This window comes from Aythya fuligula, chromosome 3 (assembly GCF_009819795.1).
Source record: "Aythya fuligula isolate bAytFul2 chromosome 3, bAytFul2.pri, whole genome shotgun sequence".
Classification (NCBI taxonomy): domain Eukaryota; kingdom Metazoa; phylum Chordata; class Aves; order Anseriformes; family Anatidae; genus Aythya; species Aythya fuligula.
This window is the reverse complement of record NC_045561.1, coordinates 20,993,517-21,204,953: the sequence shown is the minus strand read 5'-3', so window position 1 is coordinate 21,204,953 and position 211,437 is coordinate 20,993,517. Positions and strand designations below refer to the sequence as shown.

The window sequence follows — 211,437 nt, the reverse complement described above, 5'->3', positions numbered from 1 at the left end:
AACAATTACATTGACATCACCTTTTAAATATGCTTACTTAATTATTTGCAAAATTAAATATCGTCAAATGTTTCCAAAACTTAGTTATAAGCTTGTGCATAAATCCTGGCAGTGAAAAGCTCTGTTCTTCTATTGCAGCATTAGCATTTAGAGCATTTTAAGAGGTGTGATAGTGCTATGTGTTCAAAACAATTCCATATTCCAATTAAAGGGTAACATCATGTTAAACAGTTACAAAGTTAAAGATCTGCATAATTTATAAGGTGTAGGTATAAATGGTGTCATTCAAATGTCCACACACATGTGAAAATGGTACATAACACTATATATTTACATCTGTATGCATAATAAATGGCACATACATGGATATACTATGTACAGGCTTACAGATAGCTCATACAAAACCCAAAGACATCTTCAATTACTAATGTTTCTGTCAGTGGGAAGGAACGTGATCTTTCATAACAATGAAGTAATTGTTTATTTTTTCATTGCCATTTTGTCGCAGGAATTAGACATTTTGTGTTACTTATTTTATTATCATGAGATAATTCTTCCTGGTGTGCTGAAGGCACAAGCAAAGCAGTGTTTCCTAATTCCCAGAAGGCGTGTGTTATCTCATGGTAACACACATTGCAGCGTGTCATTTCTTCTTGACACAGGTAAACAGCCTATACCATATCCATGATACAGTTTTGTGCTTCCATTAGCACCTCACTTGTATTTCCCCAGTGGCAAAATATTTTATCGAGCTCTAGAGTATAGAGTAAAAAGAAAAAAAATAAAATAAAATATTGTGGAGTGCTTTTACCACTGAGATTTTAATAAAATCCAGAAAATGACTAAACAGAAATATACAACTGCTAAAAAGCTTCAGAGATGACATTTAGGTGAAAGTTGCTGTTTTTATTCTTCTATGCGTGGGAAAGATTATTGATAATTGCATGCGACTGATGAGCAACAGTGTGTGGATAGCTGTCTTAAAGCATATTATGAGTATAAAGGAAACATATTATTGCTAAATATTTTCATGGTACTGCTGTCATGGCCTGACTATAACAAAATCCATCAGCAAATCATATGAACAGCCTTCTGCAAGTACTCTCATCCCAGGCAGCTTTTATTTCTTAATATTCTCAGTCAGGAATGAGTCCAGGATGCACCCCAACTTTCAGCTGGCTCCTTGTACTGTCGCTTTGGCAGTTAGCAGCTTAGAAAGATGGATAAGTCTGTGCTGTGACAAGCCAGTAAATCCATTATTAATTTTTGATTGCAGCATATTTTCCCCAGTTCCCCACAGCAGGGTGTCATTGTGTGTCACTCTGCCCTTCATTTGAGATTAAATTCCACCAAGTTTGATGTACAACGAACATGGACATGAGAAGACTAATGATGGAAAGGAGAGAGGACACTGAAAACAGCCGACTAATTATTGCACCTGGGGACATCCTCCAGAAACTAAGGTCCCTCCATATTCCCTCTAGGAATTCCAGCCACTGGGCACATACTCTTACTGTCAATAATTTATTGCTTACCACCAATGAGGTGATACAGACCTTCCTTTATGTACAACTAGCTATTACACTTGCAAATAAAATCATGCATATATATAAAATATGCACTTTAAAACCCAAGCTCTTCTATGTTACAGAATTATCAACAGAGGAATCTTTTTCTTCTATTAAATGGGGGCTTGGATGTGGGAAGATTCTCCAAGGGAAACTCCCATCTACCATGAAAATATCACGAACCTGGTTGTCTTCTAAATATGGTCATAAATCATCTTGTGTTAGTAAAAATCACTCCTACTGGTCTGGGATACTAACAGGCAGATTTTTGGCAATATTTTGGGGGCTTCAAATGCTTCCCTTCAAGAGAAGGAGGAAAAATTCATTTGGATTGGAGAGAAGCGGAGACAAACGCTCCAGTACAGTTAGCTGCAGTAGCAAGACCAACATGAAAAACAGATTTTTTGATTGTGGTTTTCTTCTTTCCTAAAGCTGTCTCTGGGACTAGCTCCCCTGCGGATGTATTTCTCAAGATGACAGCCTCTGCTTTGCATCTGTTACATATAAAGCTGAACATGGGCTATGAAGTTCAAAACTGGATTTCAAGTCAGTCAAAGTTCAAGGCAGACATGGGATTTGGCTTTGTTTCATAGCTAATTGCATGGGGTAAAATCCTGTCTGTCTTGAAGTCAGTGACACAAATCTCATTGGTTTCAGTGGGGCAAGAGTCTCACCCCTGGCAGTTTAGAGGTCAATTAGTCAATTACAAAAAAAAAAAAAAAAAAAAGATATTGACCATGATGGCATCTTTATTTATGCCCATGTCTGTCATGCTCATAGTATACTGGATCTATCTGTTTCCTATCCTATATATTTATCAAGGTTTCTCTGCCTGTCTCATTCTGGAATTCTTGTAATCTGTTCAAGGCTTCTGATCTTCAAATCTAAGACACGTAACATTCACTAAGAAGTACCTAAGCTTGTGATAAAATAGTGACAGTGTTTAGCACTTAAGTTCCAAATCCCAAAGGAGTCACAAGGCAGATCCCACTTATTTTAATTGTCTCTAGAGAAGTTCTTTTTAACACTTTAGAAGCTCTGGACACCATAAAATGAGATATGCCAAAAGTGTTCATCAGAACACTTGGCAATAATCTACTGTGCAACTCTAATCTTCATTTTTTATCGGCATGTCATTCTCAAATGCTCATGACCATATAAGGCATGAACTTTCTGCTTTTATTCAGGAATTTCCTTTTCAATTTCTCTTTTTCTTAAGGCAGCCTGTGCTGGGCTGACATGAAAAATGTCTGGAGCGTGATCCAGTCCCTCATACTCGCATCCGATAAACAGATGGCTCTGCACGCCTCAGGCAGTGGAGGAATATCACCACATTCAAAGAGCTTTACTGATAACTCAGACGGTTACTCCAAAACATCGTATGTTACACCAATATTTTGCACAAACTGAGTAAAGTGAAATGTCCTGCCAAGCCTCCTCGGTGTGTCGTGGCGCTGTCAGCACTGGGACAACACTTGCAGCAAGGAGCCCGGAGCTCACACAGGCACTCAGCTGTCCTGAGGCTGGATCAAGGCCAAATGGCTTCTGAAACATTTTCCATGAGCTACATCTGAACTTATATCGCCTTCTGCATTCATGCGATTCTTTCTAGTGGAAGGCAGGTTTGTGCGAAGGCTGCTGGAGTGGCTCACAGGAGTCACTCTGGATCCGGGTGAGGGAGAGGCCTCCCCTGTAGAACCAGCACTGCGTTATTTTCTGTGACAAAGACACATTTACACACAGATATTGCGCTGCGTTGTTTTGTTTGCTCAAGCCTCATTAAACTTTGTGGAGTGTAAATATAGCCAAGCCACAATGCTGGCTTATAGTATCCTCCTTGTTGACCACTGTGTTTACGTAGCTATGATCTTGCTTGAATGAACAGCATGGTGTTCTGGGAATACAGCCCCTGCTGTGGTGATATACCACTTTGTCCTGTACCTGGGGATGTCTCTCACAGCACACCATGGGGTGGCCACCACAAAGTGTAGGGGGCTGGGGAAGTGGAAACAAATGGCCCTGCTTCTTCGCTATGCATTGGTCACGATGAAACTGAGCAAGTACTGCAGCAGAGCATTCATCTGCAACAGCTCGGCTCAGGGCAGCACCAGCTTTGGTGTAGAGGTGAGTGGAGTGCGGTGTGGACACCCTCCAAGGGTGACCAACAAGAGCAACTCTTCCCCAGGAGAGCTAAATGCTCCACTCAGGCCTGCATCAGCAACAGGCACAGACACAAAAGCTCCCCACACCTTCCTCTCAGGCAGTTGCAGAGAGCAATAAGGTCTCCCCTGAGCCTGCTCTTCTCCAGACTAAACAACCCCAGTTCCCTCAGCCGCTCCTCACAGGCCTTGTGCTCTAGGCCCTTCACCAGCTTCGTAGCCCTTCTCTGGACACACTCCAGGGCCTCGATGTCTTTCTTGTAGTGAGGGGCCCAAAGCTGAACACAGCACTCGAGGTGCAGCCTCACCAGAGCCGAGTACAGGGGGACGATCACCTCCTTGGTTTCCTTCTTTTAGAGGTTATTTATGCAAACCTAAGCTCTTTTCACACCCTTCATGTAATGGAATCATCAGTGAGAATGGTTATTTCTCAGTGGCTTTTGACATGTCAGTTCAGTGCTCCACACCATTACAAAAAAACAAACAGCTTGTCCTATGCATCTCTGCTTTCTGAAACTTTTTGCCTGTTGGTTGGGCAGGGGAAAACAGTGGTCTAATTCTGAACTATGTATTTGCAGAGTGCTATAAATATGATCTGAAATAGCAGAAATAAGCAGGAAACGCTGAGTAAAAGCTGATGTGTCTTAGATTTATGAGCCTGTGATGCTAGCTGCCTGATGTTTTTTGTACATTTGTGAGTGGAAAAGAAAGATTTTGAAGGATTGTGTGGAACAGTAGGTCAAGAGATCTTCTGGACATATGTAAGCCAAAGAAGGTACATTGGTGAGCTGTATAATGTAGTCAGGGAAACAGGATCCTATGCCTGCTTTTAGAGACCAGAAAATAGTTGGAGGGAAGGAATGTCATGTAACCAAGAATATGTGTTTGCATTTACTCATATTTGGAGTTAACAGCATAGAAGGATATTATACTATTTATAGGTCATATTGCAATGAAATTTTGCAACTGAGTGGCATCAGGATAACCTTATTTAAAGATGAATAATAACAGAATATAAATGTAAAAGTATAAGCAGCCCATTGTGTCTTGAATAATAATTCTCTAGTGAATTCACCTTTTGGTAATTATGTAGGTAGGTAATAAAGCAAGGAGAGGGTTCAAATTAATTTTTTATAAATCAGGACCTCCATTGGAAAAGCGTTAAGAGGTCTGCAAATCAAAAAGGTTAAGAATCAACAATACAGGTAATGCATTTGCTCTCTTCTGTCCTTCATGGGGTGGGACTGCATGTTTCTTGTTGTGGGAGGCCCCTCTGTTTACCCCTGAATGGTGTATTACCTTCTTCAGAGTGCAGCAGTCTGGGGTGCCGTCACAGGCCAAATGCAATAAAATGCTTCAGCTTCCTTATCAACACCCTGTCTTCATTTCACACTCTGGAGTCCAGACGTGGTAGTGAGGTGTAATGCAAATCACTTGTGCTTGTTCTAGGGCTTCGTGTAGCAAAGATGAGATGCCTTGGAACATGGCAGGGCAAGGGGTAATTAGCTGGGGGGGAGGGAGATCATAGTATTTCATGTAAATACAGGACATTGGTCTGCAGATCAGTCATTCCCTTGTGACCCCAGCTTCTTTTTGTATAGGAGGACATTACAGTGAGGGCAAGTCTGAGGAATCATAGTCTTACAAAGGCCTTATGCAAGAGAAAGGACTTTGTCACGGTGGTGGCCTAGTGGCTTCAGTATTCCTCTCTGTGCTGTGCTCTTGTGCAATTTTCAGCCCTGAAGGTTTGTGCAGTGTTGTCTGCTTGTAAGTCTCCTGATTGAATCCCAAAGCATACACAAGATCAAAAGAGCTTTCAGTGGGTTTTACACAGTTTGTTTTGCTGCCTTCAGTGCCTGATCTGCAGTCTTTGGTACTTTATGAATAGATAACCACCACGTAACGTTCAGAGTCACTTCCTGCAATGCTTGGAAAAAGGCGGTCCATCTTGTTGGTGGGTAAGTCACCCGGTGTTCTCTAGCTTTGCCTGGATAGAGCAACCAGTACAGTGTCTTCATTATTCCCTATTTGTCTTGGAAGTGTTCTTTAAAGGCCTCCATATTCTAGTGGTTCTTCTGAGAGAGATGGTGAAGGTCTGGAGGAATGCCAGTGAAACTTAGCTCATAGAAAAGACATGCTAGGGCATAGTTGCTACAATGCTGGTAGTGACACTTCGTTAAAATATCAAAAAGTGGTAACTTTACACATTATATTCTAACCTGGGGACCCCCAAACTATCCCTATATGAAGTCTGACCCCAAGTTCTCTATCTCCTGATCTAAGCCTAGCCTGGGGAACCTGGCAAGTCCCAAACCCACAGCTTGCCAACAGCGACAGTGTGTGGTGGCAGTGTCTGTGGCCCATGTTCGAGCCCACAAGCTGCAGCAGCCAATGTAGGAAACAGATGTAGGGGGGATGTGGTTCTAACTACAGAAATTCTGCTGGCCATTAGGATTTGGTTGCTTTTGGTAACTACTTCCTCACAGTAAATATCTTACAAACCTTGTATGACACATGCTTAATGCTCTGCTACTTTTCATTTTACCTCTGAAAACTGCTTTAAAACTCTAAGACATCAATTCAGATTTGTTCCTTAGCACCACTGCAAGACTGAATATATCCTCTCATATCACAGCCTGCAGTGGTCACTAGCCACACACTGTAACTTCATAGTCAGCACTTCTGTTACCAGAGCAGCTAGTTCTGATTTCTTCAGACTAAATATTTGCATGTTTATAGCAGATTGCTACCTGCCTCTCTGTGAGAAAATACAGGTTCTGTAACCATCCATGCAGCTATTCACATGCTGGGTGTTTTCTGGAGATTTAAAGCTACATGACCAATGCACACATCTCCTGCTCTGATCCAAAAGGTAAAACTTGGCTGCTTTGTTAAAATCATAAATGATCCATCTTCACTAAGCTTTCCCTTAAAATCTCTCAGGCCACTCCACTGCACAAGTTTAAGTAAAATTGTTACAAGTTGGTAATGAGGCTTCTACCACCATGCCAGCTAACCCTGCCTGCAACACCAGTAAAGACAGTGGTGTATTTCACAATCTCAAGCTAAAGTGATAGTGTACCAGTACCTAGTAATACTGAACTTCATTTTAGCATTCTTAAAGGGGACATATTGATCTCCTTATGTTAAAAAAAAAAAAAAAAAAAAAAAAAGAAGAAGAAAAAAAGAAAAAGAACTTTGATTATCGTTTGATGAAGTACTTTGACGAACATACAGAGTTAGGAGAACAAAAATACTGTATCAATTCTCTTTGGCCAAATAACTAATAAAGTGGAAGAAGATTAATTAGGAAGTTGAACAAATCATCACAGCACTATATATTGTAGGAATATCACTGTCAATTGCTGTTGATGTCATCCAACAGCATTGCACAGATAATTTTAACAGAAGAAATGGAGGCAAATACAAGCAGCTACTGCTAAAGATGAGCATGGTGCTGGTCTCTTAAAAATGCCACTGACTGATTTCATATTCCAGAGACTCCACATAGATCATTAGCTGGATTGTGCTATGAATCATTTGCCGATCCCAGCTTTTTGTTGTAACAATTCTACAAGTCATCTGATTTGTCAGACAACTGGATGATGTCAAATTTCTGCTCCATGTCTCACTTTGTGCCCCCTAGGCTGAGAAAAAGGATTAGCTGCACCAGTGAAGAGCGGATAAAATGATGGGCACTGCATGGTACTTTTACCTCAAAAATAGTTATACAGCATTACTTGTGACTAGTTGCCTAGGGAAACTATAAATCCACCAGATTGATTTTAAAATGGAATCTATCATGTGAAATTTCATGAGCAGTTCAAATGAAAGCTCATGCTCTGTCATGACTAATAATGCCTCCTCAGATTCTGAGAACATGTCCATGGCTTGCACATTCTCCTTTTGGTTGAGTAACAAAGAGCCTCCATTCATAGAGAAATCTTTCAAGAAACTTCATATAAATCAATCACTGACAACTGCATATTCAGTCTTCTTCATGTTGTCAGTTTTTAATTAAAAAGTTACAGCAACAAGTGATGACAGACATGAGCAACACAGCCTTCTTTAAAAAGTGCAAATATGTCTGAAGGTGAGAACGCAGGACGAGTCTGTGTGCCGCCCACAGAATATCATCTGAAAGTGACCTGCGGTACAGAATTAAAAAACATTGAAAGAGATATATATTTTTTTAATTCTCTGTGATTATGATTACCTGAAAGGTGCTCTCTAACCTGCCCAAATCCAGGCCCAGATGTAGCTGCAGGTGCTTCTATCTCTTTTTTGATTTTGAATTAACATGTTGGTGGAAGGAAGTCCATGTTATGAAGCTATTCAGCACCAACCATATCTTTCCTTTTGCATCACATCCTCCTGCACATGAGATGTATCGACGCACACCCTTACAAGATGCCAACAGATCTTCATGCAAAACTAGTAAAGACAGCAAATCAACAATGCAAATAGTATGAGGTGAAAGAAAAGCAAGGCAACATGATTTAGAGGTTCAGTTTTCTCAGGCCTGCTTTCAACATCATAAAGAGGGAGAGGAAGGGAGAAAGAGACAGGAAAACACAGCTTAATTTTGTTTTGTTTTGTTTTGTTTTGTTTTCAAGGCAGATAGCCTTAAAAACAGAGAGGAGAAACCTAGTGCTTTGGAACTTGTGAAATCTTCTCCTGTCCCTAGACTTACAACTCATCTAGTTTTCTGCTTGCTCAGGAAGTAGAGATTAAAGAATGTGGACCAGATTCACAAAAGAAGTTGAGGACTTTGGAGATTTTTTATTGAGGAATTTGGGGATAGTTTTTACCTTTGATCCCTGATATGAAAGTTTACATCTATATCATTCCGTTAGGCATTTCAGGATTACATAAGATATAGGGACTTATTGAGGATTTGTAGAAGTCTTTTCAAAGTGCTTTTCTTTCTACACTATCAAGTAGTTTATGCCAGCAATTTCAGGATTCCCTACTGGCTTTGTTTTTGTTTTGCTCATGTCAAGAGGTGCTTCATACAGGTTAATAGGGATGTTACTGTTTTGTTTTCCCATTAATAATTCAATGACTTAAGAAAATGCCAAGATTTAGTCTATTTCATCCCTCCATTCTTTGTAGCAATGTCTGATGATAAAATAACTGGAAGAGAATGGGAAAAAATAAAAATATGTTTTTTCTCAGCTTTAATATATACCAGCACATTGCATAGCTTTTGCTTTCTCACATTTCATGCTATTTCACCTGCACTGTCAGTTCTACACAGGGATCCAGAAGTGCTGACTGCTGCAGTTACATGGTATTTTATTCTGAATTCCATTCTCCTTGCATTCTGAGGACACAAGGCAGATCACCACCTTAAAATTTAGCTTCCTGCCTATTCTTTCATCACAAGAAAATCCTTTTAGACTATGCATGTTTCCAGCAGTGACTGATGCTTGGTGCACCAAAGATATGCAGCAAATACGTGTGAGCTACATTACTTGCATGGCCCAGCACATGTTATAGCTTATGGTATCTGAGAAATATGTTTCACTGTAGGCAGTGAAATATAAAGCAGAGCACAATATTAAGCAGACAGGCAGAATTTCTGGGAAAGAGAAAGAAAATCTGAAACAGAGGAGAGAAAAGGTAATAGACAAAATCAATGATAGAGACCTTACCGAGTAGTTAACAACTCCATAATGATCAATATTACCCTGCACTTCTCAGAGGCAGTGCAACCACAAGATCGTTTACAGAAAAAAATCAATAATTGCAGATCAAGAAGCTAACATGCTTATTCATATTTTTGTCACTATGAACAAGTGGTTTATTTGTAGGAAGATGCCAAATATATTCCACTCCCAATAAATTATTTTGCCCCTCTTTACATGGACAGTAACTTCCCAGACGGAAGTACTTGACCATACCTGCCATACACTGTTTTTCAGAGGTTTGCATTATGGGTTAAAAAAAATATGAAATACTTTGGCTTGACCTGCCATGCTTTCAGACTTTTCTGCAGCTTCTCTGACGAAGAGCAAAGGACAATATTATGGTGAAGGCATGCCATCTGGCTCAAAATTTAGGGGAGTAATCTCTATTTACCCCAAACCTCCTTCAGTAGAAAGCTTTAGGGCTTGTTTTCAAAAGTGGCTTCTACTTTCATTGTTTTTGTTTGTGTGTGCCCAGTCTGATCTACCTGCGGCTTGGCCTTTAATGCCTCCAACTCCAGCTGAAGTCCATGGGATCTACATTTTTTCCTATGAGCACGTCAAGGTCAAGATGCTTCAAGAGCAGTAAGAAATGGCATTTCCCCATACCAGAAGCCATGCTTGAAAGTCAGGGTTTTAATCTCTTTGCAATAATTAAAAATACCTAATTTAGGTGGCTTGAGACTTAACTGACTCTCTAAGGAGCCTAAGGCTCCTATAGACCAAGTGAGAAGCTTAAAGTTTGGCAGTGTGAATGTGTAACCCCCTGTAAACTGGGATACTATCCCACTGCGCAAGGTTGCTGTGAGGTTGAACCCCTGTATGCTTTTGAAGTGCTCAGACACTGTCAGACTATCAAAGAAAATATGTAGAAAAAGCAGAAAAGGGGTCTGATGGTCCTTCACTCATGCCAGTCACATGCACAGAATGGTATGTGAGCAATCCACCTACATAAAAATTAATTGACTGGCCTCCATTTAACTATATCTAGAAATCACACCAGCATCAATGTCTTTATGGTGGGGATAAGGAGTGGTGGTGGTTACCAAGAAGAAAGTTAATATAAAATTAATATTATGAGCTTGATTTTCATTCTTTTTATATTAGGTCCAACCAAGAGCATCTCCCCTGAAACTGATGGGTTTACCTCTGTGAAATTCCTTCTGTGGAAATAAAAACAGGCTCTCTGTCAAAGAACAGTCTTCTTCCATTTCAGATGCAAGTAGGTAGGCAATAGATATTGAGAACTAGACTGAGCTTAAGCTTGGTTTAATCCTTTTAATGACTTCTTATATGTTATAGTGAGCTTGATATCATTTTGGGATATCAGCCAAGACCAATAATAATTATGATACTATCGCATGAAGATTGTCTTTTACCCTTACTGCAGCCAAATGCAGCAGCAAGGAGGAGAGAGGAGAGGAGAGGAGAGGAGAGGAGAGGAGAGGAGAGGAGAGGAGAGGAGAGGAGAGGAGAGGAGAGGAGAGGAGAGGAGAGGAGAGGAGAGGAGAGGAGAGGAGAGGAGAGGAGAGGAGAGGAGAGGAGAGGAGAGGAGAGGAGAGGAGAGGAGAGGAGAGGAGAGGAGAGGAGAGGAGAGGAGAGGAGAGGAGAGGAGAGGAGAGGAGAGGAGAGGAGAGGAGAGGAGAGGAGAGGAGAGGAGAGGAGAGGAGAGGAGAGGAGAGGAGAGGAGAGGAGAGGAGATCCTTAATGGCTTTCTCCCCACCCACGTGGTACAGAGGCATTCAGCGAGGACTGCAATACAGAGATGCTTTGGATGGGGGTCAAAGAAAGTATAATGGCACCACCAGTGACTGTAACTCTGCCAGATCCCTTCCTGATGTGGGATTCACAAAGGTTATCATGGACTGTGGAGTAATTTCAAAGGACTTCTTTATTGCTATAGCCTGGGGTCAGGAGAATAAACCTTTTTGAGCAGAGGAGGATTCCCTTTACCTTAGGCTATTTATTCTAGCTCTGAACACAGACAAGAATGTAACCTACCCGTCTCTTCCTTACAGAGGACCCAGAAGTCTCTTTTTGTAGCACCTAAAGAAAATCATCTGCTTGCGGAGATGAAAAAATTACCACTAGTAAGACTCAGCTTTCATTTTTTAAAGTGGCTTATATTTCTTAGCAGATGGTCATTACCTTCACTAAGTCAGACATCATCTAAAGCTCTGTTTGGGCAAGGTTTATTGCTTCAGAGTAGGCACAAACGTACTGAGATAGCAAACAGGAAACTCATGGACAAGATGTTCAATGCAGGGATACCACACTTGCCAGCAGCATCTGCTTAAGGGGTCCAACCAGGACAGAGAGTTACCGTTCCTTTTTGTTCCCCTCAGACACTGTTTTCCTTGAATGCTGGAGACTGCTGGATCACCATGGTTGCTAGAACTGAATATATTTGATTCTGCCCTACCTTGTGGTATGGCAGAGGTGCTCAAAGACTGATTTGTGTTTTACTGTGCAATATAGTAAAGCCCCAATTTCTTCTCTTTCCACTCTCTTCTTTCCACGACAATCAGAGCTGCACCATCCCTCTTTGCCTGAATAACAATAACAAAAACAAACAAACAAAAAAACCAGCCAGTCAGGAAACAGTCTGAAATCCTGGGAGTGGCTGTACGTTGCTGTCAGTTTTACTGCCTTTTACATTGGCATTAAAGCCTGAGATGACATGGAGCAGATCATCATGGACTAAGGGCAGGATATGAATGTGCATGTGTGATCACTGGATTTATCCCTCAGTCAGTGGGGATATAAAGCCCATCCCCAGGCTATTATTCACTGGGAGACCTGCCTTTTGATCAGCTAATTAGGATCTGCTTTTGGATGATGCTAAGTAAGTGATAAGATGATAAGAATACCTAAACCCAAGGTAACACGGGAGCTAAAATCAAGCTTTCTAAGTACTGAGCACAGAAGCATTACAAGAACAGTCTGCAGTACAATCCAGCGCAGTGCAGCATGCCCTCTTTTCTGCCCCATCTTTAAAATGATTATCCCTTCACCTACCCCTGACCAGGTCTCACTGCTTGGTTGGTTTCCTGCCCAAAAGTAAGATGTAGTCCTTGTTACACATCCTGATCACCTTCCTGTCTTGAATGGCAAGACTTACAGAGCAGAGGTTTTCTGCTGCTGATTCCAGCCTGAGTAGCTCTTTTTTGGAATCGCTTCTGAAAGTGAATTTACAGCTTCAAGACTACACCTGCACAGGAGATGCCTGTGGCAGTCAGTAGGGAATGTGGCTAATTAAATAGGAACAGATTTTAAAAGATTACTTCATCCAAGAAGCGAAAGCTAATAATTACATGGAACAAGATGATTACCTGGAACAAGATGATAAAACTGCTAATGTTCCTCTTTATAATATGACTGTGAAGCTTCTCTGTTAAAACCGGGCTGCAGTGCATTACAGTTTATTGTCCAATATAATACAAAAAATAATGCTGCCAGTATTCTGTCAGAAACATACTTTTCTTCAAAATAAAATTCCACGTGGAACTGACCCATCCAAATAACTCCCACAGCTTTCTGGAAAATTACCCTCACCTGGGAGGATGGAAAGCTTTACAGGGCAGAACTCTGCTTTTGCCTAATGTGTCAAAAGGACCTGAGAACTCCAGTAGATGTTGAAGGATTGGTCCCTTCTTTACAGGAGGAAAAAAAAAAAATCAAAAACAAGATGGCAAGTAACAGTGAGTGGGGTAGACCTTGTGATTTTAGTTTAAAAAGACAGCTTCGCTGCTGCATGCACACCTTCTAAAACTACCAAAGATCTTTTGTTCCCTGTCAGCCGGGGGTGTGATTGCAGGGTGTGCCTGTTCCATGCACCCAGCCATTACACAAGCAAATACAGCACTTAAAATGTTGATATTTCATCTATCATTGCGGAGTTGACTCCTCTGACCTCCCCGTGGCAGTGTCCCAAACTCTGTGCAAGTTCAGCCCTGCTCTCTGCCCAGACTGCCTTTTTATTTATACACATATTTTCTCTATCTTTCTATATTTCTTTTAAAGAAGCTTGAGTTTCTGGAGAATAAAATAGCAGCTTACAGGAGGTGCCAATATGTCATACCACGAGTATAGCTCAGTGCAAGTGCTGTCTAGACTCAACCACAGTACTCCCTATATTTTACTGATGGCCCTCTGCAGAACATTAAATTACTGGTTGTCTCAAAACCAAGTCTTCTTCCTGCTTTACCGTCTCCCACATCTTCCCAGAAGCCATTTTATAATGATGTCTGAAGGTTTGTTTCGAAAATTTGAGCACTTCTTGCCATCTGATGGACAAAGTGGCCTTGATGCTGTAGCTCCATACGCACCTGAAAATCCTTCTGAAGTGAACCTTGATAGCTGGGTCAGCATCACCAGGGTTGCAATACACCACTTAGGTCTCAGGAAATATTTTAATTCCTTCAATTCCTGTGAGACAGTTCACGTCTTGAGAGCTATGTATGACTTGAAAAGGCTTGTTGAATCAGGACTTAACTTCACCTGAGACGGTATCTCAGGGCTGGAACCTGCATTTCTAAATTGCCTTTAGTGTGCCTGCAGAGAATCCCCTACAGGCAGGGCTCCCGCAGCCTCTGTTTGCTGGGCTGAGTCGTCTACTTCAATGTTAAAACACTGATAAACAGCAGATCCATTTTAATTATCATTTGTTTTTAACCATTTGTGCAACACCTCAAGCCAATTGGCAGGATTAATAGGTTAACAATGCTATATTAATTAATATAATACAATTGCTCTCAAGGAAAGAAGTGCCAATTAACTACAAAGCATTAATACTCTAACCAAGAGAGAACCCAAGGGAAAAAGTCTACAGTATAATTAAAAGAGAAGACATTTTTCTTCATGCCCTACTCTCTCCCCATTGTCACAGTCACTAACGTCTTCTGCTTGGCTTTCTGAAATGTTTTCCAATCTACGTCAATCTATGCCATACATACAAATACCTAGATGTAATTCATACTGTTTTTTTCTTTCTCTGCCTTTTTTTCTGGCAATACCCTTGACGAAAGTGGCAAACTTTCCTCTTCCCTTTGCTGTTGTTGAAATGATGGAGAAGCAGCTTCTTTCTCACATGCTGGTTAAGGCCCAAGCCCAGCGGCCTGCTTCCAGTCATCAGTAACACGGGCACGGCAGGAAAATGGGGCGTGCTGCAGCAACCCCTTCCGTGGTGTACTTTCCCTTCCTACTGTACATCCTACATTTTTCCTCTGAATGCCAGATGACTCACTGATTTATTACAGCTTTTTTTTTTTTTTTTTTTTTTTTTTTTAAATCTAGTTGGCAGTCAGTCTGCTTTGAGCTGCACTGCATTTTACTCGTTTGCCTTTCTCTCATAACAATCCTCAAGAAACTAAAAAACAAAATGACAAATTATAGGCAATTAAGAGGGAAAAAACGTTAACAAATATGTGTTTGCCTCTTTAAAATTCCCGCTGCCTTGAGACCTGGTTTGAAATTAAGTCTTTCTGCTCTGCTTTTCTTACTGGGACCTCAGCATGTTCTGTGCAACAAGCATTTGTGAAGGTGCCCCAGAGTGAGTGTTTGGGGAAGGGCACAGGCAGAAATGTCAAAATAAACATCACATTAAGTGAAAATAGCTACATTCCCACTGTAAAAAATACCTCCGTGCTGGAGCTGGGACTGAGGGAACTGATGGCATCAAGGAAACAAATGTTTATAAATGTCTATGCTGGAATTCAAAAATATGCCAGCTTAATTCAGTGAATAAGCCATCAAAAATTAAAACTTTTTTTTTTTCTTTTTTTTTTTCCAGATGAAAGCACTTTAACTACAGCAGTAAATCTGAAAGAGTAGCACAAACTAATGACAAACAACTGTACTGTAAAGGCATTTCTTCAACACATAGTTTCTTCCCTGGTAAGAAGTATCTTCATGCATCTGCAGCAGTGATTATTTGTTTTAAGAAAAAAAACAACCTTAATAGTCAGTTAAACTTATTCTAAGAAAGCTGGGCACTGCAACCGTCCTTAGAAAGCACTGTGCAGCCTCCAGCTCTGCTTTCTGAGTGAACAGCAGCTGGTAGGAGCCGCACACCTGAGCCAGGAGGTTCAGGCTGAGGCCCAGCACAGCAGACACAGCTGCATGGCATCATCAGGAGAGGCCTGGGTCACTGGGGAGCCTGGCCTTCCGTGGGGAGGTTGAACCCAGCGCCCTAATCTCTGGGTGAATAATCTCATTATTTTCCTGAGAAAACACCTCACCACACTAATGTAGGCCAGTCTTGCCCGGACATGTTTTCTGTAGATGGGAACTGATAACACGTGGATGAGGGTGTGGGCCGGCCCTTCTCAACGTGGTCTCTCCACATTAATCACTACACCTATCATACATGACAAAAAGTGTTGATGGAATAGGTTTAGACAGGCTTTGGGGTTAGAACAAAACTGATGTCATACCAGCTCAACTAGCACTAATATTCCTGTTGGTGGTTGCCTGGTGTGATGCAATGGGAAGCTGCTAAAAGCCTTCTGGTGGCTTGTCTGCTCCTGTGACCTTCACCTGCAGGCAGAAGGGTGGCACTGGGACAGGAGGGGGGGATCGCTGCTGTCAGATGTGGTGTTTCTCACAAAAGGGTTTCTGATGTGGAGAGCTTCGCGCCGTTTTGTTAACACAGGGTTAAATTCCCCTTAGCACCTTCTAAGCCTGTTTAATGCACGTGGGCCAAATTCAGATGTCAGCTTTATAGACATAGGCAATTCACAGGGATCCCCACCACTGCTTCATGAGGTAAAAGATTCCTGATGCCCTTTCTGAGGAATCCCAACACCTTTATTATGTGTCTCATGCTTTGAAATCTGGCAGGAGGAAAACAGTCGGTACAGACAAGTACCTCCTTTTTTTGTTCTGTGACTTTCTCTTCAGGTATCGCCATGGTGTAAATGATTGAATACTTACTATTTCCTCACTCATGGTAGAATTGCTGAAAGTAGAGTATTGGCAGCACATCAAACATGTAGCTGATTACAAATAAGCTAAAGAGAGGGATTCACACACCACTTTCACAGCTGCGAGAGCTGATAAAGCACTTGGAAGCTGCTGGAGCAGATGGAGCAGGTCTGGGACAGACACAGAAGAGTGAGTCCAAGTGTCCCCGGCTGTCACCTCACTTTGTTCCCTGCCTGAAAGATACTCAGGATCCTCCAAGCTATTTGCTCCGTTTCTTCTCCCCACATTATTCCCTTACACGTCCTGAAGGTGACCTGGAATACGGTTCTCCTAGTGTACTGGACAGGCTGAAGTCTCTCCTGTCTCCTACAATGCCCTTAGCCCTGTTTGGAGAATCTTGCTCTTCTGTGGGTCAAGAAACCCCAAACCAGCCCCGTGGTTCTCACCCATTTTCCTCAGGGTTCACTGCTCATTGCCTGAGGACAGAGCACTGCAATCTGGCCTTCAGCCCAACTGGCAGGTCACCTGCAGCAGCCTTAGGAGAGAGCTGGAGGAGGTTTGGGACCAGTGCCAGCCTTCCTCAGCAGGGCCAGGGAGGGAGAAGTAGGCTCGCCTGTAACTGAAGGGGGAGCTGAGGGTGCCCCATGTGGCTGAGTTTGTGCAGGATGAAGAAACAATTCATGGCTCACTGGGATGTTGGCACCTCCCATTTTGAGCTGCCTTGACACAAAGCTCACAAGGTATCGCTCTGCTCTCCGATGGAAGGAAGGTAGCTCTTAGAAAAACCTTTGCAAGGTAAATCGGCAGGGCTGCAGGTTCAAAAAAAAAAAATCTTTTTGTGGTGTTTCCTTATAATGCCATTGTTACCACGCAAGAATGCCATTAAATTAATTTACTGGAGTGCTTAGAAAATGGGTGGAGATCTACTCAAAACAAAGCAGGGGGCTAGCACAGCTCATCTGGTCCTTTGGTGTTGGAAGTGAAACAGAGCATGCACTCAGCCGTGAGCAGTACAAACCCCACTGCTCGCTCTCTTTCTTCACAAGCCACCTCCTGGGCTTCTCCAGCTTGTCAACTCTAGTGCAGTTGCCTACTTAGCAGCTGTGCCTGAAGCATGGTAATTTAAAGACTCAAACTGGAAAATATTTATGTAAAAATTTCTTGCAAGAATCACACAATTCTAGGGGAAAAAATAGCTCTATTTCCTATGGTTATCACAAAAATAAAATAAAATAAAATAAAATAAAATAAAATAAAATAAAATAAAATAAAATAAAATAAAATAAAATAAAATAAAATAAAATAAAATAAAATAAAATAAAATAAAATAAATAAAATTATTAGTAACGAGTTCATACTGCAGGTTTCATTAGAAAAATAGAGCAGATTTACCTGGGGGAAGGAAGACGAGGAAAGAAATAAAAATCAAAGCATCTGGAAATTCACTTTGAGTCCATCTAATAAGACTGACTGCTTTTCTATATTTATTTCAAGAAAAGAGAAACAGGTAGAAACATATGCGATATGAAATGCTTGATAGAGTTTTTAGAATGGGGTTTGAGCATAAGGAAGCAAATGGCATCTGCTTTCTTGCATTTCTGCAGGATCTGCATGATCCACCTTCGGGTGTATGGCCAGAAAATAATTCAGACTTGTGAGCCAAAAGCTAATATCTCTGACTTACTGGCACAAAGCACCTTTTCTCTGCAGATACTCCAGACTGTTTCATCATTTGGCTCTTATTTTTAGCATCTTCCAAAAGTGATAAAATGTACATTGTTACAAACATTTTGGATGTACGTTTTCAAGGCCTTATGACCATGAAGTCATGCTTGTATGTGTCATTCTTTCCATGAGTGATGAGCCTGAGGTGCCGAGTTTATTTCTGAATCCAGATGGGTATTTGGAGCCTGATTTTTCATTTGGGCACATGATCAGAAACATCTCCTGGCTAAACACATATCAGGATCTGTATTTTTGAGTACTCAGGGAAAAAAGTACTCAGCATTATGTTACTACTGAATGAGGCAATCTCTGTTTCTTCCAGTGCAGAGGAAAAAACATAAGGTGCGACTGTAATAAGCAAACATAAAAAGCAGAATCCCCATAGCCTTCTTAAAACTTTAGCCTGTTCCACCTCAGCAAAGATTCAGCACCTTTTCACACTTCCTTATTTTTAACTTCAGAAAGAAAGTGTTGTCTAGACTGCAGCCTTAGAGCCAATTAATTGTTCAGGGGGAAATACGCAGCAGGCAGAAGTACAAAGATTTGGATGGGATCCCTGGTAGGTTTTTGCACACTGTGTCCTGCAGGGTAACTCATTGCTTTGGGCCTGCGCGTAGCACAGACCGCTATCTTGTGCTACAAAGTCATGCCCAAGTTGGTGTTTAGGTTCTGCTGAGGCTGCCCAAGATCTGGAGCAAGAGTGTGCATTTGGGGCTTGCCCTTGAACCATAAGATGCTGTTCCTGAAAAAAAGGAAAAAGAACGCCTGTGGTATTTTCTGTGTATGCTGTATACATGCCAGCTAAGCTCCTTTTGCCAACAGCTCCAGCTGAAGATTTATTATTTGCTGCAGAGTGCTAGTTTCAGCTGCTATTCAGATCAGTCCTATATGTGGTTAAGAGCTAGCTAGTCAGCCTGAACAGGCACAAAGGTTTTAAAAACATTACCAGCAGGCGGCACACTGGCGTTCTGGCAAACATGGCAACGTCCATCTGTAAAATGGGCATAATAATCCTTACTTGTGTAAGAAGCCTTAATTAGAAAATTTATAATTTTTTGATTAATTAGTAAGTAATTCTAATTAATTAATTTAATTAATTTTGATTAATTTTGATTAATTAGAAAAGTTTTGTCTCAAGATCCTCAGAGGGATGGCGCATATGCTAATAGAGGGGGCCACAAGTTGCCACAAACTTGCTATCACACGTAGAACGTTATTACCATGTAGATATGCTATGGCAAACATAACAGCATGTGTCCCAGATTCTCTGGAGGCAAATAGCTCTAGGATGGCCCAAGGGCCTTTAGTAGAAGAGAGAGACACTTTCTGCACCCAGGCTTTATTATAGCCCATCCTGATACATCAACAGCCCACAACTTCTCAGCCCTGTAGACAAAGACATCCACAACCAAAAGCTTTCTGGCAGCACAGAGCTACACCTACAGTCCAAAATACTTCAGGAACCCTTAGGGATGCAGTCACAGCCACAGCTTACTGGCAGTGCTCAAAAGATATGTCTGTAGTGTGCAGACTTTCTGGCAACATGGCTGCATCCCCAGAGTCTGGTTTCCTACAAGCAGTGATATACCAGTCATACCACAACCCTTAAGGCAGAGGGATGACACAGCAACACCTCACATTGCAAAGGCACATGCCTTTAAAAAAGAAAATCATTTTTTTCCCAAAAAAATATATTGCATAACAGGGGCTCTGTTATATATGTGCCTACAGTGTCAAAAGCTATCTATCCATGAAGTGAATGCTCAAGTGTTAATAAAACACATCTAAACTAGGTAGCCTGTGCATTCTGCTGAGCTGTACAAACCACGAGAGCTCTCTGCTCTGGTGGTTTATGCCTCCACCAAGAACCCATAATAATGAAAGCACTGACCTAGCAATTGTAGTTGGGAGTGCAGGCCCTGCAATTGCTCAGCTGGGGGTAGTTTCTTTCTCTAGAAGAGAGCATGTAATGAAATAAATCCAGTGAGTGGTGCACTGCATGTTAGGGGGTGGCCGCTCCTCCATATGAACAACGCATCTGGCATTTGAGTGCACCCCGATGCTGATTACCTGACTGTTGAAGCTCCTGATGTTCTCTGAGACAGAGAAGACAAAAAGTAATGGAAGAGTTACATAATTTTATACAGAGCATCCAGATTTCTTGTTATTTAGGATTATAGCTAGGATGAAATACTATGGGATTTACTTTAATCTCTGCAAGAAGCTAGGTCTGTTTGGAAATGGAAGTGTTTATGCTAGAGCTGATCTACTGGCCATCACTTTGATCTAGATCTTTTCTCACGGTGATTGCTCTCACCATATGCTCAAGAACAGTTCAAAAGGGGGTCCTGATTTCCAGGTGTGCAGCTGGCTGCAGCAGAGCTATGCAGTGGGAGTACAAAGGAGTTTTCTGCTACCTTGTGCCTTCTGCTCTCAGCTGGGAAGGCAAGCAGCTGCCAGATTGCTCTTCGTGGTCTTGCTCAGATGAAAGCAGCCCAGCCACACCGCTCCCCCAGCACTGTGCCCTGCAGGGCCTCCAGCAGCAAACAGGGCAGGACATCTCTGCCACTTTCACATCACCAAATTATCAGAATTCATTACTAATGGCTTGCCAAGTGATACATCCAATTCACTTAAATTTTGTCTATGATACAGCAATAAAAGACGTCCATTAACCTGTGGGATGTTAATGCCCAGGGGCTCCAGATAAATCCAGGTTAGGATTTGGATTTTCTTGCTCGGGCTTGTCTCCAAAAGACATAACTCACCAAGAAAGATTCTGCTTCTCACTAGCTCATTGCTATAGCCCAGTGGTCGATTAGCTGCATTACACATCAGCAAGAAGACACTCCAGCAGTTTGCCTTTGGGTGTGATTGTGTGTAGAAGCATGCACTTACAGTAGATGGAGATTTTTGCAGCTGATTTTTCTGCAGTTGATCACAGAATCACAGAATATTAGGGATTGGAAGGGACCTTGAAAGATCATCTAGTCCAATCCCCCTGCTGGAGCAGGAACACCTAAATCATGTCACACGGGAAAACAATGGTCATTCATCTTCTTCAGTGGAATGAAATGGTGGAGAGAAAGCCCCATCCATATGCACTGGGGAGCCTACAAGGCATAAAGATTGTCCCGCAGAGCCTCCAGCATTGGAGATGGAGAATTGCAAAGACCTGTATGGTTACAAAGAAAGGTCTTGCTTCCCATAAAAGCCTGCATAGACATATGAGGCTGGAACCATAAGCTGAGAATTTATTAGGTGTATGTGACAGGTCTGGAAAATAAGACTCTGCACAGCTGGTTCCAAAAGAGCATTTATGAGAGGTTTACGTGAAGATGAAAATGGAGGTGAATGAAAGGACACTGCTAAATGCATGGATATACTTATATGCTGGCACCTTCTCTTACGTTTTTTTTTTTTTTGTTTTTTTTTTTCCTCCTTGTTTGCTGCATGGTGTTTTTGGGGCAGCACTGACTGCATTCATCCTGCAGCTGGTAAGCTGCACTGTTCTGCTGCATGGTGAAATGCTATTAACAGTTCTTACAAAAAAAAAGAAAATATACCCCATATCTTTAGGAAAAACCTGTAAAGTAAGTTGCCAGCACAGCTTCTACTTAATGGCAGCGAAAAACAAAAGGTATAAGAATAATAATAAAAAAAAAAGTAAGGCTTAAGGCTGGTATCTTGGGCAGGAAATTGAAAATGAAATATTTCCAGTTTGTTGGGTTATGCCTGAGTACAGTATGTCTTGATAGGCTATGTCAGGCTCCCTTCCTACTTCAAAGTTTACTTTGATCTTCCTTTATTTACATTAGCCTTTGCCACAGAATTCGCGAAGACTTTTCAATGACTGCTCCAAGTCATGTATTACTCAGTGCTAAGCCAATTTTAAGTCAGTATTGTGATGGTGCACATTATCTGGAATAATGATAATACCCCCAGCAGTATGAAGTATTACTTTTATTCCTTTAATGCATGTACATCGGAATTTGCGCGCTGTCAAAGGTTGTTGCAAATAATTAGGAATGATTTCTAACCCAAACTCCCCAAAGTTCTATGAAAGTCACTTTATAGACCCAAACCCTGTACTCAGCATACATTTTCCCAGAGTGTGTTCACTCATTATGGTACGTAATGGTACATGATGAGCAAACTCATAGATTGCTTTGCCCAGGAGAGGTACATAAACAATTGCAGTAGGACAAGCAGCCAAGGTAGAATCAAGCAAGGCACCATATTCAATGGCAGAAAGTGACTACATCCTGGCTAGATGTGTCAGGGAAGCAACAAATGTGCAGGGTTTTTACCTGCTTTGGTTAGCTATAAGCAACCTACATGCTTGAGGGCAGCAGAAAACCAATCTCTAAATGTGGAGTCTCTGCGTCTCTTGCTCTCCCTTGCCTGACGCCAGGCAGGCAGCATGGAAATTCCCGTGGAAAACACAAGCCAACACAGCTTCTCAGTATTTCTAAGCGTCCCAAGGATGAAGTAGGAAGTTTCAAAGCGTTAGCTTGTCATTATTTCATTACTTATGGACAGGCCTATTTAGGAAGTATCACCATAATAACGTTGCAAAAAGTGTCATCACAAATTAGGTAGCATTTTGCAATGCAAAACACTAGATCGCAACACCCCCCCTCCTCCCACCCACCTTCTCTTTGGCTATGTAGTTGAAAGGGTGACATAAAGGAGAGACAAGTGAGACGATCAAAGTAGTAGGCCATGAGTTGCATTTTCATTAAGGCCTTCTTACACCTCTGTAGAGCAAGGGAATCCTAAAGCAGGCAGGTATACAGGCAGTGTGAAAGGGCTACGAGTTATTTTGAATGCAGATTTTATTCTGTAATTTACACTTGTAAGAAGGCTACAATAACTATATCACTCATGCAGGGTGTGGAGTACGAATATGCTACCACATGTTCCAGAAACCAGACAGTCACCAGAGAGACTTTATGTAAACACAAAGTTTCTTGTTCCCATTAAGAATCTGTTGCAATCCCAGTGATGTTCCAAATCTGAGTGTGCTTAGGAAAATGCAGAATTCTTTAAATAAAAATTGTAGCTTAACTTATGCAGTAATATACCACACCCCTATGTCTCCATTTTTGTTTAGAATAACAATAGGAGATCAGATACTGCATTCTGCTAGCCACATTGAAGGATAAAGGGAAGAAAGGCAACCTCACACCCTGCAACAAATGCAAAGAAGAGTGTCTGGGAAAACCTGAATTCCATAATGCCATTTCAAGAACAATTGTGTCCATGGAAGTATCTGTTGTTGCAATAAGTCTGACTGCTACTGCATTTACATAATATTTTTTAAACTAAAATGTCACATTTATTACTGCAAAGTGACAAAGTAGTACTAAATTTATAGTCACTGTCCTACAGTGAGAAGCTATGGCAAAATATTTGTTTGGTTATATTTAAAAACAGACCCCGAATTACTACTTTTTGAGCTGCTTATTTTTCAGCTGATTGTGTTGTTAAAATGGCCTGACAAACACCAAGTACTTCTTGTTTCATGTAGTGTGTGCAAATTGCAAAAGGAATGAACAGGCAATTAGAAGTCCAGGAATTTACCTGTGATATTGGACCCAGTTCATTTTTTTCTGTAGTTCTTTTGAGCTTTCTGCATTCTAATTTCTGTGTCTTTCAATCTGAGAAAATAATTAATTCTTACCTGAATAAAAAACTGTGAGGTTGCCATATGCAATTTTATTCATAAAGGCAAGCCATCCAAATTTTTCATACACAAAATACTTCCAAAGTTCTGAATGAATACTGAGAAGTGATTTTTAACCTTTGCTCTTTAACAACATCACTAGCACAAGCCTTGGAGTGATGCTGACTATAAACAAAAATCACACCCCCTCTGCTTTCATCATACGCCTTAGTGGATGGCCTGCAGTTTTGGAAAAGACATTGTTACAGTGAAGACATGTAAAACCAAAGTAGGACAAGAGAAGACTAATGTATTCCAGACCAGGGATAAAACGGGAGCCGGACACGTTGCTCTTGTTGCCACTGAAACCACTCATCTCTATCAGTAAGGAAAATAAACAAATGGAGAAATGCAGCTGATGCTGTATATTAGAATTTATCTGCTGTGTTGTTCTGGGTTGACTGGTTATAAAATCAGAAGAAGCAGCTGGAAAAAGAGTCTGTAGGAGGCGTTGTCTGTGGGAAAAGAGACCACAAATCCTGTGGAGCAGACATACCACAAATTAGAGATAGCAGTGCTCCCTAACTTCAGATGGGAACATAAACACTTCTAGACCTCAGGATATTTAAGTTCCAGATTTGGATGCTTCCCATTACAAAACACTGGCCAGTTATGTCAGGATCAAAACCTGAATTCCATCAGTGTTACAAAAGCATGAATCCGGCCCATTTCCAACTTAAAGTCCTAGTTTGCAGTGGCTACAATCTTTGTAGATCCATTGATCTCACTGAAAATCTGACCTGAAAGTTTTACTGCTCTATTTTTTTTTTCCTAAACATGTACTCAGGAAATGATAACAGCATTACCAGTCATGGACTGAAAATATCAGAAATGGTTCACTTAACCTTGCAATACAGGAAAATTAATTTTAGAGAAACATTAATGGAAAAAAAAAAAAGTAATGATCAGATCGCTGTGTTCAAGAGTGAGTTACAAGGCATAACAGGCACATAATCTCTTCTCTAAGATGTCTTTGTTTCTAGAGTTTTTACTAAATTGAATGAAACTATATAGTTTCTACTTGTAAGAATTTTTCTTATGTTCAAACCCCAAAAGCATCATAATTGCCACAAAGATTGACTTGCTCAGTCACCATCACAGGTGGCTATGAGCAACAGGGGGGTTGATATACAGTATTAATCTGGGGGGCTTTGACATAGAATCATTAGGGTTGGAAAAGACTTCCAAGATTATCTGGTCCAACCATCCCCCTACCACCAATGTCACCCACTAAACCACGTCCCTAAGCACCACATCCAACCATTCCTTGAACACCCCCAGGGACAGTGACTCCACCACCTCCCCGGGCAACCTGTTCCAATGCCTAATCACTCTTTCTGAGAAGAAATGTCTCCAAATTTCCAACCTGAACTCCCCTGCACAACTTGAGGCCATTCCCTCTAGTCCTATCACTAGTTACCTGTGAGAAGAGGCTGACCCCCAGCTCCCCACACCTTCCCCACACCAACTAAAGGCAGTTGTAGAGAGCAATGAGGTCTCCCCTGAGCCTGCTCTTCTCCAGACCAAACAACCCCAGTTCCTTCAGCCGCTCCTCACAGGACTTGTGCTCCAGGCCCCTCACCAGCTTTGCAGCCCTTCTCTGGACACGCTCCACTCCAGGGCCTCGATGTCCTTCTTGTAGTGAGGGGCCCAAAGCTGAACACAGCACTCGAGGTGCGGCCTCACCAGAGCCGAGTACAGGGGGATGATCACCTCCCTGCTCCTGCTGGCTGCACCATTCCTGATACAGGCCAGGATGCCGTTGGCCTTCTGGGCCACCTGGGCACACTGCCAGCTCATGTTCAGGTGAGAATTGACATGGTAGGATCAAAGCTGAGCTAAGCTATCATGACCTCATGTTGGGATGCACAACTCCAAATCAGCACCAATTATATTTTCAGAACAATAAAAACAGAAAACCTCCTATGCCATCTGGGTGCAATGACAGCCAGATTGAAAGCCCCAGTGTAGCGAGCCAGCACAGGCTCAGTATAGACTTCCACTGTTCCTTCAACTGGGAAAAAGTTTAGCCAGAGAAAATACAAAGCTAACACTTTTTAAACAACAAACCAAAAGGTTTTGATGCAACTAAATGTCTGGCACCATCCTATGGTACTATCATTAATACAACCAATCAGTCCTTATCTCACTTTCTACTTTGGTAACTTTTTTGTAAACTCCTATGTTTCTCCCCCCTTAAGAGAGCTGATCAGCAATTTCTCATTGTAAAGCAAGAGCACTGCTTCAAATCTGCTGCCAAAAAGAAAAAGCTTACGACTAGCAATATTATTATATATAGGATGTGCTCCTCAATTTCAACCAGAAACAAACATTTCAACAGTTGCTGTTATAACTTGAAAAGTACTTAAAATATAAAATTAATGTGTGTTTATAAAAACACTATTAGGCAAGAAATAGGTTAGGTGACATTATGTATACTCAAAGCACAGTGGGACAAAAGGCAAGCAAGCCTATACCCGGCATGAAATCATACAGCATCCAGGAGGACGCTAAGCATTCATCACTCCTTTAGAAAAAGGCTGGAGAGCAATTCTTCTTCTGATGGCCTGGCCAACAATTCCTTTTTCAGTCAGACAGGGTCTACTCTGTGCCAGCTATTACTGAAATAGAGCTGCTGCCACATTTGCTTACATAGTTGATGCATTACCAGCATCTAAGTCATTGTTTGCAGAGCGCTATGCAAGATCCTGTATATAAATGTGGATATAAAACCACATCATGCTCTCATCTAAGTTTATAAAATGCTCCCATGCAGCTTCACAGATTCAGCCCAGAGCTGAACTGGGTCAAAGAATGGAAAGAGTCATTTATGGGAAGTTTTCAATATTCTGGACTAATCCTTCTTAGCATTGTTTTTTTTTTTTATTATTATTTTTTGTGTGTGTGTGTGTGTGTGTGTGTGTTTTGTTTGTTTGTTTGTTTTGTTTTTGTTTTTTTCTTCAAAAAACAAAACTACCCAACTGAACTCCCTTGTCTTCTCCACATAAGTGTGTGAACTAAATTCCACTGTGAGGTGCCTGATTCACAGATGTGAGGACTAAAATACATTTTTACTCATACATGTATAAATGATTCAGAGAAAACTCTACAAGCTCACCCCATCTTTGCTTCTCAGGGCTTGAAAATCAAAGCAGTTCTGTCTCTTCTATCCCATTGCTTCCCAGCCTGGACTTTAAAAGCCTACATTTGTGAATAAGATCTTAGTTCACTTGGTCTTTTGCCTCTTCCGAGGCTGATAAAGCATTCCAGCTTTAAACAGAACCTGGCAGGGGTTTTGTTTGTTTATTTTTAATATAATTTATTACAGCAGAAGTTGTATTATCATTACCAGATTCATTTCAGAGGTCATTGAATTCTTTGGCCTCCACCCACAGCTAATGTAAACTGGTATTGCTCCACAGACATAGTATCTCCTGAGGATCTGGCTGCATTTCTCTGCAGTGTTCATAGTGTTGATGCAGATGTTGCTAATATGTAATACACATCTCTTTAGGTACTTGCTCAGTCTTTAAAAGCACTCACCTTAAAATGTGAAGTTCACTCAAATAATTTTTATTATCCTTTAAATGGCAAATAATACTACTAATAATAAAAGTTAGGGAGCCTCTTTATGAACTCATGGTGATTTGCTTGTGTTCCAGCCATGGCACCGGTAGATACTGGACAGATGATGCGCACTGCATCTCTAAAGGCCGGCTGCAGCAGGGCAGGTTCAGCCTACATAGCTCAATATGCTCTTAGCATTTCCAGGGGTGATGCCTCCTAGGCTTAAAACTGGGAGCTGCAAAGACAGCTTTATACCATCCTTTAACCTTGCTCCAGCAAGGCCTGCATTGAATGACCTTTTTAATGTTCATTCTTGGAAGTAAGTGTCTCAATTCTGTACAGTTTGGGCTTGCTACTCACATTTCAACTCTATATTTTTTGACTTATATTACTGAAGGGTGAGGAACATTATTTGAAAATAAATACTTTGGGATAAAAACAAATGCCGAAGAAAGGTAACTAGATCCAAATATGGTCTGGGAAAAAACAACAACAACAACAACAAACTATTGAATCTCAGGTACACCTGATTTTTGGTTTGGATATCAGCTTCCTTGATATTTAAGTAACACAAGTCTGCATCTTGCTGTTAAACTTCAGTATGGAGTTACTGCAACTCTTTCGCTGTGTTTTACAATAAATCAGGAGAGGCAAAGCTCTGAAGTGAGACACATGCAGACACATGATTTGAAGTCAGTAGTCACCACAAGATATTCTAAGCCACAAAGCAAGTAGACTTAACCAGAAACATTTCATTACATATGGGAATATAGTAACCAGATGGGTGCCAGGAACACTTCCTTACGCTTTTATAAAAATTGTTTCACAGATATCTGATCTGTACCAGAATATTACAGATTATGGATTACAAAATATATGGCAGTTTTTTCCTTCTAACTACTGTGAACCAGGGGTAATATGTCCAACCTGATGCACATCAATAAGTTGAGTTAATGTTATATTGTTGGGGGGGTCGCCTTAGTATTTTTTTATTTTATTTTTATTTTATTTTAATTTCAACCTGTCAGAAATAAAGTAACATGAACTACAGCAATGGAGTGCCTTCATGATGCATGAAAATATTCAGAAAACAATGTAAAAGCTATAACCTAATATGTAATAATCATAGATAATCTAATAGAAGAAAAAAAAATACTTATATGTGGCCAAAAATGTTAGAAAAAGATACAATACTTAATAGTCAACTAAAAGAAATGTCTCTGAATGCTTCGAATATTTTTTTTAAAAAGAGACTGTCTCACCAATGCCAGTGTGGAAACAACAAATGAATATTTTGTTAGTCTTCTATGGAGGATTACTGAAACCAAATTTTTTGTATAAACTGTTATTCAGCAGCTATGTTTGCCTTTTAAATTAAGATAAGACACAGCACTGGCTTTGCAAACAGATTTCTGTAATGCAGTTTTGTATCTATGATCTGCCCAAGCCTGCAGTTGTGGAGGGAGGCAGAGGGTGCTTTCCTTCTGAATGAGCAATGCGCTGTCTCTGCTGGGCAGCACTGTCCCTCTGCTGCTCCTGGGAGCAACGCTTGTCCAGAATACTTTGGGACGAAGGAATTACATATAATTTGACAAGGAGAAGTTTGAACCTCAATGTATCCAAGAGAAAGCCTAAATTTTGTAGAAGAAAATCTGTTCTTAAGCTATACCATTTATTAAACAGGCTAGGAATTTCTCCATACACAGAGTAGCCTTGGGTAGCAGTGACACTAACTTTAACTTTATTTCAGGAGAGAATTTCAAAACATAACAAAACTTATTTCACAAGAAGGCATTGTAAATTACCAAACAAGATAATTTCTTATAATGTTATTATAATATAATTGCACAGAGTTCAGAAAGAATCTGGATTTAATTGAAGAAGAGGAAAGGCAACACACCTGTCAGCTTTGTAGTGAAAATGAAATAAACCCTGCCTTTTATGATGTGGGAGAGTATTTTGCTGTAATGTCATGCCTATTAATTTACTTTGTATAACAGAGACTCAAAGTTGAAAAACAATCTTAACCAAAATAATAAGAAATCAAGTAAGGTTGGTGGGTTTTGGAATTAAACCAAAACAACCCTCACCTGGGAGAAAGGTAGGTCTTGAAACTGGGAGTAGGGCAAGGGGAGGGAGGAAAAGGAGCACTAGGGCATCTGTGGGAGTGATCAGGGAGGTGGTTTTGGTAATAAAGGAATAAAACTTGATACTCGCCTCCTGTTTGGGAGAGAAGAGCTGTGCGGTTGTGGAGGGTGAAGAGGAAAGGAGCGCAAGGGGTGTATCCTCTGGGAGACGTAGGCTTTGTGGTTAAGGACAAGCACAGAAAGAGTGAAAAGTAATTTTAGCTGTAGTTTCAAGTCCAAGCAGACCCTGCTGCCCAGGCTCCCTTTACACAACGTCCGGATCTGGAATCAGTTTAGTGTAAAAGTGAGTGTAACTGTGCCTGGGGGGCAGGGGGCTCAAGGTGAGAAATGCAGCTCTGACAAAAAAATAATCATGCATTTGGGGAGCTGGTTAAGCAGGGATTTTCTTCTATATGGCAGAAAGAGAAACAGACCTCCTGAGCTAAGGGGTGTGTGTGATTGTACTCCAGGTTTCTCTGGGGATGGAGTGCCTGTGGGCAACAGGACAGCGGCTAGATTGCACAAAAGGCACTGGGGCTCTAGAAAGCTGGTAGCTTCTCAGTCTTTGCTGAGAGCTGGGATATTGGCTACAAAGGAAATTTAAAGTGTATGGAGAGCATAGAGGATATTAGCACACAATTTAGGACAATAGAGAGCAATTAAACATCATCAGACTGTCGCAGTCAGTTCAAAAGATCGATGATATGCAGAACCCCGAGAAATGGCACTGAGCTAGGTTGTTGAGCTAGAAGCATAGCCCCCTGGTGCTGCTGTGCTTCTCTGCTTAGCCAGGATAGCTCTAGTTTCCCTAAATCCCTTCTTGTTCAGCAGGTGCTATCAGAAGGCACACAGAAAGATCTCCTCTGTAGAAGCTGAGGGGGAAAAAAATGTTGCTGTTCCCTTCCTAGGAAGGGGAGTGGCTGCAGATGTGTGATCTTAGTATGCTTGTCTTGAATCTTGTAATCTTCCCCAAGTGAAAAGAAAAGCCCAGCCTGCCACCTAAAAATTGTCCTTTTTTTTTTTTTTTTTTTTTTTTTTTTTTCTGGGGAATGATGGGTAAAACCTGGAGCAGCCATGTAGAGCACTACCAGCTGCGTTCCTTCTCTAACTCCAGATGAAAAGTGCTCTTCAACCTTTGCTTGCAGAAGTTCAGCCCCTGCTCCCTGGCTTGAAGGAATGTGCTTGATTTACCAGTGGGTGTGCTGTGGGCTTTTATCCTGCCAGTGGTCTGCAAAATGCAGTGTTCCTTATTTCAGCCTGATGTGCTGGCTCAGTGTTCATGTCAGATCCCTCCAGTCTGAGGAGATGCAGCCTCAGAGCAGCCCCGCATCAAAGGCCAGGGCAGAAGCAAAGTGCCAACGGGGTTGTTCTCCTAGCTGCAAAACATGTCCAGCTAGCACAAAGCAGCTAAAGAATGAAACAGTTAATAAAGTTTTAGAGCTCTGTTATAACTGATTATTTCCAGCTACAGCCTGCTTTGATGGTAACATTGGAAGAAGTTAATTAGTGGGTATTTTGGCTGTCTGCTCAAATTATTTTTTTTTCATTCAGGTAGGTTGGAGTATCCAGACAATAATAATACATGTCTGAAAGTACTGGCTTGGCAGAAGAGCAACATGGGAGATTGCTCTTCTAGCCTCGCTGCTTTTTTTTTTTTTTCTCTCCAGAAATGACCTGAGCAAATTCTGTATAGCTGGAGCTATAGCAGGACAGGTGAGAAGTGAGCAGCCCTTCCCTCTGGCTAGGATGCAATCCTGGCCCCAAACCAACACCCTCTACTTCCTCCACAAGCAGTGGGATGCACCAGGTGCTCCCCCTGATGCACAGCCAGGCCAAAAACATCTCAAGGGAAGCATCAATGGGGAAAAATATCCCATCTACACTCACTGCAGTCTCCCAAAGCTTTGCAGAGGTGGGTGTGTGGCATCTGAGACAACGTGCAGATAGCAGTCCACTGGAGAAAGTGCCATGGTCCTTCACCAGGTAGTGGGTACTTCTTTCTTTTTTCCATTGTTTAATGTTTTTGTTTGTTTGTTTGTTTTTCCCAAATCTACCCTGTTCTTTGGGTAAAAAGAAATAATGTACGTTGATGATTTCATTTCTGCTTTCAGCTGAATCAAATTATTCCTGGTACTAACAGCTGTTTGCACACCTACAAATTAACTAATTACTTTAATGTAACTAAGCGCACATCAGAAATACAGGCCAGATGTTGCTGTCACTGACCTTGGTATAACAATACCTGTGCATTAAAAGGAAAAAAAAAAAAAAGTGTTAGAAAATAAGAGGACTCGAAATATATAAGTATGGGGAAAGTGGAATGAGTTCTTAAATTGCCACAGAGAAGATGAAAAAAAAAAGTAAGATGCTTAATGCAGTAATGAATAATTTCTTTAACCAGTTAGAATAAAAGTGGTCACGGAGGCTGCCTCTTGGGGACGTTAGCACATTTAATGATATGATGTCCACACTGTGTCATCTTCATCATTTTTTTCTGAATGGTTATTCACATTCTGGCCAGTGTTTCTACTAGGATTGCTATGCATAATTATGTGTTATGATCATGATTACTCCGTGAGTCCCCAGGAAAAATTCCCCCGAGGACAGTTCTCCTCCCAGATGATGCTCGCCTTTGGCAGCCCCCTCCCGGCCACCCTCCAAGCGCAGCTCAAGGCTGCCTTTCTTTCTCAGCTGGACCCAAACGCTCATGGTGTTCCCAACCCCAAATTAGGCTGAGCCTCTGACAAGCACATTCGTTACAAGAACTTCTGAAAGCCCTTCTCTTTGCAGCCCACAGTTTCCTTCCGTAGCACCATTCCACCTCTAGGCTTTCACTCCACCCGAACCTGAATCCTAACCCTAAAAATAACTGTAATCTGAGGATTATCCTCTGACTGTGCTGGCAGCTGTTGGCTATGATCTTGACTGTGGCATTTCCAGGTATCTGGTGTTTGATTATTTCAAACAGTTACAAGCAAAACTAGACAAATTTTGAGGCCTAGGCAATTTATGGAAAAAAAAAAAAAAAAAAAGAACTTTCACCAATTCTGTGTGTATTGACAACAGCGATGCCTGGACTCATTTATCAGATTTGTTGGATTCAAGTGGTCAGTAAACTAAAATGCTGTTATTTTTTTGTTTGTTTTGCACACCATCTTTAGATGGAGATCATACACCGTTTCGTAAAGAAAGTATTTCAAAGGCTCAGGTCAGAATTTTCCACTGTTTAAACAGAAATTCCAGAGGAGCAAATTAAATGTCCTTTTTAGAGCAGTAATTACAAGTATCAGAGCTAGGCCTACAGACAATTTCCTTTGGAAAGTGCTGTAGTGAAACTGACAAACACTTAAACATACAGTTCCCATTCTGGGGAATTGACTCTGTAGTACTTAACTCACTTGCCCCAGGATGGTCTCCTAGGTCAGGATACATGGGTTTGCTTAGGAGTGGGCACTGCTAAGTAACAGTCATTGAAAGAGGTAAAACTTAAATTAGTGGTTTCCAGAATCCTAGGCTGTTTTTTGTTTTCCCTGACACCACTGATATTCATTCTGGTGAGAGCTGGAGGAAGAGAAAGATGTGCGGGTATCCTGTCAAAGACGCTTCAGTAAAAGCACAGTACTGATGAGATACCTGGAAGTTTAAAAAGCAAATACTAAAAAAGTCAAATGATTGTATCAGGTTTTTGTAATAGAATTTGGTGTGTTAATAGAAATTAAAAAAGCTCTAGACTCCAGCATTATACTTGTACAAATTCCTCTCCCAAGCCTTAGAAAATTTTGAAGACAAATTGAAGAAATGAATAGTAAGAATATTTTTAACATTGACAGAATAATAGGTTCTAAATTAATTTCCAGCCTGCCAAGGGTTGTAAAGTTGCTCAAATTCTCAAGAAATCCCAAGTTACAAAAAAGGTAAAGCATGGAAAATATTAACCTGAGCAATTATAACTTAGAAAATTCATAGCTAACTAATAACAGGGGTCGAAATGAGTGCTATGCAATCTTTCTCTGCTGCTCAAGATTTCCCACTGTGGACGCTACAAAGCCGTGGCAGAAGTAGGTCATACAGTGTCTGGAGACCTTCGTTTTTTAGGATATCTGCTGCCCTCTAACAGCAATACTTAGGAACCACATATTGTTTTTTAACTCGTCAACTGGAAAACACAGGACCTCATCTTACTCTGAGCTACACACCTTCCTGGCTCCCGTTACTCCAGAAATGTGTCCTGCTTCTGTTTCCCTACTGCTTAGGAAGAGAAAAGGCAAGCTGGAACTGCCAAGCAGTGATCACTGCTCCTCTGACTTCACGCAGCCATCAGAAATCTAGAGGGACTGTCAGTATGTGTGGCTTGGAGCCTCCCGTCCAGCACTATCATGCTTTAGAAACAAAGCAGAACAACCCTTCTAGACAAGAAAGTGTCTTTGGGGACTTTTTTTTTTTTTTTTAAATTCTTTCCCTTAGTATCTCTAGACTTCAAGTACACACAGGAGGCAAGTGCTGTGACGTTAATTATAGCCACAGCCGCATTTACAAAAAAAAAAAAAAAAAAAAGGGCAAATAAAACAAAAAAAAACAACCAACCCAAACCCAACACCCTAAATTTCAATGGCATGTTATCTTCAGGATATCTTCTCTCTGAAACCACGTGGATGATTTATAACATGAATTATTGCAACTTCTGAGATGAGATTGTGAATAGGTTTCTGTGCTAGCTACTCAGTTTGTTTCCACTCCATGCAAATGTAGGACTTTTTTGACAGACTCTCAAAAGGATAACATCATAAATAAAAAGTGTAGGAAAGCATATCTTCCTCCTGAAACCCATACAACTAAAATTGGATAAAAAAGGGGGTTAATATTTCTTTATCATTTTAAATCAGTGTAATAGGTAGTTCCAGACTGGATCACCTGTAAATGTTTGTTTTAAATGCCAATTTAGCAAGCTGTTTATGTAACCATTGTAATCTCCCTCTCCCTCTGCACAATAAACACACCCTGTTCTGTGCAGACAGGTTAAAAGTGGGATGAGAAACTCTTTCTCTGGCAACCTCATTTCTGTTGAGAATTTATTTTTCATGCTGTGTAGGTCTTCAGATCTGAAGGAGAGCTCTAGCTCAAATAGCAAAGTGGAGTAAGATTGTTATCCAGTGTTTCAGTTCCCGTTTTAGAAACAAAGCTGCTAATGTTAATTGGATTAGCTGCTAGCCCACTGGCATACTCGGTGCTTGTGGCACAGGCCAATCTAACAAGCCTGTGGCACTATGAAGTTAAAGAAATTACAAAGAGCTTAAAGGCCTGTCTCCCATCTCTGTCTAGAGATGGTTAATTTCTCTCTGGAGGTACAAGACATGCATTTTTCATACCATTCTATCCAAGACCTGGACGTCTAAACATGTAATCCATCTCAGCCATATGCAGCTAGTTGCTTTGTGCATGCAGTACATCATTCCAGGCATTTATGGGTGTTCCTTTTCCTTGTGTCTTCTAACAGGGGTGAGAGATCAACTGATCTGCAAAACCTTGTCTCTTTAGTTACATTTAGGAATCAGAAAATTTACTGAAATCCCATTGAGTGGAACAGATGACAACAGGGCATAAATTCATCATGTCTTAAATGGCAATAAGTTTCCCACATTATATAAACAGCTTGGTTATCTACTGATGCTCTCAATGGGGAATTTTAAAGACAAAATACTATTTTCATTCAAGAAAACACTTTTACAGATGTTTAAATACACCTTAATAAGTGGCATGCTGATTTTGATGTGATTTGTTACCTTGGTTAAGTGGGAAGATGATGAAGAAAGCGCTTCAATAGAAATGTTATGTCTACAGCCGTAATGCAGTTTGCAAGTCCAATCAAACCTACCATACCCATGGTATTTAAAATAATAAGTAATACTGAAAAGAAGTTTGAAGACAGGCTGTAGGTTGAAAATTATCCATCCAAACAATCTTGGAAGTACTCAGTAATTAGGCCAGGTTCACAAAAGTTTGCAGACTGAACAACTCAGTACAAAATTCATAGGACAAGACATTTGCAGTGAGTGTTTGGATACCGTTGCATCCAGTTGGATTGACCACGCAGGCTAAATTTCTCAGCCCTTCAGTCAGACTTATCAGACCTAAATCCCCCAGATGGCAGTCTGAACTCATCCTCAGAGAAGCTAAATTTGTTTTGCTGACGTTCAGGTTTTCTTTCATTAAGGATCATGAAGAGTAGGCTTCCTTTCTTCTGTGTTTATATTTCTGCTGATCCTTTCCCTGATATTTCTCTCAGATCTGTGACATCAAAGTCTCACTGTAATGAATGAAGACGTTGAAAAGATGAACTTCAAACACAGGAAATGAATATTTTTGCTTGTTTGATACCATGTTAGCAAAGTTGTACTGATAACAGCATCTATGGCTATGTCAGCTGCCTTCTTAACAACTCCAAAACTAAAAGAGAGGTCCGCAACTTTTAATCACCACTCCAGAGAGTCCTAATTTATGTACTGAAAAGACAGATATGTAATATTCTGCTCAGATAACCAATTATTTAAAAAATGTACCTCAGAGATATGAATAATGCAATAAATCCCTCTTATTGGACTCCATCTCTGACTAAGCCTATGAGATCACAGAATCACAGAATTGGCTAGGTTGGAAGAGACCTCAAGATCATCGAGTCCAACCTCTGACCTAACACTAGCAAGTCCTCCACTAAACCATATCCCTAAGCTCTACATCTAAACATCTTTTAAAGACCTCCAGGGATGGTGACTCCATCACTTCCCTGAGCAGCCCATTTCAATGCCTCACAACCCTCTCAGTAAAGAAGTTCTTCCTAATATCCAACCTAAAACACCCCTGGTGCAACTTCAGCCCGTTCCCCCTTGTTCTGTCACCAGGCACGTGAGAGAATAGACCAACCCCCACCTCGCTACAGCCTCCTTTAAGGTACTTATAAAGAGCGATAATGTCACTCCTGAGCCTCCTTTTCTCCAGGCTGAACAAGCCCAGCTCCCTCAGCCGCTCCTCGTAGGACTTGTTCTCCAGCTTCGTCGCCCTTCTCTGGACCCGCTCAAGCACCTTGATGTCCTTCTTGTAGCGAGGGGCCCAAAACTGAACATAGTACTCGAGGTGCGGCCTCACCAGAGCCAAGTACAGGGGGCCAATCACTTCCCCAGACCTGCTGGCCACACTGCTTCTTGTACAAGCCAGGATGCCATTGGCCTTCTTGGCCACCTGAGCACACCACTGGCTCATATTCAGCTGACTATCAACCAATACTCCCAGGTCCTTCTCCTCCAGGCAGCTTTCCAACCACTCAGCTCCCAGCCTGTAGCTCTGCTTGGGGTTATTGCGCCCCAGGTGCAGGACCCTGCACTTGGCCTTGTTAAACTTCATGCAGTTGGCCTCAGCCCATCGGTGCAGCCTATCCAGATCCTCCTGCAGAGCCTTCCTACCCTCGAGTAGATCGACACACGCACCTAACTTGGCGTCATCTGCGACCTTACTGAGGGTGCACTCAATCCCCTCATCCAGATCATTGATAAAGATATTAAAGAGGACCGGCCCCACTACCGAGCCCTGGGGAACCAGTGACCGGCCTCCAACTGGATTTGACTCCATTTACCACAACTCTTTAGGCCTGGCTATCCAGCCAGTTTTTAACCCAACAAAGCGTGTGCCAGTCCAAGTCAAGAGCAGCCAGTTTCTTGAGGAGAATGCTGTGGGAGACAGTGTCAAAAGCCTTGCTGAAGTCAAGGTAGACCACATCCACAGCCTTTCCCTCATCCACCCAGCGTATCACTTTGTCATAGAAGGAGATCAGGTTTGTCAAGCAGGACCTGCCTTTCATAAACCCATGCTGACTGGACCTGATCACCTGGTTGCCCTGTAAGTGCCGCGTGATGACTCTCAAGAGGATCTGCTCCATGAGTTTCCCTGGTACTGAGGTCAAACTGACACTCCTATAGTTCCCTGGGTCTGCCCTTTGGCCCTTCTTGTAGATGGGCGTCACGTTTGCTAGTCACCAGTCGACTGGGACCTCCCCCAATAGCCAGGACTGCTGATAAATGATGGTAAGCAGCTTGGCCAGCTCCTCCACCAGTTCTCTCAGTATCCTCAGGTGGATCCCATCTGGCCCCATTGACTTGCATACATCCAAGTGCCGTAGCAGGTCGCCAAACATTTCCTCATGGATAGTGAGGGCCACATCCTGCTCCCCATCCCCTTCCACCAGCTCACGGTACTGGGTATCCAGAGAGCAACTGGTTTTGCCGCTAAAGACTGAGGCAAAGAAGGCATTCAGCACCTCTGCCTTTTCCTCATCTTTTGTAACTAAGTTTCCCCCTGCATCCAGTAAAGGATGGAGATTCTCCTTAGTCCTCCGTTTTGCATTGATGTATTTGTAAAACATTTTTTGTTATCTTTAATGGCAATAGCCAGATTGAGCTCCAGATGAGCTTTGGCCTTTCTAATTTTGTCCCTGCACTGTCTCGCAACATCCTTATAGTCCTCCTGAGTTGCCCAACCTCTTTTCCAAAGATTGTAAACCCTCTTTTTTCTCCTAAGCTCAAGCCACAATTCTCTGTTGAGCCAGGCCGGTCTTCTTCCCCGCCGGCTTGTCTTTGGGCACGTGGGGACAGACTGCTCCCACTGATCCTAACCCATAGGGACTCAACCTTATCATTCCCAGTCTCAAGTTCCATGACATCAAAACTCTCTATATCACAGAGAGCACCACCACAACCCCTTCTGTGCTGCCTGTCCCTTCTGAAGAGCCTATAGCCAGACATTGCAGCACTCCAGTCATGAGAGTGGTCCCACCACATCTCCGTGATGGCAACCAAGTCGCAGCCTGCCTGCTGCACGATGGCTTCCAGCTCCTCCTGTTTGTTACCCATGCTGCGTGCATTGGTGTAGATGCACTTCAGCTGGGCCATTGCCTTCTCTCCCAGCCTTGCCATTGTTCCCCCTGGCACAGCTCCAACAAGCCTTGTTTCAGCCCCATCCCCCATCTTACCTAGTTTAAAGCCCTCTCAATGAGCCCCGCCAGTTCCTGGCCCAGGATCCGTTTTCCCCTTAGAGATAGGGACCCATCTGTGGCCATCAGGCCGGGTGCCGAGTAAAGCATCCCATGGTCAAAAAAAAAAAAATCTGTGTTGGCACCAGCCTCTGAGCCACGTGTTTATCAGGTGGGCTTTCCTGTCCTCTCTGTACCCCTCCCTGCCACCGTAGGGATGGACGAAAACACCACCTGTACTCCCGCTCCATCCACTAACTGTCCCAGCCCCCTAAAGTCCCGTTTGATGGTCTTCAGGCTTCTCTCTTCAATGTCATTACTGCCAGCCTTGACTATTAAAAGAGAATAATAGAGGGGCGAACCAGGTTGGGAAGCTTCCTGGCAACGTCCCTGATCCTGGCCCCAGGGAGGCAGCAGACTTCCCTACGGGTAGGGTCAGGCTGACAAATAGGGCCCTCTGTTCCCCTGAGAAGGGAGTCTCCCACAACAATCACCCTTCTTTCTGTCCTGGTGGAGGCAGTCCTGAGGCATGGAGTCGACTTCCTCACCCTAGGCATCCTCCTGGGTACACTTTCTACCTCTTCCTCAGCTACCAGCCTCTCAATCTCCAGCGCCTCAAACCTGTTGCGTAGGGGCACCTGCGAAGGTGGGGCCGGTGGGGAACGGCATCGCCTGCAAGGTCGAGCAGGGACCTGTCTCCATTCCTCCTCAACTCCTAGGTCCCCTGCCTCTGCCCGACAGCAACGGGGCAGGGGGTCCACCCCCATTTGGGGTGTCTCACCCCGGTACCTCTCGTTGAGGCCCTGCAGGGAGTTACTCCACCAGTCTATCTCCCACTCACACTCCCTGATATCCCTCAACCTCTCCACCTCCTCCTTGAGTGCTGCCATGAGGCGGACCAGGTCATCCACCTGCTCGCACCTCACGCACACAGTCTCTCTGCCCCCCGCAGGTGGTAGCAACAGGCTCAGGCACTCCCTGCACCGGGAGACCTGAACTGCCACAGTTTTGAGCGGGCAGTCGGTCTGGGTGCGTACAGACTTCCTAGAGAGCACTGTGCCTGGTGTACACCATTGCAGCTGAGGTAGCCGCAGACCGCCATTAGAGTTGTTCGTATGGGCAGGGGGGAGCGTTCTGCCCTTCCTGCTCGCCCTGTCTGCTCCCTAGGGGCAGCTTTTGACCGGCCGGGGAGGGGGCGCTGCTGGCTCTGCCTGCGCCTCCTTCTCGCCTCGTTCACCTCCCTCACGAGGGCTGCCGGGTCCTGGTGGCTCCCTCGAGTGGGCTCGATGCTGGAAAAATTAGCCCTGCCTGCCCGATCCCCCGCTCCGCTGCAGAACGCGTCTGCCCCGGAGCCGATCACCTCAGCAAGATGTCACTATCTTATTTTGAAGGGGCTGAGTACGACTCGAAGTAGCATTTGTAAGTTGTGTGAAGATACATTTGTGAGCCAAGAGCTCTTAAAATTTATTGCTGACTTTTAAGAGCAGGAGAGAAAAGGACTAAATGATGGACTATCACAACTATAAGCAAAGCTGCAATGCTGAAAAGCAATGACCTTCCTAACTTCTTTCTGCTTTTGTTTTCAGTCTTCTGAACACCAGAAAACTGTGTTAAGCTGGTTTAGGATCACTCTCAGGTTCATTGTGACAAAGAATCCTTGGCCTGTAAATTTTCCGATTTGAATATTCAGTATTTGAATTCTCATTCACACTGATTTGTCGTGAATGGACCAGAAATTGAGTGGGGTATGCATATGCTCCATAACGGGGGGGGGAAGGGGGGGGGGGGGGTGAAGAGAATTATAAATGGCAGAATCACAGTCATAGCATAGATTTTTTTTTTCTTTTCTGGCAATGTTCTTCAATAGTTGTATACTTTTTTCTTTCTGGGATTGTTCCAGCCCATGAGATTATTTGCTGAAAAATTCATGAACAGTGAGCACAGATAGGAGTAAGTAAGCTTAATGACAGAACATGAATATGCTCAGGAAAAGTTGTATATTTTTGCTTGGCCCTTACATCTCTAGAGGAATTATACAAATATTGAACCTAATAGCTGATGCACTTTTCCGTGGAATGCTATGGTCTGGATTCTGAGGTTGGGGAACTTGGGCAATACGAAAGGATGAAAGTTGGCCATGCTCAGTGAGCACAGAATGCTCCTATTGGAAGAAAAAGTAATGATGGTATATGCATTAATCCAATAATTATATTATTAGGATTAGGAAAAAAAAATATTTAGCAAGTCCCAAGCTATTGAGAAGTCACCCAAGGCATCTGCATGCTTGATGTCATGCAAGCCAGGGTGGCTCAAGGAGGAAATGGAGGTAACAATTTCCCAGGACAGAAAAGTGAGCTATTAAATTGTCTTGCTTTTCTTCCATATTCTTTACCTCCTCTTAGAGGTGTGTGAGAGTCCATATTTAACTGGGACTAGCGTGAGGGTGAGGTGGAAGGTTCTGTGGCATCACTTTTTTTCTCTTTTGCTATGGCAGTAATTTCTATTCTCTAATGCTATGGCAGTATCCTGAAGCCAGCACCCTAGATTTGGAGCTTTGCTGTGCTATGTGATGCACAGATATGGAGACGCTTAATTCTGTATTTACTTCTTCCACTTGTATGTCATTGTATTGTATGCCATTCCTAGTTTCCCTTCAAAACTACCCTTTCTGATTGGCCACCTTTTCTCTAGTGCAAATCATAGCTCTTATTTTTATTTTTTTTTTCTTTTTTTTTTTTTTCTTTTCTTTATTTCTGGTGCTCTCCAGATGTATCTTGTCTTCATCAGAACTAATTTAGTTAATTCTCCATTCTAAAGCTAGCCTGTGGTGGCTGGTGCGCAGTTGCGTAGCAACACCTGCCCTTTGCAGGCACAGATAGCAGGCAGGCAGGGATGCCAGTGTGAGCCTGGCCCAGAAAGGTGAGAAAAAAAGGGGCAAGACAGATTGTCATCCCTCAAGGCTTTGCAGCTGCACACCACATTGCTACAAACTGGCAGATACATCAGTGAGGCAGGGTTTGCTTTCATTTCCAGAACTGGCTTTTGGAACAAAAAATACTGGCTCAGCACAGGTCAGATCCTTTCTGTTTCAGGACTGCCCTTCAAAAATGCAGAGGAAACTGTGGGATGACAACTTTGGGGGGTTTCATCATCTATAGGTATATTTGTGGGGCAATGTACTTTGGCTGTTAAAATGCTGCTTAAACCACGTCTTTAGGCAAAAGTCATGAAATGGAAAGGAAGAGTCTAAGAGGGCAGCACCAATCAAAAGCATTCAATGATGACAAAAGATTCGTGTGATCTTAAAAATCTTGTTATTTCAAAAATAAAAGTCTGGAATATGAATCTAAGATTCAGATTATCTATCATTTTGTGGGGAAGGATTTCATTGTTTTATTTGTTTGTTTAGTGGAAGATTGGGATAGTAAACACATTTCTCTATACCAATTTGTGAATAAAATCTTTAGTGCAGTGAAGAGCATGTTAATCTTCATGACTCCCACACTGCCACAAATTTCAAAGGATGAATTTGTGGCAGGGCATATACAGAATTTTGTTAAGCCTTGTAGGCTCTTGTAGATAAATCTCAACTAGAGCTGCTACGCTTGCGTGCCTAAGTATGCAGAGTGGAAAAAAGATTGTTCACATCCAGACATAACCCAGCGCAGAACAGCCAGAGACGTACTTGTCCAGCCCTCCCTGTCTTCACTCCTCTTTTGCATGTGCTGTGAGTCAGAACATCTGGCCTAGTGACTAAATGGAAGTCATTTCTTTGGTATTTTGTTTTCCTTCCACAAATTGGGGCCTAGAATGCACTTCACTGTATGCAAGAACTTTATAGGAAGAGAGAAATACCAGTGGCATACATAGTCCTCAAAGGCATTTTTCTGTCTTCTGCTCTTCAAATGCAGCATTTACTACATTTCACGATCTGCCTGTAACAGCACTATTTAATCTTCATGCTTCTGGCCCTGCCCCAGTTCTGCCACGTGCCTGCTGGGAGCTCTGAACAAAGAGCTCAGCGCCTTAACCACTGGATAGACAGAGAGGCTTGCATATGGATATCCCAAGACAGGGCTAACTGCGTTACTGGGAAGCCATATATGATATATTTCCGAAGGTAATTGCTTGTATCAAGCTGAGATGACAGTATATGTGAGTCTGCTATAGCTATTAAATAAACGGTTGGTTTCATTTTCTTTTATTATCAAAGACCAAATTCAGGACTCTGCATATTTATTTATGCTAACTAGCATGAATGAACAACAAGTGGAGATCATCACTGAAAAACAGTTTCACTCAGAGTACTTCTTTTTTTTTTTTTTTTTTGTAAAATGCAGTAAGGGCTCCAGATGACAGAACCTACATAAATGCAAAGTATTGTTGTCACTGTAAGTGTATGGTTAATTTTGGGTATTGATTGAGCATTTATCTGAGTGGCTTCCAGAATTTTGATTAGTATTTATGACTATTTTTTCAAAGTTTTTTTTTTTTTTTTTTAATGGATTCACATATAATTATAATGAATATTTTAAAATTAATACGTATTGAAAATGGTACAACAAACACACAAAAGGTAATTCAGTACCCAAAGTGATAACATGGGTTCATCAGAGCTCAATCCTGTCTTAAATATTAATTCATTTGTTGAATTATTTATTGCCTTATTTTATGTATTAATTAGAATCTTGGCAGTTTTGTAACACAACTTCTTTGCATACAGCAAATCAGGCAGGGATATGACAGTGTCTTACACTGTTACTAGTTACTAGTCTCAGAGGAGGATATTTTCATTAGATGATGAAAGTATCCCTAGAGAATGACAAACCATGTTCTTTGTTTAATTTCTTCCATGCTCTTTATTTGTTTACTTGGTGTTACTAGCAACTTTGTATATGTTACACATTTACCCTTATTTTCTTTCCCATAGGCTTTATATGTTTAATTAGTGTTTTTAAAGTCATTAGTCATTCCTCCAAACCTGTTGCTTTCAACGTTTCCCACTGTGACCTTAATTTCCAAGAGCCTCCTTCCTTTGGTACACAACATGCAATTTTATGCCTGTTCAGAAAAACGCAGGATCCATCCATTCTGACCTGAATAGGTGCGGGATTATTCACCTGCTTAAATCCACGTCTAACCCTTGTGTTGCCTGAGGAGCCACAGATTTTAAATGTAAAAATAAATATCCGTGCTGGCGCTGAGGGCAAAACTGTTACTGGGTCCTGATTATTGCAGCAAAATAGAACAGGTGAGAACATTAGAAGCTGTCAGGACAAGTTGAAGACAGGTTATTGGAAAATTTGACGCATATTTTCTAGAGGTTATAGCCTGTGACAGTATACCCAGACTGTGTATATGGTCTGTTCCTTCAGGAAAATCTGAGGTGATTTGGGTTGAAACTTCTATGAATAAAAATATAAGTCAGTGCTCGGTCTTGCATGGTCTTTAACCAGCACCCAAGAAGCCTACCCCCAACCACAAACTACACTGAGTATGCTAAAAATAAGCATAAAATAATAAGAAACCACGGTAAAGTAGGATTTATTTGCAGTAATAAGAAGCCACGGTAAAGTAGGATTTATTTAAAATTGTGAAGGGCTGCTGACAGCACGTTTCCTTTGAGGCTCGGAGAACATCCCCTGGCCTTCTTCTCACACGCTTTTCTTCTCCTTGCCCTGGAGGGGGATTTTTGATGCCGTGTGCTAACTGACGGCGCCCCCAGTAAATCCCACTCATCCCCACCGCTGCTGCCGCTGGCGGGCCGGGGCCCTGAGGCGAGCCGAGCTCCGAATGTCTTCGGGAGGCGGCGGCCCCGCCTTGAGCGGCCACGTCGGCACCCGGCGGAGCAGCAGCAGCAGCAGGAGAAGGATGAGGAGGAGGAGGAGGAGGAGGAGGAGGAGCAGAGGGGCGGAGGGAGCGGTGCGGGCCCCGCGCAGGCGCCCGGCCGGTGCCGTGCGGGAAGGCGGCGCGGAGCGGTTCCGGGTCGGGCGGCGGCGCCATGGCGTGTGCCCTCGTCCCCTTCGGCCGCCTGCGGGACCTGGGCGCGGCGCGGGACTTCCTCTGCCCGCAGCGGCGGCACGGCGGCGCCGCGGGGGGCGGTGAGTGCGGGGCGGGGGCTCGGGGCTGCACAGCGGGGTGGAGGGAGGGAGGGCGGCAGGGGGGCTGCGTGGGGCTGGTGGCTGCGGTGCGGGGCGAGGTGGTGGTGCAAGGGATAGCCGCGGGGCTGGTGCGCGGGGCGCCGAGGGGGAGCAGCAGGCGGCGGAGTTGAAGACGTGCAAGGTTTGGGAGGGGGTGGGAAGGAGGAGGGGTCACACAACAGCTGTTAGAAGGTTTTAAGAAAACAGTGTGCGTCCAGCCAGTTGAATTCACCACCAAAAGTTGTGTACGCGTACCGTAGCCTGTTTTATCCATGGTCTTCTTGTGCTCAGGGTTAGACTTTGTGTACTTTATTGTTCAAGTGCACTTGGCATAGGGTAATTCTCAAGAGTTTTATATAACCACCCCTACTTGTCATACCTTAGATTGTTCAAAACTTCTGGTAGAAGACACTTATGTTCCACTACCTGTGCTTGTTTTGCTGCTGCAATGCTCCAAAAAACATGCCCAGGCTCCGTATGGCTCCTCTTTCGGTGTCATCCCTATCGAAAGGAAGGGTTCTGGTACCTGTAGCATCCTGTCTGTGCCTCTTGGTAGAAACAGAAGGTAGAAGCAACAGATGGCAGCGTGTTTGTGTTTCTAAAAGCGTGTGTTGAATGCCTTTAAAGCGTTTCTCTCTTTTTTGGTAGCGCATGCAAGGCCAATTGGTGTAAAGTAACAACCTGGATACTTTTGGTGGCGTGGATTTGTCAAATGGCCGCTGTGAAGAGAGGAAGCGTTTAGTGTGTTGGAAAACCACAAAACATGGTAGCATCAAGGACAACGTACATCCTAAAATGCACTGTTCATCCATTTTAATGAGTAGATAGTATTCAGGAATATTTATATGTGGTCGTTCAGACATCATGGCAGAGTATCGGAATTTAGAAGTTTTCAAAATTTAGACTTACCTGAGTCTTTCAGATTTGTAGCTTTTTTTTTTTTTTTTTTTTTTAATTTTGCAACCATTTCCTTGGCTCAAGAGCGTGAATGTGAGTAAGAGTTCTCAAAGTGACTTTTACATAGGAATATGGTCTCACCATGTTGAAGCAGAAATTATTAGTGCATTCATCTTTCATACACTGGTACAACTTGCAGAGGTGTCTTAAGTTAGAAACGAGTAAGTTGTATCTGAAGTTAGAAAAAAAAAAAAAAGATCTGTTTGCATGGCATAGGAGATCTTTTTCCCTTTTACACTTGTTTCTTGAAGTCTGCATTGCTGCTGCTCTGCAGCCCAAGGACCTGAATCACTGGAGCTGCGAGGCTTGGGAACTCCTGTTAGGCTGAGATGGTGTATCTGCCACAGTCACTGCTACTGTCAAGGTCTTGTGCTCCGAGTTGCTTCCCTGGCTGGAAATATCTAATTGTTTTTTGATTGTTCCTTTACTGTTTTTCACCTGCATGTTAATCCATTCACTTTTCCATGTAAGCAACTGACTTGTTGCATGGCAGTTCAAAATCACTCTGCTTCCTCTCTGCTGTATGCTTTGGCTGTTACTTGGCTCAGATGGAAGAACTTTTTGCCATGAAGAAACCACAAGTGGAGGGGTTTTATTTTATTTTCAAAGTTAGTCTGCATTTGTATGGAAACTCCTTGACTAGTTTTTAAACTTTATAGCTAAATGAAAAATGCTGACAACCTTAGGGAAAAAAAGTACATACTAAACGTTTTTATTAAACAATAACTTAAAAATATTTTTATTTTATTTTATTTTATTTTTTTGTCCTAACTTGTTAGTTATTTATAGCTGCTGTCAGATTTTGGGTAAAAAAAAATGTTTTTGCAAAGGTGCTTTCAGGACCTTTCAGGTTTTGGATTTTTTGAGAAGCTATCTATCTTTTTTTCTTTCAACAACTAAGAAACAAAAAGAACTTGTCATCTGAAGTTAAGTTTTTCTGCTGTTCTAGCATTGCCCATTTTTTTCATTCTGAGCAAACTGACAAATACTTTTTGTGACTATTTGGTATGCTAAAATCTACAGAGATTAATGTAAAAGTGTTCTCTGTGTTTTTCACAGAACAATGTAAATATGTAACATGCAAATGTAACAATGTAAATATAACACTGTAAAAGTGTTTTTCATTATATAAATATAAATATTTATATTTCTGAAAATGCAAGGGGCTTTTAAAATCAGTATGTGATACTATGACTTTTATTAAAAGCTTGTAGGGTCAGAAGTTAGATACCTTTCCTATGAATAAAACAGCTGTAGCTTAACATAGCATGTTTCATTTAATTACAACATACTAAGCTAATCTACATTTAGGCTTAACTATAAAAGGGTTTTTTAAGTTCTCTGTATATTAAAAATATGGATGTAGGTAACTGACTTAGAATAAAAACGCAGATTTTTTTTTAAGATATTTTTTTCCTTTATGCAGGTAAAATTTAAACACGTTCAGCTGTAGAAAAAGATAATAGAAAGCATCCTATCAACTACACTTAACCTTTTGCAGTAACCCAACAGTTTGTCTAGTTTTTGCAAATTATATACTTGACTGATAAAGTGGAAGAAAAAATAACTATGTCCTCCTCTGAGCTTGATGCAAAGTCAGTTCTGTAAGTGCCAGTGGAGCAGGTCAGGAAGCACTGGAAGGAAGGGTTGACGTGTTTCTCCCCGCTTGCACTATGCAGTCGTACGTTGGAACACCTAATAGTACAATGCTTAAATGTCCATTGCCTGAGATAATGACTGCTCTGCTGTGATTAAAAACATTTAGCTACTTTTTATTGGATGTATTAGAATAAAAGGTGTTAGGGCAGATCTTGCCAGTGTTATGGAGCAAACTGGTTAATGGTGCTTAATAACGAGTTCTCGTCCCTTTATTCTCTAGGAGGGAAAAAAAGAGTTTGAATGCCATTTCACATTTTAATGAAGAATGGGACTCTTAAGCATGATGATGATTCTTGGGAAAAGTTATTGCTGATAATGAAGCATGAATCCTCTGTGGAGCCTTAGCCTAGTGGTATCTAAGTGGCTTTGAAGACTGCTGCCTCCAGTGTGCAAATACTAGGGATAGGAAGTATTTGTATTGCATTTAATTTGACAGCTTGCTGTGGGGAAGATGTTCTTGGATGATGTATTGGCCAGATCAAAGAACAGCTGTGACGGTTAACTCCATTATACAGCTGTCTATAATAAAACATTGCATGTGAATTAAAAAAATCATTAAATCCATGCAATTTGCAAAATATGATCAAACTTCACAGGCATAACAAAACTCTAGTATTAAGAAATTGATGGATGTATAACTGCAAAGAGCAGAAAACCGAGCAATAAGGCATAGCATTTTTTATAATGTTTATAATTTGTTTGAGGAATTCATGTGCAGTTCATTTAAAATGATGCCATGTGCCTGTTCTAATAGACACTGAGCTTGAACTGTGCATTTTAAATCTCTTGATAGACTTGATGACAGCAGTTTAGTGCCATAGCCAGCTAGGACTGGTGCTTTGCTGGAGTTTGGAGGTGTTAATATGAAAGAAAACAAAAACAAAACAAAACAAAAAATCTGGTTTGCAGATATTTATAGTTCCCAAATGTGTTTATTTCCCACTACATCAATGAAATTCATCACAAAACAAAACAAAACACCACTACTCCTTGGGAGTTCCCAAGCAGTGATGCCTATGTGTCTGATAACACGTGTGTCACTTCAGGGCGGCTCACGGCCCAGTGTACAATTCTGAGATGCTGCTGCTTATTTTGGAGTGGGGCTCGGGCTGTTGGAAGTGCGGGGGATGTTTTGACCCTTATGTGGGTTATTTATTGTTCCTCTTTTTACAGTAGGAATGATAGCTGAATGTTGGTAAAAGAGTTCTTCTGCACAATCCAGCAGTGTTAAATTGACAGTGTCCTGAAAAACGCTCTTCTGCTCGGTTCCTCGAAACTTCATCTTCGGAGTTGTGCTTATGCACTTTGCTTTATCAGGATCAGCTAATTTAATTCAGAAATACGGAAAGCCAGGCTTTTTATTTCAGAGTTTGAAACTAGGTTAAAAAGAAAAAAAATGCATTACAAATTAATTTCTAAACTGCTTTTATCAGCAGGGTTCTTAAGTGTTTCTGTGTGCCTCTTATTGAATTTGGTATATTCCTCTTGAAGTGCCTTCTGACAGTCTTTTCTGTACTGCATTTTCAGTCAGATTCTCTCTATCCAGATTTCATCATACACATTTAAGCTTCCTTTCTTTCCATGTCTGTATTCATGTAAAATATCAAAAATATTATTGCTGCATTATGTTTCGTGCATAACCGTTAATATGCTCTGAGGTACTGGAAAGACTAAGTGATGTTCTCAGCACATGACAGAGTGGCATCAGAGTGCTTTGTCCAAACCATCTTCACGTGTGACGGTTTTTTGCAACTTTAACATCTCCTTAGCTGGATATTCTTCCTTCTTTCTTGCAATAACCTGATCTGTGACTTTCATTTGAAAGAAAGATGAAATACCGTGTTTTGGATATCGTGTGTTTAATTTGTATCCTGTGCTGTGTAGTATCATGAGGTTCCTCCCCTTCAATGGTACCTTAGACTTTGGTTTTAGGGTTAAGTTATAACTGTAAAGCATAGAAATTTGCAACATTATTTAAAAAAAGAAAAAGCTGTGTAGTACATGGATTGATTTTTAAACAGTGAAAAAAAAAGTTAAAGCAATTGTGACCATCTAGAGGAGAAATTGTTCCAAATGTTTCTCAATTTCTTTTTCAGATTAGTGAGCTAATTTAGCTTGAATGTCATCTTTTCTTTTTTCACTTGTTAGGGACATTTGAAGTGATAAGAAAGAGTAAACATAATACTGATCTCAGAAAGGGTTTGCTAGTAATGCTGGCAAGGCTGTCTAGTATATCTGACAGTTCCCACTTGAGGGGAACTTTGAGGAAAAATGTCCTCTGATTACTGAATAGCAAGTAGATTTAAAACCATTTCTAAAATTCCTTGGCCCGTACAGAAAAGAAACCGGTATTTCTTCACTTATTATGCAACCTGGTGATATCAGATTAGCTGTAAATATATGTAGAAAAGAATCTGTAACTCTTCACTTAATAATTCTACAAGAAATTGTTACATATTAATTTCATAAGTTCTTAAGGCACAGATGAGAAGGAAACTGAAAGATCATAAACTCATCAAACTGTACACATGAAATTAATGTATGAAATGAATTGGTATGACTTGGTTTTATTTATCATTTTTATATGCAAAAAGATTGTATATGTTAGATTTTTACCTGATGCAGCTTGATACTTTACAGACAACATATACAAACCTATTGAAGACAGATTATCTCGTGTGTGTATTAAATTTTCTCTCGTATTTAAAAAATCTATTAACTTGCTTGTTCTAAAGCCTTCTATTGATGCAGTTAGGGGTAGTATGATGTTGAGCTTTGGGGGTCTGGTTTCCAAGAGGAGCTCTTCAGCTTGGACAAACAGACTGCTCTGGTACCTTCTCTGCACTTCTCTGTACTCGGATACATTCTGCACTTCAGGAAGAAAGTCTTAGACTGAGTAAAAACACTTTACATATTGAATTTGATGTGTTAAATGCTAGGTAAACCTCAGTAGTCTAGATCTCTTGCTAAAGTTTCTTTCCTGTTTTCACGTCTTTTAAACAACATGCTCCTCAGTATAGAAACTATTCTTTTGGGTCTTAAGTTTATGATAAATATGCTTGAAACAAAGTCTCTTATGCTTTAGCATCAATTTTGCAAATGTGCAGCATAGGGAGCACCTTTAAAGTTTCAGATGCACTGATGATAAAGTTTTACTGCTTGAATGCTTCAAATTGAAGAATGAAGTAGTTTTTATAGACCCAGTAGATGAACTTCTGTTTTTGCAGTCTCTGCAATAAAGCAAAATCTGTCATGTTGCTGCTGCTCTTTGTTAACTGCTGCTGCTTTATTAGGGAGAACTATATACCAGACATCTGTTACTGGTCTGAGATAGAGGTAATGGAAATGTAGGCTTGCACAACAGAGCTTGATCTCCCAACAGTGGACTTGAAAAATGAACGTTACAACTCAAGAGTTGTTTAGTGTTGATTATTATTGGTGTCTCATTCTACAGTTGCTTTTTCTGATCTACAATACTACTAAAGGAAATTGTGGGGGAACGATTCAAAATCTTTGTTACAGGCAATTTGGATACCGAGTCATCTCTCGCTTGACCAATGTTATAAAGTGCTGGTGCACAGGACAGTTTTGGCAAGCTGACAGCTTCTGTGGGATGTTGTGTGATTCACTGGCGCCAGTGAACTACACTGTGCTTTGGTGGAGTAAGGTACAGGCGTGTCCCTCAGCTTCTCTGGTCATTGTTTCAGAGTTTAGTTGTCTGTTGCTTAATACCCTGCTTCACTCACTGTTTCAGTGCATAGGTGAAGTGTCTGATATGGCTGCCACATGTTAGATAAGGGCCAATTTCACCTGGCTCCAAAGAGACCCACTGCTGCCCAGGGTCGAGCCAATAAACAGTGTTGGATGATCTCCACGCTGCAGCCCATGGAGGAGCTCCCGGTGGAGCAGGTGGATGTGGCCTGGAGGAGGCTGCGGCCCATGGAGAGCCCCCGCAGGAGCAGGCCCCGGGCCGGAGCTGCAGCCTGTGGAGAGGAGCCCACGCAGGAGCAGGGGTCTGGGGGGAGCTGCCGCCCACCCGTGGGGGACCCGTGCTGGAGCAGTTTGCTCCTGGGGGAGGGATGGACCCCGTGGGATGGAGCCGTGTGGGAGCAGTGCTTGAAGAGCTGCTGCCTGTGGGAAGCCACAGAGGATCAGTTTGGGAAGGACAGCATCCCATGGGAGGGACAGAGAGTGACCAAGAAGGAGCGGCAGAGATGAAGCATCAGGGACTGACCGCAGCTCCCATTGCCCATTCCCCCGTGCTGCTTGGTGGGAGGAGGTAGAAGATGGGGGGAAGGTGTTTTTAGTTTTGTTGTTGTTTCTCACTTCTCTAGCTTGTTAGTAATAGGTAATAGATTTCATTAATCTCCCTACACTGAGTGTGTTTTGCCTGTGACGCTAATTGTTGAGTGATCTCCCTGTCCTTATCTCAGCCCTTGAGCCTTTTGCATCATATTTTCTCCCCCTTTCCCTTTGAGGATGGTAAGAGAGCAGTTGTGGTGGAGCTCAGCAGCCCAGATGAATAAAACCACGGCACTACCTTAACCTAAATACTGAAGTTGGTTACTGCTTTCTTCTTGCAGTTTATATTCAACAGTATTTGCTGTAATTGTCCTTTATATTTTGTAGACTGGAAAATTCTCAAGCTGAAGCACAAGATGAGGCTTTGACCCTTGGAAGCTTTTATAGTTAGGCCTGAGATAGCGGTGCCGTCAGCTTTGTATTGACAATGATGTGGTAAAACTGGCTGACTCACCCCTTCTGTAGATGGTGCAGATGTTTCAATTTTAACAAAGATTATTCACACAGTCATTTTGTCATCCAGCCTTGTGAAACACCTTCTTAACAGCACTGCTGGAAAGCTTAAGAAATAAGCTAAAATATTGTTTAAAGAAGTCTTTTGTTTTCATTAGCCATACAAAAGCTTTAAAAACCTTTGTAAACAGAGTACAGATTTCTATTTTATTGTACTGGATTCTTATTTTTATTTATTTACTTATTTTTCTTCTAAAGAAATCAGAGTTTTTAGAGGAATTAAAATTGGAGCGTTCTAGATGCAAACCTTCTTATCCATACTGCTTGGCCATCCAAAATGGGAAAGTTTGGCTTGCTTAAAACTAAATCTGAGCAAATTTGAGACGTGATGCGTAAACTACTTCTTAAGGTCAATGTAGCCATGACAAGTTAATGAAGAACTTGAGTGAAATCCTCAGGCAAGTCTTGATGTCTTATGAAATCTGAAGCAGTAACATCAGCTGTAACATCAGCAGTAACATTCAGTACTTGGCGCTTTAAGCTGCTGCAGCGATGCCTATCTACTTGTGGGTGCCAGTGATGGCTGAGAACTGTGCTGAACTCACCGACTGTAGGAAGTCTCCACTTTTTTAATCCTTACTGCCTGTGCAGTAATTAATGCTTTTTAATTCTCATTAAGTTATGTGTTTTTAGATGAAAGAATTTCAAACGTTTTTTACATATGACTTATGTTAACCCTTATAAGGCAACTGAGAAGTAGGCCTGTCTCTACAAACTGCAGTTTTCTCAGGTATTTATTTTGTAAGCTTGCGGATTCCCTGAGGTTTCTGAATGACATAATTGAAACTGATTGGTGTCTAGCTGATTTTCTTTCCTCTTGCGGAGAGGTAAATAGCCAATGTCCTTGTGCTCTTTTTGCCTTCAGAGAGCACAGCGTCAGCTTTTGTTGTGGCTGCTTTGGGGTGGTTGTGGAATCTGCATCATCTTGGTCTCTGGTGCTTTGTTTATCATAGGTATATTTCTGTGTGTGCAGTCACTCATTCATAAAAGGAACTTATGTTGCTACTGGCTGATCCTGCAATTGACTAAAAAACCCCACATCATTAAAGAAAGAAAGATACCTTACTCGTGTACAGAAATATTATTTCTCATAAAATTGTGTGCACATGGTTCTTCGGATGTTGCAGGGCTTCTTACGTCAGTTGGTCTGATGCTCACAGACAGGTACATGAAGTCTTGAAGGGTTGGAAAGTGCATACTGTACCCTTATTTTCTCTCTGTGACTAATACATACAAGATAGTACTTTTGCTGTCTTTGGAGTTGTAACAATTAGAAATCAAGCATATCTTAAATTTTACACTAAGGTCTTAGGTCTCCATACCAACTGTATACCAGCTGTAGAAAGTTTTTTTTTTTGTTGTTGTTGTTTTTGTCAAGTGGACACGCAGGGTATTTGTCCTTATCTCCCAACTCTGCATTTCAGTTTGCTGTATATAACTAGAAATTCATCTTGGCTCTCTTGAAATGGCTGTGGAGAAACTGAGAAAAGACCAAATTGCGTGCATTACTGAACAAATTAATCAGAGGCCCTACTGAAGTCTCAGCGATGTGGTGCACCAGGCACTGTAAGCAGTTGTGATCCAGAGTTCTAGATGCAGTCTGTCAGAATTAATTTAACATGGGTGTTGTTATGCCCATTTCCAATTTGTACTTAGATTAGATCATCTAGTTATTACTTTTTCATAGTTTCAAACGTGGAAATAAGAGATCCATTTCTACCACTTAGTGGTGGTTTTTTTTTTTTTTTTCCTGTAGTACTTGTTTAGTATCTGCTATTATTGAAGTTATTATGCATTGACGGGGAAAGGAAAACAACAGTTGGCAGTTCATTTTGACTGTATTTTTGCTTGCCTATGCTGTATTCATGTGACAAATATTTTTTGTCTAAAGCAGGTAAACCAACGAACTGGGAAGATGGTGGCTGGGGAGCCTGGGATGAAGCAGAATTACCAGAACCTGTAAGTTCATATTTATGAGGATTGATTGCTAAAATTATCTTTTCTAAAGGACTATTTTACTTGTTTGCGTTTACTTTTTTTTTCCCCTTGGTAGTTATCAACTTGCTAAAATGGATCTCGAACAGCATTTTAAATGCTTCTGCTCTTGTCCATTGCTCTCGTAATTGTTTCTAAATATAGCTTGAATGGTTTAGTTATTGTGGTAATTACTCATTCTTGTATTCTGTAGGTTTTTTTCTCTCTTTCTGTGATGCTGTTGCCTAGTCTTTGCCTATAGTTATCCAGAGACAGTAAGCCTTGTTTTTGTCTCGCTTGGAGTCCCTTTGGTGGGAACAGTCTTGCAGTCCTTTCTGAGGAAGTAAAAACAACGCATCTTATTAGTATTTAAAATCCACCTCAACTTTGGTGAAACATAGACATTAAGGACTAGGCAACAGAACCAGCTTCAGTTTATATTTATAAATATAAACTACTTCATATATATATATATATATATATATATATAATTTGTTGTTGTTGTTGTTAGTAGGCCTGTCCAATTCTGTCCCATTTTCTCTGCAGCTTCTGAGCAGTAACTGTGGAGTGACAAATTCATCCATCTAGTCTCAGGATCTAGGTTACTCTTAGAAAAATCTTAGTTCACAGTTGCATGTAAAAATACCATGCTGAGAACAAACACTGAACTAAATGTTCTTCTGGGATTTGGAAGAGAGCTTCCTTATAAATGAGTGGGCTGGTACCTGATGCTTATAAAAAGGGAACTGCAACAGCCTCAGGAGTACTGCTTATTTTGAGATAGCAACAAGGTTGGAGTAGGTGATCTTAGAGGTCTTTTCCAACCTAAATGATTCTATGATTCTCAGTACCTTCAACCATAATCAGAACAACATATTACTCTATTTTAGTAGAGAAACGCATCCAGTCCTGAAGTGCATTATCCCGGATCTTAAGTAACTTTGTGAATGCATGGTCTGTAGGTAAGACTATCAGAATTTCATGCTGTAGTGTGAAGTAAACTGTAATGGTGACAAATATTGCCTTGATGTCTACCTCTCAGCAGTGTTGATGCTGCTCAGTTGATGATTTTCTTAAGAGAACTAATATAATCTTTTTTTTAAGATCTAAACTGAACCCCTAAATCCAGAACCACTGACATAAACATCTTTATAATGCTTGTGCAGTGAGTACTCTTATGTTGTGATTAAGTACTCTTATGTTGGGATGTGTGGATGATGTTACAGGAGAGACAAAATTACACATACGGGATGGGTGCAGAACAGTTGCTCTTTAAAGGGAAAGAAATCATCCCTCTGCCCAGCTACTGCTGCTGGGAATAACACAGCTGGTCTCAGATTGCTGGTAAGGCTGAGAGACTTTTAGCTGCCAGCTGACTTGAATACGATGTTTTGTTAGGAAAGCTGTCTGTGCAGAAATCCTCCGCATCTGAATGAATCATCTGAACAACATTGCTTGATTAAGTCCGTGTTAGAGCTAATGAGGTACACTGAGGAATCTGGACCTCACCTTGTTAATAAAACTCTTAACTGTTGTAATTGTCTGAATATGCAGGAGGTACGCCCAAGGAGTGGGACGGCATCTTTTTAGCTATTTACTTGAGCAGGGAAACATACTACAACTGAGGTGAGAAGTTAAAATGAGCATGGTTTCTCCCAGGGATGAATCACTCTCAAGCTGATGTCAAGGAATGAAAGGAGCATAAAAACTCTTGAATAGGATGGGTATTCAAATCCACTATAATTTTGATGAAATTAATGTGTTTCTCAGGCTGCATCTTTATTACATGTGCCATAATGTTCGTAATTGCCTCAATGTTTTCTGCTTACGATGTAAATAGATCAAGCAGGTGTAGCTGAGCTGTAACTGTCATCATTTATGCTCATTTCTTTTTAAAATGGCAAACTTATGCAATGTAGTTCACACCCTTCTTGCTAAAGTCCTGTAAGTGCTTCTGGCCAAGCATGTGAAGCCCTCTCTGCTTATTTGTTTCCATCCGAAATTGCTGGTGGTTCTAGGTTAAACTCTTAAGAAAGAAGGAACTGTCATCCACACAAAGATGATGATTCTATGTAGAAGCATATTTGTGGAAGTAGAGACCACACACCAAAACAGAGTTCATCAGTCTAGAATAGAGTTGAGAACTATTATTGTAATGTTATGTTAACATGTTATGTTATAACATAACAATGTTATGTTGCTAAAGATATATTACAATATTTCTGTTACAATATTGTAACAATAGTTTTAAAAACATTAGAGGTAGCATAAATTGCATCTCTTCTTGGAATTATTCGTCACCTGAACAAGTATCTGTATCATGGAACTTTCACAAAGACAACATGGAACTTTTACAAAGACATTAATTTTTTTTAAAGATTCTTCTGTAAGGTGTCTTTTTATGCAACTGATTTCTTATTTAGTAGGGATGGTGATGCTGAAATCTAATTTTAAGAGCTGATTTTAATAATGCTGTATTTCACTTTTTTAAGTAGGCTTTTTACAAGTTAAGTTAACTTTTAAAGTTAACTTTAGGAAGTTAACAAGTTGACTTTTTAAGTTAACTTAACTTTTCCTGTTTTAACACCTTTGTCAGTAGTGTGTTGGCCATATTTTAAGTCTTTTATGTTTCAAGTTACCTGTTTATGCATACAGATATTTTTGAATTCTGAGGTATTTTAATTCTTTTTAATCTTTAAACAAGTCTTTGATTTTGGTTTCTATTTCCTCAGTTTGAAACACATTACATTAAAAATAACTGCAGGGATTTTCTTTGGTTTCTGGTTATGTGTTTTTGCACTTAATACGTTTACCTTTGTCACAAGGAGTTAAAATCATGAGTGTCCCAGGAAATCATTATCACTATCTCTTTGTAAAGTCTTGAAAAATGCCAGTGTGCTCTGTGTGTTAGAAATACCTGGATAAAAATTGTTAGCAATTGGGACTGCAGTCTTGTAACCTCAGGTATCCCTGCTGAGGTTGCATGACTGTACATTTTCTGTGGAAGGAAAAAGTTTTTTGTGACTTCATGACAGGATTGCCTTTCTTCAAGGAACTTTCTCTTGTTGATATTGCGTAGGCAAGGACTAGGCCATTCATAGTGATGATGGATAGGAGTGGGAAGAAGCCAATCTCTTGTCATGCACAGATCTTTTCCTAGAGCCTTTCATAGAATCATAGAATATTTCAAGCTAGAAGGGACCCATGAGGATCATTTAGTACAACTCCTGGGTCTGCTCGAGATGACCCAAAAACCAGAACCAAACGCTTCTTGAACTCTAGCAGGCTCAGTGCCATGGCCACTGCCCTGGAGAGCCTGTTCCAGTGCCGGACTGCTATCAGTAAAGAACCTTTCTAACACCCAGTCTGAACCTTTCCTGTCCCAGCTCCATGCTGATCCCTCTGGTCCTTTTTGCTGTCACCAGGAATACAGCTGAGAGGGAAATGTAGAATTCACACATAGCAATGAGGTGTAATAAGTGTAATAATGCATAGAGAGTGCAGGGTCAGTGGTCAGTGTGTGAAGTAGCTGTTTTTTTTTAATAGAGGAGTTTCCTGTTACTTCACTTTAGGGAGTTGTAGGTGAAAACAACTAGCTCTTCACTTAATCCTCAGGCGTTTCTTACAAAGTCTGGGTTGAAGCTAGCTTAAACTGAGATTTGTACTTTACTGCTGCGAACCATATAGTTTGCTAATAAATATAGTCTAAAGCTTTTGCTGTGTTTGAACTGTAGAAGGGAAGACCCCAAATAAATATTACTTACAATCTAAACTCCCAATGGGGAGTTTTCTGTTTTCTGATTTGCAAACATGCAGATATAATTTGTGCAAGGTTGCCTTTTAGTGTATCATGGCTTTTTATGCACGTTGGAGGGCCAGCAACTTGAAAGGTGATTGGGCATTCAGCACTGGTATTGACAGCAAGTCAGAGTGTCATGAATCTTAGAGGTGTTTCTGTATGTAAAAATGATTGCATGCATTAACTAAAGCTTTACCTGTAGGAAGAAGAGGAATCTGCTTCCAAGAACCAGAAAAATTACTGGCTTCAAGACTGTGTGTTATCCTTGTCACCAACAAATGACCTGATGGTAATAGCCAATGAGCAGAAAGCAGTTTTCTTAGTGTGTAAGTATACATTCTACTAAGTATATGTGCTAGTACATTTAATAGTAGTGAGATCTGTTTTTTTTTCTCCTGTCTACTTACCCTCCCAAGTCATATTTTGAAGAATTTTGTAATGTTCTGTAGTAGCTGTTGTGCATTTTCTAGGTATTGCTTGCGAAGTTACTTATTTTGTCCTTATTTCTCATCTATAGTGTTATCTGAGAAAAATATTTAATCATTAATAATTAAATCCAAAATATGCTGTATAAATACCCTGTTAATCAGCACTGTTGACATTAATCATGCCCAATAAACAAAACAAAACATTTCTGTTAGTTTTACCCTTACTAAAATATTTTAACTTATTTTTCTTCTCCTTTGAAAAAAATCAACTGAGTCACACTTGAAGGTGAGAAAATTGAGGTGGATTGTCTGATAGAAAATTCTTCTCCATCCTGAAGAATGTGTGGCTTTTTATTCTACTCTAAAGCAGAGTTCTCAAACTGTTTTTAGAGGTACCCTGAATACTATATAAACACTTGATCAGCCATCTTCCATTTGCAAATGTGCTAATGCCTGGGGTATTTCTCTTAACACGTGCAATTGGTGGTATATGTGCTTGATGCTGGGAAACCTAATGCTATGGGGTTATTCTTCCCCATTGCTCTCATGAGATCCCACCTGGAGAACTGCATTCAGCTCTGGAGCCCTCAGCATAAGAAAGACACAGACCTGTTAGAGCTGGTCTGGAGAAGTGCCATGAGGACGATCAGAGGTCTCAAGCACCTCTCCTATGAAGACAGGCTAAGAGAGCTGGGGTTGTTCAGGCTAGAGAAGAGGAGAACTTACAGCAGCCTTCTAGTACTTAAAGGGGGCCTACAAGGAGAGATAGGGAAGGACTTTTGGTCAGGGAGCGTAGTGATAGAACAAGGGGGAATGGCGTTAACTAAAAGAGGGTAGATGTAGATCAGGTATAAGGAAGAAGCTCTTCACTCTGACGGTAGTGAGGCACCAGAACAGGTTGCCCAGAAAAGCTGTGGATGCCCCATCCCTGGAAGTGTTTAAGGCCAGGTTGGATGGGGCTTTGAGCAACCTGATTTTGTGGAAGGTGTCCCTCTCTGCCCATGGCAGGGCAGTTGGAACTAGACGATCTTTAAGGTCCCTTCCAACCCGAACCATTCTGTGATTCTTTAATATCCTTTAAAAACAAAACCACGCACACACACACACACAAAAAATTGTTGAAGCTTGGAGTTGCATGAATAAGCAAATTTGCGTTAATTTGTCATGCTGCAAATGGAGTTACGTGCCATTATATATTCTAAAAAACATGTAGGTTAGTTGCTAATTTTTCACAGAAAATAAAATGACAGTGGTACTCCTCAGAAAGTTCCTAATGGATCAAGAATAAGTAGATACTTTAGCTCACCTGCTAGAGAACTGCTGCGGCTGAACTGCTCTGTAGTAACTGTACCTACCACATGGCAGTGGTAGATTGTCCCTGTGTCTCAAGTTTTAGGCGTCAGACAAATCCCACGCAACGTGAGTTGTACATTTGAAACTGGAAGATGATTCAACAGTAAAATGTCAGTTGCAATTCAACCCTGTCAATAAGAAAGCGTAGCGTTTTCTAACCTTGGTTATGATGCGATCATTAAAAGATGTCAGATTTAGTGTAGGATTCCCATGCCTGTTTTGGGGAGTTAAAGTTTTGCTATCTGTTTGAGCTCAACTTCAGTAATCATTCCAGAAGAAGCTTGCCCTTGCTTAATACTTTTATCCCAAAGATGCCTGTTATATTAATTGAACCTGTTAAAATTTCAGGAAGCGGGTGTTATTGTATGTAGGTTTTCGAACAAAACCAAGTGTTCAGAAGGATTGTAACAGCATAATGTTCTATTTGAGTTTGTAAGAGACAAGATTTCTAAAGAAAAGATAGTAAAAAGTGTTCTATTTACAGTCTTCAAGGTATCTAATTGGTGCTTAAAATAAGTGTGGTAGGATGTGTTATACAGAAGCAAAGATTTAAGAATAGAATTATATCTGTGAGATGCAAGACATTACAGTTCAATAGATGCTATCTGTTTTTAATGGCAGCTAAATGGAAGCACAGTGACCAGGGAAAAGAAGAAATGCAGTATGCTGTTGGCTGGAGTGGCTCTCTGAATGTTGAAGAAGGGTAGGTCTTGAAATGTAGTTGTGATTAAAATGTTTTTGTATTTAATAATTGGTAGCATATAGTTTTTTGGCTTTTATCCAAGCACATTCACGGTTTTATACATTTTAATGTTGAAAACAACACTAGTAAGTTGTGTGACCTTTGTCTGCATAGGTCACTCTTCATGGGCAGTGTGATATCTGAAGACAAGTTCATAAAATTGAGAAATGCTCTCTGCAAATCACTGTATTTCCATATAACTTAGGCATTCTGAACAAATCTGGATTATCAAGCTTTTTACAAGTTCCTGTTACCGGAAGATAGAAGTATATGTATTCTTTTATTATGGATTATTTATTATGGATTAGATGGTATTATGTCAGGGCATGTTGTAACTGGAAATGTATGAAGTTTTAGAAATTCTTCTTCACATTTTCAAAACCTAAAGCAAGTAGAAAGTCAGCTCTTTAATTAGGAAGTCAGTCGTAGTTACAAACAGTGATCAACATTAACATGCTTTTTAATGTATTAATCTTCTTAGAAGCATTGAATTTCATCTATGCTTTGCATCTTTGACCTCCATAGTAAATAGTCTTTTACATGTTTCTGTCATGTTTTGAAATGGTTTTAGGCTCTAAGTCGTTAAGAGGACTTGGAAAATTTGCCTTGGTCATACATGTGGTGTTTATATGAAATTTTTGCTAGATTTCTCTTCAGATAACCAGACTGATGATTTCTGGAATCTCCCATATGGAATAGGATTTGGATTTCCTTATGGAGTTTGCAGTCTTGAGTTGCTGCCTGCCTTTGAACATGACTGTTGGCATCAACCTTCTGTTATTCTGTAGGAGGCACTGACTTAACCAGTCTATCTCCAATCTGTAAAAATAAGCTTGCTGCTGCCATATATTTGAACTGTTTTATGGTGTGTCTGTTTAGGACTTTTCCCTATCTGAAATTACCCTGTCATTTTTTATTGAATACAAAGAAAAAAAAAAGCAAACTCTGGGGTCTTAATATTGTCAGAGCCCCAAGAGATGCTGTCATACTGGAATGGGTAGCTTTGTTTAGATAAACAGTTATATTTGCTGTGGCTTGATTTAAGGGTGTCCTGTAGGTGAGGGTTTTATTTCTGGGTAAGTGTAAATATAACAGATACTGTCAGATTGTCTGAAGACTTGAATTTTTTGCCCAGAGTTGCCTTCACCTGAAAATGCCCTGTGGTGGCTAAGCTTTCCTATTAAAGATGAGATTTCACTGAGCTGCGATTGTGCTGCGATTGTGTTGCAACTCATGTTAAACTTGCATTTAGAAAGCTTCTGTCTGTAATTGTCTAGCCTGGTAATTTAATTGTTCCATGGGGAGTGAAGGCGACCTCAAATGCAAATAATCTACAATACTGCAGGCATTTATGCTTAAAGTGATGTTTGGAATGTCATCTTGAATGTATATGCTTTTTCACAAAACCTCTGTACTGCTTGTGTTTCCCCAGAAAACTTCCTATTGTGGTAACAGTTAAATAACTTTTGATTTGAAATATTGTGGCCTGCCCTTCTGCTTGCCTTTTGCATGCCCTGCCTGCCATACACTGAATGTGCTCAGATTCTTCTGTAGCTGAGAAGACCATGCTCTTGAAATGCTCTCAAATTATAAAGTGGTAAAATGCGGTGGATGTAAAATCTTACTCAATTACATAATGTACTTCTGAAGTACATTTTGATAAGCATGGTTCAATTTTTTTTTTTAAGACTTGGTATATATCAATACAGATCAGAACAAATGTATTTTCCTTTATATATGTGTCGTTTGACTTAAATCTTTACTGAAAAGTATTGTCAGAGTAATCAGTCTGTGAATGATGAAAGAACATTAAAAAGGTGCAGTAAGTACTTATGCAATCTATTTGGGCACTGTTCATGTGAACTTGTAATTTAAAGCATTTTTTAAATGAAAGTGTTTTTTTTTGCCTTTTTTGGTATGAATTTGATAAATTATGTGCTGAGTTAATATTTTTTTTAAATATTAAAAATCCTGATTTGGCAAGATCTGTCATGTAGAGCAAACTTTCACAACTGGAGGATAAAATGCACTTATTTGTTTTATCTTTCTGTTTCTAGTGAATGTGTGAGTAGTGTATTATGTATCCCACTGGCAAGTCAAAAGAGGTAAGAATTGATATTCGTGTGAATATGCATTGTCAGTCTCCTTATATTAATTACGCTTACGTCTGCAGCTTAGAACAGGATTTATTTTTAACTTCTGGTATGTCTTTGTGAAACAGGAGTTCCACAGGTCGTCCTGACTGGACCTGCATTGTGGTTGGCTTCACCTCTGGCTATGTTCGTTTTTATACTGAGGTATGTTTCTCAGCATGGCAGGCCCACAAGGTAATAAACTGTAATAAACATTTCTATAAAATATCTATTTCTGTAGTTACTGATTTTTGCCTTCCCTTAAAAAAAAAAAAAAAAAAAAAAGAAAAAAAAAAAAAAAGGACGATATTGTTCACACTCACTATTCTTTCTCTTTTAGAGTGGAGTACTGCTTCTTGCACAGCTTCTAAATGAAGATCCTGTCCTGCAGCTTAAGTGCAGAACCTATGAAATTCCCAGGCATCCTGGTGTCACAGAACAGGTTTTGTCAGATTATTTCAAAAGCGAAGTGGCAATGTTAAGGGGTATGGAAGGGAGTCTTCTCTGTGAATCCTGTACATCCTTTACCAGTGTTTGATGGGTAGAAAATTCTATGGAACAAGAGACTATGAATTTCTTGTTCTAGAACTATTTTTGCTTGTATAGTTAGAGGATTCAAGTTTTCTTTTACTTTTTGAGTTTGCTCTGTAGATTTGTTTCTGTTTTGTCTGTGACAGTGTTGCAAAGGAAGGATTCATTCATTTCCTGTTTTTTCATTTATGTGCACAAAATATGATAATATATTGATGAAAGGAGAAAACACATCTTGATAGATGCCAAGAGCTACATATACTCATTTGTAAGCACGTGCTTCACAGAGAAGATAGTGGAAATTTAAAAAAAAAAGTGTTTATTGGAGGTGGTGCTAAGAATCTGCATGTAATTTTGAGTATTTCCTGTATAGAGAAGGTTCTTGTAGACCTTAGGCTATTTAGTAGAAAAGTCATCTTTCTTTGCTCTTGGCTGAGTTGACATGCTTTATGCAGAAAACTAATGAAGTTACAAAAACTTCCAAGCTTGCTTTATGCAGATGCTCATGTGATTTTTAGTATGACGTTCAGTTTTGAAATACGGAAAGATTAAGGAATTTGAATCTTCCAATTTATATGACATTTTTGTGCCCAAGGGGTTGGTAATTCAGATACTAATCTCCTTTGATAATTTTGTTTGTAAAACCTTGACAGTTGTATTCTAGATAAACGTGTCTTTCTGTGGCCTTCACAAGCTGCTGTAACTTTTGTTTTCTCTCTAAGACATAAAATATATTAACCAAACATAAGTCACTGAAAGAAGATAAAAAAAAAAATATATAAAATGATGGGCTTTAAATAACTGTTCATATATGGGACAGTGTTAATACTTAATTTTAGTGGTTTTGCTGCCTGGGGCTTGTTAGAAATTAACTCTTTGGTTGTAATGCTTTTTTTTGTGTAGTTAACAGCTTCTTTTCTAGTTTGTACTGTTAGAACAGTAACTGTCTTCTCCCGTTTTCTTTCACAGAATGAAGAACTAAGTATCTTGTATCCAGCAGCAATTGTGACAATTGATGGTTTCAGCCTCTTTCAGTCCCTTCGCGCATGTCGCAATCAGGTAGCAAGAGGTATGTTTAAGAGGAAATACTTATTTCTGAGTCTGTTAATAGAACATTACACTACATGAAATTTACTTAGGTTTGTCAGATATCAAATCATGGTGAAGTTTGTATCTTCCTTGCTTGTCCTTTAATGTGGATGCATCTATTGCATCTTTGCAGATTCCTTCCACAACAGAAAATGTCCTCAGAGTGCAAGTTGCCTGAGTGATATTGACTGTCTTGCACATTCTAAACATAAACTTAAAATCTTCTCATTTTTTTTCCTTCATTATGCTATTGCTTTGTCTTTGACTCAGTAGAGGTTTTTCTGTGTTTTATCAAATTTTGTCAGCTGCAGCATCTGGCAATGAGAACGTTCAGCCGCCACCATTGGCTTATAAGAAGTGGGGTTTGCAGGATGTGGATACAATTGTTGACCATGCTAGTATTGGTAAGCATTTCTGTTTGTTTTCAGATATTTGGCTTGAATGAAATTGAACGGTTTAGTGTTGTTAAGCTTGAGGTGATAGCACTTATAAGTGGTAGTGTTTGGATAAAAATAAATACTGGGAGAAGGCTGGTGTAATGAATGATAAAATTAACCACCATCAGAAGTACATTGTATTTTGTCTACTAGTCTCTTTGACAATCCACTGTCCATTTGAGGGGAGAGAAAGGATATTACAGTGCTATCTGTCTTGTCTTCTAATTTGGCAAGAAACAGACCAGAGAGACTAGATCAGATGCAGTTCTTCCCTTTTCTGCCAGGTTAAAGAACTGTCTGGCAGGCAAGTTCAGCCTGATGGGGGTTTTGCCTGAATCTAGCATATCAAGAAACTAAAATTTGAGATTGTGCCTTTTCAAAAAAGGCAAATGTACTTCTAGACTCCAACTTTTACTTCTTAGGAATTTGCAGAAGCCCAAATTCTTGTCAGACAGGCAGATCAGAGTGACAGTAAACTTCATTTCTCTTCCATCTTTTCACAAAAGCATGTGGGAGGTCAGAAGAGGGCTAAACAAGCAAGTGAAGTGCATTTGGTTAACCATCAATAGATGTGTTTTGCTGCTGAACTCTGCAATACTGATACTGTTCTTCAGGGTGCATCTCTGCTGGTTCTGTAGTTGTTAATGTTCAGCAAATATGTGGGAAGCTTCACTTTTCTTATCATGTAAGATTGTTCCTATTTTTTATCATCACAAGTCAGCTTTTTTTAATGAAAACTTGGACGCTTTGTCTTACTTTTGCTCTTCTAAACAAGCAAACTATGCATTATAATTAACTAAAAGACATTAGGTTATTTCTGCTGTATTCTTTGGAATGTATATGGTTAGAGGTACTCCTTCCCAAATCTTGGCTGGTCAGTCAAGAAAGCAAGGCAGGAATGTATTCAGACTTGCATTGCATGTTTTTGTTCTGAAAGTATAAGACACTCACTTCAATGTTTTTGTTAGGCATCATGACACTATGTCCTTTTGACCAAATGAAGACTGCCTCCAATATAGGTGGATATAATGCAGCTATAAAAAACAGCCCACCTGCTATGTCTCAGTATGTTACTGTTGGATCCAATCCTTTCACTGGTTTCTTTTTTGCCCTGGAGGTATGTACCACAAAGCTGACTTTCTGAAACTGTTTGAATAAGTAATTCTTTTTATTTCTATATATTTCTAAGTTATGCTTACAGACATTGTGTGCTGATGATTCCCCCTCTTCATCAGAAATTGGAATCATTTGGTAATGGTAGTAACGTCTGCCACAGGTTTCTGTCGATTATTTATCCTAAAACAAATTTGATAGAAATTTGTTAATTTATTGCAAATTAGGTAATCTGAGGTTTTATTTATAATTAGGTTGTGGTTGTGTAAACATGTCTCTTAGGGATTTTTGCAGGCTTTTGGGCTTCGGTCATGCATTTGGCCTAAGTATACTGTGGTGACTTCATACAGTGACAATGCTACTTGTAGAAGAGAACTACAGCTTTTGCTTAATGTTGCCTGTAATACGCTTAAACTTCCTTTGTTTCTTGTATTGGAGGAGAAGGTTGGCAATGTAGCTGTGTGTGTCTTGTACATTCAGACCCTACATCTGTGCTGGCCTTATCAGGGTTAAAAATTGACTGAAAATGCCAGAATTGGAATTTTGATTTTGTACTTGCTTTTGCAATATGTTTATGGCAGAACTGTTAGCATTGGTATTTGCAAGGACATCAAAGCCATATACCAGCTAACTCTTCATGATAACTCATACACAGAGTTTATTTAACTTCTGTTGCAGCCGAATTTACTGAGCTACCAGTGACTTGCGGGAGGATTTTGAAATGGTAAAGATGTCAGAATGGCTCTTCCGGGGGGCAATGAATTAAAATTTTGTAGAGTCTTAAAGCTGTGCTTTATAAGCTGAAAGTCCACAGGAGGCCTAAAAAACTACCTAAACTTTTTGTTTCTTCCTTCCAGGGTAGCTCACAGCCTCTGTTGTCTCATGTTGCCTTAGCAGTTGCAAGTAAACTGACTTCAGCATTATTTCATGCTGCTAGGTAATGAAATAAAAAAATAATATTAATTTTTTTTTTAGTAACTACCTAATAGTTTGAGATTTTTTTTTCAGAAACATTAATATAATTCTCCTAATACCATTTTCTATTGCAAGTGGCTGGCTTGGTTGGAAGAGCAAACATGAAGAAGAACCTGCCCAAAAACAGAAACCAAAAGTTGAACCAGCAACCCCATTGGCAGTGAGGCAAGTTTGATAATACTGTCTCAATTGCTTTAAAAATCTTTTCTTAATTATTTGAATTATTTTGAAAAGTGCATAACTGAACCTGTTTGTTTTTCCTGACTTTAAACCGTGATGATAATTTGCTGATCACTTGTTTTAAGCTTTGTTTCATTTCAGTTTTATTCTGTGCAAATTATACATTTCTTCAACTTCTACTGTGTGTTTGTTGTTGCTGTAAAAGAAGTTTGCACAGTTTAATGTTAGTGTAAGTGCATGAACATCCCCTGAAGTTTATCACTGAAGTACTTCAAAGAAGCTGCATAAGTTGCTTGTTGCTTATAACTTAAAGCCTCTCAAAAAAAAAAAAAAAAAAAAGGCATCTCCATTTCCTGTTGTGTGAGGAGAGAGAAAGGGGGGAAAAAAGGTTGTAACTTAATGCTTTCAAGAAGGCTGATAAAGACTAAGAAATTGGGAAGGACAATCAAGATTGAATTTAAAGTATTTTCAAGACTATTTGGCAGTCAGAGAGGGCTTACAAAGTAACACTGCTCTGAGAACCTTGTGTGACAACACATTGCCAAGGCAGCTGCTTATCCTAGTTTCTGAAGTTTGGTTTTCAGTAGGACATCGACAGACCTACAGGATCTCTCAGTAGAGAGCACAAAGAGTTGTCATCATTTGCTCTTCATTTTACCCAAATCTTTATGGTAGGAAAAACAGGAAGAGAAAAATTAGTCTTTATAAGATACTGTTTAGTATTTTTTCAGAAAAATTTGTATCTAGTGTTTTTCTTTGATTTTTAGGTTTGGACTTCCAGATTCCCGTCGCCATGGTGAAAGAATATGTCTTTCTCCATGTAACACATTAGCAGCAGTAACAGATGATTTTGGAAGAGTTATTTTACTGGATGTTACAAGAGGACTTGCAGTTCGCATGTGGAAAGGTATGATAGTACATGTAAATACAGCAAATATCTTTCAAAAATACTGTGGCTTCTTATATTCAGACTTAGAATTCCAAATGTTATTCCATTATTATGAAAGACTTTAGTATGTTGTCTTATTACAAACTGAATATTAAAGATGGATTTGTTGTGAACTCCATACAGGTATTGTACCAATCTCTGTAATACCGAAATAGCATATAGTAACAGTTTGGTTTGTATTGTTTCCCTGCAGTCTGTATCCCAGCAGAACGCTTTTGGCCTATTTTTTTTTTTTAAAGATCTTTAGCTCTATTATCCAAGATTTCTTCGCTTGATAATCTGTAGTATCTTCCTAAATTCTGCTGATAAAGTAAACGATTTTTCAAACTTCTGTTTAGAAGACACACAATTCATTACACTGTCATTTCATCATGGTGACTGCATAGCAAGTGAGTGTTCAGTGTCTTCTGAACTGAGTTTTTTTAAGGAAATGTAGATGTTAAGCTTTCAAATTGTAATCATACCTAATCTTATAACATCTGTTCTCTCTACAGAATTAAAATCTTGCAGTTTTTTGTTTTTTTTTTTTTTTTAATGAGATGAGAGAGATGTTTTATGTATAGGTAGTAAATCTCTCTCTCTCCTGACAGTTCAGATTAGTGGTCATGAATATAGTAGCAACTTCAGGGACGTGCTGGCAGTGTAATAGCTATAGTAATTTTTAAATATTTTTAAATAAAATTTTTAATAAATCTTTTCTTCCTTACTGAGAGCTTCATATAATGTAGGTTGTACTGTCAGAGGCCCAAGTTTTTTTTGGTTATCAGACACATTTGCCAGCCTTTCCCTACAGCAGCTTTGAGTGAGAGTGTTGAGATGTGAGTTTGTTTGTTTATCTTAAGCAAATCTGTCTAATGAATTAAATATTTTGGACCATATCTTTATCATTAATACAGTTGTGAATACTTTGCAGCCTTCTTGGTGTAATATATCTTGTCGTAAGCTTGTTCTATGCATTAACGTTTCACTTGTGGATTGGAGTATTCATTCATGCTTACTATAAAACATTGCATTTAGTGATGTCAGCAGAATATTTCTTCCTCTTTTGTTTATGAAGTTTGTAAGAGTTTGTACTTGCATTACCCAGAGAGAAAGCGAAGATGAGCATTGTTTACTAAGAATTGCATTTTAATCGCAAAAATATATGAACAAAAACTTACATATCCTACTTGACTATGCAAGTTTCCTTCTTCATTAAATCTTCTCTTTAGTTTTGAAATGTAAGAAATTTGGATGCGTCTCTTTTCTCTGAGAAGTTTGTGCATTGATGCAATGTTGAAAGTACAGACCAGGTGAGGTGTTTTTTTTTTTTTTTTTTTTTTTTTTTTTTTTTGTGGCTTCTCCCAGAAGAACTTGTTCCTCGCAAAAGTGTTGCAAGAGGCAGCATTTGGTTTGTCTCTGAGGAGTCTTCTGATGGGCCCTGCTCTGAGTGCAGGGACCAAAGCTTAACAGGAATCGGGCTATTGAAAAGTTTGACAGCTTGCCACTGGTAAGCGGGTGGTAATGTATCCTCATCTTGCATTATTTTCTGTACACTAATGAATTTCTGTCTTCTCTTACAAAGGGTACCGTGATGCAGAAGTTGGTTGGATACAGACTGTAGAGGACCTCCATGAGAGGGAAACTGAGAAGGTGGATTATTCTCCTTTTGGAAATGCACAGTGTCCAAGCAGAGTGGCTCAGTTCCTTGTGATCTATGCTCCAAGAAGAGGAATTTTGGAAGTGTGGAGCACACAGCAAGGGCCTCGTGTTGGGGCCTTCAATGTGGGGAAGCATTGTCGGTAAGAAATGGTTAGGATGTGGGCACACTACGCTGTGTTGGTGCAGTACACCAGTACATGCATATTCCAGTGACAAAAGAGGAGAGCACTGGCAGGCTCTTTCTGCATTCTCTGGAGTGTTTCTAGTGAAAGCAGCAACTTATTTTATAGAATGAGATTCTGTCATGCTTCATCACTCTACAGACATCACTGATAAACACATCTAGCAGTTGTTAAGCTTTAGCTTTATATATAAAAAAAAAGAGTATCATTTTATTCAAGGTACGAAAATTGAAGGTTGCTGATTTCATTCTTTACTGTAAATGCCATGTTTTTTTTCATTGGTTTCAGGTTATTGTATCCTGGTTATAAAATAATGGGTTTAAACAATGTGACCAGTCAGGGATGGCAGCCCCAGACCTACCAGATATGTCTTGTTGATCCAGTTGCTGGAAGTGTAAAAACTGTCCATGTACCTTTTCATTTTGCATTGAGGTAAGGACTTCATGGACTCTATTTAAGCAACTGAATTTCATTATTGTTTTTAGAAACTATTTTATTTATAGAGAGTGATTCTTGTGTTCATTCTCAGGCTGAGTACTACTCTGGTAATATCCTTATTTTTTTTAAGCATTAAGTTTATTTTTATTAATATAACATTACCTTAAAGTATCATAAATGTAAAGTAGAAAACTTCAGTTTTCTTCATACAGTTAAATTATTTCTCTACAGTGACAAAAAAAGTGAGCGAGCAAAGGATATGCATCTAGTGAAGAAGTTAAATGTTTTACTCAAAGCTAAAGCCTCAGATCCAGGTAGGTTCTCTTAACATACAGTTTGAAGAAATTATTTATTAAATGGTTTGTCTATTATTTGTCCTGTAAGTATAGAAACACAGGTATGGTAACAGTGCTTTCTAACAGCTGCATGTGCTATGAATTATGATCTTTAAGTGGCTTGTATTTTTTTGTAAACTACTGGATTAAATTTATCTCATGCAAAGGTCCAGTATAAGTTTTGTCTGGTAGTTAAATCTTTGATTAAAATCTACTTTGAGTGCTTGCTAGAAACATGATCTGTATACAACCTGTTACGCTACGTAATGCTCAGCGTTTGAATCTATATATCCTTCGTCCTTGAAATAATATATAATTCTTACAGAAGATAGATTTGGAGATGCCACTGAGGTGTTATGTTGTTTTGTTTTCACCAAGCCTATTTCGACAAGCTCTCTAATGTTGTCTTCAACTCTATAGCATGAACTGATCATGTACATCTCAGCTGTGGTGCAGGTAGACTTGTTTGTCAGAATCCATTTTGAAAAATATGAATTAATATCATCGTCTTTGTTTGCAGACTCGATTGAAGCTGAAGCGAAGGAATTAATACTTGATATTAAATACCCTGCTACAAAGAAACAGGTGAATATTTAAAGTCAGTATAGTTCAATATTAGAAAAATGTTGTGTTATTAGATTAGAGCTAAATGCTTTTAAAATATTTAAAAATATTTTAATTGTTCCTAGAGTTGAAGCAAATGATTGAGCTATTGTTTTTACTTGTTCCCTCCTCAAGGCATCTTCCATGATAAGAATTGAAATAATAAAAATAGAGCAGACCAGCAGACCTTACTATAGAATCAAAATATGCCACAAGTATATGTGAAGACAAAAAAAAAAAAAAAAAAAAAAAACAACTGAAAATAGTTGTCAAAGTTTTGCTGTTGTTGGCTTACTTTATATGTTTTAACAGTAAAATGAAGTAAATGTTTAATTCTGTTGAATGTCTGCTTGACAGGCTCTGGAAAGTATATTGACAAGTGAACGTGTGCCACTTTCATCTCTCACAAACATCACTCAGACATTAATGGATAATTTAGAAAAACAGGGTAGGTGGATATTTATTTTGCAAATATGGAGAGGCATTTGCACTGTCTGCAGTGCTGTAAGGCAATTGTAGAACTGCTCTGTTCCACAGGGGTATCAGACTTGATCTGCTTAGTTTTGACGCTAGATTTCACAGTATGTTGCTTCTACAGATTTATCTTTTTTTGCATGCAGACAGCAAATAGCTTGCTAACAAATATGCTTTGCTATACTTGCCACGTACGTAACAATTTGTGATTGTACATAAAAAGAAGAATAAATTAACTGGACTGAGCACTTGCATCTAGAAAAAAGCTTCTTTTTGATAAAAGGCTTCACAGACTGGAGATATTTTAGTGCTCTCTCTCTTTCTTAGGAAGACAGTAAAGATATAGTACTTTGGATCTGTAAATCTTAATGTACTGGAGGCACTGAGTATCTGAATTCTGGTCAGATGCCTAGTGTCTTCTTTTGGTAAGCTTCACTGACTTAAATTTCATGTTTCGTCATTATCCATTAATTATCCATTCAAAAAAAAACAGCGTAGTTGCTAAAGTCTGTGAGGTTCTTTCTTTGAAATAATGCACTTGGATCTTTCCAAATCAGGAGAACCTTCTTTGTGTTTGAGGTGACCTCATTTAGGAGATCCAGCTGGATATTGAGGAATAAAGAGGAGAAGCATGTGCCTGCCACTTTGTGTATGTTGCCACTTCTCAGCAGAAGAAATCTGTGCATTTTTTGTTTGTTTGTTTGTTTTCCCTGGATTCATTTCAGCTTGTTAGGAGGTGAAGACTCTTAACAATAAGAGTCAAGAAATCCCTACCACTGTTGTGTCATAGTCCTAAATAAACTGTTTGCCAATTAGAATGGCTGTTTCCCTTGAGACAGCCTCAGTTGAGAATGTGGCAACACATTTTCATATTTTAAAAGCTTTGAGGGGAAATCTTGCTGAGGACATTTTTCGTGGTTTTGACCAGTTTCTTGAAGTGGTGTGTAAAGGAGAGAGGGAGTTTTCACATATGCAGTTCTGTAAGAACTCTCTTTCTTAAGTGTCCTTTTCCACTGAAGAGGAATTGACAGTTGTATACTTAGTGAGGTCTTTGTGTGTATTTTTGTGTATTACTCCCATTAATCCCGTATTGTCATACACAACATTATTTCCTCACAGTCACAATAAAGAACAAACTTTTCTAATGTTCCAGTCTTCTCATTTCACAAGAGTAGTGGCATATCTTCCACTTGTGCTTAGTAGGCAAAAGATAATGTGAAACAGATGCCAGGCTCCATGAATGTTGTGGTTGTGAAGAAGAGGTCAAGTGACTGTGTGTGGCAAACACTGCATTTTTCTGCTTTGTAGGATTTTTTAATAGCAATGGGACAATAGTGTTTAAACTTCATAGGGAGAAGATCATATTTAGAAGCTGTTGTAGATGAAGTTAATGGATTTAGAGATACCTTCCATATAGAAATGTCTTTTTAGAATCTCTGTGAAATGTTTTCTTTTCCAGCACATAAGTTGGAATAAGTTTTTATTCAACATTGCATTGGTGTTAGCTGCATATATTCAGATTGCTTTATTAAAAGTTCAGAAACAATTACATGCATTAGATTTCCAAGACTAAGATTGTAGAAATAAAAATGACAGTGTTGTGCAGAGATGAAACTGAATTCATAGAAATAGATGACAGGCTCTTTTCTGATATAATGGGTATACTATGTTAAAATACTGGCAGAACAAATAAAAGGTTATAGTCTGGTAATTACTTCTTGATAAAAGAATCTGAGACTCAGTGTCTTTTAATTTGGGGCAATTTGTGGTTTGGCCTTAACTCAGGAAAAGACAAATATTTGTTTTGTTCAGTTCCACGTTATCAACCATATTCATTTTTAAAATGAGCCCAATATCTTTCTCTTTAATAAGTCCCATAAAAATAGTTCTTGTTTTATAATGCCAGGAATTAGAAGTAATCTTTGCAAACAGCAGTGCATCAGAAATTAGATTGACATATAGGTCCTCTGGTGTGATTTCCAAAAGGAGAAGTTTAATGTGGCTGCAAAATACGTTCCACTACTTCAGGCTATATATACAAGTTAAAATGCAGGGTCTTTTTCCTCCTCAGAGCTCGAGTGTGTGGATGAAGGACTACTGCAGTTCTGTGCAAACAAGCTAAAGCTGTTACATCTTTATGAACTAGTGAGCAAACTAAATTCCCAAAGCATACAGGAAGACACTAAACCCTCAGAAAATGTGAGTAAATTCAAAATTCAGTTATCTTGTAGAATTGACAATGGTTTAAGTATAAAATGTTTTCAGGGCCTTGGATAAAAATAAGTAGGTAAACTAAATCCATTTTTGTAGGCTAAAACTTTTAATGAAATACTTGTTTTGTAATACCTTCTATTGATCTTTTTTTTTTATCTACCTTATGAATGCATCGTAAATAATATACCTAAAATTATTTGGTAGTCACAGAAAGTCAAGACAGAAGTGAAAATAGAATCAGGATCCCCTGATTTCAGTCCTTTATCCAGAGTAGCATATTAACAACTTAATTTGAGAGAGATTTCCATTTGGCAGTGGAAATCACAAATTCTGATATTTGCACAAACATTAGAAGATGGGCTCTTAAGCAGAATTCTGTGGTCAGCATCGTAATTTGGCTTGCTTTTTAAATAATAGGTGACAAGTGCTTATAAACTAATAGAAGATACACAGAGTGGTATTATCAAGCAAATGCCCATATGGGCAATAGCTACACCATGAGCAAGATCTAAGTGTGGGAAACATGCCTACTGAAGTCCTTAAAAATTAAGTTAAACAAGGTCTCCTTAATCCATTATGATCATAATAGAATTATATACATTATATATTATGAATATTATATGTGATCATGATATATTTTATATATTATATTATTATTATTTATAGTTGTAACTGATTATTGATCATTTTATCCTTTTTAAAAAGATATTTCTAATGCTCAAAATGAAATATTTTGACTCTTCTGACTTCTGTTTAAGTCTTTGCTGTGTTTTTCTCTAAAACAAACAAAAAAAATAATAATTAATACTCTTGGGATATGAGATTTTTGGGGACTTCTGCTTTTAAGGACTTGGCTAAACTGCTTCGGCTAGAAGAAAAAGATTTTCAGAGGCTCCAAACATTGCTCGAGAACTACAAGAAAGAAAACACCCAAACTTCTGTTCAGTTTGCTGATGAGAATGATGATGTATTGTCTGTGAAAATGTTCTTGGAGTATTTAGACTATGAAAAGGATGTGATTAATGTGAAAAATATGGAAGACAGCAAATACGTGGCTTTAGGTAAGAGCTACTGAACTATTTGTCAGGTTACCTTAAAGATTGTTTATATTCTGAGATGTAAACAATAAATATTTTAGTCTGAACTTGGAGTCCTCTAATAAGTTGGTCTACCTCAAAGAAATTTGTGACTGTAATAGTTCTAGACTCTGACCTTTTTAGCCATGGGACAAGTCTTTCTACCTAGGTGGATATTAATACAAGTTAACTACATATGTGGATATGTTTACCCTAAAGCGATGTTATCACTCTTCATTTATTAACACCACTAAGTTGGACAGTGGTAACTAAGTACTTCAAAGAGCAAATGTATTCTCATTTTCTTCATGGTTACAGCACCTTGAGAGTTTAGTTAATGATAGGAGTTACCTCATGTATAGGACCTCAGAGATGAGAGGAGATGACCAGAACCATTACATGAGGGAATAGAGACCTCTAATTTCTGGAGCTGGGGAGGCTTTTGACACTGATACGAAATTTTGATGGTGGGAGAGGCCAGGAACCTTGCTGAGATGTCTGTTGGGGTGTGCGTTAGAGTTGCTGTCTGAACTCAGCTTTTGTTTGCAAATCTGTTCCAAACTGACCTTGAGAGGCTCTTGAGAAGTATCTAGTGGAAGTAAGTTGGGTTAAATCTGTTTCAAAGGCACTGTCTTTCCACATGACTTCTTTTCTGGGGAATTCTTGGTACAGACATGGAATTCTGTACACTGGCATTGTTGTGTGGTGTTTCATTCCTCTTCCAGACAGTGGGAATTTCACCAGGCTGTCACAACTTCTCAAATATGGTTAGTGGCTTAGGAACTACATCCGCCAGTTCCCTCAGGAACTGCTGATGCATCTTATCAGGTTCAGTGGATTAGTTCACCTTTAGGTTCCTTAGCTGGTCTCGAACCTGATCTTCTCCCGCATTGGCAGTTCATTGTTCTTTCAGTTCCTGTCTTTGACTTCTGTGACTTGATCTATGTGACTGGAGCTCTTGCTGGTGAAGACTAAGGCAAAAAATGTCATTTTGTACCTCAGCCTTCATTATATCCCTGGTGACCAGGTCTCCTATTTCCTTCTGGAGAAGGCTCACAGTTACCCTATTCTTCCTTTTATCCCTGATTCATCTATAGAAGCCTTTCTTGTTGTTCTAAATATGAATATTGTGCTGAGGAATTTGGATGGTTTCTTGAAGATGTTTTTCCAATTTTCCCCTGCCTCAAAGGGATGCTCAGAGATTTGTAGCTCTGATAAAGTTTGGATTATGTATTTGGTTTGTTTTGGATTTCTTTTTTAATTGCTTGAAGTACATCTTGTTTGCTATACTAGATACAGTATGATTCCACAGTTACTTAGTGGATAAACTTGTCCAACACATCTAGCTATTCCTTGAATGGAACTAATAACAGTACAATAACTTTTCTGATAAATCTGTTTTCCTCTGCCTCTTGTAATGGTAGAAACACTGATGTCCTTTGTAACGAACCACCTTCTCCACCAAGGGTAAAGTGTCAGAGTATCCTCAACATAAGTTAGTCCTTTTTATTGCACTCAGTAGGACCTGATCAATAGATTTTGTATAAATGTAAGGGAGAGGCTGTGGCATTGGATTTCATTCATCGTGTTCACTAATCTTTTTACTTCAGGCAACTTTTTCTTTTGGAAGTGTTTGTGTGGAGAGAGTTCCGCAGAGGAAATGTGTCATGCATTGGAATCAGCAGGTTTTAGCCCTCAAATATTGTTGGTAAGATATTTAGTAAGGTATTTATTATGTATGTTAAAATGTTCTGGTTTTAGAAACAAAACACTGAAATGAAAAATACGAATGTTGGCCTTTTGATTAATGATGTTCTCAGGCTGTTTTTCATGTTCATATGCCCCCAACATTTGTCTTTTTTTAGTTGCTCATATTTACACTTACCACTGAGATTTCAAAACAATTCCTCAAGTAGAAAATGTGGCCATGCTAGTGGGAACGTCTATAGTATGCACTGAGTAGACTACAAGTGTTGTCATGTAAAGTTTTGCTGAAAATTTATTTTACAAAGAGAAACAAAAATAATGTGAGTAGTTAATTTCAGGTACAGAGACATTTGTTATAATTCCTTGTTGCAGTAAGCAAATAAGTTTTTTTAAAAAAGTCGAAGTAAACTCGTCAGAATCATGAGTAGTGTTGAGACAATCATCTTTCTTTCATCAACTACCTGATGAATGAAATAACTTACTTTTAATTAATAAGTAATTATGTATTACTTAGCTGTGTTAAGATTTTCAACTGTAATATTAACTACTACTATTTTTTACCAAGTTAAGATTGCTAACAAACTTATATGAGCTGTCTGTGCATTCAGAAGAGTATCTTTCAGATATTTTAGAAAACACTGGTTGTATAGTTTCCTTTCAGTCTGTCAGAGTTCCTTATGCAATATATTTTTAACTTTCTATATTAGTATAAGGACTCATTGATATCACAGTTCAGCTCCATGACACGCAGTTTGTTCAAGAAAGTGATTGCATCGGGTATTTAATATCACAGTTTCTTCTGTTGCTTTAATTTTGTATTCTCTTCTTTTCCAGTCACTCCTTCTCAATTTATGGCTTTCCAGGGAAAAAGACATTCTAGAGAAACAAGCCTCTACCAGTTGCCTGTATACTATGCTGTCCCTCCTGAGCAAAATGAAAGGTGAAATGTGCACTTGGAACATTTAAACACAGTGGATGTTAGTTACTAGATTATTTTTTTTTTGCAGATGTTAGTTATTAGAATTTTTTGGTGGTTGTTAATTATTATTATTTTTTTTGTGATGAATTCATGTTATCATTTAGTTCCCTCACTCAAAAAACTGTAACAGGACTAAATATTGCATTTTGATTTATTCTGTAACAAGCAACTAACTTAAAAATGCAGTCAAAATCTGAGGATTGTTGCAATTAAAGGCCTGCTTCATGCCTTGCTTTCTCACTCACCAACAAGTAGACACAACTACTATTCGGCACCAGAAGGTGGCTGTTCATATCGCTTTCCTCTTTTTTTGTTGTTGTTTTTCTGTGTATAGTTCTGACTCTTTTGCTTGCCTGGTGCTCAGAAGTCTTTCGAGTTGCTTTAACTCATGTTGAGACACCAACACCATTATTCTAGAAACATTTGTTTACTATACAACTCCATAATTCGAGGGGTGCTTTATAAAGTCAACTTTACACAAGTTACCCCAGATAATGGAATGAACAAACATGGATTCTTCTACCTCACATAAAACTGCTATAGATATGTCTCTGCCAGGTTCCCTTATATGTAGTTCACTGGAGGACACCATTATCAGCTTGAAACTGGAAGCATGAGTAAGCTGTTGCTGTTGTCTGAACAAATTAATTCTGCTGAACATGAGATACCCTGAAGAGAGCCAGCTAGAGTGGGTGCATTTAATGAGTATAGTGTTTTGAATCACAAAGGAAGCTGGCTGAATTGTGAAGTGTCATTTTTGTTGTATTCCTTAAATCTAGTTAAGTGTTCAGCAGGATTTACTGCCTAGTGGTTTAGATTTGTTGCCTGTTTGTTGCCTATGAGTGAAATTTGGAGAATGAGTAATTCATGTTCTGCTCTTTATTTTACATTTGACATATAATCTAGGAATTGTATGCTACACATCTAGAACAAGATAATGTAGAGTAATTGGAAATCGCTCCTAATACATGCTGCATTAATAAGTGCTGCTTTTAGGGTTGGTTCTAACATCTCATGACCCAAGTTAAGTTTCCTACTGTCTCTGTCTCTGCAGTTGCTATCGATGAGTCCTGGGACACGCAGTCCGTTTCCCCCTGGTGGCAGCAAATGCGAACAGCTTGTATTCAGTCTGAAAATAATGCAGCTGCCTTATTATCTGCTCACGTTGGAAACTCTGTTACTGCACAGATAATTGACAGTGTGACAGAGAAGAAGGTCAGTCACTGTGTACTTCTCATCTCAGTGCTGTTTATTGTGTCAGCTCCATGCAAATTGCTGTCTTTGTAATAGAGTAACATCCTCAACATTCACTTGTTGTTCTGACATGGGCATAAGCATGCTATCCTGCAAGCCTGAAAACTTGTATTCGAATGTGAAGAATATTATGCTGAGGTAAACGAAAGATATGTCAGAATTATTTGCTACACATATTTAAATATCCAGCTATGCTGGATGGGGCTTTGGCCAACCTGATCTAGTGGGTGGCATCCCTGCCCATGGTAGGGGGGTTGGAATTAGATGATCTTTAAGGTCCCTTCCAACCCGAGCCTTTCTATGATGATTGTATGATAAAGCTAAAAATCAGGTCTACAACCTCCTGGAAAAATTCCTGGGGTTCCTATCAGACTACTTGCTGATTAATATGAGAATATCAAAGTAAGGCACAGATAAGGTATCATCCAATTCTTCCAGATGCATGAGGTGTAATAAATATTTTTTTATATGGTAGGAGATTGAAATGTGGGTTGAGTAATCATATGTAAGGAATGAAAAATTGTATTCAAGGACTTAGAATTAAATTTCTTTGGTCAAAAAGTAGGTTAGAATCCCTTCAAACATGAACTTAATAATTATAAGATGGCCTTTCAAGTCCTTTTGTTTCCATATACTTTTTGTTAAGAATCTGTGTGGCTTGAGCACTATGAGCAGTATGGGGTATTAATTTATCTTCCTGTAACAGTTCATATCCGCATCTCAAGCTAAACTGTTTTTAAAATAGAGTCGCTCTTGAGATATAGCTTTCAATTTTAATACTGTGCATTTTTGTAAACAAAACCATGTTACTTTAAGTGAACAGATCTAAAACAGTTTTTATGTTCTGTTAGTTTTCCCAAATAATTGTAGGTTCAGACACGGAATCCTGGGAAGCACTTTCTCTTGATGCCGAATATTGGCAACTTCTGCTGAAACAGTTAGAGGATTGTCTGATACTTCAGACACTACTGCACAGCCAAGTGAGCAAGAGGCCAAAAAAAGTTTCATCTCTACAGACAGAGCCTTTGGGTAGGATTTCTGTAAAGAAATTGCTGGAAGGTGGAAAAGGTACGTTTTTTTCTTGGAAAGATGTTGGTTGTCCTTCTAATAGACTTCTGAGATATCCGTACCTACTTTGTGAAATACACTGCACTGGAAATTGTTCTGCTGGTAGTATTTATTAGTTTAAAAAAACAAAGCAATTGATGTAGAATGCTTTTTCAAAATGGTAAAAGGGTATTACTGAAAGGACTATATTGATTGTAAACCTCTAAGTTGATTACGAATTTTTTGATTGGCAAAACCATCCTAATATAATTAATGGTTAAGTCATCTCTCTTTTCTTGTATTTCAATTCTGAGCTACAAATCTTATGAAATACTTTCTGTGTATCTATCCCAAACTTTTTTAAAATTGTTTTTACCCTCCCAGGAGGTATTGCTGACACCGTAGCAAAGTGGGTTTTTAAGCAAGGCTTCAATCCTCTTGTACTGAATTTGGCACAACACAGAAACAATACAGAGAGTACTGAAGAAGCTGCAGAATTGCATACAAATATCTTTCTTGAGGAACCAGAAGCAGATGAAGGCTTGGAAACAATCCTAGGTAAGAAAATAACATGACTCTTTGAAATCTTAAATGCTTTCAGAGCTGTTTTAGATGCTGCTGTTGTGAATAACAGAAATTATAGTGGGAAGAGGTCTGTCTTGTAACTTTTCTTTTTTTTTTTTTTTTTTTTCCCTAGAGCTGCTGCAACTAGCATATCAGCAGTTTCCATGTAGTCTTGAACTGGATGTACTCCATGCACATTGCTGTTGGGAATATGTAGTGCAGTGGAATAAGGACCCAGAGGTAAAATAATTTCATTTGCAGGTAGTAATGGTTAAGAACAGCTATCTAGTTTCTCAAGTTTTAGTTCATAAAAACTTTCATTAAGAAAGCACTGAGTTTGAAAGTGTACTCATTACACTTTTTCTGTGGTAAGTGTCAAGTACAAATTGAATCGAGTCCTAAGTTGAATGGTACCTCACAGTGACAGGACAGTATACTTCTGAGCTAACAGATTCTCAAAACTGCTTCAAGTAAGCAACGTGAAGTGTTCTGTGTCTGTTTTGTGAGAATTCAAAAGTTTATTAATTCCTACAAAATAGTGATGAACCCTTCCTCTGCTCCATATGTGCTAAAAGAGAATACTCAATTTGTCAGACTAGATCCACTCCATTTAAAGAGAAGTTTCTTGAACATTCTTCTTGGATTTTTTCTTCTTCCTTCTAGCTACTGCTGGGAATTGTCAGGAATTTTGCCTTTTTCTTTTCCTTGTTTTCCATTGCTCTCCTACAGCTTTTCTAATATTAGAAAATGAAGTTCTATGATGAGTTTTTAAGATGATATGAAAACTAATGTCAGTGCTGCTGTGATCTGTGCAGCATAACACCTTGCTACAGAAAAGATTAATTTGAGGTTTTAAACTTACTCCATCATAATGACATGGAGTGAAAAAAATGTATTTTTCTAGCACAAATAGATTCTTGTATTTGAAAAATGGACTGTTAGTCACTGGAGGTATCTTTCAGCAATGAATGTTAGTGGTACATATATTGTAACAAAACCCTGAAAATAGTGAAGAAATCATAATGTGTTTGTGATTGCTGGAACGTACTTTGCCATGTGCATGCATGTTTTTCAGCAGAGAAGACTGCAAGATCAGAATAACTTACAAGTTCTATAAGTCAAACATGAGTAGCTTTAAAATAATCTATTTGGGCCCCTTAAGAAAAAATAGTTTACATTTAAGACAAGTTTTAAATAATGTAGTAACTTGTTCTTTTACTTTTTTTTGTTTTACATAAGGAAGCATGTTTTCTCATTAGGTCTATAGACCATCTTAGATGCATCATTAATGCTCACGTTCAGCATGGTAAGTATGATGCAATCATTAAAAATGACCTCTGCAATTGTAAAGACTATACAGATTAAACGATTTTCTATAGACAAGTGTAAACAGATGTAGTTCATAGTATTAATGGCCTTTTTGTCAGCACCCCTATCACCCCCAGTAAACTTCCTGCTGACATTTTTCTTGCTGAGACTTTAACCGTTTCCATCAGAAATATGGAAATACGTTGATTTGATAAAGCTAACATTCAACTAAAAACTAAAAATTGCTTTGAAACATATTTCCTTATTTTCATTTAAAATAGTGACACATGGTCCTTGCAATCAGAGTTCATACATTTCTTAATACTCTGTTTAAGTGAATGTGATTAGTTCCCTTTTTTAGAGATTATATACACAAATAAGGCGTGTTCTGTGCCTAAAACACTAGTCTTGTACCTCCATGCCTAGTCTCAGTTTCTGCATACCTGCAATGTTTAACCCAGTCTGCATAAATACAACAATTTCAATGAACGATTCATTGCACTTCTGGCTGGATTTGATCTCTGAGATAGTCTCTCCTTGAGGAATGTGAAGTTCAGGTATTAAGCAATGAGGATGACAATTCCTTCTTGTTTCATTCATCATCTTAATTCCTACTATTAAAGGAACTTTGGCCTATGGCTTTTTGCTCCATACTTACATTACCTAAAATCTCTCTTCTAGTCGCAGAGAGTTCACAAGTTTGTGTTTGTTTTAGGTATTGCTCTGATGATGTGGAATACATTCATAGTAAAAAGGCTTTCTTCTGCTACGTATCTAATGGACAAGGTAAAAGCCACACTCTGACTGTAGATTTGAGGCTGAATTCTTAATTTTAACTGAAAGTGAATCTAATATTTTTAAGCTACGGATTTAAACAAAGTGTTTGGAACATCTTTGACTTAAATATCAAAAATCCCATGTTTGATTTATTATGTAAACTAGTTTTGGGAGCTGAGGAAGGAATGCACACTTCAAAGTACTAAATCTGTCATTTGGACTGATCAACTTGTAGCTTTAAGCAGTAGCAGACACTGGCTGATATACTGAGGCTTTATATGCAGCATTAGCTCGTAATTGCTAAATAAAAAAGTGTGAAACAGTTTGAAACTGTTTGTGTGCACATCAAATTTTAGTTCAGAAAATAATAGTGTTCCTCCGTGCCTATTTCCTGGTTAAGTTATTGATGTGAAACTTTCAGGTTTCTACATGCAGCAAGATTTCCAAATGTTGAGTGTCTATGTTTTGGGTGTGTGAGCTTTTATTCTGCAAAATGCAGAGCTTTTTTTGGGTGGTGGTGAGCATTTTTAACTCTTGCTGTAAATCACTTTCTTGTATGTGGCTTGTTTGCTGTTAGTTTTATCAGTCATTTGTCACTGCTAAGCTTCATGCTCATAATATGCAGCAGATTGTTTACTGGAAGACAGTTCTCTTAAGGACTGAAAGGCAGTTTAGGAACTGTCAGTAAATGATAGTTCTATTTAAGTTGTGGAAGGGGAATCTACCTATTGGTTGGCCAGATGTACACCAGCAGCTAAATGATTTTTAGCATAAAAGTCCAGATATAAAAAAGAGAGGTGTTGACAGTAATTTAAAGACAAAACAAAAAGCTAGCCAACCAACCAAACAAACAAAAACAAAACAAACAAACAAAAAAAAAACACAACCAAACAAACCAAAACTGACAATAATTTACTTATCTTTTTTCTCCTCCTTTTCTCCTCTCGTTTTCTGCTTTTGCGTTTTGCTTAGCTGTGTAAGAATTGGAATGTATCGTCTTCCTCATTCCTTTCAACAAAGTTGTGTACAGGTGTAGCAGATATTCCTTCTGCAAAAGCTCTTTTCCAGCATTTATATACATCCATCAAGATTATTTCTGCCTACATTAACATCCACAGGAGAAGAAATAAGGGTTTTTAACTGTTTTTGCACACAATGACTATTACCTCAAACAAGCATCATGCAATAAATACTGCTAGGTTCTATTTATATACATTTGAAAGCTGTGAACTACTCCTCAGGGTTTGTGTTATGTAAGTAAAAGCATGTCTGACCTTTCCCCAACTCGCAGAGAAATAATTTCCAAACAGGTGGTGCTTGATCAGTCCCCAAAAGTTGTCTTCATTTCAGATGTTGAATCAGTGTAGCGGAAGTAGAGTTTAAATGTTCCTGTGATTCAGGACCCTGCTATCTCACTTCAGGTGTTGTTTAGGCTCTGCCACAATATAATGATTATTGCTATTTCTTTCTGCCGTGGAAGAGACCTTTCACTGGTTTATGTGATTCATTGTGTGCAGAATGTGATTCAGTGTGTAGAAATTAGACCCAAGTGACATTGTAATAACTTTCCTAAACAGCAATGACAGAGGTGTCTCTTCTGAAGAATTCATATAGGCAAAGCATGAAAAGTTTAGAGAAGATTCTCATTAAACCTTTTCTATCTCAATGAATATTCTGCAGAATTTGCTCTTCCTTTCCTCTTCCCTTGTTCCCCATTGTTTCTTTATAATATCACAGTGTGTTAGCTCTTTTTACCTCTAGTTCTGTATCACAGAATTCACTGGGAATATTTTAGCTACTTTTTCAATCCAGTGTGTTGCATTTTGTAGCTGTAATGAACTGTTTTATCTTTTTATAGTAGGAAAATGCTAATAACAGATACATTATAATAAAAATAATTTAATTGTGCTAAAATACGTGTATTTTTAAAAACAGGTGGGAAAAGCTCCGAAGGACAGATTATGCAGAAGGGCAAGTAATACTACTTCTGTCTAACTGGAGAAAAAAAAAAAAGGCACACCTTAATTTGAATACTAGCTTGTGATTTGTTTTTGAAACTTTAAGTTTGAAACTTGAGATACAACATGACAAAATACTATTTTTCATGCATAATTATTAGTTAAAACTCTTGGAAGGCAACTGATTTGCTCAGAAAATGGCATGTATTAGGTGTGAGTACGTGAGCTACTCAGTCATCTTTACAAACACAGTATTGCAAATGGCTAAATTGAGATAATTTAATCTTTTCAAGATAATGGAAAGCTTTCTCTTATTCTGCTGTTTCTAAATCTTTGTGCTTAGGTGAATGTTTATTTAGCTTTAAGTATAATAGGCTAATAAACTGAGCTTAGCGTGTTAATGTCAACAACTGTCTTCTCAAACATATAGAACTATTAAAGTCTGTTTCAATTCCATGTGAAACAATTCAAAACCTACTGTTAACAGGATGTAGGCATGGGTGACACAGCAATGACGGCTTTTCTTGGCTGCTGTTCAGATCTTCTGCAAACATTGCTAGAGGTAAGTTTTTGTTTTTAATCTGTGGAAAGTAAGGAACGCGTTAATTTAAATTTAATTTTTAAATAATATGTGTATACTAATCTCTGTATTGTTCAGACAAATGTTGATATTGTTTTCTAGAGAATATAAAATTCTCTTCTTAATTTCATAGCAGAGAACTTGTGATTAAAGCTGTGTTTTTTGCATAGAAGACTAATATAGGTGATATTTTGTGACTGACTACTTATGTATTCCTCCGGTAGGCTGATGTTAGTAGTGACGAAATGCAGGCTCCTGTCCTGGATACTGAAGATGCTTGGATGTCAGTAGAAGGACCAGTATCGATAGTAGAACTAGCGCTTGAACAGAAACGCATTCACTATCCGCTTGTTGAACACCAGTTTGTGTTATGTACAATCCTGTACGCTATTATGAGGTTTTCTCTGAAGAGTGTAAAGCCTCTCTCACTGTTTGATAGCAAGGTACGTCTTCTAAAAGCTGATATGCATACACCTACTTATTACTATCCTTCCTCGTGGTATCTATAACATATGCTAGCTTTCACTTCTTAAACTGGTCATGCATGCTGTTACGACAGACGTTTAGCCCACTGTGCTGTTAATGAAGTTGTTACCAGAATTCAAGATGACATACAAGCTTGGTACTTCTTATGATGAATATAAGGTTTGTAGTGGCCTCAGATGCATGAAAATTAGCTCCTTAACAATTAGTTTGACTGAAAACACTGCATGGTAAAAACACTATGACAGGTTTTTCTAGTTGCTTTGAGAAGAGCCAAATCAGAAAACACAAATACTTCAAAAATGTTATGTTGGTGTTGCTGTTGTATCCACTTTTGCTGATTATTATTGCAGAATTCTGAGCTTGCTGAAGAGAGAATACAGCTTGTCATTTAGATGCATATCAACCACTAAGAAAAAAATGTTCACACACTCAAGGTTCGCATTTCCCTGTGAGCTTCGTGAGAGAACTTCCAACAGATCTTTAGGGAACATTGAGTGATGTCTGAAAAGAAGTACTTAAAAGTTTCAAAAAACTTTTATTACCGTATTTCTGATAACACAAGTCACTGTCTAGACTTGTGTGCTTGTCACTTGCCCCATTCCAGTATCTGTAATCCACTTCTACATAATTTCCTGCATCCCATTGGGTATTTCTCCTGGCTGTTCTTTTAATTTGGAGAATGGCCCCAGTATATAAGAACAACGCTACAAAGATTTTTCTTTCAAAACAGCCATTTTTTTTATTTTCTGACTCCATGTGTCAGTACAGAGCAGGACTGCCAGAGATGTTTGTCATTTAGTGTATCATCACTGGAGGTGGTGGTGGGCTGAAACGAGAGCTACCATATGCCATCATTCAGCGGTTTACCTGAAATTTGATTAATCTGTAGTCAAGGAGACTTTAATTTTAAGTGAAGTCAATTGATAATAACTGAAAAAAAAATTTGTATTAACTAGTTGGTATTTCTTCCTCCATATGCTTAGCATGTTAATCTAGAACAATAAGCTGGGGAATAATAAATATATATCGACTTCATCTCCAGCTGGTAGTGTATCAGATACAAACACCTGCCCACTAAATTATGTAAGCTTGAAAGGAAATCCTTGAATAAGAATTGCATGAGTAAAGGATTGTTTTGTTCTGTAGTTTTAACTTAAAATACTAATTTTCATTCCCAAAGAGAAATGGAAGATGCAGTGCAATTTAAATGTAAAAAAAAAAAAAAAAAAAATTCAGCTTCCTTGTATTGGATCTAAGTGAACTACTTTCCTTTACTTTTATCTGTGACAGTTGTCTTTGGTTCTCAATTTTAGGGCAAGAATGCATTTTTCAAAGACCTTACTTCAATTCAGCTGCTACCTAGTGGGGATATGGATCAAAGTGTGTTATCCATACGGCAACAGGTAGGTATATGTTTTGTACTGAAAGTTGCTAAACTTCTAAAATTTCAAATACTACTGAAGTAATTTTTAACTCTTGCTTTCAAGTTTTTGATCAAAGTTGTGAGTGCAGCGGTTCAAAAACTATGTTCATCACAAAAGACTAAAGAAGTCTCAGAAGATGAATTGTTTCCCTTCGAAAAGGCAAGGAATTGGCCAACTTTGGCTGTGGATCTAGCTCAGTATCTTCAAATCTGTGAGGATGTGGTCAGAAGACATTATGTCTGTGAACTGTATAGTTATGGGATGGATCATCTTGGTGAAGAGGTAATAACACCTTTTTATTAATTTTACATCAATACGGCATTATGTCAGATACTCTGCTAATTACATTTTCACTTACTGTGAAGGGTTAGGCAGGTCTTGCCAGGCTCAAAAAATTGCCAGGCTCAAAAAATCCCCAGACTGAAAAAGTCGAGCCGGAGAAGTACTTTCTCAAGACCAGTAATCTTCCTTACTTTGCCTTCCTCTCAACAGTAATCTGGAAACATGACAGGGAGTTAAACTGTTGGTCTGAACTAGTACAACTCCTTGTATTCAAAATACTGAATTTGATATTTCAGGACTTTGTCCTTCACTTGTAATCTCTGCAACTGACAAAATCTTGAGGTGGAACCTCTGGTGGAAGTCCATCAAGAGTTGATGAGCTATTCTCATGCATGTAATTAATGGAGATTTTTGCACAAATGTGCAAATTCCTAGTATGAGCTCTTAGTAAAAAAGCAAAGTAGATCTGAAACCTTTGCAGATCATACTCATATAGGAATAAGTGGTGAAATTAATGAGAAATTATATATATTTTTTTTCCTTTGGGGATGTTCTACTTCAATTTGACATATGGATTGAAAAATTTGCCTAAGTAGGCATCTTTTCTGTCATCTTCATACAAGACACGTAAAACTGCCTATAAAGAGAATGAGACCAATATATAGTTTAGACAGAAAAAAAAAACACTCATCTGCATTCTCTGATTAGAATTTTAGGAAGTTTACCAGTCCTTGGGCAGAAAATCCATTGCTTTTTTCAGGGGAAAAGCAAACAGAATTAAGAGGAAGCTGCTGAACTGCAAAACAGACCTCCAAATCATGCTAATCACTGTGTAAAGTACAGAGTAACTCTCTGCCTTTGTTCTCTCTTCCACTGCTGAGAAGCTTTTTAATAACATGCTTTCTTTACAGTGACAGGTAACACAAGAAATGGTCTCAAAGCCATTTTTCCTAATGTCCTAAAGACTTCTTTAGATTAACCTTTTCAAGCCTACAGATAGGTGATCTGTGTCGTGCTCAAATAGTATCTAATTCTGTGTATTTCTCTATTTTCAGGCTTTTCTTCAGGTGACTGACAAAGAAGTGCTTGCATCACAGCTGCTCATACTGGCTGGACAGAGACTGGCCTTTTCTCTACTTCACGTACAGTCAAAAGAGAGCGTGGAACTTCTCGCTAGACTTCCTCCAACACTATGTACTTGGCTTAAAGCTATGGTAAGTTAAGCTCGATTTAGGAAAACAGGTTGGCTAACAGAAGGTTCTGTTTATTCAGACACAGATTACATCTGAATTAACCTTTCTTACTAATGGAAACAAGAACTAGTTCTCGTTTTATCTGATGCCAGTTCTGTTCCTTGCATTGTTTTTTCATAACAGAAAAGTCAGCAAATAAGTAATAAAGAAACCCAAAACAAAGTAGCGAAGCATTGTGTGCTAGTTAATTCAGACTTTAAAGCCGATTTCTTTAAGTAAATTTTGGAGAAAGTTTCTCAATTTTAACTCAAGTTCTATTAGCAAAAACAGGGTAGCTCTGGTAATTGGTGGTTCCTCACTCTACTTTGCACTGGTTAAGCCTCACCTCAAGTACTGTGTGCAGGGTTGGGCACCACAATACAAAAAGGACATAAAACTATTAGAGAGTGTCAAAGGAAGGCTACAAAGATGGTAAAGGGTCAGGAGGGGAAGACGTGTGAGGAGCGGCTGAGGTCCCTTGGTTTGTTCAGCCCAGAGCAGAGCAGGCTGAGGGGAGGCCTCATGGTGGCCTGCAGCTCCCTCACGAGGGGAGCAGAGGGGCAGGTGCTGAGCTCTGCTCTCTGTGAAATGTTCAGGTCTGTTTCTTTGGGTGGTTCCAGCCAAAAGTTGTACTCAGTGATCCTTCTGAGTGGGTCCCTCCCATCCGGGGATATTCTATGGTTAGTTTTCAAGAATAAAACCAGCAAAACTCCACTTCTCAGTTGTAATTAATTTGTTTTTGGGAGTGTTCCTTTCTATTGAGTTGTCAGGATGTTAAATAGCCCATGTGAAAACTAGATATTAAAAAGTCAAAATATCTAGTATACCAGACTTTTCAACTTTTTGTGGAAAATTTTTGTGGAAAATGTTTCTGGAGCTTACCTAAATAACTCTAACTTGACTAAATTCTGAGGGGAGAGCATGATGGGGTAGGGAAATAGGAAAATGACTTTTGTAACAACAACAGTTAAACTTCTCTGTTTCTTCCTCCAAAGGACAGGCACTCAGTTCCATAAATGCAGTGAGTCTTGCCGGTTTACACAGCATGACAATACAATTTGAAGACTCACTGGAGAGAACTGAGAGTGTTGGATGTAGAATTGCCCCTGGGACACTGAAATACTTTTTTTTTTCTGAAGTTGTAGTAAAATATGTGCTTGTTTTGAAAAGGCTATTGCCAATCTGTTTTATTGGCAATATTCAGAAGTCAGTGCCTCTGTTTTTCCAAATCATAGGTGTGATGTTTTCCAGATTGCATGAATAAATTTGGTTGAGAATATTGTTCAGCAGTGTGAGGAGCCAGTTAAGAAGGCTCTGAGGAGCAAAATGATCAGTAGCAAAATTCTAGGTCAAAGCATCAGCTTAGTTCTCGGGTAGTAATCTGGTTTATACAAAACCAGCAGGGCATATATGCAGATCATCATCTGTAAAAACACTCTAATGCTGTGTTTTTTTTTTTATATAGGACCCCCAGGAACTTCAAAATGTAGAAGTGCCAATTGCTACAACAGCTAAACTAATTAACAGAGTAATAGAGAACTTACCAGAGAATCATGGGCAGTATAGCCTTGCTTTGAACCTGATAGAGGCTGTAGAAGCAATCTCGTCATGACATTCTTTGTTGGAATGGTTCTACTATATAGTGCTACAATGCATGATTTTACAGAATGAGGCTGAAATTTACAGAAATCAACTTTTGTGTGGCTTTTATTAAACAACAAAAAGAACAATGTTACCCACCCCAGAATTTTGGAAGATAATTTAATAAAATTGGATCGTATTTTAAATTCTGCACTAGTAGAAAGATGTTTAGTTTCTGGTATACTTGTCAGTATCTCAAATGCTTTATTTATTTGACTTGAACGCTTTTTGCTGTAGTCTAAATTGGGTATATTTGACAGCAGTTTTAGTCTATTTACAAAATCACATCTTGTGAAATTCTGTATTTCATGCTAGCAGTAACTGCTACAGTTACTATCTTCCATGTATGATTTATCAAAACAAGCTGCAGAATTAAACCTGAGGAAAAACTTCAGTCTCTTATAATGTAAAGCCAATACTGCTTTTTCAGAAGATAGAATGGGTGTGGGGCTCATTCCTAGTAACTGTGTTGTATGTGACAATAACAACTGCACTAGACATAGAATGAAACGTGCTGGGGCCTTATGCAAAGGAAGAAGATCCCATGTAGTAAGAATCAGCTTGGATGGGAGAACTCACTTCTCCAGACATAGACACATCTTTTAGTCCAGTTTCAGTTTCCCAGCATTGTCTCTAGGTTGTTGGGCTTCAGCTAAAACTGGATTTACAACTCTCTCCTTTATTACTAAGCTCTGCTGAGTCTAAGTAGGTCAAGGAATGTCTTACTGTAAGATTGTTCCCATCTTATCCTTATAGAAGATGTAGTATGCTATAGATCTCTGCACATGTTGACTTGTAGTCAAAAATTGCTTAAATAGTTGACCCAACTTCACTGAAGCTCTACAGTACTGAATACCTTAGCCTTAAAAAAAAAATAAAAACAACCAAACAAAAAAGAAGCAAACCTTATGTATAATACCTACAGGGAACTGCATAGTGAGTATCTTCACTGTTGGAGTGGTATTAAAAATTATCTTGCATCATTTAGTAGTTTATTTTCTACCTAAAGGAAAGCCAGGAAAGATTGGTGTAATAGTGGTGTAAGCTGTTTTTTGTCTTGAAGTCAATTGAAATTACTGTCTCCATCTTGTAACCTGCTCTTGCATTATATGTAAGAACATATTCTGCCTTGTTAGAGACAGAAGTTGGTCTTATCTTTCTGAAGTATGTGCTGCTGTCACCTTAGGGTTAGATTCCCCCTAAAAATGGTTCTATAGGTGGCTTGTTCTATATAGACTTCTGTCTGTTCAGCATCCTGTTTTATCGCTGCACTTTAATGTAGGTGATGAGGCTTCCTGAAGCAATTTGATGCTGAGTGTTATGACACCACACCGGTATGGGAAATGAGTGACTAAAGAATAGTAAGAGTTCCAGTAAGACTAAGGGACTGGTACCAGTCTGCCTTTCAGATTAGTTCAGTCATGAAAGTAAAGTTAAAATGGCTGTAGGGGAAAAATGGAAAAATGCAAGATCGGGCAGCGACTGTACCACCTTTCCTGACAGCACGTCAAACTTCTGCAGAAACAAATATGTGAGTGAATCAGTCATCATGAAACCTGAGGAAAAACAAAAACGTGTCTTAGTTGCATTACATTCCTGTATCCTGGTACAGCTGTGTAAAGGATTTTACTGTAACTGAATTGGTCAGAGCTGACACTCAACACCAATCAAATCTGTAATGTATTGTAAGTAATATTCTGTATATAGTGCTATTTTGTGTCTAATTTGCTGTGGATTTGTGTAAATTGATTAAATAAAATTTGAGGTTTCAGTGTGTTTGTTCCTTCTTTATAGTAGGTAGCGGTTAACACCTTTTCTTCTTGCTAGTTTTCTTCTAAATGAAATGCTTCAGGATGGAGGACTGTTTCTTTGTGGTTCCACAGCATTCCTTGCTGCCAGTATAGAAAGAAACAGTAGGTCTCATGGTGGAGTTTCACTTTCATTTAGGTGAACTTAAAACAATACACATTAGTAAATCAGAACAAGTAAATCAGTTACTTTAAACCATCTTTTTTATTAAGCTGAAAATTGATATACACAATTAGTTATATACACATACGGTTCTGCCCAAAGCACATGATAATTCTGCTCCAGCTGGGGCTTAAGCATAGGGGGTTCTGTAGTCTTCAGTACGCAGACCTTTCAGGTAACCACCGCTTTTATGCACTTCAATACTTATTATGTTGGAGCAGCTCACACAAAGGCATTTCATCCTCATGTGCTTCCTTTTCCAGCAAGGACTTTCAGGCAGCGTGGGCAAGGAGTGCTTGAGGAATCAGAAGTGTACCTCCTGCAGCGAGGGCACTTTGCTTTGGCAGTAGGTAGGGCTATAACTTTATATGAAGATTCTTCACGGATATCACCACCTATAAAAAAAAAAAAAAAAAAAAAAGGATTATTAGTGAGGTAGTGAGGTCATTAAGTGCAGGTGTAGTTAGAGTATTCAGTTCTACACATGAAGTAAACAATCAAATAGGTTGTAGTACAGAAAAGATCCAGATACTGCTTAGCAGAGAGAAGTGTACCTGGAATACTTCTCTTACCTTCCAAATTAATCAGAAAGGTCCCTTTGATAATGTTTGCATCTGTAGGTATTTCTTTCGGTAGCTCACTCAGCAGGGTTGTTTGGGAAGCCATCATTATTTCATTGAGCTGTGAAACACTAGAAGATTCTTCAGCCTGCAATGCCTAGGGAAGAGAGTTAATTTTCAGACTTGCAACCTGTGTTTGCTCCCCAGCATCCTCCTGCTACCAAAGGTTAAAGCAAAAAAAAAAAAAAAAAAAAATTATTATGTAGATGATTGCAAGAATTGCCATAGCCTTGTCGGGAAGAGAACACAAGTTTGTTTACACATCCATGTACATCTGTATAAATAGATGCATATAGAACATTGTCTAAATCCAGCATCAAAATTGAGGTCTGCCACTGCAAGCTCTAAGATGCTCCATTCTTTAAAATAAATGCTAAGAATAACGATGATGGCTCCTCGTCAGCATGGAAGATTTGAACCAACAATCCAATTTACTTGCCCTGGCCAGGAAGCTAACCTCCCCCCCCAACCCTTTACACATGTGAATGGCAGCATTCAAAGTTCCCTGGTCAAACGTGTTCAGGTTACTTTGACCCTCACAACAAGAAAGCAGATTACTTTGGAGGATCACTGCCAGCAGCACTAGAACAGGTATTATTCAAGCAGTATAGCCCAGGGTCAGTGAGGTGTGCAGCACAGTGCAACATAGTCAGTAATAACTAGATGCTGGGGCAGAGCGTGCCCTCAGCAAGTCTGCAGATGATAGAAAGCTCAGAGGAAGTGACACACCAGATGGCTGCCCTAACAGTCAGAAGGAATTCAGCAGAATAGAGAAAGGAGCTAGCAGAAATGTCCCGAAGTTCAGTGATATGAAATGCAACGTGTGGCCCTGGGGAGGAATAACCCGAAGAACCAGCACACAGCAACAGTCAGCTTGGCAGAGAAAGCGTCGCCATAGACAAGCTGACCGTGAGCCAGCAATGTGCTCTTGCAGCACAGATCAACAACAGCCTGTGCTGCCAGAAGGTCAAGGGAAGTGGTCTGAGCCTTCCTCTCTGCTCAGCCCCAGCAAGACATCTGCAGTGCTGGGTCCAATTCTGACCTACCCGGTAAAAGAGAGATGTGACCTGATAGAGTGAGGCCACAAAGATGATGAAGGGACTGGAGGGAGTATCTCTCACGTGAAGAGAGGCTGAGAGAGCTGCAACTCAGCCTATAAGAGATGCCTCAAGGAGATCTTAATGTATATAACTATCTGACAAGAGGGCATAAAGAAGACGTGAGTCTCTGTCTTTGGAAGCATTAAAAACCCAGCTGGACAGGGTCCTTGGACAACCTGCTCTAGCTGACCCTGCTCAAGCGGAGGGGCTGGGTTATACAATCTCCAGCAGTCCCAACCTCAACTATGCTGGGATTCTGCAATTTTTTATGGCGAGTACAAAGGCACAGACTGAAGAAGAATGTTTACAGAAATTAGCTTTTTTTGCACAGACAACTAATTCTAAGTTGCAAATTTACCTCCATTAATTCAAACAGCAATCCCGGCTCAATTACAATGACGACTTCATATTCCAAAGCATTCTTGCCAGGGATGGACCCAAGGAAAGAATCTCTCATTGCACATGCACCTTCTATTGCTTCCTCAATCCCAGGTTTCTTCCACCCTGAGCTTGCTTTAATCCAGCCAGTGCGAAACACACCCTCTGAGTCTTGAGAGCAAAGCAAACAAAGGAATTTTTAATTTAGTGTTTTTCTATTCAAGTGTTTATTAAAAGAATAAAAAAGAATGGCTTATCTCTGTATTTGCATTCTTTTCAACTATGCAGTTAAATAGTACGTTAGAAGAAGTCCTTAGAAACTATACAGGTTTTACCTTTCTTGTAAGGGATGTGTTGGAAAACCTCCTCAGCCAAGTGAGGAAGAATTGGTGCAAAGGATCGAACTACTATGTCTAAAGCCTCCGCTAGTACAGTTTGACACGAGCGACGTTTAGGATCTTTCTCCTCTTCGCAGTAGAGCCTGGAAGACAGAGATGAAAACTGTTAGTATTATAGCTAGTATTATATCTTAGTATTTCCATGTTACTGTTGTTACTGAAGAACCATACTTTAAATGGAATGTAGTACTATGCATCTTGAAAGCGTACAAGTCTGACCTAGCTTGCCTAAGGAAAGCTTTTCCTAATTTCTAATTTCCTAGGCAAGCACAGTGATACAGGTACAACAGCATTTGCATGTGCATCCATATTTTGTCATAGGAAGGGAGACTTTGTACATGGCATGTTAATTTACTTCATTTGTATAGAAAATAATCTTTTCACAGGGAGGCGAGCCTGTAGGTCTGTTAGCCCTCTGTTCTAGTCTATTTATAAAATTTAGTATTAGGGCTTTCCTGCTCCTTTAGGTGCATTCTGGAAATCACAGATCAGTGTAATGCCTGATTAGTATAACCCCCGACCTCCTTGCCCTATGATACAGCCCTTTCAAAACGTACAAAGCTACCATACTAAATCCGTGCTTAAGGTCACATCCTTAGGATTTTTCATTAGTTTTTTAGATCACTAAAAGACATCAACTTGCCTAGATAAATGCAAAAAAAAAAACCTTTCCTGTAAACTCACAAATAACATACATGTATGCATTTCTAGGTAGAAATACTATTTCAAAAATCTATCCTTAAAAGGTAGTTTTGAAAGTGTACAATACTTGATTACCTTTCAAAATGATTCAGTACCCCTAGTGGACAGAATGTAGAAACACAGAGATGACAAAGCTGACAGCTAAACTTTCACCTGTGGATTTTAGTGTACTACAGGACAACACAGAACTATTAAATGTTCCCAAAAGGTCTGGATTCGCTCAACATTTGCCTGAAGTGTTATCACCTCCATCTCAAAATGATTAACTTGGTGTTTTTCCCCCCTTTTCCATGATGGCTTTAAGACAGCAGTAATAAACTTACCTGTCTTTGATTATGCTGAAATAAAAATTAGACAAGTTTCTGGAACAGAATGCTTGCAATAATCGAACAACTTTGCTATAGTCATATTCTTTGTATGCTTCTGTAACCTGGGAGAGGGAGCAGAGAGAGAACAGGGTGTTAATTTTTATCACAAAGCTTACAATGACTATCCCAGATGAAACTTGAACTTGGTGAAGCTGTGATGAGTGAAGGGAAGTCTGGGAGAATTATTTTTTTTAAAAGGTTGTAGGAGGGGAAAAGCATTAATTCAATTAATTCAATTAATTAGTTAGAACAAAGAAAAAAATTCTATTCAAATTTGAGGCAGGGGAACCCCAAAAATTACGTCCATACTTTCCCATTCAGTAGAAGGGTTCCAAGTGACATAAATTATTAAATTCTGGAATACAACAGATAAGTTTTAAAGATTAAGTTCTAAGATTAAGTTTTCGGTTTTGTTTGTTTAGCTCCTAACTATTTCTAAAGATTTCTAATTTGAGGTCTTGGGTGGGGGTACATGCAAAAAACAGGTTGATGTCAAAAACAAGTTGAGAATGTTAAAAACAAAGCCTTCCTCTCAGAAATTGATATGTACTAAAAGAAGTGCACTTTACTTTAAAGAAACCTTAGTGGTCATAATTTGCTTACAGGATGCATACTTTTTACTCATATACTTAAAGCAAGTTCCCTAGAGTCTATACCCAGTCAAAAGCACGGCACATACACGTACTCATCTAAATAAAATTTACCCATACCTTGCTGCCGTAGTCTTGCAATAAATGTAGCATGTATTGATCTACTATGTACATCTCTGAAGGTGGGATGGAATCAGTTTCTGGATTGAAGTCAGCCATATTTCCCAGCATGAAACGTAGTGTATTCCGAAGCTAGGAACAGACAAGACAAACTAAATATTGCTGGTTTGCACTTTAAATGAAACACAAATTGGTAATACCTTATAATGAATTAACTAAATTTGGTTGTTTTTCAAATGGATTGGTTGAATAATTACAAAATACCATGAAGAACATATGCCAAAAGGATGTATGGAAATTGTGAATACTGGATGTTACCTAGGCATGCTGCAAAAAGCACTCTTTTCATTAGCACACTTTACTGTTTGATTCACAGATGTAAAGAGCAGTAGCACCTACTTAAATGAGTTTGGAAAAGTCATTTTTAGTCTAAACACTGTAATCTGTTGCAATGAATTCTACTCATCTGACACCAAATATGAAGAGAACCTGTTCTTAAAATGAAGAAGATTAGCATGTTTGGTTCTTACCTTGTTAATATCATCTCTTGCAGCATTAAGTACCACCGGCCCAATCAGCACCTCGGTAAAAACATTGGATTCTGCTACCCACCAGCGCAGAACATCAGCACCATAGGGGGGATCCTTGGTGTGATCCTAAGCAGAGATAGAAAGGCACACTAGAAAAACTGGTGTGTTTGTGGGAGGGTTATGCAGCATGGCGAACACTGCAATTCCATGTTGCCAGTGCTGTGAATGTTATCTGCAACAGTGCCCAGAAGGCCAATGTATTTGGAGGCCTTCACTCCTCTTTTAGCAAGGTTTCTTGTTAAGCCAGGACAATAGCATGTGCTCACAGCAGTCTGTGTATGAGCAATGTTGGAACTCAGGTAAGTTAAGATAAATTAATCTTATATATTGAATCCTTTGAATACCTGACATTGAAACATCAATGTTTATATCTGAAGATTATATATTTTTCGCTTCATACTGTTTTCAACTCTGGAAATGGCTTCTTTCCTTGAAAGAATAGAAACTATTTGCTGGTTTATTGAATCAGATAAATAAGCCTTTGTGAGGACTGATTCTTTTGTCTAGAGTTTAAAATCTGCTTAGAAGCCTCAGAAGGCGCAACAGCGGGTCTGGGGAAGGAATAAATTCACAGGAATAAATTCCTTGACCCCTGAATGAAATCAAGATCCCTGAATCCATAACCAGCCCAGGCTGAGAGCAGGCAGGCTGCTGGGATGCAGCCCGTTCCGACTGCTGCATTGCTAGGCCCAGCTTGTAAGTGCCAATTGATTTGAAAGCAATGCTTACATTTTTTTAAATCCCACCTCCTCATCATTTCAACAACAAAGTTCTCAAATAAAAAAGGAACTATCTACATCTTCTAAATACTTTCTTTTTCCTTAGCATGGAACAATTTTAAGCACCACAGTTGACATAAAACAACACAAAGTTTTTACTTCAGCCAAACAGAATTGCAATGTAGCCAAAGTCTTCGGAAAAGTTTTCTAGAGTTCTGCTGCAAGACAGCTGTATAAAGAAATACATGCCAGGAGACAGTTGCAAAATCTGGTGGCGAAAAATTCTAACAAGTAATTCTAAGAAACACAAGAGTTTGACTTACTTCACCTCCATTGACTACCACATCGGGGTCAACCACATTGCCAATGGATTTGGACATCTTTTCTCCTTTCTCCCCAAGAGTAAATCCATGAACTACCAGAGTCCTGAAGGAAAAATTTTAGAGAAGAAAAAAAAGTCACCAAAAAATCTATGTTAAGAATACATTTCCAATGAGGATATGTGCAAGTGAAAACACAAGGAAATCTACTTTGGTAAACCTGAGGCTTCATCTGTAGAGTTCAACCAACCAGGAATATACCATCTAAGTAGCACTTATATCTTCCTTTTCCTCATTTCATTTTACCATGTGACCAATACATTTTTAACAGATATCCAGGGCACATGTTTCAGATGTATTAAAAACTAAAGTCTTATTTACTATTTAAGCCGATGCATTTCTAAAAATTGCACAGCCTCCCTGCAAATTGACTCATACTATCCTCCTCTGTGTTTTTGTCTTCAAGGGGACAGGCAGTACGTCGCAGCTATAAGGCATGCAAATGGTAATTCTGAATGCCTTATAGCCTAACATTCATAGGATCACTATGGTTGGAAAAGCCCTCCAAGATCATCTGGTCCAACCATCCCCCTACCACCAGTATCACCCACGAGACTATGTCCCTAAGCGCCAGGTCCAACCTTTGCTTCAAGATGGTGACTCCACCACCTCCCTGGGCAACCCATCCCCGTGCCTGACTGCTCCTTCTGAGCAGAAATGTCTCCTCATTTCCGACCTGAACCTCCCCTGGTGCAACTTGAGGCCATTCCCTCTAGTCCTATCACACCTGCCAATGATCGTAAGTGATTTTCATTCTGTATCTCCCATAATAATCCCTTTGATTATTAAGCGAGAGACAGCTGAAGAACAGACCTGTAAGACCTGTATCTGATAATGTAATAGGATATTACCTGAATGACTAAGAAAACATCTATTAAGACACAATTTTTTAAAACAATAAATCCATTGCAATCTAACCCACAAGAAACTTCATAATGAAAATTAAAAAAAAAACAAAAACACAAGTCAGATACATAGTAATGGTTTGATTTTTTTTCTTTCTGCACTACTGTCTACACTATCACAAGCAAAATATTTAATAAATGAACTAGTGACATGTTTGCAACCCATGCACTTACTTAAATGGTGCTTTTTTCCTTGTTGCCACACTAGTTAATAGCGAGGACTGAAACCAACCTCCCAGCTGGTCTTTTCCTTCAAGGTATGTATCTGCTCTTTGTTCCGTACCTTTAAAAATAGGAGATTTGTGAGAGTGTTTGTTTGTTTCAGATATCATCAGCCTGTAACTCTGAACAATTAAATACCTAACAAATTCTTTGCAAGTGATTACTAAAACTTATTCTGCTCTTTAAATCCAGGAGATTCAAATTAGATTTACTGTTATAAATGGTGTATGGTTACTCCAACATGATACAAGTGATTCATCAGTATTACAAAGTTGGTTAAAATCCAACGCTGGCTGAACTCCAGGATTTAGCAAGTAAGCTTGCTTTCCTGTGAACAAAATATTAAGTTATGAAAGCAGAAGCTATCACACTCAGAATGCTTGACTGAAATTACTTTCAAAATACTCATAATCAAAATGAAGGATCCAAGAAAAGCTCACATACTTCAAAATTAATAAAAAACTATGCTACAGCCTGAAACTTCATCAGTTGGGAGTTACTCGGGATACAAGTCACAGATGTAACATGACTGACTAGCCTGCATTAGGTATATTCAGAGGAGACCAGGAAGTTTTCTCTGCGACCACAGCTCACCTGTGACAGAATTTACATTTCTGGTCACTGGTGTTCCAGGAAGGTTAAAAAATATCGGGAAAGTGTGGAGACATGGGAAACAGAAAGCCTGTTGTGTTGTGTGAGAGGGCAGTCTGGAGGAGCCTGGCTTGTTTAGCTTATCCATGTGAAGGCCAAGTAGAAATATTATTCTCTATAAATGCACACAAAGAGGAATGCTAGAGAAGGACAACTGTAGCTAATGAATACTGTTGGCATCAGAAAAAAAAAAAAAAAAAAAAAGAGCAAGTATTAGCTGCACATTTAAAGCGGAAGAGCAGAACCAGCTTTCCCACAGGGCTGGAAAGAGGGCAGCAAAGCTTTAATGGCTTTGCTGGTGGAATTCAGTCACTGTATGACAGGGTGCAAGATTTGTTGACTCCAGTAGTCCCTCCTAGTCTTAACCAATCTCAGCCAGGTCACCAACAGAGTGAGAACAGAATAATGCAGAGCACAGCAGAACATCCAAGTCACAAAACCCACAAGTGTGCAACATTCTATCAGGAAGAACGCAGGATTCTAAAAGATGTTGGCATAATTTTCCAGATATTCAGATAATTTTTTTTTTTTTTTTTATCTTTTATCAGTTTTTATCTTATAGTTCCTTTTGTCCTCTGCCTAGGACCCCTGAGACAATGCTTCTTTCTGCTGCTGACACACTTGATTTATTTGTTTAACTTAATGGAAGTTTCGATATTTAGATCCATCCTGCAATAAAAGGAAGTTCAACATTACAAAGGTCAAGGCCATGCAGTTACAGCTAGCACAGGAAAAATGTGTGGGTGGATGTAATGGTTTTTAACGCATTTGTTTAGTTCTTCAAGAAAATCTACAAAGAATTTGGGTTTTAAAAGCAGAAGAAGTAGGGATCGGTCTTTGTATTAACAGACTGCAAAATTACCTGTGAGAACAAGATTTTTTTTTTTTTAAAGAATATTTGTGACTATGAAGAACATAATAGTGTAAATTCTGAAACAAAACAGCAGCAACACATTTGTTGTAATCAAAAAGTTGTTGTAAGTAACAAATAGCTAGTTTCCTTCACACTGTTTTTAGCGAAGTGACATTTTCAGAGCAATGACAAGTTAAAACTTACAGAAGAGAAGAATTTAAACAAACAACTGACTACAAACAGCAAATTGTATTGGTCTTTTTTGACAGGAACAAGAATGTCTGGCAAGCTGGCTAATGTAACTTGCACGTTTAATGGGGGCCTGAACATTTGATCTCTGTAAAGCGCAAACATAGGATTTGCATATACAAAGACTGCCTTTCAAGCATACTGGTAGCTCTCCTTTCTCAGTTTTGTTAAAGTTACAATGGTTATATATAAATTATTTAGAGCAGTGCACATTTCTTTCTAAATGGAGGAATATGTTCAACAAGCCAGAGGAGACTTCCGTTGTTTATCTTACATTGAATTGTAGTACATAGGTCATTAAAGAGAATTACAATTTATGATCCTTCTGGTTTGGATTTCAAGATTCTGTATCTTTGATCTTACAGACTTTGACTTTTAGATTAAACGTATTGTATTTTAATGCCAGGAATGAATCAGCTAAGATAAATTCAAGTCTCTCAGTCAGCACAAAAGTTTAAACACATAGATAGGTAAGTTGTAAAATAGTCACATTCATTTGGTTAAATATTAGTCAATAAGATAGGGAAAAAGTTATGCTGAAAACCACCATCACTGCAACTCACAACTAGGGGTAAAAAGCTGCACAACTTTTACTGACAGAAGATTACACACCAATACAGTTCAGTGGGCATTTTTTATATGAAATATCTTGAAAAAGAGTAATCTCAAGTTTGTAATACACTTGGTACTCTGCCCATGAGGAAAATTATAAGATCTGTAAGATAATTTAAAGACAGAATTCTCTGAGAGAGATACTCCAAACACAGCTACTGGAATAAGCACTATCAGAAGGAGAAACAAGCAAATAGTCCCTGAGATCACAGAACAAGGCATTTCAAATTAGTAAATGCTTTAGAACCAAATTTTGCCTTTACCAAACCTTTCTGTATGCAGTGTATTAGCACCAGTAACACTTATCTCACAGCAGCAGTACTGTGAAAAGGAATTTATTCATACACAAAGCATTCACACTACAATTTTAACATTGCATGAAAGTATGTGGAAATGGTTTCTTTCAAACAATATTTGAAGCATGTGTAGCAAAAACAAATGGGAGTAGATCACACAACAATAAACTGTTCAGTGAAAATAGTGCTATGCAAACAGAGCATTAATGAAGAAAAAAGTATCCCCAGAAAACTTTAAGCAGCAGAGATCTTTTCTTAAAGAACTTTACGGTTATGTTCTCAGTGGTGCAAACTGTTTATTACGTAATTTACACACGCTCTAGTTATAGTTGTCCATTTTTAGGCTTGTGACTACAGTAATTAAATCTTTGATCTCAGAGTGCAGGTCACACCTCACTGTCACGGTGCCAGTGCAGAATGGCACAGTAATCTCAACTTGGTCAATTTGTCAGTTAGCTGGAAGTGGAACCTTTGATAACACTAAGCTGAAAAAAGAAAGATAACCTGTAACTTAGTGCAAAAAGAGCAACTCGAGGTCATTTCCATTGGAACTATACACTATCTGTGGAAGGAAATGCAGCATGGCAAGTCTTTGAAATACTACTGTACCCATGCAGCCTATGATTTAGGCCATTGAGGCTGCTGTCACTGAGCAATTCCTTCAATCCATTCAAACGCTTCAGATGGCAGAATCTCTCCTCTTTCTCTTCCTCTCTCCCTTCCCAGCCTGCCCTATTTTTTGAAAGCAATCTGTGCGACCAACAGCTAAAGGGATGAATTTTAAAACCGCTACATCTCATTTCATGAGTGTTTTGCTCAGACAGGTAGTTCAAGTCCTGTGCAAGCTCAGACGCAAATTCCCCAAGTCACGGAGCTGACAGCAAACTACTTGTTCTTGTGAGACTGGAACCGGCAGGAAAATACGTAACATTATTTATTGGTTACTGGCAGAAAAATTGTGGATTTATAATTTTCAATAACTTGAGTTCACTGTACAGCACAACAATTATAAACATTAGTCACAGTTTTAGTCATCTATTATATCTTCAGGCTGTCCTGAAATCAACTCATGTGCTGCAATCCTTTAAAAGAACCACTGCCACGCATGACACTGTCCTCACCAGGCAAGCAGTAACTGCTGTTATAGCTGACCTCTTACTACAAAATTAATAGGTAGCATGCCAGCTCCCAAATGCCAGCGTGCTTTCATGAGTCTAAACCAGATGAAGCTCTTCTTCCTGTTGTGACAATCACTACGGAATTTTGGATTTCTCCATGGATTTCATCCCCCCCCTCCCTCGAGAAGTATTTCAGAAAGGAATCCCACCAGTTAGTCAGTTTGTAAGCCTTGCCAATTTACTTACATCGGAAGAAGTTCTGAAAAAAGTTCTAAAATCTGGAGTATATTGAGAATACAAAACTATTAATTCAACAAATTCTCTTGCAAATTGCATTCTTCATAAAGGTTAAATTAAATCCATCAGTTTATAGAAATCTCTGGCTCTGTACTTCCACTTCTGGCAGTGTCTGGGAGCCTCAACTACACAAAACAAAAGGTAACACAACTTTTTGCAGCATTTCTGCAGATAAAGAGGCTTATGAAATCACACTGCTTGTTAGTCCTTCCCATAGCTTTTGAACCAGCTGGGCTACTCCAGTCATGTCAGACAGCAAAAATAAGAAGCCTCACACGCATCGAGTCCCAACAAGTTTCATGAAAATACATGAGTAGATAGAGAAGAGGCACTTTTAATGGTATTGTGAAGGAAGACATCTGATATTGGGAAAGACATTTATTAGACATTACAGAATCCATATGGGAGCATTATACAAATTAATCAAGGGTCTTGATTCTGCTATTGCTTATTAAAAACACTGTCCTTTCTTTAGACAGGATTAGAGATGCTTTTTGCATCCTGAGGTGTTAAGCCATCAAGGAATGCAAGGATGCAACTGCGTACATAAAATACCACTACTTCCTTACTCCTTTCAAAAACCAAACCAGAAACTTTTTTTTTTTTTTTTTTTTTTTTTTCTTTAAGATCATGAACCTTAATATATGTAAAGGTCTTCCAGAAAATAAATGTTTGCTGATGGTACTGTTGCCTGACCATGTTGCTAAGAAATAAAACCTCTGGTACTAACGTGTTTTATAATTCAACAAGATTGTTATCACACGATTGTGTACTGAGGGTTTAAAGTCCAACAGACTTTATGCATGGGACCAGACTCCTCCTTTAGAAAGGACTCCTGACTTTGGACTATCCTCCAGGCAAACAGTGTGTTTTAGATAGACAGACAGATCGATACATGTTATATAGTATATATTACCTGAGCTGAATACAAAATTTGTACCAATTTTTCTGTAATAACATTTTTCACTTGTAGCAGACCTGCTGAGTAGCAACTACTGGCTGTTGGAACTATACATAAAATACAACAAATAACATATTTTAAGCAACAAGATACTGATTTAGTTACTGAAAGTAATCTGAAATAAAGAAGTACTCTTGTATACCCACACTGTTAAAATGATTAAACCTTCTTAGATTTCGGCTGTTGATCTCAATTTTGTTTTGCTTCAAACAGAATCCTCTAACACAAACTGAAATTTATTACTGAAAAAAATAATTTAAAAGTTACCAACTAGCAGTGAAATACCTTGGCTATTTGTGCCATGAAATTTCAATAGAACAAATATGTTCTCAGGAGGAGATTCGTTGTATGCCACAGTCAGAATAGCATGTTATAAAAATCTCAACTTCAACTATACTGAATATGAGCTTGCCAACATTAAACCATAATCTTTACAAGCAAAAGCAGCTTTACAAGAAATCACAACCAGTTTGTTGCTGGCATAATCTGACTCAGTTTTGCTGATACCAACAGCATCATGTAAAATAATTATATTTTGTTCTCCAAGTATTATAAAAGAAAGATCAACATACTAATACTGTACCTTCCAAAACATGAGCCCAGGAGGTTCCACTATCGAACCAGATGTCCAGGACATCCTGTCCCTTGACATAATCCAAAACATCGTGACCACCACCAGCCTATTGGAAAAACAATTATTAAAAAATGCAAATAGAATACTCCATATCATCAGTGTTTTTCAAAGCTAGAAATAAAATATATTTGGTTTCTGGACCAGTTTTGTACAGGTTCTGCTACCGACATTATGAGAAAAAATAATTCAGATAATTTTTAACAATGATTCACAGATAATTACTGATGGAAAACACAAACGGAGCAAGAAAAAAATACAAAAAAAAGAAAAGAGATGGCAGAGTAACACTGCAGTTTATTAGCTTATGAACAAAAATGTAAAAGCAACAATATAAAGATAGGAATAACTAAATACAAATTCAGATTTATTTTAATTACAAAGGCTCAATATATTTTGCACTCATAATTTAGTTAAGTAGGATGTTATTTTCCTCCTGACCTAAAAGGAGGAGGTTGGAGATCTCAGCCCAGAATTAATGGCTGAAATCTGATTCTTGTCACATTCAGGTATCATTTTCTGAATATTCCTTTCACAGGATACATTCACATAAAGGCAAAAGACTGGAAAGGATCACGAGAATATACAAAGGTTTTATATTACTTCTCATCACTGAACCATCTCTCAAGCACTTTCTGTATTTAAGTAAAAAAAAAAAAAAAATTACCTTTGCTACAGCCTCCTTTGATAATAGTTGTTCAATAGGAAGGGTCCACCATGCATCTGTTCCTTGCTGCTCCACTATTTTGATGACATCTGTGATTGTTTCACTGTTTAGCAGGGAAAAAAAAAAGGGTTTTATGAATTGATGAATTAACCATATCTTTCTACAAGTATTCCAGATCCAAAGCAGTGAGATATACTGAGAAAGAGATTAAGCTATTTAAACCTCTGATTTTTCCAGCTTCTAATCCAGGCAAGTCTCCAGAGACTTTCTGCCTGTATTAGAAAAGATTTCCAACTTTGGTCTTCCAAGACACCAGCTGCAGGGTTATGTAAAAGACTGGACATAGAGAAATCCAGATGCATCTGAACAGCTTTTTCTGCAAATACTCAGTAACTGGGCACTTGGAAAAGATACCAGCAGCTTGAAGACTTCTAAAATTCATTTCACTTGCTATTTCTCAATCTCAGATTTACAGAGAAATAAACAACTATTTTCCAAAAAACACTTGCTCTTTTTGACAGTAGGTTTTTCTCCACTGGATAGAGAGCAAACAAATGGAGAATTAAGAAACATCAGCATTTAAAATAATGTACAGATTTCACATCAGACTTCCATTTGGCTGGATTCTACCTTTTTAATTTTTAATTTTTTATTTTTTAATAAGCAGCAGCATAGGTATATATATAATATTATTCCCAAATGTGGGGAAAACTGCAATTTTTGTATCCAGTAGAGGAAGAATGTAATTAACCATTCAATAGACACTCTGAGGCATATATGAATCCATATGGTACAGCTCCAGTAAGGACAAAGGTTCTGAACCATATACACACTATGGAAAAATTAAAAGAAAAAAAAAAAAAAAAAGCATTTTCTTTCTGCTGTGAACAGATAACACAACCAAAAAGCGAACAGTTCTCTTCACTGCTTATGATACATTTAATCATCCACAGTAGGCAAGGTGATTTTTAGTACTATTTAATGGCAAGTCTGGGCATACATTAAGATAGCTTAACAACAACAACAAAATAAATAAAAAAATAAAAATAAAACACACACCATAAAACACACTTTATCTTGCTGACTCACAGAGCATTTACTGAAGAAGTGATTTTTAGAACTCCTGTTGTACCTAGGGAGTACAGCAGACCATCATGACCTGAAAACATCAAACTAAAACCACTGCATTACCCAAGTCACCAGAGATCTGTTTTTAAATGTTCACTCTTCAAGTTATTCAATTAATTAATTTCTTGAAAAAATATTGCAAACCGGGAATCAGTAAAATAAGGATCTTGTACAATTATCTCGAAACTACAAAAGGCCTACAATCTAACTTCCTTTGGGTCACCACTTGGTTTTCTATTTGTACATCAGCACCATGTTTTTGCTGTACTACAATAAGCTGAGCCGCATCACCACAGCATTTAGTGAACTCTTACACACAGTTTAAACATTAAAACCTATGTTCTCCAAGAAGATGTAAAACTAGTTATTACGTAATAACACCACATGAGACATGACAGTGAGAAGAAAACACAATTTTACTGTTCATTGTGGAGATAAAATGCCTATGTCAGAGCAACAGTTTTGTATTAACCTGTCATAGTCTTTTCAAAGTAAATCCAAGCAGAATGTCCCAGTACACTTTATGGAGAGAAGGCACACTAACCAGTAACACTCTCAAAATGACAGCCAGCTAACATACCAGTGCCATTCTAACCCTTTCAGACTTGAATGGATGCCATTCACTTTCCAGTTCAATGATCGTGGGACACAATTTATGGCTTCGTAATGTATCTGCTAACATTTATCTTGGTAAAACAACATTTAGAGCTCCATTTCTGACTGGTATCTTTTCCTTTCAGAAATATTTGCACAGAGGCCTATTTGCCTATACTTTCAGTTGTGAAGTGTTACTTCTCAAAGATAAATACAAACAACGAATCCAGCCCTAGTAAATTTCTCCAAGGCTAGCCAGTAACTGTCCCTTGCTTTCTTCTGGCTAGATCTCCAAATTCAGAGAGCTCTCAGGAAAAAAATAATAATAAAAAAAACATTATGACAGCAGAAATCAGTTTGTTAGATATTCTGAGCTTTAAGGAATTACAGTCTGAAGCACCACCACTCAGACACACGATCTGATTTTGGGGTGGTCTTGTGTGGAGCCAGGAGTCGGACTTAATGAGCCTCGTGGATTCCTTCTGACTCTGGATATTCTCTAATTCATTTTTCTGACTTGCAACTATTAATTTAACCCAGAATTCCACAGAAGTGGAAACTTTTTAAAACAGAACAGTAATAATAATAATAAAAACAAACAAACAAACAAAAAGGACTGACAAATGTGGGATTCCAAATAGAATAACCCCGAAACCCCCCTTTGGTTCATTCTGGAGAGCAAAAGCCTAGATGTGACAAAGCTGCTCTAAATCTATGTTCAGTCCGGTAGCTCTCTGATTCCTTCAGCTTCAAAGCAAGCAAACTAACTAACAACACAGTCTTAAGGAAGACTGACGGTTATCCATTAGCATGAGAAGATCTGTCATAAAATTCAGTACATTTCTATACAATGCCTGTTCTTCAGAACATATACAGGCTGGTGATTTACATTGGTAGCGTCTGAATAAAAATTTTCTAAGTCTTTTGGAGGGGAACTGTGAAATACACTGTAATGTTTGCTGCTGGCAAGGCTGTTTTGGAGTTGCAATTGCTAGTAGTTCTATTGGCTGAACATTTCACTTTGATCAAGATGAGCTGTATGACAGCATTTGTTAAAAAAATTGTCTCTAATCAAGACTGCTCTTTATTTAAAATAATATATAATATATATAAAATGTATAGGTACAGATACATACATGTACTTTTACTATGCATCAGATCCTTTCAGATCTCATAGGAAATGCTCACTGTCCTGCAGCAATAAGAGGAAAAGATTATATTTAAATTGAGTACTGACTACCTACTTAACTCTTCTAGAGTGAAAAGAAGCATTTTTTCTAATTCCACTCTGCTAGACATCTCTCCTCAGTGGAGAAGATTATGGTCTATCACGCATATTTGAGGAAATTAATTGCAGAACAGAACAGAAATTAATTGCAGGACAGAAGCACTATGGTAGTGCAAACCAAATTGCCCGTAGTAAGCATGCCCTTCTCATCAGAGGCAGGGGGAAGAAAAAGGAGGAAGTAAAACCCTGCTGTCAGCCTCCCTTGGGAAACCATTATAAAAAACTGTCTTCATTTGCTGTAAGTGTAGTAGCCATCTACAACTATCTACCATTGAACATACACCATTTCTACAAAACATAATATGAACTAACCTTTCACCAAGTGTATCATTATGTGATGCAAAAGTTTATAGTATTAATTTATCAAATTTTTTCAGAGACATTTTCATGACACAGATGTGACTAGCAGGTATGATTCTGCTACAGATTAAGGTTCCCAGACAACTAAGAGGTCCAATTTATGTTATGAATCACTTACAAGAAATAAGGAGCCCATGACTGTTAGGTCAACTTATAATTTTGGGAATATTGATCAATAACATCACTTTATCAAATCAAGTAATAAATATTTTGGCAGTGCATTCTTTCCATTATGTTCAGTTTCCCCACAGAATATGAGTAAACATGAACCATCACCCAATCAAACATTTTAAAGAGAAGATAGTTAAAACTTTGAGGAAATAATTTCATGAAACCTTTTCCTACTACATTTTCAAAAATCCAAGACAAACAAATGCCCCACCCTATCCCTCTCATTCTTCCCAGGATCCATACAACTAGCTGTGATCACAAGAGAAAGAAGTAACTATATGTAAGATATCTGTATTGTAAGAGGAAGATTTTTGCAGAGTACTTTTATTCAAGGTGCAAGTGAAAACCACCTTTCTCAAATAACTACTCATCACTTTATAATCTGTGGGCTTCAACGTGAGCATGATAATTCACAGAGTTAGCAATAAACACCATTGTAAAACTTTGCCCTGTATTCATACACCGTATCTAGAAGAACTTGCATTACGTGTCACTCGCTATGTTTTTAACACCGAAACCCCTACGGCAATTCACGCTACCACGACACCAGCCAATCACTCTGAAGTCTGATATTGATTATGCTGAACACTTATTTAATGTGTTAACAGAAATTAGACAGCATTAAGATATAGCCAGGAGGAGAAGAATACAGTTCTTGATGTTCTCTCAACCTCTTTTCCAACGACAGTAAAGAAGACAAGTTACCTTCCTTTTTCATACGAATCTTGATACTTCAGCTGTAAGTATTTATGTTACGGTAAGTTGTTATTGCTTACAGGTGACTGAAATGTTTTAATATTTTAAAAAGCAAATTAGACTGCAGGGTAGACATATATCAAAACCATTTTTTTTCATATATAAAAATTTAAGTTACTTGCTAATCAGAGTCACAGAGAAGGGGACGAGCTCTCAGGCATTTGAATAACCTTTGCAATATTTATTTGCAAAATTGGTATTACTGTTACAAATATCTGAACAGCGAATTTTAAAATAAGTTAATGCATGAAATAAAAATAAAGAATGCATCTCACACTTATTGCCTGGTCTGAGCTACTACTGGAAATATAAATCTCTAGTTTTACTTCTGGATCTCTCTCTCCTTTTTCATGAGTTACACAATTTTCTAGACTCAGAACATTTTTCTCAAGAAAGCGATCAAACAGCGTGTTCATTTGTGCATTTATTCTACTTAAGGTCCTTTTCTCCCCTTGTGCAGAAAAATTGCAGACCTGTGCCTTTATATTTCATAATTTTTACCACAAATTGCAATCATGAAAAAATATTTTCTCTTTTATAGGTTTTTATTATTTTATACTATTTTTTAGTTCCTGATTGCAATGTAATGAGATACACTCTGTATATAATGGATCTAATCTTCAGCAGAAAATTGAATTTATAACTTCAGACAACTGTATCGTACACTCAAATCTCTTTAAGGGCTATATGGGGCCACAGCAGCAAATGGGAAGACTCATATGGAGATCTGGCATCAAACCTGTTGCATATAATCTCATTTGTAATATTACAATCTAGCTCTTACCTTTCACATTAGAAAGAATATTTTTCAGTTACCAAAAATCCTGTCTGTTAGACATCAGCAGTTGCATTTTAAAAGAGAAGTTTCCTGCGGACTTTCTCATACCAAATGAATATGGTCTGACTTACAGAGGGAAATCCAGCAATTTATTTTATGTATTTATTTTTTTAAAGTCTTTTTTTTTTCTTTCTTTTTTTTTTTTTTTACAGGTGATACTTAGACAGCATCACTCAAGACAGACCACTGGTGCTCTCACATGTAACAGCAACTCCATGTGGACTACACTGACTTCCAGTGGAGATGCTGTTACTTTTGATAGCCACTCAAAGACTGCGGAGCAGATGCTACTGGAAATACGTTCATCCAGCACTCTAACAAAACAAGCTTGTGTTTTGAAATGTAAGTTATTTATTGTTGTTCTAATGATATTTCTTTGTACAACCTACAAATGAAACTTCTCAGGTGTTAGAAATATGTCAGCAGCTTATTCTCAAAAATGATAATGCAAATGCAACAAAATATTTAGGCTTATTTATGTATTTTAGTAAGAACTGGTGCCCAGGAAAATGACCTATGAATTGACAGACTGCTTTCAAAATTTGCCTGTCATTTCTGTAGGCCAATATTCTGCGCACTTTTCCTACTCTGGCTGCAGAAGTCTGCTATGGCTAACTTTACATATTTAACAAGTATTCTACGCTTTTTCTTTGAAAATTTCACCTTGGGGCAAAATATTTTAGAAGTACGGAATACTGATTATAAATGAGCATCAGAAACTGTCAGCTGAATGAAATAAATCTAAACTTTTCAAGTATATTGGTTAAGTCTTTCTTTTTCCCCTTGATTAATGCCCGTCAAACATGCCATACCATCCCTCTGTTCAGTCACTAACATGTGTAACCTCTAACCTGGTACCTACACACAGTCTGTCACATCAAAACGCCCTGACAGGCGCATATACAACTCCACTGATACTTATACACAGCTCAAACGCTTACAGAAGACATCTTTTTTTTTTAAAACCACTGGGGGACAGCTCCTCTAACATCTGGTGGAGTTACTGCTTCATGGTGCACTTCATGTTTGACTGAGAACTGCTAGATTGTGTTTCACTATACTCTTAGTTTGTTGCAAAAGCGCATATTTAGCAATTTTAAGCAAGTACAAGGAACGCATCAAGCCTACTCTGCAGACAGACTACAATAATATTCCTCAGAAATTGTAACGTTTGATGTGAACATATACTTTCTTTTAAAATATAGTCACAATTTTTGCAGGTAAAATGATTTTACACCCCACGAGGCCTCCATCCGTTTATTTCCTGATGTGCCTCAGGGTTACTCAAGTACCATAAATGACTACAGTTATTGTAGTCATTTCTCACAGTTATTGCCTGCTGCGAGAGAGGCAAAGTACATATCTGTGCACCTAACACACCCTATCACGCCAGGTGAAGCTTAGGACTAACTGCTTAAAGTCCATTCTCTCCTTCCTACACCCCAAGCCTTACTATCCACTATACTTACATTCTCAATCTATCCTCTGGAAAATAAGTTTGTCTCTTTGCAGTATATTTATTCAACACAGTAGTAATAGAAAGTTCTGGAACACAATTTAAATTGTGTTACTGTACTACCTGTAATGAATTTCCACAAAAAAAATCTGAAGTTAAGACGTATTCAGTGGAGTTACACTAGCATATATTAAGGCAGAAGACTATTATGGAATAAAGCAATGAATGTGGAACTCCACAGTGTTATTAAGAGATCGTTTCATAAGAATGAACATTCACAGTTGGATACTCCTCTGCTCGCCAAAGGGGTACAAAGCAGCACCCTATTACGCCTTCAGAGACAAAAAGGATTGCATTTGGTCAAGGTTTCTTGTTTTCCATAGCTGGATTTTTTCTACATTTCACTACCTGGCATTCCCAAAACACAATGTTTGCAATAACTGGCTACTATTAACTTAACCAGAAGATGGCAGAATAAGGCTAGCATCTGAAGCATTAGACCTACCTACCAACTCATACAGCCAAAGGTCACTCACATTTATTGAGGCTGTCTCTTCCTTTAAAAACACTCTCATTTTACTTTGAAACAAAGTATAGTTATTTATTTTGCAACTGACTTGGTTATTCCTCTTCAGATTTCTCAGTGTCAGTTACTGAGTTTCAGTAATTGACATGCTGAAAAGTTATTTTGACAGAATATCTACGTTATTCAATTCATAGTGCTAAGATTACAGTTATAATCTATAAACCAGCTACAACTTGCATTTTATTCCTTGCTTAAATGTAAAAGCCAGTGACTAATGCCAGGTCACTTAACTTGAAGATGGGAGATGTAAGTGGCAATTGCTATGAAAGGGACTCTTCAGATAACTTCAGTACCTAAGCAATTTGATTCCTATCACTTAAAAAGTCATATTCAGTAATGACTTTTTGATTATTAGGTGTGTGTATAAACAATTGCAAGTAATAACATGTATTTATACCTATATATTTAGAAGTTTCATAATATTTTATAACTGCAGTACCACAGTGCTCTTTCTTTCATTTTTCAGTATTTGAAGTTATATAAATACCTGTTTATCAGGCTTTCTCCCGTGTTCTTCTGATAAAAAACAGGAATTGGAACACCCCAACATCTTTGCCGTGATATACACCAAAATGTCCTTCTATCCAGCATTTCTAGCATTCTGTTCACTGCAGACGTAGGAACAATTTTCACTTTTTTCAGCACTTCCTATAAAGTAAGACAGTGAGTTGTTGAACAAGATTCAGCATTCAGACACACGGTGGTAGTGCTATCAGTAAAGAAAGGTCCATGCCTACAGTCCTACTCCCAGTACTGAGTAGTATGTTCTCAGGCAACTGTCACATTTAATTTACTCCACCACACATTGCTCTTCAGTAATATACTTAGAACACTATGTACATGTTCCCAGAGAGCAACCAATATTTTATTGCCAGCTCTGTTTCACAGACACACTAACGTGAGTTAGAAGTGGCTTCAGTATCTCTATCTGATGCTTAATAGCTCATTGTGTCTTTGAAACTACATCTTGATACTCACACCCAATCACACTGAATAAGTGTCTTTTTTTTTTCTTTCTAGACAATGACAGACATGGAATGAATGACTCATGCCCTAATTAGAATAAAATCACTGTTACCGAAGACAGCCCAATGCGCTGGTCAGAATTTTCTGTGCTGATACACATAATTTCATTTAAAAAAAGAAAGTGCTTTTAAGTAATTTTAAATAAGACCATGGCCAAACGAACAGAGGAGCAAATAAAGACGTATGGCCATGCAAGGTTACTTTAATAACAAAGGTAACTTTACTAGTGACAGAAACACCATGCTTAAAGGTATTAGATAAGAAGAGAGTTTTTTTTTTTTAAACTCTCTTTTGGGGAAAAGAAATTCAGTAGTTCTTTAAGAATCTTATGCATCCCCCATAAATGCTATGAACAAACATCTCAGTCATTTATTTATCCCGAAATGTATCAATACTGACAAAAAATAAAATGACAGCACTAGTCATTTCTACAAATAACTACAGACACTACCTAGTTTACAAGTTGCTAACACTTGAGAACACATTTCAGAGTGACCTACAGCAAGACTTTTCCTGATTTAACAGCAGCTGATGTCATTTGGAATGTCCCACAAAAAAAGTAAAACATACCTGTGCTGCAGCTTTTACACTTGCTGTGTTTACAAACCACTGCTTGCTGGCACGAATAATCATTGGTTTTTTAGTTCTCCAGTCATATGGGTAGCTATGCATGTATTTCTCCTCTTTCAACAAACTCCCAGCTGCTTGAAGCATCTTAATGACTGAGTGAAAAAATGAGGCAAGATACAAATCAGATTTAACCATAGTGGTCCTGTTAACCTTGATTCATTTATTTCCACAACTGACACATAATAAGAAGTGCCTGTGTCTCATCCATATTCAAAACATATGACTGTATGTTCATAGGAACCCTCAAGAACCTGCAGGAATGTAACAGATAATAAAGTAACAAATGGCTGAACATCAAATACTCACCAGCTTCATTTCCTTCTTCGAGTACATTCTTCTTTTGAAGTTCAGGACCTGCAGCTTCAGTAAAATATCCGCTTTCATCCACAAGGCACTCCTAAAAATAAAAATGCTAATTGTATCAATAAAATACTACATGACAATTAATTACTATTTTTGGTATTCAAAAGCGAGTTAAGTGCTATGCTAAGTAGCTACTTTTCTGATGAAAAGCAAACTATGTTTTATTTACATACACTTCAAACTGCAATTTAGTAGTTTACCAGACAGACAAGCGATTTTGACCTACGAGAAGAAACAAGCACCATGAGGTTTACAAAAATTCCACAACTGTTTTCCAGCAAATCCCTGGTTAGTATTTCAATGATTTTTCAAATTAACAGTTAAACAACAAAAACAAAAGCAACCAAAGCAAAACAAGAAATAAGAGAATAAACAGGTTTTAAAACATCTCAAGAGCCAACTCTTCAAAAACCCAAAAGAACATCCCGTATTTTCATTTCCACCAAACACAAACTGATCATGCATAACCAAATAGCATGTATGTTTAAAAACTATTGGCACACAAGGATACTATGTATTAAAAGAAATTTAGTCCCTTAATTGTAATTTTTTTCCTTATTCAAGAATACTCCAAGCTTTACCGAAAAATAATAGTAATTATTAATTCTAGTAATACCTACATAATCAGTTATTTACTAGTCTGCAAGGTACAGCTTGTACTGACAGAATTGTTGTCTATATTATCATTTAAAAAAAAAAAAGATGAAATAAAGCAAAAACACACCCAAAAAACAAACAAACAAACAAAAAAAACACATAGAAACAAAAAAAATCAACTTCTATCACCTTCCTGGAAGCTTTAATTAACAGATGGCTGGAAAACTATCCTTTTATTCTGATACACACTTTAAGCTTAGTCCTGCATTCCTTTAGGCTGTTAGTGATACACTTATCTGAATGCTTTTAAACATTTTCAAGTTTTATACACAAAGTTTGACAATAGCTTTAAGGGCATGTGATCAACAGTTACAGGAAAGCAAGAACAAAAGCTGAAAAAAGTACCGTGGGTAGCTGATGGTGAGAAGCTACACTGTAGTCTTCCATACCATGAGCTGGGGCTGTATGAACTAATCCTGTTCCTTTTGCCATTGTCACATGATTTGCAGGTAGCAGGGGAGATACTCTGCCAGGAATTGTAGGATGAGCACAGGAACCATCTGCCAAATCTGCACCTGGTGTGGAGAAAAAAAATAATAGAAAAAAGGAGAGAATAGAGAAACAATTAATGCATTCAGCTTGTCTCATCAGAGAGCAGAAACTGAACAACTGATCATCAGCATATGCTTGCTGATACTTCCATATTTAATACTATTTTATCTTATTTGTAGGTCCCCATCCAAATGCTTTCAAGTAATCTACATTTTTAATTCTGCAAACCTTTTTTTTTTCTCTCTGAAGTAAAAGCTTTATTGAAGTAAAAGCTTTACTTCTACCTGAGACAATGCTCTCAAAAATAAGACATGGCAAAAGACCAGAATAACATGAAAAGTCATAGAAACCGATTTCTCACCTCCTCTAGGTACACATATTTCCAGCTTTGCATCACAGACATAAGCAAATGAATAAAATTGACAAATGACATATTAAATCCCAACGCAAAACATTGAATCAGAAGTCTGCCTGTTAAGAAATATTACTATGCAGTATGTTAGGATGCAAACTTAATGGCTTTAGTACCTTAGTACAGACAACAGATGCAGTCTTCATAGTTATGAAGAAAGCTTAAGACACCTCTTAACAAGAAGAAACTTAGGAATCCTAAATGACAATGGCTAACAGAACTACAAGTTATGTTGCGCTAGGTGTTTTTTCAATAGTTTCCATAGAATTTAGCTATTATGCAGTCATTAAGCATACTTGTAACTAGCTGCTTATTCTCATGAACAAGGGCTGAAAGACAGACATACTGCAGTCAGTGTAATGAAGATTTTGAGCCTAAACACACTTCCATTCCACGTTTAAATTTTCCAAGTGTAAATCCAGATTTTAAAAAGTACCCTGTATCTGAAATTCTCAATCGTAGATTTCAACACACCAAGACTGAGTCTGACAGACTACTCTTCATATTGTTTCAGGGAGGCATGTTCTCAGAATATCAACAAACATAATAAAACATCAAAATGGAATCAGTTTTCAGTTACCTACACAATTTCTAAGCAACTTAACAATATTAAAACCTACCTTTGCACGTTGAAATAACCTCAAACTGTGTGTCCAAAACAGCAGCTGTAGATTCAACTCTATCTGCAGCTAGAATGAAGTATTCACCAGTAGTTGTACATTTCACAATTGAATATCTACAACGTAAATATATATTTATGATGATACTAAATAATTACAAACACCAGAAAGCTTAAAATTGTTTAAACAATCTCTAAAAAGATGGCATAATGGGTTTTAAGATCTATATATTCAATTTACTCAATGTCAAAACAACTTCAAGATAGAACAACATAAGAAAGAAGAAATTACTAAAAATGAAAGAATAAATTAGTATATTAATAGAGATACAGAACAAAGCTTACAATTGCATCAATTAAAAAGGAAGTAAGATGCATCAAATAAAACTTAATGGTTGTCCAAAATGTTTTAATTTCATTTTACTGTCAAGTATTGCTAAGGAACGACACAGATCAGTGAACTAAGCTAAAGACTTACGCTGAATCTGGCATGTAGCAAACTGCTTGATTCGCTGGCACAGTCCACGGTTGTGTGGTCCAGACCAGCACACTAGCAGGGGACGATCCATCTACAGATGCAAATAAAAAGTGCTTTACTTACAATTATCGTAAAAATAAAAGCACTAAGACTTAGAAAACATCCAAGAATCATACCTATCACAGAGGTCAGCTTAGGCGGTGTCTTCAACAGGGGAAATTTTATATACGCAGAACGACTGACATGCTGCTCATTGTATTCCAGCTCTGCTTCAGCCAAGGCTGTTCTGGGTAGATATCAAACTTACGTTAGCGCACTTGAATGTGAAAAGCTGTCGATATCCTTGTTAAAATTTTAAGACAAAATAGTAAGCTGATTCTTACTTTGCTGAAGGAGACCAAAACACAGGTTTATAGTCCTGATAAATGAAACCCTAAAGGGGGGGAAAAAGAAAGTTAAAAGAATCAAAACTCATAACACAATCAAAAACGTACTTCAGCAGAATTTCAGCATACCTTATCGTACATCTTGTGGAAGACTCTCAGCTGGTTCGCTTCATACTTTGGATCAAATGTACGGTAGCAGTTCTCCCAATCTGCCATTATACCCCAACGAATGAAAGCAGATTTCTGTTTCTCCATTGCTCTTTCTGCAAATTTTCTGGCTGAAAGGAATAGTTCCATTAAGTATACGGTTTCTCTGGTAAGTCTGATAAGGTCAATACAATGTCATTTAAAATACGCTATTGGCATTTTGGAGAAGAGCCTGAGCTGAGCATATTGAAACTATGCACTAATTACAGATATGTATTAAATAATTATTAAGGCTCAAAAAATTATGTATTTCAGAGAATTAGTTATATAAAGTGACCATAAAGGGTAAAAAGGCCTAGAGGACGCATTATTTGACTAATATGAAGATGTACACCACAACGTCTCTAGAAGATAAGCTGCCTTTATAAGGGAGAGGAAAAAAATAAACGTATTTAACCATGAAGACAATTTCTCAAAATGTGCTATGAAATACCAGAAAATAAGAATGAAAATAAACCACCTGATTTTGATGCTGATCTAAACTTTTCAATGCAATATGCACATTAAATTATTAGCTGATTTCGTTGCTGCAATTTCACGCTAAAGTGGTTTCAATTGCTCATTGCAAATAGCTTTGCAGCTGAATGTTGACGTCTTTCAATACATAATGCATTTTTTTTTAGTTTCCATATAATGCAGACCAACTTTCTCTGAAAGGATCACCCATATAGTTTTGCAGAGTTATTGAAAGCAGAGTCAATACATTCTTAGGTATGATATTGAGCCAAACTGTCCTGACAAAACCAGTACTCAGTCTGCTTGGCAAACACATACAGTGATCCTCAAAAATGTCACCAATACCTCACAGAAAAAAGCACACAAAAAAGTATAAAAGCTATATATAAAGAATAAAATTCAAAATATGGTGAGTCGGATGTAGAAATATCTAAGCCAACTTTTTTCCAGTAAGGATATTACAAACAGTAGTTTACCTTTTTGCCTAATTTCCATTGGTGAAAGATTTTCAGCTCCTTTGACTTCTGACAATGCCTTCAACTCAATTGGCAATCCATGACAATCCCATCCTGGAACATAGTGTACTTTATAACCTCTCATCATATAGAAACGATTAGTGATGTCCTTCAAGATCTGAAAAGATAGAAGGGTCAGTTAGCACTTTGGCTCCCCCAAGTGGAAGAGCGACATTATTACTATGCTAGAATTAAATACAAAAGGTAGCATAATTATTTTAGAGTTAACATATTTCTGATTTTTCTCTTACACTTTGGCAGAACCTCAAAGGGCCTCACAGCGAAAGAACTGACATTCAGCATAATTGAAAGATGCAGCTTATAAACTTGCAGGACTTTAAGTGAGCAAATCCTACTGGCCCTCTTTTTTGAGCATTTAGCTAGACTTAGTTTGCTTAGTGTACATTATTTTTTCTTGATATAAATGATCACCTAACAAAACCTGCGGTTTTCAGAAGTCCAGCCTTTTGAACTAGTACCTTAAGAAGCTGTGGGTCACATTTTATTCTTTTCCACTCTGTAGTATATGCAACACTATAATTCTCAAGATCGAACCTAAACATACCCACACTTGTTTAGCAATATTACTTTGAACCTGAAATGCATATTTTACAAGCTGCCTACATTTAATCATTGTGGTTCTACTGAAGATACCCAGATAAAATAAAAGACTAAATGCAGTGTAATGAAATTGCAAACTATCCCCCCAAAAAGAAGAATAAAACATGGGTCAACTATGCATTACAGTAAATATTTACAGGTACATGTATACACTCACCTACACGTGTACGTATGATAAGTTCATTAAACACAAACCATGCGTTTAAAATGGTTTGAGAACAAGTTAAAGGCTACACTTTCTCTAAAAATGCTTACTCATTTACTGAAATATTCAGCACGATAGATGAACGCTTAGCATGTAGGTGCGATATCTGGGCATGCATTCGGTCAGGGTACGGTGCCCATATCAATGTGATACTGTACAGTTTGTGTGTCACCAGGTTACTCTCTTTTATCTGTGGCACGAAAGCTACAAGGCCTGTGTGCCCAAACACGGGGACGGGTGCTTAACACGAGCGGTAAGGGGAGCGCCGGAGGAGGCGGGGGCTGCGCCTTTACTTTATTTAACGCGTGGCCAACGTGGGGGTCTCCGTTGGCGTACGGGGGTCCGTCGTGGAGGCAGAACTCCTGCTTCGCCTTCCGCTGCCTCTGCCACGCGTAGAGCTCCGAGAAGCCGCTTTTCTGCGGAGAGAAGCACACAGCACAGCCGGCGGCCGCTCGCACCCCCCCTGCGCGGCGCCCCGGGGCCGGGGCCGGGCCCCCACGCCGCCCCACCCCACCTGCTGCGTCTCCAGCTCGGTGTCGGGCTGCAGCCGGCCGGGCAGCTGGGCGGCGAAGCGGCTGCGCGGCAGCAGCACGCTGTCCCGGTACCCGCCCTCGGCCAGGGGCTGCCGGCTCCCGGCCTCCGAGGCGGCCCCGGCCCGGCCCCGGGCCCCGGCCCCGGCCCCGGCCCTGGCCCTGGCCGCCAGCGGGGCCCGCCAGGCCCGCAGCATCTCCGCGCTCCGCCGCGCTTCCGCCTGCGCTACGGCGAACGGCCGGCGCCGACGGGCCGCGCCGAGGGACACGCCGCGCCGCAACGCGTTTCCCTGCCGCGCGGCGGGAGGAACGAGGCGGGGTGGGAGAAGGGGGGGGAGGATGCGAGGGGACGGCCCCCTGGCTCGCGCCACCCCGCCGCCAGGTCGCTGTCGTGTGTCGCGACAGGCGGCGGCCCGGCCGGCAAGGGCGTGCTGCGGAGCGGGGCAGGGCCTGCGGTGGGAAGGGGCGGACCCGCGGCCGCTGAGGAGAGGGGAGCGCGGCCGGGAGGCGCCGGGACGGGGCCGCAGCGGGTGAGTGAGGGCTGGGGGGTGAGGGGGGGGCGGGTTGGGTGCTGGATCTGGCCTAATTCACACCAAAAAGTGCCCTCGTGGCGAGGCCTGGCGCGCGGGGAGGTGCAGCCCTACGGAGATGCGAGGCACCTTCTGCGTGTTCTCGCCTCATCGCTTGCTCCCAGCCGGGGAGAGGGGCACACAACTTGCCTTTTCGGTTCCTCCTCAGCAAATCTTGGTTTTCATGGGGATATGTTAAACTTTGCTTAAAGGTTTCGTAGGGTTTCTCCATAGAAAGCTTTGAAAATCCAAGGAAAGTGCATCCAAGGAACACGCTGGGTCAAGCTTCTAGCCCCCAAGGCAGCGTTTCCCTGTTGCTTTCTGAGGCTTCTGCATCTTCATGCACACGTTTGATGTGCTGAGCAGCGAAATACTAAGTTTCAGCCTCACTTTATGAAGCAGAAGTGAATGTGCAATGAAAGGCCACACAAAGGATGGGGAGCTGGGGTTAAAACCTGAATTATCTTCTTCATAACTCAGTTCTTTATCCCAAACTTCCCATCTAATTGTCCTAATTTGTCTGCTCTGAAAAGTGTGCGTGATCCAGATGTTTTCAATATGTAATAAGCGACATTTTATTTTACTTCTTTCTAAGTTATTTCATGTGGGGGTATGTTATAATAGTGTATTTCTTTCTACATTTTATGATGCATACTTGCTCTGCATTTTTTCAGTTGTTTGGGAGCAGCTTTTTGCCACTGATAGCATTTCCAAAATTTCCTCTGTAGCCATTGCTGCCTGTCCAAGATAGGCAGTGTATGCTTTGGGTATGGACCTTGGCTATTCTGTGCATGACTCCAGAGCACTTTGCTCCTATCCATGAGCAGTAAATAACAATAATTAACATTAGCAACTGTACTTTCTGAATATACAAATGGTCTACTCTTTTAGCTTCAGAGATCTTCTGACTTTTAAAGATACCTCTGCAGTGTTTCTAAAATGCTGAAAAGGCCCTTAAACCAGCTGCATTTGGGATTTTGATGCCTCTAACGTTGCCATTTGCCTTTGCTTTAAATAGAGGTGAATTTGGGGTCACATCAACATCATATACAGTAGCTGGACTTATCACCTCATTATATTATACTTAGTAGATATCTCAAGCAAGAAAGGAGCGGTGTTGTATAACGACTTATTGCCACTTAAGCAATACTTACTGAAAGTGCTGCAAATAGTCTGTGGCTGTGAGAGGAGGCTAATACTTATCGTATTCTGTTTGGTGATTAATTGCTTCCTCTGCATTTTTTCTAGCTCTGTGCTCATGTGTTTTCCTTGGAAGTAAATCATGTATGTGAGGTCTTCCAAAAAAAGTTGCAGTCTACACAGGTAGAAAAATTGTAAGGAAATCATAAAAAGCAATTAACTCTGCATTTTAAAGGTTATGGAATGATTGCCAACACTTCTTATTCCTGATAATAATTCCAGGTACCAAAAACCTGAGAGGAAAGGGTGATTACTGGCCTTGAGCTACAGGGATAGTTATTCTTTAATTACAAATTGAAGGCATAGTGAATTGCATTGAAAAGTCACAGCTCACTATTACTACCCACTGTAATTCACTTCCCCCTTCCTACTCAGCTGAAATAACCTGTATCTGTTTGGAATGTTATATAAAATATTTTCCTTCTTGTCATCCCTTATTTTTAAAGAAGTGTGCAAACTTGGTTTTGTTTCTTTTCAGCATTCAGTATGGCGTCTCCAACTCTGCTTATGCGTGTGGTTGCCTCTGCATATTCCGTTGCGGAAAAAGCTGCGACAATTGTTAGAAATGTAATGGCTACAGGAGACCTGGGGATAGTGGAGAAGGTATTTCTTTTACTTTGTTCCAGTTCCACTTCTTTTATCAAGATACAGGTCAAGCTGGTATTTTTGAAGATCAGAACTGGGAAAGGCAATGCAGTTGATTCAAGTTGCTTGACCTCACCTCTTTGATACAAAAACCGTTGTTAAAGGATTAAAAGAGCATTGGAGTAGAAGTATATTTTGATTGGTATTTCTGAAGGATGTTATGATGGTTAAAAGGAACACATTTTTTCCTGACACTTTGCACAAAACACAAGGTTTGGATAGCAAATCCAAATTTCAAATCAGTGTTCATACTAATGCATCTTTCCCATTAATTTCCACATGTGTGTTCTAACATCTGTAATGCAACATATGTTACTGGTCCTTGTGAATTTTGTGTTAGGACAAGCCAATCTCTTTTTCTTAAGAAAAAAAAAAAACACAAAAAACTTAGCATTTATTGTAAATCATGCTTTTCAAAGTTAGTTTGGCACTTCAAAATTAATTGTAAATAGGAAATAGACCTGAAATTACAATAATCTGTGTGAAGTTCTTAATTTGCTGTAAGTTAGTATGCTGCATAAACCAGGATCTGGGTTATGACTACAGTACTGGAAGTGGTGGAATTAATTTTTAAGGTTAATTCTAGCTTTATGGGTAGGTTACAGTGTTGTGGTCTGCATTAAATATTTATTTATTTTATGGAATCATAGAATGGTTTTGGTTGGAAGGGACCTTAAAGATCATCTAGTTCCAACCCCTCTGCCATGGGCAGGGATGCCTGCCAGTAGATCAGGTTGGTTGCCCAAAGCCCCACCCAGCCTGACCTTGAACACTACCAGGGTTCGGGCATTGCTAGCTCCTCTGGGCTATCTGTTCCAGTTCCTCACCACCCTCTGAGTAAAGATTTTCTTCCTTATACCTAGTCTAAACTTACCCTCTTTTAGTATTTAGCTTGTATTTATGCTTGGGGTTGCCCCAGCCCAGATGCAGGACCTTTCACTTGGCCATGTTGAACTTCATGAGGTTCACACAGGTGCGTCTCTTTAGCCTGTCAAGGTCTTTCTGGATGCTTCCCTCAAGCGTGTTGACTGTACCACTCAGCTTGGCGTCATCAGCAAGCTTGCTGAGGGTGCACTCGATCCCGCTGTCCATGTCCTCAACAAAGATGTCCCAGGGTCTTCCTATTTTCCCTTTTTAAGAATGGGGTTGTGTCAGTGGGAACTCCAGCAGACTGCCACGACTACTCAGATGGGATGGACGGTGGCTTAGTAACTACATCCACCAGTTCCCCCAGGACCTGCATCTCATCAGGTCCCAAGGACTTGCGCGCCTTTAGGTGTGTTAGTTGATCTCAAACTCGATCTTCTTCTATACCGGGCAGTTCATCATTCTCCCAGTCCTTACCTTTTAATTCTGTGACTTGGGTGGTGTGGCTTGAGTACTTTCTGTGAAGACTGAGGCAAAAATGTCGTTCAGTACTTCAGCCTTCTTCATATGCTGAGTAACCAGGTCTCCCGTTTCTTTCTGGAGAGGGCACACATTTCCTAGTTTTCCTTTCACCACTGACATTCTTACAGAAGCTCTTCTTGTTACTTTTGATGTCCCTGACCAAATTTAACTCTATCAGTGCTTTAGCTTTCCTAACCTGATTCCTGGTTGCTTGGACAATTTCTCTGTATTTCTCCCAAGCTACCTGTCCTTGCTTCCACCCTCTGTAGGCTTTCTCTTTGTATTTCAGTTTGGCCTGGATCTCCTTGTTCTTCTGTGCAGGTCCCCTGGCATTTTTGCCTGACTTCCTCTTTGTTGGGATGCGTTGCTCCAGAGCTCGAAAGAGGTGATCCTTGAATGTTAACCAGCATTTTTGGTCCCCTCTTCCCTCCAGGGCTTTGTCCTACAGTACTCTACCAAGCAGATCCTTGAAGAGGCCAAGGACTGCTCCTGGAGTCCAGGTTACGAGCTTGCTGTGTGCCCTCCTCACTGCCCTTAAGACCTTGAACTCCACCATTTCATGGTTGCTGCCGACAAGTCTGCCCTTGAGCTTCACATTCCCCACCAGCCCCTCCTTATTAGTGAGAACAAGGTCCAGCATAGCACCTCTCCTTTTTGACTCCACTTGGAGAAGGAAGTTAGCATCAACGCATTCCAGGAACCTGCCCTGGTCTTTACATTGAAGCCGTTGCTGATATTTATGTTTTTCTAGAAGTAAGCACTTTCAGCCAGTTGTACAGAGAAGACCGACCCTTTATGACTTTTATTGTCAGATCAGAGAGTAGATGCAAAAAAGTAAGCTTTCTTTTTACTTCTTCCCATTTGATCAGTTATACTCACTAGTGAGAAAATATTTGCATTTTTTTCCTTTTTTTCCCCATTTTTTTTCTGAGCATTTAAAATCAGGTGTATGGGGAGAGAGGATTTAGAAAACCTGGAAGGTAATGATCTAATTTCAAAAGAACTTAGATGTATAACAGTGTTCTCTGAAACAAATACGGTATGCTTTCTAACATAACCTGCTTTTTTAGGTTCTTGGAAAATCTTGTAGTGCAGTTGCATTAGTAAGCCCTAAAATACTTCTGTTCAGAGATTAAAAGGAACCATTATCTGTAGTTAGATTAACTGGTTAACTTTAAATGCATAAACAGATTTCATTAAGCTTACTTTTTTTTTCTTTCTTTTTTTTATTTGAGAGTCCACATATGTTAAGGTAATTTTACCTAAAAATAATTGTTTGGTTTCATCAGCTTAGTTTTTTGTTGTGTTTTTTTTTTTTTTTTTTAATGCAGGAAGTTTAATATTATTTCCCAGTAAATCAGAGATGCATTGCTTAATCATCATCTAAAACAATAAAACCAACAAACAAGCAATTTTGAACTCTGATCAAGTGAATAATTGTAAGTACAGTGTAACAAAAACTGGCAGAAGTAATAGGTGATATAGCTTCTAAATAAGACCACTGATTGTACCTACCTTATTTTTATGAATACTACAAACACACAAAATCAGGTTGAAAACAGTGACCAACAGGAAAGGTTCCTGTCTTAGGAGCTAGCAATCTCAAAGAATTCCTGCAAGCTTTTTATCAAAGGTGGCTGGGAAAGAAAGAGAGTGTAAGAGAGAACCTGTATGTGCCTATGCCTTATAGTTGGGAGAGAAGAGAGATGCAAGAGAACGTAAAGTTCTCATCATTTATTCACTTTCTGCAGGCAGGAAACCTCGAGACCAATTCCATCTGGCTTTATTGAAAGCTTTAGAAAAGCTAGGAAGACAGTGTTCCACCTTTTCCCTCACAACAGTGACCTCCCATCCATTTATCACAATGAGGAAAAAAAAGGTCCAAGGACAGTTGAATTTTTAGCTAGCTCTTCCACTCCCTCCCCTGATGTTCAGAGTTTTCTTTTTCCCAGTCAACTCAAAAATCTCCATTTTTATTGCTTCTCTTTGTAGCCCTTCTACTTTTTTTTTTTTTTTTTTTTTTTTTTATTAGGAAGACATTTTGTCCTGCTATTCCTTTACTATTGATGACTGTTTTGAAGAACTACAAGTTAGATTAATTGGACCTTTAAATCACCTTTTACTATCATCTCTATCTCGCTTCTCTTTCCGAATTTTCTCTATCTTTCCAGTGTGCCTTAAAATACTTATTTTTACCTGTTAACACCTTAATTTCTGCCTTTGTTCTTCTTATATCTGGGTTTATACTTGTATTAATTTATTCTTTACGTAGTGTAGTATTTGCACAAATACACGTTCAGTATGTTTGCATCCATGAATAAGAATGCAGCATTTACGGCATGTATTGTTCCCATATCATACCAGTGTATCTTAGTTCGGAGGTATACAGGGAAAGAAACTTCTAGTCATTAGCCTGCCTCTCTCAGGACAATAAATATCATTAGGTTAATGATTTGTCAAATTAAAATTCTTTTTCTTTACAAGGTAGATATTCAGGTTGCAATATGAGTCGTTATACTATTTTTGTTTTGAAGCACCTAAGTTTCTATCTGTCCTTTGACAGACTGGAGCCAATGACTTGCAGACCAAAGCTGACCGACTGGTACAAAAGAGCATTTGTGCTTCACTGGCACGGAAGTTTCCCAAGGTGACGATCATAGGAGAAGAAGTAAGTACCTGATTTATTTCTAACTAACAATTTAGGATGTGGTAACTCACGGTGGAATTTACTTCGGCAAGTTTAAGGAAATACCTCTTTGGAAAAAAGACATAGATACCCATCCCATTTTATCTTTCCATTGCATTAGCTTTGTCAAGTAAGTTGCAAGCCAATCCGTAAGGCAAATTGAGGAGAGTCCAGCACCTTTTAAATTAAAATATAGTAATTATTATTTTTATTTTATTATATTTATTATATTAATATTATAATTACTATAATATAATAAAACCTTTTATTAGGAACTACCCCCTGATGAGGTAGATGAGGAATTAATTGAGGATGGACACTGTGAAGAAATACTGAAGAAAACTTGTCCTGCTCAGTACACTGGAATTAAAGAGGAAGAGGTAATGTTATAAGTTGGCTTTCATATTTTACACTATTCTATTTACTGGGTACTGACTTTAAGAATGCATTGAGAAGAAAGATTATTTTAATGTTGCCAATTTTTCTTTTTGGTCTGAAAACTGAAATATAGTCTCGAGAATCACACCTCTGGAGTGGTGGATATCCCATTGTGCAACAAAGGGAAACGGAAATTTGATTCTTACAACTTGTGATTCAAATTTATTTGAACCAGATTGACTTTGGACATGAGAAAGTAATGTCATTTCCATGTTCAATTTAAATATTGATACCTCTGTTAAGATACTTGCTGACAAGTTCCAATCAGTTTTCAAGACCTTTTTTTTTGGTAAAATACTAATAATGTAGGCTTCAGTCCTATATCATAATGCTAAAAATTTGAATGTATTTGTTTGCTGTCTTTTGTAAGGAAATAAAATGCACTGAAGTAAAATACATAGTTCATGTGTTTATTACGTGATTTGTATTAGTTTATGCTGTTCCTAAATTTTTATTTTTTTTAACAGCTTGTAATATGGGTTGATCCTTTGGATGGAACCAAAGAGTACACTGAAGGTTGGTTTCTCAGTTCTGCAGATTCAAAAACTTACAGCAATGCAATAAAGTAGCATGTACGTTTATGATAGAAGCTGCATACAATATTGTTTCATAAAGCTGATTTTGTTTCTGTACTCTGTAAGTACTATGGATTTTTTTAATCATTACATTCAGTTCCAACCAGTATTGAATATTCCTGATGGGCTACCAAGTTCCCACCAGTTTTTATTATTTCAAGGAGCAAAGGGCTGCTTTTAATTGCTAGCAGGTTGTCTTAAAAAATTCTTTAGTTAAATAAGCTTACAATTTCTTACATGCTTTGAACTGGAGGATTAAACCTCCTGTACACACAGGAATATGCTCAATTGCATTTACATCATCCTCTTCAAACTATTCAAATGGCCTGCCTTCCTGCTGCATCTTTTAGTTGGTTAACATAAAATCTTTTAGTGAGATTTTTTTTTCCCCATTTTCAGGGAGAGAGATGTAAAACTGTCATCCAGTTGCTGGTTTTGAAAACCATTAAAGAATTTATACTCACAGTTTTAGAAGAATGTCATCATATTCTTATAGCAAATTTTCAGTACCTAAAGGAGGGACTCTTTGTCAGGGAGTGGAGTGACGAAGACAAAGAAGAATGGCTTTAAACTAAAAGGGGGCAGATTTAGATTAGGTATAAGGACTAAATACTTTTATTCAGAGGGTGGTGAGGCACAGGAAGAGGCTGCCCAGAGAAGCTGTGGATGCCCCATCCCTGGTAGTGTTCAAGGCCAGGCTGAATGGGGCTTTGGGCAACTTGGTCTGGTGAGAGGTGTCCCTGCCCATCCATGGCAGAGGGTTGGAACTGGATGGGCTTTAAGGTCCCTTCCAAACCAGGCCATTCTGTATGCTGCTGTGTAGTTGTACCTTGAAACTTTTCTCATTATGTGTTAATTATAACATAGCTCACACTAGAGAAATTCTTTTTGGAGTGTTTTTTGCAGACCTTGAGGCAAACTGACTAAATCAAACATTTTACACTGGAAAATCCTGATTAGTGTTTGTATTTTTAAGCTACCACTTTGCATATCAATTCATGGTTTACTTTTTTTAATGCTTTCTATTTTTCAGTCATAACTGTATTCATATTATTTCTGTACAGGTCTCCTTGACCATGTAACAGTTCTCATTGGAATTGCTTATGGAGGCAAAGCAATAGCAGGAGTTATTAACCAGCCATATTACAACTATGAGGTATTAAATGCATTGATATATTTGAGAGCATTTGGTGATTTGTAACTGTCGCTTCTATTACATTTCTAGTTAGCACACTTGAAACTAGAATTAAGTAGAGAAATATGCACGTATTAGTTTATCAGTGGAGGGAGGCAGAATATAATGCCTCACCATGATTTCACAGATGAGAAATGGTAAATGAACTTCTGAAGGTTATATGACATCATTGCCATAGAGGGAAAGAGATCTGAGGTGTCCTGATTTTCTGCTCTGGACTCTAGAGTATTTCCTTTTAAGTGCCACCATTTAAATGAATATTCCAGTATTAATATTATATTCCCTAAGATGGAAAGATGTCTCTAGCTACTCTTTTCTATTTGTCCTATAAATACTGACTGTTGTGGTTAACCATCATCTGGACCTGTGTACCTTTTCCATAGGCAGGAGCTAATGCTGCATTGGGCAGGACAATTTGGGGAGTCCTGGGCCTAGGTGCCTTTGGATTTCAGCTCACAGAAGCACCTGCCGGCAAACACATCATTGTTACCACCCGTTCTCACAGCAGTGCCCTGGTAAATGACTGCATCAGTGCTATGAACCCAGACAGCGTCATCAGAGTTGGAGGAGCAGGAAATAAGGTATGAAAACTCCAAATCTTTTGGTTTGATTGGGAGGTGGTACCTTTGGAAGAAGAAGGATAATTATGAAAGAAAACTGTTGTTTACCTGCATGAGTGTACAGGAGTCTTCCTCCTCCTTCCCTGGCATGACTTGTCTTCCTAGCACTCAGTCTGCCATGGGGTAAGGAGTCAAAATTTGGTACAGATACCATTTGTAACAATGGTCATGCTGGACATAGCTGAAGTCTGTCTTTCCCTAGTATTCTGTTACTAGAAGAGAAACTAAAAAGGTAAGAAAAGACCAGGATGACTAATGGGAATGCAGTATAATCATAACTAATCATAACTAGACTTTTCCAGCTGTTCACATTAGATAGTTGGAGAAAAAGCCCTGTAAGAAACACATGTCTAAGGATAAATGTAGGAGCAGTACACAGTAATATGTCCTTTGCAAACCTTCTTTGCAAACGGAATACTCTCCTACCACAGTTTTGAAAGCTTACTTTTGTCATGGCTGTCAAAAAGACCCTTGAATGTCTTTTTTCAAACATGTGCATAGGCCCAAATGTCTCTAAGATAACACAGAGAGAGTTTCCACTTTACTTTTGTAATACTTGCACAAGATAAGGAATCTTGTTTCTGGAACTAAAAGCAGATTTTCACCCTTTAGAATGTTTATCTAACAATCAAAATAGATCCCTTGGGATGGTAATACAGTGTATCTTTCTAAATCTTAATATATATGTATTCTGTAATACATGAAAGGACTGGTACTTATTTTCAATTTACAGAATAAACTGATCTAATCCCAGTTTCCTAGTGTTATTTTTTAACTGTTTCTAAATGCCTAGATTCTTTGCAATGATTACCACTCTGTTTTCATATTAGATCATTCAGCTGATAGAAGGCAAGGCATCTGCTTATGTATATGCCAGTCCTGGATGCAAGAAGTGGGATACATGTGCACCTGAAGCTATTTTACATGCTGTGGGAGGTAAGTTAACAGTATTCAAATTTCTCTCTGAAGTAAGTGAAACTGCATCAGTTTAAAATCATTTATACTTTTCATAGAAAGAAAAGAATTTCAAAACATGCCTTTGGAAAGAAAAAATTACATTATGTATATATGTGTGTGTGGTCATGGTTCACTAGGGGCTGAGCCCTCTGAAATCAACAGTAACTCCAAAGGGGCAGCAAATTATGCTCAGGAAAGCATTATGTTGTCTGTTTTACCCTGCACTAATATAGTCAAATAATGAAAAAAACAAATTCCAGAATTTTGAGTATACTATTTTTTGTATTTTCAAAGCATTTTTTCTATTGGCTACTACTATACAGTAAAATCACATTGTCCTACTAACTAGACACAAGAGTTCATTATTGCTAACATGTTGTTGTGTAACATGTGGATATTGCATTCTTTATAACAGCAAAAATAGGCTAAATCATGCGGTTGTTCCTTGGATATACAAACTCCAAAATTGAGTCATTAATGTAATTCAGTAAAATTAGTGGTCTCCAGCCAACATAAGTCACTTCACCGTTCTAGGGAGGAATGGGAGAGAGAAGTTCTGAAAAGTTTGACTAACAAGAATTTGAATATAATATTTTCCTGTTGTTTGCATTGATAACCAGTATATGCTAATATTGTTTTTTAATCTCCTGAATTCTGTCAAGCAAATATATGGGCTTCATGACAACATGATTTATTCATCTCCTCTGTAGTCTACAGTATAGTGTTGATAACTGGGAAAGCTTTAAACAGGTTAGCTCAGGCACAAAAAAACAAGCAATCTGGGGCGGCACAGTGCTGTATTTAGCCTCCTAGTTATGCAGGTATTGTGTGGTTAAATTAGCTTGCATTAAAATCTGTGTTGCTCTTGCTAAGGGATTTCTCTAAACTCTTTTAAAACCAGCTGGGGTATTTCTATTTTATGCTGTAGTTTGTGTTATAGATACGCCCTGGCTTTTACCTGAACTGAGAATTTTACTGTCCTTCTTGTCAACTGCCAATGTATTAAATACTCAGGAAGCATTTTAATTTATCCATAGGACAGAGCTGTTGTTTTTTGTTTCCTGAAACATGAGGAATTGAAGTATTGCTGAAAGAAAACACAACTGATTAGTTATTTGGTTTCAGTGAATAAAAAACTGTTGTGCTCAAACAGGGCAAAAACATCGTATTTCACATCTAAAGACAGGCATTTGTACCTCAAAGAATGTCTGGCTTTTGTTTTCTTATTGATTTGTTTTTTTAGTTATATCACTATACTAACAAATTAGATTATCCCTCTCCAACTGCTGTTTGCTGGAATGAAATGTTTTTGTTTTGTTTTCAGGCAAGATAACTGATATCCATGGAAACTCATTTCAGTATAACAAGGAAGTGAAACACATGAATTCAGCTGGGGTCCTTGCCACCTTGAGAAATTATGACTATTATGCCAGTCGTATTCCTAGCACCGTTAAACAATCTCTTGTGCCTTAAAGCAGTAAAGCATCTTCACTCAGCCTGGAAAGCCGAGAAAGTAAGCTTGGAGGAAAAGAAAGAAGAAGAAAACTGAGCTTGAAATTGTTTTACAAAATCTGAACCTAATTCTTACATTAAACAGTTCAATAATTTCAAAATTACCTGCAGACCGTCTACATAAAATGTTGGATCAGATTGTTTTGCTGTGTTTAGCAGATAACACAATAATGACATTTCTTCAATAGTTGTTTTCCCTGCTCTTTGGAAGTAGAGTGTTCATTCTTCATGTGATATGACTGTGGTAAACTACTGCTAACTGTAACAGTGCAATCCAAAAATCATCTTCAAATTCAGGGCACAAAATCACGTTAAGTCATTTAACAAATTTCGTTTAATGTTTTTTGTTGTATGTACTCAACAAGAGTTTATTGTGTTAAATGCAAATGGAGTAAGAATTTGTCTGGATGGATTAACTCATTATTATAAAGTTGATTGTTTTGATTCTTAGAAGTGAAATGTGTTCTTTATAGGCAGGGGCATTTGTATTTCAGGATGGAATGAAGCTGTTTTGTTTTTTGTTTGGATTCCCTTAAAAATGTTGACCAGGATCTGTTTTCTATACAGGCAACTCCTGAGGTAATTTATTTCCTGCAGGACTTCTGTCATATATATGTAGCAGTAATTAATGTAATCCTTTACAATGATGCTGTGGTCCTTTCTATCTAGCCAAACTAGGGTATTTTAAGTTAGTTCTAGAGGGGTTCTATATGCTTCATAATTCCAAAACAGTTAAGCTGTTTAAAAGCTATTTTTGCATTCATTGAACTCAACCAGCCAATAGTAACCATTTCATCTGGCTGTTTTATGATCATACATTTTATTTTGCTTACCAAATATTTTAAGATTCTCTTTGGTGTTTAATGCCTGCTCTCACTTTATGAAAGACTGTATCTTTCAGTTCAAGGTATGTACCAACCAAGTTAAAGTTGTGTACAGAATAGACACACGATTACAACTGTGAGGTATTAAATGCACTGATATATTTGAGAGCATTGTGAAATTTGTAACTCACTTCTATGACATTTCTAGTTAGCATGCTTGAAACTAGAAAGTGTGTGCTGGAGGTAATGTTGTGTGGGGAAGGAATTCCCAGCTTCCCTCTGATTCCTCTGGCAGGGTCTATGCCTCCTCAATCCTGGAGAGTTATAAGCATCTTTACTGGGGGTCCTAGGTTACTCTCTCATATGTGTGGACCACAGAAATCTGATTTTTTTTTGTGTCTAAATTGAGAGCAAAAGTTCCAGGTGCCTTTCTAAGAGCAAATGAACTTGACACTACCATGTTCCCCTCTAATGGAGTGCAGGTTAAAAGACAGGAGAGCAGGGGTCAAGACGACCTAAAATGAACTTAAAAACTGAAAGACTGTTTCAGTCAGCCTTCCCCCATAGGTGTGAGGGCTAAAGAAGCAGCATTGAATTGTCCAGCCTACTTGAATGCAGAAGAGAACAGGAAGAAGGAAGTTAGGTATCATCAGCTAAAATTGGCGACCTTAGTTAATACAGATGAAGTCTCTTTAAGAAGAGTGAAGGCTCTGGAGTATCTTGACTCAGTGGGACACTTCTGTTTTCTCCAGATTTTATGATGTAAGCCCTTCACCCTCAAATCAAGGAGTCTTTGGGCCCCCCTTCCCCTAAAAACGCGACACATACTGAGTAGTTGCCAGTTTCAACAGACTATATGCAGTTGTTCTTTTCTGTTTGTTCTCTGTGCACAGAGAAGTGACATCTGCTGAGTTCTCAGGCTTGTGGTGCTAGGGAGGGTGTCTGAATTTGTCTGCTTACTTTCTTAAAGCCTGAATAGCAAAGTTCTTCCAGCATGGTTTGTTTCCTTTAATCTCGCCTGACACTAGCAAAGTAGCTTGCAAGTTGCACTGAACCCCTTCTATGTCCTCCTTGCCCACAGGATTAAGTCCTCTTAATAACCACACTCTGCGTCCACTCAGTCTTTAAGCTATCACAGAACTTAAAGATACAAATGCTCTGTTTTCCATACAAATTTCCATAAAAATTTCCAAATACAGTTTTTGATAGTGTTCATGTTATACAAATTTATTCCTACTGTCATCAAACAACATACTTAAGTCTGACCTTTCTAACTGCAACTAGAGTCCTTGGATTTGATGTTTTCCTCTCATTGGTAGTACCAACATGACTTCAGTGAAGCAACTCCAGGCTTTTCCAGATTGTTCTTAAAGCTAACTGGCTTAAAGCTAGCTGTATTTCCAGCAAGCAGGAATATCTTAACATCAAAAGATATGAACGAGGCAGCTATTGCTGAAGGGTTCCCAGTCTCTCTATGTGCAAACATGGAAAAGGAACAGGGGAAGCTCTTTCCTTTGTGAGGACAGCTTATCCCTATAACATTTACTGATAAATTAGCAAGAATATCACTTACCTCACCCTATCATCATCAGCCAGTCCATAATGCTATCATTACACTGGATTAAAGCTGCATATGGAAGAACAACACATGCTTCTAATCCTTTCATCTAGAGCCTACCTTTCTTCTCCTTCCACAAGTGCACGACTACTAAGAGCGCACAAGACAGATTCAGCCTGCTTTAATTAGAGCCTTCATCATATTTTGGCTTCTCATAACTTGAGTCACTCCATATACTGAATGCGATTGAGGTTTGCTACCTAGTAAGTACAGACTAATTTTCACTCAGTTCTACATAATTCTCTCCAGGATTCCTGGATATGCATGCTTTAGAATTCACATCAAAATTGGCATACGAATTTGCAAAACACTTTAAAATGTAGAATGACTTAAAGCCTGCTTTCGTGTGTCTTTCCTTGAAATAGTCACCAAACTACAAGTACAGAGCTTAGTAATACTCACTTGTGTCTCTATATCTTTATTTTCAACTGACATCTGATGTATGTTTGGAGATTTCCTCTGCATAAGCCCCTTTCTAATTTGTCTGTAACTGATCTCTGCTCATCTGCTGTTGCTTGACTGGAAGGAGAGCGTACACCAGCTCCTATCCAAGATATAAACATAATTCTGCATGGAGCCATTTCCCATGCTTATGGAAACTAAAATGCCTTCTAATGGGGGTAGATACAGAGAAAACGAGATGAAACTACACAGGGACCAGGGGCACCAGCTGGTGTAGCGGGTGCTGTCATGCTCGCTGCCTGCTGCCCAGGACAGCTCTGGCCCACTGATCAAGCATTTCACCATTTCTCTGCGAGCAAATTAGATGCTGGCATATCAGCTATAAAATAGAGCAGGAAAAAAAAGCACCATGACAGTGCATTGTCCTTGCACCAATGTGAACTTGGGGCTGCCCCTGCCAGAAGCTGCGAGAGCGGTGTTTCTGTAACCCATCGCAAGGCCGGTCAGACCCACTGCGGGGTCGGCGTGTTTGTGAGGAAGGGAATGCACAACAGGGCGAGAAAAGAGGCAAACCGGTGCGCTGTGCCTTTGCTGTTTGGGGGTTCAGGTTGGCAATGAGGAGACATTTCTCCTCAGAAAGAGCAGTCAGGCGTTGGGACGGGTTGCCCAGGTGGTTGCCCGGTGGTGGAGTCACTGTCCCTGGGGGTGTTCAAGGAAAGGTTGGACGTGGTGCTTGGGGACATGGTTTAGTGGGTGACACTGGTAGAAAGGGGATGGTTGGACCAGATGATCTCTTCCAACCCTAAGCATCCTGTGAGGACGCCCTCACCCCGCTCCAACCCCCTTCCTGGCCGGCCGCGGCCACCCCCGGGGCAGCCCCCAGGACGTGACGCGAGTCCCCGCCCCGCCGAGCTGGCGCCGCCGCCGCCCCGCCCCGGTGCCGCGCAGGATGGCGGCGCTCAGCCTGACGGTGGCGGCGGGCAGCGCCCCGCTCGGTAAGCGCGGCCGGCACCCCGGGGCCCGGGACCCCCTCGTTCCCCCTCCGTCCCCTTCCTTCCATCCCCCCGGACCCTCCTTGCTCCTTCCCCATCCCCCGGGGGCTCTCGGGACCCCGCTCCCCGCCCGCTCCCGTCCTGCCGCGTGGCCGCCGCCTTGCATCATGCGGCCCTCGGCAGCTCGGCGGCCATCCGGGCGGCTCCAGGGCCGCGGGCAGCCCCCCGGAGGGCCGGGTCGGGGCGGCCTCAGCCCCGCAGCTCCCCGCAGGGCCTGCCTCGGCCCCGCAGCGTGACTCGTGCCAGGCTGCTGCCCCGCTCTGCCCCCGGACCGGGCTCCCGCGGCAGAGCGGCGCTGCAGGTCTCGCCCTCTCCGGTCTGTCCGTCTTTTATTTGCCTTTAAAACCCGAGAGCCGTCTTCGCAGCCTTCCCTGCTGTCGGGAGGATGATGCCTTTCACGCTCGTTCCGTGCCATTTCTCCATCTTGCCGCGTTCAGAGTGCGTTTTCTGCCCGCTCTTCGCCGTAGTTTATCGCTTGCTTCCTTGCTGTTACCCCCGGTGCGTTTCAGGCTGGGGTGCAAGCTGCAAGGTGCAGCCTCGAGGTGTGGCAGCACCGACGCTTTGGGTAAGGTTGCTCCCGGTTCCTGCTTCTACAGGCTCGATAGAGAAGATGTGACACAACACGAGCGATGCTACCATTAATTTAGGGGAATTGTTTTTTGTTTTTTAATGGCCGGTAAGTGTCACTGGAGATCTACTTGTGAAGATTATAGAATTATGTCAGAAATATTGCAATTTCCCGATGAAACGCTGTGGCAAGTGTATGTGTTGGGAGGACGAGCACACTCATCCTACTTGGTGTTACTCGTCATGGCTGTGCGCTGGGAAGAGTGTAGTAGCTATTAGTGTCACTAGTATTAATTACATAGCCGGGCGTGCACAATGCTCGTCGTTTTCAAAGCACTGCCATGCATGTTATTAAAATACCAAACGTGTCTCACAAGCACGTTGCATAAGTGTCGTCATCCTGACTTTCACGAATGGATTACTGTTAACGTAAGCTTAATGCCAGAAGGGTTTGCAGCCGAGGTGAGAGCTAGGGGATTCCTAGCTCCGGAGACTTGTGTTTGGGGTGGTGTATTTATAGCTTGCCACATCAGCTGCCTTGGGTGGTCTGTCTGTTCTCGTCAGGGAAGACGAAGTGCGTGGTGCACTGTGCAGACTGTAACAGGTTAGGTGCCTTTCCAGACCTAGCGCATAGCCCTTTGGCTAGTTTCCTTTAAGTAATACGTGCGTATGGAAAGCTTGCTGTCAGGACGTGCTTCTGAGCAGAGCAAAAGAACACCAGCTCCTCTACTAAGGCTCAGCAGGCTGGGTCTGGACCAGAGCCACTCCAGAAATAAGACAGCCAAGTTATCTCGGTGCTCTGTTTGAGCTATTGTATTGTGCTATAGAACATCAAGATCAGAGCAGGTTTGCATCAAACCACTACTTTGAATATGGACAGAGCTGTCTTCAAGTTGATGATATAGCCTAAAAACGTCAATAATTCTTTTATTTCTAGAGGCCATCCTTTACTGTCACTGATGAACTACTCTGAAAACCCTGTATAAGCTTCCTGTATTTGTCATGAATAGAATTCTATTGGTTTTGGATGGCTAATCATTTCATAAACATTAAATCAGGTTAAAAATAGTCTCATCCATGTTCAGAAAGTACTGGTATATTCGATAATTGATCTCTTTTGATGCATTTGTCAGGGCTGTGGTGGTGTAAGTTTCTGTACTGTTAAAGGAAATTAATTTGATCATGCTCTCTTTGCGTTCTGGAGGACAGGACTCATTTTTACAGTACCCTTAGGAAGCAAAATGTATTGCTGCTGACAATTGCTGAGCTCACTGCAGATTATTGTATGCTGGGCATTATCAATTTGAAGCCGTAGGGATTGCCAAGAATAAGAAGTCTCCTGTGTGTGAGATTGAACACTGATTTTTTTTATTTTTTTTTTTTTCCCCCCTGAGCAATCTTAATTGAAGGAGCCAGTTCTGGTGCTCTGTCCTATTTGATAAGGAATGTTACTGTATCGTTGTTCCTGTGAAATATATTTTTCCTGAAAGAAAGGTGAGCATGTTTTTCTCTTCCTTTTTAAAGGAGCTCTGCTGACGGTGGAACATGTGAAGAATGATATCAAAATTTCAGTGGAAGAAGGCAAAGAAACCATCCTTCGTGTATCTGAGTAAGTGACTTTGCATCTCTCCTTCTGGCTTTGGGTCAGCAGTTTTTAAAATCACGTGGTTTTAAGACTGGTGGTAACCTTTTCAGGTAGGAGAAAGAAAAGAATCGCTTTATTGATGACTGCATTACTGTTTTCTTTTTGTAGCACAGACAAAACATTTACAATATATCCTAAACTTCCTCTTCATGGAAAGAATGTATCTTATTTGCAGACACTTATGTCTCTTTCAGTCATTTATGTAGTACCTATCACTCTGTTGTTTAAATATTTACCTTTTTGATGTACCACCATTTACGAAAAGAAAGGCCATTTTATACTTCAAAAGAGTGGTATAAATGATTCCTTTGACGTGTACATATGTGATAGAATGAATTTTAAAGGTTTATATGACATTGCTTTGGTCTCACTCCTGCACGTAAGCAAATGATGTTATCTCAGAAAAGTGCTAACTAACTGTGCCATGCTATCCATTGTATCCATCTGCATCCTGTTGAAATACTTTTATAATTTTTTGTAGAAATCTATTGTCTGTCCTTTTAAAAGTTATCTGTCATTGCAATAAGTACTTTCAAGTTTGGTATGTGAGGGTGTTTTATATGATCTGTACAGAATTCTGATGCATATCAGAAATGCAGGCTAATTTTGTAAGTTTTGGGAAGCTGCATTGTAATCTTGGACTCTATATCATGTAAGGTGTCTGGATATAACAAGAGGTGTCCCAGTATCCTAAAAACCATTGACATATCCATGAAAATCTCTCATATTTGTAAGTAAGGGACAAATTCTGGCCCACGGACATTAAATTCTTAAAATATAACGATACTGTGATGACTTCAGTATCATTTATTTTAACTGTAGTTTTTGAGTACCTGATTGTTGTTTAGAAGAACAGTTGAAGATAATCTTTTATTCACAGACCTGCTCACAAACTCATGTTTTGTGAGCTGTTCCAGTAGAAGATACTGTTAAAATGTTAGACTTGAGCTCAAATGAGAGTTCTTTCCTTAATGTAATTTCTGTTCTTATACATTGTCTCTTGACCTATCTAGCAATGGTATTGAATTTGCAGTGTTGACAGCTACAGCAATGTGGCGGGGACTTAACTGGTACAGCATTAATAATTTTTAGTGCACGTTATGTGGGTTATAGAAAGTAGTAAGAATATAATGGGATACTTTTCAGTTGCCTGAGTGTTTTTTTCTTGAGTAGTCTTAGATTTTGAATTCAAACTCCTTTCTCAGTTTAGATAATGTGTATATGTATGTATATGTGTGTGTATGTATGAGAAGATATACATATACACAAGATATGCTCATACACATTTCTTTAATACATCAGGGTGATCTTGGAATATTATAAATTTATATAATGAGCTATGAAATAATCTGTTCCTCTATTCTATTAAATAATTTTATACTAATTTGCCTTCCTTCCACTGCCTTGCAAAACCACTCATTTTAGCTCTTATGGAAATGGTCAGAAACGTAAAGCAAAAGAACTCCTTTAGCTCTTTGGTCCCAGGCAAAAAAGGTCTAAATTCACAGTTCCATTGCATGGATTTTTTTGTGCATTAGTATCATCTCATTCCTGGCATTGGATTATGTTTCAGAAGTTATTCCAAACCTCAGAATTGCATTAATTTTTTCTTGCTCGGTTGTACCATCATTTTGAAAAAAATTGATTCTCTATTTAAAGTCAGTTAAAAGTGTATCTGTAACTTCAGAAGCATCAGCTGAATGCATACCTCAACTAATGCTTCTGGTAAATGGATTTCATGGCATCAATTCTGCTGAAGCTATCTTATTTTGGCATGACTTTAAATTCACTTGGGATATTACAGACTTTGATTTTTTTTTTTTTTTTTTGTGGGGGGACCATTAGTTGAAAAGGCTTGACCTGAACAAGACAATATTTTAATTGCTTTTTTTTTGGCCTAGGTAATAATTTAAAGTGCATTTAAAATCTAAATCTCAGCTAACTAGCTGAAATGTGGCTGTCAGCTAGTTGTCTGTAAAGTTTATCACTAATTTGAGGTGCTTAGTAGTATTTTAAAGGTTGTTTTTGAAGCCTGAGTTTCAAAATTTTGTGTGGCAATAGCTGTCAAACAAACCATTCTGCTAAGCATTGATTGCTTTCTGGAGTGTTCTGGTATACCTGCATCTATCAGGTAACAAACTGCAGTCCAGCTTTTCTGTTTTGTGTCATGAGCATGTACATGCTTCAGAGTAATGTTACTATTATGCTGGTATTTCTGACCTCTGCACAGAACCATTCTGTAGTGCATTTTAGAAATTAACTGAAATAATAATTTGGTAAACTATGTGAGTCTGTGGAGGTCAGTATTATCTGGAGAACTGATGGTTGTGGTGCTTATTTCTTCCAAAGCTTTTTCAGTAAATGTTAATAAAAATATTCACTTTTATGTTAGGCTATTTTGAAGCTAGGTTTCTGACAATATGCAGGTTTTAAATGCTATATATAGGATGGAGAAAGGAGATTAAAACACAGGAAGAAGTATGCTCTTCAGAGAGCCATTGGCCTCCAGATCTCTGAAGAATTATCAATAGCAGAATGGGGAAAGCAAGTCTGGGGAACAGAACGGGGAACAGCCAAGTCTGTTCAACAGAGGATGGTCTCTATGTAGTATGAATTGAGCGAAGTAAATGAACAGTTTTATTTTTTTCCCCTCTTCTGACTAGCCCTTAGAACCAGGGTGGAGACTGCTTTATTCCACTGCAGATTCTCTAGGAATCTTCTTCAAAGTCATCCATCATGTCTGAAAAGGAAAGAAAAGAGAATGGAGAAAAGAAAAGAATAAAGTCAATTTAGCTCCTTATATTCTGGAAAATATATAGCTCAAGTTACACATTCTGTCACATGTGAAGAACTTTATTTTCTTCATTTCTCTCTATTTAAACAAAATTGCTTTTTTATTAAGAGATTGTTGTTCCATCTGGTAATGGAAAAGTGAGTATCGATAAGTTCTTCTGCTAGATATTTTTTCTGGTGACTTGGAAATTTCTGTTTCACCCAGAAATTTTGTTGTTCTTTGCCTTACACTTGTTTCAACTATGTGTGTACAGTTGAGATTGGATTTAATATTATACCTTTATTTTGCCTCTTTCTTTTTTTAGAAATGTATCGTTTACTGATGTGAATTCAATAGCTCGTTACCTGGCTAGAGTTGCTAGTTCTGCTGGCCTGTATGGTTCAAACCTTTTGGAACACACTGAGGTGAGAAAGAATCATGCCTTCCCCCATTATTTGATTGTGATCACTCTTCTTTTTTTTTTTTTTTTTTTTTTTAAGGGTCTTGAATCTGTTCTGCATTTTATTATTAGGCTGAGTTTCTAATTATGTGGGATGCTGAAGGTTTTTTTGGGGTTATGTGTTTTTTTTTTTTTTTCTTCAATCTTGCTTCTGCTTAAAAGAGTTATAAACCTGAGCTTTGAAAGGGTTGCCCTTTCCTACCCCTGCAACAGCTACTCTTAACCTGACAATTCACTAACACAGGATACTTGAAGTTTTAAGATGATGTCTGCAGTTTTTTCAGCTCTGTTGCCATTGCTTACTACCATGTAACACCTCTACCATGTTACACTTCAGCGTAACACCAAAGAACACAGTATATGTACATGCTACCTACAGCAGCTACAAATTAGAAAATAATTGTTTAGCGAAGTATGTTATAACTTAAAGTATGTCACCGTGTAAAGTACTTGTGATTTGGTACTAAGTTGGTTTTTGCTGTATATGACAGATAAAATTCTGACCCTGATTTCATTCAGTGCTTGAGATCCAAGTTGGCTCCTTCTGGCTCAGGAATCTTACCACAGTGATGGGATGTTCCCTTATATAAAGTCCTATATTCCATAATGCTTCCCCAGTGGTGCCATGAAGGCACTGAACTTTTTTTCTCTCCCAAAGAGGGACTTCCTGGTCATCCTTCCTTACAGGAATTGTAAAAAGTTGTTATAAATTGTGGATATGGTGTGAAATGAGATGGAATTCTTCCTGACTCTAGCTGAATTTTAAGTTGGTGACTGGAACTAGTAGATGAATTGAAATTTATTTCCTCTGAAACCTGGGGAGGGAACAGAAGGACTTTATTCAACTCTTTTCTACAACCACTTGAAGCTAGTACAAATCGATCTTCATCCTGTATAGCTGGTCTTAAGGGAAGTGTTGTCTTTAGTATATTGCTTGTAAGGCATTAAAAAAGTTATAGTGTGTCTTGTGGCTACTTAAATTTTCTGCCCAAAACCTGTTTTAAAATTAAACCCCACAACCTCTGCAAACACACTTTTAAGATTGGTAATTCTGATAAAATACTTTACACTTCTGCACCTTTAAAATAATGCTGCACTTTGAGAAGTACATCCACAGCTGCATTTGTAGTCAAAATATTTTGGAACATAACTGCAAACAACTGAACTCAATTCTGTAGCAATGTAATTATGTCTGTGCCTGCCACGTAGGCTCAGATATTGGAAAGATTCTTTACACTGTTTATAGAACACTTGAATATGAAACAGGGACAGAGGATTGTAAGAGATGTCTCTTACAGAACTGAAGGATTCAATTTGTGGACGGAGCAATATATCAACCAAGGACCTGATTCTTATTTTTTTTTGAGTTTATGCAGCAAGATGTATTTCCTTTTATAGGGGAAAAAAAAAAAAAAAAAAAAAAAAGACTTTTGTGGGAAAGGTGGAAAGGAAATGAGGTGGGGTAGGTATTTGGTTTCTTCAAGCCTAAAAGGAACTGACACAGAGAAGATAGGGACTGAAGGGGAAATGGCATAATTACCCAGCAGCGATACCGGAATGATCAACTAGTGCACAAATGTGGTCCCTAACAGTTGGAGGATTGCCATTATTGTATACTGTATGTGATAAAATAAATGTTTAAGAACTACTATTTATTTTTCCAATGGGAAAAGTTTCAATTAAGTCAGTATAATTTCAGCAGTTTGAATACATCCTGAAGGAAGAAATTGAATTTAATCATTTAGTACAGCTCTGGGTGAATGTTTCAGTATATTTTATTTCAAATGTTCTTTATGCATCTGCTGGATTTAATGTCCAGTATATGTAAGACTAATATTCCAGTTAATATTTTCTGTTCGGCTATTAAGTGTACATTCAGATTTTTGACAAACTTTTCTCATTCCTTTACTAATTTTTAGTATCTCATAATATGTCCCTTAAAACTAGGTTGACCACTGGCTGGAGTTCAGTGCTACAAAGTTATCTACTGCCAGCCAGTTTCTTTCAGCAGTCCAGGAGCTCAACCACTGTCTATCTCTGAGAACCTACTTGGTTGGAAACTCGCTGAGTCTTGCAGACTTGTGTGTTTGGGCTGTCCTAAAAGGTACTGGTATATGTTCTCATTCTCATTGGTTTCCTGTCATAGTATAGCAGGAGTTCACAAATGTATGTATGTATGTTTGATAGTTAGTTTATTTATTTTGTGGTTGCTATTAGCAACTCTTAGCTTTATGCTAGAGTCTATACTGTCGTGCATACTGCTTTGGTCTACACATCACTAGAGATGGGAATAGTATGGACAAGGAACCCTTGGAAGTTTTTTGAATTTGTATATGTAGAAATTCACGATGTATTTATGAATGGCAATACTATTTTTAGCACAAAAACTTGTTTTGTGTTAACTATAATAATGTCGTTATTACCAGCTGCTTCTATAAGACACTTTTCCATGGGCCAAAATGTTGTGTTGCGTATTTGAATTTTGGACTACGAATTAAAATTGTATACACAGACTTTGCAGTTTTGTTACCTTAGCAGACTGCATTTCTTTGGTGATTAATTTGAGTTACTAAAAGATGTATATGTTACAGTTTGAAAAACTCTTCAGAAGATAAAACAAGCTTTGATGATCTGTCTTTATGGATTTGTTTTTTCATATTCTCTCAGATGTATGCCTAAAACTGATAAGTGCCAGTCCATCATTCAGTATGACAAAATTCCTCTTGAAAGTAAAATGCATGTTCAAGGGTAAAGGGTAGCATAATTCAGTAGTTTTTCAAAGTTATAGCTCTTGAGAGAGAACTGAAATGGATGCATTTCTTTTAGTGAGTCCTTTTAGTGAAGTTGCTCCTTGAATATTAGTGTTGGAATTGAGTCTTCAATAATAAACGGCAGTATTGACACATGCTTCACCCTGCATTTCTGTTTTGAAAATAAAAAGTTACTAATTTTGGAGTGAGTGATACAAAGAGAAGTGCATGCTGTGCAGTCTGCTGCACCTTGTGTTCTGCTGAATCCAAAATGAATGCACTACGTTTTAGGTTTGGAGGGAGTTGGCCTATTTAATATGGTTTAAAATGACTTATGTCCTTGTGGCTAAAAGTCTTTTCAGAAGAAGGAGTAAGTACATTTTAAAAAATCATAATCTTTTACTGGTCTTAAAAACTACTGTTGGTAATCATTCCATTTTGATAATTTAATAGCTTGAAAATTTTGTTTTCTAACAGACAATAACATCTGGCAAGAACAATTACAGAAAAATGAAGCTCCCATCCATGTAAAGCGATGGTACGGCTTTCTTGAGGTACAACAAACTTTTCAGTCTGTAGGAGCCAAGTGGGTTTCCAGTACACCAAAGATCAAAATGGTAAGCTTTACTCAGATCTTCTCAGGACAGTAGCTTTATTTGCATGAATATACTATAAGGAACTTTTTTTTTTTTTAACTTAGAGAATTAAAAGGAATTAGTTACAATGTAAACTATTATTTTGTAAACACATGTTTAAAAACAAACAAACGATTTTGTATTTAGAAGGGCTTGAGTGATGTAGTTCAAAGCTTAAATGGAATAATGTAAAAATGCCACCTCTGAGCCAGCACTGCTCTCTAGCTATATTGTTTCCTTTATCTAACAATGATTTCAAGCATCCTGATAGACCTGCAAAGTCTTTAATTGATAGAACTTGTTAATCAGGTTAAAAACACTGAGATAAACTTAGCTAGCAACTGTTTTCTTCTGTCTAGTAAATTAAACAACTTAGAGGACTCTTCAGTCCTGGATCAAATCTGAAGACAGAGTAACTTGGAACTCCAGAATTAATCTGGTTTTGATGTGCTAAGAGTAATGTGAAAGTTTTGAAGAGATTAATTTGGGGTCCAGTATGACAGTTCTTTGTTGTCTGTTTTGAAAGATGATGTTGGAGCACAGGCACGTATCTGAGGTTTGTTCATCAACTGTGATCTGTAATTATGTTTCCATTATTTTTTAAGGCAACAGAAAAGAAAGCTGATGTTGGGAAGTTTGTTGAACTTCCTGGTGCAGAGATGGGAAAGGTCATCGTAAGGTTTCCTCCTGAAGCAAGCGGGTAAGAGGCATAAATACTCGGAGAAGGGAAAGGTGTATAGGATAGCATCCCTTTAGGAAGCTTTAGACTAAATGTGTAACAGAGGCCTTTGGCCTGGGCATCCAGATTATATGTAGTCCAAGATACAAACAAACCCATGAAGACCAAACAGTGGAGATGTGATGAGCCTCACAGCCAGCCTCTTTGATCTGTTGATCTCATCTATTATATCATCTTAATTGCTGATATCGTTAATGCAGGGGTAGCCAGAAATGACTTAGGAGTATAGTCAGCAGAGATATTATTTACCAAATGTGTCACGTACATAGAACTTTACTCTTATCTATAGATACATAGGAAAGACAATTTAAAAATGCGCAGCCAATTTCATAAACAAAATTTTTGTCAAGCTTTTAATTTTCTGCTTCTTCTAAGAAGTGACTGAGAAGCTGTGAAATTCCTATTACACTTCTTCAGTAAACTGTCTGCTCAGTATCATGTGACTTCTGTGCTTGTGGATCTTACTCTTTTAGTCCAGTATAAACTGTCACTCTATCGTGAGTTATACATGTATATGTGTATAACATAGATGGTTCTCACATTACTTCAGTAGCACTTAATGTTTTAATTCTGGTGTTTTAGTTAAAACTGTTCTTTAGGGGCTTGTATATTTTAAATTTTTGGGAGAGACTTTTTTTATATTTGGTTTAAGTTATCAGTAGCTTACACACAAAAATGGTGGTTTAATTGTATTTTAGAAAATTCCAGTCTTCTGAATGCAATAGGTTCAGATTATCTTGTGGCTACTAAGTATCATCAATAGTCAATTTAAGTTAGTCTGTAAAATTGGAGATAATTCAAGTCCTAATTTTATATTCACGATGACCCTGAAATTTACTGATTTAGATACTTTAAACAGTTAACTAGTAAATTTATGGTAGAAAAAGCATAATCTATTTCCATAAATGTACCGTGTTTTAAAAAATATTCTTTTTTGTTTAACTTATGTATTGCTTTCCATTCATCCTTCTTCCCATACAAAAACAAAAAGTCTAACCAAAATAGTGCTAGTGTGTTTATTTATTTTTCTTTATTTTCAGATATCTGCATATCGGTCATGCCAAAGCTGCCCTGCTAAATCAGCACTACCAAGTTAACTTCAAAGGAAAACTTATTATGAGGTTTGATGACACGAATCCAGAAAAAGAGAAGGAAGACTTTGAAAAGGTATGATAAGAGAACAGGAAAATACATTCACTGTATTAAGCAAATTCAAAGGTAAATGATATACAGATCTGTTGCTGCACATTTTTTTTTTTTGCACTAGATTTTTAGGGCAAAGGTATTACATTTAAGTCTCATGCTTGCAAGAAATTTACATCATCTTTACCTTAAAAACTTTATATTTATTATTATACCTTTTATTGGTAGCTTATTTCTTCCCTTTCTCCAATGTGTATTTTACAGTATGTAGATACGCAACTCCTGTAATACTCGTGTCTTCATTATAAATATCACTTAAAGAAACTACTTCTTACAGATTGAATTTTCATCTCCTTTTCTTGTCCTACCTCTTTCTTGAAGTTATCTGTCTGATCTCATATAATCATAGGCTGTGAATCAGTAAGTGCTTGCCTCTTGGTCCTTTCATACATGTCATATTATTTTTATGCATTAGCATTCTAGCACTATCGAGCATTAAAAGACCTCATCTGGCATGAAGAGGATAGAGGTTTAAGAAAATTAACTTTCTAGAATATTACAGTATACAATTTCACACTTTGCAGGTTATTCTTGAAGATGTTGCTATGCTGCATATCAAACCAGATCAATTTACATATACCTCAGATCACTTTGAAACAATAATGAAATATGCTGAGCAGCTTATTCAAGAAGGGAAGGCATATGTAGATGATACTCCTGCTGAACAAATGAAAGCAGAGCGTGAGCAAAGAACGGAATCTAAGCACAGAAATAACTGTAAGCAGTTTTAAGCTTCCTTTTTGCTTTTGTATCTTTTTAATTTGGCATCAAAACTTGATTTTTATGAAAAGTTGAATGAGTTAACTAATTGCGTAACTGTAAGGTTCTTCTAGAAACCTGGAAATTATAGAAAGGCTTGGGTTGGAAGGGACCTTAAAGATCATCTAGTTCCAACCCTCTGCCATGGGCAGGTATGCCACCTACTAGATCAGGTTGCCCAAGTCCTCATCCAACCTGTTGCGGTGTCTCGCCACTCTCAAAATAAAGGATTTCCTCCTTTTATCCAATCAAAACCTACATTTTTTGTAATTTAAAGCCATTGCCCCTTACTTATCCTGTCAGTATACTTCCTGATAAGGAGTCTCTCCCCATCTTTGTTATAGGCTCCCTTTAATTATTAAAAAAAAAACACTTACAAAGGTCTCCGTTTTCTTCTCTAAGCTAAACAATGCCAGCTCCCTCAGCCTGCCTTCATATGGCTAGTGCTCCAGCCCCCTGATCTTTTTTGTGGCTCTCCTCTGGACCTGCGCTAGCTTGTGCTGGGTGCCCTGGAGCTGAACACAGTACTCCGGGTCAGGTTTCACAAGAGCAGAGTAGAGGTGGAGAATCACCTCCTGCTACCTACTGGTCACACCAATAGGCCGGGATGAAGGTTGTCTTTCTGGGCTGCAAGTGTACATTGCTAACCCACATTGAAATTTTCATCCAACAGTACCCCCAAATGTTTACTGCTATAGGGCTGAAGTAACTATACCTTTAGACAGATGCAGTAAATCTGAGTACGTGTGAATTCATCACCATTCATTACCACTTAAAAAAAAAAAAATTCAAAATGTAAAATGTGTCTAAGGGAGGTGGTAGCTTTGTCTTTTGTTACTGCAGTAATAAAATGTGTTTCTGTATGAACTTCAGAATAACTTAGAAAATAATTTATTGATTTTAGGTGTTAATAAGAATCTACAAATGTGGGAAGAAATGAAAAAGGGAACAGAATATGGACAAACTTGTTGTCTACGAGCAAAAATAGATATGAATAGTAACAATGGATGTATGAGGGATCCAACTCTTTATCGTTGTAAAAACCAACCTCACCCACGTACTGGTAGTACCTACAAGTATGTTCAATTTCTTCTTGTGTGGCATGTAATTTTTACTTTTTTCAGGGTATTTACCATTCCATAGTAAACTTAATAATTGGAATCTGCTAGCATTTTTCGATCAGAATATGTAATGAGTCTCTTGACTTTCTGAAACTTGTTTGTTTGAAAACAGTAGTAGTATAGGATTTTTTTAGTCTTGAATATTAATGCTATGATAATTTAATTTCCTGATGGCTTTCTTTGTTTTAAAAATGTGTTGCTCTGTTTTTTTGTGGGTTATCTATTTTTGTACATGCTCTCCTAAAGAAGATATTATAAAGAATAAAAAAGATTTGTAGAGATATATCTGAAGATATTTAGGATCATATGCTAAATATTTCTAATATCTAAATATAAACGATGCTTATTTTAAACGTTTAAATATGAGGAAAGTGTTTTGTTCTTCTGCCTTGCAAATCGAAGGTCTTTATTTTCAAGGGTTTATCCTACATACGACTTTGCCTGCCCCATTGTTGACTCTATTGAAGGTGTCACACATGCACTTAGAACAACTGAATACCATGACAGAGATGAACAATTCTACTGGATCATCGAGGCACTGGGCATAAGGAAGCCATATATATGGGAGTACAGCAGGCTAAACCTCAACAACACTGTGTTATCCAAGAGAAAGCTTACATGGTTTGTCAATGAAGGGCTCGTGGATGGATGGTATGTTACTCGTTTGTAGTTCAGCTTTGTTGTTGAAGATACTTGTGACTGATGCATGCATGTTTGGGACAGTGCTTAAGTATCAAAGCAGCATGAATAAATATTTAAACAGAATTCGTGAACAGATTGATTACAATGGCTTCTGAATGCACAATGTGACTGTTTACTACGCTACAGTAACTGTGTATATGCATTTTCGTATCCTAAAATAAATATAAGGTAGCTTATTTTGGCGCTGTAGCTCTGGCAACTTACACATTTTCCACACTGAGTCATCAGATACATTCCTGAGCTATGCCAGAAATTTTCCTCCCTTCTGTTCCCTGCTTCTTCCTCTTACATTCTTTTTTGATTGTTAACTGGATTTCTGCAGAAGATAGAGGCTTCTAGGTGGCCTGGTACCTTATGTATTTTCCTAGAAAGGATGAGCAGTGAGTTTATGCTTCTGCAGTTAGGTCAAAGTGTAGAGAGACTCCTCCTTGGTTCTTCCCCACAGTGACCTGGCTGTGGGAACACACAGTAGATGAGAATTTGCACCAGACATTTTCTATGGATAAGAGCTTAGTCTTTTCAGTTAGGTCTTCTCATCTAATTCACACAAGCACAGTGCATTGAAGCTGTGCTTTTCACTTGCAGCAGTATTACTAAAGTTTTTGAATGATCTAACTAATAGGTAGAATTTAACACGTGATACTGATAAAAACTTTTTTTCTGCTAGGGATGACCCAAGATTTCCCACTGTGCGTGGTGTCCTGAGAAGAGGCATGACAGTTGAAGGTCTAAAACAGTTTATTGCTGCTCAGGTGGGTATTTCCTTCTTTTCTGATTATTTGAGTTTCACTTGGTAAGGACAAGTTTTCATGAAGTTTCAGTTAAAATACTTGTGTGACTGTTAGATTTCTTCTGAAGGCTTGCTGCTTTCACGTGTACTGCTTTAAAACATAGGAGCAAGTCCTTGCAAAATGCTGTAGCAGGTTTTGTGTTTAAAAAATTACTTGTTTTGCAAGCTTGAGGTGCCAATCTGAACTGTTTTGATGAATGCAAATAGTAGAGGGTTCTTAGTCTGTAAAGGACTGTGTATTCATGGATGTTTTTTGTTTTCCAGGGCTCCTCTCGATCTGTTGTGAATATGGAGTGGGATAAAATCTGGTCCTTTAACAAAAAGGTATGTGTTTACTTGAATTTGAAACTACTTGTGATATCCTCTGTCTGGAATATGTAGAAAATCTAGCATTCATTGGAGTGCTTATCAACACAAGTAGCAGTTGCAATATGTTGCATCATTTGGCACACTTTCAGGAAAATGGAATGTCCCCCTTGCCTCCCCTTTCTAACCTGAATTAGCACTAATCCTGTCGATTATCCTAAACCAATACTTACTTGCCTTAATTATTAGTATGGGAAAATATAATGATATATGTAAAGCTGATATGAAAACTGCATTTCATTTTTCTGCTTTCAAGCTGCGAGCTATCTGTAAGAAGGTATTACTCAATGCTTTTTACCTTAGCATATAGCTTACAGTGCTGTAAGCATACATAGCATAAGCAATCATTTTTGCAGCTTCATAGCACAGTCACATTTGCGTATATAACAGGAGCTCTACAAACCCACTGAAAATGCATTATTCCTAGCTTTAAAATGCTGCCCGTTTCTGGTTTGGCTTATCCGTAAAAGTAAACATATGTATTGCTCAATTTGATTCATGTTAGCCACTCTTCCTTTCAGTGGCAAAAGTCTAAGATGCTGGGTATACTGCCTGTGTAGATAAAGCCAGCACTGCTGATGTTTCTAACTGAATGTCAAATAAGGAATACTGCATCTTGACATGGTTAGTTGCTTTTTGGCAGCGGATGCTTGGACACTATAATAAGGCGAATTATTAGAATGCTGATTGCATATTTTGTGTGATTGTGGAAACACCTGTTATTTTGCATTGGGATTCCTGCTCGTTTTTGCTTAGGTAGTACCCAGATCTGTTCATTTAAGTAGCTTTTGCTTGTCTGGCATGCGTCTTGTATTCATTCATGTATTTTGCATTTGGTCTTCTATATACACAAAGGTTTATGAATTGGTTCTTTCTGTTGCTGCATACACATGACGAAGAATTGAATTTGAGAGGGAAATCCACGATGGACTGCCAGGGCTCATTTTTCGAATCACCTTTTAAACTGACTTTCTTAGATCTCCAACTCCTTAGACAGCACCACATTTATTAGTCAGTTTCATTCACATCTGTCTGTGCAGATTGCTTTTGTTCGTACTGTGGTTTGCAAGCTATTGTTTGCACACAGGTAGTTATGAGCTCAAAGACTTGATTAGTGTGAGAACTTGATTAGTGTGAGAACTTATTTTACTTGTTAATCAGTACAAAATTTACATTTACAAAATTTTTAATATTTGCAGTCTGAGGCAGGATTGTTGGTTATGAGTAAAATAAAAGAGCCTAGTAAGAACATGGTAAAATTCAGTCGTTTAGTTATGAAAATTACGATATTAAATCACAAAATACATATACTTGGAAATGCATACGAAAGTCCTTTTTAAAAATGTCTCTAACATCTTGGAGTATGGCTTCAGCTTACTTGCTTATATCAAGTAATTAGATGCTAAATATTTTTTCCTACATTTTCTGCATAGTTTTTCACTTGTGCAGGAATAAACTGGTGGGAGGGAAGTCACTATATTAATAAAAGCAGATGTTTTCTTTTGTGTTAGCTTCCAGTTAAACTGGTAGATCTCTTTTTTGGTCCTAGAGAACAATTTCTCTCAGATTACATTTTTAAGTTCCTAGGAAAAGTTAGTCAGACCAGTATTTCAGGTATGAGAAACACCGTGGAAAACTGCTTGGGCCGACTTTGAGAATGGACAATAAAAATATAGGGAGAAGGTTTGGTGGTATCTTTTTCTTGCCAGGCTCAAGTTGTAGAAATCCTGACAAAGCCAATATTATGATGTTGCCTTATTATAGTATCTGATGCTGCTGTATTAAAATTTTACTCTTAATTGGTGCTTCTTCTATAGCTAAGTCTGTCCCTGATTCCTGGAGTACTCACTTGGAAAATTAGTATGGGATCAGGTTTTGTGCTGCTGGACAAAAGAGAAAACTGCACCAAACTGCATTGCTTTAAATTCAGCTACCTAGAAAGAAAGTGGTCCAGATTTAATACCGGTAAAACTATCAAAGTACTTCTTACTATCTTCCTGATGAGGTAACAGCTCATAAATTTGCTTACTTCTGATGGCAGTATCCAGTGCACAGTTTTTACTCAAAGTAAAAACTAAAGAAGGGAAACTCTTTTTATTATCACTGTTCTCTCACTTTTTATCTTTTATAAATTTGGATCAAAGTAACATTAGGGCATACATTAAAAAAATGCAGTAACATAAAGAATACCAATTAATATTCCTTTTTTATTGTTTTATACAACATCTTATTTCTCTATCAATGGCATATATTCATGATCCCCCTCATTTGTTTTCTGTAGGTTATAGACCCAGTAGCTCCTCGGTACACTGCTTTACTGAAAGATGCAGTGGTCCCAGTAAATGTTCCTGAAGCTCAAGAGGAGATGAAAGAAGTGGCTAAACATCCAAAGGTTCTCGCTTTGCTCTTAATATTCTTGTATTGCAGATCAGTAAGGTTGGAAGTACATTGGCTTAGAGCAGTCAGCGAGGAGAGTCCCTCATTTTAACTTATTTGGACCATGGGAGATAAAACCAAGGTGTGCTTTTTTCATAAAATTGTCAGAAAGTCAGCAATTACTGAATGTGTTTGTTCATTTAAGAGAATGATGTAGGAAACTGCAGTGTATATATTTACAAAAGCATATAGATGAAGTCATGACAAAAGGGAGTTTTGAGAAGAGGCGAGATATTACAAACGCGGAGTGAGGCTAAGACCTTTTTTATTATTGTTTAATATAAACTTTGACAGAGAAGTTTAAATATAAAGTTTAATTCAAGCTTTATTGTTACAATACAGTAGGTAATGCTTATCCATGAGTGAAGAATGTGAGATGAGAAGGATGAAGGGGAAGATTTCTTTTAAATACTATGTAAAATTAGACTTAAGTAGAAAAGTGAAATATTAAACTGTTAATCCTACCATTATCTGGATTTTTTGGATGTGGCTTTTAAATTCAGATAGCAAATAGTTATTAGCAAGAGTTCGGTTCTTACTGATTTGAAACTCTTAGTAATCAATTCAGAGTAATATTCCTCAAGAAGGGGCCTCTGTTGCTGGTACAATTTTTTTTCTTTCTGCTACAGTTAGGAAAGATGCTTTACTTTGAGCATGACATCTGAAGTTATGCTTCAGCTTCTCTGAAAGCATCCCTTAGATATCAAACTTAACCAAGAAGCAAGTAAATGTTTTTCAAGTTTTTATCTTTTTTTTTTTTCTTTTTCTTCACTTTGTTGCTCTGAATACATCTGTGGCAATTTCTTTTAATGTAAAGGTCAGCCTCTGGTTTGCCCTTTTCCTTGTGGTGGATTCATGGGGAAACAGGTTTTGAGTAGATACAAGTGATAATTGTGACTCTTAGAGTCAAAAAGAAGTTTGGTAAGATACAAGCCTACATGCTAAAATATTGCTATTAAGAATGATGCCTCCAGTATGTAATGAAATGAGTACTGACCAGAAGAAACAAATTTCAAACTCATGATCAGTTGAACAATTCTGAGCTCCCATCTGTTTGCATTTAAAGAAAAATAAAATTAAATTAAAAACAAACAAACAAAATGCAAAAACAAGATGCTATAAAGCTGAGTATTTTTATTGTTCTAAGCAATACAGTAATATTACTATATTTAAGGATCTATCCAGCTGAGAGAAGATGCATATTTAATTCCATATTATTAGTAAAAAAGTGAAGCTGAGAGTTAAGAAACTTGTTTTGAAGCGAACTTGCATAACAAGATGCAAATCTGTTAAAAGCTAGTTAGTCTTTACATGTAAGATCTTGAAAATGTGTGGACTTGAAGGAAATAGGGCGTGCTGTCAGTTGTGATGGACTTATTGTTGGGGATGTAATTTTTGAATGTGCTGTCAGAGGAACATATACAGTGCTTATGAACTAGAAACTTGAGAGATAGATATAGAGGAATACTGTAACTTTCTGTTACTGTTATTTTAAGTCTTTTATATTCGTCTGTATTCTGTCATAAGGAAAGTAGTGTTTGAGCACTGCATTAAATTTAGCCAGTTTGTGTAATAGCCTCTCTTTTGAAATAATCATCATTTTTCACAGAATGCCGATGTTGGGTTGAAACCTGTGTGGTATGGCTCCAGAGTGCTGATCGAGGGTGCAGATGCAGAGACCCTGACAGAGGGAGAGGTGGTTACATTCATAAATTGGGGCAATATTATCATCACTAAATTAAACAGGTAAAAATACTGGGAGATGAAATTAACTTCTGTTTTTCAACTTTTTGTTGATGTCTGTAGTAAGTATCTTTTAACAGTTTCAGTGGGTGTCCATTTATATAGAGATATCTACTTTGAAATATATCACAAAGCTGGATGTTTGGCATAGAGCATACTTTACTATAGATCAGGTCTGAAATCACCAGTCGGTCCTACTGCATGTCTCCCTTATTCAGTGTTCTGTGTTTGTTGGTGGTGTTCCACTGTGAAACAGCTTTGTCAGACAAAAAACAAACAAACAAAAAACAACAACAACAACAACAAAAACCCTTGGAATTTTAACAATTTTTATTCTGTAGAAATACATGCTTTTACATACTAAAAAATTAAACCGATCAAAATGTAAGTTGTAGAACTTTTGGTGAGGGAAGGAAATCATAATATTTTGGAAATAGTTATGTTGAGGCAGTGGCAGAACGGAGTGAGTTGGTACAGAGAATGTAAAGCAAATACGTAGAGATTTAGAGATTTTTCTCATGTTCCAAAGTGTCTTGTGATATTTAAAAAATCAGAAGTAAAGGGGAACTTCAACAGCAGTGACTATACTTTTCCATTTCCTACACTTCAAAATTGAACTCTGAACAATTTTTTTTCAGTGGATCTGTTGATGTACTCTAGTATCAAATGAGAACAAATCATTTAGGTTTTGCTCTTATCCTTTCTGTTTTCCTGTAGAAATTCAAGTGGAAAAATTCTGTCCATTGATACCAAGTTAAACTTAGAGAATAAGGACTTCAAAAAAACTACTAAGATCACTTGGTTAGCAGACACTCCACGTGCACCGCTCATCCCAACTGTCTGTGTTAATTATGAACATCTAATCACTAAGCCAGTTCTAGGTAAAGATGAGGATTTCAAGCAATATATCAACCAAAATAGCAAGGTAAGATGTTTTTCCCCTTTATATTTTACAAAGCTTTATTTTTTTTTTGCCATTGCTATTTCTTGTTACTGGTTTTTGACAGTTTTTAAAACTTTGACAAACTTAATTTGTCAAACAAGCAAAGGGTGTGTATCTTGTTTGTATGTTTTCCATTCAGCTTCTCATAATAACATTAATTGAAATGTAGTAATATGACTTTAATTGTGATTTTGTATACTCATGCATTACCTGGCTCTTACATGTGGGACCAATAGTTTAATTTTTTTTGGTCATGTTGCATTCTTATAATATGGCATCTTCTTGCGAGTACTTGTTCCGCTGCCTCTGCAATCAACTGACATTTCAACACTTAGAAAAATTAGCACTATCCTTCAACAGCTCTACCATTTTTCTTACTGTTTCTTGTGCCCTGTTAGGTTTGGACTGATTTATTTTAACTCTTACAGCAAGAAGAACTGATGTTAGGCGATCCTTGCCTTAGGGATTTAAAAAAAGGGGACATAATACAACTTCAGAGAAGAGGATTCTTTATTTGTGATCAACCATATGAGCCAGTGAGGTAAGCTACTTAAGAACAGGCCAAGCAGACATCACAGAATTTGCTTTAATTTGCTGTGTTTTAAGATGTTCACACATCATGTCAACAGTAATGTTGCCAATATTTCGCCAATGCTGCAGATATCTTCCTCTTTACCACTTTTCTGTGGGTTATTTTTGTGGACTATCATGTTTTTTGTCTATGTTTCTGTGTCTTCAACTGTCTAAGGCAAGCGTGTGGCACTTTCTGGTGCACCTCAACTAGCTTGGATTTGGTAGAGATCAGGTTTCCTTGTTCTGATTCTAAGAATATAAATTAAGAAACAATGTTACAGATTAAAACAGTCATTTGCCCAATTAGTGTGCACAAATATTCTTTGTAATAGTTCTTTACAGAATTATCAAACATCTAAAATTACACTGCTGTTCAGCATAGCATTATTATATAAAGAGAACTTGCTGTTCGTAACAGGGATCAATACGGATCCCCAGCTACGTAAATTTGAATGGCTACAACTGTATACAAAGGCAAATACGGAGTTGTGAAAGAGAGACTTGAAGAGCAGAACATTTGTTGCAATAAATGTTTTGTGTGTTATCTTGTATTTCTTGTTGTTTTTTATAAATCTTCCTATAGTCCTTACAGCTGTAAAGAAGCCCCATGCATTTTGATTTACATTCCTGATGGACATACTAAGGAAATGCCAACATCTGGGTCAAAAGAGAAGGCCAAGGCTGAAAGTGCGAAGAAAGAGGTAAATTTGTGTTTTTAAAAAGTGCTGTAAAATGTATTACTGTACAAGGTGGTCATGCTGAATATTTGGCTTTTTTTTTTCTTTTTTTAAAGGCTAGTTCAGCAGTAAAAGGAAAGTCTGCTCCACTTGGTGGTGGTACCTCTACTCCAACTTGTACAGCATCTGAAGACCATCTGGTTATTTACAACAGGGTGTCTGCACAGGGTGATGTAGTTCGTGACTTGAAAGCTAAGAAGGCAGCAAAGGAAGATATTGATAAAGCTGTGAAACAGTTGCTGGCCTTGAAAGCAGAATATAAAGAGAAGACAGGCCAGGAGTACAAGCCTGGAAGTCCTCCAATGTCTGTGAATGAACAGTGTGTGTCTTCAAAGCTTCAGACCTCTGGTACCCTGGACAGTAAAGCTCTGTATGATAAAGTAGCAGAGCAAGGAGAAGTTGTCCGAAAACTGAAAGCTGAGAAGGCACCTAAGGTGGCTGATTAAATTATTATTTTGTTTGGGTTTTGGGGGTTTGTGTAGCCCATTGTCCCCTGCCTTTGGAGGTGAATGGGTTGATCACACTGATCATAATTTGCACTGAGCTGTGTTCTATCAAGACTTGTGTTTTCCAATATTAATCTTTTAGCTAGAAATATGACAAAATGCTAGGAATTTGCTTGCATTTTTATGGATATTAACAAACATTTCTTAGTTCTGAAGCATTTATGCCAATGCATGAGTTGATTATCTGAATTTGGTCCTTGGGGTAAAAATGTCCTGCAGTTTTTTTATTTATTAATTTTATTAAATATAGTCAAATTATGTGACTTCATAGGATTGATTTGTTGATATTTAAATATTATTTTAAAAAAGAAAAGTAAAGATCCAAATACAACAGATATCTTCAAGGCATCTTTTTGGCTGGATCTGAGCATAAGAAACATAGCTACTAGTAGCTGTGTTCATTCTTTCTAATGCAAAGCAAAAAAAAGAGAGGAAGTAATATACTTTGTGCCTGGTGGATAAATACTGTTCATAATAGTGTCTTGGTGGCACCATAAAATCTAAATCAATGGGAAGATCTAAACTTTGTTGTTATGATTTTATTCAGGATAGATAAAGAGGTTTCCTTAACTTCAGATACTTTGTTGCATTAGGAGAATAATAGATGAAACAACTACTACATACTTAAGAAAACAGAATAGGTGTACATAATCTGCAGGTCTTTTCATAAAAGCATTTAACGTGTACTTCAGAGTCTCATGTCTCTACATCTTTGTTTCTCCCTCTTTCTACCCTTTTCTTTCTTTCAGGATCAGATAGGTGCTGCCGTGGACGTCCTTTTATCCCTTAAGGCAGAATATAAACAACAGACAGGCCAGGAGTACAAACCTGGAAGCCCACCTGTGGTCTTTGTCCCTGCTCAGTCTTCTCCTGTTTCTACTCTTCCACCCCCATGTCCAGTAGACAGCAGATCTCTGTACAGCAAAGTAGCTGAACAAGGCGAAGTGGTCCGCAAACTTAAATCAGAGAAAGCTTCAAAGGTGTAATAGCAGTGAATACTTCTGAGTGGAACAGTATTTTCAGTTTAGATTAAAACCTAATCACAGGCTTTGTGAAACTTGGGGAACAAAATCTAAGCAAATACTTTAAAATTCCATAAAATGCTTTCGTGAATTCTCTTAAGCTGATATGGTTGACTTCACAAGTTCTGCGGTAGTGCATGGCGAGCCTGAAAAAAAAAAAAAAAACAAAATATTTTTTTGTTTTTGTTTTTTAATGGTACAAGCTAAGTGAAGGAGAATATAGGCCGTAACTTCAGAAAAAGGTCTGTAGGTTGAAGGCTAGAATGGCAATTATGAATCTGGTGGTAATTTGATAGTGTCAAGGGAACCCATTCTTCGTTCAGCATGAGAACTTGCTCCCATTCTCCTGTGCACAGAGCTATGCACTGCTCTAACTGCATGGAACTAAGCTACTTAAATGGGGAGCTTTCTTGGCACTGAAATCAGCCCTCACATATACACTGCCTGTTTAAATCCTACATGACTCAGCTCATAGGTATTCTGGCTAAAAAGTTTTAGTGCAGATCTTGGTAATGACAACTGCTACTAACATGTTACCTCTAGAAGCTGTATTACAACAGCTACCTTAGTGCCCACTCTAGTAAAGGTTATGTTATGTTAGCTATTGTGTTGTATCTATGTTGTTTCTGTCTTTATCTGCAACTGCTTTTTTTCCTTTCTTGCTTCAGGAACAAGTAGATGAGGCTGTGAAAGTTCTTCTCAATTTAAAAGCAGAATATAAACAAAAGACAGGTCAAGAGTACAAGCCTGGAAATCCACCTACAGCTTCTCCTTGTGTGTCTTCTGCTACACTTCCATCTTCTGTATGCTGCAGTAACTTGGGATCCTGTAGTTTAGTGGATGGCAAAGCACTTTATGATAATGTAGCTGAACAAGGTGAAGTGGTACGCAGACTGAAAGCAGAGAAAGCTTCCAAGGTATAACAGTAAATAGAGAGTAATCAGTTGCAATTCTTACCACATTTTGCCGCTGGGGGGAAATATTTCACCAAGTAATGATCAAATGGTGTAATAAACTCCCTTATATCCTGGTCAGAGCTTAGCTATCAAACTTGCATGGTCTGGTAATGTCACACAAGTTCACTCTGATACTGAATACTTTCTCAACTTCAAGACTTCATTCTAAACTTCATTCTAAATTTTACTGATATAAAAAGTCAAACTTGTCTATTCATCTAGATGTCAGAGATAAGCATGACAGATGTCAATCCTGCAGAAAATTTTAATATACTTCTTGCTGTGTTTGTAACAAATGAAGATAAAAGTATCTAGCGTGCTGCAACGATAGCAAGATTTATCAAAACTTAGCACATTCTGTGAGAGCTGTGGAAAGGAGCAGGAGACAAACCTATGTGTTTTCAGGAGCTGCTGCTGTTTTCCTCTCTCTATTTCTATGCTGTAGAATCCTTTTATCTTGCGGATTTTTTTAAAGTCATTTTCTAAAACATTGTGTTGTGTTTTTCAGTGTAGATTCTGCTGCAATTATTGATTGTAGCTGGCCTGGTGGGGTAGGGGAAGCATTCTCATACAACGTGATAGTGCTTAAAAACACTTCTGCTGCTTAGGGGCAATGTTGTGCTATTACTTGAGTCTTTCCTTAACTATGAAGCCCTCTGTTGATTGCTAGATGGAAATTTTATTTTCTTAGCTTAAAAATCAATGCTTCTTGTCGGTTCAGTCTTTAGTTCTCACTAGTACATCTTGCTATTTATCCTCCCTATAGGATGAAATAGATGAAGCAGTAAAACTCCTTCTTTCTCTAAAAGCTGACTATAAGGAAAAGACTGGACAGGACTACAAGCCCGGACATCCGCCAGCAGCTCAAGGTGCTTTGCCCCAAGCATCAAATACAGCACAGAGTGGTCCTGACACACCTGAAGCTAAAGCTCTATTTAACAAAGTAGCTCTTCAAGGAGATGAAGTTAGGAAATTGAAAGCAGAAAAAGCAGAAAAGGTATAAAAATAAAATACTGTAATATTAAATTTTATATGGGTATTTAAATTTGAAAATCTATTTCAAATCAGTGTGATTATAGGAATTAGAAATGTGCATTCAGAATAGGCAGCAATTGAATTCGAGATCTGAAATGTGCTTTTTAAATTGTTCCTGTCAGATATGGTCCTTAAAATGTTAAAACATTTAAGTATCAGCTTTTGCAGAGGCTTTCCCCCAACACTATGGATGTCCATAATGCCAAACATAGATCTGTTTCGCTTTTTTGATAAAGCGTTTACTTCTGTGGTTTCTGTATGAATTTCTTTGTTTGTCCTTCAAGGAAAAGATAGATGCAGCTGTTAAGGAACTTCTTCAGTTGAAGGCCCAGTATAAGTCTGTTGCAGGAGTTGACTATAAACCAGTTTCTGCTAGTGGTGCTGATGACAAAGACAAGAAGAAGAAAGAGAAAGAGAACAAGTCAGAAAAGCAGAGTAAGCAACAGAAGCAAAATGATGGACCGAAAAAAGAGCCTTTGCAAGGACAGAGTGGTAGTGATCTCTCCTCAAGTGGATCAGGAGAAGGTCAAGGCCCTAAGAAACAAACCAGGTAAAGATATGACCTTTAATCTATTTGCTAAGAACCAGAACTGTTTACATCTATTCAGATTTTTAGATATTTACAACTTTCTTGTTTCACTTGAAAGCATGAACAATTACAAAGTCATTATTAATTTTTATATTTGGGATCAAGCAAAAGCAAGTGACCGAAGCTTTAGTGCCTGTTGTACCTCATCCTCCTAGTGAGGAGAATTCCTGCTTAGCCTGTAGAAATCATAAGGCAATACACACAGTCTATTAGGAACTTGCTGTGTTTCATTATTTGCTTCTGCAATAATAATAAATAGCTTCTGCTATATTTTGCTCAGTATAAACCATGGGGGGGGGGATGAAGCCTTGTATTTGTTTTATTTTACCAAGGTTTCCAAAATACGTACTGTGAGTACCATGAGAAGTGTGTAAGCCCAACCCAGAGCTTGGCACCCCTATTGCACATGGAACTCTCCAGCGATGACTGCGGTGCATCCCTTCTCCTGCCCATGTGCTGAAAGTTTAGAGATCTTTTCACAACAAATATTATGCAATACTATTTGTTTCCTGTTTCAGATATATAGATTACATGTTAGAGGTGTGGTTATTTTGTATCAAAATTATTCTGGAGAAAGGTATTTTTCACCCTTAAAAAACATCTCTGCTTACAGATATACGTAAGCTTTACTTTGGTCTATTGTCATTTGAATCTGGTTAAAATTGGATGGCTTTAGCCTTCTTTAGGATCTTGGAGATTTACTAGTTATCTTTATTTTTTATTTTATTTTTTAAAGAGTCAGTTTTCTGTCTTAAAGTGTCTGATATGTTTAATTGGATAGCTCAAGTTGCATCTGTTTATTGAAACCACAGCCATAGGCTGGGTAAGAAATTTTTAAAAATACATGGTAAAACAGCTTGTGTGTGTGTATATCTGGTTAGTCTTATGTTCTTATTGGTGGTGCTTTTTTTTTTTTTGTAATGAGGTTCCTTGATAAAACCCTGAGTGAGAATTAGAAGGGTTCAAACACTGGAAAAGAAACTGAGCTGTTTTTAAAAATACTTGTTATCTCAGTGAGGAACTACTAGCAATTCATACAAGCCAATTCATATTGAGCTGTCAGGAGAAAAAAAAGAAAAAAAAGAAAAAAAAAAAAAAAAAAGGAGAAAAGTTGGCATTATGAAATAAAACTAAAATATTCTGTTCCTTGTCCCACCACCCCAACCAAAGGGGTGGAAAAAAGAAAGATTAAGATAAATTTCACTGCTAAATGCTCAATGGCACAAATCTGGTTCTTTTCTAATACCATAGGCTGGGTCTAGAAGCTAAGAAAGAAGAAAATCTTGCAGACTGGTTCTCTCAGGTAAGTGCACACCAGTTTTAATAAAGAATTATTCCATTCTCTTATAAAGCCGAAGCAGATATTGATTAATATATTATATTGTATTTCTGTTTTTTCAAATGCGTATTGAAGTACTTGCTCTTATGTTGTTATCATTGTCTCAAATAATGAAATGCCTAGATTGAAGAGCTGAATAAATTAAAGTAGGCTGTAAAAAGTATGAGTGTGTGTGTGTTCTCATAATTTGCGTGCATGTGTAAATTCCTCTTTCATTAAGTGCACACAACTTCAGTGAAGTGATAGGAATTTCACAGGCTTGGAAGTTTTATTTCATCTCAAGATGATGTATGACAAAAGTTATGATCTGTTGATACTTGAAGGAGTTTGTTGTCATACAAGGGCAGAAAAGAGATGACTAGGTTACTTAAAGATTGTAAATATATATCAGCGTTATAAATTATTTCTTGCTTCTACTACAATTTTTGCATAAGCCCAAAGGAATAAAAATCTTCTGATGTGAGCTAGAGAAAGTTCTTGCAAAAGCAGTTTGTTGGTTCATGGAAATTAGCTACTGACTCTTACCTTGGATTCATGAAATTCAATTTTAGCTAAGTTCTTACAGTATTCAGATCTATTATAGAACTTAATGTTCCTGCTTAACTTTCTTGTATAGGTAACAAAAGCAATCTCATCACATATCTTTGCTAAATTTTGAGCACAAATATTTTTAAATAGGAGTTGCATGCTATAGGCTTGAATTATCGAGTGTTTTTTCTGTATGAAATTGAAACATCAGTATCTGACTCTTTTGAAAGGTGATCACAAAATCAGAGATGATAGAATACTATGATGTGAGTGGCTGCTACGTGCTTCGTCCTTGGGCTTATGCTATTTGGGAATCTATCAAGAACTTCTTTGATGCAGAGATCAAGAAACTTGGCGTGGAAAACTGTTACTTCCCCATGTTTGTATCCCAGGCTGCACTAGAGAAAGAGAAGACTCATATTGCTGATTTTGCCCCTGAGGTACACTTCAAAACATTGTTTTAATCTTAGTACAAGAAAACCCAACCCCTTAGTCTGCACATGACTATGAAAGGAAGTTTTCCTCAAACTTGTTTTATTTGATTTTTAATTATTTTTTTCCTTTAGGTTGCGTGGGTCACAAGATCTGGGAAAACAGATCTGGCTGAACCAATTGCTGTACGTCCCACAAGTGAAACAGGTAAACGTCTTGTCATTCAGTTTGACTGTAAAGAAAACAGTTACTGATATAGTGAAGCTGATAAATGAAGTCCCTTTTGAAAAGTGGAAACCCATCTTTTTGAACGTTTTACTGTAACTCCTTAAAATATTTCCTAAAATTTACTGCTGTCTGCCGCAAATGTGACTTACACTATTAGTTCCCTTCAGCGGACTTCTCTGGGAAACTTACATTCCAGGAACTTTTTCATTACTACCCTGAAAATTAACTGACTTCAAAAAAATGTTTTTTATTTTTTTTAATTAAATATATACTAAGGTTTGGTTTGATTGTACTTTGATCCACATCCTGCATAAAAACATCAAGCTATTCTCTAGAGAGACAGGATAAAATTAAAGTTTTTTTCAGTGAAAATGTGTTAAGACAAAAAATATGTTTTAAAGAAAACTATAAATAAAAGTGTAATTCTCACAGCAGAGAATGTTAAGCTTACATGTATCAAAGAAAAAATTTTGGCATGAAGTGGCTGCATTGTGCAAAGAACCAAAACTGCTTTCTTTTCACAGTCATGTATCCTGCATATGCAAAGTGGGTGCAGTCACACAGGGATCTTCCAATCAAGCTTAATCAGTGGTGCAATGTTGTGGTATGTCAGTACATAATTTCTGACTGAACTGTTCTATCATAAGTGCAGTGTATGGCAATTATTTTATGTGGATGTGGCATGATGATACTAATCACAGCACATATTTCATGTCACAAGTATAAACATGGTTTGTGATCTGTTTTTATCACTTGATAAAATCTATGTTACTAAGGTATATTGATATTAAGTACAAATCTGTAAATAGTTGACTTTTTTAACTTTATTCAGATTTTTTGAACTTTTAAGTGGCAACATATTTATAAATATTATTTTTAATAAATAATTTGACCTTTTAGTGTTAATCATGGCATACAATTTTGTTCCTTGTTATGTCTTGTTTATAGCGTTGGGAATTCAAACATCCCCAACCTTTCCTTCGCACTCGTGAGTTCCTTTGGCAAGAGGGTCACACAGCATTTGCAACATACGAAGAAGCAGCAGAGGAGGTAAAAAAGCAAATGCACTGACGCTTTTGCTTTCAGAAAGTTATCTTATCTTACTCCATGGCAACACAAACAAATCTTTTTAATTAGGACCTGGTGGAAATCGGTCTCACTTTATTTTGGGAGCCATCATGATAAACGTCAACTATGCTAGCAGCTGTTTTATCTCAGATGTAACTTGTGTGTAAGGCTTTAGTCATTTCAAACAGTACGACAAGTTGGAAGAGTGTGATCTTCATAGAGGATGTTAATTTTCCTTGAAAGTCTAAATAATAAGTTAACTTGCTAGTTGTAAGAAATTTTAGTACTTTGTCCAGAAACAGGTGCTTCATTGAATATCATGGTGTATCCTTATTTATATAGTAGATATTCAAACTTTGAGATGGAAAGTAGGAGTCAATATAACCATTGGACTTACATTCTTGCCATGACTCTTCTTATCTGTTATGGTTTGTATTTGTTGGTATTTCATTCATAGAAGATGAGGCAAAATGAAAAGCAGTTGAAGAAATCTTATTTTTTTATCACAGTTTTGAGGAAAATATTGTTTTCTTAAAGATTTTTAGATGCTAACACTTTGATTATAAATATATTTCATGTTTTATGAAAAACATAATACTAAATAATTCTTAAAATAGCATGTTCATCATAGGTGATGCAGATACTTGATCTGTATGCTCAAGTGTATGAAGATCTCCTAGCAATACCTGTTGTGAAAGGAAAGAAGACAGAAAAGGAGAAGTTTGCTGGGGGTGATTATACAACAACTGTAGAAGCATTTATATCTGCCAGTGGAAGAGCTATCCAGGTATTTATCTAATAAAGATTTTTTTTCAGTAATTACAGTAAGATGGAAGCCTTGAACTGATACTAGTGAGACTTAACTTTCAATTGAGCAGAATTTTCTGCGTGTCACTATTTCAGGGAGCAACGTCACATCACCTAGGACAGAACTTCTCAAAGATGTTTGAAATTGTATTTGAAGATCCCAAGAAACCAGGAGAAAAACAGTTTGCATATCAGAATTCCTGGGGCATTACAACTCGAACTATTGGTGTAATGACAATGATTCATGGAGATAACATGGGATTGGTGCTCCCACCTCGAGTAGCTTGTGTTCAGGTATGTAAAAATTGTCCATAATATGACTTCAAATACCCTTTCTTTTCCTTACCTGTCTTGGAATTCTTGAGCTTTTCCTATCACGCACTGAAGAGTTTAACACAGCTGTCTAATTACAGAATGTGCTGTATAAATTTGATACAAATCATTAGGGTGCTTGAGATGGACAAGCTCCCTTTAATAGTCCATCCATGTAAAATAATTTTATCTGTATCATTTCAAAGAAAAGGGAAATATATTTTTTTACTTCTGAGATAGTGAAATAAATTACTGGGCCACAATAATTTCTTAAGCTTTAATAAAATTATCTCATAATTATTATATTAATGTGAAATACCTGTCATGTTATATTGCAGGTCGTAATTATTCCCTGTGGTATCACAAATTCCCTTTCTGAAGACGACAAAGAGGCTTTATTGAAGAAATGTAATGAATATCGTAAAAGGCTGCTTGGTGTTAATATCCGTGTACGTGCTGATCTAAGAGACAACTATTCACCTGGTTGGAAATTTAATCATTGGGAACTTAAGGTACTTTTTTTTTTTTTTCTTCTAGAAGGTTTTTCAAAGCTGAAATGTGGGGTATGTATGTGTGTATTTTATTCTGAAGGTGGATGTTTTCTCTAAATGGACAATTACTGCCTTATAATCAGTGATCACCTCTATTAGGGTTTCTCTTTATTAATATATGAAGAACAAGTGTTTTCCAAGACTTGCTATTTGCTAGGATAAACATGTCATTAGCAGTTTTTGAACTTTAAAGTCTTCACCTTATATACTTAGAAAATGGCATCATTACTACCAATCAACTGCATGTTTAAAAATTTGTACAAATACAAAATGTCTTCAGGATCACAATGGTGTGTTCTTTGCACACAGTGGAACAGAGGAGATAAACCTGTATAGCGCTGACAAAGAAAGGAGCAATTTTGTTGATTTAAAACACTATTATGTTGCCCTTTATATAGCAGTTAAAAGAAACAGCTCTGTTTCAACAATTATAAGAGGTTTTTGTAAAACAAAAATAGCAGAATGGAACGAAACTATGATAATTAGGAATTGAACAATGTAGAGAGTGATGTTACAGGATCATGTTTTCATTTGGAATTTGAAATTAATATGTTTGTCTTCATTATAAGATGATAGAAGCTCCCTGAGTTGTCAAAAGTTCCTGTTGTTTCCAAGTTCTTTTTCTTTTGTCTAACCTCTTACATTTTAAAAAATGAAGCTCTAATACCAAGAACCCATGTTATGAGGCTTTTTTTTTTTTTAAATAGGTTTACCAAGGAGGTGCAGCAGGGGGCAAACTTGATGCTTTTTATAAAATATACTAAAGTATTCAGAATAAGCCATTTATACGTGTCGTCTTATATTTGAACTGTAGCTAGATGTCATCAAAATACATACGTAAAACCTTCATTTAGAATCATGTTGAGAAATAAGAGACCTAATTAAAACAATGAATTAGTATTCTCAGCATGAATGCTGGTTTTCATAGAGCTTTGGCAGTAGACAAGCACTTTGGGTATTCAGCTTACAATGAGAAAAATTTTATTGCCCTGGTAGTAGTCCAGCATAGTTCAGGTCTCCTGCAGCTATAACTTCACAAATGACTTACGTGCTACTTCACTAAGTTACCTGGTGCCCCTCACCCCTTCTGAATTTCAACCTGTATGTTTCCCCCCCCAAAAAAACTTATTTTATCTCCTTGTCTTAAATTCTGACATGGTTAAGAACAAGTAGAATACATAAACTGCATCATCAAAGTAATTGCAGACAGAGTGAACTCATTTTACTGAGTACCGATAAGGAAGTTAATAGGGTAAAACATACAAGGATACTAGAGTAATAAGTACAAGAATGAACTGGGAAGCATTTTACCTTATCTGTTTCTCAGCTTACCAGGTTTCTCACGCTACCTCTAAAGACAGACAAGTCATTGCTAGTTGTTTTATAGTGTCTGGCTGTAGTTCAATTGCTCTTTCTTAGGTAGTCTTCCTGTGTGGCCATTAAGATTCTTTCTTTCACTGGAAAATTGTTACAGTTAGAAAATGGGATGGAAATGATAAATACATTTTTTTTTTTTAATATACCATAAATTAAAATTTTTAAGTTGTTAGGAATAACTTTGAACAGCTTTTTATGTAGCTTTGCAGGAGGAGTAGATATTGCATCCTTGAGATGGATTTTAATGTATTAATTCATGGCATGAAGAATATGGGGTATGGGGAATCACAGACTGGTTGAGGTCAGAAGGGACCTCTGGTGATCATCTAGTCCAACCCCGCTGCTCGAGCAGGGTCACCTAGTGCATGTTGCACAGGTTCATGTCCAGGTGGGTTTTGACTATTTCTAGAGAAAGATACTCCATAACTTCTCTGGGCAACTTGTTCAAGTGCTCTGTCACCCTCACAGTAAGAAGTTTTTCCTCATATTCAAATGGAACCTCCTGTGTTTCAGTTTTTGCCTACTACTTCTTGTCCTACCTCTGGGCAGCACCAAAAAGTCCGCACAACACAACACATGCTCATGTACCCACTCTCCTATGCACTCTTACCCTTTCCACTGAAAAAACATGTACAGCTTATGACACACATGACATCAGGATGTAGAGGAAAATAGATAGAACTCAATAGACTCTAACTAGTAAAATGGGAACTTTCTGTCTGCCTGTTTAAGGGAGATGAGAAATTACATGGTTCTTACCACTGAAGTTTATGAAGCATAAAAGCTTTACATAAAAAAAGCTATCTGTTTATAGTCAAGTATTCCATGCCATTGACACTGATATTAAGTCTGTGTTTAACAGAACTGCTGTTTCTTATTCATACATCTGAAAGTGATACACATCTGAAAGCGAAACAAGACTGGAGCAAGAGAGTGTGAATGGGAAAGACAGAAATTAATAAAAGCGGTGCAATATGTGCTGATTTCTTTCAAAGAAACTTAAGTTTTTAAAATAATGTGTTAGGACTGTGCTTCAAAAAACAAAAGAAAGAATATTAACTCCTCTGAGAATCACTCATTGTAACTTCTCACTTTTTTTTCATTAAGGGTGTTCCAGTCAGAGTTGAAGTGGGACCACGAGACATGAAAAGCCAACAGTTTGTAGCTGTCAGAAGAGATACAGGACAGAAGCTGACTCTTTCAGAACATGAGGCAGAAGATAAACTGAAGCAGATTTTGGAGGAGATCCACACTAACCTATATAACAGGTAAATTGAGTGATATAACAAATGGCTATGCTAATCACACATGTAATTTACCTGTCGGAAGAATTTCTTGATTTATTGGTTAGACTGTTCAGAAAGACAGGTTTGGCCCATCTTTCTGTTTGTGATGTTTCATATTCCGCCTCCAGAACTTGTTCACATACATTGACAGAAGTTTCCTTAAGTGCTTGTGAAACACAATGTTAAAGGTTGTGAACTGACTTTAAAAATACTTCTTTGAATTCTTGTAAAGTATTAATAAAAAAAAAAGTATATATCATAAATAGTTAATTGGATGGTATTGTATGGGATTCATTTCCAAAAGATGCTTTTGGTAGGGAATTTTGAAAGATACAAAGTTGTCAAAGAAGCTTCAGTAGTTGAAGATCTATTTTCAGAAGTGTATGGTAAGACCCTATGTCCTCTTGACTTTCATACAATTGTTTTCTCATAAGAAATCAAATGCTTTTCAAACTGTTGTTTCACACAGAATTAAAGGATGTTAGGGATTGGAAGGGACCTTAAAAGATCATCTAGTCCAATCTGCCTGCCAGAGCAGGAACACCTAAATTAGGTCACACAGGATCACATCCAAGCGGGTTTTGAATGTCTCCAGAGAAGGAGACTCCACAACCCCCTCTGGGCAGCCTGTTCCAGTGTTCTGTCACCTTCGGTTATTGCATATCCCAAATCCCATGCATGTCTGTTATTGCAAATTCTTGTTCCCAAGCACACCTGGAAAGATCTAACTGGCTGATCAAGCGTCATGTCAGATGAGTTTGACTGCTGGAATATTCTTCCTTTCATGGTGATCAGGTTGTTTACAGGCAGAATATGTTTATCTATTTAAAAATCATTCTGTTGTTCGGATTTGGAATGTAATTTAAAAAACAAAATAAAACACAATTGCCTGTAGTATTTCTGTTACTGCGTACAGTTGGTCAATGTTGAAATGATGTGCACAACTGTGAATTAACATAGTAAAATATGCAGCTAACAGCACAACCCATTAGCAATTAATCAAGATTTCATCTCTTTGAGGGCAGAATGGTGGAAAAACATAATCTGATTAAGAAGATTCAAATTAATATATAGCTTCTCTTGTAATTTTTGTTTTGGCTAGCTCTGAAAACTTGGTTCAGTTAGCCAGTGAGATTATGTATATAAGCCTACCGTGACTCTGTTTTTTGTTTTTTTTTTTTTTTTTTTATAGAGCTTCTGAGGACCTAAAAAGTCATATGGTGGTGGCCAATAATATGGAAGATTTTCAAAAAGAGCTTGATTCAGGAAAGGTAAGGGTATTTACTTCATTCCAAAATCCTTCTAAGTGCCTTCATACGCTTCCTGTCCCTTACAAATAATCAGAGGCTAAAAGCTTCAAAGACTGTATACATCCATCCATGTTGTAGCTGTTATGGAACTCTCCCCTAACAAGCAGATGAAGCATTGCCTGTAGAGCTGCACAAAGAAAAATAATCTTTTCCAAGCTAATTTATTTATTTCTTCTTTTGCTGAAATACTGTATTTATTAAATATGATGTAAAATTCTAGTGCTATCTAAGAGGTGAGAGTGCCTTGAAGTGAATTATGTTGCTGCAATTTGATAATTTGCATTTAAAGTGTTTGTATTTCTATTAGAAGGTGCTTTTCAGAGAGATTAATGTAAATATTTTATTCAGATTAAGATAAGCTACTGTCATTGTGCTAATAAAAACAGCGAAAAACTCTTGTCAAATCTTGTGATAGCGTCCAAGTTAGAGTCTAAAGTACATGCTACTTACGTCAGAGAAGATTTGCCTTTATGACCTGAGTAGAAGCCATTGAGTTCATTGAGAATTGCTGGGAATCAGAACCCTCCTTGGGTTGATAGTAAGAATAACCCATGATGGTGGATGATTGAGTTCGTCTGATCTATCTTTATAGACATGCTAGAGATCTGTGAAAAACTTAAAGTTCTGGCAAAGCATTTGAAACTTACATGAGTGATTAAATCTTCACCAGAGATTTGAGCCTCATTCTTTTTTAGAGATCTGCTCCCATTAACCCTGAAATTCTGTCACCGGCTGTCAGCCTGTGAAATTCTTCATATATTAGGCGAATGTATTCAAGTAGTACAATCTTCAGAATCAATCATTAAGACTGCATTTTATAGAGAGATCGGTTGTTGAGGTTTTTTGTTTTTTTTTTGTACACCAATTAGGTCTACTCTGAAAACTTCAGAATTTCTGATGGAAAGTGATAGTGTCAAGAACTCGGTTACTCTTGTTGACTTCAAAAATAGTTTTAAGTTAGCCTTGACTTTTGATCATACTCTTTTCTTGCTTCTATTGCACTTGAATCTGATTTATAGCTAGTTTTGAAGGAATGATTGTGAATGTCAGAGGTGGGACTGATTTAGCATGCTTACGAAGTTGAGGATATGGATATTTTAGACGTTCTTGTGCATAGGTGCTGAAGTAGCAGTATTGTCTTATTTTCCTTTACAAAACTAAATAAAAGTGTAAAATACTCTGTTTTGGAATGGTTTGGGGTTCTTCCTGCTGACTACAAAGTAATGTTTGCTTAGAGCAGCTCTCTTTAAAGCATCTCATGATTCTGGTGGTAGATTTTAACATAAAAATCTTTAGCCTTTGCTTAACAAATAATTCTACTCCACATAGGTGTTCAAATAGTACTACTGTTCTTTGAGTAGTATAACTACATGTGACTTCAAGATATGCTTCCAAAATAAGCGCTCCTTTAAACCATACTAGTCTTCAAGACAGAGAAACAGTTGAGGAAAAAATACGCTTTTATGTAAAAATCAGTTTAAATGGAGAGTCAAGTTCAATCCAAAAGGAAGAATACAACGTGGAGTTAATTGTATATTTGTACACGTTCGTAAATTGTTACCTTTTAATTTTCATGAATGCTGTAGGTATACCCTTTTTTCTCCTTCTGCAGAATTATCAAATGATACTGTCTGCCAATGTGTAAAATGCCTGGTCTTCAATATCCAGTACTCAGGTTCATGTACAGCTAGATTCTAGAGAGTGCCAAGGGAATTATACTATTTATATTATATTAGAACTTGAATATAGTTTATATATTAAACTTTGAAATATGAATAAATATTTTTAGATTTCTAAGTTAATTGAGAAAACTGAAGTTCGTCATTTTATGACTCCCCATCTACCATTATATGTTGTATGCATGATATTTTATGCCACGTGTATTCTGTAATTTCTTCAAATTATATTGTTAGCACTGGCTGTGGTTTAAGAAGAAAGTTTGTAAGCTGAAGTACTCCTGCCTAATTCCTGTTACTGTATTCTGCTGACTGTAATTGAAATGTAGGCTATTAACTCTTTAAAAATATGGGCCGCTTCTCTGTTCTTTTAAGCTGCATGCAAAGTTTAGTTCAAACTATAAGAATAATTGCATGTGTATTGAAACTTTAACTAACAAAAGATTAATGTGAGCAAAATTAGAGTGGTAATGGTTCCTTTTTTCACTGCAAGAAAGTGAAGCTATGAAGTGAAGCTTACTAAAGGTGTGCTCCAGTTCAAGGCAAATTGAGAATTCTGCACTAATGATGTAAACTAGGTGAAAGAAAACCACAGATCAGTAAAGCTTATTCACAATATTGATAGAATTAAAATGATTCTGCAAGCAGAATTTAGTAGCTACATTGTCCTCCAGTCTTCCAGAGACGAGAAGTTTTTCTAGATGCATAGCTCACTTTTTCTACCCCTTCTCCCTTTCATTTCAGATTGTACAAATCCCTTTCTGTGGGGAAATTGAGTGTGAGGATTGGATCAAGAAGACCACTGCAAGGTAAAATATAACCAAACTGCAGAGGATCTGCCACGATCAAAATAAAAATGTTCCAAATGTAAAACAGGCATATAAGATGCCTGTGGGTGTAACACTCATGTACAGTCTTTGTCCTTGACTCTTGCTGTCCTGTGTAATACAGTATACTTACACCCTTAGATTTGAAACTTTCAGTCTAATTAGTGTGTTTTTGAGAGTTTATACATAATACACTTTATTGTATCTTCGTTTTTAAATAAAGATTTTTACTTATTAATATGCTTTTATTTCAGGGATCAAGATCTTGAGCCTGGCGCCCCCTCCATGGGAGCAAAAAGTCTCTGCATACCTTTTCAGCCTCTCCGTGAACTACAGAGCGGGGCAAAATGTGTCTGCGGCAAAAACCCTGCCAAGTTTTACACCCTATTTGGTCGTAGTTATTAAACTGCTATTGAAAGCACCTTCTCCTTTATCTGTGAATTGAACTTTTTTTAATAAGACTGAAATAGCCCCTAAACTTAATCAGTTTTGTGACTTTTTAGATGATTCAAAAGACAAAGCCATAAACCATAAACACCCCCAGTTGTCAGTCTTAGACTAGCAGTAATTCGCAGATTTTTCTGTAAACACCTCTAATAATAAACATGTATCGTGAGCTGTAATATGCTTTGGTTGTTTTTTCTATGTTGCTGAATGGGAAGGATGGAATATACCTTGCTCATGTCTGTCTTTTTTTTTTTTTTTTTTTTCATTTTTGGTGCATATTTTCTTGTACTCTGAGAAAATGTCTGAAAGATTGGAAAGAACATCATAAACACTCCAGTTCAGTGTTCCTATGTAAAATTTACACATAAAATGACTGCTTTTAGTTTTACCTTCAAAGCTTGTAAATTTTTCAATTTTCAATACAAACTTGCTGTTAACTTTTAGGCAAGGTAAATTCTACTATTTTTGGAAACTGCCTCTTGAGCCAGATGTTTCAAAGAATATATCCACCCCATCCTGAATCACATTTGAAAGACTATCTTAAAATAAATGCCACATTGTTAGCTGGATGTAGGTTAATGACATTGCAGGTATTTTGCAAAGTTCTGTTTCTGTTATCTTATAAATTGGCATTTATAGCTGTCTCACAGTGATACTGCAATGAGTAATGCATAGGCAATCTGAAGGGAGGTATTTTAAGTGCTAAAGATTTTAGACTGTGGTTATATCTATGCCATGTTCCTTAAAGTCCCTTTTCTTTTCCTTCACTTACTATGTGTAGCTTTAGCAGAGAAGGTTGAATGTTGCAGAGGTATGAAATGATTTGAAGAGGAAAAAAACCTATCATTTTTAGCATAAGATTGGCTTAAAGAAGGAAGTCCTGGCAATAAATAGCACCAAAGAGTAACTTTTGAATGGTGCATACTTAGCTTGTTCCTCATTCTTGATTTTGCTGCATGATGGAAGGTTACCTAAACCCCTTGTCCTGAAGAGTTGAGTGAAAACATGGCAATTAAAAAATTACACCAGTAAGATCCTCCCCAGACTCTTCCTAGATCAATACTACATGTCTCCCTGTTCTGCCTGTTTCCAAAATACAATTTTTGTATCAATAGTCCAAAAGTCTTAAGCATATATGAGACTTACAGTGCAGGTCTTCATACTTCTCACCTTTTCAAAAACATGTAAAATGTTTGCTTTTGCATAGATGCATGTGGCCAGCTTTCAAAATATTGTCAAAATACTGAATATGAAATTGAACCAGTGGCTTGTCCAGCATATTATCACTTGTGGTCATACCCCAGGTTTTGCGAGAAAATTGCAAAAATGGTTAAATACTTCAGACCACCTTGCTCAGAATGCTTGAACACTTGCAAATTCTCTGATGATGATTAGTACTAAAGGATTTGCATTGGTTGCATCTTAAAATCATCTATTTTTTTTTTTCTCACTATATAGACAAAGTCTCAAGGGTGGTATTTAGCAAAGGATTTGGGAAATGATACATCAGTCTATGTGTTCAACTTCTTTCACAGCTGACTTAACAGAAGAGTGTCCCTAAGACCTTTTTGTCCTGGTATCCTGCCTGTAGCATGGACTGGAACTGTATTTTGAGGATAAGTTTTAGTAGGAGGACTGGAGTGTTGTTCTCCCAGACTCTCATAATGGCTAAATCAATCTAGTTTTAAGAGCTATTGCATACTGCTTACACTGTCATACACACTGAGCGCTCAGCTTCGGTGTCCTCAGGCATAAGTGACTGAAGAGCACCAAGAGTTTCTGGCAGAGCAAAACAGGTTATTAAGAACTGATAAGCAGTTTCAGCTCCCATCAAAACACTACAACTGGTATTTTAAAAATTAGATGTTTAAGCTGCTAATAGCACAGAACAAAGAAAAGGCAAAACTAAATACAGTCTCAAATACTGCAACCTTATCAGTTTGAACAAACAGCCAACCTTCAACCAGTTGACTTGATTAAATTCATGAGTAAACATGTTGACGACGCTGTTCTTAGAACTGAGGTGCTCTCATTCTGTAATGGGTTTGAAGACAGAGCTTCCCCTGCAGCCCCCCGGCATGTTTCTCTCTGTTGCAGTAGGACTTGAAGTACCTGAAGGTGATTGAATCTCCTGTGGTGATCTTCCACAGAGGAGAGGCTAATGCCTGTCTGGCAGAGATGGTTCTGTCTCAGGTGTCCTTCCACTAAAAGCACAAACTGAGCTGTCTGCAAGTAGAAATATTCATACTTTTAATTACACCAGTATAAAAAACTTTATCTCTTGGTAAATTATCTATTAGAAACTAAGTAAATGAATCAGAATAACATCATGTGGTTGATTAACTGATACTACTTTATAACAGAATTGCAGATAGTTTTCTTTTTCTTAGGGTTGATAAGTTTGGGTTAAACTTTGTAAGGTGGGATACAGTGATAGTGCTGCTCTCTATTGACAAAATAGAGCACACTTGAGCACTTTAGCTCTGCTGAAAAGGTAATGCTGGGGCTCATGTTTTGGTAATTGAAACCTTGTATATATAAGATAGGACTTTTGAGAGCTCTGAAGTTTGAACTTGGCCTATTCTCATTGAAAGGAGAATAATAGTTGAAAAAATCTCGCTTTTCATGCTATGTAGTTCAGATAAAATAATTTTGTTGAACATCACTTTCATTGAAAAAGGAAGAAAGCACCATAAAAATAGCTGGAATAAAATTGTACACATGGGAGAGGAAGAAGAGCATGTACTAGTTTCAATGTTGTTATTGGCTATTGTAAAGGTGTTACTGGTGTTCTGAAAACAGGGTGAACAAAACCAACCTCAGGAGTTGAAGCTGCACTGTTTAGGTAGACAAATGACCATGTGTTAAAAATTACATTTGTTGGCAGGCAATGCTGCAAGCATACTGAACTTTAAACATAAATATTTTGGCTGTTGAATCCCGGTGAGCAAAAAATAAATGAAAATTGGGGGTGAGTGTTTGAGTTTTTGACCTTAAGTTAATTCAACTGGGTAAATCTAAGGCCAGCAAGGACAGTTGGTCAGTTCAGGTTATCAGTGTTATTATCTTATCTCTCTATGGTGGTGCTGCATGCCATTTCCTTCCGTTTTATCTTGTAACTAACTGTGTGTATGTATCTACACAGATGAACTTTCCAAACAAAAACTGGATCATAAACTTTTCAAGGAAGGCACCTGTTCTTATCTATACTGCCTAGTTTGCGGTTAGCGGACAGATTTCCTTAAACATTCTGATTTGGGAGTGTGCAAAAACAGCAAGGCATACACTTGAGTTCAACAGTCACTGCAGTGATTGGAAAGAAGAGTATCTGCTTCAGGTTCTTTTCACTCTGTTCCAGAAATGGCTTCAAATATAATCTAAGATTTCTGTATCTCTTATTTTCCCTTTAACTTCTGGTCGTGTTTTCCCCAAATCTATTTATTTTCCTTGCAAGTTTAAAAGGATTACGATGGGATTTTGAGATGGGCAGGGATTTCTAAATAGCAAATAAAGAGTGCACTTTGGGTTTATTGTTCAACCTTCATGTCTACTGGCAACATATTTAGAAAATGGCTTCAAACCTGGCTCCATTTCCATGGGTAATGTTAAAATGTACCAACAGTACAAGCAGCTGAGACCTGTAGATTGCTAAAATCGAGGAACAATTCCTTTGTCTTCAAAATGTGCCTTTTGGACATTTTCAACCACACTCGCAAGCAGCGTGTGTTCACTGTGTTCTTAAAAATAACGTCAACGCAGCTTGGTTTTCAAATGTCTTTTTCCAAAGGTACATAGGAGCTTTTCAGACCTAAAGTTACTGACAACACAAATGGCTGAAACAGGTATCAGGGGACACATTTTACGTAAAAAGAAATGCCTTCTCTAATTGCTTAAAATTCTGGGCCATATGATCTCCTCTCTGTGCCTTATTTTCTTTCTGAGACATTGGGATCTGATCTGGCCCATCTTTACAGCAGCCAGTGCCCAGAATCCCAGGGATCCATTTCTACAGCGCATGTTGCCAGTGCTCCTGGTATTATGTTGTTTTGTTTTTGTTTTTGCAGGACCAAAATGTCTCCTGAGGGTGGAGCACTCACGGGAGTGGAGCCTTCAAGCTGCCTTCACATGATGAATCTCACTAAGCTGCCCTTTAGACTGATTTATTGCTTTACCGCTGCCTATAAAAGTGGCTCCCACGTGTGAGCAGCACTGACAGGCGGAGGGCAGAAGCGCAGAGGGCAGTTGTCCCCCACACAGCTCGGTCCCACAGACCTGCAGGGACAGGGAGCAGTAGGAATGGGTCGCTACTCGGGCAGGAGCAGCAGGCTCATCTTCATGTGCTTTGTGAGCCTGGTCCTTTTTGCTGTCGAGATCTCGGTAGCGTACGTTGGCAATTCTCTTTCCTTAGCTTCAGATGCCTTTGCAGTTCTCTCCCACCTCATCTCCATGATCATCGGCTTGCTTGGGGTGAGGTTCAGCCGCATCAGATGGCACAAGGCAAACACTTTTGGCTTCTCCCGGGCAGATGTGCTGGGAGCCTTCGGCAACTCCATTTTTGCTGTCGCTCTGATGTTCAGCATCTTCATCGAGGCTATCAAGAGGTACATCAATCCTCAGAAGACAGAGAAAGCTCTGCTTGTCCTTGTTGTTGGGATCACAGGTCTGTTCTTCAATGTGTTCAACTATGTTATCTTCATGGACTGCTGTTACTGTCGTGCACCCGAAGGAGACCCTGAAAAAGGTAAATAATCAAATACAGTCACTGTGCATCTCAGCATGCTGTTTCCAATTAATGACTTTTCTAGAGACTGTTGGCTGTTTTTCTGAGATGGGCGAGTAAAATGTCAGATTTTTTTTTTTTTTTTTCCATTTTATTAGCAAGGGTAATGAATGCAATGCCTGTACATGCTTCCCACTTACTCTGTAAGGCAGCTATTACTACATGTGCTTCTCAGTAAATAACATGTAAGTTGTGTATAGAGTGGCTTTCTAAAGTGAAGAGTGACATGCTAGAGAAATTTTCTCCCTAATCCTCTGGCTGGCAAAACCTTGGACAAGCTGTAGTACAGATGTGCTATGGCCATAAGGAGATTCTTACTAGGAAAAACGTATTCCTGAAATACCAGTTGTCCACAATCAATAACTCTCAATAATTGAATAATTCTGCTGTAACTTTTGTCCAGGACCTGATTATCTTTTGCAAAGAATTCACAGTTTTTACAAGACGAAAGAATAGGTCAAGACAAAAGGGGAGTCTCAGCCTTCTTTGATTTGGGGCTAAACAGTTGAGGAAACCTGTTCTGAGAATATTGGAACGATGAAAAAGTTGTGAATTCTTTGCTGCTGTTCATTAGCATGAGCTTTATAGGGAGGCAGAGGAGAACCACGGGTACTCTGCTGCCTAAATACTTTGTCCGCATGCCTGCAAAAATGTCAGACTGCAAACAGTCCCTTGTAAAGAATTTGCAGGAGGTTCTGTTGAGCTCATGGAGGTGTAGCCTTTCAGTTTGTTTTTCTGATGACAGGTTTTTCAAATTTCAAATCTTAGCATAGGAATTCCAAATCCAAAGAGCTGAGGACCCTTTATTTTATTCCTGCAGAAAATGCCTCACTTTATTTCACTTAAGATAGACCTGTGTGTACACTGTCTCTTTCTCTGCACATGTGTATACATATTTATATCTACACACATACATACAACCATATTTCTTAAAAAGACAAATATTTGAGTTGGGATAGGAACCAGATATTTGCAAAACATTAACTGGACATCCTGGTGGAATAGCTGAGAGACCTGTCTAACAAAGCAGCTGCTTTTATACACTGCTCTATATGAGGTTCAACTTGAAGGCTGGACAGGGCTTTGGAGGTTCTTATTCTCTCAAGCTGGAAAATAAAGTTTGTTAGTTTACATTTAAGTGTTTAGTATGTTTCCTGTATGACTTAAAGTGGAAAATATTTTTGTTCATTACAGCTACTTCCAAACAATATTAAAGGTTTAATTTTACTGGTGTTTTACACCAAAGCCACATGCACAGCTTTTGTCTGTCCATTTTTTCAGATGCACAATTCTTTAAAATTTGAGCTGCTCTTAGACGAAAGTAGTGGCAGGATGTAATTAGCCGGGAAGGGGGGGGGTGAGTGGGAGGGGGGCAAGAATGGGGGATAATGGTCTTTTACCTTTGGGACTGTCACCAATTCTTCACAAAATCATGATCTCTGTTTGTGGTGGCTTCATGGAAGAAAACCTGTTTCATCCCAGCAGAAAATTCAGAAAATTGTACTTCTGGGTGCAGTCAGGGTGGAGAAACACATCAGTACTTAAAGCCACAAATGGAGAGTGTCAGGCAACTAACTAGGAAATTAGCCAAAATTAATGCAATTGTGTAGGTAAATGCTGTTCTCCCTGAACTTCAAGGATGCTGCTTGTAACAGCTCACTGGGACAGCACAGCCATGGACATACATCCAGATTTTGCTCTGAGAAATGCCTGGCAGCTCCATTTTGCTTTCAGTTGTATAAGCCACTGATGAGTGTTGTGCTGTGCCATAAATACAGTGCATAGTTTTGTCTAGGTTTTGTCTTTTTTTTTTTTTTTTTTTTTTTTTTTTTTTTTTTTTTTGGTAAGGTAGGTCTTCTCTGCCTGTGGTAATGGCAAAACAATGCCATTTAGTACTGTAGAGAGAATGCTTATTTTTCTGGACTTGATTTTATAATCCTCACTTTAAGTAAAATTTCACATTTATTTCCTCTAATTCAACCTGAGTAGGATTTTTTTAATGTTTCTTTGAAAAGAAATGCTCAAAAAACTGTATCCTGAAAGCATATGAGTACGCTTTTACATTATACATATACTTTATATATATATTAAAAATGTGAAAGAAAAGAGGGATTCCTTCTCTTCCTCTCCTCATTCTGCGTATGAGGAAAAGACACTCTTTCCTCTCACTTAGGAGGCGGAAATCGAAGCAAATTTTCTGGTGCATCAACAGCATTAGCAGAAATGGAAGGGTCTCTGAATCACCCTGGAGCAATCCAGTGGTGCACAGGCGATACCCTCGATGACACCTGTGCAATCTCTCGACGTCCAGTGATCAATGAAGGCTAAAGGTTTGCGGAGAAGCTCTCTGCTTGCTAGGCTTTTCTGGGAAGCGGGAGAGCTGGCTTCAGATATCCGTTCCCTGTGTAGGGAATGGACTTAAACAGCATTCTTCTCTCTTTTATGTGATTTTGCTTCACTTTGAAAAACTAAAAGCGAAAAACAGAGTGGTTCAGTCAGCAGGGGCTGGGAGAGCCGTGCCTACAAGGAACATGGCTGCTCAGGTCTGAGCGCCAGTGGGCACCGACAGCGCTGCTCACAAGCGCCCACCCGCCTCACCATCCTTTTCCCTTGTTCTGCCCCTCCTCATTCAGCTCACTGCAACATCTGCTCCTCAGGTTCTTGTCTTAAACATGTACTCTTCTCAAGCAAGCATAAGCACACTATCCTGAGCTGCCACAGCCAGCTGCCATTGCTCACCCAGGCAGGCCCAGCCAACATCCTCAGCCCTCTGGCTGGGCTTGGCGTGCCTCTCACGCCTCACTCCTCCACTCCTCCCTTTGCTCTGGTCTTTTCTCTTGCAATCCTTTGGCTCTGTCCAGGTCCTAAGTATTCATCCAATGCATTCTCCTTTGTCTCTCACAAAGAGAGACATTCAGATTCTCACTGGTCATGTCTGCCAGCTGTAAGCACCCACCTCTCCCTGCTTGCTTAAATGATGATCTCTGAATCCATCCTGGATAGCGAGAGGGACGTCTAGGTCTATCTTTGCACTTGATTCAGGCAGTCTAGTTCCCCATGCTACATTATATATTACAGGTATAAAATGTTTTTATACTCTACTGGAACTGCCCTGTAGAGGTGCTTAGGCCAGCTGGGCTGCCCACGGCAGCATTGAAGGCAGCACAGCCCGGTTATTGCTTTGACTGAAAATCCAGGAAATAGTTCCTAAAACGTAGAAATATTAAAGCTTCCCCAGGAAACTTCTACCAGAATTATCATTCACAAAACACTCTTTTTACTGTTGCTGTTGGAAGTGACAGAGCAGCTTTAGCCAGAGTTTTCTGGCAATTTTGAGGTCTGGTATCTTGCACGGAAATGAAGATTATGACAGCATAATAAGCAGCTGAAAATAAAATCAGGTTCTTACAATAAATACCAGACAATTGACCATACACTTTACAGACAGTCATAAAGGTGCAGAAGCCTGTTTTACTGCACACAGAAATCAGTTTACTTCTGTTTGTGTAGCTCAGTGTAATCATCTCTTCTGCTCATTTCTGTATGATTTTCAACAGTTGGGGGACCACAGTTTGAAAAGCACCACATTAATCTGGTTACAGTACTTCTCTGTTGTTTGTCTTGAGAAAAATAATAAAGATTTAATGTGGAGGAAACATTTGTCCTGTTGTCCTGTGATCTGTACTGAGGGGAAGATTGGGGGGCAGTAGGGACTGAAGAAGACACCGCCCAGCCCAACCTGTTCAGCACTGAGCCACGCATACAGCATCTGGTGCTGTGAGAAACCAAGTTAATCTTCTAATAAAAGGGCTCATGGTCCTTGCACAGTTCACAATTCATTAAATAAAGATAAGTGGCTTGCTTTTATGTTGGTAGCTGCAATGTAGCATGCATTTTATGTGAGCTTTTTACGTGATAAGACCCTGGGTCTTCATTCTCCTATCTCACTCTGCACCAGCAGCCTGCCTCTCAGATAAGAGGTAGCATATAAGCTAGCAGTCACATAAATGGAAAACATGCATACTTTCTCCTCCTGGACCTTATGCAGAGTAAGAGCGTTTATTCTGAGCCTTGCTCTGAGGCATATCTCTTTTTGCTTTTGTAGGTAGAATTGGGTTGGGGATACATGTGTGTGAATGAACTGAGATGAAGAAAGGGAGCATCTTTAACTGGCTGGGTGATTTGAGAGGGTTTTGTTGCTATAGTGTTCTGAACTCAATTTTTGTGTATATTGTTGCAAACATACTGATCACAGGGTATGTGAGAACATTTATAGGCCAAAAGAAGTGGATAAGCGGCTGTTTGACCTGTGTCTTAATGCCATGGGCCATCCCAGAGCAGACCCGGTGAGCAGAACCATGCAGATATTGGAACACAATTGTATTTTGCTCTGCGCTCGCTGACTGAGCAGAACCAGCAATATATATATACTACAGGAGATAAAAGTGCTCTAGGGATTGGAAATTTTTTTTGAGCATTTTTAAAATGCTCAAAACTGTATTTTAAATGGAGACTTGGAGCTACACTGCTGTGTGACCACAAGCATAGAAATGGGTGCTCTGTTAGCACTTAATTAATTTTTGCATCCTCTTCCCGTAAAGGCTGCCTTACAAAGCAGCTTGAGCTGCAGATCTCAAAACAACTCACTAAAGGAACTGTTTCTTTATCCCCATTTTTAGTGGTGTAAAGAAAATGTGACTTGACTGACACGTCTCCCTGCAAGGAAAAATGAATGGAAGAAACCAGTGCTCAATACATGAGATTGGTCTGTCTCTGGAATGCAGAAGTCACCATGTAAATGCTTAAAACCAATCACTTTATTCACCTCCATTTAAGAAGAGAAGAATGCATTCTCTGGTCTGAACAAGTTTCTCAAAAGTGTTGCTGAACTGGTACCAGATTGCACCAGCCCAATGGCTTGGGGACTTTTTCAAGGAATGGTGAAGAGCCCTGGGGTTTAACACCTATAACAAGAAACCTTGGGCTTACCATGCTTTTCTGACATAAGCCTAAAAGCTGTTCCTGAAGGTCAGCATTACTACATCTATTTTACCTCTATTTCAAATATATCTTCATCAGGCTGATGCTATTCTTCCCTGAGAGCATCAATCTTTAGTAAACACTTCATGCCAATTCATGCCCTGACTGCATTTACAGCCAGATGCTGGTCACATGTGCAGAACCCGAGTTTACCACCAAACAGTTGCTGCAGTCACACAATGCATCCTCACAGATCTGTGCTACCTATGTAGTGCACCATGGTATTCAACTCCTAGATGTTACCAGAGTAATATATATAAATAAGGGGACAAATGTCCTTTTATATGTGTTTATTTCCATAAATCCCAGAGGTGTTAGGGTATTGGCATGCAGGTAACAAAAGCCCACTCTAACCAAATATCTAGATTTTCTGGCTTTGAATTCTATAGCATCACTGGAGTTAGTCCTCTCAAGTAGAACAAAAATGCAAGGGAAACTCTCAAAGTAATTTTTAGCATTTATGAAATACATAAGACTGGACACATATCTTTGCTGCATGTCTTCTTTACTTTAATAGTGTGCCAGATAATCCTCACCAAAATCTTCCAAAGTTTTTCTGAGCAGCTACCCCCAAAGGTGACCAGATCTGTGTTAACATCTTAGCTGAAGCTGTAATGCAGAGTCTTCAAGACAGACAAGACAGGTGGGAAGAGACTGTGAAAGTCTACATAGCAGCATGCTTCTCTGAATTTTCTTCAGTTAATCCTTTTTTTTTTTTTTTTTTTTTTTTTAATGCTTTATTCTCCTCAAATAAGCCTCAAAAGCTGATCCAAGGGGGAGATTTTTCACTTTCCCCAGTTATTTTCAAGCAGAATATTTTGCATCCAAAGAAGCAAACCCAAATATTTTAGGGCTAACTTTTGGCCAAAATGGAAAGTGCAGGATGAGCATTTTTAAGTCTGTAAGGAAAGAAAGAAAACTATCCCTGCATGGTCTAAACAATCATATAAGGGTAAGTTCAAAACTTGTGAACCCAGATTCCAACAGTACTGGTACTACTGAACTTTGGGTATCTACATTCTCTTTCAACCTTGAACCAGCTTCATAGTAATGGCACAGACAGATTGGCTGTGTTGCATCACAGTATCTGTGGTGAGTTGTAAGGAAATGAAAGGACTGAAAGAGAACTAAGTTCAAAGTCATAAACAGTCTCAATACAACAGCAATTTTAAGGACACACTATATATGTTCATTGCCATTGTTTTATTTGGACAGCTACTCTGCACGGGTACGGTTCTGTTGTTGTTATTTGCCTTTTTTTTTTTTTTTTAATCAGCTTTAGACTAGAAATGCTGCTGGGACAGAAAATGAAGTTCTTGCAGTAGGACTCAATATAATTTACAATGATGAAATCAGTGACTGGCAGTCTTCTCCTCATGGTCTGTGCAACATGTTACATAACTGCCTGGTTTCCAAAATTAAATCAGGGTTGGAAAGGTTATGTGGGAATACGTAGATATGGGAAATTTAGCAGAACAACACATTTTTAGAAGTGAATTATCAAGTAGTCAGAATATTCAAGAAAGCACTAGCCAGGTGGTAGAGCATGTACTTACTGGGTATGCCCTGAAGGAGGTGGAAGGTGATCTCTGCCTGGGACAGCCCCAGAATTGCTGTGGAGAGTCACAGCTGCCCTGGCAGCAAGCAGGAGCTGCCACCTGTGCATGTGGTAGTGGAGGCTGGCAAAGCTCTCACCCAGACTGCCGAGTCTTGCTGGAGGGACAATTTTTAGGGTTCTGCTGTCCGAGTGAAGCAGACCTAATGATTTCCCTTCCTTCAGTCCTTCAGCCCTTTGGTGTGTGCCAAGAAACCCCTTTCTGACCTGACTAGAACTAGAGGGAGATACAAATCAGTGAACATACAGTGCCCAGGAAGAAGAGACCTACAGAGTGCTCTTGTATCAACTGTATTGTGCACTAAAGTTTGCTGGTGTTTATTTTGTGACTCATCTTGCAGTCAAATTTATCTGTGACAGAAGCCAACCACATTGCTTCCATTTATGGATTTGACCCAATATTCCTAATCTACGGAAATACGTTTCACAAAAGATTATTTTACAGAGCCCATCAGAGCAATTTGCTGTGCAAGGTGCAGGCAAGAACCTCCCAAGGCTGCCACCAGGTGTTGTTGGAATGGCCATGGTTTGGGCTCTGTACAAGAAGAGAAACACAAGCACAAAGGTCCTGTCTCACCCACCTGCTGGATTTCAGGCTCTTACAGATAGAGATGGTCTTTAAATGCGATGTGCCTAGTGTCAGCCTTGGCTTCTCACTGCAAGTGCAATAGTTTCTTCCTGCAGCCTTAAAGAGGCACGACTCTTCTTCCTCACGTCTGGTGGTGTGTGGGCGTTTGTTTCTTTCATCCTTTAGGTTCTTCCAGATTGTTCCCGAAATAGCTTTCGTAAATCATTTTACTTTTATGATAGGTTAAAAAGTAATCTCAGTCAGGACTTTGATAAGCAGCATTAACTGATCTCTCTTAAATATAGCGTCCATAATTACATCTTTGTTTTGGTGACTATTATTATTATTTTACTATCTAAATCTTATAGCAACACGAGGCTGTGAGTAATGTTATTTTCATTCTTCATTCAGCAGCGGAAGGACATTACTGTTGTTACTGCTGCTACTGTTGTCTAATACTTCATAATAATTCAGAGATATCCTATTTTCAAAGGCTGGTAATGACTTCTCTGCAGGGAACAGCTAAGTAGATTTTAACCTGTCATCTTGAAAATAGGTAATTTAAGGAGGAGGTGATCACAGCCTGCAAAAGCATGAGTGGCATGGGGAAGGTCAGTAGTCCTTGCCTGTTCATTCTGTTCTCTGATTCAAGAACTAAGGATCCAGGTCCAAAACAGAGAGAAAGAGGTGAAGTCACCATGGGTAGAAGATATATTAAGTTTACACTGATGAGTGAAAGGCTGGGCAAGTACATGAAAGAGAAAATCATTGAAAGCTACTAGGTGAAGAGGTATCTAGCTCAGAAACTCACTTGAGCTGAAAACACTTGAAGGATGGAAGAGTATTATGGGGCAGTATCATATAGGATATGATATCAATAGGAGTTGGACTTGATGATCCTTGTGGGTCCCTTCCAACTCAGGATATTCTATGATTCTGTATATGCTTACTCTACTCTTACTGCTACTTAAGCATCCCATATGGCCAAAGTTGGAGTGGGCTGTTAGATATAGGGGATGACCCCTCGTGGCTGTTTCACCTAAGAGTGTTAACAACAGTTGTGCAGAGAGCCTTGAACACTTGACACAAAGAAATCCTGAAGCTTGCAAAAGTGCTTTGGGACTTTGCTGTTCAGAAGGAAAGTTGTCTTGTTCAGAAGAATTCTACCAATTCCTGCTTCTGATTAGGGTGGGGAAACTGCAGCAACAGGTTTTCTAGCAGTATTGTAGCTGAAAATGAAGTTGACAAATAATTCAAAAAGCATTGGACAACATTTTCTGAACCTGCCATTAAGGACTTGTTCAACTCAGTGTATTCAGAAGTAGAGGGAATGGGGATATTTGGACTGGTTGTTCTGTTTTATAGCACATAGTTTGCTCAGGCAATCTCAGTTGTGGAGGGGGGAGTGGTACTACAGCATTATACTGTTGAATGCCTACAGTCAGCGTGAAGCACTCTGCAGAACAATTGGGACCATGGTTCCTTTCTAAAAGGATTGGTTCCTTTCTAAAGGGATTCAAGGTCCAACTCCCCAGTACTAAAAGTGGATCGGTGCAAGCGGAACCATGGTGCCCACAAGGGAAATCCTTGGTAAAAGGGTTGGTGGCTCCTATGGGCAGGATCAAGCCTTTCTTTAGGTCTATGTGGAAGGGAATCCAAATGCAAAGGAGCAACAGGGATAAGACCCATTATTCTGGAGAATGAACCAAATTAATTATTCTTGTTATTGAAAGTGACTTGACTTACTAAACAAGAATGGTTGATGTAAATTTGTTCAGATGATAGTTTGGGGAGTCTGTTGGAAGTGATTGTGGTGCGTCGAACAGACCTGGGGAGCTTTGTGGGGTGCATTATGGGGTGACTGAAGGCTTGGGTTTCTGAGATGTTTCCGACCAGAGGTTTTCTAGCAGCCACAAGATGAAGGGAAAGTTCTTTGCATGGATAAACTGGTCAGAAGCCAGGAAACAAGAAGCAGGAGAAAATGATCAGGTTGAAAGAAGTGTTCACTGAATGCTCCAAAGAAATGTTTGCTAAGTGCTTAGAGGACAGAAAGTAAATCAAATGTTGGGCAGGAGTGGGGAAAGAGTAAAGACCCTTATCCAGAAGAAGGAGGAAAAATCAATGGATCAGCAGACACAGACTTGGAGCTGAGGCTCTCAGCAAGTACTGCTCCTGACTTGTTCAGTGAGTCATCTTTAATTGTGCTCCATCTGAGGGAACTTAGTCACAACCTTATTTGGTGAAAATAATATTTTTAGCGTGGTTTCTTCAAAGCAACTGCGATATATGTATGTTTTTGAAGTGAGTTCTGGGCTATGACATGTCATACTTTTCAAAGAGAATGAATGTATATTTTTCACAGGAGGATTAATGATGTTTCAGCTACTGTATTATACATACTCCTAGAACAAGAACCACTGATAATTCATTCTGGTTCTATGCAGTTGCAATAAACTGGGCTTTAGTGATTTTTCTGATTGTAAAGTGAAGTGCCAGAGGCAGCGTTTGCTGTCATTAATTATACTAAAGATGATATAGGCTGTCTTCTTTAAGTTTTTGCTTAAACTTCTTGTAATTTGTGCATAGTTTTCTTCTCTCTTTTTCCAAGTTCCGTCACGCTGCTTTTTATCTGGCACTACCATTTAAAGTCTCTCATCATATGTCGCTAGGTCTAATGTTGTAGCTGCAATGTGCGTTGATGCAATTGTGCTATTTGCTCACACTACTGTGTTTGTCTTTAAAAGCTTTTATTGAAAGTCTTCTTTTCAATACATTTATTTTTATGCATCTGTTAATTTTGAATATTGCAGGGTACTTTCATCACTTGGGCACTGAATGTGGGAAGGACGTAGACAACAATGTCCAGTAACTGGGAGTTGTGCTTGTTAATCCTTGCAAATACATGAGAGGTCATACTCTGGATGGCTGCTTATGTCCACTCCACAACTTGAGATGTGTTTTGGGTTACATTATAAAAAAAGAAAAAAGTTTTGGTTGTGTACACAGAATTTAGATGGAACTAAGAGGCCTCATTTAAAAGACGTATTTAAGCAAAGCATCGAGGTTAGTTAACAACAGTACCAATGCAATTGCTTTGGACTTAAGATTCTCGTGGCATTTAATTAATTTCTGTTTGTAGAGAAGAGCAGCTCGGTAGGAGGGACATGACAGCGTTGCCCAGCTGTGCTGGTCCATAACCTGATTGCACTATATGGTTTGTCAAGCATGGTGAAGTGCCTGACGTGGCACTTCAGTGAGGATTGTAGTTGCAGAAGCACAGCTCCAGCACTGCTGTGTGCTGTGGGTAACAGAAACACTTGGCATCTCACAGGGTATAACTTCAAGGACCTTATTTTCTTTAGGCCCGACATCTTTTATTTAAGTTTACTCTGCTTAGGCCTGGTTCTGATTTTCTTACTTTATCTGCTTCTGAAGTGATAGAGGAAAAAATAAATAAACCGCATGATGACCCCAAGCCCAGTTTGGGATCGCTGTAGTCTAGTGACATCCGCTGTTGTTTCTGAGGACCAAGCAGTTGCGAATGGCTTAATTTCCTGGCACCCCCTGTAATCACCAGCCGCTCCCCTCGCCTCAAAACGCTGTGTCGGCGGCCGGGCTCTGTCCTCTTCCCCTTGCAGGCAGGGATGCCACTGTCCCGAGGACTGTCACGACAAAGCCCCCACGAGGAGCAGAGCGATCCCCGTGCCGGACACACCCGCACGAAGCCTCCTTTTCTCCGCGGGATGGCGCACACCGCCCCCGGCCGCCGCCCGGCCCAGCAGGGGGCTCTGTCCGTCCGTCTGTCCGTCCGTCCGTCCATCCGTCTGTCTCCCCCCTCTCGCCCTCCTCGCCCAGACCGTCGGTACCGCGGCCGGGGCCGGCCCCTCCGCACCGAACCTCCCGCCGTCGGGGCGGCGCGGGGGTGCTCCGGGCGAACCGGGGGGGGCCCCCCCCGAGCCCCGACCTCTCCTCGCCGCCCGTGCTGGGTCGTCCCCGGGCATCCCCCCCACAATGTCCCCGAGCTCCCCGTGGCCGCCACCGCCGGGGCTCCCCGCGGCCCCCCGGTACCGGCGGGGCGGGGCGGGCGGGGGGCGGGCGGGGGCGGTCCGCGGGGCGGGGCGGTGCCGGCGGCGTTAAGGGCCGTGCCGGGCCGTGCCGTGCCGTGCCGGGCCGGGCCGGGGTCGCTGCGGGTGCCGGCGGCGGTGTCGGTGCGGGCCATGGGGCGGTACTCGGGCAAGACGTGCCGCCTCATCTTCATGCTGGTGCTCACCGTCGGCTTCTTCGTGGCCGAGCTGGTGTCGGGCTACCTGGGCAACTCCATCGCGCTGGTGTCCGACTCCTTCAACATGCTGTCCGACCTCATCTCGCTCTGCGTCGGGCTCACCACCGGCCGCATCGCCCGCCGCAGCCGCCGCGGGCCCCGCGCCACCTACGGCTACAGCCGCGCCGAGGCGGTGGGCGCCCTGAGCAACGCCGTCTTCCTCACCGCCCTCTGCTTCACCATCTGCGTGGAGGCCCTGCTGCGCCTGGCCCGGCCCGAGCGCATCGACGACGCCGAGCTGGTGCTCATCGTCGGCGCCTTGGGCCTGGCCGTCAACCTGGTGGGGCTGCTGGTCTTCCAGGACTGGGCCGCCTGCTGCCGCCGCACCCCGGCTCCGCCGCCCGCTGTCGCCGCCGCCCCGACGGGGGGGGCGCCCGAGCCGCGGGACGCCAACGACCGAGCAGGTGCCTTTCGGCTGCAGCCTCTCCGGCCCCGCTCCCCGTTCCCCGTTCCCCCCGCTTCGCTCCCGGCCCGGCTCCGGTCCCCCTCTGCCCAGCCCCGGCTTCCCCCTGTCCGCCCCCGGTGCCTCCCCTCCCCGCCGGGCCCCCCCCTTCTATGCGCGGCCGGCCGTGGGGGTGCGGGGTGGCCTCGGGCTTGGCTTCTCGTCGTCTCTTGGAAAGGAGCTGGTCTTGAGAAGGTTGATGTTTTTTCTGTTTGTAGAACTTATACACAACACAGCGTTTCTTCTTTGAATGCAGGTGAATCCCCAAACGACCAAAAAAGCCCTGAAGAGGGGTCTGGGAAGAAAGTAGAGAAAAAGTCCGAAGCCTTGAACATCAGAGGTATGTATGGCATGGCAGCAGGAGGCTAATGTTGCATTAACTTTAAACACTTTTTACCTTCCATTTAAGTTTCTCCCCCAAAATGTCAGCGTGAGATGGAGCTGAGGACCCCTCTGCATGTCTGGGCACAGTTGGCAAAAAGGTTTTGGTCATGTGAGATAGCACGGGTAATGGCAAATCAATGTGGTGCTGGTTTGGCTCGTTTTGGATCTGTAGAAGACTGCAGCTGGACTTCTTGGAAAGGAGCAAAGCTCCTTGCACTTAGCTCAAGCCACTAGAGGCCATACAGGAAGGTCATGCAGGTATCTGTGAGACTTTTCTTTGTCATTGCATGACTAGTTGGGCAGTTCTCAAGTTTTAAATGCTGTTAGGCAGAAAACAGAGCTTCTTTAAATCCCAGCAATGGTAATCACAAGTTTTGTAGTCAGCATGAGGAGAAAGGTGTTGAAACTGGTATCTCTGCATGTGTTTTTTCCAAGTCCTTGAACTGTGAACCTCTTCCTGAGAGAGTCTGGGACAGAGTCAAGCCCCTTTTATGTTCTGCTTTGGCAGATCTCTGTTATCTGCAAAAAGAAACATTATGACTACATCTAGGAATAAATTAACCAAGTCCTTGCATATAGGTATTCATATGCATACAGATTTATGTACCTATTCCTAACAGAAACGAAAGTAGTGTATTTAACAATAATTTTCCCTTCTAGGAAAGGGCTGTTGCAAAGACAAAAATAAAGTGATAGCCTCAGGCTTCTTGTGGTCGCATAACAGCATATGAGAAGGTGTGGTGTTCCTCTAAAGTCATACAAGTTGGCATCACATGAATTCATCTGATGAGGTTGTCATGGCAGTCAGGCACCTATTTTTTTGGCTTGTTTATCTGTTTATTCAAAACAGATAAAAAAAAAAAATGCTTGCAGAGTTATGCAAATATGTGTGTAGGGGATGACACCTTGCAAACTAAACCACGTGCTAGAGTGACAACAGTTGCCTGAATATCTAGGCACTAGTGTTGTTGGCTTTTATGGCATTAGAGAGTGCTTAGAGTATTGGCATAGCAAACTGCCATCTTCAGGGAAGGAGGAGAGAAGGATAAGAAACCAAGGAGTATTTTAGGGAAGGCTGTATTTGCCTGAACTACAGTGTTTAAGCATACTGATGCTGGCAAGTGTCAAAAATGTCTGAAGAATGAGGAGTTCTGCATCAGTTATTTTAAGATGTCTGTCTTTCTTGAACTCTAAAAAGATGATTTTTCTTTAGGTGTTACTTTAACTTTGTCTTTGCAAATTTATTTTGTTAGCAAGCATTACAGATGTGTCTTTAAAATTCAAAATTGGTTTTTGCTTTGCTGCTGGAAGTTAATTATATAGCTATACTCAGTTAACAGACACTGTTAACTGTTGTCTATACACTGTCTAGACACTGTTGTCTATAGTCTTACCTTAATAACTATTAAATAAGAATTGCCTTCCAGTTCTGTTTTTATATCTAAAGCTTTTGGGGGTCTACAGGGAAATGGGATCACTTCTTTTTCCTCATGTGATGCATAACTGAGACATATGTATTAACCATATTAACTTTGCCTGTCAGTTAAATACACATTTTTCAAATTTTATATTCTCAATCCATAATTTTTCCAAATTCTTAAGTGTGTGCTGTTTTTCTCAATTCAAAATAAGCCTTCCTGGAACACTCTTATTCTTCTCAAGCCCCGCTCTTCAGTTAGTTACCTTAGAAATTGCATCCTGCCTATCCCTCTTGTTAGTGCAATAGCTGATGGCACATGCTGAATCCAGATTATTTATAAATGAAAGAGGAAACACTGCAACACTGTTACGGCAAGTGAAACCCTGTGGGAGTTTGCCAAATGGGGCAGAATACTCCTGACTCCAGCAGAAAGAGCTGGATTCAGTGCGAGTTTATGCTTTCTTATCTTATCCAAGTGGTTCCAAGGAACCCCAATGGTTATTGCTTCCATTACTCATGCTAAGGATCTTCATTCCTGCATGGAGAACCAGCATGGGCATGGTTCTAGGTCTGAAGAGACCCAGAATCCATCATCACAGGAGTCAGAACTCTTAGCTGTGCTGTTAATGAGTTTCAGAGGAAGCCATTTGCAGCTTCTCTGGCCTGGAGGAAGGGATTACATTGGAGCGGAGCTTTGGAAATTGCTTGTAATAGGGACATTAAAAGGAGTTGGCCTGTTTCATCCTCTGAATAAAAAGTATTGTCAAAGGAATTAACCTCATATATATAAAGGTACTACAGATTAGACACAGGTTGGAATGAGATCTGTCTGAATAGTAAAGACAGAAAAAATTGGAGTGCTTTTTAGCAGTGACAGGAAGAGGCAAGATTATGCAGTGAGAAAAACAAAGAAAAAAAATGAAGTTTTTAGACTATTGTAACTGTAGCAAGAACACTACTTTGTTCATTGCACTTGAAAGAGCAGTGAAGAGAGTTATTACAAGAGACTGTTTTCTGTCTTTACATTGAGTGCAAAAATGTATCTATAGACATAAGAAGTGGCACACAGCATTTCTCTGAATTTAGAATAGTACATGCACATTCTTTAAAAAAAAATGAACTGAACAAAAACACCTATGGCATCCATGCACCTAACTGTTGAACTGGGTTCTGGTCTTTTTTGAGTCTGAGTGCTAGTAGTGTTGGTGGGACAAAGTTTAATATAAGTAATCAAGCTTGATCCAAAAAAATCGAGTTGGGAGCAGTTGGAACTGTAAGAATAGTCATTCCTTACATTTCACTCTTGTAATTTTTTGGGATTTCAACAGAGTAGTAGAAACTGATTGAGGAGAAATAATTATTAGTCACTGGGGGTGGTCTCTGGCTGACTTAGCTTCCAGGGTAGAACTGATAGATTTAGTCATCAATTTTTAATTGTGAGTTGAGATTTCACGTGCCAGGATCTCTTAATAATCTGTAGGCATTTAGGCAAAGACACTTTGTGTTGCCATGGCATTGGAGTTGGTCTGCAGTTGCTAGTGTACCCTATGTGTTTAATAATGCATCCCACTTAAGCAGCTGTGGTTCGGAGTCAGTATTTCCCTTGACGTTTTGTTCTGAAAGCTGTTATTGAAAAATCTGGTAATGATTTGAGTGCTTGGAATATTGCATTTTTCATGTCAGGTAGAACAGACTTGAAAAATACAGCATTATAGCTGCTCAAAAAAAAAAAGTCTGAAAAAACTAATGGAATTTTTCATTTGTTTCAGGTGTTCTTTTGCATGTTATGGGAGATGCACTTGGGTCTGTGGTTGTGGTAGTTGCTGCTACAATTTTCCATGTACTTCCTCTGGGGCCTAATGCTCCTTGTAACTGGCAGTGCTACATTGATCCAAGCCTGACAATAATTATGGTGGTCATCATCTTGTCTTCTGCATTCCCTCTCATCAAAGAGACCTCAATTATTTTGTTGCAGATGGTTCCCAAAGGTGTTAATATGCAACTACTGAGTAAGTCAAATTTGTTGTTGAAATGCTATTAATTTTAATGATAGATTTCAATGCATATGTTATTTCTGGAATGACATGTTTGGAGTATTTACTCATAATAGCCCTAAATTCTCAAGAACTGTGAGGAAATGGTCACGTGCCTGTGTCCTAGCAACATGACTCAAATCTCTCTGGATTAGTTAAAGCATGCATTTTGAGAATGTGGTACTCCAACAACATCAAAAATACCAGGTCTTGAGCTGTTAATGCTTTGTGTGGGGTGTTTGTGAAAGAAACAGCATTGAATTATAATATTTCCCAGCCCTGCAGTTGCTTCTTCTGAAGGGATTCCAAAACAGCTTCGAAAATTCTATTAAGGCTGGCTAATTTTGTAGCTCTCTAGCACTGTTTGCACTGGTTAACTGTAGCATAGCACATATGTCTTTCTGGAGTTCTACCATGCTCAGGGCTAAACAAACCAGAATACGTGGACCTTGGCCAAGGAAGTGGTACTCCAGCATTGCTTCTATAAGCTGTGGGTAAATGGCCAGTGGGCAGAGATGGTATGGGCTCAGAAAGAATGGAGGGGACTGCTTGCGTGGTCACCTTGCATAAGAACCAAAGTCAGCAGGTAGCAGATGTATGTTATTAAGTACAGCTCCTTGAAAGACAGTTTAGAGACAGCTCTTTTTGGATTAGGCTCTCAATGAGGCCTAGCCAGCACACCAAACCATCTAACATCTTTCTCTTATGTTTTCCAGCTGACAGACTAGCTCGTGTACCAGGGGTTATCAGCCTTCATGAGGTGCATGTGTGGGAGCTTGCAGGTGGCAAGAATATTGCTACTCTTCATGTCAAGTGTCAAAGCCCTACTGATTACCAGGATGCTGCTTATAAAATAAGAAAGATTTTCCACGAAGCAGGGATCCATTCTGTGACCATCCAACCTGAGTACATTGACCGCAAGACCTCCCACCTCCTGTGCAGCTCGCCCTGCATCTCAAAAGCTTGTGACTCTCAGCTCTGCTGCAGTCAGCAGGAGGCACCGCTGGCTAAAAGTAATGGCTATACTGAGAAAAATGATAGCTGCCTTTCTGCACTGCATAAAGACAATGGTTCAAGTAAAAGTGATATTGAAATCCCTATTGAGTGTGCACTGACAGAGAATAGTGTTAAAGATGAGAAAAATTGTGAAGTGTCTGACAAGTCACAGTTGAGCAGTACGCGATTTTAAACAATTTGGTCTACTCTGTAAAAATTTTTCATAGAACAAAGGTGTCCAGGCAGGAAAGCGGGTCATCAGTGGTTGTAGCTGAAGTTAATGTGGCGAAAAGATTTCTGTGCTTTAGCTGTAAACCAAAATACACCTAAAAAAGCTCATATCTGAAATAAGGGTTAATATTTCCATGAAAAGTGTGCACTCATCTAAACGTTTTTCAGATACAGCCTAACAGAGTTCCTTACCAAACTGTGTGTGAATTCCTGTTGTTAGAGTGGATGAGGTGTATTGCTGTCCACCCTGGTGCTTGCAGTGTATGACCAGTGCTACTGGGAACGAAACTCTTGCCTTTCTGTCAAAGTGAGCTGTTTCCTGAGAGCCCTGTAGCAAGTTAATGATTGTACTAGGCTGAGGTACTGTATGTTTATAAAGGACTTATGTAGAAATGTTTTACTTATCCTTAAAACCCACTTTGCATAGACAGTTCATTTTTAGCAGTAACTGTTGTGCTTCTGAAGTGGATGAATGAAAATAATGGTGTCTGATTAGAGGGGAAGCCCTTGGGAAGGGTTGGCTTGCATTGTTTTTGTGACCCCTGTGTGTGGGGACAGAGCAGAATCTGGTCTTGCTTCTCTACTAGAACTGCTGGAGCCAACCTAATCACAGATGAAGGATGCTAAGGAATATGCTCTGTGTCATAAAACTAAGGAATTACTGGCATTGTTTCTATTGATTTTGGCAAGCAAAAATGCAAGTAGTCATCCAATTAACTTTTATCTTGTTCATTGTTGTGATTAAACAACTCAGTTCTTATCCCTTGCCTCTACCCCCCAACCTCCCAAGCAACAGAAGTTATAATAGCCACAGTCTTAATTCATTTGTTGTGTGGAATGATTGCAGTATCTTTAACACTGAGCATCTGTCCTTATTCATGCTGAATAAATAAGCTAATGTGTCTATTATGAATAGTTACAATTCTGCAATTCTATTATTAAGAGATGATTTAATATTAATTGAGAAATTCCATTTGAAGTTTTTTAAAACAGTGTTATAACTTACAGGGAGCTTTTGTATAATTTATATATATATAGAAATACTGGGAGATTTTCCTATTTTAGTCTCAATTATTTCTAGTTGATTTATTTAAGTTTACGCCCTCCCCTCTGCCCTGCTTCTCCTTCCCAAACCCAAAGGTGCATTTTGAAGTATTTAGTGAAGCATTTCCATTCTCCTTTTTGCTGCTTCTTTTTGAAGACATGCAAGGGTGATTTAAGGAAAACAAGATGACTTGCCCTGTCAGCAGTGTTGGATTTTGGTCAGGTCTGCTCCCCGGGTTTTTGAAGAGGGACCCACTACCTAATACTCACTGAGTGCAGTGCTTAGCCTCACTGTGGATCTGATCCAGAAGCTTTCAAATACATTTTTTTCAAAAGCAGCTTTTCAGTGCTCCATGTGGCCTGGACAGGCTATTTAGTTATCAGTTCACAGAGACACCTTTTAAAAAAACAGTGGTGTCTTTACCTCAGGGACTGCTTAGTGGAAAGGGCAAATTGATTTCCTGCTGGGCTGGGAAAATACCAGGGCTTGGTAGGACCACGACTGGCTCTAAAGAAGCCAGCTCCTTAATAAGGATGGTTATGTTAAAGTCAATGAACATTAAAACACACAGCAGGGTATTTTGCTGCTTGGAAAATGATATTTACTGGACCAGTGACTGCAGTCTAAATTGCACACCTCTAGGTTTGTACTTACCCCTTTTGAACCAATTCTTGGGTGAATTAATGTATTTTATAGTCTTTCATGGTAGGTTTGTATTATATAAATTAAACTATTTGTTAATAACATTAAAAACTTAATCCTCCAGTGTGTTTGGTTCTGTTAGCAGCAGCAGGATTTTGCTTTGCATTTGTTGCACAAATTAATGTAAATCAGGAAACATTTCAAGAACTGCTCTGTCCTTTTAAAATGTGTGGCATGAAGTAAGCTCATGCTTCTGTTCTTTTTGTACTTATTTTCATCTACTGTGATGTTTAAATGGAGGAGTGTAGATCTAAATAACAAATGTATTTATAGGTTTGCTTGTTTTCTGAGAACTGGAGTAGAATTTTCCCCAAATAACAACAAAGTCTGTGCAGGAACTTACCTCCAAGATATCCTCTAAAAACAAGCACCCTTTCATAATTATGCATTTGTGTCTTAAATCAGGTAATCTTTTTTATATACACCTTTTACTTAATGGTTGAAAGATGGAGTGTCAGTATTGTTTTACCCTGGAATTAGAGAAAAAGAATATGTGTAATATGTGGTATTTGATAAAATGGACTATCTTTTCTCTATCCTTCCGGTGTTTGTAAAAACAGTGGTTATCTATTTTTTAAGTTTTTAAAAAGTGGTGTAACCTGAAAACACAATGAAGTAACATTCTTGAACTTTCATGTCTGGTTGAACGTACTGTAATTTTTGTCTGTAAATAAATAGGAAAATACCAGGGAATATAGAAATCTTCAGGTCTAGAAAACAGGCTAAGTTTAAAAAAAAAAAAAAAAAAAAAAAGCTTTATTAGCAAGCAAAACCAGCAGAGCTATGTTACTGATGAGATGAACCTTGCATTTTCTATGTAGGGGCTTTCAGGGTATCCAGATAGGGTTTTTGACTGAATATCCTGGCCTGTCTTTGAGCCCTGCAACAGAATATTTTTGTCCTGTTTTAAATGTGTGCTGGGTGTGTGCTCTGCTGGGTGGTCCCTTTCTACTTTCATAGTAGACATCATTCCAATAAGTGTCTATCTTGTGTTGGCTAATTTCCCTTCAGTTGTTAGCATCTCTTCCAATTCTCTTGAAGTATGCTTACCTCATTTTGAAATACAGTATGCTTCGGTATTTGCACTTACCTGTGGCACTTACTCTAAATTCAGTCTTGGAGCATATCGCATTGTCATAAATTCTCCTTTCTGGCCTCTTTAACTTAATTGCTTTTTTTCCCCTCCAATTCAGTAATGTAAAGTTTCTGACTGTTGCAAGTTGATTGTGCTACCCTGTCCCCTTCAAGTACTCCCTTCTGAGTTCACTGTTATTGCAGTCAGATTTTCTTGCAGTGATTTCAGCCCTCCTCCAAGTCCTTTAGCAAAGGAAATGTGCTTAAAACACAGGTGATTTTTCAAACAGCTGACCAGCTTATATATAGCAGGTTGTGGATCTGGGGGACACAAGTGACTTAACTGTATGGCAACAAAATGTGCTAGCCTTGGCAGATAGTTCTGGAACAAGAGTTAAATCTGGAATAAATTAACATGTATGCATACATGACATTGTATGTAAAAACAATTTACTGGCCTTCATCAATTGTGGGCCTTGTTTAAAGTGAATTCAAACTTTTGTCACCTTGTCATATGTTCTTTAACCAAATGTGTAAATTCAGTTGTTAAATCTTTCTTCAGCAACAAAGTGCAGATCTTGCCTTTGCTCTTCTGTGTAAAAAAAATATATATAACTATGGCCTTTTTAAAGCAGTATTGTCTTTGTTTTGCCAAGTTTTCAGTTGATTTCCTTGTGTCCTTTGAGATACTTATTTTGATTTTTAGTCTAGCCATTTTTTCCTTCCTCCTAATATGTTTTTTTTTTTTTTTTCTTTAATAAAAGCAGATCAGTTTTGCTATCCTTCTGGTCATGGATATGTAACACAATTTACAAATACCTTTTTTATGTACTGGCTTTTTTTTCTTCACTCCATTTTTATTCAAGTCCCCCCACTGTCTGTTCTTGCTGTGTAATGTACTTTACCATTGCAAACCAATTGTTTACCTTGTTCAGTTCTTCCCACACTTTCCCCCCTTCCCTTCTCTATTATAATACTTACCTTTCTGAATGCACCCTTTTATTCTGAGGCCAAGGTCTGTGGATGGGATTATTTAATGTCCTTTCTTCAGCATAGAAGTGTTGTCTACAGATTGGGATTCTATATATATAAATTCCACCACACTCCCCCTGAACCACCTTTTTAAAGAAAGTTGGTTTCTTAACCTCAGAAGGTATAATGAAGTCAGGGGAGTCATTCCTAAACACCTTAAGGGAAAGTTTGGATCGCTTGTTAGAAAGCAGGTAAAAGGGATGTTTCTGGAAAAGTAATCCAAATACTATGAAGATTTCTATAGGTTTTAGTATTTACTCTGCTGTACAGTGGAAGCACTTTGTGTTAAATACTTTATTTAAACAGTGACACCTTGATGTGAGGATGTCACTCTATGAAGTTGTTACATTTATGGAGTTATGTTGCTTAAAACTTCCTTCAGCATTTCTGTTCACAATGTGATTTAAATAATGTGCCAAAATGTAATTTCCATGATTGCTGAATCAATGAATTGTAAATCTCACTGTGGTTCTATTAACTGTTAGTAGAAAACCGAATTTTATGTACAGTTTTACTTTTTTTTTTTTTTTTTTTCAAAATAAAGTTTGAATGTGTTGTAAATAAATTGCATTTTTAAATAAACCCATTGTTTGTCTAGTAGCAATAAGGAGTGTCTTCCCTCTCCTTAGCATCAGTGTTGTCATCTGCTGCCTGGGGCCTACCTGACAATGTCTGATTCTTCAGTTGTCCATGTAGCTCCACAGGTTTTTTTTTTTTTTAATAAGGGAAGGTTTGAAAGGAGTGGTAGTGCTTGGCAAGTTGTATAAGCTTAGTTAATGTCCCTCAGCCTGTAGCTGGTAGAGCACTAGTGGTTTGGAGGACACTAACACAAATCTGTAAAATTAAAATCTATACATTCAAGGAAAAATCAATTAACCCTCAACATTTGTTTTGGTTGTTAACCTAACTTCTGTTGGTGGTTGATGAAAACCATTGCATCAACACTGCCTGAGTGATCCTAGAGATTCAGAGAGATAAGGTTATGCTTATATTAATAAAGGCTGAAAAAAACCCCACCATTTTCAGGCAAGAAGAGCAAGGGCTATGGCTGTGGAATGTGCAGGTTTAACCCTGGCATTTAATGGACAGTTTCCGTGCTGCACAGTCTGCATAAGGCCCTTGGAACTCAAGGTCTTCTTGTCTACACAGAGGCCCTTATTCTCTATCTTTGTCCTCCTGGAGCAGAAGATATTTTCTGTGTTGTAGGGCTGCTGCTTTTCAATATTTTCCTGTCCTCCAGGAATCCACAGAAGAATGAAGATTTTGGGCTGGACATAATAGGTTACATTTTTAAAAAGTTATACGAAAATATTCCTAAAAATATCCACAATCTGTATGGTTTCATCAAAGTGATTGCTTATGCATTCAGGTTTTAATGTATATTTACAATTACAGTTTTTTGGACTTTCACATATGGTTTAGACACATACCTGTCTAAGATATTTTAAGAGACTGCTATGGGTCCCCCACAGCTGGGTACAAATTCTTTATGATCTAATGGAGTCCTGATCTGGTCCAAGGCCATGGTAGGAAGTGGGGAAATAATAGTGGTCACAAGGGGAAGATGAAGGGTCTCTTAAGATCTCTTTCAAATTTAGAACATAGTTAGGATGAAGTTGCTAATTCTTCTAGTTAGGGCAAGGTGAAGGTTCAATCAATCTGAGGACAGGAGATGTGCAGTGAAATGTTGAGAGGTGTGAATGAGGTGTCCAGTGGAGAAGAATCAGCCTCTGTCTCTTCAGGGACACCGGCTTTGCCTTTTGATGCAAACATGGAATTGATTGTTGAGTCCTACTGCATTTACCACCAGAGAGTTATTTTGCTATAAAATTTTAGGTGGAGATGCATGGTTGTAGTGCTCACCATGAACTCTCCAGTGAAGTCTGGAAGTTGCTAGAACAGCCCTGCTACTATGTGGCTGTACTTGTCTCTGTTAAAGTGTGGTGAAACTTCAATGCCATGGAAGTGTGGTCCCTTGTGCTGATGGGATTTTTTTTTTCTTCTTCAGTGAGATAGCAAATGTCTGATGAAGGAAACACATATCTTGGTTTATAGACATAGCAGGCATTTGAATGACCATGAAGCGTTATCGACTGCTTCTATAAGAAGTGAAGTATTATCAACTGCTTCTATAATAGTGAAGTATTATTGACTACTTCTATAATAGTACATTAAATATAGCAGCGTGGCATAGCTTGCATATTGTCCCACTTCAAAGGGGGTGGCTGCATGATAATGGCCATTACAAAAAGGTCCTTGACTCTGGACTGTGCCCTGGAACTGTTTGGGAGAGTGCTAGTTGGCACAGACCATGAAATGTTTGAACAGCTTACTAATGCAGATGGTCATGGTTCAGTGCCTGGAAACACCCCCAGGCACTATTTAACTTACTAATATTGATGTGGCCCTCGGGCGCTGAGCCTCTGCTGTGTATTGTGTAGCAGTAGCTGCAAAACACAAAGGAGATGAAATAGGTGGTGGTTTCTTAGGACGTGAACAGTTCTGGTAGCCAGTGGGGCTGAAGGGCTTCCTCTCTCCACGCCTATGCTGTGCTGTGTCAGTGCAGGGCGGGCTGGGAGGGGAAAGGCTGCCGGGATCAGCAATGCACTCAGCAGATAACGCTATCACTGCAGCTGCTTGCATGGCTCTGAAAACAAGAAGTGCAAGGCAAGTGGCACGTTCGATATGGCACTGCACTTTGCTTTACCTGCTTCCAGTCCCAGAACATTTTTTATATTTACTTTTACTGTCCACCCATTTTTAGAAGGCTCTGTATTTGGCTGGCCACACACTGCTGCCCACCTCATTGTGAAGAGATGGGAACAGAATGATGGCATGAGGCTTTGGAGGATGTATGGCACAATGAAAGCATGAAGACCTTATACAAGCTATTGAAATGGCAGAAGAGGTCCACAGCCTAGAATACAGCAAGTTTAGTGGTTAAAGGATGGAAAAATTAAAGATAAAGAAAACATTTTTTTTTTTTTTATTTTATTTTCCAGTATAAATACTAAAAATAAATCTTGTAAGAAGTATCTGGTGCAGATGAGATCCCTCAAGTTTTGAAACATAAAGCACGCCAGGCTACTGCAAATCAGCAAACCAAATGATGTTGTGAAATCTTGCAGAAATTGTTTTAAATAGCAATTTCTCTTTAAAAATGACATGTGAAAAAGGGATGTCATCCTTTCTGTATAGGCCAGTTTCCTTCACTTGCCCATATTCACAGAAAATGTTTTCTTATGGCATAGTCTGGCGTAAGAGGCCAGCAATGTACAGGATCTGCCCCATAACAATTTACACCATCCATCCCTGCAGCTCTTGTGCTTCAAACAGAGGTGCAGCATTTGCACCAAAATGATTTTGGACACACTACTAGCTGGGGATCACCCTTCTGATAGTAAACATCTCTGGCATTATGTCATTTCTAACAGTGAAGCTCGGCAGCCCTAAATCATCTGGGTTGATAAGTCACGGTGCAGGAAGAAATGCAGGGTCGCCGAAATAAAAGTGAGCCTGTGCAGAGTGCCTTGAGAAGCTGCTCCCCAGCCCTCTGCCTTCTCCATGTCAGAGCCCCACATACCCCATTCCCTGAGTATCAGCTCTTTTCAGGCACTGTTTCTGAGTCCGTCCAGAAGTGGGCAGTGGTGCATACATTGTCTTACTGCTGATGGTTTTGACATGAAAGGGAGGGACTGTCAAAGCGCTGAGGCTTTTTTTTTTTTTTTTAAACGATTTCCCTTATTTTTTCTCTTAATTGCTTTTGTCTTCAGATGTGAGCATTTTTTGTTTGCAGTTTGCATCCCTGGTGCCCAAAATATTAAATCCAGTCTCAACCAACCAGCTCCTTACATTCATGGACCCAGAAACCCCACCTCCTGGTTGCAAAGCAGGGTACAGCTTCTCCAATAAATGGGTGATTTTGGGGAGCAAGGCTGGTGTCTTCCAGCAGACCCAAACACTGCTGTCCTCGTTGTTCTTTCAGCTTTCTGAAATACATACTATTTCTGGCAGAAGTCAAAGGCTTCCCCAAATTATGTTATATTTTCAACCCCCAACTAGCATTTATGTTATGTTTCCTTCTGAAAGACAAATACTGGCTCTCTTGAGCACTCTGTGTCCTGGCCAAAGAGCAATCGCGTGAGACAGCAGCCACAGGAGGCTGAGGGGAACAAAGAAGAGCCTGGCTCACAGAGCTCTTTCAGAGGCTCATTCGCTTGGCCCAGGAGCTCGGCAGCTTGCCTGTGCTGTCTGTGAAGCCAGCAGGGCTGAGGGTAGCCTTCTTGGCATGGGACACACACACAGCAGAAAGGAGTTGCGGCAAAGGTGGCCTGGGGACGGTGAGCTGTGAGAGGAGCGGAGTGTGTCTCTCGCAGGACGGAGGTTGTTTCCACAGTAAGTGCCAGCAGCAGTCTGAAAGGGAGTCAGCAGGGAGGGGCTGATGGAGAAACCTCATTATTTTATGGCACGCACTTGTATACATGCATATATTTCTGCTTACACACACACATATACCACCATACATGTGAGCGTATCCATCACCATTCAACAAATAAGAGTTTTTACTTGAGTCCCAGCGGGATACAGATACAGCTTGCTGAGTATATCCCTGATGCCTTCTATCTGTTACATCCCTCCTCTGCTTATCATTTTGAAAGAGGACCAATTGATTCATGAGGTTCACGCTAATTTTCACTGCTCTGGTTGATCTGGGTGGAGAGGAGCTAAAAATTGTCTTGAGATGTTAGCTGGACATGCCTGGGGGAAAAGAAAAAGATTGTGGCTGGCCAAGTGCTGGCAATTGTCAGTCCTCCAAGAGAAGTCCTCTTGCTACTTGGTTCAGTGGGTAGTCACTCTGGCTGCACTTTTCTTTTGGCTGTTGACAACTCCCATAAGCCAACATGTTGTTATCACCTTTCCTCAAGCCTGCTGGTCCGTGCTCCACCCTGACTCTATCTGAGAGCTCCCAGCTCTGGTCCACCTGATCCTTTGATTATTTTCCTTCCCCTTGCTCTCCTCAGATTTCTTTCCCCTTGTAACCCAGCACCTCCTTAATCTCCTTTATCCCTTGCCCATCTGTCCAGGGCTGCCCATCTCTCTTGTGCTGGCACTGCAGCAGCTGTGCCTGTTCTGCTTACCACCCAACACTTGCTCTCTGTCTGCTTTGAGTTGGAAAAAATGAAAAGGGACATGCACAGCTAAGTCTAGGGCTTAAATGAGCAATCAGCTCAAGCATGAACTTGCTCTTGACACATCTGTGTTTCAGTTTTATATCTAGAGCTGGAGGTTGGACATTAAAAGCTTGAGTCCAGTTACCACCACCAAGGAGAAGTGTGTTTTAGTAATAATAATAACAACAAGAAATGAAAAGTCAGTGTTGACTAGTTGCAAGCCATTTGGAGAAGGTGATCAATACAGACAGTCTGCAATAATGCTTGTTAAGAAAATACCTGTGAAACCTCAAAAATGGTAGTCATGAAAATTCAGGGGTACAGGAAGAACTTGACCCTCAGCTGGGGCTGCAAGGAAGCTGACCTACACACAGACAGTTCCTCTGCCCCTTTGCCACCTCAGCCAGCTGCATCCCAGCAGCAGCACTCGATCAAGTACAGAAAGTCCTTCCAATCTGTGATTGTCTCAAGACATTTTAGGGAGCTTGGGATGAATACAAATCAAGAAGGATGCATCTGTGTGTGTCTCAATATCAGTGAGTTGTATCTGTGGGGGGAAAGGAAAGCAGGTGTTTGGGGTTCAGTTACAATAGAGATTTACATGTGCTCTTTACTCAGCACTCTGAAGTATATGCACCTTAGCATAAACCTCCTGACCTCTAGGGAACTGCTGTTGTCATGATAACAAGCAGACACAATGAGTTAGTGCTTATAATAACATTTCATATAGTAAAAGATTTCCAGGGTTTACAACTTTGAACCTGTTATCCTATACCAGATTAATACAACTGTATTTACCGAAGTGATTACAAGGGCACTTCCCTTGAGATAGGCAACTTTTCTTGTATGAATGATTAAACAAATGTGACTAATTTGTCTGCTGTTATACATTTTAAAGAAAAAAGTCAAACAGATTTTGAGTAAAGGTTCCAGACACTTAACCTTTCACTCTGATTACTTAAAAAAGAAGTTCTGCTGATCTGAAAGACCAGTGATTCTGCCTTCTCTGAGACCAAGGGTTATTGTAAGTGCTGCAGAACTGAACTATATGAACCTCCACTCTGACACTCATCACTGCTGCTTATTTTGCCTGACTAAACCAATACCTTCATCCTCTCTCTCTTTTTTTTTTTTTTTTTTTTTTTTCTTTTCCACCCCCCACCTCTGGGCTTTCACTGATAAGACTATATTAGAAAGGCCAAATTTTGTTTGTGCAGCTGAGCATTGTTAAGAAACTCTCTGAAGTTGTTTGAATGTGTACTAAGGAGCAAACATTTAAAAACATTAACTCGTATAGAAATGTCCTACAATTTATTGCATGCAGTATTGTGAAATGTTCCTTTATTAGGAAAGCACCTGAGAACTGGTGAAGCTCAGAACCCTGTTTTGCCGGACATACTGTAAACATAACATGAATGGCACTTTTGAGCCTGAAGAGTTTAAAACACAGACAAAGTTCTCAAGCTTCCTGTTAATTAGGGGGGTTTTGTTTGTTTTTTATGTGAATTTTGCTTTTAGCAGGGTTTGGTTTGAGTAGTTAGTCTTATTACAGTGAAAGATGTCTCAGAAGCATGCGTAACTTTTGTTTCTTGGTTGCTACATCTTGACTTCAGACTTTGTGATGTTGAGTCCAGCTACAAGTTAGCACATCAGAGTTTATGCATGTAGATATATTTTAATCATTGAACTCACTGACATCAGTTATTATGTAAATAGCTTAGGTTTAGTGCAAAGACTAAGTTCATGAGTCTACTCTTCAGCCCTCAGACAGGAGTGCTCAGTGTGGCTTTCAGTCTTGGTAGCTGCCACCTGTGTCGAGCTATGTACTTCACCTGTTGCATCAGGAATCCATTCATTTGGTCCTTGGTCCCAGGCCTGTGGCAGTCAAGGGATGATGCCCTTCTGTAGACTTTGTTTTGTACATACAATTCAATTAATGTATTTCAGGAAATGAAAGATGAAGTTTTAAGTGAAAGACAAACAAAAGCAGCCAGGAAACAGCCTTTACTGAATGCTGAATGGGATTTGTCTGCAAGTATAGGTTCTGTGTTATGAAGGATTTTATAATCTGCATGAACAAGTTCCCTTATTTATTATCTGTTTACCACACCATGTAGCCAGAAATCTGCTGAGCTTGAATGTTATACACAGAACAACTTAAACATTTATTTTAGACAATATGGGGTTCTTAATAAACTACTTGGTCTATTTAGCCTGCTATTTGGAAAATGTACCTTGTCGTTCATGCTGCAGAGTTTCTGTAACTGATTCCAGGTTTTGGACTGCACACATGGGGCTGGAAATCCCAAACACAGTGCTGCTGCTGCTGGGAGCTTTGAATGGGCCTTGAGCTTTGTAGTCAAATAGTGGGTTCCAGTATGATAGCAAAGAGTACCAACAAGGCAAACAACTACACTAAAGTTGGAAAGCTTCTCCAAAGGTGGGAGGGGAAAAAGCCACCTTAAAATTAAGTGCAGTTCTCTGATGACTTCCTTCTCTTCTTTGATTTCATTTGTTGAAACTGAACTTGTTGAAACAAGTGACAGCTTAGTCCTTACAAGTCAGAGTAATACTAGGAAGGTGTTCTGTGTAGACTGCAGGGCTTCTAAACTACAAAAGGCTTTGTTTCTCCTCTTTTTAGTATAGGAAGGACTGGTACAGATAGTATCACCGTGAGGAGGCAGCAAGGAGTCAGGAAGACTCACATTGTGTGGGTCCACTTGACTATCACAAGAACAGGCTTTCCTCTGAAGAGCTGGATCTTCACACCAAGACAAATTAGGGGAGGCAGCAAGAAACAGCAGAGTATTGGCTTTTGACAGCTTCTGTCAGACTTGTTTTTCTGATCAGAAGCTACTTAGTAAGAGAAAGCTAGACTTTATGTGGGAATTCCCTGGCAGTATTGGGTGGTACTTCAAAGGTGCTCCCCAATGACCTGCTCCATACTTGCTCTGCATTTTCAGTCAGGCACTTGTGACCCAGAGTGAAATAAGCTAATTTAATATAAACTGAATGACACCTTAGTTTTTACTCAAAAAAACAAAATCAGAATGGGTTATGGTATCATTGTTCATAGAATCATAGAATCATAGACTATCCTGAGTCGGAAGGGACCCACAAGGATCATCGAGTCCAACTCCTGGCATCACACAGGTCTACCCCAAAATTCAGACAATGTGACTAACAGCACAGTCCAAATGCTTCTTAAACTCTGACAGGTCTAGTGCCATGAAACATGTGCCTGGGGAGGCTGTTCCAGTGCATGACCAACCTCTTGGTGAAGAACCTTTTCCTGATATCCAGCCTGAACCTCCCCTGTGGCAGCTTGACACCATTCCCTCAGGTCCTGTCGCTTGCCACTAAAGAGAACTGATCAACTGATCAGTGCCTGCCCCTTCATTCCCCCTCGTGAGGAAGCTGTAGCTGTTTTCACGTCCTTTTTGTACTGTGGTGCCCAGAACTGCACACAGTACTCAAGGTGAGGCCACACCAGCCCATTGTTATCTTAGTGGTTACACATGCATCTGTCTGGGCCTGATTCAAATTAGCAGAAAACCACAGGACACATGGGATCTGATGTGTTTATCCCTCTGCACTTGATATAATACATTCCCTTTCATCCTCATATAGTTGAGCTTTCCTTCTTTCTCATCTTTTCAGGCTCTAACTGTTTCTAACTGTTGAATGCCTTTCTAACACTTTTCTTGCTGCTATTAGACACAAACTCTTTTCAATGTTTCCATCTTTTTTTTTTTTTTTTTTTTTTTTAAATCTTTTTTTTGGTTCCACATCCCCATTATCAGGTCCTAGTCTTCATCCCTCTGCTTTTTTAAGTCTGCTTGACCAGCAAGTTTTTTATCCTCTGCCGTTTCCCCATCTTATTCCCAGTTTCCTTTTTCACCTTCTCTCTTGCCTCCCTATTCTAAGATGATTTGGCCACAATCTTCTTTTAAGTGCTGGGTTTGCAGCCCAGACAATTAGAGCCACGTTTCCTTGATCATTGTAAGCAGTATAGACATAGTTTTAGATTTACAAATAAGGTCAGGGAACGTGCTGACATTGTGGGTGGGAATTCAACAGCTTCCTCCACGTGTGCTGGAATGCATGATTTATCATACTACAACACTCAGCAACATTGTTTTTATGGAATGGTGCTAAATAGGCTTCTGCTGAATAAGGAAGGAACCTGTATCACCATATACCCTGCTGCCCGCCAGTCAGGGTCCAGTTTGGGACTCACTTTAAAGCATGTAAAGCAGCCTGCTTAGACTTTGGGTTTATTTCTGGAGAATGGAAGGTGACCAATACCATTTCACCCTATCCCAAACCATGTACCAAATCCCTCAGGGAAAGGTGAGATGCCAGTAAAATACTGGAATAAAGTGGGAGGTCATTGAGGTGTGGAAAGTAAGGGCTGAGTCAGCCCTTCTCCACCTTTAGACTCGAAGATCAATACAGTCTCCTGAGCTGTGATGTAACAGCAAGGCCTTCAGTGTCGCTCTCTTTGCCTTGACGTAGGCCAGAGATGCAAGCCTGATAAACATTGCACTGAGCTAAATCTTCTGTTACTTGCACTGGCTTCATGTTGATGTTGCTAATCAACATGATGATGATTGAATTAATTGATGACTAATTAATTGTGGTTCATGCTGGAATAAATCAGAAGAGAATCAGTACCACAATATCCTGAAGTCTCAGTAGAAGTCTAATCTGAAGCACAGCAGATGTAAAATCCTGATGATCTTGGATTCATGGTCAAAGTTAAGTTTCACCTTGACTCATGTACCTTAGTTATCAACGTATGGCTAGTTCTTGATTCACTAATAATTAATAATAATGATTCATAGAAAAACTGAAACTGGTGGTCAAAGGTGAGGCGAATCATCATGTCAGTCAAGCTCCATTTTGCTACCAATCCACACTTTCCTAAGTGTTGGGGTTTCCTCTTTTCAGAAGAATAATGGTCCCCTGGAAAGCATCTGAGAACAGCTTCCAGGGGCTTCTGTATTTATTGTCCACCAATATTTTGCAAACAAAAATGTCTTGCTCTTGTTTAAAGCCAGAATTTTCTGTCCTTGCTGCCAGTCTCTGTTACACCTATAATTCTGTATATGTGTACATTAACCTTGCACACAGTGAGACCTGTAACACCACACTATTGCCTCCCAGGGGTGGTCCTCCAGCAGTGTACCAGAGGAGCTGCAGTGTTGAGCAGGTCTGTGAGGCACTCACAACCATACTAACTGCTGTTCTTGTACCAGGAGGGACATGGTCTCATAATCTTTCCTCCTTGTTCTTTGTTTTCACCTCTTTATTAAAGGTTTTGCAGGTCAAATTGTTACATGGGTCACATTGCCATCTGTGATACTTTAGCTACAGGTGAGTTCCCTCTGCAAGAGCAATATCAAGTCTTTGCAAACATTAAAGACCCTTAACGGGGTCTTATAAAAAGGATGGAGAAGGACTCTTGGGTAGATAATGATGGGACATGGGGGAATGGTCTTAAACTAAAAGAAGATAGATTTAGACTAGACATTAGGAGGAAATTCTTCACTGTAAGGGTAGTGAGGCACTGGAATAAGTTGCCAAGAGTGAATGCCCCACCCCTGGAGGTGTCCAAGGCCAGGCTGGATGTGGCCTTGGCCAACCTGATTTAGTGGGTGGCACCTCTGCCCAAGGCAGTGGGGTTGGAATTAGGCGATCTTTAAGGTCCCTTCCATCCTGAGCCATTCTGTGATTTTATGACCAGTTGAACTCTCAGTCTGTTGAAGATCCAAATTCACTGAAGTCCCTGCAGGGTGTTCCACATCACTGTCCTGGGGAGCAGGTGTTGAGTGTATGCCTTTTTGGATGTGGGAGGGACCTCTTGCTGGACTCCTCAGTTGTTCTATAGTTCAGCTCACTATTTGAGGGAAAGAATACCTTTGTTTAAAGCACAGACAGGTCATCGAGTGCTAGTCTGTCCATCTCTCCCTTCCCCTTCCAGCAACACTTAACGCGTACTGAGTGCAAACAATCCCAAAGTAATATATCCAAATGATTCAAGATGTTGTTGGATAAAAGTGGCTGAAATAGCACAGGGGATATGTGCTGATTGGCTGCTGTAAGCTAACTGGTGTATGGTCTCATAGCGTTCAAGGAAATTATAACAGTATTCCAGGAAATTGTAACGAATAAACTGTTGACCCCAATGCTCAGTCCTCATCTGAAGTACGCATCAATGAAGAAGTATGTAAAGGAAGATCTTTGCACAGTACTTTTATTTCTTAACTTCCCTTTCCCCCAAAATCCAATTTAAAATCTTATTTAGAAAATTTTCTCTTACAGAAATAATATTATCCAGGGAGTTTCTATGCAGTATTTTGAACAATATTACATATTCATATAGCAAGCAGAGGCATTAAAGATTATTTAATCAAATATTTAATAAGCCACTATGTTTTCTAGCTGGCAATGCTGAAGAATAGTGGTGCGCTAAAATAATTTACAGAAAGAAAAGCAATGCTGTAATTATCTAAGATGAACACAACAAATTTCAGGTATAAAAGTCTTAAGAAATTGCTCAGCCAAGGTGATCTTTGTTAAATTAGATCTTCATCTCAAAAAAAGCCTTAGAGAGAACATTTTCTCTTTGCCTTTGGAAACACTTTTTTTTTTCATAAATCTGTCCATTGATCACTAAACTCTGATGAGGCATGAAGTTAAAAGTATTTTCTATATACATTTCTGGACCTTGTCATTAGAATTTGGGAGAGAAGTCCTAGGAAGGGTATTTTATACCCAATTGCACCAGACTATGATGATCCTTAGATTTTTTTTATTTTTTTTTTTTCCACCCTAGTCATTGTTTGCATTATTCTAATTTCTTAGAAAAGAGATTTTCATTCTACCCCTGCCTTGGAACTGTAATTGCTAAATTACTAACTTAGGGAAGGCTAAGTATTAAACATTGGTTGTGATGATGGAGGTGAGACCAATGTGCAGGGAAGTAGTGGATTTTAAGAAGGAACTTCCAGAGGAATTTAGAGTTCTACAGTAGAAGTGGTAAAATGTTCCATGTATAGGAATATTTGAAAACAAGACAGTGTAGAAAAAAATTATTTCAAAGTCTGGGAACCATCTAAGGAAAGAGATGTAAGAAATACTAATTTAATACTAATACTATTGCATTTCCTTTAATTTGAAATCTTTCCTCCAAAATCTTTCTGGAAATCATTTCTCTTGCACAGTCATTCATCTTCTCTTTTGGACTGTCTACCTCTGAGCCAAGGTAGAAGTTGGTTGTTCCAAAAGGCTCAACATGATTATGAATTAAAAAATAAACCAGGCCAATCCCTCACCCCAAACCCAGTCCCTTTGACTAAAGGTATTTTAAAAATATTTTCTTATATATATTTAGAAAAAAAATATCATTTTTAAACTGATTCTTCCCCAATGTCTCAATGTCTGTGGCAGTCTTGCAGTCTTTTCTTTTTTTTTTTTTTTTTTTTTTTTTTTTTTTTTTTTGTGTGTG

General features: G+C 38.9%; 6 protein-coding genes across 12 annotated transcripts; 5 read left to right on the top strand and 1 right to left on the bottom strand.

The window, feature by feature from the left end:
• Nucleotides 1-44,490: 44,490 nt before the first annotated feature.
• Nucleotides 44,491-91,750, top strand: RAB3GAP2 (RAB3 GTPase activating non-catalytic protein subunit 2). Of its 3 annotated transcripts, none has more exons than XM_032184028.1 (35): nt 44,491-44,604; nt 53,969-54,033; nt 58,050-58,173; nt 60,250-60,331; nt 62,428-62,475; nt 62,592-62,667; nt 62,843-62,944; nt 64,003-64,102; nt 64,428-64,526; nt 65,528-65,676; nt 66,530-66,609; nt 66,723-66,812; nt 67,595-67,734; nt 69,341-69,557; nt 69,888-70,031; nt 70,269-70,351; nt 70,893-70,957; nt 71,333-71,423; nt 73,521-73,648; nt 74,511-74,724; nt 76,350-76,447; nt 77,281-77,386; nt 78,480-78,640; nt 79,531-79,747; nt 80,111-80,284; nt 80,424-80,530; nt 81,530-81,596; nt 82,314-82,384; nt 84,311-84,346; nt 84,821-84,895; nt 85,138-85,356; nt 86,713-86,802; nt 86,887-87,105; nt 88,161-88,319; nt 89,803-91,750. In XM_032184028.1, the coding sequence occupies exons 1-35, from the start codon at nt 44,505-44,507 to the stop codon at nt 89,947-89,949; spliced, it is 4,143 nt and encodes a 1,380-aa protein (XP_032039919.1). In that variant the 5' UTR covers nt 44,491-44,504; the 3' UTR covers nt 89,950-91,750. The 3 variants fall into 3 exon arrangements, with proteins under 3 accessions (XP_032039919.1, XP_032039920.1, XP_032039918.1); XM_032184029.1 differs by having other exon boundaries at nt 53,966-54,033; nt 64,434-64,526; XM_032184027.1 differs by having other exon boundaries at nt 53,966-54,033.
• A 218-nt stretch (nt 91,751-91,968) lies between these two features.
• On the bottom strand, nt 91,969-120,347 carry IARS2 (isoleucyl-tRNA synthetase 2, mitochondrial). The gene is made up of 23 exons (XM_032183743.1): nt 120,135-120,347; nt 119,914-120,036; nt 118,756-118,912; nt 117,746-117,894; nt 117,614-117,663; nt 117,407-117,516; nt 117,231-117,321; nt 116,754-116,869; nt 115,575-115,744; nt 114,516-114,606; nt 114,150-114,301; nt 113,041-113,201; nt 105,377-105,479; nt 104,662-104,758; nt 98,994-99,102; nt 97,858-97,960; nt 96,756-96,881; nt 96,226-96,357; nt 95,471-95,577; nt 94,383-94,528; nt 94,028-94,218; nt 92,522-92,666; nt 91,969-92,344 (listed from the first exon to the last, which is right to left on the bottom strand). The coding sequence occupies exons 1-23, from the start codon at nt 120,345-120,347 to the stop codon at nt 92,193-92,195; spliced, it is 2,994 nt and encodes a 997-aa protein (XP_032039634.1). The 3' UTR covers nt 91,969-92,192.
• Nucleotides 120,348-120,458: 111 nt separating this feature from the next.
• On the top strand, nt 120,459-132,926 carry BPNT1 (3'(2'), 5'-bisphosphate nucleotidase 1). The gene is made up of 9 exons (XM_032184886.1): nt 120,459-120,680; nt 122,398-122,522; nt 126,517-126,621; nt 126,912-127,019; nt 127,545-127,593; nt 128,717-128,808; nt 129,231-129,428; nt 130,298-130,403; nt 131,749-132,926. Exons 2-9 carry the CDS (start codon nt 122,406-122,408, stop codon nt 131,895-131,897), a joined length of 924 nt encoding a protein of 307 aa, XP_032040777.1. The 5' UTR covers nt 120,459-120,680; nt 122,398-122,405; the 3' UTR covers nt 131,898-132,926.
• Nucleotides 132,927-135,693: 2,767 nt separating this feature from the next.
• EPRS1 (glutamyl-prolyl-tRNA synthetase 1) lies at nt 135,694-173,246 on the top strand. 5 transcript variants are annotated; one of them, XM_032185205.1, is made up of 35 exons: nt 135,694-135,775; nt 137,924-138,008; nt 141,143-141,242; nt 143,225-143,381; nt 144,505-144,644; nt 145,268-145,362; nt 146,442-146,568; nt 147,129-147,321; nt 148,268-148,439; nt 148,902-149,135; nt 149,854-149,938; nt 150,241-150,300; nt 150,599-150,619; nt 152,624-152,734; nt 154,388-154,524; nt 155,239-155,446; nt 155,893-156,005; nt 156,621-156,738; nt 156,831-157,208; nt 158,030-158,260; nt 158,971-159,219; nt 160,025-160,255; nt 160,578-160,843; nt 162,134-162,185; nt 162,980-163,189; nt 163,316-163,388; nt 163,934-164,013; nt 164,358-164,459; nt 165,109-165,264; nt 165,381-165,578; nt 165,935-166,108; nt 168,632-168,792; nt 170,003-170,081; nt 172,541-172,605; nt 172,878-173,246. In XM_032185205.1, the coding sequence occupies exons 1-35, from the start codon at nt 135,730-135,732 to the stop codon at nt 173,026-173,028; spliced, it is 5,058 nt and encodes a 1,685-aa protein (XP_032041096.1). In that variant the 5' UTR covers nt 135,694-135,729; the 3' UTR covers nt 173,029-173,246. The 5 variants fall into 5 exon arrangements, with proteins under 5 accessions (XP_032041096.1, XP_032041097.1, XP_032041099.1 ...); XM_032185207.1 differs by lacking the exon at nt 135,694-135,775 and adding an exon at nt 136,417-136,508; XM_032185206.1 differs by lacking the exon at nt 150,599-150,619.
• A 4,120-nt stretch (nt 173,247-177,366) lies between these two features.
• On the top strand, nt 177,367-177,901 carry LOC116488305 (zinc transporter 10-like). Its single transcript, XM_032185797.1, has one exon. The coding sequence runs from the start codon at nt 177,367-177,369 to the stop codon at nt 177,817-177,819; it is 453 nt and encodes a 150-aa protein (XP_032041688.1). The 3' UTR covers nt 177,820-177,901.
• Nucleotides 177,902-189,290: 11,389 nt separating this feature from the next.
• LOC116488304 (zinc transporter 10-like) lies at nt 189,291-196,060 on the top strand. Its single transcript, XM_032185796.1, has 4 exons — nt 189,291-189,798; nt 190,093-190,176; nt 193,410-193,649; nt 194,390-196,060. Exons 1-4 carry the CDS (start codon nt 189,291-189,293, stop codon nt 194,860-194,862), a joined length of 1,305 nt encoding a protein of 434 aa, XP_032041687.1. The 3' UTR covers nt 194,863-196,060.
• The last annotated feature ends 15,377 nt before the right edge of the window (nt 196,061-211,437 follow it).

Excerpts from the sequence above, each read along its gene's own strand:
- LOC116488304 (XM_032185796.1), top strand. The coding sequence starts at position 189,291 with ATGGGGCGGTACTCGGGCAAGACGTGCCGCCTCATCTTCATGCTGGTG. Across the intron at positions 190,177-193,409 it reads CGAAGCCTTGAACATCAGAG|GTGTTCTTTTGCATGTTATG; the intron begins GTATGTATGGCA and ends CATTTGTTTCAG. Across the intron at positions 193,650-194,389 it reads TGTTAATATGCAACTACTGA|CTGACAGACTAGCTCGTGTA; the intron begins GTAAGTCAAATT and ends TATGTTTTCCAG.
- RAB3GAP2 (XM_032184027.1), top strand. The coding sequence starts at position 44,505 with ATGGCGTGTGCCCTCGTCCCCTTCGGCCGCCTGCGGGACCTGGGCGCG. Across the intron at positions 66,813-67,594 it reads GCAACCCCATTGGCAGTGAG|GTTTGGACTTCCAGATTCCC; the intron begins GCAAGTTTGATA and ends TTTGATTTTTAG. Across the intron at positions 79,748-80,110 it reads ATTGCTGGAAGGTGGAAAAG|GAGGTATTGCTGACACCGTA; the intron begins GTACGTTTTTTT and ends TTACCCTCCCAG.
- LOC116488305 (XM_032185797.1), top strand. The coding sequence starts at position 177,367 with ATGGGTCGCTACTCGGGCAGGAGCAGCAGGCTCATCTTCATGTGCTTT.
- BPNT1 (XM_032184886.1), top strand. The coding sequence starts at position 122,406 with ATGGCGTCTCCAACTCTGCTTATGCGTGTGGTTGCCTCTGCATATTCC. Across the intron at positions 128,809-129,230 it reads AGCCATATTACAACTATGAG|GCAGGAGCTAATGCTGCATT; the intron begins GTATTAAATGCA and ends CCTTTTCCATAG. Across the intron at positions 130,404-131,748 it reads TATTTTACATGCTGTGGGAG|GCAAGATAACTGATATCCAT; the intron begins GTAAGTTAACAG and ends TTTTGTTTTCAG.
- IARS2 (XM_032183743.1), bottom strand. The coding sequence starts at position 120,347 with ATGCTGCGGGCCTGGCGGGCCCCGCTGGCGGCCAGGGCCAGGGCCGGG. Across the intron at positions 96,358-96,755 it reads CAAGAGATGATATTAACAAG|CTTCGGAATACACTACGTTT; the intron begins GTAAGAACCAAA and ends GTCTGTTCCTAG. Across the intron at positions 92,345-92,521 it reads CTTTCTGATTAATTTGGAAG|GTGGTGATATCCGTGAAGAA; the intron begins GTAAGAGAAGTA and ends TTTTTTTTATAG.
- EPRS1 (XM_032185205.1), top strand. The coding sequence starts at position 135,730 with ATGGCGGCGCTCAGCCTGACGGTGGCGGCGGGCAGCGCCCCGCTCG. Across the intron at positions 156,006-156,620 it reads CAACCATATGAGCCAGTGAG|TCCTTACAGCTGTAAAGAAG; the intron begins GTAAGCTACTTA and ends ATCTTCCTATAG. Across the intron at positions 164,460-165,108 it reads ACGAAGAAGCAGCAGAGGAG|GTGATGCAGATACTTGATCT; the intron begins GTAAAAAAGCAA and ends TGTTCATCATAG.